This window comes from Bombyx mori, chromosome 23 (genome assembly GCF_030269925.1).
Source record: "Bombyx mori chromosome 23, ASM3026992v2".
In the NCBI taxonomy this organism is placed as follows: Eukaryota; Metazoa; Arthropoda; class Insecta; order Lepidoptera; family Bombycidae; genus Bombyx; species Bombyx mori.
Window position 1 is genome coordinate 623833 of NC_085129.1, and position 244302 is coordinate 868134.

Consider the following 244302-nt stretch of genomic DNA (forward strand, 5'->3'; position numbering starts at 1 on the left):
AATCGGTCCAGCCGCTTAGGAGGAGTTCAGGGACAAACACACGCACAGAAGACAACGCTCAGCGCCCCTGGCGATTGCTGCGGCCCGTAGACACCATAACGGAGATCGGAGATCCCTGCTCAACTTAAAGCATAAAATTAAAATCATATTTGTACTGATAAAGCGGCACTACTATTTCAACTAGAACGTATACGTACTTACTTCACGACAGATGAAACAGGCAAGATGGCTATACCAACCAGCTAGGGATTACAAGATGAATACTACATATCTACCTCACAATCAGGAATTCGATAGGTAGGTACAAAATATGTCCGGTGAATGCTACAGGGGCTATGTTAAAGAATTGTACCGGAAGCTTAAGGTCAGTGTTGCGTTTTTCAGACATCATGAGTAAACGAACTCAGAGCGAAAACGGTTTGTGTAGTCCACAGACATCACAAGAAACTAGCACTGGTTTTAACATACGAGTTGGTAGACTCAACTTTATGGTGTAACGATTGTCAAACCCGTATACATGCATGACTGCTTCGCGGTAGTATTAGGCAGGAGAGTGGTACCTAACCGTACGGGGCCACCACTACACGCCGTGCGGTCACTACACTGGCGGGCGCGTTGTTCATACCCTCGTTTGACGCCTTCAGCTCTAACATTAGGAGTAGGCTTAGGGACCCCGGTAACCGTACTCGTCGAACTCGACAAAGAGGTCGACGTGCAACCTAACCCACGCATCGGCCCGCTGAGTTTCTCGCCGGATCTTCTCAGCGGGTCGCTATTCCGATCCGGTAGTAGATTCATTCGCGAAGCAGCTGCTATTGGGTTGTTAGGTCTCCTTCGGAGGCGCTCGGGCAGCTGTTACTAAATCCCACCCTTTCTGGCTGAGCCTTTGCTCGCCCACCTGTCCTGGTGAAACTGGAAAGGCCTCCGGGCCACCAGTAATCATTCAATCATAAAAAAAAAAAAAAAAAAAAAAAAAAAAACAATAATCATACCCTCGTAACTGCAATAAACTAAGTCACTTCTAGTTTCCGCACGGTGATGTGTAATTATATTTATGTTTCCGCCTGGTACTATTGAGGCATCAGCTCCTTGTTCCGGCAGAAATTTATGAGTACTTTTTTAATTGCCTTTATGGGCAGACGAGCGTACGGCCCACCTGATTGTGAGTGGTTACCGTCGCCCACGGACGTCAGCAAGGCCAGGGGCAGAGCCAAGTTACTGCCTACTACGAGTATAATGTATGTACCATAATGATGTTGCTTGACACAGTTGAAGTCAAATGCAGTCGTCGTTCGTAAAGTTAACGTAAAGCTATAATAGACTTTATAATACGCCTTTATTAGCTTGGTATGTATGTATATCTGTTTTCGTGTAACTGAATCTTTCAACGTCAAGACATCAGATTAGCATGAAAATTTGCACACGCATAAAGGACCGATGATAATACAATAGTCTTACACTTCGCTGACTTCGCTCTAATACCCTGACCGGAAAACAAAAAAAAATATTAGTTCGTTTTACTAATTAGATGACTTTTTTTAGTTTTTGAACTATATAGTTATGTTATTTAGAATAAGAAATAATAACTAGTGCGTAACTCTTTAATAAAGTCAACTGGGTGATATATTTGATTCATGGACGTCAGATGCGAATCTGAACATGAGGCGCGTTAAGGAGGTAGCAATTGGCACTTTATTTACAAACAATACGATCGGTAGTACCCGAGATGCTATATATGTACACAATTGCATACGAAATTGGCTTAACTTTTACGCTATCGAGAACGTTAAGAAACTCGCACTAAGCATACTGATGTAATAAATAGCAAATGAACACGGCAACGGAATCCTGTTACCTCGTCTCAACGTCGACATGTGTTTACAAACAGTTAAAGATATCTCACAAATAGGATATCTGTTATATCTGACTCCCTACACTGTGCTGCTGACTACGTAAGTCCGAGTAAATATTCAACGGCCCGTTAAGAACGGTTCTGAAGCTTCTTAGGATTAAATACCCCCGCAGTTCCTGGCTAAGTTAAATTTTGCCGTAAGCAGAAATCCTCGCTGTCTTTGTCTTAATAACAGTGATGTCATTAATCATTACGTATATCCGGCTTGGAATATTTAACCTTTCCTTTCTTCAATTAAGTTTAATTCAAGATCAGTGATTTATTACCTTAATTGTATTAATTAATTTTATTTTAAAGCGACAATGCAACTAATTGGATAAAAATTAAGTCAACATCATTGTAGTTCGGGTACTGCTTAATATCTGCTGGACTATGAACTCATCTTTACGTCTTAACTATTAGTAGATATACGCGACCTATTTCAACCGTGAAGGAGTAATGCGTTTCGGTTTGAAAGGTGGGGCAGCCGTTGTAACTATAAGTTGAGACCCTTAGAACTTATATCTCAAGGTGGGTGGCGGCTTTTACATTGTAAGTGTCTATGGGCTCCGGTAACCACTTAACACCAGGTGTGCCGTGAGCTCGTCCACACACCTAAGCAATAAAAAACGTAAACAATAGGTACTAAAATAGGTTCTTCCGTTATTTAAGAAAAATCGGAATAGATTGTGAAACTCACAAATATATCGAGGGGTGAAAGGCTATTTGGTTCAAGCGACATTTTTGCAACTTTACACGAGAAACATTTTAAATTTAAAGCTTGGAAAAAATATCATAACAAAAAACTTCTTCAGTTAAGTATTTTAATGGAGTAAACTTAATAGAAGTTCAATTCAAAACATCGAACTGTTAATGCTAATACCAAATAAATTGCACCTTTAATTAAAAAGCTAAATAAATGTCGCGTATTAAGTGTAATGTCGCTTAAGCCAAGGCCTTTCACCCCTCGATATAGTAAGATCACAAAAGCACTATAGGTAAAATGAAATTAGTTTCAAGAAATTTATATTTTTCATACGTTTGGTGACACTCAAAGCGAATAACTACCGGATTTCATTAGTATTCACCTAAACCTGACTAGTCGTCGTCGCCTAAAGGATAAGACGTCCGGTGCATTCGTATGTAGCGATGCACCGGTGTTGGAATCCCGCAGGCGGGTACCAATTTTTCTAATGAAATACGTACTCAACAAATGTTCACGATTGACTTCCACGGTGAAGGAATAACATCGTGTAATAAAAATCAAACCCGCAAAATTCTAATTTGCGTAATCACTGGTGGTAGGACCTCTTGTGAGTCCGCACGGGTAGGTACCACCGCCCTGCCTATTTCTGCCGTGAAGCAGTAATGCGTTTCGGTTCGAAGGGTGGGGTAGCCGTTGTAACTATACTGAGACCTTAGAACTTATATCTCGAGGTGGGTGGCGCGTTTACGTTGTAGATGTCTATGGGCTCCAGTAACCACTTAACACCAGGTGGGCTGTGAGCTCGTCCACCCATCTAAGTAATAAAAAAAATAAAATAATAAAAACTTAATACATTCAAATACCCAACTATTCTAAACCAGTACAGATAGTCTTTCGCCCCTCGATATTATTTATATGTTTTTGTGACAATAAATTTGATTGAAGCTCAACTTCACGTTTACTTGTACTTCTAAGGTACGCGCGCCACACGTCATAGATCCACTCACATTATTTCTACTCAATCATCTATAAACGGAATATGAATAAGTTCATTACTCAATTTAGTTGCAACATAACTCGACTATTACCGTGAACCGAGGAAACTTCAAAATGAAAACTTAATAAGCCAGAACATGGCGAAATGTGGGCGTTGAGATGTTTGCTAAATTACAACGATCGACATAGTCCCGGATATGGCATCCAGTATCACGCGCGCGGCAATAAAACAAGTCGATTTTTGCTACTTCAAAGCTATTGCCATTTCGAACTTATATTTTATGTACCTAATTCTTACATTTTATTATCTCAATTCCAAACTGTAGCAATTCAAAAAGTATGTTCTTATATAATAGGTAATTACGAAGACACGTCGTTTATACTAATTGTACGCGTAAATGTCTGTTCTTCATTCATTCAAAGTATGAGTAAAGTTTCACTGCAACCTAATAGGTAACACGCCTCCCCATACTTCAAGCTGTCTTCACTACCATGAAGTTAGCGCCGCATTAGCTCTCTGTATGGTCCCACATGATCCTTCTAAGCTAACGAAACTTTCAACCGGCTTCAATTTGTAAAATTTTCTTTGCAATTCAAGGCTCGTCCATTTTTCATCTACAATCGAAATCTTCGACGCCTAGTTACAGACGCTGTGTTAGAGCGCATGCGCGGCACTACCCAAAGGGGGGTAATAAAATAAGAGGGTAGCCTCTTCCCTCGCATCCTCTGTAAGACTTGATTCATGTTATTGTACTCTATAATCTGCTTATTGTATCTTGCTTTTTATTAAAACGAAAAATTACGGAATAAACCTTTCTCGCTTAATTTTTATTAAAAAAATTGCTTTAGCCCGCAACTTCGTCCGCGGAGAATAGTTCACAATTATTGCTTTATTTTAGAACAAATTTGGTCAACATAAAAAAGTTATAGTGACCTTAACATATAGACATATGCTGTCGCGGACTTTTCTTTAGATCTTTTAAAAGGGAACAATTCTGTCATACATTATTTTAGCGAAACTTTAATCGTTTCTGCAGCGCACGCAGCAGAAGCTCTCAAAAGGGAAAAAAACTCCGATTTTGAAACATTCTTTATTGGTGCTCCGCTTGTTTTAGTGTGATGTTATATAGCCTATAGCCTTCCTCGGTAAATGGGCTATCTAACACTGAAAGAGTTTTTCAAATCGGCCCAGTAGTTCCTGAGATTAGCGCGTTCAAACAAACAAACTCTTTAACTTTATAATATTAAGTATAGACAACTATTATACCTAACTTTTAGATTTTGTTTATAAGTTGAAATAGGGAACTCCCGAACCATCTGATGTTTAGTGGCTACCACTGAGCTCACGGACACACGTCGGACTGCCTTTTACCTTAATACTTTAAGTCAAAGTCTTAGCTGTTGCGGTTTGTTCCTTCAGAACAGCCGACACAGACAGAGTGTTAGTACCGATCCGCACATGCTCAAATCACGGCCCACTGCTGTAATAGGTCCGGGCAGACGATCATCATATTATTATGGTAATATGTCAGAACTGAAACATAACTGGCAGCTACCATAGATAACGTAGACGTTTTTATTGCTAAGCGAATAAAATCCACAGCTCAGAGGCTCCGTTCATTCAGACTTGACAATCGTAACTCATCCCTTTGTGGAAGCGTGAGGCCATTACAATTCCCCATCCGAAATGTTACAAAAACACTTTTATGATACATTCCCGCGTTTATTTTATTTTGCTATAAATTTCAGACGATTTGTATACCATATAGTCGTGATCCGGAACGTAAAGTAAATACTTTATATTTATTAAGCCGATAGACAAAGGTTTTCGGGATTGGCCTTGATGAATAACGATATAAATTAATAATTAAAATTTTTGTTGAAATACTGAGCTACTTCTCCTAACCAAAGTTCACGAGGAACTGGTTATAATAGGTCATTCTAGTCTGTCTTGCATGTACGTTCTGATCAATAGCTGCGTTGACTATTAACAAGTGATATATGTAAGCAAATTTTTTTTATTGCTTAGATATGTGAAAAATTATTGCTTAGATGCGTGGATGAGCTCACAGCCCATCTGGTGTTAAGTGGTTATAGGAGCCCACAGACATCTACAACGTAAATGCGCCACCCACCTTGAGATATTATAAGTTCTAAGGTCTCATGCCCGTATCTTTAGACGTTTCGTCAAATAGTCCTCCACTCTTAACTCATCCGATGATGCTCGAGCATTTCTCCCAAACTTACTCGAGTTTGGTATTTTTAGTCGACCATTACAATACTCCTCAACTGTCCTCGAGTGAGGTAGAGTCGTGTTATTGCGTCACCACGACAACATCAGTTTGAGGAAAATTTTATCAAGCTAGCATTTTGATGGGTTTGCCCATAGAGTTCTGTAGTCTATGGTCATTGCTTAAGGTCAAAGTCAAGCTGCCGCTGTCTGTTTAACACTAGAAGCATTGAACTTGTTTGATGTTTTAGTTGCTGAGTTATTCGTAAATATGTGTGCGTGCGGTACATTTGAAAGTGTATTATTATTTTCTAACCCATTATTATTTTAGATTTCGGACCCGGTTTTGTATTTTTATTCGCCGTTTTTGTGTGATTTTGATTGCATCGTGTTGTTGAAGTACTTTTCCACAACCACCAGTTTATTATTATATAAATAAAACTTATAATCACATTGACTTTATTTTAATAAATATAATATAATAAATATAATATAATATAATATAATGGTAGTAACCTTGACTTGACAGTTCGTTTACTCCACTCCGGTTAGAAAAATTATTATTTTCCAAGGACGTTTGAGTGTAGTTTATTTTTACGACTAAGCATACCAAAACGCGCGTTGGAGGTTGAGTCGAGTCGAGTTAAGCTCGTGTGAACGACTAAAGATACGGGGGTAAGTTTTTACAGTACGACGGTTGCCCCGCCCTTCAAACCGAAACGCATTACTGCTTCACGGCAAAAAGAGGCAGGGTTGTGGTACCTGAAAAAGTGAATTGTGAATTGACCTGTACGGACGTCTCTTAGCGCGCGCACGTATAATCATTACAATAAGTTAACAACATTTATAAATAACCGTTTAAAATTATTCCATCCAGTACGGTATGTGCTTGAGATACCTGGAAATAAATACTCACATCGAGAAAAACGGCTACGCACTAAATTAATTCACTGCTTATTCTTAATTTATATACCTACAATACTTGATGAAGACGAAATTTGCTTATCGCCGAATACTTTCCGCAAGTCGAATTTGAAGAAAAGAAGAATTGTGGACATTCTATATGAGAAATATTTAACGGAACACTTAGAACAATCATAGAACACTTTAAAATTTTCAATTCACTTATCCTAGACTTGGATGTTTGTGTAAACGGTGTAATATCAAGCTTTGAAACTGTGTCTATTGTTAAATAAATTGATGAATTGTGGCTGACTTTAACATTTGTGTGCAAGATAATAGTGGTGATTGATTGGAATCAGTGGAAGAGTGAGACTCAAACAAAGTGATATTGCAAATTACTAAATTTTTAAATCTACCTTGTCACTGCATTATTTCTGCGTATAAACTTGCCACTAATAGAACTGTTTTTCACCGTAATTTGTAATATACTAATAGCCCATATTTAGAAACGGCCGGGTCGTACAATTGTGCGCGGTGTGGCGCCGGTTCGAATCTCACTATTGACATTGACTTTTTGGGTTCTTCTTTTCTTTTTTCTTTTCTTATATATTGTTATTTTCAAACAACCTAACCGCAATGGCATCGATTGATGAATGTTCTGGATGTCGTGATGTTCTCGGCGGCGACCCTTGTCTTGGATGCTGCAGATGTAAGGCTAAATATGACCTTGTTTGTGCAAATGTTGCCTCCTTTGATTATGAGCTAATGGACGCTAAACATAAAGCGTCATGGAAGTGTCCTGAATGCTGCAGCAAGGAGCCAAAAACTGGCAACATTAACACTCCTGTGCGTTCGACTCCATACTCGGACACAAAAAGTCAAGAAGAGGATGTACAGGGACAATCCAATGTCACTGTCCGCAAAAGGCCCACGAAATCATCACCGAAACCATCGCAGAGGCCACTGCAGAAACAGCAGCAGAAATTACCGCCAAAGCCATCACAGAAAGCAGCAACGCAATCATCTCAGAAGTCGCCGCCGAAATTGCAACCGCAACCATCTCTTGAGCCGCTGCCGCGATCGTCACAACTCCTGGAACCTAATTATGTTACTGAAAATAGGCTACGTGGGATTCTACAACAGGAAATATCTACCGCCTTGAACACCACCATTAAAAAAATTGTAGTGACCGAGTTTAAAAATGTGCTCGACAAGATAGATGGTTTCCGAGACTCTCTTGAATTTATGAGCACAAAGTATGAAGAGATGAAATCTAAATTCGAAAGTGAAACTTCAACTATCACTGAACTAAAATGTGATAACGAGAGGCTTAAAACAACCATTAGAGATCTCACTGCTAGGCTGAACGTTGTTGAACTACATATGAGAGAATCAAATATTGAAATAAATGGTATCCCGGAAAGTCGATCTGAGAATTTGGTCACTACCGTCATTCAATTATCCAAAGTTATTGAAAATCCGCTCACTAACGAAGATATCCAACGTGCTATCAGAGTTGCTAAAATTAGTAATGACAATCCACGTCCTCGGCCAGTGATTGTTAAGCTACGCAGTCCTCGTTCCCGTGATAGCATTTTGGCCGCGGTCAGTAAATTTAATCATAAGGATCCCGAGAAGAAGCTTTGTACACAGCATCTTGGAATTGGAGGAACTGTAAGCCCTGTCTACGTTTCGGAACATTTGACTCCGGCACTTAAATCGCTCCACGCTGCAACTCGTATAAAAGCCCGGGAAATGTCTTATAAATTTGTATGGGTTCGCAATGGGCGAATTTTTGCTCGGAAAACAGTGGAACATCAAGCTATAGCAATTAAAAATGTGGATAGTCTTAAGCTTTTAGTATAAGTTGTTAATGTATTTTGCTAATAATGAATTGGTGTATTTGATGATCGCAATGCTTGACATATACTACCAGAATGTGCAGGGCCTTAGAACTAAGACTAACGAGGTTTCAAAAAATATTCTGACGTTGAATTATAAGATTATTGCATTTACTGAAACCTGGCTCAACTCAAATATTTCTAATCACGAACTGATCGATGATAGATACATTGTTTATCGCCGGGACCGATCAAGCAGTGGTAATTCTAAAAAAGACGGCGGTGGGGTGCTCTTAGCTGTTTCTAGGGACATACCGTCTGCTCGTGTCAAGAGTTGGGAAACAAATGTGGAGGACTTGTGGGTCACTTTGCATATTAACATTGGCTCAAGTACTAGGAAGCTTGCTATATGCGTTGTATATCTTCCTCCACCAGTTAAAACCGAAACTCTCAAGTATTTTTTAGATAGCGCAGATAACATTGCCGATCGGGCCGATGATCTTGTTATTTTAGGTGATTTTAACTTGGGTTTTATTAGTTGGGACCCTCATAAGGATAGTAATTATATGGTACCCTCAAACCATAACTCTCCTCTGGGACATTCTATTACTGACTTTGTTTTCATTAACAATCTCTTTCAAGTCAATGCAATTGCAAATAGTGACAACAGGTTTTTAGATTTGGTTATAACCAGCTGCCGAGATGCATATGTTGTGAGCCCTTCGAGCGAGCTGAGCAAATTTTATAAGCAGCATCCTAATCTACTGTTGAATTTGCCCTACAATAAACTTGTCTATCTTAAGCCCAAATGCAAGCCTAGATATAACTTCTATAGAGCAGATTATCCATCCATAGTTAAAAATCTGAAAGGTGTTGATTGGCAAACAAAGTTATCGGGCTGTGAAAATATTGATTTAATGCTGATAAAATTTTACAAAATAGTGGACGATCTCTTAGAAGAATATGTGCCGAAACAAACCCTTAATAAATCTAAGTTCCCTAAATGGTTCAGCACCTCCTTCATCAAACTATTACAAGAAAAGGAAAAAATTCGGAAAAGGTTCAAAAAATACAGAAACCCTAGAGACGAAATTGAATACCGTCTGCTCCGCTCTAGATGCCACACAATGTACGATAAATGCTATTCAGATTATAGGAATAACATCGAAGCTAATATCCCTAAAAACCCTAAGCTTTTCTGGAGCTTTATTAAACATAAAAGAGGTAGTGACTCATCCATACCTGCATCTATGAATTTGAAAGATCAGGTAGTAAAAACAGGCCCTGACATTGTGAATCTTTTTGCAGAACATTTTGCCTCAATTTACTTGCCCAGCTCAACGCCTCCGGATAACTTTACGCTTGAATCTCAGTGCTGCGGGTCCCCACAACGGATGTTGTGTTCATTGGCTATCGAAGAAATTGAGGTGCTTAAAGCGATCAAAAAGATCGACTCTGCGAAGGGTGCTGGCCCGGATGGGATTCCGCCGGTATTTGTGAAAAGATGCGGCTCTGCTGTAGCTCTGCCTCTGTCCTTAATATTTAACCGATCATTAGCGGATGGGACATTTCCGTCCGAGTGGAAAAAAGCGCGCATTGTACCAGTCTTTAAGAAAGGAGAAAATTCTGACGTTAAAAACTATCGCCCTATTTCCATCCTGTCTTGCTTCTCTAAACTATTTGAATCGATTGTCTATCCTGTAATCTTTCGGCTTGTGGACAGTAGCATCTCAGATTCACAGCACGGTTTTAGACGTGGTCGCTCAATCGTCACTAACTTGGTCCCTTATATTTCCAATGTGTCTAATGAAGTTGACTCAGGCAGGCAGGTTGACGCCATCTACACCGACTTTAGCAGTGCTTTTGATCGAGTTAACCATTCAATTCTTTTGAGGAAATTGTATGGGTTCGGTGTGGATGGCCCACTTTTGAAATGGTTCGAGTCTTACTTGCAACAGAGACCTCAGTCGGTGTCTGTAAATGGATTTAACTCAAAAACTTATTTTGCAGATACCGGTGTGCCCCAGGGATCACATTTGGGACCCCTTCTTTTCATAATCTTTATTAACGACATAGTCGATAAAGTAAGTCACTGTAAGGTGTCACTATTTGCCGATGACCTCAAGATATACAAAACCATAGTTTCTGTTGTCGACTGTCGCCAATTGCAAAGTGACCTAGATGCGATCCTACAATGGTGTCGCTGTAACAGTATGACACTCAACGCAAATAAATGCTTTCACATTAAATTTACTAGAAAAAGAAAGCAACTTGCTACGGAATATAAGCTTGATGGTACAGCACTGGCAGAAGTTAACGAAATCCGAGATCTTGGCGTGATAGTTGACAGTCAACTTAAATTCACCTCGCACATTAACAAGTCTGTCACAAAAGCAGCTCAAATGCTCGGATTTTTGAAACGTAACTCGGGCGGATTTAGGCGTCAGCGCACCAAAATCTTGCTTTACCAAACCTTGGTGCGCAGTCATCTTGAGTTCGCCAGCGTTGTATGGAATCCGTATTATGCCGTGCATTCGCAACGCGTTGAGAGCATTCAAAGAGCGTTCACTAGGCATTTAGCTTATAATTCTAGCGGTTTTTCGCACAGAAATCCTTACAAAGAGCGCCTAATTAGGTTTCGAATGTGTTCTCTTCGTGAACGGAGACTTTTATTGGACATGTCCTTCTTCCACAAAGTCGTAAGCGGTCAATATCAGTGCAGCTACTTTCTAGAGAACATGCCTTTAAGGGTTCCCCGTACCTATCCTCGCGGGAAACTCAAATATATTTTCTACACCCCACCTGTAAAATCTAATTTGGGACGGCAGGCACCTCTCCGTAGAATAATTGATGAGTATCATTCCCTTATCACAGTGATGCCCGATCTTGATGTGTTCCACGACAAGTTGCGTGTATTTAAGGACAGAATAGGAAAAGATGAAAAGGGACCTTAACTTTAACTTTAATCGTTGATCATTTCTTGTTCTATAACTGACTTGTTGTTACTTGACATTATATTAACATTTCTTCTTTTCTTCTTTTCGATATGACATGACATTTTTATTAATATTTCAACAAATAGTACTGTTTTTTTTAATTATTATTGTTATTATTGTATTCCATTTTCGAGCCGATGAATTGCCAATGCTATGTACGCCATTGTTGTCACATGCATCAGGCCATAAATTAAATAGTTTAAATTTATTTTCAATGTTAGATGTTTGTGATGTGGCAGTACTTATTTAAATAAATAAATAAATAAATAAGTACCTAGCCGTGCGGACTCACAAGAGGTCCTACCACCAGTAATTACGCAAGTTATAATTTTGCGGGTTTGAATTTATTACACAATTCCTTCACCGTGTAAGTCAATCGTGAACATTTGTTGAGTACATATTTCATTAGAAAAATTGGTACCCGCCTGGGATTCGAACACCGGTGCATCGCTCAACACGAATGCACCGGACGTCTTATCCGTTAGGCCACGACAACTTCAAAAACATCACACCTAAATACGAGTACAAAGATTTTAATAATATTTAAATGAAGAAAAAACGACCAATAACGTACAGTTTTTATTTTGTAATTCGTTTTCAGAAAAACCCACCCCAAGTCGTAACTCTTATCGAGCTTAATGAAATGTGCATATTAATTATTATTCAAAACGTGGAGCTGTGGGTGCAATTACCCAGAGTTCATTAGCATGCAAGACTTGGTACCAGAACTAACTGCGGCCACACGTTAACATTAACTTGCAAATAACTTTCAATTTAGCATTTATATTGTTATTTAGATTGATGACTAGCCAACTAGGACTGATTTCATCCTGACGCGTATTGCAATATCTACTATCTATATGTGATATCTACGTGAATCAAAAACTTTGTATCCCTTTTTACGAAAATTGCCCGGACGGAGGAGTATAAAATTTCCCACACTTATAGAGAATGTAGAGAAGAAGTGCAGAATGCTAATATTTAAAAAAAAAAATGCATTTAAAATACATTAAATCAATAAAGAAAACATTACACACACTACCGTGTATTTGACACAACACATACGTATATATATACTCTTTGTAAATTGTCAATTGTGAAAAAGAAAACATTACACACACTACCGTGTTTTGTTTTTTTTTATTGCTTGGATGGTTGGACGAGCTCACAGCCCACCTGGAGTTAAGTGGTTACTGGAGCCCATAGACATCTATAACGTAAACGCGCCACCCACCTTGAGATAAGTTCTAAGATCTCAGTATAGTTACAACGGCTGCCCCACCCTTCAAACCGAAACGCATTACTGTTTCACGGCAGAAATAGGTGAGGTGGTGGTACCTACCCGGCGGACTTACAAGAGGTCCTACCACCAGTGAAAATTGTTGAAAAGTAAATGTACAGTTTGCAATAATAATTAAAAACCAACTATGTTAAATGCGCAGGGTATGACTAAATATAAAAGAGCCCTTCTAGAATTTTCTATTCTTTCGAGAACATCAAAGCAGAAAATGTTTTGTAGTTATTTGAAGAAGAAAAAGACAAATATTGCATTACATTTTTACTAGAATTTTTACCTCTGAAAAGGTTTGACGATCTACAATATTTTATACTAACATAAAATATATAGTTATTCGTTATAGGACATTAAAATAATTTATTATCTAGTTAAAGCAGACAGCTCCCGCAGTCTTCATTCATCCCCTGATGTGTTTATGCGACAGGCACGTAGCATTGAGCTCCATAAAGCTGTACCCTCAAATTCAGAACCATTTAGTCCTATCTCTGCACTATCCATTTCTTAAATATAAACCTTAAACTACAGGAATTAGAACTTAAGTTTGAATGCTGTAAAAAATGAACATAGAATACTTCATCATATGTTTATGACGCACTGAATATAATTCGTATAGATAAGGATTCCGGGTCTGTCGCACTTCGAATGCGTGGTGCGGCTCATTCGCATGCTTAGGATTCTAAATAAACGGCACATTCATTTGGTTTCCGTTCATAAATACGTAAGAATCAGGCTCAAGTTTAAAAATGGTTACGTACAAAATGTCAATGAAATTACTCTAGGTATATTTTATTATTTTTTATTATTCCTTCTTATAGATCTCCAATGATGGTATGTGGAGGAACTAACTAAATCAAGGAATTAAAGTGAACGTGGATCGGTCTCGCCCTTCGAGCTATATTCCTAGGATATGGAATGAACTCCACAGGGGAAATGGAAACGTGGGCATGTGCAGAAGAACTGAAGACGGTCGGGCTGATGACTTGAGTCGACGGAAACAACTTAGTCCAGAACAGAACGCAATGGCATAGTACTGCGGAAGCTCTCTGTCCCACCGAGCAATTGCAAGAGAGCATTAATTGAAAAATATGAATGTTATTCCTTGATCACGATGGCGGTCCGAATGAGTTTTAGATTGCACCACACCACATGCCAGGGGTCTCGTCCTTTAGCTCACAACGACCCGCAAATTTGAATTTCCGTAATTACTGGTGGTAGGAATTCTTGTGAGTTCGCGAGGGAAGATACCACCACCTTACCTATTTCTACCGTGAAGCAGTAATGCGTTTCGGTTTGAATGGTGGGGCAGCCGTTGTAACTATACTTGAGACCTTAGAACTTATATCTCAAGGTGGGTGGCGCATTTACGTCGTAGATGTCTATGGGCTTCAGTAATAAACCATCTAAGCAATAAATAAAAAAAGCTTCGAAATTAATTCCTAGTCAAAGTTAATTTTGAAGAATACTCTTAGCAGGTCTAAGCACCTGAAAAGGTCCAACGAGCAAAAACATAAGTCTTAGAGCAGCATTATAAAATCTATTCTGTCACCCCACATTAACGAACCCTAACATAAAACCTGCTTTTCTTGCCTACCCCTGTTAGTGCGTGCGACCTGCATCACATGTTTATGCGCCATTCATAACGCAAAGAAATCGTCGTTTATATACGACAGTTGAAAAATGCTTTGTAAGTGTACGGAGCTGCAGAAAGTGTGCTGGTATACGGGTAAAAATATTTCCACTTCCATAATATAGTAGGAATTATTACAGGTCGTTTTGTTCACGACTTATGGATCGACAAATGGATTCCCATATATCCTATATGTCCTAGTTCCTTGATTCAGCAGCTTAAGTTTCGATAGACCGCATTAAACAGAACGAGACTTTTAATTTGTACGTGATTCTTACTAGCCAAACCTAGCGTGTCTCAGATTGCAGACTAACGTAACACCAAACTACCAAAATTACAGCACATAAGAAGTTAACAATCTGGTTTACTAATAAAATGTCTCTGTAGCAGTCATGATCGACGCTCAACTCGTCGTGGCCTAAAGGATAAGACGTCCGGTGCATTCGTATCTAGCGATGCAACGGTATTCGAATCCCAGGCTTCCAACCCAACTAATCTTTCTAATGAAATACGTCAAATCACATTCACAAATCAAAATCATATGTGACGGTACCCATTAATCACCCAGTGAACCAGGAGCTGCCCTTCCTGCATTTGGATATAAGTGACCAAATCCAAATGTAAAACTAAAGATTGAAGTCTTCGTTTCGTAGTAGCTTTTGCATGTACTTATCACGAGCCAGTTCCGATTGTGGAAAATGAGATGAGATTGCGGCCTATCTGAGAGGAAGTGGTCGCTGCCGCTCACGAACAACGTAACGCCATGAGCTCAACTCCGCTACCCACCTTGTGTATCCATTATTCCCTATAAACTCTTTACAAAGATTCTATTTGCCTCTGAAGTAATAAACAAACATATTAAATCCCAAATTATTAGGCTTATTACAAAAAGTACCTACTCATTACGCCAGCTAGAATAAAATTAACAAAATTGAAAGATACCGTAAAATAAATTGTAATTTTAAAAGAATAACCAACGAACTATGCTAGGGAAATGTATTGATCTAGATTCTAGAATGTAACAGTAATTTAATGTTAACATGTCTGAAGATGGGTGGTGGCATCTAAAGGTAGCCACGTACATCTATGTGTATGTGAATATATACAACTATAGTATGCAAGATATACCGTAGTGGAGATTCTAAAAGCTGAAAGCTTATATATCACTGTATTGGAAAAAACGGACCTGAATGATATGTAATACGCAAACATACCTCAGGTATTACCGGCGTAGTTTATAGAGGGTCACATAGAGGGTAGGTACTACGCAGAGTCAAGGGTGGAAGTTGATCCAGGCTTTACTCAGAGAATAAACGTTAACGCAATTTATTGTTGACGCATCCGTATTGTGTTATTTGCAGGGTGACAATGGCGGGCCATTTCACGCTGTCCGAATCGTTGCTGGAAATTTATTTCATTATTTATCACGCGGAAAATGGTAAACGGTGTATTCTTGTCAGTAATAAGGACATATACGCGCTATTTTTTTAGGGTACCATCCTGAAAGTTGGACTTAAGTTATATAAAGCCCCCAAGTGAGTGAAGTAGTGGTTCGACCGGTCGAGAACTTCCAACTTTTTAGAGGTTTTTCGCGGGAGGGCCAGAAGGACAGACGTGGCGTAGTATTTCGACCTTAAGATCTATAATGCCTTCGAAGTTCTGTAGATTCCCGACGGGCCGCCCGAAGGGCCTAACGACTTATAGGTGTTTATTGGAGAGCACTACTAATTCATGTGCAGCGCCTGTATTTAAGGTGGCTTACACTACTGGTACTTAAGCAATAATCGTTAACGTGGCGTTTTTTGCTTGAAATGAGGAATAAGCAAATGATTCTCTAACATAGTCACTCGGAGGGTACTACAGCTTAATTTTTTAATAATTATGTAAACGGATACAACTGTGAAATAAAAATATTGAAATCATATTGTAAATTGCAATAGTCTAGCAAAGCGTTGAACGCGGAACGTTTCACTTCAATTTGTCAGCGAAAAAATAATATTAGCCGAAGGCAAACTTTAACGCTGTCTCCACAACCGGTCCGGAAATAAGACGCGACGTTCCTCAGGACGCGACGGAAGGAACTAGCCGGCTTTGTTTTTTTATTTATTTATTAGCAATGCAATCTTTAGGAATGAAACAAAAATGTTTATTTTATCCAGTTGATCCAGCGACGCAGATTAACTGTAACCCTTTCATGCTAAATAATCTCAAGATTTTCGAAATTGAGTGTTCAGAGCAAGTGGAAAGGGACAGGAGTAGTGTCCAATTTTATAAAACGAAAAAATACGGTCCGATGCCTTCTGGTTCATTAATGATCGCCGAATGGTTGATCGCCCACCCTGCCTATTTCTGCCGTGAAGTAGTAATGCGTTTTGGTTTGAAGGGTGGGGCAGCCGTTGTAACTATATTTGAGACCTTAGAACTTATATCTCAAGGTGGGTGGCGCATTTAGTAGATGTCTATGGACTCCAGTAATCACTTAACACCAGGTGGGCTGTGAGCTCGACCACCAATCTAAGCAATAAAAAAAAAGAATGGTTAGTTCATGTTCCGTAGGTAGTGCTAAAACCTCATCATCGTCTTGACATGATCTCTTCATCAGTGTTTTACCACTGCATCGCCCTGCGTTGCGACACATTTCATCAGTCATCACCTGGAACCGCGGCCGTGATTTACAATACGCTTCCAAATTTTTGCCTCATACTAACAGTCTCTACAACCAAATGACACCTCACATGATACACGCTCACCTACTTTGAAGACACTCAAAACCTTCTTAAAGTAAATTAAGCTTCAACATGTGCTACTCTATGCACGCCTGCTAATTCCCGAAGAACGCCTTTTTATTATAATATTAGGTTTTGAAGCAAACCAGTTTTTTTTTATGGGTAAAATAAATTAAGCCGTATAACAAATTATTTTGGTTTTATTACGTAGTTATTTTAATAAAGGTTCATTGCCTTTAATTCGACGATATTTTCTTTGTCTTCCTTTCCTAAATGGTATCTACTCGTGCTTCTGTTTACAAGTCTAAGATTCCACAAAGAACCGCTATTGTCCGTAGTGTGTTGAATACTTGTGTCCTCTTCAAACATAACGTCAATATTACGAAATGTCTTTGTTCCGTCACCACTGTGCTTAAACTCATTATTGAAAATTGCTCTAATAAATAGGGAAGGGATCTGTGCTTAACCGAAATACTGAAAACAACTCAAAATAAAATCATAAAACATCTTTTTTATTTAGAATTTTTCGATGTTTCTAGCAAAAGTACAAATTTTAATGTTGAATAATGCAATTTTAATTTATAATGTAAAACATACGATAAATTAAAAATAATAAATGATTGGTGCATGTTTTTGTTCAAGATTACGTGAACACTCAGCACGTCCTGACACGTAAGATTGAAGGCTTATCTGTATTGATAGAATAACAGTACTATCCCAAACTGATAGCAATGCAAGAGTCTTATAATATTAATATAAACAAAACAAAGGATCTTTAATGAATAATCTATTTCTACCACAACCCTGTGACGTTCGTCACACATAATAAAATTAAAAGTGTAGTTTGCGCCTAAAGCAATTATTAGAACCCGAATGACACTGGCAGCCGAAACCGCACCCCACTCTCACTAATTACACTAACAAATTAATGGGATTACTCACTCAAGAACACGCCATCTAAACGTATGGCAAAACGTTTTTTTTTTAAACAACATAATTAAAATTATTATGAACCTACTTAAAACATAAAGATCGTGCATCGTTATTCGTGGCGAGTTATTTGACAGCTCCTCGTAATATTGCAAGGGCCACGCGGTGTTAGCAGCGGCCAGGCCTCATGGGCATCACAGCATACCTGCCGCCATCCACCTGTAGACGTGAAGCCTCCGTCATCAAGTATCCGTTGTATTGAATAACGGCTATCCCACACTCCCAACCGGAACACACAGTGTTTTGTGGAGGAAATGGACAGGAGGGTGGAACTAGCCCGTAGGCTCATGTTAGCTAGTAAAAATTTGTTGACGTCGACCATGAATCGAGTAAAGATATCATCGTAGTACGATAGTCGGTCAGCGGTCATGACAGTCGGATAAACACCAGCACGTACACCCCTAACAGGACGAGCGGTATAAAACCTCAGCGATCGATCAAATTAAAATTTCAACGGAATGCAATCGAACATTCCAGAATAATTCCATTTTGTTACTAATACACCAGCCGGGCCGTGAGCTCGTTCATACATCTAAACAATAAAAAATACTAGTAGAAACAAGATATACGCTTCTCTAGCATATACAATACTATATAGTTTGAACCGTATCATAGGAGTATACTAAGCCTGGAAGTGCAATAAATAGATGTACAAAATTTCAAGACCATCGATATTTTTTTTCCTACGTGTTCTAGTAGCCTCGAGGCGTTATTCTAGATTCATCCAACTAGTAGGTGAGTTCGCGGGGCTCAAGCCTGACAAGCCATCGAGTAAAAGACGCTACCTAAGGATGGAGCACAAACAACGAACATATTATTATATTATTATTTTAATATTCATTATTAATTAGATACAAATAAAAATGTAGTTGTTATGTATGTAGTACTACAATAATTAAACTATTGTATTGTATTACTGTAGTATAATTATATAATTGATAACAATAATATCATTATTGTAGTAGCATTATTTACTGTATACAAATGTGTTTTTATTATAAAGTCTTATCTAGAAAAACTATGAAAAATTTCGAATATGTTGGGTAAATTTATTTTTCATTCTGTGTTGGTATAAAAGTAAAGCATCTGATAATCCACCAGTGTGCTTAGTGCGAGCTTTTTAACTTTCTCGATAGCGTAAAAGTTAACTCAACTTTAGATGGAGTTGGAACGTATGCCGCTAGGCGCGCTATTCCAACTGCATACAAATTTGACTTAACTTTTACGCTATCGAAAACGTTAAAATACTTGCACTAAACACACAGATCGTGAGTGGTAGTCACTACTGCATTTATCGTTGCCAATATTGAAATACCAAAAATCACATTGTGAGTCCGCGCGGGTGGGTACCACCACCCTGCCTATTTCTGCCGTGAAGCAGTAATGCGTTTCGGTTTGAAGGGTGGGGCAGCCGTTGTAACTATACTTGAGACCTTAGAACTTGTATCTCAAGGTGGGTGGCGCATTTACGTTGTGGATGTCTATGGGCTCCAGTAACCACTTAACACCAGGTGGGCTGTGAGCTCGTCCACCCATCTAAGCAACAAAAAAAAAAAAAATCCAATCCTTTATTAATACATAAATATTGTATTTTAATGACAAAAACCTTACATACACGCAAAGAAACTTTAAAACAATTTACTAAAAAAAATTAATAATTAAACAAATACGAGTTAGATGATGACTTCAAGTGCGAACAAAGTATTTTAATGTTCACAATGTAAAAAGTAAATTTTAATTAAACAATGCCCACGGAGCTTGTGACAATTTAGCGGAAAACTTTCATTTTTCAATTTAGTTCTATAACTCAATCACAGATGGTAGTACTGTCATCTAAACAATGGTGATGTGTTTCTTGACTTGCATAAAATCGATACTTACAATCGACAATCGATTGTTTAATAAAATTGACAATTAATTTTTTCTCTTAAAATGAGTTAAAATTTTTAATATTATAATATTATAACTTTAAAACCATCTAATCTGAAAGGATGAAATGAACATTATTTAAATATAAGGTTTTACAGTACAGAATTCGTGATTGCCCCTTTAGCTACAAAAAATCTTTTTATGGAAATGATAAATTAAAGTTATAATCTGCATGCCTTTCATTACATTCATTTTCGTTTCTATAATATCTTCTACAATGTAATAAGAATCTCTTTGTGACTAGTACTAATCTTACGGGGTTCTTACAATGAATGCTTCATAAATATTTCCGACGTGTGTTTTTAATTACATCTCATTGCACACATTGTAAATAAAAATCCTCAAATAACAGTGTCAAGCTAGGTTTTTCTTGTATTATGTATACTGGAAATATATACACGAGACGAGAACAAATATACCTAGAGCCCCAGATGCTAAAAATATTTAAGATACTAAATCGAACCTGAAGCCTTTGTTTGATTTTTCAGGGTCAATAAACACGTAAACAATAAAGCGATCATAAACAATCTACAAGTTCATATTTTTAGTCTGCTTTTACGTATCTTTAAATAAAAGAGATTACTTTGGTAGGTACTATCATAATTCAATTGTCTATATTAATTGGTAGGAAATTATGGTAATTGTTTTTTTGTTTTTTAATTTTTTATTATTTCCGGCATTCCGATTGTGTGCGAATCATACGGAAGATGATATTGCGACAAGATAGGGCAACGTTTACTTTCAGTAGGAATGCGTGTGTGGGGGCGCGGCGTCGGGAAGCCCGTGTTATCTCGTTAGCGGCGCCTGCGGGCGGCACTGCGGCGCGGATCTGGGGCAGCGGCGCTCGGGAGCGGGCACGGGCGGGCGCCGCTCTCGCTGGCGTGGGGCTCGCGGCCGCAGTGACGCATTGCAGGTGCGCGGCGGCCAATCGGCGCGCGCCGGTTCGCGCTCTACGCCGCCGCACCCGCCCCTTATAAAACCGACTATCCTTTGCAGAGCAAATTTAATCCTGTGTTGTGCGTCCCGAAACATGGACTTGGACGTTCCGAGGATAATCATTGTGTAGACCGTTTCCGCCCTGCAGCTTGCGAAACTAACCTTCTCGTGAACGAAAGACGGATATGACAGTGCGACGAATCGAGTAGTCGATTCGGAACGATTCGCGGCCGAGCTCGATCCGAACCGCGATCCCGAGTTTCTCAGCGAGGCCACTCGCGCGAGTGAGGGCGGCAGTATCGTTTCAGCCGTCGGTCCGTGCGGTCGCTTTTGCGGCGTAGTCTGTGATTTTTTAGTGTAGCTCCAGATAATCCAAGTTAATCTACAATGGTGAGTGCTATTTCTATTGAAAGGTGTCGGGAGTGCCTTCAGAAGATCACGAGGAACAGTTTCCGGGTCGTATTTCGGAGAAGTTATGCATCGGTGTTTATAGTGATGACGGCCTCCATTATATTATTGTGATGGCCGTTTTTTTTACCGCATTGCGGATTCGAGAAGTATCAGAAGGCGTAACTGAAGCCTCACAGCGAGGCTTTCGAAATAGATAAACTTCAAAGCAGTGTTGAAAGCTTTAGATTTTGCGATATTTAAAAACGAGCCTATGCAGAAACAACGGTCGCCATAATCTAATAGGTGGTGCCGGTGAAATTACGTTCTTTAATTTGCAGTAGGCCGTTAATGTCGGTTGAAATGGCGCAGGGACGTCGTTGGAAAGAAAACAAATGGCTTTGTAGTTTGGGCATATTGTCGAAAGGCCGCGGCCGCTGTTATGAGGATCGATCGCCGGGCGCAACTGTCAAACGCTCGTTGACTCATCGTCATTATCTGATATTGTACCTACGTAAAACTCTTTTCGTTAGACCGTGTTGTTGTACATAACATATCATCTGCTGTGAAATTCCATAATGGTAACTAAACTTGTCGCTTTCATCGTCGTACGGTGCCACTTATAGTAACAATCATGTAAATAAGTTTTTGTTTATCAAACCAAAACTACAGCTGTAATTCTTTTTCTTTTTTTTTTCGAAAAAGTTTAACATGCTCTTGTTATATTTTAAAAGCTGAATTCTGGTGTCTTACACCAAAATTTCCTTTGCTTGAAGTTACAGAAATTAAGAATAAATCGACGCTTGAAAGGCAAACTTGACTAAGCGACTATAACTGCTTTGTACATAAATGATAAGCAATAACCATATTCAGTGCGCAACGAAAAATAAATTTGTAGGTCTATTAAAATCATTTCAATCATACAGCTAGATTCATTAAAATAAATTTTGTTTTCAGGTATTTCAACTTTAAATTAGTCTACTGTAAAGTTCACGCATTATCGCTTAGTCACGTTTGCCTTTCAAGCTTCGATATGAATACTTGAAATCACAAGGATCGGTGTAGTCCCTATTGCCTACAGTATTACAGTTTGTTCCTGACTAAATCCCTAGCCATTATTTTTTCTATTTTATTTCAGCGGAGAATACTCATACTCGTGTTTAAAAAAATTCATTGAAAGTTTTTTGCCAGTAAAATAATGGGGATTGGGTATGTGGGGTATAATGGTGATATTTTCCCTGCAGCCATTCAAAGTTTTTGTTATGATTTATTTATTGTTCTAAGTTCGCAGATCATGGCTATGAATGTATATAAATTCATACAGAAAGAATCTGCTTTTTAATCTTATTCTAATCTTTAACTATTTTTTTACATCCATTGTTCTAGTAATAACTGTGCTACTCAATAAAATGAAGTCATGAAATGTTAGCTTGAGTATAATAAATAATAAACTGGTGGTAAACATTGATAAATGCTAAATATGCATTCTCAACTAAGGATAAACTTGGTATAATTAAGTTAATATATTATTATAACACCTAAAGTGTAAACATATGTTTAAGTTAAATATTTTTGTATATATCTGAAATTATATTTTTTTCTAATGTGTTTGAAAATCCAAGGAGTTGAGATTAATCTGAAGCTCAATTTAATTGAGTTGGGAAAAAGAAAATATGAAAGAGTTTAGCACATTCTATCATACATTATGAGAACCATTGTTAGCACCTATTGGTATAATTAATAGAGGTCTTTCAATGTGTCGAGGCTTAGCGGAGGCATTCTCATACAACTCTCCAGTTAATATGTAGGACATTGTGGGCTGTAAGCTATGTTTCTCACTACATTAGAATATCTGATAATACAAATCATGTAAAAAGGGCAATATATGTGCAATATTCTTTTCTAAAATAGCTAAGGCCAAATTATCCATATTTAAATAAATGTTCAAGTGACATGATAGTGTAATATTTACCTACTAACTACAATTGGAACTAAAATTAAGATAATAAATTCTTGTGGCCCTGTCAAATGTAGCTTAAGCGATTCTTAGGCTAACATCATTTTGGTACCCTCCGATAGTGCTTAAAGAGACTATTCACATCTAATAAAAAAGAATCCATTAAGCATGTTTATGTATTAAAATTAATTTATTAAAAAGGGAGTGATATTTCAGCTCAAATGATTATTGTCTCTAACAAGCTGAATCTAAATAATAATTCAACATTAAAAAGTGTAGTTGTATCGGAATTGTACAAAAAATGTTAATTTATGCCTCATACATTTGTGTTCCTACGTTGAATCATAACTTAGGTATTTCATACCTATTGCCTACTGTGTAGAATACAACATAGTTATATCAAGTAATATTAGTTTTATTTTTACTGTGTCAATGTGAACAAGTTAGTGACTGTGCATCACTATATTTTTTAGATTTATTTGTTTAGTTATTCATGTTATTGATAACTAAAACATAGTTAAATTAAAAATATATTGCTCTTAGTACAGTAGTATCCCATTTAAGCGGCCGTGAATTCGAGATTGGACATACATGGAGCTTCTTGATTTTCCTGGAAAAAAACTGGCTCTTAGCAATGTGTCTATATTTGAATTTTGCTTGGCACTTGCTTTTCGCCCACAGACCATGACTTGACTAATCATCAAACTTTCGGCCCACAACAACCAAATTTTTTTATTATTATTGCTTAGATGGGTGGACGAGCTCACAGCCCACCTGGCGTTAAGTAGTTACTGGAGCCCATAGACATCCACAACGTAAATGCGCCACCCACCTTGAGATATAAGTTCTAAGGTCTCAATTATAGTTACAACGGCTGCCCCACCCTTCAAACCGAAACGCATTACTGCTTCACGGCAGAAATAGGCAGAGTGGTGGTACCCACCCGCGCGGACTCACAAGAGGTCCTACCACCAGTAATAAATAAAAATAGTAGTAAACTGTCAATACTTTGATGGTGGGGTATTTTCTAAATCCGCCTATACGCGGTTCTATCATCGTGTGCATATTTCTAATGTTAAATAATCTTGCATTGCGTTTTAAATAGTCGATATGTGTTAGTTCAAAGTAACTAGGACTTAAATCTTGTTTCATCCGTGTGTGGATTCAGTAACCGCTTAAATTCTCTCTACCCATTATGAGGGATAAAATGCAGAGGTTTCAATTGTATTGATCGATTCCAAACGAACGCATTAGTGCTTCGCTTCGTTGTTGAGATAACACTATAACTTTACATATTGGTATAGGCCTACAATACTCTCTACTTCCACTAATTACTTAGGTAAGTAAGGCTGTTCTCAGTACACCTCAAGAATGCCAGGCGCCTAGTCGAATGGCAGTTGGCCGTGAAGTACTTTAAGTGCTGTACAATACAGCCGTGCATTATTCGGATCAATTAAACATGAATCAGCGGATCTATATGTTGAATACGTTTCAAAATGATATTGTTATCAAAATAAACTTTAAAGAGACTATTCTGCCTGAGAGTATGATTATATTTTATGTACATGCAAAACATGTACAAGTGTTAGTTTATACGACAAAAGTTGTAATTTTAATGGTATGATTGAAATGTGCGGTCGTGGAACATCATAATATATATCTTACCGAGACTAATCGCATAATTATTTCAAATAATATTTTTCATAAGGCTTACTTCCATGTAGGCTCGGATCCAAATGTTTGATAACAACATTTTGTGCCAAATGAGGTTATTTTGCAATTTCAGGAATCTATTTGAATCAAACTTTATCGGAACTTGTGGATCCACGATTGTGGCTTGTGCCATCGTATTACTAATTATAGCGCGAAACGATTTAGGCTAAATTATAAATTCGGTCTAAAAAGTTTATATCAATAACAATAAACATTATCGCAAGCCATAATGATAAATGTTCCAATGCAGTATGTTATATTTATCTGTGCCGCATTGTGACGTGTCAGTTTGAGTAGGTAATTATACATAATCTCTGCCTGGTATCTTATCGGCAGAGTTTTGTTGGCACTTTGCCAGTCTGCCTGCCGGTCTTCTGTTGCGAATCCTCGTCTACTATGGTCGTCATGGCTGTACGTATAGGCTTCTGCTTGACAGTTTTTTTTAATGTCCTTTACTGTGGCGTTGAATCATGCAGTTCTTTTTTTTAATTTGATTCAATTGAGGTTTTGTGATTGAATGTTTTGTAAAGTTGTGTTTTTTTTCAGTTAGGAAGTGGCTGCCTTCAATTTGCGATAGATTTTTACTACCTATTGTTTGTTTTTTATTCGTTTTATGATAAAATATATACGCAAATTTGATTAAAAATAAATAGTGTTTTAAAACGCTCATAAATATTGCAGGCGGATCAGCTGACGGAAGAACAGATCGCCGAGTTTAAGGAGGCATTCTCACTGTTCGACAAAGACGGCGATGGCACCATCACGACCAAAGAGCTGGGCACCGTGATGAGGTCGCTAGGACAGAACCCCACAGAAGCCGAACTTCAAGACATGATCAATGAAGTAGACGCGGACGGTGAGTACACATAAAACCATATGATCTATGCAAAATAATTAAAAATAGAACACTGAAATTTCCAAAACTGTTATAGAATCTGCAAAATATTTCTTCAGCCAACCGCACTCTAAAAAAAAGTATTTTAAAACGTTTCAGCCTATGAAAAGTGGCGTTACATAATGTAATTCCATACATTTTGTTTCACTTCAAATGAGAATACCCTAGTTAATGAAACACGCGGTAAGCACAGATGAAATAAAGCGGTCGCTTGAAACTACCCTCGATGTAGCTTATACAGTGTGTTGTAAAGTTTTATTGTTGTCGTGAATGTTCGGTCAGTGCTGTAACTTGCATTAAAAATGTTTACTACCTACCCTCGCGGGAAACGTAACGATAAAACTTGTTTATTGTTTAGCAAATTTTTAACTAGTTTGTCAACTATGTTACAAAATTTACGACCAGTAGTGTGTCATGATGTAAACTTTAATTGCATAGTTAGGACAGACCTTTTTTATCCCTCGAAGCAATATCGTCGGAAGAAATTCTAGGTAATTTCGATCATATTCTTCATAACGGCTGTGGCCCCTGATTTAGGCAGAGCTACATTTAGAATTTGCTTGAAACAGTTTTCAAGTTATCCTAATGAATTAGCTCATCTAATACAGAATTTTCTTCTGTAATCGGTGTGATATCACCAAAGATTATCTCGTTCTGGCATAATACAGTCTAATACTTCTAACGGCTGCGGTGCTGTATATGACGCCCATCAATTTCAACATGACACTTATTGGTGTTTCACAAAATTTATAAGGTTATGTTGTAATATTGCAATAAACGCCGAAACATTTACGAGAGGGATTCACAGCACAATTCAATAAACTTATCGTAACGTGAAAAAAAAAACTGATTCTAATTAAAACTAAAGTTTGATGAGACTAAAGTTTCAATACTTCAATATAGCCGTTTCAATTAAATGTAACGTAATGAGTTGATATCTACCCCCCTACGCCGACTCGAAAATTCCTGTCTCCTATATCTCGCTCGCTTTATTTCTATTATTTCCATTTCCGATCATGCGGACCGAATAGTAAACAGTCCACGTCGCCCAAAACACGTCATTTCGGATCCACCCCATCCACTAACGGTGTTTTTAGGTACTACAAGCACCGGTCATCGTTCTCGTCGAACCCGTCGCTTGCGACGAAGGGCTCGGCGAGTAAATTAACCCACAGATACAGCCCACTGAGTCTCTCGCCGGATCTACTCAGTGGGTCGCGCTTCCGATCCGGCGGTAGATTCTGCGAAGCACTACTGCTAGGGTTAGTGTCAGCAACGTCGTCAGATTTGAGCCCCGCGACCTCATCTACACGTTAAGGTTACGCTGAAATAGTCTCTCAAGGCCATCAGCGTAGGTAGGAAAAAAAATATCTATTATTTCTGGAGTGAACCCTAACCTTTTCTATGCACTTAATTATTTTCCTTGTTAAGATAATACGAACACAGTTTCTTTTTTTTCTGTTCACTTGAATGATTGTGAATGTAATAAAACCTGTTTGGTTTACGGTATCTAGTATGTAATCGTTGTTTTATCGCTAGATTCACGTACGTAATGTGGCTGATAAAATGTGTACCTGATGATAAATCATTGGAAAAATTATAAGGTATAATGATTTTTGTCGTTGTCAATTTTATTTTCGCTGAACGTTTCACTCTAGATCAGTTAATTTCTACTAAAGTGCGTCTAATTTAATCACTCTGGTATTTCTCTACAGAAGTTCAATCTCCTCATTAATCATCTTAATACATGAGCTGGCAATTTTAATCGGAAAAGCAAAAAATTAATCTCAATCAAGTCTAGTCTGCGCTAACCCATAGTAGTTTTACTGTTGAGCAGCAGTTATCTTTGATGTCGTCTCAAGGACGGTAAAATTAAATACCGCTTGAACGTTCAGTCATGTTTGTTGACGCTCGGCAATTATTCTCCCTTCAAACTGTAAATAATTTAGATCACTTTAATCGTTTATACAAGCCGGGGTTTTGTTAATTGCACGTCCTGTGTTTGTGCGTTTTGCCCCGATAAAAACGTTATCACTCGTTTTCTACGCTAACGTGGGTAAACATGAATGAAACTGAAATTAATTTGGCTTTAAGGTATAATTCCAATGGAATGGATTCAGTACGGAAAGGAGCTAGTAGCTGTTAATAACATGACAACACTTATTAGGTATTCAAACAAAAGCTGCAAATATCAAGTCCATTTGTCAAACGATCAATTATTATTCGTCTCTGTACTCTCGCACGAGGGTGGGTGGTTTAAATTATTTCCTGTGTAGTTAATTCAATTCACAAAAATGGAAATTGCTTTCACGATTTTATTTTTAAATTTGTTTAATCAATTGATTGATCGAGTGAAACAGATCTATAGAAAAAAAGTAAAAAATTCAATTAAGAGACTAGATTAAGGTTTACATTAAATTTAAGTTTTTTGTTTTTTATATTTAATCATATATTTTTAATATGGGTCTGAATAAAAGCTTATTCATTCATTCAATTAATTGATTGACCGATTATTATTACGATGAGATCATCAACAACCTTTTTTAAATAATAAATAATGACCTTATCACATTCTTTAAGGTTTACATTAAATTTAAGTTTTTTGTTTTTTATATTTAATCATATATTTTTAATATGGGTCTGAATAAAAGCTTATTCATTCATTCAATTAATTGATTGACCGATTATTATTACGATGAGATCATCACACATCCTTTTTTAAATAATAAATAATGACCTTATCACATTCTTCACTTGTATTTATCGTAAAGGAATTATTTTAACTGTTAAGTCTCGTACCAATTTTAGAATAATTTGGTGTTGAACAGCTAAGCTCAAAAATAATTGTAGTTTAATGAAGATCTAAGTTTCTCTTGCACTTTCACTTACGGGATCAAACAAAACGAACTGACACGAATTTAAGAAACAAAGAGGATCTTATTCGTGACCATAGAAACTATTGGAAAAGTTGGAAATACCAGTATTATTTACCATTAATTATTATTAAATTAATTACACAATTTAATATTGAAAAAAAAGGCGCGATTAAAATATTTTTCTTTCGAAGCCATTGAAATTTCGAAGGTATATTCAATTACTCAAACCCGTTGTAGGATAAAAAAATGATGTTACGAAAACTCTTTGACTTATCAATAAGTCGATGTCAACACGCGTTAATCGGGCCGTTGAAATGTAAACGTTTGGAAATTTATCACGATGATTTAATAATGTAAACAAGTTTTAATTCAACTGGAAATGAGAACGAATGTAAATGTTGGCGAACGTTAGTCTGAAATAACGGTTCAGATCTCTTCTGACTTGTGTTCGAGACCTTCAACGAAGACAACGAAATCATTATTTAAAAACAAGACAGCTTGTTTTTAAACAATTAAAAATATAGTATCGGCATTCGATAGTTGACATTGTTGGGTTTGACGCGATAACACCAGCAGTGACGACGATTATATTCATATATATTTGGAATGGTAATATCTCAGCGAGTGAAAAATACAAAAAATTTTAATATTGAGCACAACATTTACTGGTGGTAGGACCTTTTGAGTCCGCGCGGGTTAGTACCACCACCCTGCCTATTTCTACTGTGAAGCAGTAATGTGTTTCGGTTTGAAGGGTGGGGGAGCCGTTGTAACTGTACCTACTGAGACCTTAGAACTTATGGCTCTCATGGTGGATGGCGCATTTACGTTGTAGATGTATATGGGCTCCAGTAACCAGTTAACACCAGGTGGGCTGTGAGCTTGTCCACCCATCTAAGCAATCAAAAAAAATCTGATCTTAATGTATCCACACATATTGTTTGTTTACTACGTTAAGGTGACAATGTTTGATAGAGGAGCATTGATGTCAAGTATGGTCACAATGCTAGCGGCTTAGATTGCCCGTAGTCGGAGCTTTCTTCATTTAATTCCCTTCCCGTGTTTTACAAAACACAATTTTCATGGAAATGCTATATATCATTACAATTAAACAATTCACAAAACTTAAACACTAAATGTATTTGACTTGTAAAATACTTAATAGTACAAATACACGTACGGTACGAAAATAATTGATAAGGATTGAAAATGTTTACCTACAGTGTCACGAGACAACGCCCGAACGATCATTACCACGTTGAAATATGCGGGGAACAGTATAATATAAAATTATAATATGCGTGTCCGTGTCGTGAATAGGAAACTTATTCAGCCTCCGCTATTTACTTGCGGCTTAGCCAGATAAGACTTTATTTGTTTCTGGTAATAATACTACTGTAAAATATTCTCGTCACATTTTAAACATTTATATGTTTGATTAAAAATTACGATAAAGCGTCTTTCGTTTGCAAAGTCAGTTACCTACTACTTGATTCAATTAAGGTGAATAATGCAGAAATGTTTCAAAAGTAGTACTGTATTAGGAAGTAGCGTTTCCCTATTCCAGCTCATTAAGATAATCATGAACCGACAATTGGGACAAATTTTTCTAGCAACGACTGTACGAAGGAAAAGTATATTATTGTTTTTTTATTATTATTACTTTAGTGCATTGTACATTCGTTGATTGTTTGGTTATTGGTCGCCATCAGGTGTGAAAGAGTGTCATAGTTGCTCATGTATGTACATATATTTTACTATTTGTAACTTACCGTGACCATGTACTGAATAATAAGCAAATGTTAATTTAACGTAAACATATATAAATGTGTTGATGAATCTGATAAAAAGCCTTATTAAATGGCGTTAATTGGCAACAAAATAACAGACGAGGAAATAATGTAGTAGTTCGTTGGAGGAAAATTGACTGAATTAACAAATATAGATTAAATAATAGATTTTCAAAAAAAACGAAATTCCAAATTATACGATAACAGTTTCCCCTCCATTTTGTGAACTGAAAACGGACACCCGTCACACGACTAATTGTAACAATAGCATTCAATTCACACTGAAACACAATACATACTTGGCAATTTGAAACGGGTTTGTGGCACGGATGTTGATACAACGTGCCCAGGAAGAATGTTGTAGATCAATACTAACACAAGTCCGTAAAAAAGTAGACAAACTGAGAAATTGAGCATAAAATGATGCGTAAAGCACTTTGCTCATAGAAACATTACTATTTCTCTTTACTTGTGCTACCTTTACATCTATTATAGTGTTTGTTTGGTTTAATAAATTATTATATGCGTTATAAAAACTCAGACTTGCAGTAATTTTTTCTCATAATTTTATGCGTCAGTCAACGATACGTTTACAGAGCACCGGAAATTCTACTTCCTTAATGATGAAGCGGAGAATTGATAGCGCGAAAATGTTGTGCAGTTTGGAAAATATCTCATTTCGCCTGCCTACCTATTATATTTGTAACTTTCAGTATGCACTGTTGAGGTGCTTTCTTGAATTACCTACATCGAATTACAACGTAATGTGTTTGGAGTCAAAAGTGTGGTAGCCAATTGACACCGAAAGGAATTCGCCCCAAAGCATCCTCACCTGCCGTGCACAATTTGTCTTTGACCTGACTTTAGGAACCTGAAGCTATGTCAAAAACTACAACCCATTATTCACAGCGTGGATCTCAGAGATCGCATTCCCAATACAAAAATGCGAAAGATGTTCGATGTTGCTCGTCATGCTTGTGCCATGCTGAAAGGAAGGACAGGCATATCTGAAAGTCTGGACGCACTCACAAAGTCAAATGGAGGTCGTGAAAGAACAAGAAGAAGATTGGAACTGTGTTTTAAAAAAACGGGAAGCTAGGAGAGGGGGGGACTTGTTAATCTGCTGCCGGACATTACAGACTTATAATGAATAAAGGTTATTATAACCCGAGCCGAGTTTTTATGAGTATTGGAGTGACATCTAACGGAATCGGAACGCACGTACGTGACTGCGATACGAAATTAGGATTTTATGCAGCTCGTGCGCTCTTAAAACAAGCTCTATCAACTTTAGATACCTATGTACAATTGTGGAATTTATTTAGAGACACGATGCTATTGCTCAATACTTTAATTAAAATATTCATTAATAACAAAAGACATTCATGAAGATAGATAAATATTGTGTTTTTTAAGGACAGTTCGTACACATGTACACACCTACTTATAATTCGGAATCACCGCTCTAAGGATAACTTTCGCATGTGTTAAAAAAAATCGCGAAGAACTTAATGGTAACTAAACAGCACGAATGATAATTTGAAAAGATTGTATAAGTTGATAGTTTGTTTCATTATTACCAAGAATTGAAAGATAGATTTGAAAATTTGGCGAATTTCATTTTCATATCTTGAATTTTATAAAATTGAACTAAGTTATCGTGTTGAGTAATCTGATTATTTTTTAAATTACAATTATTATTTAAATTACACGTCGATTTCGTCTCTCGGTGGCTAGCGAGGACGACAAATACGTTTTAATGTCTGCTTCGGTAACCACTTCACAATAGGGCCGCGTGATCCTTCACCTAAGTGTGCCATTTAAGTCCCTTTCACTTCCAACATATTGCTTCAAAACGAGTCTAAAATTAAATACCTAATCGTTTTTTTAATTTGCCAGCACTTAGCAGACGCGCCATCATATTATGAGCTTTTATACTAAAACCAAAGTAAAACTATATAAATTAACATGAGTTGTGACATATAGATAATAAGAAAACTGTTTATTTCAATGAGAGTCGTTGAAAGCTTTTAAATACTCGTTATACCCAGGAATTTCTGCCGTGAAGCCGTAATGCGTTTCGGTTTGAAGGGTGGGGCAGCCGTTGTGACTATACTGAGACCTTAGAACTATATCTCAAGGTGTGTGGCGCATTTACGTTGTAGATGTCTATGGGTTCCAGTAACCACTTAACACCAGGTGGGCTGTGAGCTCGTCCACACATCTAAGCAATAAAATGATTGTTACATTGATATTTAACCGTTACCTCGAAATAGATGAGACATTGAAGCCCAAAATTGACCGTCAAAATAATCTGTACAATTATTCATTAGGAGATATGCGACACAACCTCCTTATCGCCACTATTGCCATTCCTTATTCAATAAAATAAAACTATTTACTGAACTAGACGACATCATTCATCATTATCCTGCCCTTTTCCCAGTCACCTGGGGTCGGCGCAACATGTTTTCTCCTTCCATACTCTTCTATCATATACCATTTCTTCGCTCACTCCCCTCCTACCCATATCGTCTTTCACACAATCCATCCATTTCTTCTTAGGTCTACCTCTTCCTCTAAATCCTTCCACATTCATAGTTAACACTCTCTTAACAACCTCATTTTCATTTCGTCTCATCACATGTCCATACCATCCCAAACGTGCACTCCTCAGCTTCTCTGTCACAGGTGCCACTTTCAGACTTCCTCTAACATATTCATTCCGTATTCTATCCATTCTCGTTACTCCACACATCCATCGCAACATTCGCATCTCTGCTGCATGCAATCGCCTTTCATCGCCATTCATGCAGACGACAATTTTTTGAAAATTAAACTTTAACCCTTAAGCGCGAACCGTCGATAGATTATTCTCTATTAATGCGTATAAAGTGCGGAGCGTCGAAGTACCGACTATTGTGCAGTTTGATTATAGGTATTAGGTATCGACCTATACGGACGTGTCTTAAGGCACATAATAATATGTATAACGTTTTTAATGAGTTAATAATATTTTTATAAGTAATCATTTAAAATTATTTTGATATGAATTATGTATTGTTATTTGTAAAAGGTACTTTTAAAAAGAATCAGCAATTATTGCAAAATTTGTGGAAATAAGCTCAGCTCTAAAAGGGTTCAAATGCATGTTTTAATTGTAATCACTTTAATAAGTTATGTTATGTACGAGTATACCGTGCGTAAGTGTTTTATGCAGTTAAAAGCCCTATTGAGCCTATAACATATATGATAATATGACGGACGGCGATATGTTGTTGTCTATTCTCCGGTTACGGCTTCGTGTGCAAGGAAGCTCTGGCCATTTATATAACAAACAATACTAACATATCCGGTCGCAATCATAATGGGCGACGACCGTTACAAATGAATTCGCCAACGACACGAGCGGAAAGCCACACCGATAAACAACTGCGCGTTTTCCTTTAAATTATTTGTCATTATGATATCATTTTCAATACTATTATATTTAACCGGTCTATTGTTCGTTATTAGTCTGTTAAAAGCAAAAATATCAAGTTATAGTAGGGCAGCAAACTAACTACCCACCTACACACATTCAAATGATGTGTGTACATAATGTAAAGTCAGTGATTAGCTGTCTGGAAGAGATCACTGTCCGTTATTTTTCCTACCTATTCTAGTGACCTCGAGGGGTCATTCTAGATTCACTGAGCGAGTAGGTGAGATCATGGACCTCTAACCTGGTGACGTTGCTAACACTGGCCCTACCAAGAGCGGTGCTTCGCAGAATCTACCACCGGATCGGAAACGCGACCCACTGAGAAGATCTGGCGAGAAGCTCAGTGTGCTGTGTGTGTTAGTTTACTCTCCGAACCCTTCGTCGCATGCGACGGGGGTATTCAAGTTAGCTAAAAGTGCTCGATATAAACCAAAAAGATCTTTGACGAAATACGTGAATCCTGTATAAATATCGAACTCATTAGACGGATGCTTTGTTGGTTCTGAAATTTAAATTACAGCAAATCGAATAATAACCAGGTAATGTGTTGATTGGAAACTTTATGCACAATTATGTCCATATTATTGCGTACTTTTTAAAAACTGGTCTCCAATGAAGTAACGTCTTTTTGACTTATTACGATCATTATTCTATGAAGGTTCATTACAAAGAAGATTTATCGGCTAGGTGTCCTAAACTCATATACTATAATTCGATACCATCATAACTCTGCCTAATATAGGTAATGGAATTATTTACTAAGATTTTCGTGCAGTTTCAAAGTTAAGAGCGCAAGCCAAAAAGCACGAACGTTAACATTTTAAAAACGAATGGCATTCATATATAGCACAATAAACGTTTGTTTTGGGCAAGTTTCCATTGCTAATTAACGTTCTGACCGAATCGTAATAATTATACACGCATACATTACACACGACTTGCTTAAAGAGTCGAGCAGTTATCGTGTAGGCCTATGTGAACTGCAAAATGCTTAAAGAAATATTGATTAACATAAAAAAATTAGAAGTAATTTTCTTTGGGAATATTTGAGTGTTCGTAATTTGCTTCCCTGTGTATTGTTCTATTAATTGTATTTGTCTACATCTACATAAACATATGTTTATATGTACGTATATACAGCACAGTGATTGTTTACAAGTCGAACTCGTTCTTGGCAAATATCTTAAATATTGAACGCGTGCTCTGTGCGTTTTTAAAACAATTGCAGGAGTGTTCTCGAAATATTATACCAGACGTAATTTTATTTCTCATTACGTTTATGTTTGTGCATATTTATTTCTAATTATAAATGGACGAGTACACAAGAAGGGCCGCGGTACGCGAGGAATGGCGACGTCTGGTGAAGCGCACCACCACCCGAAATGATGACCACGACCACTGCCAAGAGTGCATGCGACTGAAAAGAACACGAATTAATGATTAGATTTCTTACTTGATGTGAGAGCGGTGATTTCAAATGAATGGCGATCAGGGCTGAAGTTTCTCGCCGGATCTTCTCAGTAGGTCGCGTTTCCGATCCCGTGGTAGATTCTGCGAAGCACGGCTCTTGCTAGGGTTCGTGTTAGCAACGTCGTCAGGTTTGACCCCTGCGAACTCACCTACATGTTAGGGCGAAGCTGAAATAGCCTCTCAAAGCTATCAGCATAGATAGGATAAAAAAGCTGAAGCTTGATTGTAATAGAGCTTGGCAGCACAGAGGCTAGATGCTAGCTCGCCCACAGAGATGTGTACCACTACTCTACCTATTGCTAGCAATCTCGAGAGCTTATGCTAGCTTCACCGGGCGTGACGCAATTTTACCTATTTCATATTTCTACCAAAAATATGTGTGTTCCGCAAAATTATGTCGGTCATTGGGGGTCACAACTAAATTTGCCATTCTTTGACACCAGTAAAAGTCCCTCTATATACACAATGTTTTGATAGTGAATGTATTTTATACAAGAGTGAAGATCAATGTCAAGGAGAACAATTTGCGTTTTGTGCGAACACGACGAGTTTTATTTTTTTCACGCGTCCAGTCTTCCGCAATAAAAACGTTTCACACCTGACTGGCTCCCGACGGCCACTGGAGCGGTCCGCGACCGACTCGATCGTGGGCAATGATCAGATATTTTGAAAACGATGAGTCTTGCATATAATTGTAAATGTCATGAATGCCTCTTGTCCGTGTACAATGAAATTATTGGCTATTTCATAAAACGTGTATTTTCGTATCAAATGTATTTTCTAAAATGTTACATTGAACGGGGTAGGTGCCATTAAAATAATACGAGATGCATCCGTCTCGGATCAATGATCCAAAGATCAAAGACCCTTTAAAATAACCTCGATTCAAATGTGCGTCCGCGAGTCGAAACGTGCCACTTATGTAAACGTTTTATTCATTGCCATGGTAGCCAGAGGAGCCTATTGCCCTTCTGATGGTAAGTGTTAACAGTTGCTCAAGGATAAGCGCAATGCCAACGGTATGGCCATTCTATTATCTGTCGCTACTGAGGGCTCTTTTAAAACCACATTTGAAGAGGAACAGTTGCAATGTCACCCTTGAAACGCCAACAAAGGATACTCGTTCCAGAGTAGACCAACAGAAGGAAAGCAATTTTTTAATTCTAAATCGGCCGAACAGCCGTGCGTGCGACCTTGGTCTTGATCGTACATTCACGACTTGTGAATTTATACATTATTGAGATTTCGTGAAGATAATGCGTACACTCAATACCCTACCTACTAGCATGGCTTATCGAATGTAGGTAACTGATAAGTAGTGGCATGGAGGGCCCACAGACATCGACAACGTTCTTGTATAAATTACCGCAGATCATGATAACGGCGAGTGGTGTGATGTTTATGGGATACGGTAAACATTTAACACCAAGTAGGTCATAACCTCGTTCACCGATAAGAGCAATTGAAAAAAGAATTTTGAAAAAATTTATTACAATATACGCTTTTTTTTCGTCAGTTAATCGTGTGGAACGTGTGGGACAGCTGACGTGAAAAATAAGATAATTCTGTAGCAGCTTTCGCGTGTAATGTCACGGAACTCTCGATAAGATGTCGTTCACACGTCAGAGGGAGATAGGAGATAGTCTTGGTCTTGTGTTTCATCGCGAGATCGAATTCTATTTGTGGAACAATGCTTATTTCTTTCAAATCCTCAACTCGAACGAAAATCGCGAATTATTATAGCTTATCAACGGCTTTTACCTGAAAATTATATGACAGCGTGAATGCCACTAATCCGTACTAATATCACACGTTCAACTACCAGTGATTAATACCCAGAGTATGTATGGATAACAATTTTGTCACAAGCATGTCACTAAAACTTCACCGTGAGTGAAATCATCCGTGAACACATGTTGTACGATCAACTCGCATAATAAGTACAAGGAATAATAATTCTAACTCAATAGTTACCATTTTTTACCAAAATTTTCAAATAATCAACAATTTCAAAGCATACAAGTATTTTTTCACATAAAATATTTTCCGTGTCGAAAATATTATACATGAAGCCTCCCGCTGAACTAACAGGGTAGGGGGTGAGAGGTTATCGATTAGTACCATCCCCCTTGCACGGTGCAGGGAGGGACATAATTGGCTGAGCGTCAAGGCTTACTTGCTAACTCCATCGTTGAAAATATTCGTCTGCCAGATTTTTTTTTTTTTTTTTTTTTTTTTTTTTTTTTTTTTTTTTTTTTTTTTTTTTTTTTTTTTTTTTTTTTTTTTTTATTTTTTATTGCCTTTGTAGGCAGACGAGCCTACGGCCCACCTGATGGTAAGTGGTCACCGTCGCTCATGGACGTCAGCAATGCCAGGGGCAGAGCCAAGCCGCTGCCTACCATAAAGAACTCTCCGCAAGCCTCGTTTGAAGAAGGACATGTCATAGCGCTCGGAAAACACCGTGGAGGGGAGTTCATTCCAAAGCCGGATGGTACGTGGCAAAAAAGATCTTTGGAAACGCACTGTCGATGAACGCAGCGGTTCCAGATAATATGGATGAACTCTGCTCCGATGGCGGGAGGTGCGATGATAAAAAGGAGATGAAGGAATCATCTCGAATAATTCCTCAGAGCATTCCCCATGGACCATGCGGTATAAAACACAGAGAGAACCGAAGTCCCTCCGTAGACCCAGAGGTTCCAAGCGATCCGCGAGAGCAGGACTATCGACCATCCGAACAGCCCGTTTCTGTATGGAGTCAAATGGAAGTAGCTGGTATTTGGGAGCCCCGGCCCAGAGGTGAGAGCAGTACTCCACGCGAGGTCGGACCTGCGCTTTATAAAGCGCAAGTCTCTGTCCAGGCGTGAAATACCGCTTCGCTCTGTTGAGAACTCCCAACATTTTAGAGGCCAATTTGGCTTTACCTTCCAAATGACTCCGAAACTGGACATCGCTCGAAATATCGACCCCCAGAATCCCGATACTCGCGGAAAGCTGCAGGGATACTCCTTGAAATTCCGGCGCCATGACAAAAGGGTCCTTCTTCGCAGTGAACGCGCAAACCTGTGTCTTCAATGGGTTGAACTGAACTGAATTCAGTTCACCCCACTTGGAGACCCGCCCCAGAGAGTTCTCCACTTCAGACACAAGTTTTAATCGCCTCTCGTGTACAACGCTTCGAGAGAGACTCTGATGGCCGATATATCGCGCATCCCCCGTGCTGTCATCCGCATAGCAATGCATGCCATCAATAGATAGCATGTCATTGATATGCAGTATGAAAAGCGTGGGGGAGAGCACCGAACCTTGTGGAACACCAGCGTTGATGGTCATGGTATCGGAGCAGCAGCCGTCGACGACAACTGCGATGCTCCGTCCATCCAAAAAGCTAGCGATCCACTTGCAGAGTCCCTCAGGGATCCCGTATGCTGGAAGCTTCGATAGAAGTGCCCTATGCCAGACCCTGTCGAAGGCCTTCGCGATGTCAAGGCTCACAGCGAGAGCCTCGCCCTTGCTTTCCAAGGCTTCAGCCCATTTATGTGTGAGGTATACAAGAAGATCGCCAGCTGAGCGACCATGACGGAAACCGTACTGCCGGTCACTGATCAGCTGGCGATCCTCAAGATACTTAAGAAGTTGGATGTTTATGATTCGCTCCATCACCTTGGAAAGCAAGGAAGTTATCGCGATAGGTCTGTAATTCGAGGGGTCCGACCGGTCACCCTTCTTGGGGATGGGGTGGACATGAGCAGTCTTCCATGAAGACGGAACCCTGTTCGTATTGTACGAGAGGCGATATAGACGCGTTAGCGCGGGTGTCAATTCAGGGGCGCATGTTTTTAGAACCACTGCGGGGATGCAATCTGGCCCACTCGACTTATGGACATCAAGAAGCCGAAGCTCCTGCCTGACTGCACGCTGTGTGATGCGAATCTCAGGCATGGAGCTGTCACACCGGGAGATGTTGGGCGGCGTGGCTCCTCCGTCATCCAAAGTCGAGTATGAGGCAAAGAGCTTGACCAGAAGGTCAGCCTTCTCCTTCGCACTATGAGCCAGACTGTCATTGGACTTACGCAGTGGTGGAAGGCTAGACCTGCAGAAGTTACCTTCTGCAGCCTTAGCTAGCGACCAGAAAGCACGGCTCCCAGAGGGATAGCTATTCAGTCGCTCGCCAATTCTGGCAACGTGCTCCGACTTCGCTTTGGCAATAACCCTCTTATAGGACCTAGAGGCGGCGTTAAATTTCCGCCTTTTCTCCGAGATATCAGGATCCCGGCATCTCCTAGCAACATTAAATGCCACGTATGCAGATCGCTTGAGGCGTGCAGCATCCCTACTGGCTTTATTATACCAGGGTTTGCTGCGACCCCCAACGGGCACCTCAGAAGATGGAATGAATAATTCCATTCCCTGAAGCACCACGTCTTTAAGTCGGTCCGCACAGACGTCAGGATCATCGGAGGAAAAGCAGAGCCGCCCCCATGGGTAGGATGCGTAAAATTCACGCATTCCATCCCAGTCTGCTGACCTGTACCGCCAAACTCTTCGAAACCCGGTCGTCGTTCGACGACTAGGACGAGAGAGTGGTATGGCAGCACGGATAAGGCAGTGATCAGACGATCCAAGTGGAGCGTCGACCACCACACTGTATCCAGCTGGGTGAGTGGTCAGCAGAAGGTCCAACAAAGAAGGCTCGTGCCCCTCAATGTCTGGGACACGGGTGGGCTGTGTCACCAGTTGTGAGAGGCCGTAGGACAAGGCGAAATCGTAGGCAGCCCGACCCGGGAGGTCAGTGGTTCTGGACCCCAACCACTCCTGGTGATGAGCGTTAAAGTCACCAAGGACCACCACCTCCGCAGATGGGTACTGCTCAAGCACGCGGTCAGTCCCCTCTTGTACATGCTCAAACAGAGCTGACCCCGCATCACTGCTGTGAGACCTGTACAGGCAAGCGTAGACTCTGGTACAGCCCCCATAGTCCACGCGTAGCCACAAGAGGGACAGGTCCCGTTGCTCGAGGCCCCGAAGCCGACGACAGCAGACATCCTCCCGGATAAACACGCAGACCCCGGCTTTACGCAGGAAGGTGTGCTCCAATGCGTAGCCGGGGTATCCGAGGTACGACGTATCGTCCGGGGCAGATATCTGCGTCTCAGTCAGGAAAAAGAGGGCAGGCTGCGCCGTCTCAAGGTGGTGATGTACGGCGTCAAGGTTACTGTGTAGGCCCCTGACATTGCTGAAATCCACATTAAACGTGGAATGGGGATCCGCCGAAAAAACTCTTTTTCTTTTGTCGACTTTCATAATTTTAGTTGGAGAGTAAGGATTTGGAGAGGTAGGATGCTAGAGGTGAGATCAAGGCAATACCTGAATAAAGCGCAGGGCACAATGAACACTCGATCCGGGGTTGCGCGAGAAGCTGACGCAGGGCATGGAAGGGCCCCCAGTCCACCCTGCATACGATCGCCGGGATCCACTCCGGTCTCCGACTCCGGCACGACGACCGCATGACAGGATTTTACACCGGTTGGCGGGACAGCTTCCTGGGGCGGAGTTTAGTTGTGACACCCAGGTTCAGGTCCCCTACTGACCGGCGGGCGGCGGCAGGCACCGTTTCACTGGGTCTCCCTATACCCCCGTCAGCAACCCACGCCCCGCGGGCTTGCGCGCACGTTTGCTCTGCATGTTCCAAGTATCACCAAGACTCACCCCCAACAAGGAGGAGGAAAGGAAAGGAATAGAACTGGCTCTCCAACCCACATGCCGGAACACAGCTAGGCTATTTGGCGGCAGACTCTAGTTGGAGGGTGGTCGCCAGCCAGTCGGACTAGGTCCTACCACCGATTGTGTTTTCGGCTCCCGTTTAGCACCACCCAGGGGTTACTTGTAGGGAATCGCGGGTTAAACCTACGGAAGCGGGAAGCATCAACCCCCAATTGAAGTGTGTTTGGATTATCCGATGTTTGTAAAGCAGGTTGGAGTAATTTTTCACCTGTAAACAACTCCCTCCTTGCTTTTGAACGTAACAGACGCGTCTATAACAGAAACGGCTATAAAAGTTGACTAAGCTTTTTTTTTTTTCAAGATTGGCCCTCGGTGCCCTGGGGGACCGGCTCCTTGAGCTATATAATGGCTGCTTGGAGTCGGGACGGTTTCCGTCGCTCTGGCGGACGGGTAGACTTGTGTTGTTGAGGAAGGAGGGGCGCCCGGTGGATACAGCCGCCGGGTATCGTCCTATCGTGCTGCTGGACGAGGCGGGAAAATTGCTGGAACGTATTCTGGCTGCCCGCATCGTTCGGCACCTGGTCGGGGTGGGGCCTGACCTGTCGGCGGAGCAGTACGGCTTCCGGGAGGGCCGTTCGACCGTGGATGCAATTCTTCGCGTGCGGTCCCTCTCGGACGAGGCCGTTTCTCGGGGTGGGGTGGCGCTGGCGGTGTCTCTTGACATCGCCAACGCATTTAACACTCTGCCCTGGACCGTGATAGGGGGGGCACTGGAGAGGCATGGAGTGCCCCTCTACCTCCGCCGGCTGGTTGGGTCCTATTTGGGGGCCAGGTCGGTCGTATGTACCGGGTACGGTGGGACCCTTCATCGTTTTCCGGTCGTGCGTGGTGTTCCGCAGGGGTCGGTTCTCGGCCCCCTCTTGTGGAATATCGGGTACGACTGGGTGCTGAGGGGCGCCCTCCTCCCGGGCCTCCGCGTTATTTGTTACGCGGACGACACGTTGGTCGTGGCCCGGGGGGATGATTTTAGGGAGTCTGCCCGTCTCGCCACAGCGGGAGTGGCCCTCGTCGTCGGAAGGATAAGGAGGCTGGGTCTCGACGTGGCGCTCAATAAATCCGAGGCTCTGTGGTTTCACGGGCCGCGGAGGGCGCCACCTGTTGACACCCACATCGTGGTTGGAGGCGTCCGGATAGGGGTCGGGGTGCAGTTGAAGTACCTCGGCCTCGTGTTGGACAGCCGGTGGGCCTTTCGTGCTCACTTTGCGGAGCTGGTCCCCCGATTGATGGGGACGGCCGGTTCTTTGAGCCGGCTGCTCCCGAATATTGGGGGACCGGATCAGGTTGTGCGCCGTCTCTACGCGGGGGTGGTGCGATCGATGGCCCTGTACGGTGCACCTGTGTGGGCTGAGCCGCGCAACCGGGCCACTATGGCTCGGTTCTTGCGCCGGCCGCAGCGCACCGTTGCCATCAGGGTCATCCGCGGATATCGCACCGTCTCCTTCGAGGCGGCGTGTGTTTTGGCGGGGACGCCGCCATGGGAGCTGGAGGCGGAGTCGCTCGCTGCCGACTATCGGTGGCGCAGCGAGCTTCGTGCTCGGGGCGTGGCGCGTGTCCCCGAGAGTGAGCTGCGGGCGCGGAAGGCCCATTCTCGGCGGTCCGTGCTCGAGTCGTGGTCGAGGCGATTGGCCAACCCCGCGTGGGGGCTACGGACCGTCGAGGCGGTTTACCCGGTCTTTGATGACTGGGTGAATCGTGGCGAGGGACGTCTCACCTTTCGTCTGGTGCAGGTGCTGACCGGGCACGGATGCTTCGGGAAGTACCTGCGCCGGATAGGGGCTGAGCCGACGACGAGGTGTCACCATTGTGGACACGACCTGGACACGGCGGAGCATACGCTCGCTGTCTGCCCCGCTTGGGAGGTGCAGCGCCGTGTCCTGGTCGCAAAGATAGGACCTGACTTGTCGCTGCCTGGCGTCGTGGCGTCGATGCTTGGCGGCGATGAGTCATGGAAGGCTATGCTCGACTTCTGCGAGTGCACCATCTCGCAGAAGGAGGCGGCGGGGCGAGTGAGGGAAAGCTCTCCTCACTACGCAGAAACCCGCCGCCGCCGAGCAGGGGGTCGGGACCGGGGTCGTATCCGTGACCTGGCCCCCTAAGAGCTAGGGGTCCCACCCGTTTTGTGCGGGGAGGGACCCAGACGAGGGGTGGCGTGCTCTGCACGCTCACCCGCAATAGGAAGCCGGGTGATGGTAGACCGCGTTCCCCCGACCGCTCTGGGGGAAGGTGTAACGCGGCGCCATCAAAGCGGGCTCTCGGCCCGCTGAACGAGGGAACCGGTGGTCGTTTCGCTGGCGGCCACCGGTCCGGCGTCCGTGGGACGGTGGGATGGATGTAATGTGCTCTGCGTCAACCCTGTCCCGCCGTTTCAATAGCCCCGACTGGGCTCCGGCCCGGTCCGAGGTAGGGCGCCGGTTGTGAGCGGCAGGAGTTTTTAGTGAGGTTCAACTCCCACATACCCCACCTGCCGCGCGGGTGGGGATCCGGCGATTTTCTCCTGTGGAAAAAAAAAAAAAAAAAGCTTTTTCAAGATCCGAGCTAATCAATTTGCTGTCAATTTTACAGGGGATTTTTTTTGTTTGTTATCACTGTTATCCAAATGACAAGAAATTCCCAAGTTAACAATTTGAAATACCACCACCACCACCATCCTGCCTATTTCTGCCGAAAAGCAGTAAGTACTGCGTTTCGGTTTGAAGGGTGGGGCAGCCGTTGTAACTATACTTGAGAACTTAAACCTTATATCTCAAGGTGGGTGGCGCACTTACGTTGTAGATGTCTATGGGCTCCGGTTACCACTTAACACCAAGTGGGCTGTGAGCTCGTCTACCCAAGTAAGTAATAAATAAATAAAACTCATTCAAATTTTTATTTGTCTACGAGAAAACTAATCACTTGAAAGCAAATATTATTGGTTAAGGTTCCACGGATGTGCGACCTAGCCACCACAGTGGTGTAAATATTGGCTCTTGCCATCATCATCAACTATAAATGTTATAAATTACTGACTTAATTAATCCATTAAATGTACGTAGTGCAGGTAGTGAAGTTGAACGAAGCTCCATTAGTATATCGTGTATTGAAGAGGCAATTAGTCGGCGCCGGACCGATTGCGCCGCGTCCCCGCATCGATTGACCCGGTTGACTTGAACGCCCCTTTAGGTCTTTATTCAATCACTAACATCGATAAATGGTCTTTACAATTTAAATCGTTTCTCTAAAGCTTCCATCAAAATTGGTCACGATAAAGTTTCAATTTGCTTAGATAGTAGATATTCTAGCATCGTCGTTCAACGTAACAGATTAATATGTTACAACTAAATAATTGTGCTCGCAAAACTGAGAACCTTAATTTCACATCGCCAAAAGAGTACATCAGTATCTTGAGCTAATAAGTAGTAAAATTTAGTACAATTTGAGTCCCCCCGGATGTGATTTCAAACCAGTCGTGTAGGATTTACGAAGGAGACTTATACTGCTCAGTAGGTAGGTAGTTTCGTCGAAAGTTTAAATTATATTATTTGCAAAAAAAATGTCCGCTTAAAACATTATTGTCGCTTATCATTCAGAAATGACTCGTGATGTAGGTGGACGCGAGATTAACGAGTTCCGACCGAACCGTAGTGGTGGTCGCTGTTTGCCAATAAATATTTATTTAATACCGGTTTTGATTGAATGCACGGCAGAACTTATCTTGAATCAGTAAATATCTATTAATGACCGAGTGCAACCCGACAACCAATTATGTGTACAATCATGTTTGTAACGGAGATTCAGGACCTCGGCGGTTTTAGAATAAAATTTGATAAAATTGAATTGCAAAAGCAAAGCGGCGTTTATAGTAAAATCAATGAAAATAATCACAATCGTAATTTACGTATGTGATCGGCGCAATGCAATAAAAAAGGATCGTAGTTTTGTCCACGAGCCACGTTCACTTCATTTTGTGACTTCGCGATAAATTACATTAAGTATCAAAGAAAATAAATACCCTTTTTTATTTATGCAGAGATGTCATTTATAAAAACCCATAAATCGTCAACAATTAAAGAGGTTCGGTTAGGGTTAGGTTATACAGCGTGCCAAAGAAACTGACATTAAACTATATAAAGGTCCTGAAGAAATTAAAATAAAAGAAAAAATGTTTACACACGTAATTATTGGTTTCGCGGCCGCGTATTTTGTAGGTAAACTTGAGCTTACGTAAGATACCCCGTGACCGATTAATAAAGTCTAAAATGTGACGAAAATATTTCACAATTGATGGCGACATTCAATTAGAAAAAACAATAAAAAATAAATCGTTTTTCACCTCAACGCTTATTTATGAAGTCGTTACATATTAACTACTACACGCATGCGCGTACCTAACAAACCGGGGTGACCACAAAAATAGGTTAGCGGCCGGTCAAGACTTCAATCGATCGTCTTGAATGTAATCCGCTCCGTCACAATGTCGTGTCACAATCCATCAGACGCAACTAGACTGGAAATGATGGGCGTTTGATACAATATAAAGGTATCGTGCGCACTTCAACGCGGGGCCACTAAACTGAACGTCAACTAATAATATTTGTGTTGACTCTAATGAACGGTACTATACGTAATGCTGAGCATGATAGCGAATGGGCAGTTAGCAATTAGATTACATCAAAATCGTTGAAGCGATTTAGTTTGTTCGTTTATCAGTGAGCGGGTTTTTTTTATTTTTATGAATCATATTTGGCAGCGTTGTTTGTTGTACATGTTATATTGGCAGGTCAGCTTTAACGCAATGATCAAAATTAGATAGGTAAATAATAAGCACCCAAAATTTTGCGTATTTATTCCGTTCAATAGATGATAAAATGACTGATAGGCAGACACGGCGTTCGTAGATGACATCATTGCGTTAACAATGCAGATACGTCGTACTACACATGGCGTGTATTAGTTAGTAAGTATCCTTGGGCGTGAGCTTGAATTGTTTTATTTGAGGCCTTTAATTAATTCGTTCATTGTAATGTTACTATGATTTTTGAAGAATATTATCAATTTTTTGGACAAGTTTATTAAGTACTGTACTCAGAGATCTTGACGAAATTTACACGGATGTAATATGGGCCTGCAGTTAAACGCCGCCCTTCCTAACATTAAGAGTGGGATAACAGTTATTCTATTCAATATATTTACAGTTATTCTATTCAATACGTTGCATTTAGATGTCTGCGAGGGGAGACACCTGGTTAAACTCCAAAGAGCCGTTTGTAATGCCATCCTCGCGATTAACCGCAAATGGTTCCTTTATTATTAAGTTGCTGTCATTGTATAGCCATGCAAACGGAGTCTTGAATTACTACGTGGACGGTACATAACACAACTAATTCTACAAAAAAAATTCGTTCTTTGTCCTAACGTTTATACTAGGTTTTTCCGGTTAATTATTCGCAAAAACGAAAATAAAATACCTTTTTTTGGTATAAAGTTTGCTTTTGTGATAGTTATAGTTAATAATGCTCATTTTTCAATTTTTTTATAAAATTTAATTAATTTTAGTACTTTCAAAAAAACCGCGCTATGAGAGTGGGGTGTTTACGTTTACACAGTGCCACTAGATGGCACTCGAGTCATAAACAACGATCAGGTGTTTTGTACATGCCCAGAAAAACATAAAATGTCACGAAAGTGTAAATACGATGCTGATGCATTTTGTTTCATATGTGGTCAATTTATTAAAGTTCAAATAGCAAACTTTTTCATGCCATGTATTTTTTTTCCGCAATCAAAGTCAAATTTGGTGTTGACCCGTGAATCATTCTTAAAATGCGTAATTACCTACTATACAATTTAGACATAGATCTCAATTCTCAAGATGGGTGGCGGCGGCATTCATGTTACCGTGTCTGTGGACTCCGGGGCAACTATTGAAGACCAAAAGGTCCGAAGGTCCGTTAGTTGTACAAACGTATGTTATTATCATTATTTAAGCACGTATCCCCAACTGAATTCTGCTTTAACGGTCTAAGTATCAATTATATGGTATAAGCACGGTTCCCCCATTTAAATTGGAGCGGATGACTGCTTTGGGGTAGATACAGGCAGGACAATGAGTATACAATGCGCCTAACCATCAATAAATGCTGGTCGACAATACCCTGTAAGATTCTCAGAGAACGCTGCAGTCCATACTCAAGTGAATCCCTCAGTCGCCTATTATGACAACCACGGAAAAATATTTGCTAGTCCTATTCGAAGACGACATCACAAAACAATATAGTGCAATTTGTTTTTAAAATCTAATATGGTTTTGGTGTTATTTTCCGTTTAGTCTAATTAGTACTAGTAACGTTGTTGTTGTTCATCTAATTATAGCGCACAATCGTACCTCGTGACGACAAACAATAAGGAAAACAATATTACTATTTAAATATTTATTAAAACGTTAGGTAAATACCTACGATCGTCTTGGATATTTTCTATTGAATATTTGCATTGGTAGGCTGACCTTATTACCTTCGGAAAAGTCACTGCCGTTTAATAGATCATAGCAGGAACAAGGCAAGGTCCGTTTTATTACAATACCGTGGATTTCCTCTTAATCGCCGTTTGAAGATACGTCTGACAAAACAAGGAAATGCCGTGGAGGTTCAGATGATTATAGAATTTCAAGAAAGCTATGAATACTTCGTAGGCGGGTAGGTAGAGCGACACCGGTGTCGGTTGTGTTTCACCTTATTGTTAGTCAAACGTTTCTGATTAGCAGATATACTAAACCGCTTTTCAAATTATTATTTTCATGAAAACGTTTTGATTCCCTATCTCGTACATTATCTTCGAAATTATATAGTAAATGTTTGTGTTATTGGATTTAATCATTTGGAACATTGCCAGATGTACACTTAATGATCGGATACATCAAAATACGAGAATTGACCAAATGTACCACTAATAATATTTCGGTAAAGTATACTAGACTAGACATTAACATGTGCATTTTTGTGTTTGCAGCTCTGTATAAAATAAGCAGCTTTAACAGCTCCTCAAACATGAGCATTAGTGAAGCATAGAGTACATCACGTAGAGATTAAAAAACCGCTCATATAATCTCGAATGCTGTGATTACGACCACTCTTAACAAAACAATTTTTTGAAATGTTTAAGGATGTTTCCAAAAGTAGAATTTTCCTCACATCAAAGTGAAATAAACAATGTTCGTATTATAATTTTTACAATCGTGTGTATACGAGGGCTGAAAATTGGTAGACGGCCAAGCTTGTATCGGTCGTCCTATGTGCGAGAAGCTACGCCCCCGTGCATTGTACACATCGCTGACCCACTGTAGCCGCTCGTCCTAGTTGTAAGCCAGATTGATATCTTGCCCTTTAAGACACTGAATCACGCCCTGTTTTAGTTGCCTCCTTCTATTTCGGATCTGATCTAATTAATATCTAATGGTTTAGTTCAATCAATACCAAAATTAACATAATTTAAAAAATAAATGTCATTGATTGTTGTCATTCAGTTGTTTCTTCGTCTTCTGGGTAATCTGCAAATTAGATTAAAACTGGAAATTGCTTTCTACATAGGCGTATTTTCGTTTACGACTGACCGTAATGACATATGTGTCTGAAGTGCGCAGAATTTCATATCTATAGGGTTTCGTAATTATAGTAAGCTACGTGATTATCAAGATACGAATACGACAGCAATAAACAGTGTTGACATCACACGTAACCACCCAAGACATGTCTGGAATTGCTGTGAAACTGCAAATGAATTTGCATATTCTATTGGCTCACGGCCAACTCGTTTTGTTCAGCGTGAATACAGGAGCATTGCCCTAACTTGTACATACTGAATCTTTGTGAATCTGTGATACCGGCTTTTATGTCCCACTCACGCTGTTTCTGATCGAAGACTCGGGAATTCAGAATGCAGTTCCCGTAACTGTTGAAACATCGTAAATATGGTATCATAAAGCGTACGATAACCTCTGCACGAGTCGGCCGTTTCCTTCTCGAAGAATTGCAATAGCTTCCGCGTGTTTCACTAGCCAATTCTATTGTTAAATTCTGAAAGTGTCTGTAATTAAAATGGTTTATACTTGGTCACGTTATAGTCACGTGGCGTACTGTCGTATCCTTAACGGTCACGTTTAGGAAGCGCACACACAGATTGATTGATATTCAAATTGAAATGAACGTGCATGGATGGATGTAGCTGTAACCTTGAACTTAACATCAAGTGAACAACTGCTTCTTCAGTTTTGTTTTGCTTGCAGTCTTGTCTTCCTATTAGCAGTTATCGGAGTCCATAAATACGCGACGTGCGCAGTGCATTATTAAAGAGATGTTGTAAGTTATTGTGAGTCCGCACGGGTAGGTACCACCGCCCTGCCATTTCTGTCGTGAAGCAGTTATGCGTTTCGGTTTGAAGGGCAGGGCAGCCGTTGTCCTGTTAAAATTGAGACCTTACAACTCATGTCTCAAAGTGGGTGGCGGCACTTACGTTGTAGATGTCTATGGGCTCCGGTAGCCACTTAACAACAGGTGGGTCGTGAGCTCGACCACCCATCTAAAAAGAAATAAAATAAGATGTAGGTGTAGTAGCTTCAGGTTGCACCAGCGTAAATATTAGTCGGACAGACAAGAGACATTTCCGACAAATTATCTCAATTAGTCCCATAATTATGAATCCGCGGAACGGGCACGGCCGTTATTTATTACCACGTAATCGCATATAAGGAATGTGTCAGCGTTTCGTTTAAATTTACGTCGGTGACGCCATCTTGAATCACGCGTCCTTGTTGCCTCATTCGTAAGGCTTCGGAGCGACCGTATAATATCACATTAGCAAAGCCGTTGAATGCGAAATTGACTGATCCGACGTTTGCTTGTTATACCTGCATCTATCAAGTTACTATTATAATTTTATTGGGTAGACCGGCAACTTGCCCGAAAAGGGGGCGTACGTACATCCCGAGCAATTTGAATGTTATCATCGACATAGAGACACTTGTCAGAATATCGACTGCTCTTCCGGTCGGAAAGTGCCGGAACGTATGCATCATAAATAGATAATCTGTGATAATAATACGTATGGGTCTATCACACTTCAGGAAGACAATTTACGGCTAGTAAGAGTACTATTTGAATTTATTAACCGAATCAAATACTTTTCAAATATTTACGGCTGTATCTGTAACGAGCTTACCAAGATAACGAGAATTAGTCATAAGTGTTGAGTGAACCAACCGGGTGACTGCTTTTACGAATTCTGATTAAAACGATATCTTAATCGCTACAGCTTAACATTGATTACGTAATTTTTTACTACTTAGTATGGTTTCAATCTTAAAACTCAACCGCGAATAATGTAATAAAAATATTTAATTAATCTGACTCGATTTTAATTGGAGGTCCGGCCTTATAGGATAAGGGGCTTGGTGTTATCGAATGAAGCGTTGCGACAATGCTGCAGGTGTACAAATACCCTACCAGATATTCCTTTGACTTCCACGATGTAGGAATAATAACGCGTATATAATAAAAAATGTGTAATTACTGTTAGTAGGACGTATTGAATCACGGACGGGTAGTTACTGCCATTCTGTCTATTGCTACCGTAAATAAAGGGTGGGACAACTGTTATATAGAGCTATTGAGACTTCGAGCTAACGTCTTGAGGTGGGTGGTGCATTCACGTTATGATGTCGATGGGTTCCGTTAATAACACAACCGCCGGGAATCGTTCAATTCTTAAATTGCATTGGACATTTAGAATTATCTAGAATTATGTTTTCATCGCGACAGTATAGGCAGGCTATGTGTGAGTTCATCTACGTTTATAACTGGGAAAATTTTACGTGCCGGCTTAAAGCGTGGGCGCGCTGTTTATATGGGCCATGCACGCCGTTGCCGAATGACTCCATCGAGCTTACCCTCAGTTGACCTGCGTTTACGATTACCGATTTGATTGTGTGGCATTTATGGCTTAATTGCCCCATGCTTTTGACTTTACAGTCGTATTTAAGGATTGTGGCTTTACAAACATTGGACGGAAACAAAGGTTCGTATTGTCATAATTTTAATGGGAATCACGTGTCGCATCACTTTGGTAGATAATATTATTTTATCTGATTTGTAATTGTGTTAACCCAAAACAGAAACAACCTTAATAGATGCTGAATAAGAGAACAGAATACTTTGAATCTGAACAAGTATTGAATTCACTTGAATAATTCCTTATTTTCACAAGTTTAGAAATGTCGTTAAAAAAACTACAAATGTACTTTTAGAATTCGCCAGGGTTATAATTGCTCCCCGCGCACCTATTTAAAGTTCTATGTGGTCTTGCTTCTCTGAGGAAGAATAAAATAAATTTTATTGACCATTAAATAACATGTGCATTCCATTGTAAAATGTACTGATAATTTGAACAAACTACTCACTTACTAATAAAAATGTTATATATACATATGTATTATACTTATCAACGCTAATAATGAAACTAAAAATTATTAAAAAAAAAATTAAAATAATGTTTTAAACCGCGGTTGCAGATACTCTCAATACCTGACGCTGAAGAGATAAATTTCGAAGAAGAAAAATTTGTAATAAATTATATAAAATACACGCAATCAGTATAATCATTAACAGTAATGACTGTTTTCATAATCTAAGTGTAAAAACCTAATATGAATCGCAATATTTCGATGATATGTTTATTGTGTCAGAAATCAAAACAAACCTAACTTCTTAGTGACGCGGAATGCTGTGTGAACCATGCAAAAATAATAAATACGACGCCATCGGCGCTGGGTTCAAGGAGACAGAACCGTTGTTGCTCCCACACGCTACAGAAACACAGACTGAAACAAATATCATAACACATCGCCGTCTGTGTTTATATGTAAATACAAGAACGGCCTACTCGAAAGGTTGAAATGCAACGGAAGATTCGATTCGAGGCTTGTTTTCGCGTTTGTACTAATGTTATCAAAATAACAAGGATATTTGACTCACAGTAATAAATTACAAAACATTTACTATGTATCCATTTGAAAATGTGTATCTGAATCATTCACACGATCAATCCGTTTCTCATACTGAACCGGATCGATAGTAAACCTGTCGACGTAGTCATTAGTTAACGGTTGACAACTGACAGTAGTGTCCCAGGTGGCAAGACACGGAATGCAAGATGCAGTGTGTGAAACGCTCGTGTATTTATAGATCACGAACGAACCGCCTCGCAAAGGTTGACCAGAATTAGAAAGCCAAACTTAACTTGCACTTATTTTTGCAACGCGGCTTGGCGAGCGTTCACCGTTGTCACATTGAAATGTTGATTCTATCAAAAAGCTAGACAACTGGAATCGCCATTATAACTTTAGATACTTTGACGCTTCAATTCGCGTATCTTCACCAATTTATCTGGTTTATTTGTACACAATAGCCATCATTAGGTAAACTGAGTGTTATAAGTAATCACCAATGGACAACATTGCCACAAGACAAAAACGTAATGTGTACGTTTTATCATTTAAACTTGACATTCACATCCGATCATATTATTATTGTTTTAAAAATGCCAAAGCGACCGCATAAAACAAAGTGCATTGAATTTTCACAATTGCGTATTATTATTTCGAGTAGTCTAATGATAATTCGAAGATTATGGGATTAGATTTTATAGAATAGAAAATAATGTTTCTTGGAATGTTTCGACATGTTAATATTAGATATTGTAGCTTCACTTAGACATTTTAATGAGCATAAACAGATGCGGTTATTGGGGCTCATAAATTATTGGATTTCCCGTTCAAACGCATCCGACAGCTTGTTGATGTTGAGTAACGCAAGTTTCGCGATTTTATATTCAACTGATCGTACTAGTTTGAATTATTTATGACGCTTATTATCATATATATATTTTTATTACCCTTGTAGGCTGACAAGCATAAGGCCCACCTGATGGTGATGGTGGTTACCATCGCCCATGGACGTCAGCAATGCCAGGGCCAGAGCCAAGCCGCTGACTACAATTTATTATCATATTATGTAATTAGGTGTACGATTCTATGTTTGATCCTTTATGTTTATTTTGCTTGTGTGTAACGAACGCTACACAAATAATTATTACTAAAACCTCCCTACAAACGCGTGCTAACAACTTATCTATCGCTTTAAATCCTGTATTCAAATTTTATATTTCGGAGTTGTTTAAATAGCCGTTACTTTTCTATTCTAGTTTTCTAAATACGAAATGGTGTACTCATTTTAGTAGCTATTTAAAGACACTGCTTCATAATTTAACGTTTCAAAACTATTGACAGTAATAGATATGGTTTGGTGTTAAAACGTGCATAAATTATTCACAAAGTCCAATTTGTTTTGTACTACGACCCACGCGATCTATTTTATGATTCGTGATCGAAATCTTTAAGCTCCATATACTGCCAGAATAAATATAGTTCCATCTAGCGAACTAGGAGAACATGCCAAATACAATTTACTAGTGTACGTAGTGTACTTGGTCAGACTGTTGACTACCAACAAAAATATACAATCTAATGTTCCAATCTGAAGATCATTAGAATCGACTAACAATTTGAACTTCGAAACTAACGCACGTTCTTTGCCTTGATTATCATTCAACACCAGCTAAACAGATTGGAAGTCTGACTAAACTACCACCAAAAGTAATATTTGGGCTGCCGTTAACGAACTCTAAACTAATCCTAAATTACACCGCCTTTTCAACGATATTTGAGACTGACTCTTAATGCAAAAGTAAATGCAGTGTAATTCCGAGTGTTGTTTTCGTATTTATTATACGAAGAAAAACTAGTTGTTGATAACAACACGTCTTGCTTAGCGAAAGTCCCGAGTCACATCGTAACACGTTACGTGTCGTCTGATTTCACTTTGTTTTCTACCGATGAAATGTTAATGCATTATAGAAAATTGGGGTTTCTTTGTTTAAAATGTTTCTCGCCTCGTGCTTTTTTTCCCCGAAAGTCATTACTCGGACCCTGAACATTGTTTTGGAGTCCCAATTAATACAATTGCATTAAAACTGCTCAATAAATAGCACAATCTAATAATATTCTGTAATCTCTTTCTTCCGTACAACGTATTCAAGTCGCTAGTTTACAGGATTGCGTTGAATCACACAAATCGTCCTAATATTTTAAAACTACCCACAAAGCGTATTTTTACAAGACAACAGAACGACTAATACGAATTAACGTGTTAATAATGTTGTTTTATGCCGCGATAAATCCATCACTGTGGACACCTGGACACGTAGAAATCTTCCATACATCTTTATAAATTGACTCTGGAATACTCCAGGGCGCATCTGTTGTCGATCCGCTTTGAACACAGTGTTTTATTTTAAACACCAATGGTTCGCAATAATATTGTCCATCATGTTTGATTTCTCAACGAAGTTTTGAACGTTAGATTCGCCATAATGTACATACTTTGATTTTCACAATAATGCTAATTTTAATAATCGTTGAATTTCAGGAAACGGCACGATAGACTTTCCCGAGTTCTTGACAATGATGGCGCGCAAGATGAAGGACACGGATAGCGAGGAAGAAATCCGCGAGGCCTTCCGCGTCTTCGACAAGGACGGCAACGGCTTCATCTCCGCGGCCGAGCTGCGCCACGTCATGACCAACCTCGGAGAGAAACTCACTGACGAGGAGGTCGACGAGATGATTCGCGAGGCCGATATCGACGGCGACGGCCAGGTCAATTACGAAGGTGAGCTCTCCGCAGAGTAGTAGTAGTGTTCACGCTTCCAGTCTTGTACACCTGAGCAAAACCAGTGAATAGATGTGCCCTTTGTTCCTGCTTGTAGTGCATCCAAGTTTGGTGGTTCGCTAAGTGTGTTCCATCCGTTTATTGAAAAATGATTTCCGATTACGCGCTCCAGAATAGTGCGCTTTGAAATGGTTAATGGTTTTCGTTCGCATTATTTTACATTCATAAACCTGTCGAAATCGCCTATTTGTTAGTTTTGCTCTGCTTGTCTGTCATTTGTATGTGAATGAATGTACAGGCTGTGCTTTTTGAAGTGATTTTCACAGTAAATTTGAATACATTAATTAGTCGTGCAAACGTATAACTTTTGTTTGTACGAATGTCTAGTGTGATTTTCGCTTTGAACACAGCTTAACAAATATTTTGGGATCTTTGTTTTTATTCAAAAATGTCAGTAGTATCGGATCCCAAATTGTAAATGTGATTTGGGTCTTCGTTACGCTGTTATTGTAGCCATTATTGATGTGAAATAAACGTAATGAAGGCCCTGCCGGAAATGAAAAGATACAACTAGACGTGTTGTACTACGCAAGCACCTCTCGAAGTAAAGCGGGCGCGCAGTGAGGCTCGGTCCAGCATGTCGATAGACCCCACCGCACGAACTAACGCCAACCGTCGTGCTTGCCCGCCCCAATGCTCCGCCATTTATTTATAAACTGACTCGACATTATACTTCTCGTAAAATCATTTTTGCTCAGTAATCCCACGCGTCGTGTAGACTTGATTTACGAACACCATGTTCGCGTTGATCTCTTTGAAAGCGAGACGTTGATTAATTTATTGAGTTATTGTTTGAAAGCGGCGGTCGGGCGGTGCTCGAGGAGCCGCCCGCCCGGCCGCCGGCGCTTCGCATGTGCCGCCTGCGTCTGTCTGCATGCGTCTACTGCCGGCCAGAGTTGGTGGACCGTATCATCCGACCGAGCGTTCTCTCTCTTGCAGACTTCCATGCACTCGCCCAAATCATATTCGGTCGCGGCGAGGGCGGCCGCTAGCGCTCGCGCACCATCCGCAATCGTGATATTAGTACACTAGCATCACTAGCATCACTAGTGTCCATAAGAAAAGACTACGATAACGCTGTGATCTCGAAACGATTTCCTCTTGTAGTGTGTAGCGATCGGTGCGATTGTCGGACGGCGTGCGGCGAGTGCGGTGCGATTATAGGTATACCCCAGTCTTAATCTGAATGGTTTGCTGCTCGTCATTACATGTACCTGCCTTGGACACGTTAGCCGCTCCCCGCTCTCCGTCCCCCTCTCTCCGCCCCCTCTCTCTCTCTCTCTCTCGCTGTTCGTCGATCCTGTCTCGCGCGGGGCACGGTCGACTCTTTCCTATTGATTGGTGCATGCGTCTAATATTTGTATATAAGTTTTTCCAAGAGAAATACCACCTGGCGATATCGAGGGGCGCTTCCCGCCGCGTCGCGCTTACGTCAGAGGGTGGTATTTCCCACAGTCCCTTGTAGTGGCATGCCGAGGTAACGTTTATGTTCCGGTACGTTGTTAGCGCGCGCCGCGTCGGACTCACCGCCTCCGCTGATCTGTCCGATAGCTGTTATTAGTGCATCTCTATCACTGTCGGTTATTTTTTCGTTGTGTGTAATATTTTTGTGTTAACACTCTTATCTTAGCCACGTCACGTTATGCGAGGTGGGTCCGCGTGCGGCCGCGGCGCGTGATGATGCCCCAGGGCGACTTGTAATGCCTGCGTTCTGCTTCTGTTTTCAGAGTTCGTCACCATGATGACGTCGAAGTGAGCCGCCGGCTAGTGTGTGTGTAAAAAGCAGAGAATTTAAATATACATTTTGTTTCATGACACACAATATTAGCATCGTATTGGACCTGCATTTCTCTAGTGTTTGCGATAAATTAAATACTGTCATCGTTTCAGTTAGGAAGTTCGCGCGGCGGCGCGGGCGGCCCCTCGCCCCCCGCCCCGCCCCCTCTTTTTATTTAGATTTAAAGTATTCCGTTAATTTAACTATGTAAGAGAAGTTTAACTGTAGCGGTACAAAGGGAAGACGTCCGGTGTGCGTCGCAATGTGATGGTATAAGTGTCGGGCTCGTGTCGGCTCCTAACTTATATTTGTGTATATGTGTGCGTGCGTGCCTCTGTGCGCGGCGCCCGCACCTTCCGATGCATACACTATATATATTTATAAAGTACGTGAGAAAAAAAATCATTGGAAAATCCCAAAAAAATGTGTATTCTGTGTCCGCAAGTAGCCAGCCCGAGGCGACGCCTCGCTCGCTCGCTCCGTGTACATTCATTAATGTAATAAATGTTTAAAAAAATTTAACTAACTCGGTTAAACGAATAAATTAGATTTATCGATACTGCATTGTAATTGTATTTGTGTAAATGACTTAATAAAATATTATTATATTTCTATTGTTGGTAAAAACTTAATTCTATCGAAATGGAAAGTAAATCCGCTCTGTTATTATCTTACCACGTTTGATTCATTCTGTTATAAAATTTTACAAAAGACATACTGAAAATAAATGTTTCTTCATTTTTAGGTCAATAAGGATCGGTGTTTCATTTCACGGAACCTCCACCCCACCCCCTTCTTCACTTTTATTTAATGTCACCTATTGTGTCTGTGCACCTCTAGTTTTAATCCCGTTTGTATGCGGTCCATGGTCGTCTTCGCGGCGACTATTATTAATTAGTTTTATTGTTATTTAAGGCTATGTGAATTATTTTTTTGTATAATAATGAAGTACATATGTAATAATTTATTTGTTTATAAATCTAATAAAACTTATGCCATTTCAGGTTTATTGGATTGTTTTAAATTCAACCTGATATAATTTAATTTAATTATTTTTTAATTTAAATTTATAACTAAAATTGTGACTGAGAATACATTAACAATATCCATAAACTTCCCACACAGAGGGAACATCATTCATGTTGTTTTAGCCCACTGAATTTCTCAGTGGGTGGAGTATCCGACCCGGTGGTAGATTCTGCAAAGCACTGTTCTTGCTAGGGTCAGTGTTAGCATCACTCCGGTTTGAGCTCCGTGAGCTCACCTACTAGTTAAGGTTACGCTGAAATAGCCTCTCAAGCCTCTCAGCTTAGGTAGGAAAAAAAATATAGATTTCAGCGAACATACTTTTAGGCCAGCGAACATTTCAGGGAAACATTCTGTTCGGAATTGGTCCCAGATATCTAGCGACTTCGGTCGGTAGCAATCTCTCATAAACTTTGATGATGATTAATACAGATATTAACGCGGGTGTTGATTCGGATGAGGTCCGCCGCGATGACGTCACTCACGGACACTTCTCCAGTAACAAGTTAAAAACATTTTTATAGAATTGAAGAAGCCCTCTGAGCTAAACATCGTAAAAAGTAGCCACCTCTTAAAAAATTTAGTATTTACTAACATGAGCATCTTTCTCTTTCGAGTGTTTTACAGGATAGGTAGATATCGTGTCAATATTCATTCTCTGGTGGCAGTTGAGGCCTACGTGATGCTTCATTTCAATTGGCTTGTAATGACGGCCATTTCACTATCTGAACACTTGATTATTTAACAGTCAAGATAAGATATTATATTGACATCGTCCAAGTCTTCATAGTTAATATTTTGGAGGTAAACGACAGAAGGAAGATCTTCCACCGTTCTTAATATTATTACTCGGAATTTGCATTTATGCAAATTTATCTCGAAAATGTCGTTCGCAAAATTCAGGTATCTGTCAAATATCCTTTGTCCTATGATGGCGGCCCGCTACATTATAATTTTATACAAACTAGTGGTCACTCAGTAGTCGAAATTCGACTATAATTAATTGAAATTATTAGTTTGAACATTATTAGGTCCTATTGTCAAAGACACTTCTAATCACAGGTTTCGTCAAGACTACACTATAGACAAATAATAATAAAGACATTTGTGTCTTTATTATTATTTAAAAATTATTTAAAACTCCGATAATGTAACCCAAGGTGTAAAAAAATACCTAAAATATTCTTTACATCGCGTGCCCTGCAAAGACTATTGATGATAGAATAAAATAATGTACTACGACTTTATAGAACACATTATTATTTACAAAAAGTGTCGCGACAGCATATGTCTAACTATTATAGTTATGCCGCAATAAGTGTTCTTTTATTTAAAAAAAATAAAATAACGTCAAATATCGTTGAAATTTTGTTAAAGACCCGAGCGGAGTCGGAGCGGGCCGCTTGTAGATAAATAAAAACATGGTTTATAGACGTTCAAATAATATATTAGGTGTTTGAATTAAAACTCGCAACAAGTAGATGTAGTCGGGAGCGCTAGGGCGCGGCGGCCAGACGCTGCAGCAGCGCCACGAGCGTGCGCGCCGGGCGGCCCGTCATGCGGCGCGCGGACAGGTAGGGCGGCGCCGAGCCGTGCGCCAGCTTGCCCACGCCCGTCGTGTCCACGTGCAGCCACGAGCAGCACACGAAGCTCTGCGGACATGCCCGCCTTAACACAGTGGTACTGTAATGTTGTACTTTGGGAGGCGTTAAAGGAAAACGTCTTCTTGCATGTATTTCATGTTTAATAATCATCTTAATCCTAGTTTATAATTATGAAGAAGCCTATGTTTCTGAGTGGTCCGCCTTATTAGGGAGACATACGAGATTACACCTATTAATTATGTTTTATACTAAATGCTATGCTATAATATACAAGTATACACACTTCAGTAGGACCTCTTGTGAGTCCGCACGGATAGGTACCACCACCCAGCCTACTTCTGCCGTGAAGCAGTAATGTTTAGGTTTGAAGGGTGGGGCGCGGTTGTAACTACTGAGACCTTATAACTCATATCTCAAGGTGGGTGCTGGCATTTACGTTGTGGATGTTTACGGGCTCCAATAACCACTTAACAACAGGTGTGCTGTGAGCTCGTCCACCCAAATAAGCAATAAAATAATAATAGACATAATTATGACAACTGTTACGGTTTTGCCTCCCATTTATAATATTAATATATAAACTAAACTATACTCCGCTCCGGAGTGCTCCACCTCTCAGTACAACCTCCTGCAGCGGGGAGTGTACTTCAATTTGTTTACTAAGCTTTACTATATCAATATCTAATATTGGTACTTCACTTACCTTTAAGAACGCAGCCCCGAGACAAGAGGTAGCTTTGCCGGAACCTTTATTCCTCAAGTCCACTGAAGGGTCGTCTGTCACACGAAATATAATTATTTTACAATTGGTCCGAGTCAATTATTGTCTTTCTGTGGGAAGTTTTTTTTTTATTTATTTTTTTATTGGTTAGATGAGTGGACGAGCTCACAGCCCACCTGCTGTTAAGTGGTTACTGGAGCCCATAGACATCTACAACGTAAATGCGCCACCCACCTTGAGATATAAGTTCTAAGGTCTCAATTATAGTTACAACGGCTGCCCCACCCTTCAAACCGAAACGCATTACTGCTTCACGGCAGAAATAGGCAGGGTGGTGGTACCTACCCGTGCGGACTCACAAGAGGTCCTACCACCAGTAATTACGCAAATTATAATTTTGCGGGTTTGATTTTTATTACACGATGTTATTCCTTCACCGTGGAAATCAATCGTGAACATTTTTTGAGTACGTATTTCATTAGAAAAATTGGTACCCGCCAGCGGGATTCGAACACCGGTGCATCGCTCAACACGAATGCACCGGACGTCTTATCCGTTAGGCCACGACGACTTCACAAGTCGAAGTTTGTATGTCAGTATACAAACTCGCGTCGAACAGAACTATAGCCCGAGATGGGGTGGAAGGCTGTCTACTCTGAATGGGAAACATACTGATTGACTTATTTGGGATTATAAACTTCCTTGAAAGTACATAATCGGGCAGATACTCTTGTAGTGGTATAAATAATGTTATAAGAATCCTTTCATATCGAGGCCCCACTAAAATAAGAAACTGTAGAGGTAAGGATAACCATCTCATATGGGAGAAGCTTGAAAACGTGTCTCACTTTCAGCACTAAATAACAGTTCAAAAATCCTCCAGAATGGCGCTAGCATAGGCACAGGGTATGATATGAATTATTATTGAGCAGTTGTTAACTGATGGAAGTATGCTGAGTTAGGAAATTTATTATATTTAATGACTAGAGTAGTCAGTGACAGTGTAATATACAAGACCTCATATGTTTACGTAGTCCAAACTAATTTCGTCAATACGACCTAAAATTATTGCTGTGGTAAAACGTGGAGACATCGATTGCATTTTCTTATCAGCTTTAAATAACATACTTTTTGTGATTGTGTAGTGCTTACAGTTCTTTCGTCCTTTTTTATTTCTCTATCTTATTCTAATAACTTTCAGCGCCTTTTTTTAAATTTACCCGGTTGCTACTGTAGCGTCACCCTTATTTAGCAGACTTTAACGGACACTTTTTACACAGAGACGGTTCTTCTTATCTCTACCCTCCATAGTCTGTATAATGGTTGAATTTATAAGGTTTTATATCTCTTTAGAGTGTTCTAACCACGGAATAGATAAATATGGTTGGAAAGGCCTTTGCTCTAATTTTGTATTAGAACCAGTGTCGCCGCTTCATCCCCACTATTTTAATTTCTACACATACACACATTGTGATTACAAGTATTTCGCACACAACAAAAACACCCACACATAAATCTCAGGACAGATATTCGTTCGCAAACTAGCACAAAACACCCGTAGGCATACACACTCACACACGCAAAAAGGCAATAAAAATGTTCATACACGCTAGTGCTTGATAAAATCGATATTCTTTATCGATAAATTATCTGATGAATGAATGGAGAAAATGAAACATGAAATAAATATTGAAAAAAAAAACTATTTTACTTTTATTAATTACAAATAGTCACTGTCGCTGGAATAAAACGTATTTGTTAAGCAGTTGGCGCTTGCTATTAATTGCGAATGAATTTTTCAAAACTAAGTGTATTCTGATTTTTTTTATGATAAAATCATTTTCAGTAAAATGTTTAGAGCAAATAGTACTCGTCTTTGTCTCCAGTTTCCTCTACCTGTCACGTCAATCCATCGTTCCCTGGCGTTAGGTTCTTTAGGAAACCTAAAATTTTTAATTTACTGCATAAGTCAAATAGCATTTTACTTAGATTTTAATACGTCTTAGACAATATAGTAAATACCCGTAAATTAGAGGTCTACATGTCCCTTTATATTATACCTTCACTTTAATTCAATGATAATAATTCAATAATAATAATACATATTTATTTTACTCAAAATACGTCTCACTAAGAATATACTAGGTATCATTAATTAAATATAAAATAATGCAAAAATTATCCATGTCAAATGTAAATATAGTCGAGAATTCTGTCGATGATTTTACCACATGGTCACCTCACTATCGACAAACTGCACGGCCAATCAGGGCAAAGGCCGAAATTTCAAAGATTGAAGTGTAGAGAACGCAATGCATGTAGTACATTGGAAGCTGACTTGGTCATTGCGTTGATTGGGCGAGTACACATCGCGCAATGTATGCTATTTATAACTTGCTGCAATAATATTGTTAATGTTTGGAATTTCATAATGCTCAGTATATTTTTATGTTTTAGACAAATAATATTGTAATTAAATGGTAATTTCGACTTACCGATCGAAAGATATACCTCCTCGCTCTATACTTGAGGTCTGATTTTTTGTTTTACAAGTTATAATTGCACAACACGGCACTATAAAGCGGAGATCTGTTCGCCAAGTAGTCCGAAGCGCACTAAACGCGGTGAATGAAAGAATCGGTCGAGTTATGTTTGTTCTATCATAACAGTGGCACGCTTGCCCCGCCTACATTACCATTCCAACCTTATTTATCTATTCCGTGGTTCTAACGGTCTATCGAGCTGCAATAGAGGTTTTAACAGGTTTTTTTTTTTATATTGAGTGATGTACATCGTGTTCGATAGATGGCGCTGTGCAGGCATGGACCGACAGACCCGGGTCGCGATCCTCTGAAAAGTAATAATGTAGCGCCAAAGACTTTCACCATACCTATTGGGCTTTGTAGCAAAATAAATTTATTTTTAATTTGAAAAGTTAAAGTCATATAATGTATGCACGAAGTTGAAAACTATCGACATGTCCAATGGCCCCTACTATATGCAGCGGTCGCAAAGACCGTCCAACTTGGACACGACAATGTCTGTGCGGCTTGATCTGGTGCTGCCGCTCGGAGCGATTTTTTAAATTTATTATTATTGCTTAGATGGTTGGACGAGTGGTTACTAGAGCCCATAGACATCTACAACGTAAATGCGCAACCCACCTAGAGATATAAGTTCTAAGATCTCAGTATAGTTACAACACGTGCGGAGAGACTGACCGGTGATCTGGCGGCGGTAGTAGTCCCAGAGCGGCAGGCGCCAGGCGCGGTCGCCGGAGCGCGCGCCCGCCGCCGTGACGTCACGCCACAGCGCCTCGCTCTCCGTGTAGCAGCCGCACGCCGCGCCGCCCAGCGCCTGCAGCACGCCCCCTGCGCGCCCCCACCCGCCGCTTGTATACCAGTAGCCAACAACGAAACACGATGCCAAAGAAGTCGTGGCCTAAAGGATCAGACGTCCGGTGCGGTCGTGTCGAACGATGCACCGGTGTTCCAATCCCGCAGGCGGGTACCAATTTTTCTAATGAAATACATACTTAACAAATGTTCCCGATTGACTTCCACGGTGAAGGAATAACATCGTGTAATAAAAATCAAACCTGCAAAATTATAATTTGCGTAATTACTGGTGGTAGGACCTCTTGAATCCGCGCGGGTATGTACCACCACCTCGCCCATTTCTGCCGTGAAGCAGTAGTGCCTTTCGGTTTGAAGGGTGGGGCAGCCGTTGTAACTATAGGTACTGAGACTGTTACCATATCTCAAGGTGGATGGCGCATTTACGTTGTAGATGTCTATGAGCTCCAGTAATGACTTAAAACCAGGTGAGCTGTGAGCTCGTCCACCCATCTAAAAAATAAAAATAGAAAGTTCTATAAATAGGTAGACCCTGGATGCTGGGGTGCTTGGTGGCATCCTTTTCGTCGACCTCCGGACAGAGTACTATTAGATTTGATGTCGATTACAGACCAAGAATTTAGTCTCAGTGAGGCTGAGCTAAGACATCTGTAGATAAACACGTCATTTCGGATCCTCCCGATCCACTAACGGTGCTTTTAGGTACCTCAAGCACCGGTCATCGTTCTCGTCGAACCCGTCGCTTGCGACGAAGGGCTCGACGAGTAAATTAACCCTCAGACACAGTCCACTGAGTTTCTCGCCGAATCTTCTCAGTGGGTCGCGTTTCCGATCCGGTGGTAGATTCTGCAAAGCACTGCTTTTGCTAGGGTTTAGTCTTAGTAACGTCGTCAGGTTTATGCCCCGTGAGCTCACCACCTATTAATGCTGTGAATCTAGAATAACCCCTCGAGGTTACTAGAATAGGTAGGATAAATAATAAAAGCGTTGTGTTGTAGTGTACACAGCGAGTAAGTTTTATCAGGAAAGGTCCCATACTGGTGAAAGTGGCGACGTCTATGACGAGCTCCGGCTTGTGGACGGCCTGCCCGTACACCAGAGCGTCGGCCAGCATCAGCCGGCCCTCCATGTCCGTGTCTTCGATCTGAACAACAATATCGACAATATCGTTTTTTAATTGAGTAGGAGTGATTAGTCAACCTGCCAATTTTGCAAGAAGGTGGAAACTGCATCACATACCTAGTAGTGATATTATTTATGACACCACGTTAGTTTGTATTGGTGTCGCTAGATATGTATATTATGCCTCTGACACCATTTCGATCTTGTCTTCCTTTTTTTTCTTAATATCTAATTTTCTTCGTCAAAGTATCAACTATTGATGCAGTGTCAATTACCTACTGGTAGTTTTACCCTACATTGAGTGTGTAGCGGCTTAGCGAGGATAATAATGAACGTCTGTAGTAATGGTAACCCAGACTAAAGTGTATACAGGCTAGATACGTGCGCGCGGTGTTTTAGGATACCCAACAAGGGACGGTGAAATGCGGGTGACTCAAAAAATCCCATCCAAGAATCGAAATACCGGGCCTGTGTTAATCCAGTGCAATCATTCTCAACGACTGCGCCGCAGTAACTTCGTATGTCGGTGAATTTTAGAAACATAAATATCTAGTTAACATGATCAATATAAACTACTTTACACAGTGTAGCAAGTAGGTACCTACCTACCTACCTAGGTACCTACCTATGGACGTAAACAACTTTTAAGTTTATCTTTTTTCCTTCTGTGCCTTCAAATTTTGTAATCGTTATAAGTGTGCAGTGAAAAAAAAGTTCATAATCACTGGTCTAATCACTAACTTTACTGGTGGTAGGACCTCTTGTGAGTCCGCACGGGTAGGTACCACCGCCCCGCCTATTTCTGCCGTGAAGCAGTAATGCGTTTCGGTTTGAAGGGTGGGGCAGCCGTTGTAACTATACTGAGACCTTAGAACTTATATCTCAAGATGGGTGGTGGCATCTACGTTATAAATGTCTATGCGCTCCAGTAGCCACTGAACACCAGGCGGGCCGTGAGCTCGTCCACTCATCTACGTAAAAAATAAATAAAAAACTCAAGGACCGTTGTTTGATTGAATTGAAACTACAGATTTAGTGGAACTTTAGTGAAAATGTCCCCGTATCAATGTACGCAATTGTGGATGGCGCGGGAGTCGGCACTAACGGCTGCTTTTCAAACAGCCACAGCGAAGTCACCGAGAATCAACAGTTAGTTATAGAACGGCTCAAAGTTGTTCGCGACGAAATGTATCGCGGGAGTGCGCAGTTGTAAAATAGCAATACGTAATTAAATGGATTTTTTTTATTGCTTAGATGTGTGGACGAGCTCACAGCCCACCTGGTGTTAAGCGGTTACTGGAGTCAATAGACAACTACAACGTAAATGCGCCACCCACCTCGAAATATAAGTTCTAAGGTCTCAAGTATAATTACAACGGTTGCCCCACCCTTCAAACCGAAACGCATTACTGCTCCACGGCAGATATAGGCAGAGTGGTGGTACCTACCCGTGAAAACTCACAAGAGGTCTTAACACCAGTAACAGTAAGTTGTTCGCGACGAAACGTATCGCGGGAGTACGCTGCCGGACTCGACAGTGGGAGCATCAGTGCAAGCTTCTAGTGTATTTTGTCAAATAGCAATGCGTAATTAAATGGATCTGCTCTTGTTTGCCAAGTCAAAGACCTCGGACCTGGATGGAGAGTCCGTTGAGAGCTCTGACGACGTCTCCGACCTTCATGCACTGTCCGCTCACCATGTTCTCGCATATCGGTATGACTGCGCAAACATTGATAGGCACCTGCAAACCGTAACGGACTTTACCTCCCTCGTCAGTTTTTAACGAAATAGCCTACTTTTGATTAGAACGCCCTGCTTAGCCATAAAAGTTGGGCAGGACGCTGGTAGCATCCCGAGCTGAGTCGAATGTGACTCTACTACTAAGACAGTCCCCTCCTCGCGTCGTTTTCCTCATTACTGAGGGTCGTGACTCCCCCGCTGCATCAGTTTCTCCCGTACGATTTCCCTCCATCTGCTGCGATCCTTAGCTTCATGAAGGGCATTGTGGAAGTTGATGTTTAGAGATGATCGTATATGGTCCGACCATCTCGTGGGACTGTCACCATCAGCTGTTCTAGTTTGTGACCCTCTTTACGGGCAATATGTCCGAAGAATTCCAGCACCCTACGAAGGCACTAAGATACCTACTAAGGTGAAGGTAGTAAGACAGTAGTAAATTTTAATATTTAGGTTAGCTTGACGCTCCAAAAGCCGGGGCTAGCGCGAGCCTCTAGAGCGAGGGCAGTGAGCGCGCACCTGCAGCTCGGCGAGGGCCCGCAGCGCGCCCAGCACGGCGGCGGCGCCGGCCATGCTGCCGCGGTTCTCCACCATGCTCTCCCGCTTCTTCAGACACAAGCCGCCGCTACGAACCGCAACCAACATTGTATTAACACCCGCGTGAATGACGAGGACTGCACTACTCTTCATCACACAAATGAAAATATTGGTTTATTTATTGCTTAGCTGGGTGGACGAGCTCACCGCCCATTTGGTGCTAAGTGGTTACCGGAGCCCATTGACATCCAGAACGTAAATGCTGCCACCTACCTTGAGATATAAGTTCTAAGGTCTCAAGTATAGTTACAACGGTTGCCCCACCCTTCAAACCGAAGCGCATTACTGCTTCACGGCAAAAGTAGGCAGAGTGGTGGTACCTACCAGTGGGGACTCATAAAACGTTCTACTACCAGTAATGTATCTATGATGTATCTTTTCTTTTCTAAATTTTGTTCGTTTTTTTCTATTTAGCGTTAGCCTCAACTACGAGTATATAAATACTGATTAGTGTCGGCTATCAAGTCTTTCGATTTAAGTAACGTGTAGATGATTTCTCCGACAAAAAAAAAGACTATTTATTGAATCAGACTCTTTATTAGTAGTAGAAAATTTTAAAGCAATAACTGGGAGTGCCGGGCAGAGATATACATTATCATGTAAGATCGGTCTTAACCTAATAGCAATCATTTATACTTTTTTTACAAATTCACCTGTCAAAAGTAACTCCTTTAGCGGCTATGACGACTGGAGGCCGAGATTCCTTGTCTCCTCGGTAATTACATTCCAAGAAGATGGGTTCCTCGCAGGACCCTCGGGCTACGGTGAGGAACGCCTGCATGTTCTGTGCCTCTATCCACTCGCGTTCTCTGGCTTCCACGGTCACCCCCAGGGGACACAGCGTGTCTAACGCTGCCTGTACATATGCAGGGTGGAAGCAACGAAATGGGAATTTATTTTACGAATGAATTGGGTATTGTGTTGTCGATTTGCTTCGGTAACTGCTTAACAACAGACGAGCTAATTCACTCGTTTAAGCATTATAAGAATCTTGAAGGTACGGAAAATATTGTTCATTTACCAAATAAATATAAATTCTTGTCGATTCCGTAAGTTTTATATATATAACAACAATCTGCTACGTACTGCAAAGCCATACATCTCCCGCGTTCCAATCCGGATCTCGTGCCTCATAAGACTGATTGTTTGTGACACGCATGAGTCAAGGGTACTAGGGTGTTACCGCAATACAATATAAAGTACTGTGGGAGTTCGACATCATATCGACGCTACCTTTTTGACGGAGTCAGCGTCGAGAAACAATACGTATTTTACAAACCCCCAAATAGTACCAAGGAGCTGTGGCCAAATTACTACTGTGAAAACGGTGAAAGTAACAACATCGATATTGTTTTTGTTCTTACCTGTCCAAGATCTATAGGAGTCATTTTATTAGCGGGCATGTCGGACAAGAACCTCGCCCAGTTCTGCGCTCGACCGAGCACCGAGCCGGCGTGCCACGCGCCCCCGGGGCCCTCGTCCCCCGCCTGCCCGTGCAGCGACAACCTGCACGCGGGCTGACGCTCCTCTACCGATCTGAACTCTTCAAATCTAGACCGATACGGAATATTTGTAGTTTATAGTGAGGTAATTATGCACCTCAGCGAATACTAAATGAAGTACCTAATTGCTAAAATTTCACAGGCTTACATTATATAATATGTATCACATATTTTTCGAATATAGTAGACCGCACATGTGCATAGCGGGCTGGACGCATTATTTTAAGGTCGCTTTTAAAAAGGCACTGTTTATTTTTTTATGATCTGTAAAGAAGCATGGTGACCACTACTAATAAACTGCGAGTCCAAAGCCCCCTGATGTTAAGCACGACTTGGACCAAGAGTTACTAACTATAAAACTTAGGTAGAAAAATAAACGATAATATGTGTAGATGGGTGAACGAGCTCCTGGCCCACCTGGTGAAAAGTATTTATCAGAAACTATGCACATCACGACCTTAATGAAGTCAGTTTTGAGTCGTCGTAGCCTAAAAGATAAGACGTCCGGTGCATTCGTGTTGAAGCGATGCACCGGTGTTCGAATCCCGCAGGCGGGTACCAATTTTTCTAATCAAATACGTACTCAATAAATGTTCACGATTGACTTCCACGGTGCAGGAATAGCATCGTGTAATAAAAATCAGACCCGCAAAATTATAATTTGCGTAATTACTGGTGGTAGGACCTCTTCTGAGTCCGCGCGGGTAGGTACCACCACCCTGCCTATTTCTGCCGTGAAACAGTAATGCGTTTCGGTTTGAAGGGTGGGGCAGGCGTTGTAACTATACTTGAGACCTTAGAACTTATATCTCAAGGTGGGTGGCGCATTTACGTTGTAGATGTCTATGGGCTCCAGTAACCACTTAGCACCAGGTTTGCTGTGAGCTCGTCCACCCATCTAAGCAATAAATAAAAAAACATCTTCATATATATGTCATATCATCTCATATAATCCTGTAGACTCAATATTACCGGCGGTAACACTATTATGTTTGTCTTTCTCCCCAACTCAAGTGGTTTTGCTGTGAATGAATCTGGTTGAGGACTAAGACAGTTAGACTAGTGAATCTACAACCTTATTTCTTAGTGTAAATGACTTCATTTATGTTGGTGATTTGTATGAGCTCGGTCACCCTTTATATTATGTACCGTCATATGTGACTTGCGATAAATATCTGTCGGAAAAGAGAGCCAGCGTCGCGCGCTGTCCGAAAGTATAGCCGATGGACTATTTTCTTTGAGGAGTTACTTTGAAGTCGTCGTGGCCTAAGGGATAAGACGTCCGGTGCATTCGTGTTGAGCGATGCGCCGGTGTTCGAATCTCAGGCGGGTACCAATTTTTCTAATGAAATATGTACTCGGTAAATGTTCACGATTGACTTCCACGGTGAAGGAATAACATCGTGTAATAAAATTGAAACCCGCAAAATTATAATTTGCGTAATTACTGGTGGTAGGACCTCTTGTGAGTCCGCACGGGTAGGTACCACCGCCCTGCCTATTTCTGCCGTGAAGCTGTAATGCGTTTCGGTTTGAAGGGTGGGGCAGCCGTTGTAACTATACTGAGACCTTACAACTTATATCTCAAGGTGGGTGGCGCATTTACGTTGTAGATGTCTATGGGCTCCAGTAACCACTTAACAACAGGTGGGCTGTGAGCTCGTCCACCCATCTAAGCAATAAAAAATAAAAAATAAAACTTGACCACAAAATAGCTGTACGAGACGACTAACGAACTTCAAGTAATCATAAGTACCTCCAGGCGGCTAGTTCGGCAGCCTCGGCTGCAGCGTCGTGTTCCGCGTCAGCCTGCACGGAGATATCTCCACACCCTCGATTTTGTAGGACCCTCACACCAGCTCCAACAGCCCAACGAAGGTTTTCCTATACAGTGTAGCGGTAGCCGTGATTAAATAGAAGAAGTGCGACAAAAAACTGAATCGCGATAACAACATTTTGAAATATAAGCTCTCGTGTGTATACATATGCTCGATGGAAGATCTACTCTTTCTCGTTCACTATAAAAATAAAATATGATTGTTCAAGCAGATGGGCTGTGAGTTCAGTTATCCATCTATAGACAATAAAAGAAAGAATAGGTAACTACCTCATTTTTTCTATCTCAAGTTGATCTCAGCTTAGTTACCAAAAGCATTCTTGAGCTCTTCGTCATTAATGGATAAGTTATATGCAATTGTTACCAAAGTAAAAAACCGACGAACCCTAGTCTCATCCAAAGCTTCGAGCTGATTGTAGCCAGGGTCCTTTGGCCCTAACGAAGCGAGCGCTACAGCAGAGTACTCCGGGACCACGTCGGTCAGTACAAACGCCTGGCCTAGCTTCATTCGCTCTGACAATCTGAAACAGACCTCGTACTTTAACGTTAACAATAATATAATGCAAACACTAATAATAAATTTCAAATTGGAAATGCGCTAAATACATAAATGGGTCACACCTAATTCTCAAACAGACAAGCTTAAGGTCCGGCAAACATTTAGTCATCTGTTTTATGTTAGGCCCGCATCGTGGTTAGCTGAATTTTTAAAGTCAGTAACTAAAGTCAGAAACCTCCGATGGTTGGATGGCGTGGAGCGCGACCTCAAAGTTATCGGTCTCAGGAACTGGAAGGGGAAAGCCCTGAACAGAGCAGTCTGGAGAGACATACGGGACCAGACTAAGGCCCACCCTGGGCTGTAAGGCCTAAGATGATGATGAAAGTCAGGAACGTATCCCACAAGACATAGGCATCACCTAATAAAATATAGCGCACAGATTTTAAAAATCTTAATTTACTCTCTGAAATATCACCCCTAAGCCACGTCGATTGTACTTACTAACTAGTCTACAATTATTGGTTTTATAACATCCGCTTCGTTTTAGGAAAGCTCAAGGCTAGTTTGAAGTGGTACCGGAGCCCTCAGACACCTCAGGGTAAATGCCATCGATCACTGAGATTGATAATACGAAATCGCTGAATATCTATCGTTTTATAAATTGAAACAAAAAAAAATTAAGCTTCACAGGGATCGTGGTCTGTGACCATGTTCCATAAAACCATAAAGTTATTTTCTAATGAAGTCCACGACCTAAGACGATATTATAAAAACTAACTCATTCAAATGTTGAAGTATCTTTCCCCCAGATTTCTGATCAAGCTCCTGACCGACTGGAGTCAACTCTAGTTTCTTGCCGCATTGATAAACACCAAGAACTAGACCTTTCTGAAAGATTTAGTTTAATTTTTATTTTGTCCTAAGCTCAATGTATCATAAGAATAATGTATAAAATACTGTAGCAGTATTTTCCAAAATACTATACCGAAGTATATTTTATAGTAGCACACTGAAATTTATACTTAATAAATTCTTTTTCTCAGGATTGCATTGAAAGAAAATTTATGATATGGGCTTATGGGCCATTTACTTAATAGATGAACCTTCTAGAATCATTTCAGTTATTTTAAAGCTTAATGAGTAATGTGATGAGTGTTCTTAAGTGCTGACAATTAATGCTGTCTAATGTTTATTGCTATTGTTGATCGAAAGTTTATTGTCAACGATTAATGCAAGCCGGCATGCGGCGTTGGCGGAGCTGAGGACCCGTAGAGCTAGGAACTGTACAACGGCCAGGGCGACGTTAAACGAATTTCTGTCCGAAATCCAGGATGCTGACGTGTATAGTTGGGGAATTTTTTTGTCTAAAATAATGTTATTTTTAGCATAATAATAATATTTAATAATTTTAGTAATGTTTTTTGTGTTAACGAGTTAGGCGTTTTGGTGCAAACTGTAAGCCTGACTTTGTATTGAATTGAATGAATAAATAAATAAATAAAGCTACACGTCATCCACTTGCGTTTAGATCGTTTAGTCACCCATTATTTGTCATCCTTTTAACTGTTATTGCGTAGACATACTCATTTCTCCCCATAGGTTATAGATACAACGTGAATACATAATAATATTACCCTAAGGTAGATTGCGGTTTTCCCATGAAGTCCATGAGCTCGATTGACCACTTAATAAATCCAGAAGGATATTCTTTAATGAAAAAAGAATAATCGCCATCGAAGTCTCAATTATGCTGCATGGGACTGTTCCGTCGTTCAAACCAGACTTAACGATTGCTTCGCAGCTGGATGACGTAACGGAAGGCCTAGTGTGGGCTCTCTACAATTTAATAAATCTTATCATGAATGTTTCTCAAATTTTAGAAAAAAAAGTACCACTCTTACCTTGCTGCTGTCTAATTTCTGATTTATTTCACCACTTGCTTCTTGACATGAATCAGAAAATTTTCTTATCAATTTAATGTTTAATTTATTCATAACACATCTTGTTTTAGAAAATACTTTTAAAAAACCCATTATAAATAATTTAAAAACATTCAGTTGTGAAGTAAAAAAAAATGTTATATAAATTTGATAAAGAACACCAACTAGATTTAGTCACTTCAATTTCAGACTTCACTGAATTTAAATTTGGAAGCAACTATTACACAGACTTAATAGACTTTAATAATGTGAGTTCACATGCAAAATTAGGTTCCTTACTGACATTCCAAAGTTGCTGTAATTCACAGTAAATACCTGCTGCATACCAATTGATACCAAAAATTAACGAGCATAATTGTATACAAATATGAAACATGAAATTACATTTACATTATCTATAATTATATTCTTCTAATTATCTTCCTTACACAATAATAAAACAACAACATATTAATTTTTCATCTTTTAATACTGCCAATATTTATTTTGAAACTAGTTGTTTTAGGAACATGTCTTATTGTCAATGATATCCGGGTACACCTTTTGTATGTCTCACCTCTAACATATTTATCAGAACACATATTTAAATTGACAATAGAATCATCTATTACATCTTCATTTAACTCTTCAATACTATGCAGATAATGACTAAATAATTTGTCTTGCAAGATAAGCAAGCTCCTTGGTTCTAACAAAAAAGAAAACATTGGTTGCATCTCAACTTTTTCATTATCTGTAGTTGGTTTCAAGAATTTTAAGACTATGTGCGAGCCCACTGATATTGTTGTTATGGTCGGGTAAAACAAATTTCCATCAAGATGCGGCATAATGCCTTGTCCTGGTGTATATTCATTTACCAATACATGGTTTGGTCGTCTACCACACATAACATTTAATTTGTGAATTCTTTCGAGATATAGGTCTAACCAAGTAGGTATTGTTTCTGCTATCATTCCCTTATTGTGTGGGACACCTCCCCAATTTTGTAATCTACGATTTGATAGCTGTGTCCATTTAGGCTTCGGTGCTGCATATATGTTTGACAGTATCAGCTGTTCTTCGGCTTCTGTGATGAATTTACTAATGTAATATGCAGTCGGTTCAGCCTACGGAGAATATATGAGTTATATTTTTACTGAGTTAGATTATAAAACGCTCGAATGGTATATTTTACTTGCCTTTATTACTATGTGATCTTCAATATTTGTTATATTTGTCATCATTACAGTTTAGTTTTCATATGTACATGTTCCCCATGATTTCTTTAATTCAAATGAGTAAGAAATCGTTTTTTACTAGATATGAAGCTTTAAGTGTAATAATGTATTGTAAAGTATACAACAGTACATAGCATACACTCAATAGTAAATACAAATAGTCATTCGATAAATTTCTGTGAACTGTGATTTAATGTCAGATGTCGGCAATGAAGTAGGATCTATGGATGTCGGTAACATAGACTAGGTTTCTTTTCCTAGTTTTCCTACTTCAGTGGTCGGTACGGTAACCGTTGTGACATTATCTACTCTAATGACACTGACAGTTTGAGTGCTTACCTTTTGAAATGTAGGTAAAGGCTTGTATTTTTTTTTGTCAGGAGCGACATCTTGAAATCCTTGAACTTATGAACTTAATTTTTTAAATCATTTAAAGTCAAGCCATTTAAATTCAATAACTAAAGACAACCTGAAGTACCAAAGCCCAATGTGTTAATGTCAAGGCTAGGTTTGTCATTCGGATTCTTCTATATATTTTTATTCTGTAGATTGTTAGATGGACTTAACAAGCTATGTGGCTATGAGTGATAAATACTACCACAAGTCACAACGTCAATATCGTGAATAATCGATAATCGAGTAGCGTGAAGAATCCATTGCTGCCTGCATGAGTAGTTGTTTTACTATACGGATTTGAATCCTGACAAAAAGCCGATATAAAGATAAAATTTAATAGAAAATTAGCAATTGAAAGATTACATTTAATTTGTTATGAGAAGTTATTGAACTAAAAAAGTATCTTGAGCTAACGTCATATGGTTCACGCATCAGGCTAGCTTACTGGCTTTTATACTTCTGTAGACGCCTAATGCCTATATCGATACTTTTAGTTTGTTGATGCTACGATAGACAAACGAGCGCACGGCCTGTGCAATGGTTCTTTTCATATTAAATAAAATATTTGAACAAAACCTGTTGAACGGTAACGACATTATCAAAATAGATTTTAGTAAAATACATATTACAAAGAACTAATAGCATTTTAACTTTTTATCGAGTAACAACTTCGAACATCTTTCCGTTGTCATTCTCATCTGATGTTAGGCGGCTACTAGAGCCCGCACCAAGACTTATACCGTTATTAACATCAAGCAATGTAAATTAAGCAGGATAGTGATATCCACTTGTGTGCAACTTTCTTTTTCGTAGTTTTTGCGTTAGTTGCGATCTCCTTTATCGAATGACTTCCTAGATAACTATAACGTTATATTCCCAGACTGTAATTAATTAGATCATTTTCGATTTTATAATACATACAATGTAATTTAAAATTTAATTCTAAGGATTAGTTATATATCGGTTGACAAAATGTGGCTGGTGAGCTTAAGCAGACTGACATCAGTTCTCGCTTTCTCAGCTCTCAGTGTTTTGCTGTTAAACTTGCAAGTAATCTAGTTTATAAGCAAAGCGCTTGAACATAACAATGCAAACGATTTTCAAATAAAATTCAATAAATATCGCTATTTGATTTCAAATAAAACACTACAATAACGATTACTAAATTACTTGAATTATTTTTTTTCTATGAAACTTCAAAATGAAATGACACATAATCAATTTGTGTTTGTGGAATAATAAAACACAACTCTAAATTTTTTTGACACAAGCGTATGTACAGACAAAAAAATGTTATGTGGTTTAATTTTAGTTGTAAATATTTGTTGGTAGCGATTTATGTAGAATGTGATAGCGATGGGTGGCTGTATAGGTATTACTAGAAGTGGCAGCGGGCACATAGAGGAATCTTCTGGGACAGTTTCTCGGCCTAATTCGGGTTAGTATTTATCTGTTGCCTTGGGCCTTAAATGTCCACTGCTTATGCCTAAAACATCACAATATTTTGAGAAATATACCTAAGTTGTAAAACTTTTAATAGAGAGCATTAAAGGTCATGGGTAACCTTGTCTGCCAGTCTGAAAGTGTTTGTACTGGTCTATACTGGTCCATGCAAACTATCGTCCTTATATATGTCAATTCCTTAAACATGTATTAACTTTGGGAATATGAAAATTCACTTTGATTTTCGAAGATTTTGTTTGGGTAAAGAAAATAAGGTTTTGCAATAATATTGTAATGAATAGCTTGTTTGCGGCCTGAATTGAAATAAATAGCTAGTTTATGTAAACCATCAGATAGTTATAATGTAATAACAAGACTAACTAACGAATACCAAAAAATTGATACTGTTCACTGGGTTTATTGTAAGACCACAGGCTGAGGATGTAGCTATGACTGTAAATAAGCAGTAATGTATTCTAGTTTTAAGTGTATGATAACTGTTTTACAATAAATACAAAAAAATTAAAATAACCACTAAAATATAGTAATCCATACTTTTAACTATAGAGGTACATAACATTTCCGCATTGAAACCATGAACTAGAAGCAAATTATGCTTGATATTTGTCGCCAAATCAGTGATTTTTCTTTGTTTGAAAGTTGTTACATGCAGGAGGCAGTGGTTTTGCTGTAATCTGCATTGCCAATGTCTCATCAATTGTCCTCTTCCTAGCATCGTTTTTCTCATTACTAAGGGTTGTGACTCACTCGCTGCATCAGTTTCTCCCGTACAATTTCCCTCCATCTGCTGTAATCCTTAGCTTCATGAAGGGCATTGTGAAAATTGATGCTTAAAGAAGATCGTATTTGGTCCGACCATCTCGTGGGACTGCGTCCTCTGGGACGTTTGCCATCTACCTTTCCCTTTACTTTCATCAATTGTAACCATGCGCTATTACGTTAGTCTCATGCTCATGTACGGCACACATATATGCACACAAGTAGATTTTTGCAAACAATAGTAGCATTTCATTAAGTAGTTACCTCTGATGTTGAAATTTATGAAAAAAATAACATTTTCGAACAATGATTATGTATGAGGTGGGCACTCATTTTCTACCTATATTATGTATTCCAAATTTGCAAGTGATTGAATCTTAGAATATATTTTTTTATTTATAATGTAGATACTACAGAATTTTTCCACTCACTCATGTTTTTTTTTTATTTAAGCAAGCTAGTACCTAAATCAAATTTTCACTAGAACTGTCAGTTCTCATAAACCTGTTTCCAGTCAATGTCATAAGGAAATGATATAAAGATAACAATAAAAATTATATTAACCTTAGTTGGAAGAGACAGGATAGCCTGGCCTCCTCTGGTTTTGCTATGGTTCTGATATAACTAAGACTAACCTCGTGTCTTAAAATGAGGGACAGCTTTATTATTGTGGTTTCTGTGGGTTCTGGGAATAGCTGAGAGTTATGGTTTCTAGAAAAGTTTTGTAGAAACACCCAAATTAATAAATATCTTGGATTGATTTGATTCATTGGAATGATTATGCTTGTCTTTGACTATTTACAAGAGTAGAACCTACTTCATTGTTGCAGGAGGCCTAAGGAAAAACCAATCATTATGTCATGAAACAATCAGATGGAAGTCAGACGTACCTCTCACAGAGGGTCAGCTACGTAGCAAAAGAGATGAATTTTGGGACACCGCTCCAGCATTTGATGGCAGAAAAGAGATATGGGATGCTCTTAGAGCAGCTGCTGTAGCTGCTGAGGCTATGGACTTCCAGTTGGCCCAAGCTATTCTGGATGGAGCTAGTGTTTCAGTGCCTAATGGCTACCTCACAGAGTGCTATGATGAATGGGGCACAAGATATCAGGTATCTTTATTTAATTTCTATATAGTAGATAATTAGAAGTAATAAAATACCAAACAATAGTTTACTGTGATTACCAAGATGAGAATGCAAAGTCAGTGTTGTTAACTTATTGTATTTCCTAGTGTATGTGAAATATTCGGTTTTTACCTACAAAATTGGTAGTAAGTTAGTAATTTTTTATAAATCTTTGTTATTTTAATTATTCAAAATCATGGGTGCATATCCAAGGTATTGATGCATCTCTGCTAGCACAGTGATAATTTCTCAATATTCTTCTTGAAGATACAAAAGGTGTATGGGAGCCAACAAACTCTTAAAGGCATTTTCTACTGCCTCTCAGGTATTGAATTATTTTTTTCCCTGCTAAAAAGGGGTCGAAGCTTTGTAAAGAGTAGAAGTCTGTTGGAGTAAGGTATGGTCAGTACACTGAGTGATGCAAAACGTTCACTCCCACCTCTTTTAGTTTAGAAACGATTTGTTGTGGCACATGAGGTCACGCGTTGTTGTGTTAGAGAAGGAGGTACCAGCGATTAACCAAAGTGGTCTGGACATGCACAAGTTTCTCCATCATTGTGTTCTTGCCATTTGGTAAGAACCTGTGATTAATTATATTGGCATTAGAACACTAATCAGTGATAATAGCTTTTTAGGAATAAGTTGTCAATTGGAACATTACCTAGATTGTATTGTGATTATCAAAAATAGTCTATTTTTCATCGCAAGTGACAATGCAGTTCATAATCCCTTCTTTTCTGTGCCTGGTAGGTAACGCAAGGCACGCCTTAACGTGTTTGTCACCCCGGCGATCATTCAGTTCGTGCCGCAAACACTCTTATTAAGTTTCTTACCTCACCAATTTGACGCAAATGGACCAATATTGTTCTGATGCTAACATTGAAAGAAATCCCACTGAGTTTCTCGCCGGATCTTCTCAGTGGGTCGCGTTTCCGATCCGGTGGTAGATTCTGCGAAGCACGGCTCTTGCTAGGACTAATGTTAGCAACGTCGTCAGGTTTGAGCACCGTGAACTCACCTACTAGTTAAGGTTACGCTGAAATAGCCATTCAAGGCTATCAGTTTAGGTAGGAAATAAAAAAAATATTTGAAAGCTGTTGCTAACTCAGCGGTAGATTGTGTATTTTCAGCTTCCACTATTGCCTTTCATTCGTCGTTCCTGACTAGCATTCGGGTTACTAAAGGGTTCATTTTTTAGATAAAAATTTCCGTCTCGAAATCGTTAAAACCAATAACGAGTCGTGCGCTCGTTTGTAGTGTTCACTTTCCACACGTCATTAATGTTAATGTGAGCCGTTTGTGCTGCATTGCTACTGCGACGAAACTCAAATTTCATAATTACTCCTATTTTTATCTTGTCCATATTGATGTAGTGAAAACAAAAAACTAACAGCAGAACTATGTAATAACTGAATTTTAAAATAGAATCCTATATTTATAAATTTGATTTGAACTTAGAATGTATTGGCAGCCATACATAAGCTACGTTTCTAATGGCCAGTATTTTAAGACGACAACTTCACAGATAAAGAAACCTATTATTTCAGAATAATCAGATTTCTGGAAGTGGGTGGTGACGGAATAATAAGAGACGTTGCTAGATAATGTGGAGCGTAATAATAGTAATTGTCAGTAAATATAAATTTATTACCAGCATATTGAATTATTGTTTTTTTTTTAAAATTTTTATTGCTTTATAGATGGGTGGACGAGCTTACAGCCCACCTGGTGTTAGGTGGTTACTGAAGCCCATAGACATCTACAACGTAAATGCGCCACCCACCTTGAGATATAAGGTCTAAGGTCTCAGTATAGTTACAACGGCTGCCCTGCCCTCCAAACCGAAACGCATTACTGCTTAATGACAGAGATAGGCAGGGTGGTGGTACGTATCCGCGTGGACTCACAAGAGGTCCTACCACCAGTAAATATGAAAGATTAAAGTGTCTTAAAATTGAAGGTAAATTTTGTCCACAGGTACCGATATACTGTTTGTCTCCACCGATAAACATGGTGAAAGAGGCAAGCGGGCGCGACTCCCCGGCGGAGTGGTCGGAGCCGGCGGAGGGCGGCGCGGAGGTCACCCTGAGACTTCGCCTCTCCAGCTCCTGCAGGGACGTGGAGCTGGCGGTCTGCTCGCGGCACACGGTCGCGCACTGCAAGAACAAGCTACACGTGAGTAGCAGACGCCACACTCCGCCCAGCTTCCAGGTGTTTCAGGTGCACTCCTCAGTCCCCCGGTCTCGATCGCGATGAGCGCGCGTAGAGTTCGCTCGGGTAGAGCTTACAGTGAGCAAGAGCTTCAAAATTGAACATGGCAATGTACGGAACCTTAGTCCATAGAAGACCACTACACATAGTTTTGACCCTTAGATACAACGTCAATGTAGAACGATCGCGAATGTTTTAGGAGGGTCAAATGATTAATATTTTATTAGAAATTAAAATTTACTTTTATTGATAGATATAATAGATAATAAATAAGCAAAATAAAACATGAATTCAAAGTAAACACTGGCTTGACTGATTCAGCGGTGCAGCAGTTAGCGGCACTGACTCTTAGCCGAGTCTGTGGGGTTGATTCCCGGATCGGGTAAAGGTCTTGTGATAAACAAGCTGGTTTGCTCTTTGCTTGGGTGTTGATTATCTATGTATGTATATATTTAAACGTATTTAATATGTATGTCAGTCTCTGGTACCCATAGCATGGGGAATCCTAAATTGGGGCCGGATGACCGTGCGTGATTTGTTCCCAGTTGCTCCCAGTGTATGTTGCCTAGACTTTGTTGAGTTGGATGCTGTTTGCGGATACAGGGAGAAGGGTACCCATCTAGTCTAGGGTCCTAGTGACTATTTCTTCTACCACCATGTAGTATTACGATACTATGGTACCTTCCACGTCTCGATGCGTCCACAACTCCAACAGCCCGAATCCCATAATGATTCTAGCGGCTCAGCTGTCCCATTGAAAATATAATATGTATCCATTTAATCTTTATACATATAATTCTACTGTAGGTACGTGTGTATGTCACTGAACTCCTCTTAAACTGAACCGATTTGAGAGATTTTTTTTTTGAATGCGTTTGGGTGGAGCCCTGGCTGGTTTAGATTCACAAATCAGCCCGGCAGATGGCGCCGCAGTCGGTATCTAGGTTATTTATCTATACGGCAACTAAACGGCTGGATCGACTTGAATGATTTTTTGTGTATGCATTCATTCATTCATTTTGTGTATGCAGTATGGAGGGTAGAGGCAAGGAGAACCGTCTCATATGGGAGGAAGCTTGAAAAAGTGTCCCAATTTTAGCACTAAATAACAGTTCAAAAATCTCCCAGAATGGTGCATGGTAGCATAGGCACAGGGTAGCATATGAATTAAGCAGTTGTTAACTGATTGAAGTATGCTGAGTTAGGAAATTGAATATATTTAATGACTAGAGTAGTTAGTGACAGTGTAATATACAAGACCTCATATGCTTACGTAGTCCAAACTAATTTCGTCAATATAACTTAAATTATTGCTGAGGTAAAACGTGGAGACATCGTTTGCATTTTCTTATCAGCTTTAAATAACATAGTTTTTGTGATTTTGTAGTGCTTACAGTTCTTTCGTCCTTGTTTATTTGTCTATCTTATTCTAATAACTTTCAGCGCCTTTTTTTAGATTTACCCGGATGCTACTGTAGCGCCACCCTTATATAGCAGATTTTAACGGACACTTTTCACACAGAGACGGTTCTCCTTGCCTCCACCCTCCATAGTATGCAGGACAACGTCTGTCGGGTCCTCTAGTCTGTATAATCTGCGAACGCGCGCAGAGGCACGTTCTCAAATCGATGTAAGGTTCATTAAAGTAGCGTCACACGCAACGATACAACCTTAACGGCGTGACCTCGGTCGGTATGGTGTTGTGACGTCACTGTGCCCAAATATTCTCGTCGATAATAAATCAATCGATAATGATTCGGATCACGATTTAATCGCGGATTTGTGTGATTCGTTTTGTTATACTGATATTATATCGAGAGGTGAAAGGCTATTTATTTGGCTTAAGCAACATTTTTGCAACTTTACACGAGAGCCATTTAAACGATTTGAAAAAAATATCATTAAAAAAAATTCTGCAGCTGTTTATATGGGGTAAACTTGATTTGAAGTTCAATTATCGTTTTACTGGTGGTAGGACCTCTTCCGCGCGGGTAGGTACCACCGCCCCGCCTATTTCTGCCGAGAAGCAGTAATGCGTTTCGGTTTGAAGGGTGGGGCAACCGTTGTAACTATACTGAGGCCTTAGAACTTATATCTCAAGTTGTGTGGCCCATTTACGTTGTAGATGTCTATGGGTTCCAGTAACCACTTAACACCAGGTGGGCTGTGAGCTCGTCCACACATCTAAGCAATAAAAATTTTTTTTGATTGGCTAAACTTGATTTGAAGTTCAATTATAAACATCGAATTGTTGATACTAATACCAAATAAAACGGACGTTTAATTACAAAGATAAATGTCGCGTAATAAGCGAAATGTCGCATTAACCAAATAACATTTCACTCTTTGATATTATTAATACTCGGTCAGTGGTCACGGATTGCAATGTGAATCTTTTTATTGGCACAGCTGGGTAGATGAGTTTCGCACCAGTTAATCCTGCGTTGGTTGTATCGCAAATAGAATAACGAATATAGAGTGTAATTATTTTTATATATGCAAACTAGAAAATTATAAACAATTGTAGTAGTATCGGTCGCCTAGTTAGTCCTAATTTTTTTTTTTTTATTGCCTTTGTAGGCAGACGAGCATACGGCCCACCTGATGGTAAGTGGTCACCGTCGCTCATGGACGTCAGCAATGCCAGGGGCAGAGCCAAGCCGCTGCCTACCATAAAGTACTCTCCGCAAGCCTCGTTTGAATATACCTGGTTAAAGAATGTATTATAATTATAGATATTTTTTATTTGAGCTCTGAATTTGTTGTGTTATTTTGTGTGTCCTTCTGATGCTCATGATGCAGGTGGAAATCTTAGTTTGAGACAGTTGAGTCTGTATATATATTTTTAAATCATAACATTATTTTATGATATTGTTAGAGGAAGTCTGAAAGTGGTAGCTGTGAAAGAGTAGTTGAAAAGTGCGCGTTTGGGATGGTATGGATATGTGATGAGACGAAATGACAATGAGGTTGTTAACAAAGTGCTAACTAAATGTAGAACGCTTTAGAGCAGGGGTGGGCAAAAGCCGGCCCGCGGGCCGGATCCGGCCCTTTTGCTAATTTTATCCGGCCCGTTGAAAAATTCCGCACATAAATTTTTTTAAACTCTTTTATGAGATTTTGTTGACATCAGCATTAAAAAAGCATATGCGGTAAAAAAGCATATGCGGTATAGTCCTCCGGCCCGGGAGACATTTTGAAAATTTCATTTTGGCCCGCGCTTTAAAGTATTTGCCCACCCCTGCTTTAGAGGAAGAGGTAGAACTAAGAAGAAATGGATGGATTGCGTGAAAGACGATATGTGTAAAAGGGAAACGCTATATGATAGAGGAGTATGGAAGGAGAAAATATGTCGCGCCGACCCCAGGTGACTGGGAGAAGAGCAGGACATTGATGATTGTATTAACATTAAAACGATTTAAACTTGTACAATTTAGCGGTAGGCAGCGGTTTGGCTATGCCCCTGGCATTGCTGAAGTCCATGGGCGACGGTAACCACCATCACCATCAGGTGGGTCGTATGCTCGTCTGCTTACAAGAGCAATAAAAAAAAAAACTGTGCGGACATTAAGTTTGAGGAAGTACGCTTTAAGTTTGTGCGGAGTATTTCGATTTTGCAATTGTATCTACTGAGCCCTAAAAAAGAACCAGCCGTAAATATACTCGACGCAACCTTCGCAGCACATTGCACGGGACAGTTAAAATTATCTTAATTTAACTTCAAGGCACACGCGCGACCGGAACTTCAAAAATGGCTCGAACACCAAAAACCGATAAGGTTAAACAGACACGAAGTACATTTTATTAATATCTTTGACTGCGCGTTGCATTACTTTTATGTTGATATACAGGATCGAAATCTCGATCTTACGACGTCATGTGTAGCCACTCATCGTATATTAGTATATAGTCAAGCGTTAACTCCTTCATTTGTCCCCAATAAAGTTGTGATAAAATTGCATGCAGTCCAGTTTCGTAAAGTTTCCTATTACCTTTTTCATTTCTTTACTGGTGGTAGGACGTCTTGTGAGTTCGCACGGGTAGATACAACCATTATTTCTGTCGTAAAGCAGTAATGCGTTTCGGTTTGAAGGATGGGGCAGTCGTTATACTGAGACCTTAAAACTCACGTCTCAATGTGGCGGCATTTACGTTGTAGATGTCTATGGGCTCCGATAACCATTTAACACCAGGTGGGCCGTGAGCCCGTCTACCCATCTAAGCCATTAAAAAAAAAATTGAAGTAACTTACCCATCCGATCCTTATTCGTTTTGTAACAGAAGTAGTTGGATAGTGCTACTAACCCGGCCTTACAACGCCAACTACCACAAGTGCCCAAGATAGGAATTAAGAGAAATGTTTTGCAGGAAAATGTTATAGAAATAGTATCTACTGTTAGTATAACATAGGGAGACTGAAGACTGAAGACTGGGACCAATTCCGAACAGAATGTTTCCCTGAAATGTTCGCTGGCCTAAAAATATTTCCGTTGAAATTTTTACCTCAACGTGGCTTTACATCTATATCGAGGGGTGAAAAGGTATAAGCGACATTCAACTTTGCAATTAAAGCTGCGTTTTATTTAGTATCAGCATCAATAGTTCGATGTTTTTAATTGAATCTCAATTAAGTTTACTCTATTTAAATAGCTCAGGAAGTTTTTTGGTCATGATATTTTTTCCAAATTTTAAACTTTAAATAGCTCTCCTGTAAATTTGTAAAACTGTCGCATAAGCCAAATAGCGATTATGAAATTATATCTAAATGTTATCACCAACGAAACGTCATAAGATAGTTGTTGGTGATAAACTAAATTAACTGTACGCCCGCTTCCGAATAGAGCCACGTTTCCGAGAGCCAACGAAATCAATCCAGTCCATTTGTGTTTTAGTGATCTTGCGATGTGACTCCTTTTTTAACATTCCATTTTAAAAAAAAAACTTTGAGTAAAATCACAATAATAATGAATATCACGATAATAAAAATGAAATGCGCCAAGCGAACGTCGCGTTTCCCTTTTTGCCATCGGTAACTTGATAATTAATTCACTGAGGTATATAATTAATTAGGTTATTAAAATAATATTTTGTGTAGTGCTAAATAGTAATATAATAAATCAAACTGGTCAAAAATAAAAAATAAATGTTGCAAAAATTAATTCACTGGAATATATTATTTGATGTCCGTAGACTTTCTTTACGCGCTGATCCGTTTGCAAGTGTACGTTCTATGGGACCACGTTGTAAAGTTTCATAATATTTGCATGTATAGATATAGTATAACATATATTTGCAAGTCCCGGGTCATTCTATGGGTGTTCGTTCTGTGGGTATCGGATTTACGCACAAGGCTATATTAAAAAAAAGTTAAAACATTATGTAAATGAAAACTGATTATTTCGAAACAGAGTTCGTGATTTATTTAATGTTTCACTTAAAGTTAAGTTATTGGGAAGTAAAAAAAGAATGGAAAATTATTATTGTTTATTATTTTATGGATGGTATTTTTTATTTTTTTATTGCATAGATGGGTAGACCTGGAGCCCATAGACATCTACAACGTAAATTCCGCCACTCACTTTGAGATATGAGTTCTAAGGTCTCAGTATAGTTACAACGGCTGCCCCACTCTTCAAGCCGAAACGAATTAATGCTTCACGGCAACGAAAAAATTGGTACCCGCCTGCGGGATTCGAACACCGTTGCATCGCTATATACGAATGCACCGGACGTCTTATCCATTAGGCCACGACGACTTGCAAAACTTTGTATGACGTCAAAACGTCAATATCGGATTTAAAGATAGACAAAATTTGTGTTTTCCACAGGCTCAAGAGAACATAGAACCGTGGAGACAACGGTGGTTCTACGGGGGCAAGCTGCTCGGCGACAGACTGCTGGTGGAGGAAGCGAAGATCACTCCGGGGTACGTGGTGCAGGTCATCGTCAGCACCGACCCTCAGCCTCCCAGCTAGTCGCCAGCCTCACGGTACGGAATGTATAGCTAAACGTATTCGTAATTCCAGGATATAAATACAAAATGGATGTAGTCGACCACGAGAGAACTATTAATGTACACCAATAATGACATAAAGGAAAGACATGATTATAACACACGGCCTCAGACGACGGCGTCGGTTGGGCCTCGGTACCCGGGCAGATATAATTTTGTAATCAGTCGTGTAATGATGTGTGATTAAAATAAGACACGCAAAATGTACAAGTTTTGCGTGTCCAACGGTGGGCGAGCGAGTGCGCGTCCCAGTCCCAGCAATTGGGCAGCCGCTCGCCGACTACCGCCCAGACGGTCACCATGCGTCTTGAGGTCCGCTAGGAGCCCAACGTTCGTGCACACCGCGCCCAACGTTCTGCAGCAAACACTCAGCTCACGCTTCCCGCCGGCGGCTACCCGTCCGGTGCCTACTGGGCAGACGCCCGCGCCGCGAGAAACAGCCGTCTGAATGTTGAGTTCATTAAAACCACAATTAAAACCACAACCACATGTTGTGTTTTGTTCTCGGACAATCATGCCCACTGAGTTTCTCGCCGGATCTTCTCAGCGCATCGCATTTTCGAACCGGTGGTAGATTCAGCGAAGCGCTGCTCTTGCTAGGGCCAGTGCTAGCAAACTCTCAGGTTGAGCCCGTGAGCTCACCTACTTATTCGGCGAATTTATTACAACTCTTTGAGGTCATTAGAATAGGTAGGAAAAAAGTACAATCACAGTTATGGCGAATCAAACGAGTCGGTTATTTCCGCCTGGAACATTCGGCTACGGCATTGAGAATGGAACCTTAGCATTGTCGATATTAAGTCGATAATAAGTCGATATTGTATCGCTACACCTGAAGTAATGTGCGGTCCGCGGTAGATGCTTTGAGAAATGGGAATAATTATATCCGAGAGTAATCAAAGTCTACAAGAAGACGGTCTAAATTAAACAACATGAGCAGCACACAAACACCATTGCTCTTTTTAAATTTATAATATGTTTTTTCCAAATGTTTTACGGCATTTCGTAAAAGGAATAAAAGAGAAATTAAATAATAAAAAATCGTTTTAATAATGACATTTCGTAATTTAATCGTCGTCATCTTGTTCGTAGCGACATCTGCACGCAACCGGAAGAAATAATTTCCTGAATCGCGCTAACAACATTTACCTACTACAATCAAGTTTGCATTTATTTAAACAAGTTCTCAAGAACTGAAAAGCTGGTAAATACAGAAGAACTGCGTTTAAAAAAGACGTACAATATTCCTAAATTGACTTTTAAATTTGGTTATTTTAACTATACATATTTTAAGCGTGATGCAAATTTTTGTTCACCTTCAGGATTGTGTTCTGCGCACAATGTTACCAGTGACCTTTATGTGACGTCTAAGTTCATAACTCGCGCAAAAAAAATTTATGTGAAATTACTGATTCATAAAGATTCGTTTTGAGAAAATTCTACGCGTCTAAAGTTTGTCGTTTGGGTGGAAATAGTTTGATCGTGTAGCCCTCACCTGAATAACTTGTTGGAAGCGTTCCTTCCAACACGTCGCTAATTAATAATTTGATGCAAATCAGGCTCGGCAGACATTTTTCACGAATGTGAATGTGATTTTATGTTTTTGATCCATCCGAAGTGCCCCGGTGTAAATGTTACGATATATTATTTAAATCATAAAAATGGCAACCTTAGTTTTGTTCAACGGTTTTATCTGCGTTAGAAATAATTTAATCGGAGATAGAGATAATTTGAGACTTTAGGGACTTTAGAACTCATAACTTAAGGTGGGTGGCGGCATTTACGTTGTAGATGTCTATGGGCCGCGGTAACCACTTAACACCATGTGGGCCGTGAGCTCGTCCACCAATCCAAGCATTTAAAAAATAGAAAAAGTAAAATTGTAACATTTTGATTTTAATTAGTATAAAAATATAATGAAACGCCCCAAAATTTTATCGTTATATTAAAATTTCATCGAGAAACGCACAATTTTCTTTTATAATTAATTAAATTAATTAATACAACAAACAATTAATAAAATAAAAATTGAAATTAACAATGTCCTGGGTCGACCACCGTCGAAATAAATTGTAAACTCGAACATTTGAATACTATAGCCGTGAAAGTTTAAAACAGTTCCTAATAAATGCGCTGGGACCAACTGTGCCGATGCGCCACCAAATTGCACTACCAAAAACAACATTAACATCATGCAAAAAAAAGTTAAAAAAAGTTAAAATTATCAGATTTATAAACAAAAACGGTACAATAACGTTCAATAACAAATTTTGCTTTGAAAATGTCTCCATCCCGACCGCTAGCCCCCAGCGCCCCCAGCGCCCCGTATGTAAGCCAAACGTTAGCCGTATGTATACGTGGTTCGATTTAAAGTGAAACCGTCGTCCCGGCCGGTCGCCGGTGACACCGGTCAATACGTTGTACATGATCTCTTCATTTTTCATAAAATCAACAGTGCGATTCATGATTTTGTATCGAACTGAAATTGTATAGTCCATGAATAAAAAAGAGGGTTTTTAAAAACGTTCGTAAAATAGGAACTAACACCTCGCTTTTGGAATCACTTAGAGTCAATGTCATCCGTGACAATCCGTGTCGCACTGTAGTCTGACTGTCAAAATTACATTTGACAGAAATGACAGATAAGTACTCTGTGTTTTGTATAGACAACAAAAAAGGACGATGTTTTAAATTTTGTTCATGTAAGACATAATTAGTAATTAAACTTCAATGCTTTTAAATTCTTAATAGTTTCTTATATTTATTACAGACTAAAAAAATGACAATTAATAAAATTATAAATTGTGTACGAAAACACTAGGAATGGTTTAAAATAAATAGTGATGGGTTTTCATTTTTTCAGTCGTTCAAAATTTGATTGTACGGGAACTTTGTAGAGAAATTAGCGAACACTCAATGCGAAGTGCGTTCAGTACTTCTTTTTTTTTATTTTTGTAAATAATTTTTAGTTGTGTAATTAAATGTATTTATCGTTTGTAGTTTTATTTATTTATTCTATCTCACGTAATTAGAAATATATATATAAAAAAATACTCTCATAATAATAATGACTGATTTCAATGTAAATTTAAGGAAGATCTAAAATTGTTGATATATTAAACATATTTTTATTCTAGTTTAATTTAAAAAATTTTGGGCGGTGGCTATTATCATTGAGAGATGTATACAACCGTTCTTAGTTGAAGGTGACATTAAATTACCGAGAAGCAAATCTCGTTATTCTCTCGGTCTCAAATTCTAATCCAATTTGTTTAGTGTGGCCTAAAACGGATAAGTTTATTTTTGAGCGCTAGTCGTCGCTATGATTTGTCTCGAGTGGATGTGAACAGCTGCCACTACGATGCAGCGGTTCTGTGTGCTTAGTGCGAGTTTTTTAAGGTTTTCGATAGCGTAAAAGTTAATTCAATTTTGTATGGAGTTGGAACAGCGCCCCTAGCGTTAAACGTAGCCAAACGTGAAGTTAAGAGTGCGTTAAGAAACGTGAGTTAACTTTTACGTTACCGAAAACTTTAAAAAAATCGCACTAAGCACACTGAACTAAGAATATTTTCGAAATTTTTAATTATACCCGTCGTCTACTTGTTGTGTCCGATGCGCAGTCGAACTACACTCCTCTAGTTATACACGTAGTCAATATCGCTGTTTCATTATGCATCCAGATATAGTGTTCGAGAATCCGCGAATCGACCGCACTAGAGCGACTTCAAAAAACACCCAAGAATGTTATTTCTTTATAATGTAATTACGTCCAGCTGTAGGCAACAGCTCGCGAGTTTAATGCACACATCGTCCAGTGTCCATCGGCTCCGGTCAGTTGCCTGGTGTAGTGCAACGCTAAGTGGCCCGCTGGTTTGCTCGGAGATTTGGTCGGACCAACGTTTTTAGTTGAATATTAATCCGATACCTCCAACGGTTAGATTGCCGGACCGGCTGCTGTAGGAGATACGGAACGCAACTGTGTCGTATTGACCGTTTCCGTTTGCAACATTCGCGGATGTATTGCAGATCTACGAGGGTTCCTGTGCGGCTGCATGTCGCTATTTATTTAATTGACTGGTTATTTATACATTTCGCATTACGTTAACAATTTCATCTCCTTCCACCCGTTTCCTTAGTTTATTGGTAGATGCAGCCCGACAATTGTCTTGACAAAGCAGTTTTTAGTTTTGGAATGGTTTGCGGAGCGCCCTCTGGCTCTGCTGAAGATGAATTCCCGCTCGGTCGCTAACCGTAATCCTTCGTTGCGATTAATACTTTGGATATCGTTAATATTTCCGAAAGAAATTATTATTATAAAAAAAAAGAACATAATATTCCTAACCTAAAAGTACATGTTATTATCCGCAACATGCTTCGTCAATTAAACTGTATTCTTTCTGGACATTTGTTTAGCTAAACAATATTTCTGGACCACGCCCGTTATGTTACTGTACTGCTTAGATATATAAAAAACTAAAATATTTTAAGACTTATTGGTTTGTATATTTTGATTGATTCTATTAAAATATATATAAGTATGTTAGTAAAAGTATGTTTCTAAATTCGATTAATCGACTAATGATGTTCTGGAGACTAACAATGTTAATGTTTATTTAGAATTCGGTTTCATGTGTTTATTTACAAAAGGATCTAATCGATATGTGACCCCATTCTTCTAGACCAACTACCAGATTTACTTCCCCTACATAATCTATTCCCAGTCCTTTTGTCACTTTATTTTGTAGACATAATTATCAAATCTCAATTACTTTTGAGAGGATTTATAAGAGTAGTAGTCACCTTACCTACGCACTAATCCTATCATTTTTTATACTGCTCATTGTGTATAAGATCTCTGTTAATTTTGATTTTATACATTGCCTCCTAATATTTTTTATATATTAAACGCTAAATAGCAATTTAAAATCAAGAAGGGATACTTTTAGTTATTTTAACATTGTCATTTTATACTCTTGCAATGTGGTTGTCTGTGGGTTGCATACTTTTTGCCAACGTCATCCAGTATGAGAGTTCAATGAACTGTACATATTTATAATTTCATAGAAACCGGCCAATTTATTTCCAGATACCTACTTAATACATCGTTGTTTATTTTAATTCAACACCAGTACAAGAAAGATCACACCTTAAATTTGTTTGTGTACTAGTAAACACATTATATTAGCTACTTACTGACCGCTCGCTGAGGTTACCGCGTTGATGCACAGGGCACAGAGTTCCCTTGTCGAAGTATGCGATGAACATTCGCTAAGCCAGGTACTAGCTATGATAGCTATATATTATATAAATATATAATTAAATATGACCATTTAATAATTAAGGAAATAAATTTGTACAAACAGTATACATACCTACGTAAATGACACTGAAGAAAATAAAAATTGCAAAATTAAATATCATAAATCCATTTTTCTCTATTACCTACTATTTACGTAATTAAAAGCTGTTTTACTCATAGATTAGAAACGTTTGACATAAGTAAAATTTTAAATTGTTTCGAGTCTGCTGGTAATGTATATTCATTACTAATGAAATTGGGGCAATGAAAACAAAATTGAAAGTTTTATCAGTGTTACATTCAGTGATAACATACCTACCTACAACAGTGTTTATTGTTGAAAGCGATTCGATAAGATTTAATATCGATAATGTTGTAGTTTAGCTTTTGCATCGATTATGTAATAGAAATCGATTAAATCGTATCGATTCGTCAGATGTTACAAGTTTTGTACATACGTTTTTATTATGTTTGGTGTGTAAGCAATAATGTGTAAAAAATTCTAATAAAAAATCACTCGGAACTGTAGTTTTGAATTCCCTACTAATTTTTAATTTCAGATGAAGTTTTCCTGATGTGTCACAGGGAAGAAGATTGAATTGTATATGACCCTCGCTGCAAAAGATTAAGAATTTTGTATTCGTTAATTTTAATATGAACGATTTCAATGAAAAAATGCACGCCTGCTGTTTGTTTCGCCGGTTGTTGTCAAGACGGGGGTATTTTTGGAGCCGGTCGTTGCTCGCAGAGGTTTACCTTTTTTTTTCTATTGCTTAGATGGGTGGACGATCTCACAGTCCACCTGGTGTTAAGTGGTTAATGGAGCCCATAGACATCTACAACTTAAATGCGCCACTCACGAGCTACAAGATTTCAGTAGTCATAGGCTGCCCTACCCTTCAAACCGAAACGCATTACTGCTTCACAGCAGAAATAGGCAGGGCAGTGGTACGGACTCACAAGAGGTTCTACCACCGGTAAATATTTTACCTCAGAAGGCTCAGTATCCTAAGAAGCAGTGGAGAAAAAAAGGGGAGGGGAGGGGGCTCGCAGGATCCTCGTGGCCGCAACCGGGCGCCGGACGTCTGTGCACACAACCAGCCGCAATTCGGAGCGGCTGGTTGTTAGGTTTATCATTGTGTTAAAAACAAATTAAAACGATATCAGCAGTTGTATAGTCCCCGGCACGTAACTTGGCAAGAGTCGTTAGACGCGCAGAAGTCGTTTTTTAGGTCTCTTTGGTTGTCAAGCGGGACGCGGGGAAAGACGTAGCACCGTTCCGAGCGCGCGATTGGTGAGTCAGTTGACCCTCCCCTCCCGCACCGCGTTCACGTTCCGTTCGCTCCCGGCTACACATGCGCCTACTAAAGTTGTAGGAACCCTTTGTTTATATTGAGTTTTTGTTAAGAGTTGTTTTATTTATTTATTTAGTTTTTGTTACGAGTGTTATTGCTTTAAGTTTGTTTGCAATGCCAGGACCAAATACCAATGACCATATAGTCGATTCAGTCACTGAGCGCTTTATTATTTACGCCAGTGACGACAGCGACTCTTCGTTATGTCGACGATGAGGAGCCAACTCCTTCCACCAGCTCAGGTAATTTAATCCAAGGGGTAGCAGCACTATTAGACAATGATAATGACGACGGCGACACATCATTTTTAATATTAAGTATATTTTTTTAAATAAACTTCTTAACTTTTCATTATATTTTATTTATAACACCTAATACACTTCACGAATTCCTCTCTTTTCTTTAACTTTCTTCTAAACCCACATGCTTAAAAATAAGTTATGGCAAATAAAAAATTTAATAAAATTTAATTAAATTATATGCGGGCAATAAAACTGACTATTTTTTTGTTGCAATGTGCACTATGCGCGACATTACCCCCACTACACCAAAACCTTGCCAACTTACGTGCCGCTTACTCTAAGTTTATATTAAGTCTTCGCCTTAATATTAAAAAGGGGGGGGGGAGGCTTGGCGAAATAAAAGTTGACAACATTTTGCTAATTTATATAATTATAAATTCTATCTATGCTTACAATAATAAAAAAATAATAATAATCTTTGCTGGTAATCTTTCACTGACTGATGACACTGACTCGATTAAGAAAAGTATTGAATTGTTTAGTGCAAGTCCTCCCTACTACTTGGGTATGTACTTGAGCAGCTTGACCTCGTGCGTGAGCCACACGGCCAGCGACAGCAGCACCAGCGAGCCCGCCTGGTGGCTCGCCGCCAGCGCAGTGGGCACGTAGCACAGCAGCGTGGCCACGCCCAGCCCCGCCTGCCGCGACACACTCGACACATTAGTACAACGGTTGTCCCGCCCTTCAGATGGAACGCTCCACGGCAGAAATAGGCAGGGTGGTGGTACCTACCCGCGCGAACTCACAAGGCGTTATATCAACAGTTATTACTAAAATATCGTTCTCGTCGAACCCGTCGCTTGCAACGAAGGGCTCGACGAGTAAATGAAGCCATAGACACAGCCCACTGAGTTTCCCACCGGATCTTCTCAGTGTGTCGCGGTTTCGATCCGGTGGTAGATTCTGCGAAGCGCGGCTCTTGCTCGGGTTCGTGCTAGCAACGCCCCCAGGTTTGAGCCCCGTGAGCTCACCTACTAGTTAAGGTTACGCTGAAATAGCCTCTCAAGGCTCTCCTCAGCTTAGGTAGAAAAAAAATCTGAAATTACAATTTTGGCGGGTCTGGATTTTGATTACACGATGTGGATCCTCCACCGTGGAAGTCAATCATGAACATTTGTTAAATACCTATTATACCGCAGAAATCGGTACCCGCTTGCGGGATTCGAACCCCGACAGTCGGACCGAGCGTCTAGTCCGGCCGCGACTTCACAACTAAAGGATATTTACATATATATATATATGTACAGTGGTTTTCACGGATGTTCCGTTATAACTACTGAACCATGTATCCGATTGACTTAAAACTTGGTATCCATGTAGAAATTACATGTACTTAATGGATAGACTAATATTTATATGAGTGTTGGACTCCCTGCACCAGTTGCGGGGGCGTTGATGATGAGAATCTTTGTGGCGGTGAGAAATAATATTACGGTTTTACATAACAATAAAACCGATATTATGTGCCGAGAAGGAAAACATACAGCATTGTATTATGAAGAAGCAGTGTGTACTTAGCTTAGATTCCTTGTCTATGTCCAACCATAGACAGTCAATTTAGTTCCATCTTTAGCCGCTAGGTGCTGCCAGCAAGTATAAAGGGAGCGCAGCCATCTTTGATCTTCATAGTCTTCACCAGGAAGAACTTCCTGCAATGCTGTATGTTTTCCTTCTCGGCACATAATATCGGTTTTATTGTTATGTAAAACCGTAATATTGATGTGCCTTTGGAAAACATACAGCATTGTATTATGAAGACGTGTTTGTTATCTGCCGGTGAAATTATTAAGCACAACGCTATGATGAAATAGGTAAAGCCATAATAAAATTATGAAGCGCAATGATAATGTTCATAATTTATATAATTATTAAATCAAAAAAACAGTTGTTAACTTCCATGTTAATTCAATAATTAAAAAATATTTATAAGTTTGTAATAAACATTTTATCTTGTATATACAAGAAAATGTATAAATTGTATAAATGATGTATATACATCATGTAGAAGTAAATGTGTTGAAAAAAAGAATCGTGAGGATCTTTACGAAGCTCTATTATTCGGCAATAATTATTGTAAACGTTTGGATGATTTGCAATTGCCTCTAGAAAGTATTTCGTCCATTGGTTCATTATCAATCCATCTCAGAGGCTACTGCTGATCTACAACTTCTTAGAGATGCGTTGATGCCATTACCTCGTAAGGTTGAACGAAGACCAGTTTCCAATTACAGTACGGGATGCCGCTTTTGTGACAACACACATAGTTAGAAAAAAGTCCTTACGAATCTTACCGGGCATGTCTTTAGTTTCATGTTTAGAAAGCACTTATGCAGATTTTTGACGAAAATGGATTTCAATTTTAGACCCAAAGACTGGTATCAGAAAGATGTTTTTCTCTGTTATCAAAGAAACTGTCTTTAGAAATGTTGAGCAAAGTAAGGTCATTAACTCTGCGTCCCGTAGCCAGCAACATGGTTGTTGGTGTCCTTCAAGCTACATTGAGGCGTGATGTGGTGGCTGGGTTTGAAGAAAACCAGTTTAGAACTATTCTCGGATCTCATGTGAATGGGACTACACTTAGTAAAATTGTAATAAGTAGTTGAATTTATTCCGATGGCTTTTTTAAAATAGCAATTTTTATTAGAGAGCTTGAGAATGTTTGCTGTCCTACATGTATTTCGCCCACAGAAAGTCGACAGCGCTGCTTTATGATGCAGAAGGATTGTTTTATAGGCAAAATTTTCTTTTTGGAAAAGAAGAAAGAATTTGGCAACATCTGCAGACTTAGGATCAATTTTAAAACTGTAGCACCATATGCACCATCTTCTAGTTGCTGGTAAGTATGCTGACAAAGTGGATTGACACCAGCTAATTTTCAATAAATCTTCTCCTGTTTAGACCAGTCTATTATTTGTACAACCTCCCCCCCCCCCCCCCCCCCCTTTAAGCTTTCAGGGTTAATGTTTAACCTGTGGAGGAGGCAGGTTTTGGATTTCGTGCGAGTTATCTAGCGTTCGGGGTCTGAGGGCTTGGAAACCCAAATGCTTTCGCTCAGTCTGGGAACACTACCAGGTAGGTTCCCTAGACACTGTTGAAGTGAGTCAGTACTTTGGGGAGAAGGTTGAGAGGAGGAATTCTCCATGCTAGTTGCATCCTCTACGGTCTGCTGAAGGTATCCAATCTTGGTCGGCGAATGGGTTTATATCCGGATGACCCCACTTTCGAAAAACTTTTGTGGTCACTTGTGGTAAAAAGTGCCATTTCGCAGGTTGATTTCCTCGTGATAGCCTGTCGGCTATGATGTTGTATCTCCCCGAGAGATAAGCTGACAGTTATCTTGAACTTATCGCTTAGGTTTAAAAATCGAAAGGTCAACGTTAGTGAAATACTTTCAGATTCATTTTGATTGTCACTACCATTGCAAATAGCTCTTTTGTGGGTGAGCCGTTTCTGTTGTTGAGCTGAGCATAGACAGGACGTTAATATTTCGTCTAATTGTAACCCCTACCCATGTCCGAAGCTTCCGTTGCCAGGAAATGGTTGGTTTTGGGTCTCGGCAATGTTTGACATGTGGCTCCGCGTCAGCACTGCATTTGTAACCCCTACACATGTCCGAAGCTTCCGTTGCCAGGAAATGGTTGGTTTTGTGTATCGGCAATGTCTAACATGTGGCTCCGCGTCAGCACTGCATTTAATTGTTAACACATGCAGGATGGCCTGTTTTTTACCCCTTTTCTTGAAACTTCGCAAGAAAATTTGCAAGTTAGCATAGATTGATGTAATTCCGTCAGAGTTTGAGCTAGGATGTTGTTGAGTGGCCACTTCATTTCTCGCAATTTTCCATCGAATCCCTAGACATGTCATCTCTTGAACCAGTGTACTAATTGATTTTTTGTAAGGCTGACTTGGCAGCCCAAATAATCCAAGAGCTTTACAGCTTATGTGGCCTGAAGACTCAACTTGGACTTCTTTTGATGGACCTGGTGGGATTTGCGTAGGTGGGATAACACTCAACATCCCTTTGCACGCAATGTTTCCGCGACCGAGCATGCTATGCAAGCAAAAAAGGTGTATTTGTCTTCATGGACCAAGAAAAAGTCGCGTAGGTAGGTTAACATTTGACTTCCCTATGTACGTAAGGTCTTCGCGACCGAGCATGCTATGGGAGCAAAAACGTTTATTTGTCTTGGTGAAACAAGATCATGTCGTGTAAGTAAGCTAGCACTTCGATTTTGCACGCAATGCCTCCGCGACCGAGCATGCTGTGGAAGCAAAAAGGTGTATTTGTCTTCAAGGACCAAGAGAAAGTCGCGTAGGTACGTTAACATTTGACTTCCCTATGTACGCAAGGTCTCCGCGACCGAGCATGCTATGGGAACAAAAACGTTTATTTGTCTTGGTGAAACAAGATTAAGTCGTGTAGGTAAGCTAGCACTCGACTTTGCACGCAATATCTCCGCGACCGAGCGACCGAGCGACCGAGCGACCGAGCACCCTATATAATGGAAATTGACATGCCAGCCCAGATAATCCAAAACCTTCACAGCTTCTGCAGCCTGAAGTTTCAACTTGGATTTGTTTTGGTCGACCAAAAGGAAGTCGTCTAGGTAGACTAGCACTCGAGTTCCTCTTGCACGCAAGGTCTCTGCGACCCAGCATGTTATGGAAGCAAAAAAGGTTAATCCAAAAGCTTCACAGTTTCTGCAGCCTGAAGTTTCAACTTGGATTTGTCTTGGTCGACCAAAAAGGGAGTCGTCTAGTAGACACTAGCACTCGAGTTCCCTTTGCACGCAAGGTCTCTGCGACCCGCATGTTATAGAAGCAAAAAGGTGTGGCTCTGAAGCCAGACCGAAGGGTAGGCATGTCATTTCATACTAACTCATAAGAAGGTACCGATTCCTTCCTGGAGGTACTGATACTGGTACCTTGGTACTGATCCTCAAGAAGTATCGACGAAATTTTGCGACTGATACTAGAAAAATATTCCTGAGAAATGTTCAATTCTATCATCCAGTCCCCTGGGTGGAGAAAGTTTGGTACCTAGGTGTCCGAAAACAGTTAGGTGTTTTATCTTTACGACCTTGTTCAACTCTCGAAGATCCAAAATTGGACGCATTGATCCGTCGCTTTTCTTCCGCAGAAAAAGGTAGTTTTTTTTTTTTTTTACGGTATTTGGTAACCATACATGGTTTACAAATTATTACAATTTTGGTGGCACTCAGTGCCTCCCGTCGGTGTCTTCAATTGCCCCCCTCTGGATTGTGCCAGATGTTACAGACTATGATTGTTTATAATGTTTGGCTTACCTTTTGTACGAGATCGTGACAAATAGGATTGTAGCCCTCCGAGGGACTGAATAGATTTCAATTTACTATTATCAAACAAAAATTCCTCAATGAGTGGTGCGTTGGTAACAGGATACTTTGTTAGAGACCACGGAAATTAAACTTCGACGTCTTATTTCTATACATACGGCCCTTTTTTCCGTATACAATTTAAAACGCTTTTTACGGGTAACTTGTACGACGGAGACGATTTGTCAAAGTTTTCAGTAATTATGTTACAAAGATTATTAGTTTAAATCTGTTGTGTTTTTGTCAAAATTTCCGTATTGACGAGATCAATTTGTTTACAACAATTTTCGTTACATTCAATTGTTACACACAGTTGATGCATTATTAGATTTACAACGTCACTGACCTGGTGGGATAACGAGCCGATTCGAAGATCGACCGTTACCTTTGAATCCCGTCGTTTCTTACGCAGAGACCCCTTTTGTTCTTTTTCGCTTGACGAGCTGTTCGAACGCGAGGCGTCTCCATCGCGTCTCGCCTGGACATCTTCCCTCTCGGAAATTATGGAGCTTGACTCAACATCACCTCCAACAGATGACGCGTGATTCATGGCGTCCGATGATAGGATTGGTAAATAATACTCGTAATGATTGCAAAATAACACTCATAGAAACACAAAATAAATATTTTTTGCAATTAATAAGAAGTCGAATAAATATTTGTGGACTTGCGACTTCACAGTACGAAAGTACACAACGCTATGAAGATCAAAGATGGCTGCGCTCCCTTTATACTTGCTGGCAGCACCTAGCGGCTAAAGATGGAACTAAATTGACTGTCTATGGTTGGACATAGACAAGGAATCTAAGCTAAGTACACACTGCTTCTTCATAATACAATGCTGTATGTTTTCCAAAGGCACATCAATAATGTTAATTTTAAATGCCCAGCGAAGCGGACGGATACAGCTAGTTTATATATCGACGCTTGAAAGGCAAACGTGACTAAGCGACAATGCGTGAACTTTACAGTAGACTAATTGAATGTTGAAATACCTGAAAATAAATCTATTGTAACGAATCTAGCTGTAGGATTGAAATTATTTTAAAAGACCTAGAAATTATTTTTTTTGCGCATCGAATATGGTTATTACCTATCATTTATGTACAAAGCAGTTATTGTCGCTTAGTCACGTTTGACTTTCAAGCAACTATATATAAAGTAAGAAGCCCACCTGCATCCAGGCCATGGCGGCGAGGGCGCGCGCGGCGGCCCGGGCGCCCGGGGACAGCGGCCTCCTGCGCGACAGCAACCACAGCGTGCTGGCCGCCGCTAGGGTGCTGGCGCCCAGCACGCGGTGGTCGAACTGCACGGTAGTCGGGTTCTCGGTAAAGTTCTTGATTGTGGGTGAGAATGCCAAGATGTCATCGGGAAGCCAATTGTCTCCCATTTTGGGGAAGGAATTGTAGACCAGGCCTGCGTCCAGACCCGCCACGAAGGCTCCTGTGACGTCAATCATTATTACTTACAGATACCGTCTTCTGCACGCTTCAGTCAATCGAGTTCGAGTTCGCCCAACTGTGGAAGTCTGGCTACGGTCACTGGCACCACAACAATTATATTTATTCATGTATAATACATAATACATATTCTTTTTTGTTTTGATATTGACAAAAATAAAGTCTATTCCCCAAAGTAATTATTTTGTAAACACTAAAGCTTATCAACCAAAAGCAAATAATCAAAAACGAAAAAAGTAAGTCTTTTTAACAAGCAGAGAAAGTAACAGTTGAATGTTTTGTCTTTGCTCGTTCGTGCACCGACTTGTGGGGGGGATCTTCGAGGGCAACCCCTTCCTTCCTTCCTTCTAATTGCTGCCGCGTAGCGTGCGCAGGTTTGTAGTGGATAATCACACTGCAATACTGGGGAGACTTCCACCTGATGTCAGGTCGATCTCCAGCCACGTTCTATGACCTCTCTTAACTTGGCAACCGCTGCACACCGAGAGACACACAAGCGAGTACACGCGGGACTGACCGGAGACGGCCGTGATGAAAGTCATCGCCTTGACGGCGTGCGCGAGGCCGGTGATGCTCTTCAACTCCTTGATTTTCTGCAAAGTAGCCGCCGCCGGGAAGGGGCGGAGCACCCTCAGGGCTCCGCCAAGTAATCCCGCGTACAATATGAACGCCAGACTTAAGTGCGCGGCGAGCCTGTATTGCGAGACCCTCGGGACATCTGAAGGTCCATGGAACCTGTCTTCCAATCCTGATTTCACCATGTACCAGCCCATCAGCCCCTAGAAAGTATTGATTTATTTTTATTTCTAATGGTGAGTAGATGATCTAATAGTTCACTTGGTGTTGAGTGGTTGCAGAAGTCCACAGACAACGCCACGACCGTGTCGCCCTCCACCTCGACACATGAGTCTGACGTCTCACTTGTGCGGTACAACGCTTGCCTTCAGGACAGCACCTGTCCGCGCACTAGGGGACGCAGCGAGCACGCGAAGCACGGGCGCATGATCATTACTCAATATTATTCCTTCACCATGGAAAACATTCGTAAAGATAAGTACGTATTTTATTATAAATGTGGAACCTGTCTGTGGGGTTCGAACACCGGCGCAGTCGCATCGCTCGATACAAATGCACCGCGCGCATTACCCTTTAACCGAAGAGGACACTTCCTTCCTTCGTCCTTTGAGCAACCACCAGCACTAGGGGTCGGCCGTCCCCTTCCAAACAGCCGCTTTAGAGAGCAACAGTGAGAGTTTCCAGAGTGCTTCCTTGATTGCTGACCTGAGCAGCCACTAAGCCGCAGTATACGGCGACCCTGATCTTCATGTCCGGGAGGAGCATTCCCCGGTACCAGAAGTAGGCGGCGGGGAGGAACATGGCGGCTCCGATGGCTCGGCCCCAGGTTCGGTGAGCGAACTCCATGTACCATATCCATTTGAAGTCTGAGAATGTTATGTTCTGATTTTTGCTGAAAGGCAATCCGATTAGTGTAGATAGGCAAACGAGTTCACGTCCCGCCTGGAGAAGCGGTCACTATAGATTAAAGACATTACGACTTCAATGCCACCTGGAAACATGCGGTCGAAGTCAATTATGTAACAGTTACCCCGCCCTAGAAGCCGGAGCGCGGACCGCGCCCGCTGGCTGGACGGTTAGGACGCTACGGAGCGCGCGCAGGGTGAACACATACTGCACACAAGACAGTTTGATTTATACTACACAAATGTTAATCCTTCATCGTATAAATCAGAAACATTCACGTGTAGGGCATGTATTGACTTAAAGACAAGCAGGTCTCTCGTTGCCCGGGGTCTTATCCACGCGCGACGTATGCACAAGGGTCCTGCGATGTCCCATTGCGAGGCATTACGTCGCTGAAATGTCAGTGAGAAATTATGTTCTTGTGTAAATAAAATATGAAGTCTTCCTACCATATTGGTGGCAGGCCCTCTTGTGAGCCCGCACGGATGGGTACCACCGCCCCGCCTATTTCTGCCGTGAAGCAGTAATGTGTTTCGGTTTGAAGGGCATGGCAGCCGTTGTAACTATACTGAGACCTTAGAACGTATATCTAAAGGTGGGTGGCGCATTTACGTTGTAGATGTCTATGGGCTCCAGTAACCACTTAACACCAGGTGGGCTGTGAGTTCGTCCGCACATCTAAGCAATAAAAAAATAAAGTCATTTCGTCTTCCGGACGGAACTTACTATTTAAACTCTGGATACTGCTGATACTTCTCGAACTCTTTTTGCCACTCCTCTTCATTCGTGGGCATCTTCTCTCCGAGGAGTCTCCACGTGACCATAGACAAACCTGACTCTGTCAGTCGGGTGACGCCACCTACAGGACAATCCGGGTAATTACATTTCGTTCTGTCAAGATTGGTAGCCATTAAAACATTGTATGCATGGATGCCGTCCAAGCCCTGACTCATCCATTGATCTATAATCTAATTGTAGACGTATGCGTCTTTGCTCAGCGACAGACGATCTAATGTTGTTCAGAATTTGTATAGAGAAACGTATGTTGAAATTATCGTTAGCGCGACCAAGAATCAACCAGCTATCCAGGGTTACATTCTAAGATCTACACATATCGTTCAACGTTAAAAGAGCTGCAGTTAAAAACGTACGTTACGTAACGATAACAATTTTTCACTGCAATTTGGGTAAATGATTGAATGCAAAGAAAATGTCTTTTTAAAGTTTACACGGTCCATATTTTCAGAGTTCTCTCGCAAATGTAAAAAGAATTTCTCCTGTGATAAATCTGTGGATGTCATGAAGTTATTACTTGACTAATATAAGTATATAATTCATAAAAAATTAATTTCTTCCGCAATGCGCAATTTTTTTACAGTACTTACTTATCACGCCCGTAAACACAATTAAATTATCGGAGCCCATAAAAATAATTTGAGCACCACCGTCCACCAGGAGGTGCTTGATTAGGTATGAGATGGAAGTCTCAACAGTACTGCAATATCAGAATGCATGACTGCTTCACGACAAAAATATGATGGTGATATCAACACTTACGCGCTTGCGACCCCAAAACATTAGTAAAGCTGGGGACTAGGGGCATGAAGAGTACGGGAGACTAAAGATAATTGAACACAGAATACTTTCACTACGAACGAGTTCAGGGCGTAACAACAGAGTGTTGGTTTTCGAGAATCATTCCCATACAACTTATATACACATAGATAACTTGTTATACGCAAGCAGTATAGTACTTTATACTGCCAACTAATTGACATGTTAGCTTTACTACTACTTTATTCATCAAAATATGTAGTTTTATGTATTGCAATTACATAACTCAAAAATTTGTAAAGACAGCTTACTGTCCGACCTTAAGTATCAATTTGGCTTATACTAGAAAATTTAGAAATATAATAAAGAAGAAGAGAAATATATGTCCTTTATAGAAATGACCTTTAGAAAACATTAAAAGGTAAACAATCTCTAGCTTGCGATGTGTTATATAGACCCAATTAGTTTGATGCAGTACTAACAAAATTGTCCAGCATTTAAAATTTCAACTAGTACATTAAAGCATCCCAGTAATGCCCATAGCTGTCAACTTACATACGTAAATAAAAATGCATTAGATTTTAACACTTTTATTACAATTCATATTTATTATTACCCTTACTTATTTATTTAATAGATTTATAGTTTAAATAACTTTTAATATCTAAGGGAGAGAATACAACTTAAAAAAAAATTGCAATTTACTGTATTATTTGTTTATGTTTTTTCTATTACGGAAATATAGTTCATCTTATTGTACAATGTTAGCTATGATGTATACAGACTTCTGCAATCACTTAAGACCAGGTAGGCAGTAAGCTCATTCACTTATATATAAACAAATTAATTAGAAGTAAAATTTTGCAATATTTATACAATATAAATATTCCAACAAAATGTATTATAGATTTTTTTTAGTTTCATTATATTATGGTATTGTTTTTCTTATTTACATAAATTACCTACCTACATTGAAGTCTTGTTTTGTTAATATGAATTTCCTACATTTCAAAGGAAGCAATGGGATGAAGCAATCATGGCATGATTTGGCAAGATGTTTGCACTCTAATATTATGGATAATGGTTTTTTAATATAGGAATTACATAGGAAATCAGACAATGATATAGAAGGATCATTAGGAATTTCTTAGAGTCTATTTCATATAGATTCATAGTTGAATAGATTTATAAATCAAAAGGTTTTTCAAGCTTTTGTGAATCATATAATTTTTCTCACTTCATAGCTACAATTAGTTCTAAAACGTAGATGGGTTCTAATTGAATCTTGGTATGAGTGTACTCTAACACTGCTCATAGTACGTAGGTAGACATAAATAACAAACTTTTTTATCATTTTAAAACTTTTGAGATTTCAAATAGTTTAAGCTTGTCATGCCATATACCAGACACTTCCATAACAGTAGATATTATACTAATGCTCATAAAGATGGAACCAAACAACTATATTACTTGTTACCCTGGCTAGTATTAAGTATTAAATTAACAATATAATAAATACTGTAAAGCATTATAATATATCCAGATACCATACCTAGTACTACAGCAGTGAAGACCATACCACTGCATCCTAGTAGCCAGTATCCAACTGCTCTTGACGTCTTCGGTTTAGGAGTTGAAGAGCAAAATCGCATTATAATACTGTTTGATTTTATTGTGCTGCTTAGCTGGAATTAGAATCATAATCTTAAAATATAAATCAAATGACTTCATATTTGTAAAAAAAACATTGTGCAATTGATATGCATATGTATATTTATTGTAAATATCATGACAACTATAAATTGCAAATCCTGGTTTTAACCTCTTAACTTGAACTGTATGTATGTGTGCACTGTATTCAATCAGATATTATACTTACACTGAACCTTCCTAGGATGTTATATCTGTGCATTTTTGTAGTTGTGATAATTTGCCTTGAAATAATACTGTTACTGAAGCCATTTCGAGATGACACCAGGAGTTTACTTTGCACTGCACTTAGAGACTGCTTACATCGACAAAGTCGTGAGAGGTTCAGCATAGCTGTACAACTGTTAGGTATACTGATGAATAGACTGAAATTTGAAATTATTATTTGAAGGCTTTATGTTGAGCGAATGCTTGAATTTTTTTATTTTTAAAGCAAATAAATCATAACATTATATAGAAATTGTTGTTTCTTAATGGTAATTTAAGTATTTTAGTAAAACAAATTTGTTATCAAAATTGAAACACCCTAGTTTTAATTTAAATCATATTTACTTTGCCTACTATTACCATAAAGTTTACCTTGGAAGCTTATTAACACAGTGTTTATTCACTTTTTGTTTGAAACACTCCTGTATTAGAAATTCCATTATAAATACAATTTTTTTTTTAATTTATGTGATTGATCAACATTGCTACATGGTGATAGTATTTTATGTGATACTTATTCAAATTAGCATTGTTCACCCATAACCTTAGTTCATAAATTATTTGTAGTGTTTAATCACAATTTTATACGATAAATTTCTTTCATGATGAAAAATTAGTATTTGGCTTACATCTTAGGCATGCTGGTATATTTTAGCAGCTCTTAGTGAATATTTTTTTAATGGATTAATTGTCACATATTACTTCTTATTAAAATGGGGCCAAAGAACAAATAGGCTCCTACTTAAAATATTATGTGAATAGTGGTGTGATATGTGTGTGTTGCTGTGATATTTTTTAACAAGTGGGTAGGATTCTATTCGTATTTTTCGCAGGTCAAAACTTTAGTAGGGTAGTTTTGTAGTTTCTTTTAATAACAAGATATTACAAAATTAAGTATTTTCGATACATTCTGGTATCGATGTCAAGAACAGACTTAAAGTCAATTGAACCGTTGGCACGTAATATTTAGTGGTAAATGTTAATAAATATATGATGAAACAACCCTTACCAGAATCATAAAAGAAATTTCAAGTTTTATTAACTCTTTTATCTTATCTAGTTTAACGTGGTTGACTTTAATTTAAAATTTTATTAGATTACAGATACTTATTATATAGTTAACTATGCTTGTTACTCTTTGAATCTTTTTGTAAATTTATTTGAAGTTACAAATTAGAGTTAAAGTGGTAGCATAAGATATATTAAGTGTATAATCTATGAGCATAAGTGTACAGTTAAATAGTAAATACGGTAGGTAGGTCTGTATGTAGGTACTAAATTCGATTGTCCATAAATGTTAAGGCATGTGACAGATGTCAAAATGATATTTCTAGAGTCGAGATGATGTTTTAGGTTTTAGTTAATGTTCGAATGTAAAAATTGTTTGTTCGTTTTTATTTATTTAAAATTAATTAAACTCTTTTTAATAAAACGTCTTTTATTTATATAGAATTAGTTAAACAAATGATCACCACATGAATGTAAATGTAATGCACACAAAATCTGTTATCTAGTAAAGGGAGCCAACTTAAGGATGATCATTTGTTTAATTAATTTTAAATAAATAAAAACGAACGAACAATTTTTACATTCGAATTAACGAACAAACGACGAACAAATAACTAAAAATAAAAAAAATTCGAAAATCAAAAAAAAGGGGGCCACATTCAGTGAGCCATTATCAGCATGATTCTTCTTAAGTTGTTTTGTTCTGGTTACATGGCTTAAGTTTATTGTGAACTGTTTTATTTTTCATATTAGATTTGTTCTCAGTTTCTGATTATTATTTCATTATTTTTATATATTTAAATAAATAAAAAAATTTTTTTTTTTTAAACTTTAATAGTAAATTTAATAATATTGATAACCAAGCAAGCAAGAGAAATATGAATATTTATGGTTTTATTTCTACACTAGCGGCACGCTCCGGCTCCGCTCGGGTCTTTAACAAAAATATCAACGACGTTTTTTTATTTTTTTTTAAATAAAAGAACACTTATTGCGGCATATCTGTTATAGTTAGACATATGCTGTCGCGACACTTTTTGTAAATAATAATGTGTTCTATAAAGTCGTAGTACATTATTTTATTCTATCATCAATAGTCTTCGCAGGGCACGCGATGTAAAGAATATTTTAGGTATTTTTTTTACACCTTGGGTTATATTATTGGAGTTTTAGTAAGGGCCCTAATTTTTTTCAAAAAAGATTATAATATGTCACTCGGGAATGTGTACCTTCCAAACTGTGAAAGAATTTTTCAAACCGGTTCAGTAGTTTCGGAGCTTATTCAATACAACAAACAAACAAATCTTTCCTCTTTATAATATTAGTAGAAGTAGAAATAAACAATATGTACATACGGTACGCAGAACCTCTTAAAATTTGTACAACTAAACAAATGACAGGCAAAGAACTCCACATAGATAATACATTTAATATATTGAGAAGTTTGAGAAATCCACAGTAAATATTATAAGTGACTTAAGGTTTAATTTAATGAGTTATCATTGAATTACATAATTACGCTTTGATAAGATTATTCGTGTTTGTTTTATTCACAACAGGAGGTCTTTAATACGGTTTCACATTGAAAATATTCAGAAGTAACTATGAATTTTGCCGGCAAAGTCGTTATCGTAACCGGTGCCAGCTCCGGAATTGGAGCGGCCACCGCCGTATTCTTATCAAAATTAGGCGCTCAACTATCTTTGACGGGAAGAAACGTGGAGAACTTGCAAAAAGTGAGTAAGGACTGCGACAAATTTGCGTCAACACTGTCAATAACCGCAGATTTGACCAAAGAAAGTGATATTGAGAAAATCATTAAGAAAACCATTGACCATTACGGAAAGTTGGACGTTTTAGTGAATAATGCCGGTATTATTGAAACTGGAACCATCGAGAACACCTCCTTGGCCCAGTATGATCGTCTTATGAACACCAATGTGCGTTCAATTTACTATCTGACGATGCTGGCGGTCCCTCATCTCCTCGAAAGCAAAGGGAATGTTGTAAACGTATCGAGTGTTAATGGGATTCGCTCTTTCCCTGGAGTTCTGGCATACAACATCTCCAAAGCATCTGTTGACCAATTCACTCGCTGTGTTGCTTTAGAATTAGCACCGAAAGGAGTCCGGGTTAACTGTGTCAATCCTGGAGTAATTCTAACAGAGCTACAAAGAAGGGGAGGGTTGAGTGAGGAGCAATATGCAGCATTCTTAGAGAGGACTAAAGAAACTCATGCATTGGGACGTCCAGGTAAACCAGATGAGGTGGCAGCAACAATTGCATTCCTTGCCAGCGACTTGGCAAGTAATATCACTGGTGCCAGTGTGCCAGTCGACGGTGGACGTCATGCTATGTGTCCGCGCTAAATTTGAACTACTATCATGAAACAAAATCAGGGTGCCATTTTATTACAATTTGATTTACCATAGTATATAAGCTAAATTTTATATGCATTTAATGAAAAATCGGGAAAAACATAAGTTTTATTATATAAATATGTATTCATTTTTAAGATTTTTATTTTAATAAAGTGCTATTGTTGGTATTGTTTTGTTTAAATTTTTAACTGTTAAACTGGTACACAGAATGCGACCGGGCATCTCTTAATTTCTCTCTACATTAATTAGCACTTGTCTGCGGACAGACTTGGGAGACAAGCATATTACAGCCTTCCTTGTTACTGCCATGAAATACCATTTTCCACATAATGTTTATAACTTCCTTTTACTTATTTAAAGTAAGTATTTACATGTGCTGTAGTTTTTTGATTATTCGAGAATTTGTAAATGAAAAACAAATTTATCACATTTTTTATTCATAAATTATTAAAATAGATTCTAGTAAAATAATTATAAGGTGTTATAGGTACTTAAAACTTATTATCACTGTTTACTGAACACTTCTCTTTTATCTGACCTCACAAATTATTTAATGTTCACTTGTATATTCTCTAATATTACTATTTATTAGTTTCATTACTTGCTTAATTTAGACTTTTCATTTTACTATTAAACTACATCATTATAACTAAAAATACAATCAGTAATTTAAGCAAATTTTAGGTTGAAGTTGGATTTCATTTAAGTAAGAAATTTAATTTTATTGTTTTAATAGTTCATTAACAGGTACAGTAGCAAATAGCTTTTTTGCCTCATCAACGCATGCTTTGATAATTTGTTCAAAGGCGACTGGTGCTATATCTCTGATCACAGGCTCCCAGTTTGTGTTGATAGCTGTATGTACGGTTTCACCTGGAAATTATAGAACATCTTTATTTTACAGATTGTGTTTTGATTTGACTGGTGACTTATTCCCAATATCATTTCGTTATCTAGTTTAATATTGATAACTCATTAAATTAAGTTATTGTTATAGAATGAAGTGGGTGATATTTGAAGGTTATCAGTTTAGAGCAGCATGGAGTTTACACCATAACGTAATGTAGTTAAGAAATTATAAAGAGTTTTGGCCCAAGATATCTCATTAATGTCTTTGGCCGTAGGCCTACTTAGTACTCCAGCATTAAACTGCTATTTATTAATGGCGTCAAAACGAAAGTTCCTATCGACATTCTAATATATTAGTGTATTAACCAAATCTTAAGTAGGTAGGTATAAAAAGAAATAAATCATAAATAGGATTGACGAAGTATTTCTTCTTTGGATTCTTGAGCGTATAAGAGGCGAATGTTGAATTCTGTCTACTTAAACTTAAGCGATTGGGGGATGAAAATCCCTGCTCAAAAAATACGATAGTGCAAAATTTACATACATTACAAATGATAATTAAATTTGTTCAAAGAAACACACGAAATGCCAACGTGCTAAATCAATCGTTGCTAAATTACATGCAAAAAAGATAAGTGCGCATACGTCAAGCAAATATTTTAAAGATAGGACACATTCAGAATTGAAGTAAGCAGCTGAAGCAAAAATAAAAAATCAAATTAAACTTCTTAACTGTAGATAAAATGGCACTTCATTTCTAAAGTTTAAATCGTAAATATAATTTTTTTATCATCAGATGAGGATGATCAAATTTCGATGATGCGAATAACAGTTGGGGGACATTCTTCTCAATAATTATATAACATGAAATAACAGTAAAACTGTTGAAATTCTGTTGAAAGTGGCGCCATTCGAACTGATAGTTTCATATTTTTAATGAACATTATAGTGAGGGGTAGATCTCAGGGGTATTTAAAACTATGGGTTAGTCACCAGTATCGAACTTCGAATTTTAATCTTCCTTTAACACAAACAATTTTCAATTTTATACAATAAATACATTTAGACGCGGGCGCACGCTATTCACACTCAAAACGGAAACGCCCGGAACATAGATTATACACTGTTGAAAAGATTGACATAGATGCTAACTATGTATAGCGAGCGGGCATACGGCCGCGAGAGTGACGTACCGGTCGGTTTGCTACAACATGATAAATCTTAGACAGCACCAAAATTGAACTGTTTAGTAACATTCATAAGGTCAAGGTGCTGGTTTTCCATTATAAATAGTTATTTAAGAATAAGCGGTTCTCTTTTGAAACAAAACGGGACTTAATCGTTAAGAATCTTATTTAATTCTGCATTATTTGTACCATTTTAATTTCTAACTAATTACATCAGCCACTATTTTTTGTTGTCTCGTTTTCTTTCTTTGCGAGTTGCTAATGACAAATTAGTTATAACAGGGGTAATTAGTAATAACATAACATATAAATTTAACCTAAAGAATTAGCATGAAATATAACAGTTAATAAAATCATGAATTTTCTACCGAACCATTCACGGCCGTAATAATTCGGTGGCGGGAACTGCTCCGAAAAGTTGTTTTACTTTCTCCACGCAACTGCTTATGATCTGGTTGAGCGCCGGTGGTGCTATTTCTTGCATTATAATCTCCCAATTTTGATTGGTGAATTTTTCTGTTGTTTGAGCTGTAATTGGAGAGTGGAAAGGTGCATTTGATACTGTGCTTTGTGTGTACCAGTGGAGATTGTTATTGCGTAACAGTGCGTTTCAAAAAAAAAAATATCAATGAGTATCAGTAGCACTTTGAAAGATCCTCGTTCCAAAAAGGTTAAGCATAGTTTGAAACTATCGATTAATAATAAAGCGTATAAATAGACTACGCAAGTAAAATTAAACAACAATATATTCGATACAGAATGCAAATTTTGGAAATTTCAAACAACTTTGTTTCATGATTATTTTTAATATGGTAATGCTAATTATTGTTAAATTTTTTAATATGTATGAATGTCAATTCGCCTACTAGAGTGATATTCAATTTTGCTAAATTTGAAACGCACGATTACGTACGCACCGAGGAAAGTTGAAAAAAAATGTGTGAAAAAGGACTAATAGATCCCTAAGGGTTAAAATAGTTTGTGCCCTGAAGGAAGTAACTGATCCAATGAGAACAAATGGCAAATATGGTTTTTTTTGTGACGGAAAGAAATTGTCGGAATTTTGTCTACATATTATTATAGAAGGCGGTAGACAAAGTATGTTGTAATTGAATCGATTTTTTTTTGACGAGCATACGACCCACCTCATGGTGAGTGGTTACCGTTGCCCATGGACTTCAGCAATGTCAGGGGCAGAGCCAAGCCGCTGCCCAAATGATTAAAATCCGCCTTCGAGTTTCATGTGAGACAGAACTCACTCGACGCATGATGATGGCAAGGCAAAGCGTTTCGCACGGAGCACATGTTTCCCAACGAGCTTACCCCCGTGGACGCGAAAATGGTCACTGTCTGCGCCACGATCACTGAGCCCCGATTGGCGGTCTACCCGAATTTTGTCTAGATTTCGCTACTAACTTGTACTCCCGGAATACTCCGCTGGGTTAGAACCAGCGTCAGTCAGCGAGTGCGGTCATCCAAGATCGGGTTGTTCTTTTGCAAGATGCGTGTAAAGCAGCTTACACATAATCTTTTTCGGTCTTGGAAACCAAACCAGTGCACGGAAGTGATCCAAAATATATAGAGGGCCAAGATTCGAGGGAGATTCCGAGAGAAATGAAGAACGCGAATGAAGGAAGGAGCAGATGCCCTCCTTGGTCCTATAGGCTACGCTCCATATGCCCTTATAAATATTTAATCCCGTATTTAATAATCAAATATCTTACGTGCGGAAAGTAATCGTTAATCAAAATATAATGTTCTTTCTGACCAAATCTTTATAATTAACCTTTGATTTATGTTATGACCCAGCGATATCATTCGATTTAACCACACTATTTTGTTATTGTCACAATAAAAAAATACGCGGTTACAGCTCTTGAAACTGAGAATAAGTTCAAAAAAGAAGAAACTAAGAAATCAAAATCATAAAATAAATCAAATATTAAACCTAAGTTTATTGGGCAACATTACTTACTTTTCAGATATTGTTCAGTGACTACATATATTCTTACAACCCTTGAATTGAGTACATAAACCTTCTATTTTCTTTTGAACGAGCGAGTGAACGAACTCACAGCCCACCTGATGTTAAGTGGTTACCGGAGTCATAAATGCCGTCACCTACCTTGAGATATAAGTTCTAAGGTCTCAGTATAGTTACAACGGCTGCCCCACCCTTCAAACCGAAACGCATTACTGTTTCACGGCAGAAATAGGCAGGGTAGTGGTACCTACCCGTGCGGACTCACAAGAGGTCCTACTACCAGTCAATTATTTTAACCCAGTATTTTAACCCTTCAATATTGCTCGTATTGTTTTTTTAATGAGCACAGAAATCGTCGTGCTTCTGCATTCGGGTAGCACCGAGATCAGAGTTCAGTTTGCGTTTTGTTACAATAATAATTTTAGGTAGGTTATTTGTTTATTACCTAGCTCCTTGTTTCCCCCGAAGAGGTTGTTGAACTTGAACTGAGCTCGGTCCATTTTGTAGTGGTCCTTGTAGCCGGTCAGCACCCAGTGGCCCGCGACTGTCGTGAAGTCGTAGGTGACCACGATTCTCAGGTTAGCTAATGATTAAAAAAAATACATCATTTTCCGGTTAAAGTCCAGCAGTTTAAAGTGGATCCAAATTTAATTTCATACGATTTCTGACCTTAGTACAAGATTATACAATAACCAGATGGGGTAGATGGTTAGGGTCCAAACCGACTCATCAGCAATGGGAATGTGTACTAGATATTTCACTGTTAGTTCTACTTGTCTAGAAATGTTAGTATATGACGTAAGTTGTGAGTTTGCGAAATATTTCTTTGTTGTTATTTTTTTTCTTTTTTTTATTGATTAGATGTGTGGACGAGCTCACGGCCCGCCTGGAGTTTAGTGGTTACCGGAGCCGATAGATATTAACAACTTAAATGCCGTCATCTACCTTGAGATATGAGTTCTAAGGTATCAGTATAGTTACAACGGCTGCCCCGCCCTTCAAACCGAAACGCATTACTGTTTTGAGGCAGGAATAGGCAGGGTAGTGGTACCTACCCGTGCGGACTAACAAGACGTCCTACCACTAGTAAAAGTGCCCGTGTTAGATTTCAAGGAATTTTTGAGCAATTTCTGACTAATCTGTAAGTTTGTTGGTTAAGTGTTTTTTGTAATACATGATAGGTGTGCGACGGTTCGTCAAAGTATTTATTAATTGATGAATTTGTTGAAGAATCACTCCTGTTGTTGCTAATTTTAATTACGATTTTAGGGCTACTTTTCGAAAATCTCAGAGACGCGCGATATTGGCTTTTTCAATTGTGTTTATTTAAATAACTTTTCGTCGTTGTTCTGTGGTACACTTTGATGTATCAGGCTGATTTATTCCTCTAATGTGTATGTGTGTTCAAGTTACTTAAGAACGTGTACCTACAATTGGACTATTTTGAATGTAAAGCGTGTTTAAATATTTTCACGATCAAGGCTCTCAGCATACATTGCTTTGAATACTATCAAGTACCTACGCTGTCTGAGACGTTGAGTTGAATACTTAATACATTAGTTTTCATACGCCAAGGCTCTGCACAGGATATCAAAATTTTATAACAATACTGAACTGTGTTCTCAAACAATTAAATAATCTATCTATCTATCTATACATATAAAAATGAATTGCTGTTCAATAGTCTCGCTAACACTCGAGAACGGCTGGACCGATTTGGCTAATTTTGGTCTTGAATTATTTGTGTTATTCCAGAGAAGGTTTAAAAGGTAGATAGATATGAAAATGCTCGGAATTAAATAAAAATAACAATTTTGTTTTTCTTTGATGTGTCCTCGAAAAGTTTAGGTCTATTATTTATCGATGGAGGCACTACGAAGTCTGTCGGGTCAGCTAGTAATTAAAAATATCTTTATTTACCAATTATAACTCAAGTCGTATTATTGTCAATAAATAGAATTCTGCGAACGAAACGACTTATTAAAACGGAAAGGTTACGACATCTGTGTAACATCCGACTGTGCCAACACCGTGACCCTGTGGTAATTGCTGTGTTCCTTCAACGGGTTAAGCAAGTTTCCTATACTAGTACGAACACCGGCTACTTATGGTTTAATACCTTTTATTTATGAGACGAATTCACGACGTGCGTGATATTGGGATACAGAAAATCACCCAATGGGAGAATGGATTCGCGTGCGGCTACGCCTGCCATACCCTTCGAATTGAAACACCTGCCTGATTCGTCGCAAGACTAGGAACGATGTGAATATTTTTCTGTTCGATCGTCTGTGACGTTGTGTCGCACATGTGTCCTTGGTCCCGTATGTGGCATCAAGTGGGGTCTTCAAGCTAACGAAGAAGCTAAAATAGCCTCTCAAGGCTATCAGAACAGGTAGGGAAAAAAAGACCCCCCTTGAGACATGGGATGCCACATACTGGACCAAGGACACAACACGGTCACGGCATTCTCTTTGTGTTGCCTATGGACCCTAGTAACGATTAAATATCAGACGGGCTCCGAGAACGAAGGTTCGTAAATAAATAATTTTCTGTCTGTGTGATTTTTGACTTACTGATTTTAATCTTAGCAGGTCCGTTGCCTCTGATGGGCAGGATCAGCACCTGACCGTCCATAACGTAATGAGCCTTCAGGGTGACATTGGCCGTGAAGTCTATCGTTGCTTTGCCTTTATCTAAATTTATTCTGAAAAAAAAAAGAAAAGAAGAATTATAATTTTTTGACCGTTATGGTTATTATTGTGTATAGAAAAAATGTTTTCTAAATAACGGTTTTGTAGTATGAGCTTTATTAGTTTCGCTGGACATGAGCGGTCTACCTGCCTGTTGAGGTGATTTGAGAGCCAATAGACCACACACCTTATAAACAGCAGCCCGTTTTGCGGCATGATATTAAATTCGCGCAAATGCATGTCTTCTTGTGGTCAGACACGAGCGAATGTGATTGGCTATTACCTAACCGATGTCAAGATAGGATGAGGTTCTCAATCCAACTGTATTGTTATGTGTGTTATCTCAGAGATTTTTTCTACGTGACCGAATTCTAATGATTTTTTAGTATTCCAAGGCTGGTGCTATTAAAGACGTCCCATCTTCTATTATATCAAGATCTGACCAATAGTTTTTGAGAAATCCTTAATATTTAACTGACTTTCGTCTGCCCTGATGATATTTTCATTTTATTTTGTTAAAGACTTTTGTTAACTAACTTTTGTAAAATGAATTGATCAGTAGGGTCTCAGAAGACGCTTTGCTAACTTTTTGACTACTTAGGTAAGTCCGTCCTGGTAGGTCCTAGGTAAGTACGTTGAATGTTAAGATTGAAGAAAATTATCATTGTATAAAGCTGCACGTGTAATTTGATAACTTGATTTTCAAGTACTTACTTGTAACTATTAATTTTAGATCCCCTCAGGCCGGTGACCACGGTGTCTGTAAACGTGATCTTCAGCGCCGGATTGTTGACCTCCACGGTGCCCAGTTGGACCGGGTCTAGGGGTGCTATTCCCAGCTCAGCAATGCCATCAGCGAACTTTGGAGCCACCACTTCTATCACTTTTTGTATGCATTCGTTGAGGTTTGGATCTGACGCTGAGCACGGACTGATGAAGGAAGCTGGAACAAATTATTTTATGTTAAAAATATTCTATGTTCGTGGAAAATAATCGATTTATTTCTGCCTAAGAAACTAGGATACGGTTCCCTCAATAAAGTTTCCCGTAAATACTAAGGTTTACATCAATAAATAAAATTAAGTATGATTTCGAACTAGAGGTTTGTGTTAGGTATAATAGGACTTTCAACATTCCTTGTTTGTTTGTTTAAGTGAATTCTGAAATGGCGGGACCGTTTTTAACGACAATTTATTTGGAGGATGTAGAATTTATACGAAATATTTAGACTGTTGTGCTATTTCTTGGAAACATTCCTTGGAAGGCCAAAAACAAATGGTGCTATAGTCGGATTTTTAATTAGACGAAGCCAGCTGACAGTAGCTAATGTCACTTTGTGAAATAATGTTGCTATATTTAAAGTAATAGTGATGCGTTCAGTTCTTGCTCAATCACATGAATGAACAATGAGTGTGAAGAGTTAATCATTAATTTCAAATTATAAAAGAATATAATTTATATTTTACAATGAAATTGTATTAAAGTGCTCCAAAATATGTTACTAGTAGTATGTAACTACTGTTTTTTTTTATTTTCATTACCTACCTATAATTGTTCTATTTTATACATCTATAGTTTCAACTATATGATGTATTGGAAATAGGACAGTGTTACAAGCTTCCTCGCAATGTTTTTCTTAATGTTTAAAACACTCGATATTCGGTACAGGTAGAAACTATAGGAAAAAAAAAAGAAAAAAAAAAACATAATATTTTGCCCGTATAATTAAACCCCGTACCCGATATCGGCAATTCGGCACACCGACTATTCACTAGACAATCGAGGCAATTTCATTAATTCAGAAGTTTTTTCAATCGTTCACTTTGTCACAACACTATTTTTATTTCATCAAAACCTGTCAACACAGTAAACGTCAGTTGACTTCGTCTAATAAAAAATCCGACTATAGTTTCTTCACAATCGGAGGAATGGTTAAGGAACGCATACAGGACAAACACACGAACATTCATTTTATTTATTTATATAGGTATTTTTCGTGTAATATTTAGACTTTCTGTGTACGAATAATTGACAAACTTTAGAACGGCGGGGAACCAAGGTGGAGGCACCAATACATCTAATTAGTGATACCCTGTAACATGTGTGTAATCATATATTTACGTATATTTTGTTTATAATGCAAATCAACAAAAATAAACAAATGAGTTGCTTTTATGAATATCAATAAAAATAACAAATAAAACGAATGAACAATTTATTTTGGTAGACATCTCATTATTGTGGATTTACGTGTATTCAGATTTTTGTTTGTTTAGATCTTTGTTCGCGCCAACAGCAAACAGAGTAACGAACACATAACACCACTTAAGACGGTTGCAATAAAATATATCACAATATATACATATTTAAGTTGGCAAATATTGCGATTTGTAAATGCTAGTCAGAACATTTGGTGTAGAAACAAAGTTCTGTAGTCAAAACTTGGCCAAGGTAAGTCTAGATTCTCCGCGAGGAAATTCAATGGAAACTACCAGTTTCTTGTTTTCTTTTTCACATTTTAACTTGAAGTCGACAGGCTATTGGATATCAGCATCCGAGTAGTTGATTTGATAATTATAGATTAGTTAATGAGTTCTAAACAAAATAATGATATTAGTGTGGTTTGTTATTTGTATTCTCGGTATATTATGCTCCGAACACATAAAAGTCAAACACACCAATTAAACAATATATATAATGTAATATGTGTACAATGTTCTATTATAAAGTAAAAAGAGTAAACAAGTCGCTAGGCACTACAAGACACAAATTAAAACTAAAATTATAATACGTTTTACAATCAACATAAATCGACGCGCGCGAATCTGATAGCATGACGTCAAGGGACACCTGCACGTTCGGGAACTCCGATCGCATCCGATGACGCCCGAGTGCAACCGAATGTTGCACGCTACATTAGAAATAATTTACAATATAGGGTATTAAGACAACATTGGACTTCAGCATCAATGTCACTATCCACTGCGCGGAGGGCAGGAAAGCGTGGAGGAACGTAGTGAAAACAACAGTTCTCCGTAAAGGTCACGACCCTCAGCACTGAGAAACACGTTACAAGGAGGAGGATAGTTGATTAATATTTTATCATTTAATGGCTAAAATAGGTAGAGGAGTGACCCGCCTTGTGGTTAAGTGGTAACTGAAGACTAAGCATATTAGTAACGTGAATAATAAAATTATAGTTATTATAAAAATAATTTAAATTCATTTATTTATTTGTCTCATAAAGGTACAAATAGAGATTAACCTTATAATTTATTTTGTTAGCTTTTCAAAGCTTCTTAGTTTAGGCTTTTTTAATATATTTTTTATTCCTTAGTATGGTGGACTAGCTCACAACTCACCTGGTGTTAAGTAGTTACTGGAGTCCATAGACATCTACAACGTAAATGTCGCCACCCGCCATGAGATATGAGTTCTAAGGTCTCAGTATAGCTATAACGGCTGCCCCACCCTTCAAACCGAAACGCATTTCTGTTTCACTGCAGAAATAGGTGGGGTAGTGGTACCTACCCGTGCGGTCTCACAAGAGGTCCTACCACCAGTAATAAATACTTAGGTTAGGTTAACGGATGTCGCGGACTAGTGTTGAGAGAACATGTGTGTGTCGGCATGTATGTGTGTATATACATAGGTATGAATGAACGAATTGGGCTCAGAAATCAAAAAGCAGTTCACTTCGCAGTCTATACATTATTTGAATATTGCCATTCACCTCGATAGACGAGGTCAAGGCACTTTGTGGTGTTGTCTAAAGGTTGCCGCACTCTGATTAGAAAAGTTTAGCTCTTTCGTCGCAGAAAATACCAAGATGGTAGCACCTTAGGTCTAAAAAGAAAGTTTAAGTTGATATAGGTATTGGTATATCGCTCAGGCTGTGCAGATGGTACCGTTAGCAGCAGCACATGGGATATTTAGGTACACACATCCAGTTTTACTGAGCTTTAATAAACAACCATTAGGTATAAACTTTATATATGTGTGTAGGTAGGCAGTGACTTGGCTTTGCCCCTGGCATTGCTGAAGTCCATGGGCGACGGTAACCACTCACCATCAGGTGGGCCGTATGCTCGACTGCCTACAAGGGCAATAAAAAAAAAAGAGAGAGGTCATCCCTGTTTTCCAATGACAGCACAAGAGCGCATTATGCGGCATAATGCTCAACGTTGAATGTTCCAACTACAGCAACTCGAAGCACAGTCGAGTCGGTATCGATTGCGAGTATCACGCGAGAGCAGTACTTTTGAGAGTGCTCGATTGTGCTTCGAGTTGCTGTAGTTGGAACATTCAACGTTGAGCATTATGCCGCATAATGCGCTTTTGTGCTGTCATTGGAAAACAGGGCATCTCATCACGGCTGGCAGCCCCGTAGCAATATAGATATTTGTTAAAGTGTCACCACTCCTTGAAATTGCCTACATATTGGAAGTTGTTACGATTCGAAACGATTCAGAAAGGAGATTCTTATCTATTTGCTTTTTTAGAATTTCCGATATTTTATTTCAAACCAAGTGGGATAATAACGTTTTAAATTTTACCGTCACGCCACGGTAATTGTGCTTACGGATACTAAGTAGCCCTGATGGTCGCTTGAGGTAAATTTTACTAATAGTTCCTTTGAATTGCGTTTACTTTACTTAATAACTTAAGCGGTGTACTTATTGAATTGTATTGTCTTTTTTCGACCATTATGTTATTTCATTGTTATTTTACAGATTACATGACATTAACTTAGAGCCACATTAGTGTTCTGTTGTAAGATTATTTCTATTGTGCTAACATCTAATTCGATGCGAATCGAAATTCTATGATTGAATCTGATTAAGATTAGTCTAAAAGCAGAATTTATTTCTCATGTCCTACACTATATTATATATTATGTACTGCTGGTAGAGCGTCTTGTGAGTCCGCACGGGTAGGTACCACCACCCTGCCTATTTCTACCGTGAATCAGTAATGCGTGTCGGTTTGAAGGGTGGGGCAACCGTTGTACTGTAAAACTAAGACCTTAGAACTCATATCTCAAGGTCGGTGGCGGTATTTATGTTGCCACTGACCTTGGGTCTATGGGCTCCAGCCGTGAGCTCGTCCACCCATTTAAAAAATAATAATTAAATAGGCAATCTAGCATAGCGGCTAGTGTCTAAACGGAGTGATAAAAATTTAATTTTGAATCCAAAGTCGATACAGATACATTTAAGATGAATTTTCATTCTATTATAATAATTTTAATGCACACACTAACAATGAGGATGTAGAGACGCGAATATCGAAGTGAAGCAACCATAATTATATTCTGCGTTTTGTTTTAATTAAAACATTTGAGATCTCGAAGCGCGCTCGTCGCAATGCAGTCCACTCGGGAGTTCGTGTCAATGTCGCGTCTTGTGTAACACCGGCGCGGCGCTCACGTGTCGACGACGGTCAGCTGTCTCTGGCTTACCGTTGCGTAAGTCGCTACAAGATCTTGCAGCTCGCTGAGATCTTAAGGATAGAAGGCTCGAATGCTTCACTCGCAATAACTTTTGTAAAATAAACATTAAACTTTGTAAGCCGGTTACTGATGAGATAGCGTTGCATCCAATAAAATATGTAAATATGTTATTCATCTGCTTAAAGCGACTTAAATTACAATAAAATTATTATTTTCTTCTCTAAACAAAGCAATTGTTTTATGGTAAATTAGTAATGACATTCCGATAAATATTAACTACTCCTTAAGGAATCCTGTAAACGTTAAGGTCCGGCTCTATACAAATCACGCAATAAAAATAATATTTCACAAGGAGGCATAAAGAATTAACCGCACAACAGTTTTGAACACCATTCACTAGAAAGTTGTACATTTTTAACCAAAGTATCAAGATCAACCGGTGCTAGTACAGTTTGACCGCGAAAGATGTTGTAAGGCGAAGATTAGATCTTCAAACTTCGATCTTCTACGTTTTCTAGCTATGTAGATGTACTTATTTATTATTATTATTATTTATAACTTCTTATACTAGAAAGTATAAAGGCGGACTTAATGCCATAGGCATTCTCTAACAGTCTACCTTAGGGGAGTGCAGAGATGAAGCTTGGTAGGTGTAGTGTGAAGGTGATATTACTTAAACATATGTGTATATATAACATACATAATACATAGTACATACATAGTACTTAAATAAATACATATACATAAATATATAGATATACATAAATATATACATATAAAAACATATATAAACATATATTATCAATTAGATGACTCTGCTAACTCTCTGAGAAACAGTTCTCGAACTCTTTCTTTCGTTCTCGATCTTTATAAATTGCTCATTTAAGGTATTTAAAGAATTTGCGACATTTCACGATTATCAAAATCATAATATAATATCAGAATTATGAGGACAAAAACATCTAAACATCTACTTAGGTAAAGAACGAGTCGTGAAGGGATATGAGCCTACTAGTAATATTTCTAGATCAAACTATACTATTAACCATTGAGTTTTACGTGTATTCGTAATCATCAATTAGTTGGTGAAAGCTGAAATCAAATATCCATGAAATTAAGCATTATATTACATAACGCTATGAACATAGAGGTCAAACTTACATAAATCGTGCAAAATATTAGGTTTTACTGTTGTAGACAAAGATTCGTCTTCGTTCAATTCTATGCTTCAGCTACAACGTTTAACTTTCATATATGATAACATAGTTGAAACTCTACACTCATACACTCTGCGAAACATCTTCTCATACACTCTGCGAAACATCGTGCCACATGGCGTCGCATCGCGAGAGCATCGGTATCGCAGGATCCGACTGATGCATGACCACGACCACTCTGTCAAGAGTGTACGACTAGGAAGAAGAAATACTCATTCTAGTGTACTATAAAACAATGACAGAATATGGCAACTAATGAAGCAACTGTGACGTCTTAATTACAACAGAATGCCACGATTGCTATATAAAGTTACAGCTTAAGACACGCCATCAGCTGTGAAATGTTTTAGAACGCCACGGCATTGTTACAATATAAACTGTTTATCAACATATTATTATGAACATTAAATTAATTCGTACTCATCATAGTATCTTAGAATTAATTTTTCATTATTTTGTTCTCTTTTTCTTCTCTTTCTGAATCATTTTAAAGGGTTTCATTTAACTTTAAATTTACCATAAATACCTTTCATATAAGGTCTCATTAATGAAACATTACAATTTATCTATATAGTGTCTGCTTTTTATGTTTTTTTTATAAAACCTTTTTACATGTAAATTTTCTTCAACTTTCTTTTTGGCAATAATCTCTCATTGTTCCCTTTCTTTTTAGACTTCCTCCAAATAGCTTGAATTCTTTCTATCTAGATGTGATAGTGGCCTTTTTAATCTCCACAACCAAATTCATCATGTTTTAAATAAAATTCGTCTTTAATATCATCACTTCTTTGGAATACAGGTACTCGTAAAAGTGCGATTGTCTCACGTGTCTAAAGAAAGCTCGGAGTAAGTTTACAAAACTGGTTTGGCATATCAAGATTTACCACTGATTAAACCTTTATGCAGTTTGGAGGGTCGACAAGTATATTCTTATTTTCCATAAACGTGCGTGCCTTTAAGGGTGCTTATAATTACTTAATTGCTTACCGGCATACGAAGAGGGGGTGAGGGGTATTATAGTGAGTTCCTCTGGTAGTCGAAAGCAAGTAATAAATTAAAAACACGCGTATATAATCTTCAAGATTCATCTTCCGACATAAAAAAGAACGCGACGTCTGCGGACTACGAACGTAATTAAATTCTTTTTTTTTATTACCACGGGAACAGACTCATACGTCCTTCGAGTATAGCCAAGCAGCTTACTACCAGGACTCTTTTTTAACTTTATTTGAAGAAGGACATATAAGCGCTCAGAAAACCGCGGATAAATCGCAGAAATACAATTGCAATTGCTCCGTAATTGTAATTACATGAACAAAATGGTCTGCGACAACACGATAAATCTAAAGTACATATTCGAAATGTAAAAAAATGTAAATTAAAACAATAATATTTATAAAAAACGCACGAGTAAAAACCGTTAAAGTTGTGGGACTTTAAACTAACACCACAACACCTATAGCTTTGTAAGATTGACCTCATTGTGCGTCAAATTATTAATATTAATGAATTGCCCAACTTAATCGGAACCTACCAAACTTACCGAATTTACTAAATGGAAAGTTTTTGTGAACAGTGAAGTGAATTTTACTGAAATTGAAAAAATTTTTTATTTATATACAGGTAGGTTCGATCTAGTGTTAGCAGGCTCGATAGAAATTATTGTGTACTTAAAATAAATTACAAATCATATTCAATTCAACTCAAATCAATCACATACGAAGGCTTAAAAATATTTATTACGAAAAAGCTTAATAAGTTTCCACATTATGTTCCTCCGAATCACCACCAGAATCGAATCACCAGATGATACATTCTTTTCAAATTCAGAATCACTTATTTTCATGCTTTCACCATTATTATCCGACTTCAAAAAAGGACGAGGTTCTCAATTCGACTGCATGTTTTTTTATGTTATCTCATAACTTTTGACTGAGTGAATCGATTTAGATGATTATTTTTTTATTAGAAAACTGACGCTTCCCTGTGTGGTCCCATTTCAATTTAGTCCAGTTCTGATAATGGTATCCATGAGAAAACCATATAAGTCTTAAAAGTGCATTAAGTACCTACGTGCGCGACAAATAGATGAATAACTCAATAACTCAATATCACGCCAACCGATTTTGATGATTATTGTTTTAATGTATATTAATTTGTTTTGGTATTATTTTTTTTCTATTTGAAGTCGGTTTTTGTTAAAGCATGTCTATTTACAATTATTTTGATCTACACAAGTCAGGTAATAATCTATATATATAAAAACGAATTGCTGTTCGTTAGTCTCGCTAAAACTCGAGAACGGCTGGACCGAATTGGGTAATTTTAGTCTTGAATTATTTGTCGAAGTCCAGAGATGGTTTAAAAGGTAGATAAATATGAAAATTTTCGGAATTAAATAAAGTTTAGGTCTTTTATTTATCGATTGAGGCATTACGACACATTACGAAGTCTGCCGGGTCAGCTAATAATGAATAAAAAAAGATAAGCGTTTCAAATCAATGGCTCTAAGCTAGGAGCTAAGTTTGTCTTAAGCGTATGTACCGCAAACACATATTTAAGAAGACAAAATAGAAAATAAGACCTCTACTATATTTTTAGCAAAATTTTGACTCCGATCTCGCAGTCCGCGCTACTCATTAGTAATAGAACAACAAAATCATCGATTAAACAAATAATTAAATTAATAATATGTATATCTATAGTAGTGTACTTTCTTCGTGATCCCTATCGATAAAACCGCATTCATTTATTTATTTATGTATACACAGAAAAGAAGACATAGTACAGAGTAATAAGAAAATTATGTACAAAGGCACTGCTTATTTCTTTAAGAAATATCTTCCAGCAGACCTTCATCTGTGACACAGGGTTAATAATCTAGAAAATAAATATTGAATTGAAAAAACTGCTTATTCATTTACTTATTGATGTATTCCAATAAGCTTTTAACCCATTTATCCTTAAGCTCTCGCATTAGGCAGAAGTTGATAGGATAGCGACCTCTTTATTTGCGGGTTTTACTCTAGGAACTACTTAATAACTTTTAGGAATACCGAAAACACAATAAAAACTTACGTAAATTCCCCGCTGAAACCTCGGTCGCGGCGACGACAGCCATCAAACACCACACTATCATGGTGATTCTATTAATTTAATCAACTGAAGTGAATGCAACGTGCGTCCGTCTGACCGACTGGTGGACTGTGGTGCCGCTCAAGTCGAACCCGCATTTATATGTTACGCAAGACAGTTTGCAGTTAGCGTACATATTTTTCGTTCATTACTACTTTAGGTTGATGTTTTATCCTGTAGTTGACGTCGAAACCTTTTTACCTTTAGCCGATTTTTTTTTATTGCCCTTGTAGGCAGACGAGCATACGGCCCACTTGATGGTGAGTGGTTACCGTCGCCCATGGACTTCAGCAAGGGGCAGAGCCAAGTCGCTGCCTTCCGCTCAATACTCTTGCGATTACGATAAGATTACACGGTGTGTATGTAACAGTTCCCGGAAACAGAGAGGGGTGGTGAACTAATACGATAATCTAAGCACGAGCCCTTCGTCGCAAGCGATGGGTTCGACGACAACGGTGACCGGTGCTTGAGCTACCAAAAAGCACCATTAGTGGATCGGGAGGATCTGAAATGACGTGTTTGGGGCGACGTCGACTGCTTTCCATTCTTTCCGCAGGATAGGGAATGTAGTTACTGCCGGCCACGATGAGAGGGTTCTCGTGTCGTGCTGCTTTATCAAAGTGGCGTATCGACGCCGACTGCAGATACTTATTGATGGACTCTAAGTCCAGGTCGTCATGGAGGTCGACGTTCCTGACGAACCACGGGGCTCCAACGGCTATCTTGCAAAAACGGGATTGAATAACTTGAAATGATTTTAGGTGAATGCGCGCCGCGTGAGCGAACACTGCACTTGCATAGGTCATGACGGGGCGTATGCAAGTTTCGTAGAGTGTCACCTTATTTCTAAGGGACATTTTACTTCGCTTGCATATCATCGGGTAGAAATGAATGCACCAGACGTCTTAACCTTTAGGCCACGATGACTTCGTTAATGTATTGTTATAGTGAAGATCTTAATGTTCATTACATGGATTTATTTAATGTTATTAATTCTGAATTTAGTGCCATCTTTACTTCTAAAACTCTGATCTTACATAATAAAAGATCATTCAATGAATGGGCGACTGTTGGAATTCACAAAAGTAGGCAGAGATTATATGATCTCTATCATGAAAAATCATATAATCATAATAAGTCATTTCATGAGTATGTCTCTAAATATTCCAAGGTGTTTAAAAAAGTCTGTACATTGGCCAAGTCATTGCACTTAGGCAATCTTATAAAAAATGCACCTGACAAAATTAAAATGACTTGGAATATCATTAATAGGGAGACTGGGAATGTTAGAAACAGCAATGCTGAATTAACTTTGAAAATCAATGATCGAATAATAACTTCTCATCAAGAAGTGGCCAGTGCCTTTGAGCATTACTTTGCTGATATCCCGGGTTCTACTACAAAATCTTTAATTTCATCTCCTACCGTCGCCGAATCATTACTGCAAGATCATGTTGATAAATGCAGTGTTAGCTTTAAGTTCACAAATATTGATATAAAGGACATAATTGATAATTTCAAGCTCATTAATATTAAGAAAACTGGTGATTTATGGGGAATTTCAATTAAGGTTATAAAATCCATTATTGATATAATCGCACCTTACCTTGCTACAATATTTAATGACTGTATTGATGGTGGTGTGTTTCCTGATCTAATGAAATATAGTAAAATAATACCTTTGTTTAAATCTGGTAGTACTTTTGACCCCTCTAACTTTAGGCCCATATCAGTACTACCTACATTGAGTAAAATTTTTGAAAAAATTATTTTGGAACAACTTTTGAACCATTTCAATTCCAATAACCTGCTTCATAACAAACAATATGGATTCATTAGAGGTCGGTCAACTATTGATGCAGGTGTAGATCTTATTAAAAATATTTTTCAGGCTTGGGAAGAGTCGCATAATGCCCTTGGGGTATTCTGCGACTTAACTAAAGCTTTTGATTGTGTTGAGCATAATACATTGTTGAGGAAATTACACCATTATGGTATTAAGGGCGTTTCATTAGAACTTATTAAATCTTATTTATCCGGAAGAATCCAAAAGGTAGACGTTAAAGGAACGAGATCTTCCGGTGTCTTACTTAATATGTGTGTTCCTCAGGGTTCCATATTGGGTCCCTTCCTATTTCTTGTATATACCAATGATTTACCAAAGTTTATTGAAACCCGTCACGAGGTCGTATTATTCGCTGACGATACATCATTATTGTTTAAAATTAAACGACATTTGGAAGATTATGACGATGTGAATGATGCTATCTCGTGCGTGGTACCTTGGTTTAGTGTTAATAATCTGTTATTAAATAACAAAAAAACAAAATGTATAAAATTTACCACACCTAATGTTAGACAAGTAGACACTAATATTACTGTAAGTGGAGTGCTTGTGGATTCGACAGTTTTTCTTGGAACCGGTGGTAGAGTTAACATTGTTATTTGTATTTTGACATTCAACATGTGTGTCATACTGACATCTAAGTCGAAATAAATGATTTTGAATTTGAATTTGAATTTGTATACTTCCCTTCCGATGCTGGTAAAGCTAAATAGCAAATAAAATCACATGTCAATAATTCAACCTAATTGTGTGGTCTAATTCACCTTGACCGTTCAAGTTCGTAAAGTATTTATGACTTAATTACTGATTATTCTGAGCACGCATCAATTACACGACCTAAGACAACATACATTATTTTTAAATTTTTTTATGCATTTTTTGTCAATATTTTGTCGCGTTTGTCCTTCATCCTGCCCTCATCGTATGAAGTAATATCACTATATTTGGGAGTCTTAACGACGAAAGGAAAGATCTTCCACCGAGCGGGTGATATTTGCTCGGTAGACCGACGGTCCGAATGTTGTTGTTCGGAACTTGTATATATGCGCTTTATCTTGAAAATGTCGTAAGCGAGATTCAGGCATCTGTCAATTATCTTGCGTTGTATGATGGCTACCCGCCACATCACTCCCCTCCGAGACTGGAGGTCGTGTCATTTTTAGTTAGCGTTGTCCGTGCTGAGATTAGCTTGCAAGGGCCAGTGCTGCTCGAAGCCTGCGGTGAGTCGAGGCTGAGCTTGAATGCTGCGTGCGTGTCGCCAGTGCTGCTCGAAGTCTGCGGTGAGTCGAGACTGAGCTTGAATGCTGCGTGCGTGTCGCCAGTAGTCCATGTGTGCAGAGCTGCCACGCCGGAGATGTGTGACCCCAAGCGTTGATGATCCGGTCGTGGGCTGCGATGAACTGTTGCGGCGTGATGAGGCAGTGAAGTTGCGTGCCGTAGGACCAGGAAGCGCGGTGAGTCGGCTGCGATGGTCCTGTTGAGGCTGCGATGCTGGCTTGCTGTGGGACGACTGTCAATGACGTGCTTTTATCTGCGAGAATGCGGGGATTGTGGTAGCCGGAGTTCTTGATGCGCTGAAGATGAATCAGAAGGTTGCGTGTTCAGATCACGTCGCAGGTCACCAGTTTTGGGAGTCTTAACGACGAAAGGAAAGATCTTCCACCGAGCGGGTGATATTTGCTCGGTAGACCGACGGTCCGAATGTTGTTGTTCGGAACTTGTATATATGCGCTTTATCTTGAAAATGTCGTAAGCGAGATTCAGGCATCTGTCAATTATCTTGCGTTGTATGATGGCTACCCGCCACACTATATGTGCTTTGGTTTCTATGGGCTTAAGTACAAGTTATCGTTGCATAATTAATGTGAATTCCAAGTTTGACAGAGTTCGAAGCATTCGACGTGTAACCTAATCCATAGACAACACCCACTGAGTTTATCGCCGGATCGTCTCAGTGGGTCGCGATTCCAATCCGGTGGTAGATTCGGTGAAACACTGATCTTCCTAGGGCAGATGTTAGCAAACCGTTTCAGGCTAAGCCCCGTGATCTCGATCATCGCTCAAGGTGATACCAGAATAGCCCCTTGAGACTACTGATAGATAGGTAGGAAAAAAGTATTACATTTAACCATTTTCGAATATAGATCTTAAAGATAATCATAAACCCTTCAACTTGCATGATACTTTTGCTGACTCGCGTGAAACTTCTGCTGATAATATATGGATATATGACATTGAAGTCGTTGTGGCCTAAAAGATAAGACGTCCGGTGCATTCGTGTTGAGCGATGTACCTGTGTTTAAATCCCAGGCGGGTACCAATTTTTCTAATGAAATACGTACCTACTCAATAAATGTTCACGATTGACTTCCACGGCGAAGGAATAACATCGTGTAATAAAAATTAAATCCGCAAAATTATAATTTGCGTAATTACTGGTGTTAGGACCTCTTGTGAGTCCGCACGGGTAATTACCACCACCCTGCCTATTTCTACCGTGAAGCAGTAATGCGTTTCGGTTTGAAGGGTGGGGCAGCCGTTATAACTATAATGAGACCTTAGAACTTATATCTTAAGGTGCGTGGCGCATTTACGTTGTAGATGTCTATGAGTACCAGTAACCACTTCACACCGGTGGGCTGTGAGCTCGTCCACCCATCCAACCAATAAAAAAAAGGATAGGATAACATTAATATTCTATGGGATCAAAGAACTAAAAATGACGATGACACTATGTTTGACATTAAGTGCAGTATTTGTTGAAATGAGTTCGTTCACCGCATTAAGTTTATTTAGGTCGAACAAGACAAACACAAATCACTCCGGAGATTAACTTGTTGGATTTAAGAAATAAAATAATTGTCTTGTTATGTGAGTGTTTGTCACTAAACATATTTTATTTTATTTTGCGAGTTGACATTGAAGACGGTCATTCGAGCGCAGGGCTCAGGACCAGCAGTTTGCTTAGTGTGAGTTGTCTGACGTTCTCGATCGCGTAAAAGTTAACTCAAATTTGTATCTGAACGATCCTGAACTTGCCGATCGGCTAGATCCTTTGGCACTGCGTAGGGATCTATCTTCCCTATGCATACTTTACAGAATTTACAATGGGGAGTGTTCCGAGGAGCTGTTCAATTTAATAGAAGCCGCTGATTTTCGCAACCGATCGTCTCGCCGGAACTATCTGGATGGTTGGCGTTCCACTACAATGCGTTTTAAAAACAGTTTTCTGCCACGCACAGTAAATCTCTGGAATTCGTTGCCATCAGCGGTCTTCCCCAACAACTGCGACATTGGGTTATTCAAGAAAAGAGCATATTCTTACCTGAAGGGTAGGCAACGCACTGGCGTAAACGCTGGTGACCGTGGGCGGCGGTGAATCACTTACCATCAGGTGACCCGTCTTGCTCGTTTGCCTCTCGTTGTTATAAAAAAAAAAAAATGCAGTTGGAACAGCGCCCCTAGCGGCAAACGTAAGCAAACGTTCCAACTCCATACAAATTTGAGTGAACTTTTACGCGATCGAGAACGTTAAAAAACTCACACTAAAAAACTCACAGGCTCTAATAGTTTTGGGAATAATTTATATCTTACGATCCAAGCAGTAGATCGTATGTCGTAAATTTGGTTTTTTAACCCTTAAATTGGTGATTGTGCTCACGGCCACCCTGACGTTAAGTGGTTACCGAAGCCCATGGACTCCACGAAGTCGAAGAGTCAATTGTATAACGACTGTCCAACCCTATAAGCCCATTTAATTTGGCGGTGGAATCAATTTGAGACCAGACGTTTACCAGACGTGAGACCAAAGTTAATTGAATGTTAGTATAATTAGAGAAGAAAGCCTGAATATGATTCAAACTGTTTTGGATATCATTATAAAAGTCTAAACGATAAGTTCGTCGATTGGTGTAAAAAACAAAACATAATATAGCATTCCTACAAGTTTCTAAAACTCTTGTAGGTTGATTTTCTGTGATATTTAAAAGAGTTAAAAGATGTCCCATCACTGGTGTTCTGTAGCCTTTCGAACTTTGCCCGTCCTGGACGAACTCGAGAGCTTAACCATTTAGAAAATCGTAGAATTAGGTGTATAATGCCTTTTGGGTGCTTAGTTTACTTTAGGCGAATGAAACTTTAGTTCGACTTTTTTCTATAACTAATCACCGGTCGCTTAGAGGGGCTATTCTGGCTTCTCCAGATTGGTACGCGAGCTCACGGGCTCTAACCTGAGGACGTTGCTAAGACGAGCCCTAGCCAGAGCAGTAGTGCTTCGCAGAATCTACCATCGTATCGGAATCGCGATCTACTGAGAAGATCCGGCGAGCAACTCAGCGGGCTCTGTCTGTGGGTTAATTTACTCGCCGAACCTTTCGTCACAAGCGACGGGCTCGACGAGAACAGTGACCGGGAACCATCTAGGTTACCTTAGGTAGGAAAAAAAAGCCTTATTATTACCATCACGGGTAGGTATGTATATTCGAATCCCTTGATTAGGCAATTTAATTTGTTATTTAAATCTTGTAATCATAATAGTATCTTGTAGTAATCAACTTTGATTTAATTTGTCCTTTGTGACTCTCAGATCCGAGAACAGTTTTTCTATAAAAACGGGAAAAAAAGATCAACAAATTCTATGAAGCCTACTGACGCGATTAATCCGTGTTTCTTTGAAAACCAAAACGATTTATATTCTAGAAACGTTGTCTTATATTTTCTATACTCGATTTGATTGTAAATTATAAGATAATGTTATAATATACGTCATAAAACCGGTACTGACGTCATTGTAATGATAAAATGGCGTAGTTTTGTGGTCAACCAGAGCTGGAAGTAGCGGATGCGTGGGAGACGACACGTGTGCGTTTCACAAACATTTGAGGAAAGGTTCTTATTTTTTTTATTTTCATTAAAACGTGCTCTATGGATGCTCATGGTGGACTATTCCAAGTTGTTGATCGTCATTTAGGTATAACCTGAAAGTGATGATATGAGATATCGTCTCGTACATTTGCTATTTTTTTTCAAGAAATCATACCGCTTATGGGCACAAGACTTCGATCAGTGTGCTTAGTGCGAGTTTTTAACGTTTTCGATAGCCTACGTTTGCCGCTAGGGACATTGTTCCAGGGGGAGGGTGATGGGAGAGATGTACTCCGCACTAAACGCTTCCCTCTCCCCCTTTGCCTTTTCATGGGTTCTGTCTCATGCGAGGTTCGGACGCGGGTTGTTGAGCGACAGGAGGTTTTAGTCAGTTCGACTCCGACATGCCCCGCCCTCCATCCCCAGGGGAGGGCGGAAGTCCGGCGATTTCCTCCTGACCAAAAAAGGGACATTGTTCCAACTGCATACAAATTTGAGTTAACTTTTACGCTATCGAGAACGTTAAAAAACTCGCACTAAGCACACTGAAGCGTAAAGACAACTAAAACTGTTTTCAGGTTAGTAAACGATATGGTATATCGCATTATAGCAAAATCTTCTGTGATTCTGCCACGGTAATAAACTCAAATGTTCAATTTCTTGATGTTAAGTTGTAGCACATTATATCTAGATTGTTTCGACAGTAGAGGCTTAACATGGAAGTGTTATGATTTCAGCTTTTCTAAATGCAATTCTAATTAAATTTACTCTACATAGAATTAGGGTAATATTTAAAGATATTCATGCTTTAACTAGTTTATGAGTCAATATTAAATTTCCAGTTCGAAAATGATAAACTGTAGCATCCTTATACGGGTTCTTATGAGGGATATGAAAAATGGAAAGTATAGAAAACTAAAATTCTCATTGAACATACATTCATGATGATATTTTCATTTAGTGTAACAATTGGGAGTCCGTGGCTACACAGAGAACCGGTGGTTCGGGGGAGAGCCGGCCTAATAATAATTCACCCTTTCTTATTAATATGTTGTCGTAAAAAAAAATTGAGAACAGTGTTTTACACAAAAGCGCCACCTAGTTAAATTCTTGAAGCCGTCACTGAGTAATAATATGGAAATTGAAATATAGATGTCGCTTGGTGGACACATTTTTCTTCACAGATCAAACATGTTAATAACGATTTCAATTAGAATAAAGTTATAACAAAAATTATGAATTTACAAATTTAATTCTTTTTTTTTATTTTTATAAACAATAAACTGTTTCTTAGAAGAATGTGTTGATAAAACAAAATTATTTGTGCTCAACTATTTCATACAATACGCATGGGTTCGTTTTATAGCTTCATGTTTTGTATATGTTAATTGTCTTAATAATTTTGAGCCGATCATCGTTCTAACCGAACCCGTCTCTTGCGAGTAAATTAACCCACAGACCGCTCACAGGTTCTCGCGCGATCTTCTCAGTGGGTCGCGTTCCGGATCCGGTGGTAGATTCTGCGAAGCACTGCTCTTTGCTAGGGTTCGTGTTAGCAACGTCGTCATGTTCCCGTGAACTCACCTACTAGTTCGATGAATCTAGAATAACCCCTCGAGGTTACTAGAATAGGTAGGAAAAAAATCGAATTGTTTTATTAAGTATGACATAGTATAACCTACCTACATGGTATTAATTATTTTTGATAACACGCCTTGTAAATCGGATTTAATATCGTAGTTAACATATTTAATTTTATTCCGTGGTTGCTGTGGTTTATTGTTTACGTATTTTTAAAAATGCAAATCGACAAACCTCTAGACTCATGTTTACATTTGTAGACACGTTCGCGCCACGCAATGCGACAATATCGGAACCGGCTCTTATATGTAATTAACATTGTAGGTGCGTAATTCAATTAATTATACGTTGAAGATTATTTTGAGCAAGAATGTCTTTTACTTAAAAAAAATTAGTGAAAATATCGATTGAATGTTTTATGACACAAAATGAAAGCGTAGTGTAGTTTTAGATCCAATTTACCCGCAGCTCGTGTTTCATGTATGGACATAATTATATGTATTTTTGGTACATAGATGTGATTTTGTTCTTTGTCATGAATTACTTTCCCAGTCTGGTAAATGTAACTATTTGGAATCAATATCACTCTTAACCCTAATCTGCAAAGAATATTACTGAATTGCAACTACCCGCGAATTTACGTCAATGAATATTGTCAGTTTAAATAATAAGCTATGCGCGGACACCATGAAAATAAATTCTGCGTGCCTATAATTTATTGTTTCACTGTTTTACATCTATGTATCCTGCTTCTGACTGCTCGCTGGCCTTCAGCTAAGAGCGAGTCGAAACTTCCAGGTTCATTATCCTACCTTCACTTCACTGTCCTAACTGCGTGCAAGATCATAATGTAAAGGAAATCTCCAAAAATGTGCAAAACTCATATTGTTCAACCCATCCACAGTGACGAGTGATTGTTTTTTGTAGCTTAGTTTCATATGACGCCATTGCCAACTAGTGTTACTCCCGTTCACAGCTATCCTTTTTTTATTGCCCTATTAGGCAGACGAGCAGACGGTCCACCTAATGGTGTGTGGTTACCGTCGCCCATGGACTCCAGCAATGCCAGGTATAGAGCCAAGCCGCTGCCTACCGTAAACTTGCTTGCGTGGACTCCACTTTATATAACATAGCGGAGACTCGCCCTCAATGATGAAATGCCTATATTATTTTCCAAGGCTTAGACTATTTCCGAAATTGGCCTAGGGTTTGAGCGTCAGTACATAGAAGACAAATACTTTCGTATTACATAATAATATTCATTGTTATGTAACATCGAACAATATAAAAGCAAATTTTTAAATCTTAATATATGTATATAAATTACGTGTCACGTTGTTTGTCCGCGATGGACTCCTAAAATACTCAACCGATTTTAACTTTTTTTTATATATTGTGTTTTGTTCCAACTTAGGCCATAGGATGGTTTTTATTTCGATTAATGGTCGCGATATTTATTAATTAGGTAACAATAAAATGATTTTTTATGTTGATTATTGTATTAATTGTAAGTTTCATAAGTCTAAAGTCGTCGTGGCCTAAAGAATAAGACGTCCGGTGTATTCGTGTTGAACGATGCACCGGTGTTCGAATCTCGCAGGCGGGTACCAATTTTGCTAATGAAATATGTACTTAACAAATGTTCACGATTGACTTCCACGGTGAAGGAATAACATCGTGTAATAAAGATTAATCCCGCAAAATTACAATTTGCGTAATTATTGGTGGCAGGACCTCTTGTGAGTTCGTGCGGGTAGGTACCACCGCTTTGCTTATTTCTGCCGTGAAGCAGTATTTGAAGGGTGGGGCAGCCGTTGTAACTATATCAAATCAAATCAAATCAAATCAAAAAATTTTATTCAACATAAATGAATGTACATGCTTGTTGAACGTCAAAAGAACTACCGCCAATTCACAAGAACTAGCCTCCGTCCTGAGAAGAATTGGCAAGAAACTCAGCGGGCATGTCTTTTTTTTTTTTACATATGAAATTATTATTTATTTATTTTTTAATATTAGATTTTTTTTAAATATGAATTTTTTACAATGAGTATTATAACGTAACAATTACTACAATATTGAAATGCCTGGAGCGAGCAACTCATTCCCACTTTGTGCAATCTTCTAGATAATCATTGACTTTATAGTAAGCTTTATTGCACAGATGTTCTTTAATAGTTTTCTTAAACCTATGTATATGTAGGTTCTGAACATCTTGTGGGATTTTGTTGTACAGGCGCACAGACAAACATCCGAATGAATTTCGTATCTTATGTAACCTACTCATCGGCACAACAAGCTTGTGTTTGTTCCTAGTATTTCCATTATGTATGTCCGACTGTTTAGGAAACTCCTCAATATGTTTACGAACATACATTAAATTTTCAAAAATGTACTGGGATGGCATAGTGAGAACTTTAATTTCTTTAAATTTCTCACTCAGGGATTCCCTTGAGTGCATGTTATAAATAGCACGTATAGCTCTTTTCTGCAGAATATACTTAAGACCTTAGAACTTATATCTCAAGGTGGGTAGCGCATTTACGTTGTAGATGTCTATGGGCTCCAGTAACCACTTAACACCAGGTGGGCTGTGAGCTCGTCCACAATCTAAGCAAAACAAAAAGCGGATGGCGCCTTAAATCAGTTTTAACCATAGACCTATATAGTAGGGACACGACATATTGTTCTATACGTACAATTGTTTATATAAATAGCACCCATTTTGAAGGCACACACATAAACATATATCTATCTCGTTCTTACTCAGCACTTTAACTCGCAGGAAAACAATATAACAGTATTTCAGTGCGTACATAAAATGAAACATGAATATACGTAAATGTCTCCGTCTCCGTCTAATGAGGCCGAAAATCCGCCATGTTTAGCGCGCCAAATGTCATTGTCACGTCAGTTCGGCCGTCTGTTTTGGGTTGTACATTATTTATTGACTTTGATATCGATTTAATATGATTGCTTATATAAAATTTCTTATTTTATCATGCTTAAAACATACAAAAATAATAATTAAAACATATTTTATAGGATCTCAAGAAAGTCGTCGGCACTATTTAAATAAAATAGTTTTATAACACTATTATCAACTCGTTAAATATTTAATAATTAAGTGATTTTAGAGAGGAAGTCACAAGGAATGACGTTTGTAATTTTATTAACGAATAAATGTTCTATAGGTGTTTTTTTTTTATCAGGCGGTCCCTTGATAAGTTTAAAATTTGAATCACTCTCAAGTGAGAGTGATTCAAATGGTGCGGCGTACCATCCTTGAGGTGCGCTGCGGTAGTGAGTTACTGACTTTAGAGTCAGCAAAACAATTAAAATAGATTGTAATAGTCTAAGAAAAACGCGTACTCAAAATACGATAACATTCAGCATGCTACAAATGGGCAGATGGCACTGTACTACGCCATATCTTTATGTTTTGCGGCAAACGATAACTTTATAAAATCAGTGTAGCAAATTTTAAAAATCGTCATATCGTTTACTTGGCAAATTTGAAGCACGAACTCGTCTTAGATATCACATAATATCTAAATCACATCATCTTTGCACATAACAATATACTTACTTCCTATTAAAGTATAAATTCTACAAATACATTCATACTCAACAATATTTATAATAAAATGAGCCAAGAACGTTTATCGATAAAACCTACTAACATTAAAATCTTCTGGGCAGCACTAAAACCGCCATGTTTTGTGGCCAGATGACGTCACAGTGGCACGAATTTTTTGTTGACGTTTCATTTCCATAGGTTTCCTACTTCAGTGGTTTTAACAGACAATTGTAATACACTCTCACATTAATATCTCATAGATGGCGCTATGTTAAAAATACCAACGTTTCACATAAGCTACAATTTAATGGCCACGTGTTGCTGAGGCTAAAGTACAAGTGAAATTTATTTCGTAGTAAACGCAATACAGTGAAATTCAATTGTTCTTACTTTGTTAGTTTTTGGTATTAGCATAGCCGGCTACGTGTTATTTAGAAACAAAAACCTTAGCCACAGCAACGTGTGGCCGGTTCTGCTAGTTGTTTTATATTGATAATTATTATGTTGTCACGTTTATATTTGTTTTTTTTTTAAATAAAAATTTAATATAAACGATTAAAAAAATGTTTGATTTCCGCATTATCCGATTTTAATGAAATAAAGTCCACCTTTAGTCCTAAATTAAACACTGTCTACTTGTGAAAATTAGAAGAACACTCATTCAGTAGTTCTGTTCCAGAAATGAACACGAACAAACCAACAAATAAACAGAAAATAATTCTAAAAACGGTTGTTTTATGTTATTACTTTAATTCAATGAACAAACACGCCACGGCGCCGGGTTCTGCCTTTTCGTCATTTTTTCGTTAGACGTATTGACTGACGGGAATGTCAGAGATACTTAGCTAATGATGTGCTTCAACAACGAAAAATCGAAAGTATGTATATTTGTGTTACAACTAAAATTACCATAGATATAGAAAAAGGACAAATATTAAATGCATTCACTTCCTAGAAAGTACTTCCTATAAACAATTCAAGTTTCATCAGTTATTGTGGCATTTTGAAAGGACAACAAGTCTTGATGATTCAGATGTTAACATTTATTTTTTAATGAGTCAAATTTAATATTATACCAATGTTTATTCATCATTATCAGAGATCGGTAATCTCTATTGTCAATACATTACCAGTAAAAGACACTTCGAGAGCTTCTCAGAACATTCGTCATGTTACGATCATTAAACTGGAGATAAAATAAAAAAAGTTGCTTGTATTTTTCCAGCCGCGGTGAACCCGCAAAGGATGTATCCCCAACTGGTTACTGGTGGTAGGACCTCTTGTGCGTCCGCACGGGTAGGTACCACCTCCCTGCCTATTTCAGCCGTGAAGCAGTAATGCGTTTCGGTTTGAAGGGTGGGGCAGCCGTTGTAATTATACTGAGACCTTAGAACTTATATCTCAAGGTGGGTGGCGCATTTACGTTGTAGATGTCTATGGGATCCTGAACCACTTAACACGCTAAAAAAAACTGTTTTACCTCCGATCTTTCGACTTCCTGGCAGGTCTTCGGAGAAGTTCAGTCTCTACTTTGAGACAAAGTTTTAAGAGAAAGGTGTTCGTGGCACACAAACTCTTAAATGTACTTTTAAAACGTTATGCATATTTTTAGAAAGGCGTGTTTGTGAGCCTTTCTTGTGATTATAGTTAAAATAGACAAGTGGGGTGTGGTCATTACACCTTAACTGCCGAGTAGCTGTATCTAGAGAGCTATATGTTCTACGTCGGGCCAGAGGGAGCTTAAGACGAAGACATTTTTTTTTTTTTTTTTTTTTTTTTTTATGATTGAAGGATTACTGGTGGCCCGGAGGCCTTTCCAGTTTCACCAGGACAGGTGGGCGAGCAAAGGCTCAGCCAGGAGGGGTGGGATTTGCTAACAGCTACCCGAGCGCCTCCGAAGGAGACCTAACAGCTCAAGAGCAGCTGCTTCGCGAATGAATCTACTACCGGATCGGAATCGCGACCCGCTGAGAAGATCCGGCGAGAAACTCAGCGAGCTGATTCATGGGTTAGGTTGCACGGCGAACTCTTTGTCGAGTTCGACGAGTACGGTTACCGAGGTCCCTAAGCCTGCTCCTAGAGCTGAAGGCGTCTAGTGCGAAGGTTATTGGATCTGATGGATCCGTAAGGACGTGTCTAGGGCGTCGACGGTGACTGGCTCCTGCATGATCAGGATTCGGGGAGTAGTCAGCGGCGGCTACGATAAGGCGATTATCATGACGCATAGCCTTATCGAAGTACCGTTCCGACGCTGACTTCATGTATTTCTGTATAGATTCGAGGCCCAGGTCGTCGTGTAGGTCAACGTTCCTCACGAACCACGGAGCTCCGACGGCTAACCTGCAAAAGCGGGATTGTAGAGATTGAAGGGTGTCTATGTGCGTGCGGGCCGCGTGAGCGAACACCACACTCGCGTAAGTCATGACGGGCCTTATGCAAGTTTTGTAAAGTGTCACCTTGTTCCGAAGGGACATTTTACTCCGCTTACAAATCATGGGGTAGAGTCTACCGAGAATAAACGCGGCACGGTCACGGACTGATTTTATATGCGGGCGGAATGTCATCGATGCATCCAGGGTAACGCCCAGGTACTTGACCTTCCTGGCCCAGGGTATGGATTGACTAAAGAGAGTAATCGGGGGTGTGAGATTCCTCCTCCTAATACGGGAGGAAATCCGTGTGGAGCTTCCCCTCTGAAAGAGCACCGCAGTACTTTTCGCTGGGTTGATGTCTATGCGCCATTTTCGGAACCACTGTCCTAGGGCTAGGGCTGCGCTCTGAAGCTTCTTCGCGATTAGGGACTTGTTTCTACTGGAATAGTAAACAGTCGTGTCGTCGGCGAATAAAGCTAAATGGGTCGGCGGCGACCGGGGAATATCGTTAACGAATAAGCTAAATAGGAGGGGTGAGAGGACAGAGCCTTGCGGGACTCCAGCTGTGAGAGGTCGTGGGGAGGAGCGGGTTCCCTCGACTCGATATCGAAAAGAGCGGTTCGACAAGAAGTCCCGTATGATGAGCACGAGACTATCCGGCACACCCATGTTGAATAGTTTGAAAATCAAACCGTTGTGCCAGACTTTGTCGAACGCTTTTGCGACGTCGAAGAAGAGAGCTCCCGTGTATAACGGTTTTGGTCGATTAAGCCCCACAAGAATGTGCTCCGTGAGGCGGTGCACCTGTTGAACGCATGAGTGATTTGTACGGAATCCGAATTGTTCATCGATGAGAATGCCCTTGGATGAGACGAAGTCTCTGAGGCGTTTGTAGAGCAGACGCTCATACAGTTTGCCTAGAGACATGAGGAGGCTAATCGGGCGGTAGCTCGTCGGATGATTTTTTGGTTTACCGGGTTTATGTATGCCGATAACGTCCGCTTCTTTCCACACCGCGGGAAAGATACAGTTCGCCATAGCGGCATTGAAAATAGATGCCAACATCACGATGAGTTGGACGGGTAGAAGTTTAATAACGCGGTTGGATATACCGTCGGAACCGGGAGCCTTGCGAGGACGTAGGTCTTTGATCAAGTCTTTAACTTCCATCGGGGTGACGGGTGGTAACACATCAGAGGGTGGCAAGGAGGCTCTGCGTTCTACCTCACTGTCTACTAATTCTACATGCACAGGGTCCACGGATTGAGTGCTGGGCGTGCACTGGGTTTGCAATGTATCGGCCAGCAGCTCTGCTTTTTCGTCATCATCGAACGCCGTGAGTCGGCCTGAGGGGCCTACGAGGGGGGGCATAGTTACTACCGTATCCGATTTGAGAGTACGAGCTAAGCGGTAGTAAGACCTTTGGGAGGGCGCGAGTCCTTCTAAGAAATCAGACCATCTGGCATCTCGGACTTCGGCGATGCGAGACTTTACGTCGCGTTGTAGGGCACGCATTCGAATACGATTTTCCGCGGTAGGATACCTGTCGTAGGCGCGTATCGAGGCGTTCTTAGCTCTAAGGAGTTCCCTAATATCGTCGGACAATTTGAAGCGGTGAAGGAAGTCCTCCGCTACAACTTGTTTCGATGACCTATCTAATGTCGAGGTGATGTGTGACGTTAAGATGTCTATGGCTTCAGCGGTATCCTGGGGAGACGGGGTAGAGTCCGGGCTAAACGGTAGCGATGGTGGATCAGATTCAGCCAGGCTGATGCCCAGCGTGTGCCAATCCACCACAGTCCTCGTGACGGGAACGGAATCGGGAGCGCGACCGAGCTTCATAACGACGGGACGGTGGTCTGAATCTAACTCTGAAACTACTTCGATCGAGTGTAAGCGCAGAGTTACGTTTTTTAATAACGCTATGTCGAGTATATCCGGGCGATGCGCGATATTTAGCGGGTAGTGAGTCGGGATTAGCGGAGCGACGATATCGAAGGCGAGATTATCGACTAACGCGTCAAGCCGCCTGCCATTCGGGGTTGTGGTGTGTGAGTTCCACCTAATGTGTTTACAATTTAGGTCGCCCGCCAGAATGACAGAGCTCCCCATGCCGAGCAGCGCCTCGATATCACTGCTTAGAACGATCTTATCCGGTGGAAGATAAACGGACGCGATAACGATCGGCGCGTGTCCCGTCAGTGAGATTCGGCACACTGATGCTTCGATATTAGCGAGCGCGGGAGGATCGAGTGGGACGCAATGCAGGGCTCTTCTATAGTAAATGACGGTACCACCACCACGAGCAGAGAGCCTGTCGTTCCTGACCATGTTATAGTTCGCGATTTTAGGGTCACGGCGCGCGGGCTTAAGTAGGGTCTCCTGCACTAAAAAGATATCAATTTGATGGTCACGCAAAAAGTCAGAAACCTGATCACGCTGATTTGCGAGACCGTAAGCGTTAAAAAATCCTATCGTTACGGATAGGGGCTTTATTCTACTTATATACGCCATTGATTACCGGCGGAGTGAGGGGAGGACGTACGTATTTAATGACGCGTATACGTCGGCGTATTCTTGCACAACGGCGATAAAGTGTTGTGCAGTGGAGGCAGAGCGAATGGCGTCGCCCAAAGCGTTAACGCGCTCAAAGTTGATCGACTGAAAGAAGTCGATCGCTAAAGCGAGATTGTCGGACGCGGTCGGAGGGCAAGTCGCGGGAGAGGGACGAGTCGCGGGGGCGGGACGAATCGCGGAGGAGGGAGTTGTAGCCGTGTTCATGTACGGCAGCGGTTTCGCCCAGGCCGAGACACTGGGCACCGGCGCCGGAACGAACGCTGGCTTAGCCTGCGACACAGAGGGTGCCGAGGCTTTGATGTCTGGGCCGGAAGCTCGGAGGCGGTTTTGGCGGGCGACGCGGCGATTTATTTTCGGGGCTCGGGGGCATCCGCGGTAATTTGCGGGGTGACCCTGTGTTCGACACAGGACGCAGCTAGGCGGTTCTGTCGCGGTTTTTTGATCGCGAGTGCATAGGGCCGTGGCGTGATCGCCTAAGCACTTGACGCATCGGGGGCGCGCGTGACAGTTACGGGAAGAATGCCCGTATAATTGGCAGTTATGGCACTGGCTAGGTGTGCCTTTCTTGTGTGGGGTTTCGACTGCGATTCCGGAAAGGCTACAGACCGTTCGGATGTTGAATATTTGCTTACCCTCGGGGGTAGGCTGGAGGGCGACGAGAACCATATTATATGGCTCCCTTCCGCGGCCTGTGTGCATGCGGTGTACGGAGTTAACCGGTAGGCCTTGTTCGAGAAGGTCGGCCTTGACGAGCTCGGCATCCAACTCTTTAGGGATGCCACGTATAACGGCACGGAGTTCGCGCTCCTCCTGGAGCGTATATGTGTGGAAACTTATACGCTCCTTACGGAGGTAAGAAGAGAGGGCCCTATGGTCGTCGGATGTTCGAACCTTAATTTGAATGCCGTTCGCGAGGTTACGGGCATTCGTAAAATTGATATTTTTGGCCTTAAGGGCCAGGGAAACTCGTTCCCAAGCTGCCTTCTCTTGAAGGATTACCGGGGGAGGGGTCTGGGCTTTATTTTGTGCCACCTGACGCGGCGACGGAGTGGCACGGGCTGGAGGCGCAACGGGAGTCTGAGGGCGGGGGCGCGACGCGTTCGCGGCTTTGCTAATTTTAGCGGTCGCGGGAGCTCGAGACTCCGCGGCACGCTTCTTACCCTTTTGCACCAGGGTGAATGCATCCGTCGATGAGGCGGGAGCGAGGTCGACCTCCATCTCCGAGTCAGAGTCGGAGGACGAGGAGGCGGGCGCAGGTGACCTACGAGTAGGTGTTTTGGACGGCGCGACGGAGGCCGCGGATGATCGCGCTGCTGGAACGGTGACCACGGCGGACGACGCAGCAGTTTTACTCGCCAGTATAGGCGACGCGGGAACGGCAGGCACGACGGAGGCTGCGGTGCTCGATGCAGAAGCTTTGCACGCAGGTACAGGCGACGCAGGAGCAGCGAGCTCGGTGGAGTCCACGAGAGGGCTCGCAGTGTGATCGGCCTTGAAGGCCTGAAACTCGGAAGTGAGCTTTGGGTAGCGAAGCCGGAGAAATTCCGCAAATACAGCGTCCATGATGTCTACGTGCCCAGGTGGGGCTACCCTGGGTCTTAGAAAACACTCGCCTTGCGGCGAGGCCCCAACTTCTCGGACCTGAGCGGTTCTATTGAACACAGGTGGCGATGCGGCACGATTACTGCAGGACAAAGAAAAATCACAACAAAACGGAAATAACAAAAAGAAGCAAAACAATTAAACACTTCCAGGAAGACAGTTTGTCGGCAGATATACCACGAACACAGAAATAACAAAAGGAAACAAAACAAATAAAAACTTCCAGGAAGAGCACTTAGTCGGCAGATGTACCACGAACACAGGCCGCGCAAACAATGGCCGGGCTAACAAAAGCCGGGCGAACAAAGGCCGGGCGATCGAGTGGTCGATGAGCACGTCCGCGCGTGACGGGTGCCTCTATCGGAATGACGAAGACATATTGCTCTATATGACGCCTACCCCAAATAAGTAGTCCAGCAACCCCCAAAAACATTTATTCTTTTAATCCCTTCTAGACATGAAGTTTTAATCACGAATTGGTAGTGTTTCAGACAATTAGCGAGGAACAGTCTGTACTACTTAAGTTCCAACAGGCCAGACGTTGCCAAGCTTTTGTCAACCTAATCGCCGATAGCATTATTGAATTTTCCATCAATTCGTAACCACATAACGACATTAGTACGACTAATCGATTGTGGTCAGTATATAAGACAAGTGCATTCAAAGAAATGAATCACTGTTTTGTGAATAGCTTACGATGTTGGTTCTTTGTTTTCTGTTTGCGTGTGCGTTTGTCGCGTCCGATGCGACAGATTTAGGTGAGTTGTTGTGTTATTAACTGAAATGTAAAGTGAGAATGTTCGAACGGACCACCGTGACGTGAGATTTACCCGCCTAATACAATAACTGAGACCTTAGAACTATATCTCAAGATGTGTGGCGCATTTACGTTGTAGATGTCTATGGGCTCCAGTAACCACTTAACACCAGGTGGGCTGTGAGCTCGTCTACACATCTAAGCAATAAAAAAAAAAAAAAAAATTATAATAAACAAACCAAATTTGAAGTCCAAATTTACTTAAGTATGTATGTAGTTAGTGGTAGATCCAGGCTTCTAAACAGACCGCAGAAAAATAAAATTGAAAAATTACTATTCAAGGAAATCAATGTCATAGACCCGTATCTTCTGATTAATGACTGGACTATCTCTTTCTAGCACGACAAAAAGTATATGTAAGAAGAAGATGAGTGACTCATCAAGTCCCCGATAATTTGGGGGTCAATTAATTAATGTGTACTAGTGATTACACACCAGCCCGGTTCTGACGAATATTAAGCATACAAATCAAACTTAGCAAAATAAAACATGCAATTGAATGTGATATACAACTGAATGTGATTTGAATGTGATATACACAATAGACAATTATTTATAGTACATTTATATTTAAAAACTACCAGGTTTTTAACTGTACTGTCTCATTAAGTGGTTATTCCGTGGTAGACTTTGGACTGAAACAAAATAATACTCTTATTTATTATCTATTATTATTACCTAACTACTTTACCTATTAGATGTGTAAATTTGAAATCCAATGAGCTGGCCTTATCGACAACATATTGTACGAAACTATTCCCAAAATAGTAGCTATTAAACTTCAATTAGTTTCTTGTGGTATGTAACAACTGAGTTTTTGTTGTATTGACTTCCATTATTAAATTGGTTAAATAGTTTCGATTGAAGATGCCAACTCGGAAAAACTTACAGGACCCTTTTTTTGGGAATTCAAATTAAATTTGGATAAACGATTCGAAATAAAATAAAATGACAATTTAAAAGAATTAAATAAATAAGTGCACATGTAAAGACGGCTAGTAGATACTTACAATCCTGTCGCCGCTGACTACTCCCCGAATCCTGATCATGCAGGAGCCAGTCACCGTCAACGCCCTAGACACGTCCTTACGGATCCATCAGATTCAATAACCTTTGCATTAGACGCCTTCAGCTCTAACACTAGGAGCAGGCTGAGGAACCCCGGTAACCGTACTCGTCGAACTTGACAAGGAGGTCGACGTGCAACCTAACCCATGCATCAGCCCGCCGAGTTTCTCGCCGGATCTTCTCAGCGGGTCGCGATTCCGATCCGGTAGTAGATTCATTCGCGAAGCAGCTGCCCTTGAGTTGTTAGGTCTCCTTTGGAGGCGCTCGGGCAACTGTTAGCAAATGCCACCCCTCCTGGCTGAGCCTTTGCTCGCCCACCTGTCCTGGCGAAACTGGAAAGGCCACTGGGTCACCAGGAATCTTCCAATCATAAAAAAAACTTACAATCCTTGGCCAGGCAGGGGAATGAAGGCGAGCGTAATGCGCATTGATAGGGTCTCCCTAGCGTCGCAAGTCCACTGGTAGTCTTCAATTCCTCCCTCTGCGGCATCATGGACACGACATCCGCGCGGTGAATCCATTGATAGCTAAGAAATTCATCTCACGATGTAATGTTTTAGATTTGCTTTATGAAATAAGTATATCTATGTACTTTCATTACTTATTTTTAAATTCAACTAAACCAATTTAATTTTCAACAATTTACATTATTAATTTTACGTATATTTACATTACTGTTACATTCAATTTTGCAATGATTTACAAAAAACTCTTGTTACCAAATCATTGTTATTGTATTTTAAAGCTGTCAATTGTGCTAATAATCTAACGACCTTGACCTGTTTGCCGGCGTCTTATTAATTAGCTTATGTAGAATATGAGTAGCAGTGTTGTTTTTTTTTTAATATAAATATATTTACAAAGGCTCTTACTTCTATCTCATTTTAGAGCGTACTCGTAAGGCACCAGAGCACGAAATCTAAGTCTTACGTTGATGAAATAGTTTTAACTGACTCGGTGATTAGTAACTTTTATGGCTGAGCCGAAGTTCGAGGGTTCTATTCCCACATCGGGCAAACACACGTGTGATGAACAAGTTTGTTTGTTGTTTGTCTGAATGTTTTATATCTATGTATGCAGAGGCGGATTATCCGTAAGGCAAACTAGGCACGTGCCTAGGGGCATATAGTTAAGGGGCGCGCGAGCTCAGAATTTTTAAATAAATAAAGAAAATCGAAATCCATAATAGAATATTTCTATTTGGCCTATTTCCCAGAGGAATCATGAATTTCGATGTTCGTTCTGTCGTCCCTCTTGATTTCTAACAGTTATAACGTCATATTTCATTCGCGCATTAGCGTAAGTACAAGGGTCCTGGTCTACTAAAGTCTATGGTTTGATGATACAACGTCATCGTAATTGCAAAACAACTTGTTAAAATTTATAGTATTATGATGGCCATTTATGGCCGGTATAAAGGCGCCGATAAAATGGTTGCCTTGGGCCCTCTTTTTTTTGTTATTGCTTATATGGATGGACGAGCTCACAGCCCACCTGGTGTTAAGTGGTTACTGGAGCCCATAGACATCCACAACGTAAATGCGCCACACACCTTGAGATATAAGTTCTAAGGTCTCAGTATAGTTACAACGGCTGCCCCACCCTTCAAACCAGAAATGGGCAGGGCGGTGGTACCCACCCGCGCGGACTCATAAGAGGTCCTACCACCAGTAATTACGCAAATTATAATTTTGCGGGTTTCATTTTTATTACACGATGTTATTCCTTCATCGTGGAAGTCAATCGTGAACATTTGTTGAGTACGTTTTTCATTAGAAAAATTGGTACCCGCCTGAGATTCGAACATCGGTGCATCACTCAACACGAATGCACCGGACTTATCCGTTAGGCCACGACGACTTCTAACGCTCTGGACCATTAATCCGCCACTGTATGTATATATGTATAGATTAAAACGTATATAAATATGTATATTAGTCTCTGGTTCCCACTTTTTCTCTGGTAGACGGAATCCTAGATTGGGGCCAGATTGCGTGATTTCCACGCGGTTATTATTATTACTTAATACTGGTCGGGTCAAATCAACAATTTACCTACATCGAGTGACCACAAGCTCATCCGCTGCTACCAACTACAATATACAATTAGCGTTTCGTTAAATTTCAGCAAAATTTATAACACCATGTCGACCAAAAGACACGGCTTGTCTGAAGTCCTCAGCGCAGAAGGCGGTACCGTTTCTCGCAGCGGGAATCGCCGATCTCGGTATTGAAACCATGGATCCGATGACCGTGGGCCGGGTGAACACCGTCCAGGCTGGCTTGCACATGGATTTTAGAGACACGACCGTCAGAGGCCTAAGGAACTGTGTAGTTTTAAATTTGAGGTAATATTGCCGTTCCTATTGTTGGCGTTATATGTAAGATCCCGAAGCAGACAAGGAAATGTCATCTCAGCTTATCGTGAGTGGTTTCAGTGAGCTTTTCGCCGGCTCTTCTCAGTGGGTCAGTGGTACATTCTGCGATGCATTGCTCTTACTAGGGCTAGTGTTAGCAAATTCTTTAAGGTTGTGCCCGTGAAGCTCACCCACCGATCCGTGTGAAAAAAGTGAGCTAATAATTTCAAACTTGCTATTTTTGTGCGTATTTCCACATAGTGAATACTTCGCAATGTGGACAAGTATATTTACCTAAAGGGCTATTTATTGTGTCTTTCAGGCGGTTACACGACAAGACCCTTCTAGATCTGAAGTGCTCTGTGACACTGGTTGGTGAATACACGTTGGGTGGCCAACTACTGATACTACCCATCGAAGGCACCGGAAAGTACAGGATCAGAATCCGTAAGCTATTTCTGGATGTTAGAGTATTTATTGTTATTTGTGTTGTTTTATATAGTTTACTCCACATACGTAGAACTATTGGTTTTTTTTTTTTTTTTTTTTTATGATTGAAAGTTTACTGGTGGCCCGAAGGCCTTTCCAGTTTCACCAGGACAGGTGGGCGAGCAAAGGCTCAGCCAAGAGGGGTGGGATTTGCTAACAACTGCCCGAGCGCCTCCGAAGGAGACCTAACAACTGAAGAGCAATTGTTTCGCGAATGAATCTACTACCGGATCGGAATCGCGACCCGCTGAGAAGATCCGGCGAGAAACTCAGCGGGCTGATGCATGGGTTAGGTTGCACGTCGACCTCTTTGTCGAGTTCGACGAGTACGGTTACCGGGGTCCCTAAGCCTGCCCCTAGTATTAGAGCTGAAGGCATCTAATGCAAAGGTTATTGGATCTGATGGATCCGTAAGGACGTGTCTAGGGCGTCGACGGTGACTGGCTCCTGCATGATCAGGATTCGGGGAGTAGTCAGCGGCGGCAACGATAAGGCGATTATCATGACGCATAGCCTTATCGAAGTATCGTTCCGACGCTGACTTCATGTATTTCCGAATTGATTCGAGGCCCAGGTCGTCGTGTAGGTCAACGTTCCTCACGAACCACGGAGCCCCGACAGCTAACCTGCAAAAGCGGGATTGTAGGGATTGGAGGGTGTCTATGTGTGTGCGGGCCGCGTGAGCGAACACCACACTCGCGTAAGTCATGACGGGCCTTATGCAAGTTTTGTAAAGTGTCACCTTGTTCCGAAGGGACATTTTACTCCGCTTACAGATCATGGGGTAGAGCCTACCGAGAATAAACGCGGCACGGTCACGGACTGATTTTATATGCGGGCGGAATGTCATCGATGCATCCAGGGTAACGCCCAGGTACTTGACCTTCCTGGCCCAGGGTATGGGTTGTCTAAAGAGAGTAATCGGGGGTGTGAGATTCCTCCTCCTAATCCGGGAGGAAATCCGTGTGGAGCTTCCCCTCTGAAATAGCACCGCAGTACTTTTCGCTGGGTTGATGTCTATGCGCCATTTTCGGAACCACTGTCCTAGGGCTAGGGCTGCGCTCTGAAGCTTCTTCGCGATTAGGGACTTATTTCTACTAGAATAGTAAACAGTCGTGTCGTCGGCGAATAAAGCTAAATGGGTCGGCGGCGACCGGGGAATATCGTTGACGAATAAGCTAAATAGGAGGGGTGAGAGGACAGAGCCTTGCGGGACTCCAGCTGTGAGAGGTCGTGGGGAGGAGCGGGTTCCCTCGACTCGATATCGAAAAGAGCGGTTCGACAAGAAGTCCCGTATGATGAGCACGAGACTATCCGGCACGCCCATGTTGAATAGTTTGAAAATCAAACCATTGTGCCAGACTTTGTCGAACGCTTTTGCGACGTCGAAGAAGAGAGCTCCCGTGTATAACGGTTTTGGTCGATTAAGCCCCACAAGAATGTGCTCCGTGAGGCGGTGCACCTGTTGAACGCATGAGTGATTTGTACGGAATCCGAATTGTTCATCGATAAGAATGCCCTTGGATGAGACGAAGTCTCTGAGGCGTTTGTAGAGCAGACGCTCATACAGTTTGCCTTGAGACATGAGGAGGCTAATCGGGCGGTAGCTCGTCGGATGATTTTTTGGTTTACCGGGTTTATGTATGCCGATAACGTCCGCTTCTTTCCACACCGCGGGAAAGATACAGTTCGCCATAGCGGCATTGAAAATAGATGCCAACATCACGATGAGTTGGACGGGTAGAAGTTTAATAACGCGGTTGGATATACCGTCGGAACCGGGAGCCTTGCGAGGACGTAGGTCTTTGATCAAGTCTTTAACTTCCATCGGGGTGACGGGTGGTAACGCATCAGAGGGTGGCAAGGAGGCTCTGCGTTCTACCTCACTGTCTACTAATTCTACATGAACAGGGTCCACGGATTGAGTGCTGGGCGTGCACTGGGTTTGCAATGTATCGGCCAGCAGCTCTGCTTTTTCGTCATCATCGAACGCCGCGAGTCGGCCTGAGGGGCCTACGAGGGGGGGCATAGTTACTACCGTATCCGATTTGAGAGTACGAGCTAAGCGGTAGTAAGACCTTTGAGAGGGCGCGAGTCCTTCTAAGAAATCAGACCATCTGGCATCTCGGACTTCGGTGATGCGAGACTTTACGTCGCGTTGTAGGGCACGCATTCGAATACGATTTTCCGCGGTAGGATACCTATCGTACGCACGGATCGAGGCGTTCTTAGCTCTAAGGAGTTCCCTAATATCGTCGGGCAATTTGAAGCGGTGAAGGAAGTCCTCCGCTACAACTTGCTTCGATGACCTATCTAATGTCGAGGTGATGTGTGACGTTACGATGTCTATGGCTTCAGCGGTATCCTGAGGAGACGGGATAGAGTCCGGACTAAACGGAAGCGATGGTGGATCAGATTCAGCCAGGCTGATGCCCAGCGTGTGCCAATCCACCACAGTCCTCGTGACGGGAACGGAATCGGGAGCGCGACCGAGCTTCATAACGACGGGACGGTGGTCTGAATCTAACTCTGAAACTACTTCGATCGAGTGTAAGCGCAGAGTTACGTTTTTTAATAACGCTATGTCGAGTATATCCGGGCGATGCGCGATATTTAGCGGGTAGTGAGTCGGGGTTAGCGGAGCGACGATATCGAAGGCGAGATCATCGACTAACGCGTCAAGCCGCCTGCCATTCGGGGTTGTGGTGTGTGAGTTCCACCTGATGTGTTTACAATTTAGGTCGCCCGCCAGAATGACAGAGCTCCCCATACCGAGCAGCGCCTCGATATCACTGCTTAGAACGATCTTATCCGGTGGAAGATAAACGGACGCGATAACGATCGGCGCGTGTCCCGTCAGTGAGATTCGGCACACTGATGCTTCGATATTAGCGAGCGCGGGAGGATCGAGCGGGACGCAATGCAGGGCTCTTCTATAGTAAATGACGGTACCACCACCACGGGCAGAGAGCCTGTCGTTCCTGACCATGTTATAGTTCGCGATTTTAGGGTCACGGCGCGCGGGCTTAAGTAGGGTCTCCTGCACTAAAAAGATATCAATTTGGTTGTCACGCAAAAAGTCAGAAACCTGATCACGTTGATTTGCGAGACCGTAAGCGTTAAAAAATCCTATCGTTACGGATAGGGGCTTTATTCTACTTATATACGCCATTGATTACCGGCGGAGTGAGGGGAGGACGTACGTATTTAATGACGCGTATACATCGGCGTATTCCTGCACAACGGCGATAAAGTGTTGTGCAGTGGAGGCAGCGCGAATGGCGTCGCCCAAAGCGTTAACGCGCTCAAAGTTGATCGACTGAAAGAAGTCGATCGCTAAAGCGAGATTGTCGGACGCGGTCGGAGGGCAAGTCGCGGGAGAGGGACGAGTCGCGGGGGCGGGACGAATCGCGGAGGAGGGAGTTGTAGCCGTGTTCGTGTACGGCAGCGGTTTTGCCCAGGCCGAGACACTGGGCACCGCCGCCGGAACGAACGCTGGCTTAGCCTGCGACGCAGAGGGTGCCGAGGCTTTGATGTCTGGGAGAACTATTGGTTTGGCTAGTCATAAAGTATATAGGCTGTCTCTCTGTCCTTTCTTAGTATGGACACTGCAGGGTAAAGTATCTATATCCCAACACACAGCCTTAGCTGATCGTGCGCAAGAAAAAACGGTTGCTCATCACGTGAAGCCGCGAACAAGTATTCTTATTCCTAATGCGGTGGTACCACACCAGGTTGCAGCACCTGTGGAGTATGACGACCTTTTGTTGACATTTTTTTTTATTTAGTGCTTGGATGAGTGAACGAGCTTAGAGCCCACCTGGTGTTAAGTGGTTACCGGAGTCCATAGACATCTACAACGTAAATGCCGTCACCCACCTTGAGATATGAGTTCTAAGGTCTCAGTATAGTTACAACGGCTGCCCCACCCTTCAAGCCGAAACGCATTACTGCTTCACGGCAGAAATAAGCAGGGCGGTGGTACCTACCCATACGGACTCACAAGAGGTCCTACCACCAGTAAAAAAATTTGCTGACCAAACAACAATTTATGACGTTCGGCCGGTTTCATATGTCTTAACTTAAAACTCACCATTCTAGGGGACATCATAATGAAGATAATTCTAGACGTGGAGGAGAGAATAGTGGAGGGCGACAGGTACTGGCACGTCAGCGACTGGAAGCACAGCGCCGAGGACGTCTCCAAAGTCGAATACCAGTTCCAGAATTTGTTTAACGGCAACCGTGATTTGGGTAAGTTATTATTTATATAATAAACTAGCTGACCCGGCAAACTTCGTAGTGCCTCAATCGAGAAATAAAATACCTAAACTTTTGTATAAAATAAACTTAAAACAAACAAAAGGAATCCGTCCGATGGGGGGGGGGACACATTAAAGGAAAAAGTTATTTTTATTGAATTCCGAGCATTTTCATATTTATTTAAACCTTTTAAGCTTTTTCTGGACTTTCACAAATACAAATAATTCAAGACCAAAATTAACCAAATCGGTCCAGCCGTTTTCGAGTTTTAGCGAGACTAACGAACAGCAATTCATTTATAAAACGTGACGTGTCAAACGTGACGCTTTTTTACAATAAAATCATTTTTTCTTACAATTTTTTAATTTAAATTTATTTTCTATTATTTTGTTGAATTTTCTATAAAAGCGTATTTTGTTAGTTTTTTTAAGCTATTATTTATTTTCCATTTTTTAGTTGAATTTTAATTTTTTCAATTTTTTTAAATATTGTATTGTCATCGGTCCTTAATAAGTATACCAAATTTTGAGTTAATCCGACGTTTTGAAGGGGGTTAAAATCATGTTTAAAGATTCCGTTACAAACATACATACTACGTCTGAAGCTAATAAAAGCGTATTAAAAAATGATCTTCCGTCTTCTCTGTATCTTATTGAGAATCGCACTGATAAGTTGTTTGCATTTACAATTACCCAATGCTTTCATCCACAGCGAAGACAATCCACGATTTCGCGAACAGCAACTGGCGGGAAATCTTTCAGGAGGTGGCTCCTCCCATGGTCAAGGCTATCGTCTCCAAGATAATTCACGAAACATTCAAACTGTTCGATAAGGTGCCTATCAAGGATCTAGCATTAGAATAAATAACGCTACGGTTGGAAGCATGACATTCAGCGAAGTGTCATACTCTCGCGTCATCCATCTCATACTGGTCGTGTTGTCAAGTTTAAAATAACGTCACAACCAAACATTGTATTGGCCGGGTGTTGATGTACCACTTGCTTGTCTACCAGCGCTCGCAAATGTTAAAGAGTGTTCATTTAGTATTAATCACATCCAAACGTCGCCGATATACAATAGTGTAAATAATTTGTAAGCCAATTAGTTTTTTTAAGAAATAAAGAAGACTGTTTTAAAGCATTGGAGTTTTCTTTATACATTATACATATATGTTTATAATGAACAGGAATCCTAATGCCTTTTTTATATTTGAAGGAAAGCCCTTGGATATTAAGACTGGAATTTAATACCGTCCCTTTTATAGTATGATAATCTGCGTCTCGAGAATTTACCCATCTTTTTTAACGATATATTTCGCCGATTGGCAGCGTAAAGTTTCAAATTGATTAATTAGCTTTAATATTTTCTAAGTGGTATTACGTGATTTTCTGAGACTCCTAAGGCCTTTCTCGGGAAGCCACGTATATTGTGTGTGGTGGTAATAAATATACATAAACTGCTTATTTCTCTACACTTGCCTCATATAAATATTATCATTGTCACACTTGTATATTCAAAGCAACATTAGATTCGAAAAACAAAACAAATCACACTACATGCCTTTTCACGTTCTTACCAAAAAGCCCTTCATTATGTTTTATAAACAGGCAAAAAGTCGTGCAAAAATTGCCCGTAATCACGGCGGACATTATAACAAATTTGACAGCTTAACGAGTACGTGACAAATGAATTGTACATATTTGACAATTGAATTACGAAATAAACACTTCCGCGAACGAACAGACGGCTGAGAAAATAAGATTTTTCCGTGAATTACATACATATGTACGTATCAAGATTGAAGTTCATAATTTGTTTAAATTTTTATTAAAGTTCACCAGAAAATTGTGTATAAGATCTGGGTTCAGGATAAATACAAAATTCTACCGAAGTATACATTATAACTGTATTCAATATTTAGAACACTTAACGAACACTTTAAGATTCTCAATTCGCTTCTTCCGCTTCGCTTCAGGTGATCCGTTCGCTGTTTCGCTTCGAGTAGTTTCGATTACTGACTGACTGCATCCCATCTCTGCAAAGCTTTTATAGTCGATAAGACATCTCTAGATTAATCGAGAACATTCTGGGCAAGTCGAGTAGTTTCGATGTGTGTTTCCGCTGTCTGACAATAGTTGGCGGTGTAAGTCTCGAGCTTTCTTGGCGATACTAGCTCCTTTGATATTCGTTCTGGCTATTCGGCGATAGATTGCGTCACTCTTACGAGCGTAACAATATATACCAAGGGTCGGGAAATGGCGGATCGCGGTCCGTATCCGGATCGCCGACCCGTCTTGTGCGGACCACGAGAATACAGCAACTTGCACTACAGAGTACGGAAGATTCCAGCGAAAAGTTCTGGACGAAAATTGTGTGTCGTGGTAATAAATATCCATAATAGCAAAAAATAGCTTTGAAACTTCTTACTTTGTTTGAAACTTCTTACTTCTAAAACATCAGAAGAACTGGTAATTCTTCTCTGGCAATAAAAAAGTAACTTTTGGGTCAACATATATTTGTGAAGCAGTATTTTTGAAGATTAACTTCATTAAGAATAAGTTTCGATCCCGACTTACTCATGAATATCTCCATGCTTTAATGTTGCTTGCATCAATTTGCCCCCAAGCTTGAGACAGATAGTCCGCAACAAAAATTTCATTTTTCTCAATGTTAGGTAAAAATTACCTTTGTTATTTCCGTAATTACATTAAAATTTGTTTAATGAATATTTTTTTCAATAACATGTTGTGCGTACCGCGATGGTAATTTCATTTCCTAAAACGGAGCCTGAAATAAAACTAGGTGGTGACCCCTGATATATAAGACCGGAATTAAATTTCAGTGTTAGATTTATATCCCTTAATTTAATAAGATTTATTTTGAAGAGATTTCGAATAGGATTATTTCATATCAATTTTTTATTTATTTTTATTGCCACAGGAGAATTACCTGTTCCTCTGATGTTTTATAACAATATAAACAATGACCGGTCGCTATTACGATGTTACTCCGTGACCGCCCGCTAGAGTGCTGGTAGCGCGCTGCACAGCCTCAGCCCCCTCAGGTCACCCCGTGACCTTTACCAGGGGAAGGCCGTAGCCTATAGGAGCCGGGAAGCAAACTCGCAATGGGCAAAAACCCAGCTCGACGGCGACGGATCGGCGTGGAGAGGGAAAAGGTTTAACCTTTTTTTGTTTTTTTTTTCCTACCTATCTAGGCTTGAGAGGCTATTTCAGATTCTCCTTCACGTGTAGGTGAGCTCACGGGGCTCAAACCGGTAGTGTTGCTAACACTGGCTCTAGCAATAGCAGTCCTTCGCAGAATCTACCACCGGACCGGAAACGCGACCCACTGAGAAGGTTCAGCGAGAAACTCAGTGGGCTGTGTCTATGGGATTTTCCCCGTCCTACGCTACCGATTTTTAATTGTCTCTAAGAATTACAATTCCTGAAAGATCTTTCAGTATCCGGCTGTGGCAGCTGTGATATGTTTCGTTAGAAAGCACTTCGCGCGTACGCTTGGTATTAGAGTCAACAGACTAAAATAGGCTTTTATCCTTCTAGTATAAATGTTAAAGAAACACACTCTCAACGGACCGACACGGATGGATAATACGCGCCTAGCCCAATCTGTCATCTACCAATCTAAACAAACAAGTAATAAGGGGAAAAAGTAATTCTGAACAGCCTTTTTAATGAATTTATGTTAAAAAATTAGCACCTTTTAATGTAGTCAGCAAACAATACACAGGCTGACATTGCCATGTCATTGACCGTGGCTATGACCAAAGTTTAAATGTAAATGACCCGAAAACAAAGGGAATCCTATATGCAGAATTTTATGAGTTCTGATATTTGCAAATGTAAACAAGTACCCTGACTCTTGATTTACTAATGCTTAAAAGGAAATATTCCCTAAGCACTGTGGAGGTGTGCCATTTTGAAATGCCAATATCAAAACTTCGTGCGATATAAATGGTTTTTAAAAACTCTATTCTGTAATTAGTCGTAATAATTTTGACTATAATAAAAAATCAAATATGTTATTATGTTAATACTTTTAGAATCGATTTAGAAGTCGTCGTGGCCTAAAAGATAAGACGTCCGGTGCATTCGTGTTGAAGCGATGCACCGGTGTTCGAATGCCGCAGGCGGGTACCAATTTTTCTAATGAAATACGTACTCAACAAATGTTCACGATTGACTTCCACGGTGAAGGAATAACATCGTGTAATAAAAGTGAAACCCGCAAAATTATAATTTGCGTAATTACTGGTGGTAGGATCTGTTGTGAGTCCGCGCGGGTAGGTACCACCGCCCTGCCTATTTCTGCCGTGAAGCAGTAATGGGTTTCGGTTTGAAGGGTGGGGCAGCCGTTGTAACTATACTGAGACCTTACAACTTATATCTCAAGTTGGGTGACGCATTTACGTTGTAGATGTCTATGGGCTCCAGTAACCACTTAACACCAGGTGGGCTGTGAGCTCGTCCAACCATCTAAGCAATAAAAAAAAAAAGATTTAAAACCATAAGTTGTGTGTATTTGGAATACTTTGTTAAATTAAACAACTTCAAGCGAATTAAATCTTTTATTACCCCATAAATTGGTGAACAAGACCACGGATCATCTGGCGTTGAGTTCACGACGCAAATAACATTGCCTTGAGACATGATGTCGGTGTCTCAATTTTATTGTCTGTCCCACTTTTCAAACCGGCACCACATTCGCAGCATTAACTTGCATTATCTATAGGCATAAGAAATATCCAATGAGCTCGGTCACGCATCTACATAATAATAAAAACGTCCTAAACTCCTCTGTCACAAGCTAGCTAGTTCTCCTGTGTTACGGGTATCGGAACGCACATGTCAGACAAGAAAACTACAACTAAAGCTCCGGATACCAAACATCTTCGACAAAGACACTGTCTAAGGGAATCGGTTTTATTACGGTAAGCAGTGGCTTGGCTCTGTCCTTATTGCTGACGTCACGCTCAGGTGGGCTGTATGCTCGCCTATACGGCAATAACAAAAGATGTGCGGTGTCGTGGGACACTGGATAGGAACGAAGTTTCTTATTATAAAAATAATAATTTTTAGTTCTATTCGAGGTATAAAGAAAAAATTATTCGGGTATACATCTTTATTATGATTTTTTTATTGATAAAAATAAACAAAAAAAAGTACTTTCAAAGTTATCAACTTTATTTTATTCACAATGATTTATAAAAATATATTTAATAATAATATACAAAGAAACAGCTATTTATATGATTAATAATAATAACCGTCATCACGTAGACTATACGTTAGACACTGTATAGCCATCATACTAAGACTATACATAAATAATAAATATCTTACGTTACGGACGCTTATTCCCGATTAGGGTACCCCTCCGCATCGTCCCATAAGGAACTTCGTTCCAAAAAAATCGAACTCGGGCTCCGCCAGAACGACAACCATCGCCAGAAACCACTAAACCAACAAACATATCGCTGCAAATTTGAATAAAACTCATAGAGGTACTCATCACAGTCATTATCGACAAAACTAGAAATAAAAAACATAACGCAGAAACCTGTTTGAGAACACGATGCCTTGTAGGGGTCAAACAGTCGACATTGATCATTTAAATAGATCATGTTATTCTATTATTCTTGTCAACACAAACATTTCCTTCCTGCATTTTTGTTTATGTAGGGATAAATAGACAGCGCTTAGTGACTTGGTCCTTTGAACGGAGAGGCGCTCAGATTTAGTGTTAGTAAGCATTTGTGAGTTAGCTACACACAGTAATTAGTTTACAGCTCCTCTTGTTTCTCGGATTTAGTGTTTTGCGCGGAGCCCTAATTCTTTTTCTAAAATAAAAATAAATTATTCCTTAAGCCATTTGCTATCTGTCATTGCAAACTCGTCAAAAAAATGGCAGACATTTTTTGTACATGTTTTTGTTTTTTTTTTTTTTTGTTTAAACGTGTTTCCCCTGACATTGTCAGAGCTCTTATTTAGGTTTATGTAGATTTGTTTCCATATTTATTAAGTTGACTTAGAGTTTTTTGATTTTAAAATTTTTTCTTCCAAAATTACATACTTTCCAAATAGAACGAAATTTATTAAGTTACACAATTTTTTAATACAACAGTTCCCCATGCTTACCAGGTCATATTATTCCTAATAAGGTGGAAGCATGGGTCAGGCTTCTTTATTCCGTTTTATTGTTCGTTCTGCTATTTTTATTGCGTACTCCAGTAGGATGCCCCTTTCCTTTTTACTACGCATGATGTGTACATGTATTTGGGAGAGCTATCACTATGTCATTATAAACAGAGACTTAACTTTTATTTATTAGTTTAAGTGTTTATGCGACCGTTTTGAGGATTAGATTTATTTAAAACTTTTAGAATAGAGGTCGAGTTTTTATGAAAAAGACCAAGAAGAAAAACATCTAAACACGAATACAAGTGTAAAAAGTTCATTTTTTGCAACTGACGTGCGGGGCATGTCTGGCCAAGCAACTGAAGTCTCTACTTATTCAACAAATTGCATCTTAACAGAGATAAAGCTGAGTCAAGGTCACTAAGGTAAGGAGAAGCGTTCGGTCTGATGCTCATCTCTTTCCACTCAGTTATTTTTATCCTCACCTCTCCCCCAGCGTGTCCGTTAATATGAACCATAGCTAATTCGACCAAACGACGCCGCCACTTATTTATCTCGGATGGATCAGTGTGCTTACTGCGAGTTTTTTAACGTTCTCGATAGCGTAAAAGTTAACTCAAATTTGTATGGAGATGAAATGTTTGCTTACGTTTATCGCTAGGGGCGCTGTTTCAACTGCATACCATTACCGATCCTGCGGACATAATGGAAAGCAGGCAACGTCGCCCCAAACAATCCATTTCGGATCCTCCCGCCCGATCCACTAACGGTGCTTTTAGGTACCTCAAGCACCGGTCATCGTTCTCGTCGAACCCGTCGCTTGCGACGAAGGGCAATAGCATAGGCAGTGAAGTTATTACATAAATGAAATGGCCACAGAATGCGTTTGGATCTTTTTATTGAAAATTACTTTATGACTTTGATAATATTATTACATTATCTTTACTGTAGGATAACTTATCGGTTTACTTATTTTTAAATTTCTTTGTCTTAGATAAGTCTAAATTGTCGGTAGACTTTTCTTTTTAAAAAGGTTATGTGGATATAGTTCACCGATGTAAAATTCCGATACACAAAATAAGTAACGCTTTAATGGCAGGACGTGTTTTTTTTTTTGTAAGTATATTAAAATTGTCTGATAGTTTTGCCACTTCTGGTGCGTTTTTTGCTATTGAATTATTGTTCGTAGTTCCTATTCGTAAATCCCTAGATTTTTTAATCATATAGCATGTTAATTTATTGAAACAAAAACTTTGTGTCTGTCGCGACCTCGTGTCTGTCATCTCTATTTGACGCCAATTACAATGACAAATGGCACTAAACTAGTGTACAACAAAAGACAGTTTTTGTCCCACACACACACAACGCTTTTAAAGTTTTTTATTTAACCCTTTTACTGGCATGTAGGTCACCGGTGCCCTACGCGGCGCACTGAAGTATGTAATTAAGTCGATTTCTGTTACTAAGCGACTGGATTACTAAGCTTTGCCTTCTTTTGCTTATTAATGAATTTTTTAGTCTTTTAGGTCTCCTAGAAAAAGATTCATTCTCTTCAGATTCATTTTTCCCAGAGTATACTAGAAAATCCGACGCCTTAAATAACAGAAATCGATATAATTACTTACTCCAAGGCACTGGTGACCTAAGTTTTTTTTTTTATGATTGAAAGACTACTGGTGACTCGGAGGCCTTTCCAGTTTCACCAGGACAGGTGGGCGAGCAAAGGCTCAGCCAGGAGGGGTGGCATATGCTAACAACTGCCCGAGCGCCTCCGAAGGGGACCTAACAACTCAAGAGCAATTGCTTCGCGAATGAATCTACTACCGGATTGGAATCGCGACCCGCTGGGAAGATCCGACGAGAAACTCAGCGGGCTGATGCGTGGGTTAGGTTGCACGTCGACCGCTTTGTCGAGTTCGACGAGTACGGGGTTCCTCAGCCTGCTCCTAGTGTTAGAGCTGAAGGCGTCTAATGCACCTAAATGGCGTTCAAAGAGTTAAGTATATTTCTAGATAGGATAGTAAAAATCTGGAACCTTTTGGAAGTGATATATTTTATAAGTATATATTCCAAGGAATAGCTGTTCATCTGTCACGATGAAAACATCACTTAGAAGTAATGCGTGCGTCCACAATTAATCTCTGAAATAATACTAATGCATGATGTCTCAAACTTCTTAGTTTTTCTTGTGGAACTGTTTTATGTTAATGTATTTTAAACAAGGCAAAGGTCGTTGGTATATCTTTGCTTAATAATTTACTACAAAGGTAATTGCTATGACTTTTGGAATTCAAAATTTAATTATGTTGAAGGAAGTGAATACTTTGGTAAATTGTATACTCATTTAATTTATAAGCAACGACATTATCTTGATGATAAAACGTCGTATGTGTATAAATTTTAAGAAGACATTAGTCTTTCTGTAGCTGTGGATTTGGGTTTCAGTTTTTATTGTTGTAAAATATGACAATTGACGTTTTCTCATAGAGTGTTAATTAGTATGTGTTGTAGTACTCTGTATTAATAATGTGTTGTCAGAATTAAGTTCGTGTCCGTTAACGGTTTTTAGCAAAAATAGGGTTAAGGTCTTCGGTGATATCATGATGTGTTAGTATCAATTAACTAATTAGATAAAAGTGTTGTGTTCCGATCATACCACAGATTAAACATAAATCGTTAACATTTTTTAATTTCGTTTTTATTGCTTAGACGAACGAATTCGCGGCCTGGTGTTAAGTATTTACGAGAACCCATCGATATCTTAACTACCTTGAGAAGGGAGGTATTCCCTTCAATTCGGGGCACATGACTACCTCGATGGTGGTATCCACTGCGGCTTTACAATACGCTTAACCACCAATAAAAGTGTTCATGGGATAGAATAGCTTAAGTTTCCTTGCAACTTTTTTTTCCTACCTATGCCTTGACGGCGAGAAACTCAGTGGGCAATGCAACTCTGCACCTGACGGTAGGTGTAGAGTTGGATCCACGATTCTTTTTAGGCATTTATTTTGCAACTTGATTTGCCCTCGACTGGGGGATGCCCCGCGCTATGTTTGCCAATCAGTCCACATTTAAGAATACATATAAACTAATTAATTGGCATTATTTTAGTCATTAGTGATGTGTCAAGAGCTTCACAAAAGTACGAGTGCACAAGCTATTTTTATTATAATTTCGAGTAAATTAGATCTTAGATGACACTATTCTTAAGCCCCATTTAAAGATAAGTCATGGCGCACGGTGAATTTAACATACGTAATATTTAAGATACGTATCAAAATTATTTGGACTACGGAATTGGAATTAAGTGCTATTCCATTAATTTTTGGTCGCTTTCCATTACAAAATAAAGCGATTTAATAGAAGTTTCCGCGGTAGCGTCTTCCAACGAAGTTTGTAAAGATTTCGGAGCGCCCATAATTGATTTTTTCCCTACCTATTCGCTGGTAGCCTAAGAGTCATTCCAGCTACGCCCGAACGGGTAGGTGAGCTCACGGGCTCATCCTGAGACATCATTGCTATTTTGACAATATGAGCCGTGATCCGTAGAGACTTTAATGCATGATATACAAAGGTTTATTTCTCGTCAAACAAGCAGTGTGCTTAGTGCGAGTTTTTTAACGTTCTCGATAGCGTAAACGTTAACTCAAATTTGTATGGAGTTGGAACGTTTGCCGACGTTTGCCGCTAGGGGCGTTGTTCCAACTGCAAACAAATTTGAGTTAACTTTCACGCTATCGAGAACGTTAAAAAACTCGCACGAAGAATATTGATCAGTAAAAAATATTTACTTCGAGCTCCCCCTTAAAAGTTCACATCGGTGACAGAAGACGCGGTGATGTTTACAATATCAATGACGTCATTCGTAGATCGTATAAGACGCAGCCTCCAAGGCTCCACGCTAGTTGCTTTGTAAGTTTACGATTATGTTGACGTTTCTCTACTTGTTCGCTCTCGTCTTAGGGGTGAAGAGTGCCTCGGGTAAGCCACAATAATATTACTATGTACCACAATGCTACTATGATTTTAAGCTTCGTTTGTCCCATTATAAATTTAATTGTGTTGGAAAAATGCTGATTTTTTTATTTTTTTTATTGCTTAGATGGGTGGACAAGCCCACAGTCCACCTGGCGTTAAGTGGTTACTGGAGCCCATAGACATCTACGACGTAAATGTGCCACCCACCTTGAGATATAAGTTCTAAGGTCTCAAGTATAGTTACAACGGCTGCCCCATTCTTCAAACCGAAAAACATTACTGCTTCACGGCAGAAATAGGCAGGGTGGTGGTACCTACCCGTGCGGATTTACAAGAGGTCCTACCACCTGTAAGAAATATACGAATTATAAACATTACAAGTCATATTTCAATACTACACGCTTCAGTTTTGTTCATATTTTTATTTCTTTTAAGCTCAGAAACGTATATGTTGCAAAGGGCTGACAATAGTGAGCTTAGCTATGCCCCTGGTTTCGAACATTATGTTCCCTTAGTTCATGTGATTGTTAAAAAACTATAAATACTGACTACCACTGAGCTTTACAAATTTTTCGTAGTGTAGAGAGAGAAATGGATTGCTTTATAGAAAAAAAAAATTTACGCACGCAAAACGCACACGGTCTGTACCGTTTTTCTTTATATATATATATATACATATATATTTGCACGCAATTTACAACGCCGTAGATATCATAATATTATAAAATAGTATACTGATACATACATATATATATATTCATGTATACATTTTTTGTAAACATATCACATATTTATCACCTCAGTTCTTTAAAAAATTTCTAAAAAGAAAAAAGTGCTAAATACCCTTTTCTGTTTTGTTTGTCAAGTAGCTCAATAGTTCTAGCATAAGCTATTGATGAGTTTTATTTATAAAACATTTTGGAAACATTTTTTTTTTATTTTTAAAAGAAAAAATTATGCCATAGGTAGGTGGACGAGCTGACAGCCCACCTGGTGTTAAGTGGTTACCGGAGCCCAAATACATCTACAACCTAAATGCCGCCACCCACCTTGAGATATGAGTTCAAAGGTCTCAGCATTGTTACAACGGCTGCCCCACCCTTCAAACCGAAACGCATTACTGCTTCACGGCAGAAACACGCATGGTGGTGGTACGTATCCATGCGGAGTCACAAGCGGTCCTACCACCAGTAATGTGGACAAAAAAAAACGAAAATATATCAGAATCTGACGGTGTTACTGATTATGTTTGAAAATAATAACTGAGAGAATTCTATTTAATTAGAGTAGTTTAGACTGGTTTCTCTAAGAGCCAATGGTAGTTTTCCTGTTGGTCGTTATGGCGGTAAAGAGGTGGGATCCGGTACTAAATCATGTTTTTTCTTAATTTCGACGCAAAGATGAGCTCATTGCTTACCCAAGGTAACGTGGTCAATGGAACCTATAGAGGTGATGACGTGACGTGTCGTTGTAGTCGTCGTGGCCTAAAGGATAAGACGTCCGGTGCATTACCATCTAGCGATGCACCGGTGTTCGAATCCCGTAGGCGGGTACCAATTTTTCTAATGAAATACGTACTCAACAAATTTTCACGATTGACTTCCACGGTGAAGGAATAACATCGTGTAATAAAAATCAAACCCGCAAAATTATAATTTGCGTAATTACTGGTGGTAGTAGAAAGTTTTGTGAGTCCACACGGGTATGTACCAACACCCTGCCTATTTCTGCCGTGAAGCAGTAGTAATACGTTTCGGTTTGAAGGGCAGCCGTTGTAGAAATATAGAAATATATCTATATATATATATATATATATATATATATATATATATATATATATATATATATATATATATATATATATATATATTATATCTCAAAGTGGGTGGCGCATTTACGTTGTAGATGTCTATGGACTCCAGTAACCACTTAACATCAGGTGGGCTGTGAGCTCGTCCACCCATCTAAACAATAAATAAAAAACGAGAATGTTAGACGCACCCACTTAAAGGCATGAGATCGAAATTTCTTAATTTTTGTACCAGCCGTCCCAATTCCCGAACTGGAACGCAGGAGATTGCAGAATTAGAGCTCAGGCAAGCTAGACTCCAATATTTTTATAATTCGAAAGCAATAAATACAAACTCAACTACCGATAATGCAAATCAAATGATCATCATAATAAAAATAAGATTAGAATACATAATTTAAAAGCAATAATAATGAGAAAATCTAGGTTACCACATAATTTACACGATAACAGAACAATGAATCATTGAAAAATACAATGAGCATTAAAAAAATGTTTACTAGTATTTAAGATTGTAATTGACGGCCCTTGCTTAAAATGGCACCAGGAAACCAGCTCATAAGCATTAAATGAGCACATAATATATTGTCCTTATTGTTAACTCACTGTAGTAAGTACCTATACTACACTAGTCTTAATAAAGTGTTTAAAACAAGTTTAAATGTACCTACCTTTGCCAAAGAGATCTCCTTCCGTGTATTTCATTCTGTATCGCAATAAGCGTTTATTGAACAGGATTATGGTTAAAAAATCACTGCATTTTCTTCCTTATTTATTGTAAGTATTCGAATCACATTCAATTTAAAAATAATATTTAAGTTTACAAACAATATTGAATAATAAAATTAAACTTTACAAACAATATAGAAAGGGTCGATAGATTTTGTGGTTTACGAAACTCATACTTTGCATTTTTCTGCCACGTACCATCCGGCTTTGGAATGAACTCCCCTCCACGGCGTTTTCCGAGCGCTATGACATGTCCTTCTTCAAACGAGGCTTGTGGAGAGTATTTAACGGTAGGCAGCGGCTTGGCTCTGCCCCCGGCATTGCTGAAGTCCATGGGTGACGGTAACCACTCACCATCAGGTGGGCCGTATGCACGTCTGACTACACAGGTTAAAAAAAAAATGCGGACTTTTGGGACACTATTGAATCAGGATATCCGTTGACTCAACGACTAATCTGATTGATTTAAATTGATTGTTTGGTGACAGAACTACGCATTTCGTTGATTCTATTCATGATCAAAATACGTCATGCCATCAGTAGTTCATGGTGGAAGAAGCTCGCAAATAAATGTTATTTATGTATTTATTTAGAAAAATGCAGGAGCTACTGTAGATACTTGCAAGATAGTCTAGATATGAGTACCCAGAGCGGTACCCACTACCCCCACTTCTCCATGGGAGTATTACCGTATTAATATCATCTAGCCTTCACTAACTTATTCTTTACGCTTCGCCCATCTTAGACCTAACGTTTACAAGGAAAGCAATGATGTATTAATTTATACAAACGTGCTGCAAAATATGATATCGAATTAACCACGAAATAACTTGTACTAACTGACCCTGAATATAATAATAACAAAGGGCATATCAGGCAAAGCGATCTCTTCCAAACAACCTTGGACGGAGAGGATTTTATAAGGAAATAACAACATTTATAATAGAAATTATTTGACTGTTTTTCTTAAAATCGTGGTCCATTCTAACGATGACTTATGGGTGTTTTGTTTGTTTGTTTGTGTACGAGTAGACGGGTTCACTGACCAAACAAAGAGTACCCCATCGTTAGAAGTCGTCGTGGCCTAAAGGATAAGACGTCGGGTGCATTCGTATCCAGCGATGCACCGGTGTTCGAATCCCGCTGGCGAGTACCAATTTTTGTAATGAAATACGTACTTAGCAAATGTTCACGATTGACTTCCACATCGAAGGAATAACATTGTATAGTAAAAATCAAACCCGCAAAATTATAATTTGCGTAATTACTGGACGCTTGTGAGTCCGCACGGGTAGGTACCGCCACCCTACGTATTTCTGCTGTGAAGCAGTAATGTGTTTCAGTTTGGAGGGTGGGACAGCCGTTGTAACTATACTCAGTATCACTTAAAGGGCTAACTAACTATACTGAGACCTTAAAACTCATATCTCAAGGCGGCGGCATTTACGTTGTAGATGTCTATGGGCTCCGGTAACCACTTAACACCAGATGGGTCGTCTACCCTAAAACATAGCCTAGGTAACTCTTAGATGCATTGGATTACGGATACGGTACATATCTGGAGCCGGAAAGGGCAAAAACCGGGATATCAAACCAAGCCTTGCTAAGATTGCATTTTATATATACACGCATTGTTAACGACTGCTCTGTAATGTACTGATGATTTAGAACTGGGGTTCCCAAACTTATTTTGTCTACTGCCCACTTTGAGAATAAATTATTTGTAAACGCCCTCATTTTTTCGCGTACTTAAAAAACCACTATAGCGAAAGCTCAGTCGGTGTCTAAATGTCCTCCCAGATGAAATCGCTTCCCAAACCTCTACACAACGCCTCCATTTTTTTCTGGGTCTCTTACTGCCCCCCTTTAGGCTTGCAGCGCCCAGAAGTGAGCGTTATAGCCCACTTTGGGACAGGCTGTTCTAGAAGTTGAAATGCTCGATTATAAGGCTAGAAACTAAGCAAACTAAAGTTTTGAAGCGTCTGGGCGTTAAAATGGGGCATGTGGAGTATTCTGAAAACCCCTGCCTTAGTATCAGTTTTAACTACGCCCTTAGTTAATGAAGAAATGCGACGGCTGATGAATACGAAGTTCTTAAAACGTCGATTAGTGCCTGTATCCGCTAAGGTCCGAAAAATACAGGAAAGGGCTGCATCTAAGATTGAAAGAAAGACGGGATCCACATAAATTTTTCACAGTAACCTCAGCAGGATTTAACTCCTTACATATAAAAAAATCCATCCATCATCGCATCATCTTTAATTTGTATTAATAGTTCCTCTAATGGTTCCTTAAATTACCTCTTTTACTTCGAATTAAATTCAGTTCTCGATCACATCCAAGGTTCTACTCCTGGCTCAGACGCCTCTCCTATCCTTTGTACAAAATCACTGAGCAATACTGTCGTCAATTTCGATAAAATCTAATTAATATTCTGATCTTTATTACATAAGCGTTAATTTTGATCTCGTAATTTTCCTCTCGAAACGTGTTTGCTGTTTGTCGGAGCTGTTATAAATATGGTAGGGAATTATGATAATTTTTTAAAGGTTCTTTAAAGGTTGCTTGGTAACTAATGAAAAACGAATATAAATAACATGGCGTTACTAAACATTATAATATATAATTGTTCTGATTTTGTTCAGGAATGAAACTGGGTATCAGCGTCTGTATGGATTAAACGCCGTCTCTTTTCGACTTCAATGAATATATTGTGTTCAACTTATTATATTGTATACCTATTGTGGTTAATTTATTGCAGCACCCTTCATAACACCGTGTAAAGTTGGAGATTCTGCCTGTTTTGTGGCTTCTGCACAAGCGGCAGTGCCGATCGTGGCCGCCGGCATTCCCGACCTGGGCATCAAGCCCTTGGACCCGTTACACATATCCGTGATCAATGGGAACCAGGGTGGGCTCGAGTTGACCTTTAAGGACACCATCGTTCGCGGCTTAAGCGGTTGTCACGTGGAAGGTGTTAAGTAAGTTTTATTACCTTTTTGTTATTAATACGTATGTTTGTTTTGTATGTAACGGAATTTTTGTACCCCATTCGCTATACGCATTTAGCGAGTTCAAAACGTCGACGATTAACTTAAAAATTTGAACACACATCAAGTACCGATGACAGTATATACACATTTTATCACTTCTCTCTAAAATCCTGACCAGTATCAACAGGATAACAAAAAAAATATTAAATAATTCGTTAGTCCAGTTAACTTGGTTTAATCTTGTTCTTATTCGTTTTGAAACTATGTATATTTTTACGATTATGCTCTATTTCGCTTTCATTAAAAAGTCACGCCTTAGTTTTAAGGCGAAGCGGATAAAAACAAGAAAGATGACAAGGAACTAAGGGGTACGAGTCGATGTAGGCCGGTTACAGGTACATACTACATCTGTTATAAATGAATGCTTTTCAAATAAATACGTAGTGCCAGCCTGACTTGTGTTCACCAATTTTCAAGAATAGCATCTGTGTAGTAAAAATTAAAATCCCCTAATATTACCCTAGTAGGTACAGGGTGGCCCATAAGTCCTTTGAAAAGTAAAATTTTAATAAAACGAACAGGGCGCGCGTGAGCGGTGCAGGGGAAGCGGGGGGAGTAACTTCGGTGTCTGGGAATTTAGTCGCGATGGAGCGTTTTACCGGAGCGGACCGTGCGTTTTGTGTGCGCGAGTTTTATAAAAACGACAATTCGGCAACCGTTGCGCGGCGTAAATTTCGAGAACACAAAGGTTTACACAACTTTGACGACACTCCAACTCTTCAAACGATTAAGAACTGGGTTGCTAAGTTCGAGGAGACCGGTTCGACGTTAGATAAACCGCGGTTGGGTCGCCCAAGGACGTCACGTACGGAACAAAACATAGACACAGTGACACAGTCTATTCGCGAAAATCCGACACAGTCAACTCGTAAGCGCGCCAGAGCATTAAACGTATCCAGGACATCGTTACAACGGATTTTGAAGAAAGATTTACATATGCACCCTTACAAAATTCAGTTGGTTCAAGAATTAAAGGAAACTGACGGTATTCAAAGACAAAATTATGCGAATGAAATGTTGAATCGGTTTACTTCCTTCAATAACATAATGTTCTCTGACGAGGCTCATTTCCATCTTAACGGGCATGTTAGTAAACAAAATTGCCGCTATTGGAGCCCCATCAATCCAAAACTTAAGCATCAGAAGCCCTTACATAGTCCGAAAGTGACTGTTTGGGCCGCTATGTCAGCCCATGGTATCCTAGGGCCTTACTTCTTTGAGGATGGCAGAGGGCGCGCAGTTACTGTTACGTCGGAGCGATATGTGGCTATGATCGAAGAGTTTTTCATACCAGAATTGCAAAACTTTTCAGGCTTTAATGCCAGGACGTGGTTTCAACAGGATGGGGCCACTTCTCACACCTCTAACACTGCTATGCCCGTTATCCGTCAACTTTTTCCTGGCAAAGTTATCTCTAAGAGAGGAGACATTTCCTGGCCTCCACGTAGTCCAGATCTGACTCCGACGGATTTTTTTTTGTGGGGCTACCTTAAGGCTAAAGTATACGACACAAACCTGCAGTCAATTGAGGCCCTAAAAGAAAACATCCGCAGAGAAATGACAAGCATTTCAGCAGTGACGTGCCGCGCAGTCATCGACAATTTTAGACGTCGTTTGCAAGAGTGCCGTGATCGCAACGGATTACATTTAGGAGATGTTATTTTCAAAAAATAATTCCCGTTTTTTAAGCTTTTTATGTAAATAAAAATTTAATTCATAATGTAATTAGTTTTATTTTAATAAATTTTTTTTCATATCAAAGGACTTATGGGCCACCCTGTACTAGTATCTAGTACTTACTAATACTACCATACTACCCTGCCACTCTACAATACAATTAAGACTTTGACCTCATGACGTGAGGTAATTGTTGCTATCCAACCATCCAAGACGCGATTTTTGTGGACTACGATAAAGACCAATTAATGAGAGCAGACCTTGTGGGCTGGCTGGTACGAGATTCATAGATAATTCACTTCTCTTGATCTGTGTGTCTTGGAATAGGTACCTTAATCATCAACAACAAAAGCGCGTTATCAAGTTAATAATAAACCTAATAACTGGTTATTACAAACGATCGACCTTTATTATATACTTGTTAGCAATGACAATCACAATTATCTAGAATACAGAATAGATCCGTATAAATGTATAAAGAAGACATTTTTTACGACGAGACGATAGACAACATAATCTGAATTATATCACCCTACTTGAGACATGAGGTCGATGTCTCAATAGTATTGTTTAACGCTTGTTCCACCCTTTAAGCCGGAATGTATGAGTATTTTGCAACAGAAACAGGCAGGATACCATTTTGAAATCTTTGATAGTTGCGTCAATTTAAGAAAAACTTTGCCATAGTGTCATCCATACTTTTTTACACCACAATGAGTGAAAGGGGACTTAAAGTTAATATCTTTAAAAAAAAATTTGTAGAAAAATAATTTTGTTTATTTTTGTGGTTAAAAACTTTGTGGCATTGAGGGATTTTTAAGGATTGAGGTGAATAGAAGCGCTACTTTGATCAGAAATATTTATATTTAAATATTTAAAATCAGAAATATTTGAAAAACTGTGTAAGTACATGTTAGTCAAAAATGTCTTAGGAGGTGTCCATTTTCGAAGGATCTCCATTTTTTTCTACAATTAAATAAAAATGGTATATTTTTTTCTTTTTTTTTTCGTCTAGAGTATTTTTTTATGAGCAGGTTCATTATCTGGTGTCCGCTCATCGTTTTTTTTTTTTTTTTATTGCTTAGATTGGTTGACGAGCTCACAGCCCACCTGGTGTTAAGTGGTTACTGGAGCCCATAGACGTCTAAAACGTAAATGCGCACCCATCTTGAGATATAAGTTCTAAGGTCTCAGTATAATTACAACGGCTACCCCACCCTTCGAACCGAAATGCTTACTGCTTCACGGCGGAAATAGGCGGGGTGGTGGTACCTACCCGTGCGGACTCCCAAGAGGTCCTACCACCAGTGATTACGCAAATTATAATTCGTTGAATTCGTTGAACTTTTGGACAAGTTATATGCAATATAGTTGAGACTTTGAACTCATATCACAAGGTGAGTAGTGGTATTCAGGTAATGAGCATTATGGGCTCCCGTAATCACTTAAGATAAGGTGGCATAATAAAAATGTTAACTCGAAAAGGTCGACATCGGATACCCAGATCTTCAAGATTATCTACCAAGAGCTGTTCACGAAATGTGTGTTTAAAATAATAATAAAAAAGGGGAACATTTTTACAAATTTATTAAAATTTGTGGAATTTTCCATAGTACTAATACACAATATTTTATTAATACTTCACACATTACGTAACGTATTTATTCTGAGACCACCTAATGAGCCGTGTTTGAATTCATTTGTTTATATTTAGTAAGCGGGTATTTAGTCGATTTGATGGTTTTAAAATATATTATGTGAATCTATTAAGTACTAAACTCATCAAATCAAACTTTTATTTTTTGTAAACAATCTTGTGCTATATTGACGAGATATTTATCAGTCGAATAGTTTGGAATGTCTATTTTAAATAATTAAGTATTCAGAAGGTGCCTATCGAAATTAAAATTACAAATAAGTATTAAGGGGTCATCTCTGCTGTCTCTCTGATGTGGTTGTATCTCGAACATACGACCTCTTGAATTAGATGTTTAGATACATGATTTAATACTGGCCACAAATGTATATTCGATTCATAAATCATTTGAAATTCAATACAAATGTAAATGAGACAGCACGTGACTCATGAGGTCGACGTTCAAACCGTAAAGCATCACTACTTGTATGTTATTTTTGTATTAAAGGAGAATGTCATTCGACATTTGGCGGGAACGCTGAGAGCGAAGTTGTGCTGCTTGAAGCTGTGTTTTATTTTGTTTAGTGTTTTACTTTTATAATTTTGGTAATGTTTATAATCTGCGAAAGTGCACAAATGTGGTTCTTCCAAAAAGTCCACTGAACTCCCAGTAAATAATCACCAATTAATACGCGACCCAGGCGACAGGGCAACGAAATTCCAACATTGTCTGAAACATGCCTTGTCGGATCCCCCGGAACCACTCTTGGTGCTTTTAGGCCCTTCAAGAACCGGTCAGAGTTCGACGAACGAACTAACCCATAGACAGAGCCCACTGAGTTTCTCACCGAATCTTCTCAGTGGGCCGCGATTCCGATCCAGTAGTAGATTCTGCGAAGCACTTCTCTTGTTAGGGTTACTGTTAGCAAATTCTCTCAGGTTGAGCCCGTGAGCTCACCTATCCATCAGCGCAAAGCTAAAATAGCCCCTTGCTACCAGCAAATAGGTAGGTAGGGAAAAAAAAACACCAATTTACTAAGACTTTACTTAAATTATTCACTTGACACGTAGAAATTATATTTAAGCTAGGTCTTGTAACCGTTGGTCGTAAATGAATTAGATAAAAGAGAAGCCGAATGCCAAGTTGATAAAAAAAAACAGGAACACAATGTTATTCCTACATCGTGCAATTCGTGTAGGTACGTATGTCATTTACATAGGTACCTAATTACTGTAAATAATTTTGGGCCGCAGCATAGATGCATTACTCGACACAATGTGTCTTACCCGGCGATGTTTTAGGCGACGGAAACTACACGAATACTACAATAATCGCTTTATCTGATCTTTCAGAAACGATCCAGCCAAAAAGAAGCAAGCGGTCACCATCAAATGCTCCGTGACGCTAACTGGTGATTACAAACTTAGCGGTAAACTGTTGGTGCTTCCCATTGAAGGCGAAGGAAAATACAATATCAAAATACGTATGTTCAATCTATCCTACTAATATTATAAACGCGAAAGTTTGTAAGAATGTATGCATGTACCTATGTTTGTTACTCTTTCACGCAGTGCATTTTCATGAAACTACAATAATATAGCTGACACGTCAGAATAACATATAGGCTATATAATATAAAAAGGATATTGTGTAGATTACCTAAAATATAACGATAATTAGTGTCAAGTAAGTAGAAAAAAATCTGACATTTTATTTTCATAACCAATAATAAATTATAGTTCCCGAAGCGAAGCGAGACCGGGTCGCTACTCATTAATAAATGGCAAAGTCGAAGTCATCTTTGACTAAAATGAACTAAAACTAGCTTAAATAAAAAATACTTCAGGAGACATCGTGATCAAGACTGCAAACGATCTGGTGACAGTGACAGGAGCTGACGGCAAGCCACACTGGCATATCGAGTCGTGGAAGCACACGTACGAAGTGAAGACTGGAGCTCATTTCCAATTTGAGAATTTGTTTAATGGAAACAAGGTGTTGGGTAAGAATTATAAAAAAGATTATCTATTACTAATATTATAAAGCTGAAGAGTTTGTTTGTTTGAACGCGCTAATCTCAGGAACTGCTGGTCCGATTTGAAAAATTCTTTCAGTGTTAGATAGCCCATTTATCGAGGAAGGCTATAAGCTATATAACATCACGCTAAGACCAATACAAGCGGAGCATCAATAAAGAATGTTTCAAAATCGGGTTTTTTTCCCCCTATTGAGTGCTTCCGCTGCGTGCGCGCAGAAATGGTTAGGTTTCGCTAAAATAATGTATGACAAAATTGTTCCCCTTTAAAAGATCTAAAAAAAGTTCGCGACAGCATATGTCTATATGTTAAAGTTGGCTCACTATAACATTTTTTATGCTAACCAACTTTGTTCTAAAATAAAGCATTATTTGTGAACTATTTGACGCGAACGAAGTCGCGGGCAAATGCTAGTGTTTTATAAAGGCATAGATATGTGAATAAACTCACATCTTAAAGTGAATGCCAATAACCACTGGGCGGAGTGAGAGCGAAATCTCATCTTTATAGCAGCTCCAAAGCTCCATGCCTCGTAATAAAACTATGCACCACATTTTTTTTAAATAAAAAAATATATTGCGGCTTGCACTCCCAGTAAGTATTACAATCTACTTGGCGATTTAATTAGATCAAATATCAGACAGACACATTTTTCACTGACAACAACACTAACAAAACGGTTTCGTATGATTTAAAACAAAACGGTTTCTGCCGTGAAGCAGTAATGCGTTTCGGTTTGAAGGGTGGGCCAGCCGTTGTAACTATACTGAGATCTTAGAACTTACATCTCAAGGTGGGTGGCGCATTTACGTTGTAGATGTATATGGGCTCCAGTAACCACTTAACACCAGGTGGGCTGTGTGCTCGTCCACCCATCTAAGCATTAAAATAAATAAAAAATACAATTTCAGCAACTCCCGTCGAAGAATTTGTGAACTCAAACTGGAAGGACGTGATGCAGGAAGTAGCCCCGCCCATCGTCCGGTCCATCGTGTCCGAGGTGGTGGCTGCTGTAGATGCCCTGTACAAGGCTGTGCCGGCCGAAGAACTTTACTTGCAGTAAACTTATTGTAATTTTAAAAGGGAAAGCTGTATATGTGATAAATAAAATTACTTTTTTTTGGTTACACTTTTTTGCTACCTGTTCTTTATTCTGCAGCATGGAATTTATCCTTAGCTGCTTATGTTTTTGAAGCTTTTATACGCGTGTTTAATCAAAGTTAGAGCTATACCTCTTACATGTTGGTGAAGAATTGAAACAATCAAATAGAAACTAAAAAAAAATTAATGTCCTCTTCTTCAATTTAGTCATTTAAAAAATAGAGCTACATAATATAATTATTCTTAATAATTCAAATTAATGAACAACAATAAATAGCATGCGAGCTGTTTTAAAATATTTGATCGAATTTCAGTAAATTTTCACTCAATTTTTACTCATTCATTCATTCGTTGGTTTTTTAATTATTTCTAATTAAATTTTTTTTAAGTGTTACAAGTTAGTACTTAGGTACTTACCGTACCTACCTAATTTAAAGATTTTCAATATTTTCAAAATCAATTCAACAAATCAAGCGTCAATTTGTAATTTGACGCTTAGCGTCACTTGGCTTTTGGGCAGGAACGTGAGGAGCGAGGTTGCGTGAATTGTTTTATTTTGTTTATATAATTTTAGCGTTTCTTCAGAGTTAAATGTGTAATAACGATGGCTTACCAACTGTTTAGTACCGTAAAATGGGGTGATTAGGAATTGAGAGGTGATTGGGGAAAAAACCAGGAAAATCTTTCGACGCTCAATATTAGTTCTATATTTGTTGCAAAATCTTCAATTTTTTTGTAGTTTAATAGTAGAATGTGGATAGTTCACAAAACAACTCTGAATATGCATGAAAATAGCTGCTAACTTATAAAGAATCGCATTTCAAATTAACTTCTTGGGGTGGTAATTATTTTAGTGCTAGAAACTTTGCTCTGTTTTATTTATCTGATAATAATAGAAGACGACTGTGATTCATAAATGTAATTTAGTGTTTGAACTATCGCATATATTAAAGGTGAGTCTCAGTTGTTATTGATTTTATTGTATTTGTTAAAATAAAAATACCTGTAAAAATCTGTTGTTTTTGGGGATATTGGGGACGTTTCAGGTACAAATAACAACGACAAAAGGGTCAATTGGGATGAGAATAAGTGAAATGGAAACGATCTAAGTATAAATAGGTACAGGTTTGTAGGGTTGTCTATGTAGTTATAACAATATTTTTTAATTTTTTTGGTAAGAATCTGGTTCATTCATGATGTTTTTGTCTAGAACTTTTATTCAAATTATCAATGCAGTGTTATTTTATTGTTTTGCAAATATTTACATTATAAGTTACGTATTGTTTTCTATTTTTAAATATGCCTCGCGTTTACGTATCAGAGTCCAAATACTTTAAGAGATAATATGATCCCTTAATATTAAGAAACAGTAATAGAAGCCTATGAAATTAGGAATAAGTCTTTAGTTGAAATAGCTAAGCAATTTAATATAAGTAAGTAGCTTTTGCACAGACATGTAACAAGAAAAATGAAATGTCAAGGTGGACAAAAATGTCTAATTAATACATAATAAAATGTATTAATATTTGTTCAGAGTGGGGGTATCCACCTGATTAATCCATGGAATAACGGACACTCCTAATCTTTTAACCCAGATAAAAATATCAGCCCCTAAGCGCTTACTAAGAACGAAGAAATATAAACTACTTATAAGAAAGCCCGCTCGTTCGAATTTAGGTGCTTACTCTCCCTTAAACAGAATCGTTTGCGACTACAATAATGGCCACGGTAGAGCGGTCTCCGTCAATGTTCATTTGGAGTAGTCCGATTGCGCTGATCTAACTTTAAGTGATTTTTCAACTTACAGGAAAAATCCGTCGCGGATAATTTCGCAAGTAAATATAAATTACTCATAAATATGTATACTCATAAGTGTAATTAAGTTTTAGTTATATATTTTTTTATTGTCAATGCACTGTCGAATGCACCTATAATTGAGGTGACATCCGCCAAATAAATAAATGAAATACAAGGAGTGCCAGCCCTAGCAAATTTCTCTATTAACACTAATTTCGTCCCTAATAACCGCAATTTCTGGGTAAATAGGGATAGCACCTATTTATGCTTTTTTTGCTTATACAGGAGTGCTAATTGCATAGCTTTAAATTGGATAACAAAGATACCCCCAAGACTTAATCATTTTGATCCTGATATAGCATTTTAAACATCAACAACTACCTTAAAATTGTTCATAAAGTTGGAAATTGTCCCTAATCACCCCATTTTACCGGTATCTGTGACAGTGCTTAATGTGGGAAAATGAAAGAAAGCCGCTGGACGTAGCTTCTCGGAATTCTCCAAAAAGTCCACTGAAAAAGTGTCAGTAAATAACCACCATTTTACTGAGATTATATTTCATCCCTTATCATCTCATCTTCATTTCATTTCATAATTATCATTTTCACATACAAAATGATAAAATATTAGGCTGGATGGTACGATACTTTTGCTTTTGCAGTTTGAAAAATGGAATCACTACTAATAACATCACCATTTTGACAATAAGTTTTCAAAACAAAACCCAACTTCCAAAATAAGTGCCTATATTATTATAACCATAACCTAACAAATTGACTAATGTCTAACTTAAGATTTAGTTAAGTGTAAACTAAATTATTAAAATTGATCTATAAAAAATTGTTATATATTTTTATAAAACTCATTTCATTAATTGAAAAGAAATATGTTGTGTCCAGAAGTATGGGATTTCCCGCCACCTAAAGTTTATTGTACGTCGAATAAAAGTATAACATTAGAATCGGTACAGAAGTTCATCAAAATGAATGATTATTATCAAAGTATTATAGTTACATGCCCGGATACTACACAGATGCCGAGTTTCATCAAAGACACAATTACGGAGGATAGTGTATACTACAGAATAAATGATTGTTCGCTTATGGAAATAATTGAACCTATTTTTATAAATACTTTTGTTAAAAATGGATACTTGTATTGTTTATCAAGTGAGAGAAACTGTGTCATACAAAATTGCTTTGCTGTAACGCCGGAGGGAATTCTGATATTACACATTCTAGAATATGATTTTCAAACACTAGGATTTGAAGGCCACAAGCGCCCTCATAATTACTATGAGGTATCAATAAAATTGAAAGAAATAAAAAATTATGATAAAATACGTCAAGGTCTTAAGAAGTTGGGGAAATTTGATTTTGATGTTATATGGGAGCCAACAAATGAAGATATTTGTCCATCAACCATAGCTAAGTATTTTTATGAACTTAACTACAAAGTAACTGCAAAACCTCCAGTTTTGAAAACAGTATCACCTACCATAACTGAAATACCATCAGTTTCACATGCCAGTATCGATGAATTGGTTGAGTGGACTGGAATACTTGCACACAATGGTAACCTGTCACAGTACGAGACATACATTAGTACTTACTGTCCACCTGAGAGTGAACGTTCATTACATTCAACAAACATTTCAGTTATAATTGTTGAAGGTTACTTCTCACCTACTGTATTACAAAAGCTATGCAACATTATAACAGATTATGTAAAATCTAGAGACTTGGATGATTATTGGGCATCAATCAGTATACAAAGCTGCAATCATAGCTATTGGAGATGGAGTTATAGCAGTCCGAAGATGTTTCAAAGTCATGATTCAAGTTGTAATATATTTTTTAGTCAAGAAAATAATATGTTATATTCAATTGGACAGTTGATATATTCATAGCAGTTGTGAATTGTGACAGCTCATACTGTCCAAAAATGAATTTTATTTTGTGCAACTGTTGCTCATAAATAATGTTTATTTGGTAATAATAAAATTAACTGTTTTTCTCACAATTTTTATTATAGTTTCTTTAAAGAAGACAATTTCAATGAAGTTTATAATGCAATGTGTTCACAGTCTATCCAATACTCCACAGATACTAGAAGCTATAGACATCATGATTAAAATGTCATTTATTTTGCCATGTATAATGGTTCTTACCCTGAGATCACACAAAGTAATTGCTTCATCATAGAAATGAGAAAAACAAGGCTTCCAATCTCTATGACTGACAACATCATATTACATTAATGTTATCTCATTAATTCCCGTATTAAATACTAGTGTGGAAGGGCATGTGACAAACATACTCAGGTTTTTTTGTTATTTGTGCCTACAAGACTTATGTTTATATTTAAATTAACAAAAATATGATTTGTTTCTTGGTTATCTCCTTTTTTACTAACCCTTAAATATTTTTGGTAAAACTATTTGATGTTTTTAGACATATTAATGTGTTACTTCCACAACTTATGACAAATCTATTGATACCTCATTATGTCTGAAGATACTGTGGAACATGTTAAAGAATTGCCAAACATACAAACTTATGAAAAACATTAATTACGCTTCTATGTCAGTCTAGTAATTTTAAGATTTAATTATATAAAGAGTATATAAACTTTAAGTTCCAGTGATATATCTGTGTAAACATCTATCCTTTAAAACAATCACTCGTCAAATTGCAGCTACCTATTTACGGAGCTATCAATAATTAAGAAAACAAGGTAACAACATTTTCAAAACTTTATTATAACAAAACAAGAAAACAAGTATACACTGAGATACATAAACGCCTGCACCAAGGATAATGTGAAGCCAAAGATTGCAATATTGCATAACTTCAGGAATGCTATTAAAAATAATTTTATAACCTCCTATAGACTTACTTACTACTACAACTGATTATGCTTACATCTTTTCACTATCAGATGGACTAATATTACCGTCAAAGACACTGGGTTTTTTATTTATGTAGGTGAAATTTAAACAAAAATTAGTATTCAAAATATCATGAAGTCACTAAATATTGTAGTACCAAGCCCAACATATGAAAAATGTATGTATTTAAATCTTGGCCAAGCCAATGACTCCACAAGCAATACGGCCACCGGCATTACCAGTGGTCTTACTTAGCTCATGGCCACCGAGTCCCAAGTCATCAGGGTCAGCATGGACAACTAAAGTGCGACCAATGATGCTGTTAGGTCCATGAAGAGAGATCTGGGAATCTTGGATTGATACCTGTAAATATAGAGATTTTTAACTATTTTCAAAAATGTTTCTAAAAATCTTTTTATTTTTATTGCCAAGGTGTGTGGACGAGCTCACAGCCCACCTGGTGTTAAGTGGTTACTGGAACCCATAGACATCTACAACGTAAATGCGCCACACACCTTGAGATATAAGTTCTAAGGTCTCAGTATAGTTACAACAGCTGCCCCACCCTTCAAGCCGAAACGCATTACTGCTTCACGGCAGAAATGGGCGGGGCGGTGGTACCTACCACCACCAGTAAAAATATTTAATTAACGCTTTAAGTACTCTTTTGAAAATGAAATTACAGGTTTAACGAGAGACTGCTGGGTGGCAGGAATAGCCAACAAATTGCATATTCTCATAACATTGGTGGTGGTAGTGATTAATTTACATTGTAAGCTTGCATTGGTAAACTACACTGGCTTATTTATTTCTATTGTGAAGCATTGAGAATACATTCCGGTTTGAAGAGTAGGTTAGTCATTAAAAATGACCATGAGACTTTAATATTGTCTGATGGTGGTCAGCAGCATAACCAGTCTCCATTATTACAAATAGTGGAGATAATATAACAAATTACATAACATTAGTACATATTAAAACTAAAGTGATGACAAATTTGAGAATGATGTTGCTATTTAACATATCAAGTTGTTGAGGTCATCAAAATGATGGTACTTACTTTAGTGACTCCAGAGTCTTCAATTGCCTCAATGTTACCGAGGTCGCCGACATGGCGTACAGCAGAACTGGGACCACCATGATCTTGTTTTTCAGGGTTGAAATGAGCTCCAGCTGATGTGCAACCGTTTGTGTTGTCACCAAATTCGTGCACATGGAAACCGTGTTTACCCTTTAACAGTAAAGTTTATTCATTACCATAGTAGATGATGCCCAGATTTTCAGAATGAATACATGAAGCTTATTTTGCATTGTTGTATTTCTTCATGTTAACTGTTAAACAAGTCAATATGTAATATATTTTTTTACATTACGTGTTAAAACCACCTGAAAGTTCTGAATATTGACTACACTATTCTCAATAATTAAAACCAATTTCTTTATCAGTTATTATTACAACATTATTTTTTTACTATCAATGTTTAAAGAATAATGACTTGCTAGTTCGATACAAGCTTCCATATTATCATATTCAGTAATTGTATGTACATTATACACAATCACTATCATTGCAAGGTCATTTGACTATAAACAGTTTAATTATTCTTATTTGTTAACATTACCTATTTACATTGGGATTTTACAAGTGATAACTATAATTATATTTTTTTGTACTTTGAAAAAAAAATAGACACTACAGATAAAAAAATACAAAACAAGTATTAAAGAGACAGGCCGACTCCATTTTCTTGACACTTTTTAATTATGACTTCCTGCTTCCTGCCGAATTCTTGCTTTTGTATATGATTGAACAGTTATGAGCCAAATTGATAATTGATTATTTTTGGCTCAAGATAAATTTCAATTTTGACGTCTGGATAGCAATTATATACACTACAGGGCTCAAAGAGAGCAAGCAGCACTTCCGTTATGGTGTCACATTGAATGAGTGGAATTCAGGAAATGAGAATAAATTTTGTTTTTGTTTTAGCAGTCATACAGTCCCCAGTCAGTTGTCCTAATTTGATAGCCTGTCAAAGCCTATTTGTACTAAGTAATAAGTTTCGTAGTAACATCACATACAAACCTTAGTCAAGCCCTGGACCTCTCCAGAAACAACAACAGGTGACTTTTCATCCTGTAATTGAAAGGCATTATTTAAAACGTTGTTTTTTTCTCTCATCAGTCTGACTGTAATTATCAGAAAAAAAATTAATTATTGATCAATAACTTATTTCTTATTACTTATTATATATATATCAACTTTTCAGTTTGAAATGTTTTTTGTTTATTTTATATTAAGTTTGTAAGGTAAATTTTCCTTATACATATATTACAAAAACAACACCTTTTATACATCCTTAACAATCGTCAACTAAAAATACTGAAAAAGAATAAGAGGATAATCCAAAAAATATCCTCATTTCATTGTCAGGATTAATACTTATGTAGAATATTTAAATACAAAGTCATGAGAACAGTCTGGTCTTTTCAAATGTCACACAAAGATGATTGGCTTTAGAAAATGTTTTTCATTTTTTCAAGTATGATTGAATTTAGTGTTACATTTTTCTAATCTAATAATGTATTATTACCATGAAATCATTTTAAGTATTTTTTCATGCAAGATAAGTTTTTCAATCAACATATATGACAAGGTTACTAAGCATCCAGAGTATAAGGAAAATTTAAAACAAATCGTAATTTATGGGTAACTTTATGTAAAGATTGAAAACTCACTTCTTAAACTAAATTATTTTGAATCATTAATCAAGAAAAATGTTCTACACTGACAACTAACTGTACAGAATGATTATATTAATATTAAATTTTACTTAGTGTATTTGTAATTCCAACATAGCACTTTCTTTAATTTTAATAAATGAGGAAATGCTTGAATAAATATTTTATTTGTTTATAAATATTGGTGCCACTATGATGGAGTTTGAATATAAAAGTAATGGTAGGCAACACTTAACACATGTAAGGTTACAGTTTCAAATATTGGAATGCTTATTTAAATATTTAAAACAGATGATTGTCTTCTCGTCAGTGTAGACAATGACTTATCATCTAGACACGGACAGAGCAACATATTAGAGTTTTGTAAAAATAAAATATTATAATGGTGTAATAGTTTACAAAGTATATGCAATATAATTATATTAACCATGAAGCAATGTTTTTAAATAGCCTCTCACCCCAGAACCCAGTCCACTCAAATTCAACCGTCCAACACACTATAAGTACTGGAGTGCATAGGCTGCAGTAACTGCTTAATACTGGACTGCATTTATGAGGACATTACCATTCCTAATAAAATAAAAAAACTGTACTGTACGATATTATAAAGCAAAATAAAAAACCAGTCAGTAAAAACGCAAAAAAACAATTGACTTCTAGAACCATCTTCAACCAGGTAGGTAGGTACATAAAAATGTCGGCCGGTATTATAACAGACACAAATTTCTCATTAATATATTTAATATTGGTTCATTAATAAAAGTGTGTATTATTAATGTTAAAGTACATACTTACGAATTTATTTTATATGGTTAAATAACCCTAAGTACATACGTAATACAATTTATTTAGTAACTTAATATTGGAGTCGTTGGTAATACCTGCTGATCGAAGAAAACAGTTCCGCTAACATCACCACGAAGTACGCAAACTGCTTTGGCGGGCATTGTGATATTGTATTATGTTATATTTAGAGTATAGCAAGATTAAAAAATATTTAATATTATAAATCAGTTTTACAAGAAAAACCGCTAACACTTTCACACTACTTCAGAGTCCAATTAAACTGTGACAATGACAAAATTGATTGACAAATGACTATACAGATTTTTTTTTAGGGGATTTTATGACCTGGTAACTAAGACCTGTAGGTAGTCTTATTTTAATTTTTATTCTTATTTTTATGAAAAATGATAATGTGGAGTGAAATGAAATGAAGATGATTAATTTGAGACAAATAAAATGAAAAGAGATGATATAGGATGAAACATAATTTCAGTAAAATGGTGGTCATTTACTGAGACTTTTTCAGTGGACTTTTTGGAAGTTTATTTTATTTTATTTCTTCGATGAGTGGACTTAGATGGGGCTCATAGCCCACCTGGTTAAGTGGTTACTGAAGCCTATAGACATATACAACGTAAATGCGCCACCCACCTTGAGATATAAGTTCTAAGGTCTCAAGTATAGTTACAACGGCTGCCCCACCCTTCAAACCGAAACGCATAACTGCTACACGGCAGAAATAGGCAGGGTGGTGGTACCTACCTGTGCGGACTCACAAAAGGTCCTACCATCAGTAAAAAAGGATCCCAAGAAGTTACGTCCAGCGGTTTGGTTTTATTTTCCCACATTTATGCACTTTCATAGATACTAAACAGTTAATAAACCACCGTTATTTACGCATTTAAACCTGAAGAAACACTTAATAGACACATATTATTATCATTTCATTTTATGCCATGTTTCTAACCAACTTTATTTCATTTTATAATATCATTTTTCATATAAAAATATAATATATAAAAGACTAGCTGGCCCGGCAAACGTTGTTTTGTCATATAAATTATTTCTAGGAAATTTATATAACCTAGATATACCGACTGCAGCGCCCTCTGCCGGGCGCCATATGATTGGTAAATCTAAACCATTCTCGAATCCATCTGAAGGTATACAGAAAATTACATCAAAATTGGTCCAGCCGTTTAGGAGTTCAGTGACAAACACACGCACAGAATAAAAAGATTACGCTGTATGGTATGATTCCTTTGCCTCTCTAGCTGGAAAAATTAAACTACTACTAATTTGCCGAAATAGTGTTTAGTCTATGAATTTGCCTTTGCTCGAATTTGCCAAGAAATTTTCACCACCTATTTATAGCTTCTGCTTCTAACAACAATGTAAATCCTTGGATTGGTTTGCATTAGACCTAAAATATCACCTAACAATAATTAACAGGGCGAAATAAAAATAGGACAGCATCAGCCATTAAAAGCCACATGAAGGATTGATTTTAACCATTTATTTTCAGCCCTTTTCTAGTGATGGATTCTGAATCTTCACTAGATGTAGATTGTGATTCTGTATCTTTTCCTAATAATCCTAATGTAAGTAATAAAATATAGTTCATGTTCTACGGAGAGGAAGTCAGAGACAATCATTCAGTTATAAAGTCTTTTTAATTTATTATACCAACTTTGGATTTATTTTTATACGTTAACTTGCAATACTACAATGGGTAGTATTAGTCTAACAGCATTTATGGATACTTAATGTTAAGAAGTTACTAAATATTAAGACTAATATTATGTAAATAAGACATGTTGAATGTCACTGGGATCTGTTGGATGCCATCAATGCTGGATTTGTTGTTATGATGAGCCTTCAGCCAGTGTCAAGCAGTGAATCTGTATTATGAAAGTAATATATTTTAGAGTAAATTTAGTATAAGCCTATAAAAGCTATGATAAATATCACTTATCACTGAATTCTTAATTATGTTGATACCATTTGGGAGACTAGTATGTAACTCATGTAACTCTGTAAAAGCTAAGTGGAGAGCTACAAAGATTTGTTTGAAGTCAAACCGAGAACTATCTAATATCATATCAGAGGAGAATACATGGTTGTCTATTTTTCTATGCAATCAAAAATGCATTATCCTTATCCAGTCATCAGTCTAAAATGCTGTCTTTATCATATAATAGTCAGTGGTTTGGATATCCTTTGGCACTGTTGATGTCTATGTTGGCAGCAGTAGCAGTAGTTTTTAAAACGAAGTACGGAGCCAAAATAAAGCATGTTTTTGGACAAACTATAAAATACATACACTTGACATATTAAATATTATATTAGGAACACCTCTAAATTTAAATTTCATTACAGACCTGCCCTCTGTGCAACTGTCAAATTAAATTATACTTCATCAATTTTACTGAAAAATTTTTGATGTGCGAAAATGATGACTGTGAATTTCCATTTGGACATGAAGACCTTCAGTTTGTGAAACTAGGAAATGATTATAATGGAGATGATGACTTATCTAGTGTATTCAGTAGGAGCACTAGAGCATCATCTGTTGCCTGCAGCTCTGTAGTTTCCAATATAGCCTGGGGTGAAATAGAAAAGATGAATAGGATTTATGAGTCTGAAGACAGTCAGCTAGAGACAAGGTTATTGAACAGCTCAGCTGATCGTGACCATGTCCTCATGAAATCTCAAAAGGACAAAGAAAATGATGAAGAATTGAAGAAGAATATCCAGAATATAACACAGTTGACAAAAGAGTTGAGAGAGGCAGAGAGTAATGGCCCTCTCCGGCTACAAAACCAGAAGTGGATTCAGAATTTGATGAGAGTTCAGGAGCTGTCTGGGGTGAAACTATTGCGAGAAGAAGAAATAGAAAGGCTTAAGAAGAAAGAGCCGGAGTTGGGTTTAGGAGAGTTGACAATTGATTTAGCTTCAAAAGAAGATGAAATGTCTTGTATAAAAATTAAAATTGCTAATAGAACAGAGAAACCCAAGGAACCTGAAAACTGAATGTCTTTGCAAAAATAATTCACTGAGCTCTGTTAAAAATAGATAGAGAAAACAATTCAGGATCTTATCCTTGTTCATTGAGAACAACGTCATCACTGAATAAAGGCAAACTTGCTGAGTTTGATTTGTTGTCTATCTGATAACTGGTTTTGTTTTGGACCAGCAGTCACTAACTTATTAAAAACATTTAAGTTGAAATAACTTGTATTTGATTTAGTATATTTTTTAAATTCCATTGTATACAGCTTGTAGCCGAAATAAATCCAATATCCTAAATACTATTCACGATAATGAATAATATCTTGTTCAATGCAAGTTTGAAATAAAAGTATAGGGATTTTCTATATTTCGTTAAAAAACTAGGGGTATTGCGTTTTACACACACGCTTTTAGCGTGTCGTGCATATATTAACGACTATTTATTAAAAAAAATCAAAATTTAAAAGTCGTGGCTTAAAGGAAGACGAACAGACAAATCGACAGATTATTAACCAAACAGTGACACAAGAAACTGGTAATACCGGGAAAATGACGTTGTCTTTCATAATTTCTGAATGTAATTGAAGAAACCAAGAGTCGCATTACGCATCTTTTTATTATAATAAATTTTATATGCATTTTCTTTTCAATGGTAGTCGATGTACTTAATGCTATTTATTTATTACATCTTGTTCTAATATGCAGGAACAGCTTATTAATTCGTATCGAGCGATGCACCGGTGTTCGAATCCCGCTGGCGGGTACCAATTTTTCTAATGAAATACGTACTCAACAAATGTTCACGATTGACTTCCACGGTGAAGGAATAACATCGTGCAATAAAAATCAAACCCGCAAAATTATAATTTGCGTAATTACTGGTGGTAGGACCTCTTGTGAGTCCGCACGGGTGGGTACCACCGCCCCGCCTATTTCTGCCGTGAAGCAGTAATGCGTTTCGGTTTGAAGGGTGGGGCAGCCGTTGTGACTATACTGAGAACTTAGAACTGTATCTCAAGGTGTGTGGCGCATTTACGTTGTAGATGTCTATGGGCTCCAGTAACCACTTAACACCAGGTGGGCTGTGAGCTCGTCCACACATAGAAGCAATAAAAAAGAATAAAAATATATATGAAATCGCTAGCTTTAAAATAAATAAAACCACACCCTATATTGATGACTCACCTGTGTGCTTAGTGTGAGTTTTTTAACGTTCTCGATAGCGTAAAAGTTAACTCAATTTTGTATGCAGTTGGAACAGCGCCCGTTACGGCAAACGTAGGCAAACGTTCCAATTCCATACAAATTATATGAGCTAACTTTTAAGCTATCGAGAACGTAAAAAAACTCGCACTAAGCACACTGATATTTAAAGTAATTTAAAGTGGCAACCTATGGTCAACGGTGGATCCAGGGGGGGGGGTCATGGGGGTCATGACCCCCCCGAGCTAGTTTCAGGACTTGAACTAACTTGGACTAATTGAGGAACATCATGATTTATTTATTATCTATTATTATCAAAATTAAATTATAAGTTCTTAACTTGCCCACGACTATGTGACCCCCTCCTGGCGCCAAAGCTGGATCCGCCCTTGCCTATGGTGGTAAAGTTCGAACATTGTTATCGGAAATCATGAACTCTATCTCACGAATTATAATGCATCAATATTCTTAAGACTAAGCGACCGCTCCGCAGCAATTATCGACATCACGATTATGATGTAAAAAAACCTATAATAATCTTCGCAATCACAGAATTTGTACGATCCTTTTTTCCGACCTTTTCTGTAAACCTAGTACTATCATTAGAGTAAGTAATTGAACTAGGACTTACTATTTTAGAATGAAATCGGGTGAAAGTGCACATAACAATTAAAAGTTTACTGACAACCGGCTTGGGAATTTCCTCGACAGCTCGTCAAAGATAACATCTTGTGCTTTTTACAATATTTCCCTTGTAACTTCCGTCGATTTTAATAATAGATTGATGTGCAATTGTGTGCATTCTAGCACCCAATGAAGTTATTCGTGGGGCTACAATAACAATAAATACGTTGAGGACGTTGAGGTATCTTATAAGTAGGATTATGGTATGATTTTTATTAATACGTTAAGCGGTCCGCACAGATAGTGGACACGGCCTCATGCGTTCCGTGAGTCAGTTCATGTAGCCCCCCATTATAACAAGCCAGTCTAGATTTTTATTGCTCAGATGAGTAGACGAGCTCACAGCCCACCTGGTGTTAAGTGCTTACAGGAGCCCATAGACATTTATAACCTAAATGCCGCCACCCACTTTGCCATATGAGTTCTAAGGTCTCAGTTTGGTTACAACGGCTGCCTCGCCTTTCAAATCGAAACGCATTACTACTTCACGGCAGAAATAGGCAGGGCGGTAGCGTAAAAGTTAACTCAAATTTGTATGGTGTTGGAACATTTGCGTACGTTTGCCGTTAGGGGCGCTGTTCCAACTGCATACAAATTTAAGGTCGCTTTTACGCTATCGGGAACGTTAAAAAACTGGCAATAAGCAAGTAAGCACACAGATGGTTGAATTAGTTCACGGCTGATGTTAAAAGTTTACCGGAACCCATAAATATCGACAACCTAAATGCCACCTTGAGACATTAATTCTAAGTTCCAGTTCTATGGTACAGCGTCTAGCCCCACCACTGAAACTGGAACGCATTATGGCTTTGTGTTGCACCCTACCATGTTATATCTTCGTCGCGGAAATGTCGGTGAATATATTGAGGAAAGAAAGGCTATTTAAGGTTTAAGCGACATTTTTGCAACTTTACAGGCGAGCACTTTAAAATTTAAAATTCGGATAATATTATATAGCAAAAAGACTTCTTCAGCTATTTTGAATAGGGTAAACTTAATTCAAGTTCAATTAAAACATCGAATTGTTGATGCTAATGTCAAATAAAACGGACTTTTCATTAATTACAAATATAAATGTCGCGCTTTAATCGTAATGTCGCTTAAACCAAATAACATTTCAGCCCTCGTTAGGTTAAGTACTACAGCATTGGAGCAGCGAAAGAATTGCGTCCCTTGGCAAGAGTACTCCGAGCTTTGATCAACAATATTAAATAGTAACTAGTTAAATAGTAACAAGCAATTAGTTAAATAGTAACTAGCAACTAGCGGGTGGGTACCACCATCCTGCCTATTTCTGCCGTGAAGCAGTAACGCGTTTCGGTTTGAAGGGTGGGGCTGCCGTTGTAAATATACTTAGACCTTAGAACTTATATCTCAAGGTGGGTGGCGCTTTTACGTTGTGGATGTTTATGGGCTCCAGTAACCACTTCACACCAGGTCGGCTGTGAGCTAGTCCACCCACCTAAGCAATAAAAAAATAATAGTAACTAGCAACTAGTTAAATAGTAACTAGTTACTATTGTTGATCGAAGACTCAGAGCGTCATAGCTTTTAGGCTCGATAACTGCTCCATGGTTAATAAGGCAGGGTGGTGGAGCATGGGCACTGAAGCGCCTGAATAAGGAGCTCCTGGTGGAGGCGGCTGCAGTGGCTGCGCGGGCACCCGTGCCCGCGAGCCCTGTGGATGTGGAGTCGGAGGCTGACTGGTTCCGGGGAACGATGTGTCGGACTTGCGATGCAGCGATGCCCCGGGTAGGTGGCCACGCTCCGCGTGGCGGTGCGTACTGGTGGTCACCCAATATCGCGCAACTCCGTGAGGAGTGCGTGCGGGCGCGCCGCCGGAGCGCTCGCCACCGCCGCCGCCGTCTTCGCGATGACAACTTTGCGGAGGCGGCGGACCGGCTGCACGCCGACTGCCGTCAAAAGCAAGAGGCGTTGCGGCTGGCCATCGGTGAGGCCAAATCTCAGGGCATGCAGACGCTCCTGGAGACGCTCGATCAGGATCCCTGGGGGCGCCCATACAAAACTGTCCGCAAGAAATTGCGGCCGTGGGCTCCCCCGATGACCGAGCGACTCCAGCCTCGGCAGCTGCGGGAAATAGTTTCTGCGCTGTTCCCGCAGGGAGAGGGGACTTTTCGGCCCCCTTTCATGGGCACGCCACCACGTCACGATGGTGGTGATGCCCCTGCCGACGTGCCCCCTCCGAAGATTTCGGGGGCAGAGATCCGTGCGGCCGTGTCAAAGATGAGGAGGAAGGACGCGGCCCCCGGCCCTGATGGTATTCACGGCCGGGTCTGGGATTTGGTCTTCGGTGCTCTGGGGGACCGGCTTGTGCGACTTTTCGAAGCTTGCCTTGAGTCGGGACGGTTTCCGACCCAGTGGAAGACGGGCAGACTCGTCCTTTTGAGGAAGGAGGGGCGCCCGGCGGACTCACCCGCGGGGTACCGCCCCATTGTGTTGCTGGACGAGGCGGGAAAATTGTTGGAGCGAGTCGTCGCCACCCGCATCGTCCGGCACCTGACTGGGACGGGGCCCGATCTATCGGCGGAGCAGTACGGCTTCAGAGAGGGCCGCTCTACCATCGACGCGATTATGCGCGTGCGTGCCCTCTCTGATGAAGCTGTCGCCCGGAGTGGGGTGGCTCTGGCAGTGTCCCTGGACATTGCCAATGCTTTCAACACCTTACCCTGGTCAGTGATCGCGGGGGCGCTTGAATATCACTACGTCCCTGCGTACCTCCGCCGGCTGATCGGATCCTATCTTGAGGACAGGTCGGTCGTATGCACCGGACACGGGGGTGCGGTGCTCCGCTTTCCGGTCGAGCGCGGTGTTCCACAGGGGTCGGTCCTTGGCCCTCTTCTGTGGAATATCGGCTACGACTGGGTCCTGCGGGGTGCCCTTCACAGCCCTCTCCCGGGCCTACGCGTTGTGTGTTACGCGGATGACACGTTAGTCATGGCTCGGGGGAAAGACTACCATGAGTCTGCCCGTCTTGCCTGCGCAGGGGTGGCATTCGTCGTCGGTAATATTCGGAGGTTGGGCCTCGAGGTGGCGCTCGAAAAATCCCAGGCCCTGCTGTTTCACAGGGCTGGAAGAGAGCCGCCGCCCGGGGCCCACCTGGTGATTGGAGGCGTCCGCGTCGAGGTTGGGGTAACCGGGTTGCGGTACCTCGGCCTCGAATTGGACGGTCGTTGGAACTTCCGCGCTCACTTCGAGAAGTTAGGCCCTCGGCTGATGGCGACGGCTGGCTCGTTGAGCCGGCTCTTGCCAAACGTTGGGGGGCCCGACGCAGTAGTACGTCGTCTCTACGTGGGGGTGGTGCGGTCCATGGCACTATATGGGGCCCCCGTGTGGTGCCGCGCCCTGACTCGCAGGAACATCGCGGCCCTGCGACGCCCGCAGCGTGCAATCGCGGTCAGGGCGATCCGTGGATACCGCACCGTCTCCTTCGAGGCGGCGTGCGTTCTCGCCGGGACGCCTCCCTGGGACCTGGAGGCGGAGGCGCTCGCCGCCGATTATGCGTGGCGATGTGACCTTCGCGACAGGGGGGAACCACGTCCCGGAGAAGGAGCGATTAGAGCGCGGAGGCTCCAATCTCGGCGGTCTGTGCTGGAGGCGTGGTCTCGCCGCTTGGCGAACCCGTCGGCCGGTCTCCGGACCGTCGAGGCGGTGCGCCCGGTCCTCGCGGAATGGGCGAACCGTGACCAAGGGCGTCTCACCTTCCGGTTGACGCAGATGCTTACCGGCCATGGGTGTTTTGGCCGGTACCTGCATCGCATCGCCCGGAGGGAACCGACGATGGAGTGTCACCACTGTGACTGCGACGAGGACACGGTCGAGCATACGCTCGCATATTGCCCCGCATGGCTGGAGCAACGCCGTGTCCTTGTCTCGCAAATAGGACCGGACTTATCGCTGCCGACCGTCGTGGCCACGATGCTCGGCAGCGATGAGTCCTGGAAGGCGATGCTCGACTTCTGCGAGTACACCATCTCGCAGAAGGAGGCGGCGGAACGAGAGAGAGAGAGCTCATCCCTCTCCGCACCTATCCGTCGCCGCCGAGCCGGGGGCCGGAGAAGGGCCTTTGCCCGACTCCGGCCCCTGTAGATGGCGGCTTCCCCCCGGTGAAGGTCAAGGAGCGACCTGAGGGGGAGAGGCCGCGCGGCGCGCTACCAGCACTCTAGCGCGCTGCCAAGGAGTTACGAAAGAGCGACCGGTTGGCGGTGTATCGCGTCCCGACCCGGCAGGCTGGTTCTGGTCCAGCGGGGTATTCCGGGACACCAGCGGCACTGTCTGGGCGGCCTGACGGGCTGCCGTACCGAGACGGCCGACGTTTCAGAGCCTTCGATTCGCCTCGAAGGCTCCGTCGGCTGGGCGTCCTTGGGGTGAGCCGCGCCGTCTGGTTGTAGTGTTGACCGCGGTAACCCCCCTACCTCATCCGGGTTCTGACCTCGGAGAGGATCGGACGTCGGGTGTAAGAGTGCAGGGGAGTCGTTTAGTGGGTGGGTCCTAAAATCCTTGGGCCCGAGATCTGCTCTCAACACCTGCAGATCGTTGAGTCTCACATACCCCGCGCGCCCCTTTTGCGCGGGGACCTCGTAGGAGGTTCGACCCTCTACCCGAAAAAAAAGGGTGGTGGAGCATGCTACAGATAATTTTCAAATGAGACCTGTCTGTGAAGTCGGTTCATAAATCGTCACAGGATGCGGGCGTCGTAGATTTTCTTAGAAGGTGTATGAACTTGACTTTCCCTATTTGATACGGATTGTGACCGATTCGAGCTGTGAACGACGAATTGTTAGATGTTTCCGATTTAGTTAGTTGATTTAAATAATATTATTATATCAGAAATAGCTACCTCGTCAACAGTAGTAATCAATATCAAATACTGTAACTACACTTGAGACCTCAGAACTTAGGTATATCTCAAGGTGGGTGGCAGTGTTTACGTTGTAGATATCTATGGGCTCCGGTAACCACTTAACATCAGGTGGGGCGTGAGCTCGTCTACCCATCTAAAAAATAAAAATTAATGGCATTTCTGCTTGAAGATCCACAAGTAAAACTCGACGAATTCGTAACTTGCAAATTAAATAATCAATACGAAATTCGTATCAGCTAGACCGCAAATATTGACGTTAAAGAGAGTAAGCGAGCTTATATAGGATGTTGATGAACGTTGCGATCTTACTTTCGTTCTTACGTGACGCCGGCGTACAAGTGCACGGAGAACAGAAATAAAAATATTAAAAAGGTATGTACGCACTTACACACGTTTATGGTAAAATCTCATGTCATTTTATAATCTTCGGCCTTTCAAATACCTCAGGCTTATTGAAATTCGCAAGCAACTGACCGTAAAACCATTTTTAAGCTTATTAAGCTCACTTATTTGTGTTCCTTGAAAACTTAAGAAAAAGTTTCAAAGTCAAAATTATTAAATGCTCAAATTAATGATGTTTTAATTTTAAATAAATGCAATAAATAAATTATAATAATAAATAAATCGTGATTGTTTTAAATTTAGAACCATGTTAGATAATGCTTTTAATTTTCTTTTCAATTATAATTTTGCTACGAAATCGTCTTAGAATTAATGTAGAATGAATGATAAACAAATAACTTCCTGTGTAGAAGGAAATTGTTAATTTGTTTATGTAATAAAAACGGCGTGGGAACGAAAAGAGGATTCCCTTTGCGGTAAAGTTTTATTTCTTTTATTGTGGTTAATGGGCAGATGAACTCGCTGTGTTATGTGAATATCTGTTATTCTATCGAATCTCAATTAAACCACAATTTGATGCCACTTATCTTATGACATGCCTTATCTTAATTGTGCAGTAACCGTATTAAATTGCAAAGGAATCAACAATAGCATAATTTATTCATTAAAATATGAGCTAAGTAATTGGGGAGGCTATTATTTATCATGGCTGCGTATTTTTTAATCCGTAGAACAATAAACATTTATTTTTCTTTAAAAATTTGTTCATTCTAAATTAATTATATAAAAAAAAACTGCAAATAGTTTTTGTGTTCACAAGGCAAAATGATATAGTTTAATGATAGATTTACTATTTAGCAATTTATTTTCGGAATCATGTTATATTTTATTATTTAATCATATTAAATAGTGTATTGAGTGTTCGATATTCATTTGCTGATATACATTATAGTGTATCAGTAGTTGGATAACGAAACTAATATTAGTGTTTTTTTTCATAGAGTTAATTTAAATGGCGACATAATTCGCCTCACCATAAGTAAGCTAGTATTGTGGAATCTGTACGGGTTACTTTGGATTCAGGCTTGAAGAACGACTGCCGTTTTTCAATAAAATTAAAACTCTGACCTAATGGCTGAAGGTGGTTTCACGTTGTGACGTCGATAGGCTCCGATAACCACCATACAGTGTGCTTAGTGCGAGTTTTTTAACGTTCTCGAAAGCGTAAAAGTTAACTCAAATTTGCATGCAGTTGGAACGTTTGCCTACATTTGCCGCTAGGGGCGCTGTTCCAACTGCAGACAGATTCACCGACTTTGCACTATAAAATAAAATAAAAACTTACCATGAATCTGATTGAATTACATTTCCCTACAGATGGAGTCCTGGTTTTGTTTGTGTCTGTTGCTCTCTGTCAGTTGTGGAGTGGTCAAGTGCTTAGGTGAGTAGCAAATGAACTAAACATTAGAAGGGTAAATTTAAAAAAAAACTTCGATAACTCCCGAAAATAATAATAAAGTATAGCCAGTGTCACTTGGAGCAATTTAAGGTTTTTAATAATACTCTATATATCCAAATCTGTTCAGACTTAAAAGTTGTGGTGGAATAAAGAAGCTCAGATAACTGCATGAGCTCTAAAAACTTTATACTCCTTTTTGGACAGTTGTGTAACAAACATTATGTAAGTTCCATGGTGTTCTAAAGAGTTATTCGAGATGATTTCTCTGTTTCTTTTTACCATCGCACCTTGTGTCATCGGAGCAGAGTTCATCCAGACTATTTAGGCTCCCCTCTACGGGGTACTCGAGCGCTATGGCGGAGAGTATTCAGTGGTAGACAGTGATTTAGACAAGACATTTCGGATCCTCCCGATCCACTAACGGTGCTTTTAGGTACCTCAAGCACCGGTCATCGTCCACGTCGAACCCGTCGCTTGCGACGAAGGGCTCGACGAGTAAATTAACCTACTGACACAGCCCACTGAGTTTCTCGCCGTATCTTCTCCGTGGGTCGCGTTTCTGACCCGGTGGTAGATTCTGCGAAGCACGGCTCTTGCTAGGGTTCGTGTTAGCAACATCACCAGGTTCGATCCCCGTGAGCTCACCTACTAGTTAAGGTTACGCTGATATGTTCTCTCTAGACCATCACTTTAGGTTTAAAAAAAGTTGTTTAACTAAGCCCCTGACAAATTTAGCGTCTGTAAGCGACGTCAACTCCTCTCTATCAAGTCGGCCGTATGCTCTTATTATTCATGCAAAGGCATTAGGACAATGAAGTAACTGCTTAAAACAAATTTGTTTGTTCACATTTTTTCTTCGTGGGACAGTGGTTCTCAATATGACAGGGTATAAAAATTTCAAGCAAAGCGATTTCGCGACATCTATGATCAATTCTAACTGTCTACTAACTGCTAACAGTACAGTTTCTAAGTAAATACGAACATGTTCACAAATTATACTATAAACACAGCCCACTGAGTTTCTCGCCAGATCTCGAGAAGATCTCAATGTTAGTAAGCCTCACAGGCTAAATTCGTCGAAGTTACCGGCGATCAAGTAAGATACAAAAAAAAATTACATCGTGTTACATACATAAATTTGTGTTTTTTCGTAATAATTAGTGTAATTGTAATTCCGGTAGTGTCTGCTTATTTCTGGAGCGAACTGTCATATATGCCGTATGGGAGGGATTGGGAAAGTCGATCTAATTAAGACTTAGAGCTTATGTCTCAGGTGAGAGTGGCTTTCACTTGGCGGTGTCGACTTGCTCCTGTAAGTCCTCGGCTGCGGGAAAGTTGCAGGCTCGTCCGAGCAGTTACAGTTACGAATGAACAAGACAATTCGAAGTCATTAAAAATAACGTAACGTAATGGAAAAAGTGCTATTAATAGCGAGTCATTGTAAACGAAAGTTACGTGTTAATATTGAGTAACATCTGCTTTCGAAACTGTTCAAATTGTAATTTTATGAGCTGACTTATTGCTTATTCACGTCGTTGTCGATAGAGTGGTTCTCCTGATTTTAAGGCCAATTTTTATTCACTATACATCGGGGTACTGATTTACTGCCCACCTGGTATTATGGTTGCTAGAGACCATAGAGTCCATAGACAACGGCACTACGTTTATGCCGCCATCCACCATAAAACGTAAGGTCGGTTAGAGTAGAAAGAATTTCAGATGGTGAACTTTATTGTTGTACGATTACTTCAATAAAATAGATAAAGAAATGTTGCATCAGCGGCAGCCGTTAATTATCCTCAAAGAATATTTTTGGCTTACGATTTCCTGACCGAAAGAAAAAGATAGAGCAGTGTCATTCACACCTTTATTTACATGAATGATTTTCATATTCATATTGCGCAACAAATAAAAAAAAAAAACTGCAAAACCTTTTTATGTCGGTGACTGGCAGTTTACGTAAAATTGACTATTGGTATACATGTCGTCAAATTGTTTCTATAGTTGCTTAAATCTCACAAAACTTACAGGAATCGAGCAATTCTGGACAGACGATTACAAGACGTTTGAGAACGTTTACGGGAAGACATCAGACAAGGAAATATACGGCGCAACTTTACCGCCTGCCGTCAAACAAGGCGTCAAACGCGAGGCCTCCGAGAAGAAGGAACATCACCAGCTTAAGTACGACAGAGACGCATTCGACATCCACACCGCAGACACAAATACGGAATCAAAAAAACCAGCCATTTCAACGCAGAGCTTCATAAAATACACAGATTTTATACCAATAGCCCATACTACAGATCCGGAAAACTATGGTTATTTAAAGCAATTAGAAAATTATGAGAAAGATAACTCAAAATTTAGTGCACCCTTTCTTACTGCGAGTTTCAAATCACACGCTTCGAACACTTACAAAAGCATCAGAGATATTATTGAATCGGATCAACATAAAAACACTTTAGACAGTGTTACAGTTAGTGAGAATAAACTTAAAAACAGGCCGGTTAGGTTCAGGAATGATTCGCTGAAATCGAAATGCATTTCTGGAAGGTGCAATAAAATATCTTCAATCAGAGGAACGAAGCCTTACGTCGCTAGAATAAAACATAGGATTGTTAAGTATTAATTTGATTGCAACGGATATGTACAGAAATATTCGTTGTGATTTTAAGACTAATTTATGAAGTAGTTGTTTTAGTTAGGTTATTAGACGAAATTTTCTATTTTAATTTTAGTAAAATTTTTGTAGTTTAATATTTAATAAATAGTTAAAGCTTTGGTTTTTATTTGGGACTGTATTTTGTTGTTGAATGTTGTAATATTTTTAGTAACTTATTAGATTTACCATGAAGTATGAATTTTTCATATGTAAGTTGATGCAATCTATCGTAAGGTAGCACGCAGATCGATCAGATGTCGAAACATTATTATGTTTTTTCATATCTCTTTCTCATCCATCTCATCTCTTTCTCATCCATCTCTTCTCTCCATGATATCATACGTTAGGCATACGGATATGTAGGCAGTGGCTTGGATCTGCCCTTGGCATTGCTGATGTCCATGACTAACGGCAAGCACTCACCATCAGGTGGGCCGTCTGCTCGTCTACCTACACGGGAAATAAAAAAAGCTACCCTCGCCGGTGATGTCATGTAGTCAACTAGATATAAATTCCATGGGCGAATCAAGACTCTCAATAATAAAGCAGCAGAAACGTAAAGGAATTTCAGTAAAAAGCACCGTAACTATGGACTCTAGTGCTTTTGAAACAATTACTGAAGAAAAAGAAAATTTAATAACCAAAATAAATAGTACGATTAGGTGATGATTTTTTTAAAGAGATTTTATGAGTTTAAGAACCAATAAATAGACAAACCACACAACTGCTGTACTCCTCGCGTTCCCGCCAAAAAGTCCTGTTAGGTGCCGAGGAATAAAATGCACAAAGATTAAATAGTTCACTTTATTTGTATTAAAACATACTTAATTACAATACTCAATCTTTTTCATCCGTATTTTTGGACAAAAATTGGCGAAAAAGAATTTTTCATATTCTGCATTTTCACTCACAAATCACATTTTTTCACAAACTAAAGTCCTACTCCAGCACATATTATTTCTGCCGAGCTTTATAATAACAAAACATGAATGCTGGCTAATGATAAACCCCGTGGACATTGACAATGGAAAGAATGCAAGGAAAAAGCTACCAGTCACAAATTTATAAAATTTACCCATTTAACTTGGAAACCATTACAAAAGTTCCAGGGAAAATATTTAGTATATATATTTTTTTTGTTTGTGAGACTTTCAATTGGTCTTATAATGTACAAAATATATCAAAATGGCTGCAGAATTCTTCTTAAAATGAAACGAACAGTATACACTTAGAAATGTGTATGTTACAGGCTAATAATATATTTAGGCTGGATCAGGTACCGCTTACTTACATTCCAAATATGCATGGCCGAGATTGTAAGTATTTGGTACAGAACAAAATATAGTTAAAACATGAAAATTATCTATCTATCTAATTTCACTTGTTTATATAATTTTTGATTTGTTTCATGTTTCACAGAGTTATAACAGTTCATAATCTATGACATGCGAAAACCACAGACAATAATAGATATATTTTTAACAGGCTACAAATATGATTATCAATTCGAACCTTGATTAATTGATTTGATTCTTATTGCAAATGAAACGGAATTGTCTTAGATTCATTAAAGTCATTATAGCGTCCTCATCACTTTTTGATTGTAAGACAATTGCCGTAATGTCAGTAGTTGAAGAGTAGTACAATAAGAGCCAATATAATCAAGCTGTTAAATAGTATGTAGAATAAAATCAAAAGATTATTTCATGAACAACTTAACATTTTGTCGCGACGTTTGTAACATGATTCAAAAACTGTAAACCTGTGATACTCTTGGTTTTATTTGGATCCTTTACAATTTCCGTTTTTTTTCTTTTCATGGTAACATTGTTCACAAAACAAAAAAAATCGGAGATTGTAAAATAAATACAAGATATAATGATTTAAAGGCTATAATCGTGTGAAACTGTGAAAGCCTAGTATTTTATTTGTCTTTTTAGGAGCATTTTATACCGATGAAAAATGTTGTTCAAATAAAAATGGAAATTACGCGTTAAAAATCTTTTTAATCTTTAATAGATCATGCAGAAAAAAATCTCTAATAATTACCATTACTTCGTAACGGCTAGTTTGTTGTTATTTAAGATGAAAAAATAAAAAGACAGAAGATTTAGGCTCTCTTAAAGACATATTTTGCTTTCGTAATCTCAAAATTGGCCAAGAGACATTTGCAATGTTCCCGATTTTCGTGTGGAGACGGTGTAATGGATAATGCACTGCGGATGATAACGAATCCGTATCAAATGCGATGAAATTTCAAGAAATATACTGAAAAACCAACGGTAAAAAAAAACTTGTTAATTCTTGATGTTCCAAATAGTTGGAGAATCAACCATACTGTTGTATGGAGTATAGCTTTAGTTTCCATTTAAGGGATTTCATCCTATTTTCTTAGTAAATAAAATTGGGATTAGTATCGCTTTGGCGTCCATTTGCGGTAGGATTGTAGAGGTTCCTGCTCTTCTTCTTGTTTTCTTCGATGCTTTGCAGCAGGAAAGGCGGGGCGGTCGACTGCCTCTGCTGCCTCTGGTCTATCTCTCTAGTTAACTCTTCTACGAACTGCCCACCCGTCTGCCTGGAAGAATAAAGGGGTTAATAATCTGCACAACAAGATATATCGTCTTTTCGCATTAAAAGTGTACAATTTCCAAAAATATTCGAAATTGATTTAATATGTAGAATCATTTGGTATCACCAGTATTTTACTCATGAATACTGTCAAAAGAGCGTACTTTAGTTTTTTTTTTTAGTTTACCTTTTTTTTTACTACTTTAAAAGACAGATAATGTAACTGGTGCAAAATAAATGTTGCAAAGAGGATTAATATCATATGAATAATATCACATGTTTTAAACCTTTAAAACACTCTCCTGTAAAATTAGTATGTTTTAAGATTATACAGTTTTAATGCGAGAAGACGATATGTGAACATAAGGTGAAATTGCAAATCTTTTGATGTACTTAGTTAGTATGCACAATCGGTCAGTTTTTTCAGGTAACCAAAATAAATCAACATAGCTATAACGGTTAACAAATACGCATTGTTTGATTGCTTAGCGTAATTTTACGTTAACCAGTGCGTGTTCTCAAGCTGGAACCATTATGTTATAAAATGCGCGACAAGTTCTAAAAACGATGCTAATTTTCGAAGATAAAATCTTTTTGATAAGATTTCTTAAGGCTTTTTTCTAAGAATATGTATCTGGGTCGTTAGATTGTTTTTTTTTTAGAAAACGAGTATTAACGTAATTGGAAGCAAGAGTAATTGGAAGCAAAGATATTGTTCTCAATGGCGATCAAAATCTTGCAAAATATATAAGTATATTTCATTCTACACCAGGTTGATCTCTATTAAAGCTACTAGTGGTAATAAACAAGGCTTTAATCATTTCTATTCCACCCCAGGTTCCGAAATTAAATGATGCTTATTAGTTTTGCTATCATTTCTGTGACTAAGGTATACCAGGCCAACTACCCCATTAAAAAAAGCCTCACTCTTTTTAACCTTCTTTTTAAGAAGGAGACAAGATAGCATTGCGTTAGGGAAATACCTTGAATATAATCTGTAATTTCAAAGACACGATATTATTATGTTTGTTATCTTAAAGCCAAGGATAGGATTACCTAATTGTTAGCAACGCGCTTGTCAATGTTTGTCTGTTATCTATGTGTAACGGGCTCCTGGTAGATTTAAAAAAAAATACTCTTTTTGCCGGCGAATCTCATGGTTGCGATATTCTATTTTTAATTTACTAACTTCATGTCTTTGGATTAATTTTAAAGGTCACTAGACTGCTGTAAACGAATTTGAATCTTATCTTTGATCAGTGATTGTTTTACGACAGAAATGACGCCGGCATTGATTCTTGCCTTTGTCCATAGCTTGTCCAGTAATTGCATACGTAAACTTAAGAACACACATAGGTTGTTTTTATTACAGTTTATGACACGATCGTGTTTCTTTGTGATCTAGTGAAGTGCGTTTCTATTTTTTTTTATTTATTCCGTAGATGAGTGGACGAGCTCACAACTCACCTGGTGTTAAGTGGTTACTGGAGCCCATAGACATCTACAACGTAAATGCGCCACGCACCTTGAGATAAAAGTTCTAAGGTCTCAGTATAGTTACAATTATAGTTATAATTATAGCTCAGAGCCCATCCACTGTTAAGCGTGTATCGGATAGTCATCCTACACAACAAGATATTTTATAAATGCCTGAAACTCGTTATCGAAATTTTCAAGATATCTTTGAATTTAAACAAGTCCCGAAAATTTAAACCACTCACCATCAGGTGGGTCGTATGCTCGTCTGCCTACAAGAGCAATAAAAAAAAAAAAAAAAAAAAAAAAAAAAAAAAAAAAAAAAAAAAAAAAAAAAAAAAAAAAAAAAAAAAAAAAAAAAAAAAAAAACAATATTGGACCGTCGGTTAATCAAGCAGTATTATCCGCTCAGTGGAAGATCTTCTGTTTGTCGTTACTACCCAAAAGAGGTTATCTAACTGAGATTTCAGAAACGAACGCCATTATCCACATGACATGGACATGAGACCTTAATTATATAGTATAACCGCTAGACTCGTATAACTATTATTTTATCCAGTGCTGTGAACCTAATAAAAAAAAAAAACTAATAGTGTTTCAACTATTGAAACCGGAAAGCGCGCCTATTTCCCATTAGAAGAAGTCGGCGTGGGGATATCTAGCTTTACGGGCTACAACACGCGTTAATACTAGAGATTACCCAAATTTAAATATTTGCTGGTTTGATTACTATTACATAGATATTATACTATAACAGTCATGGAGTCGACAATTTGAAGTCGTCGTAGCCTAAAGGATAAGACATCCGGTGCATTCCTATCTAGCCATGCATCGGTGTTCGAATCCCGCATGCGGTTACCAATTTTTTTGATGAAATACGTACTCAACAAATGTTCACGATTGACTTCCACGGTGAAGGAATAACATCGTGTAATAAAAATCATACGTGATAGGACCTCTTGTGAGTCCGCACGGGTATGTACCACCACCCCGCCTATTTCTGCCATGAAGCAGTAATGCGTTTCGGTTTGAAGGGTGAGGCAGCCGTTGTAACGTGTAGGTACTTAAGTTGTAGATGTCTATGTGCGCTGGTAATCACTTAACACTAGGTGGGCCGTGAGGTCGTCCACCCATCTAAGCCTTAAAAAAAACAAAGTAATTTGTGGGCTATGCTGTTCTCTGTTCATGTCAGTGAAATGAAATGGTACGCACCGCTCCGAAGGTCTGGCGCTTTCCACGTCGCCATCGCTGCCCACGTACATGGAGTACCCTCGCCTGGACAACTCCTCATCAGGAACCAGGCCCGGGTTGTGGAATGCGTGGTTCTTATCTGAATTCATTTTCAGTTTTCTGAAACACAGCGACTTTGAATTGCATGTCGAATGGCTATTTATGCTTTTAGAATAAGAATTAGTTTAATGTAGTTCCATCTTCTATTAGTATGTAGGCATGTAATTGGCGACATCTAGCTCATTTCTCATAGCCGTCACCAAGACTAGGGATTATCACTGCCCGCTTTTAAGGATTATTTCACAACTCGTATGAATTAGGATATATCACAGCTTTGGGGATATGTCGCTTAGAGAAATTCATTGCAGATCCGGTACGTGGCGAGTGTTATATTTGTAATTGTATTTGGATTAGTTTTGACATCTCTGAATCAGAAGTGGATGTAGTGTGTCAGTGTGTTTGAAGTGAATCAGAGTGATGGATTATGGCTTGAAAGAAAAGAAATCATTTAAAGCCCTTGCGTTTGTTTTAGACATTAAGTAATTTAGATTTGGTATAGTTAATTTCGTATCTATACTAATATTATAAAGAGGAAAGATTTGTTTGTTTGTTTGTTTCGAATAGGCTCTGAAACTACTGGACCGATTTGAAAAATTATTTTTCCATTAGAAGCCGACATTGTCCCTGATGAACATAGGCTACTTTTTAAAAAAAAAAAATTTCTTTATTTTTTTGGTTTCATGTGTTTTTTTTTTTTTTTTTTTTATTGCTTAGATGGGTGGACGAGCTCATAGCCCACCTGGTGTTAAGTGGTTACTGGAGCCCATAGACATCTACAACGTAAATGCGCCACCCACCTTGAGATATAAGTTCTAAGGTCTCAGTATAGTGACAACGGCTACCCCACCCTTCGAACCGAAACGCATTACTGCTTCACGGCGGAAATAGGCGGGGTGGTGGTACCTACCCGTGCGGACTCCCAAGAGGTCCTACCACCAGTGATTACGCAAATTATAATTTTGCGGGTTTGATTTTTATTACACGATGTTATTCCTTCACCGTGGAAGTCAATCGTGAACATTTGTTGAGTACGTATTTCATTAGAAAAATTGGTACCCGCCTGCGGGATTTGAACACCGGTGCATCGCTACACACGAATGCACCGGACGTCTTATCCTTTAGGCCACGACGACTTTAAATGTGTTTTAATGTTTCCGAAGCGAAGTGAGGGCGGGTCGCTAGTTTTCTAATATAAACGGCACACATACTACGAATAAATAATAAGTGCACACATAGCATAAAAGTTCTATTAAGGTTTAATTGGATATTTGCGTATGATGGATAATGGAAAGGACGTCTTCAGTCTTTGATAACCCTGAATATTTATCAAGGTTGACGGAACTCTGTTTTAGGTTTAATACGGTGTCTGTTCGAGAGATCTAGAGTGCTATAACTTTTTTTGTTGCCCTTGTAGGTAGATGAGCATACGGCCCACCTGATGGTAAGTGGTTACCGTCGCCCATGGACTTCAGCAATGCCAGGGGCAGAGTCAAGCCGCTGCCTACCGTTAAGTACTCTCCACAAGCCTCGTTTGAAGAAGGATATGTCATAGCGCTCGGGAAACACCGTGGAGGGGAGTTCATTCCAAAGCCGGATGGTACGTGGCAAAAAAGATCTCTGGAAGCGCACTGTGGATGACCGCAGTGGCTACAGGTAGTATGGATGAACTCTACTCCGGAGGCGGGCGGTGCGATGGTAAAAACGAGATGCCGGTATCATCTCAAAAAATTCTTCAGAGCACTTACTGAACCCTCATCCGTCCGGTGGCCTGCATGTCGTCTACTCTCCGCCTGATGGAGGCGACCCTCGCGCACAGCACCACTGCCATCACGAACACAACCAGCCATGCGCAGCTGAACACGCTCACTATTATGATCGTTTCCAACTCCTGGAAATTTATAGTAGTTAATAGTAAAAGTAAAACTCTATACCATAAAATGGGAGACTTTTTTTGTATAATTGGTACTAAATGTATTAATGATATTAAGTGATAAGACCACTGAAAGAATGCCAAACGAAGCGATTCTGGGTAGGTGGTGGGTGGTGGGGTGGGCTTGATAGTTTGATCCCCAGAAAATGCCAGAGTATACAAAAATCCCCTCGTTCGATGGTATTATGTATCTAATATGTGATAAGACTTGAATGTTTCGTGAAATAGTTTTATTTGTATGTTTGTGAAAGTGACCTGACAAATTCTGCTAACAATGCTTCCAATGTGGTATTCGAGCAATTATTACATTGACTTTTTGCTTGCGTCAATACGCTAGGAGCGATCTTTTAACATCAGGTTGAATTACTTTTCTTTTTAATAAATCCGATGGTGTCTTCGATGCTAATACGAATCACGTTTGTAGAATACCTATACAAATTCACGTTTGAATGTAAGTTATAACGTAGATGTAACATAAATAAATGATTAGATTCCCTCCTCGGTCCCCATTTGGATTAATCGCGGCTCATTGGGATCTTGTTATTAACAACACAACTCATTATTCGTTTAATATTACTTAGTAAAAATGTAACATAATCATGCGAAACACATATAGCAAAACATTTGAAGTCGTCGTGGCCTAAGCGATAAGACGTCCGGTGCATTCGTGTTGAGCGATGCACCGGTGTTCGAATCCCGCAGGCGGGTACCAATTTTTCTAATGAAATACGTACTCAACAAATGTTCACGATTGACTTCCACGGTGAAGGAATAACATCGTGTAATAAAAATCAAACCCGCAAAATTATAATTGGCGTAATTACTGGTGATAGGACCTCTTGTGAGTCCGCGCGGGTAGTTACCATCGCCCTGCTTATTTCTGCCGTGAAGCAGTAATGCGTTTCGGTTTGAAGGGTGGGGCAGCCGTTGTAACTATACTTGAGACCTTAGAACTTATATCTCAATGTGGGTGGCGCATTTACGTTGTAGATGTCTATGGGCTCCGGTAACCACTTAACACCAGGTGGGCTGTGAGCTCGTCCAGCCATCAAAGCAATAAAAAAAAATAAAAAAATGCGTAATTCACGCTAATCTAAAGCAAATACACATAAATATTTGTGATCCTGATGACTCCTTACACACGGTGCAATAATGTCGTATGTGGTGTAGGCAAATTATTTATTTTACGGGCAGATAAAATTTTCGTTCTGATAATAAAAAAAAAAAGCGTTTTATCACGAATTCCTCGGTCAATTTATCTCGTATACACAATTACTCAGTTGTGTGTTTCTTTGAAGATGTTATTATGTGTAGTTATCAAAGATTATCGCTCGACGTGAGAAGGTGGAATTTACTGGCAGCGGGATATTTGCGAGCACGGACGGCGGGTGTGAATCATTAAGTGTATTATTATCTATGATCAGCATCCTGCGTATTTCTGCCGCGAAGCAGTAACGTCTTTCATTTTAAAGAATTGATCTGATTTACCCTTAGGTCTGAAGGTTGGCGGAGGCATTCACGTTGCCATTCCCACGCCGCTTATTTCTGCCCCGAAGCAGTAATGCGTTTCGGTTTGAAGGGTGGGGTGGCCGTTGTAACTATACTGAGACCTTAGAACTTAAATATCAAGATGGGGGGTGCATTTACGTTGTAGATGTCTATGGGCTTCAGTAACACCAGGTGGGCTGTGAGCTCGTCTACCCATCTAAGCAATTAATTTTCCATGGTCTCCGTGACCGCTAAACACCATTTAGGTGGCAGTGCACTTAAAATATACTTGCTTTTTCCAAACTGCATTATTCTTTCTTTTTTTTTGTTGCTTTAATTTTATGGGATTTTTAATTAGAATAAATGTTTATTATTAGTATTATTTTCATTCCGTAAGCTCTTACAGGACACCTAAACACAAGTGGCCGCATCTACTCATTGATATCGGCGATATCTCTGTGTATTAATAGCGGAAAACTAAATAATCCGGCACAAATTAATTTATTGTTTTCATTATATCGATACGCTATGTTTAAATTTATTATTTTCTATATCTCGATACAGATAACAATAATATGATAATGAAAATTTTTGTTTAGCGCGATCAATTTTAGTTTTCTTTAAAAAGCAATACAAGATAATGTTTCTTTGAATTGTTTATGATAAGAATGATTATCAAAATTTGATAATTATTATTCATCGTCATAATATCCAATTGATGTCATTGTTAAAATTTTAATCATTTATGTGACCGGCTTTTAATAAAACATTTATTTTGGTAAATCACTTTTACCTATCAAAGCATAACAATATTGTTGACATAAATAATGTTCATTTAGTTTTGTAGTGGGTCATGTTCTCCGAGAGAGATCGTTGCGCCCCCAGTCCGTGCCACTCCGTCGCCGCGTCCGATGGCACAAAATAAAACCCAGACCCCTCCCCCGGTTATCCTTCAGGAGAAGGCAGCTTGGGATCGAGTTTGCCTGGCCCTTAAGGCCAAAAATATAAATTTCACGAATGCCCGTAACCTCGCGAACGGCATTCAAATTAAGGTTCAAACACCCGACGACCATAGGGCCCTCTCTTCTTACCTCCGCAAGGAACGTATAAGTTTCCATACTTATACGCTCCAGGAGGAGCGCGAACTCCGCGTTGTAATACGCGGAATCCCTAAAGAGTTAGATGTAGAGCTCGTCAAGGCCGATCTGTTAGAACAGGGCTTTCCAGTGAATTCTGTGCACCGTATGCACACCGGTCGCGGTAGGGAGCCATATAATATGGTTCTAGTCACCCTCCAGCCTACCCCCGAGGGTAAGAAAATCTTCAACACACAGGCCGTCTGTAGGCTCTCCGGTATCGCCGTCGAAGCCCCCCATAAAAAAGGCACTCCTAGCCAGTGCCATAACTGCCAACTGTACGGGCACTCTTCCCGTAACTGTCACGCGCGCCCCCGATGTGTTAAGTGTTTGGGCGATCACGCCACGGCCCTCTGCGCTCGCGACCAAAAAACCGCGACGGAACCGCCTAGCTGCGTCCTGTGTCAAACACAGGGTCACCCCGCAAATTACCGCGGATGCCCCCGAGCCCCGAAAATAAATCGCCGCGTCGCCCGCCAAAACCGCCTCCGAGCTTCCGGCCCAGACATCAAAGCCTCGGCACCCTCTGTGTCGCAGGCTAAGCCAGCGTTCGTTCCGGCGCCGGTGCCCAGTGTCTCGGCCTGGGCGAAACCGCTGCCGTATATGAACACGGCTACAATTCCCTCCTCCGCGATTCGTCCCGCCCCCGCGACTCGTCCCGCCCCCGCGACTCGTCCCGCCCCCGCGACTCGTCCCTCTCCCGCGACTTGCCCTCCGACCGCGTCCGACAATCTCGCTTTAGCGATCGACTTCTTTCAGTCGATCAACTTTGAGCGCGTTAACGCTTTGGGCGACGCCATTCGCGCTGCCTCCACTGCACAACACTTTATCGCCGTTGTGCAAGAATACGCCGACGTATACGCGTCATTAAATACGTACGTCCTCCCCTCACTCCGCCGGTAATCAATGGCGTATATAAGTAGAGTAAAGCCCCTATCCGTAACGATAGGATTTTTTAACGCTTACGGTCTCGCAAATCAACGTGATCAAGTTTCTGACTTTTTGCGTGACCATCAAATTGATATATTTTTAGTGCAGGAGACCCTACTTAAGCCCGCGCGCCGTGACCCTAAAATCGCGAACTATAACATGGTCAGGAACGACAGGCTCTCTGCTCGTGGTGGTGGTACCGTCATTTACTATAGAAGAGCCCTGCATTGCGTCCCGCTCGATCCTCCCGCGCTCGCTAATATCGAAGCATCAGTGTGCCGAATCTCACTGACGGGACACGCGCCGATCGTTATCGCGTCCGTTTATCTTCCACCGGATAAGATCGTTCTAAGCAGTGATATCGAGGCGCTGCTCGGTATGGGGAGCTCTGTCATTCTGGCGGGCGACCTAAATTGTAAACACATCAGGTGGAACTCACACACCACAACTCCGAATGGCAGGCGGCTTGACGCGTTAGTCGATGATCTCGCCTTCGATATCGTCGCTCCGCTAACCCCGACTCACTACCCGCTAAATATCGCACATCGCCCGGATATACTCGATATAGCGTTATTAAAAAACGTAACTCTGAGCTTACACTCGATCGAAGTAGTTTCAGAGTTAGATTCAGACCACCGTCCCGTCGTTATGAAGCTCGGTCGCGCTCCCGATTCCGTTCCCGTCACGAGGACTGTGGTGGATTGGCACACGCTGGGCATCAGCCTGGCTGAATCTGATCCACCATCGCTCCCGTTTAGCTCGGACTCTACCCCGTCTCCTCAGGATACCGCTGAAGCCATAGACATCTTAACGTCACACATCACCTCGACATTAGATAGGTCATCGAAACAAGTTGTAGCGGAAGACTTCCTTTACCGCTTCGGGTTGCCCGACGATATTAGGGAGCTCCTTAGAGCTAAGAACGCCTCGATACGCGCCTACGACAGGTATCCTACCGCGGAAAATCGTATTCGAATGCGTGCCTTACAACGCGACGTAAAGTCTCGCATCGCCGAAGTCCGAGATGCCAGATGGTCTGATTTCTTAGAAGGACTCGCGCCCTCCCAAAGGTCTTACTACCGCTTAGCTCGTACTCTCAAATCGGATACGGTAGTAACTATGCCCCCCCTCGTAGGCCCCTCAGGCCGACTCGCGGCGTTCGATGATGACGAAAAAGTAGAGCTGCTGGCCGATACATTGCAAACCCAGTGCACGCCCAGCACTCAATCCGTGGACCCTGTTCATGTAGAATTAGTAGACAGTGAGGTAGGACGCAGAGTCTCCTTGCCACCCTCGGATGCGTTACCACCCGTCACCCCGATGGAAGTTAAAGACTTGATCAAAGACCTACGTCCTCGCAAGGCTCCCGGTTCCGACGGTATATCCAACCGCGTTATTAAACTTCTACCCGTCCAACTCATCGTGATGTTGGCATCTATTTTCAATGCCGCTATGGCGAACTGTATCTTTCCCGCGGTGTGGAAAGAAGCAGACGTTATCGGCATACATAAACCCGGTAAACCAAAAAATCATCCGACGAGCTACCGCCCGATTAGCCTCCTCATGTCTCTAGGCAAACTGTATGAGCGTCTGCTCTACAAACGCCTCAGAGACTTCGTCTCATCCAAGGGCATTCTCATCGATGAACAATTCGGATTCCGTACAAATCACTCATGCGTTCAACAGGTGCACCGCCTCACGGAGCACATTCTTGTGGGGCTTAATCGACCAAAACCGTTATACACGGGAGCTCTCTTCTTCGACGTCGCAAAAGCGTTCGACAAAGTCTGGCACAACGGTTTGATTTTCAAACTATTCAACATGGGCGTGCCGGATAGTCTCGTGCTCATCTTACGGGACTTCTTGTCGAACCGCTCTTTTCGATATCGAGTCGAGGGAACCCGCTCCTCCCCACGACCTCTCACAGCTGGAGTCCCGCAAGGCTCTGTCCTCTCACCCCTCCTATTTAGCTTATTCGTTAACGATATTCCCCGGTCGCCGCCGACCCATTTAGCTTTATTCGCCGACGACACGACTGTTTACTATTCCAGTAGAAACAAGTCCCTAATCGCGAAGAAGCTTCAGAGCGCAGCCCTAGCCCTAGGACAGTGGTTCCGAAAATGGCGCATAGACATCAACCCAGCGAAAAGTACTGCGGTGCTATTTCAGAGGGGAAGCTCCACATGGATTTCCTCCCGTATTAGGAGGAGGAATCTCACACCCCCGATTACTCTCTTTAGTCAATCCATACCCTGGGCCAGGAAGGTCAAGTACCTGGGCGTTACCCTGGATGCATCGATGACATTCCGCCCGCATATAAAATTAGTCCGTGACCGTGCCGCGTTTATTCTCGGTAGACTCTACCCCATGATCTGTAAGCGGAGTAAAATGTCCCTTCGGAACAAGGTGACACTTTACAAAACTTGCATAAGGCCCGTCATGACTTACGCGAGTGTGGTGTTCGCTCACGCGGCCCGCACACACATAGACACCCTCCAATCTCTACAATCCCGCTTTTGCAGGTTAGCCGTCGGAGCTCCGTGGTTCGTGAGGAACGTTGACCTTCACGATGACCTGGGCCTCGAATCTATTCAGAAATACATGAAGTCAGCGTCGGAACGGTACTTTGATAAGGCTATGCGTCATGATAATCGCCTTATCGTTGCCGCCGCTGACTACTCCCCGAATCCTGATCACGCAGGAGCCAGTCACCGTCGACGCCCTAGACACGTTCTTACGGATCCATCAGATCCAATAACCTTTGCATTAGACGCCTTCAGCTCTAACACTAGGAGCAGGCTTAGGGACCTCGGTAACCGTACTCGTCGAACTCGACAAAGAGTTCGCCGTGCAACCTAACCCATGAATCAGCTCGCTGAGTTTCTCGCCGGATCTTCTCAGCGGGTCGCGATTCCGATCCGGTAGTAGATTCATTCGCGAAGCAATTGCTCTTGAGTTGTTAGGTCTCCTTCGGAGGCGCTCGGGCAGTTGTTAGCTAATCCCGCCCCTCTTGGCTGAGCCTTTGCTCGCCCACCTGTCCTGGTGAAACTGGAAAGGCCTTCGGGCCACCAGTAAAGTATCAATCATAAAAAAAAAAAAAAAAAAAAAAAAAAAAAAAAAAAAAAAAAAAAAAAAAAAAAAAAAAAAAAAAAAAAAAAAAAAAAGAGAGATCGTATTAGCAAATTGATAAACTCTGTTATTGACTGTCAACAAGACTATATAAGTTGTGATCTAAATAAACTGTATATTTGTTATCGTATTCCTAATGTATGTATGTATGTATAACTAAACTATAGGACTTAGAGATAGTGAATGCTTTTTTTTTTTAATTTTTCAAGAGCATTATTATTTGTAATCTATATATTAATACGTGAAGCAAAAAAAATGTACCAATTTTTACGAAAATTGCGCGGACGGAGGAGTATGAAATTTCCCACACTTAAAGAGAATATAAAGAAGGACTGCAGAATACTATTTTTTTTATTATGTGTTATTAATGCGTTAAATAAATAAATAAAACATTACACGCAATACCATGTATTCGACATATACACATATATAGACTCTTTGTTTATTGTCAAACTTTGTTATTGCTTAAAGCCTGCGGTCAAATTGAGAATAGGTTAATATTTTTTATCTTTGCTATTATTTGAGTGTAGTCTTAGAAGAAGATTATAGAAGTATAATAAATAGTCTTTGACAATAGAACCATAATAATTTTCAAATTTATAATTTCAATTAATTATAGTCGAGTTTCGACTACTGCGGGACCACTAATATAGATAATACTCTAAACAAAAACTGCGTATGTGTACACTATTATTGTTTGCTCACCGCCATCATTTCGCGGACGTCCAGATGGAAACCTTTCTGATATTGTTGTTGAAAGTACAAAAATATTAATGAGACACATACCTGAGCTCCGGGTCGATGCATGAATTGAACGCTAATTCAAAATAACTAATAAAATTTACGCTTTTTTTTATATCACCATAGCGCAAATACGTATAATGACAAAATATTATTAAACTACCCACACCGTCTGTTGTTTTATGTGTTGGTGGTTGAAATTATCTTTATCCACAATACTTAATAATAATGTGAGAGGCAATGTGTTTCTTAATCTGCTGATGGCTCCAATAAGAAAAAATATATATTAAGCACTATTAAGGAAGCTTAAGAAGAATCCTGTTGCCTTTTGTCTTATTTTTTCTGTCTTGCAACAATTTTATCTCAGTCACTTTAAAAATTATCTATATCACAATGTTCTTATATTCAATTTTCAACATCAATTAGTCTTGATTTATAGCTGAAGCCCGGTCTTATGAGTCTACGTTTTCGATTCGACTTATTGCGGTGCGTGAATAAAATTCTAACTTACCATTGTGTTAAATGATCGGTCTCATGTTTAGCGGTCGCGTCGACGGCTCGGGTTCGACTGGACGCCCTTATCACGACGGAACAAGTCTGATAACGTGACCATCTTGTGTCGGGACCTATTCTCGGTGATTAACGCGTAATGTCCTAATGTCGATCAACTAAACTCGCTCAAAGTATATTTTTTTATTTTTATTTATTGCATAGATGGTTGGACGAGCTCACGGCCCACCTGGTGTTAAGTGGTTACTGGAGCCCATAGACATCTACAACGTAAATGCGCCATCCACCTTGAGATACAAGTTCTAAGGTCTCAAGTATAGTTACAACGGCTGCCCGCCCTTCAAACTGAAACGCATTACTGCTTTACGGCAGAAATAGGCGAGGTGGTGGTACCTACTCGTGCGGACTGACAATAGGTTCTACCACCAGTAAACGAGGCTAACGAGGTTCTTCTGCGTCGTAGATGTTATATCAAAATGGTATATTCCAGATTCGTTAAATTCATTTAAGGGTTCCATCACTCTGGTGTAAAGAAAGCTTGGGTTACATTTTAGCGACAGATCTGCTGATAAAATTTCATGATTTTTGTCGCTTTTAAACAAATTCCGGCGACATGCCCGTCTAAAATTGACAACAGCAATTGGTCATGTCAATACGTTAAATAAAATATGATTCGAACCCACCTTGAAGTTTAAATATTTATGAGATTTCCAAAAAACAATTACACTTCATTTATGACAATAAATAATAAAATTAATATTATGGCCAATCACATTGGTGAGGTAAAATTTCGTAAAACTTTTTCGAATAGGTCAGAATAATTAAGTTATAATTGGGTAAAAACAAAGAAATCGGGTGTTGGGTAAAATTTCGAAATTGAATGCATAAATCGATGCCTCCAATGAACACTACTCTAACTTCAAATTCGTAGGTTTACAGGAGGAGAGTTTAAACGAAAAAAGTTGATAAATATATCTGCAATAATAAAGATTTTATGGTTTTTTCTTTTGTGACTAGCTGATTTACTCTTGCTTCGAACCCCATTAATAATGAATTTGTAATACTTTTAAAATAGTGAAGGGATTTGCGTGAAAAACGAAAATTTCACAATTTTGAGTTAGAGTATTGTTCATTGGAGGCATCGAAATATTATGGTGGTGGGACGTATTGTGAAGCCAAAGGCTAAGTGCCATTGAGTTGTTCAGCTCATGCTCACGCACTCCATGTATTGTGGTCAGGAGTCCGGAGTAGTGAGCTAATCTGCGTAATAACGATTGTAAAATAAAGGTATTAGCCAAACTAATTTAGAATTACTATTTCCCTTCGAATAATTATTCTTCTTATAATTAATAATTACCTTCTTTGATTATATTTAAAAAAATAAACAATGAAATAAACTTCAAACGTCAAATACATGGATGAAACTGAATAAAATGGGATTAACTCGAGAACGGCTTTGAAAGGAAAAAAAAATGAAATTGTTTTACAAATGACGGAGAAAACATACTACACAATAATATAATAAATACAGCCAAACATATATTCCCCTGCTTTTGTGAAATCATTTAAAATGCATACCATTTGTTTCAGTCGTAGTCAGATTAGATAGTCGTAGTAATATCGTACCAAAGTGTCTTTGATAATAAGAGCACATTTCATAGAATCAACTACGTAGATTGATAGCGATGATAAGGGGTTATCAGGTGATAAGATGAGTCCATTGCAAAACATCATGAGGGTACGAGTTGTACAATCATCTGTAATTGTTGTAACAGTGCTCTAAAAAAAATAATAATTTAATAACTAAAATATATTATTAAAAGGAGTCCCTATAGGCGAGGTTCCGAAGATACAGTGCTGTTATTTATATTTCTACATATGTATATAAAATATAGGCCAAAGCAAAACATTATACTGCCTAATTTTATCTCATCTGTTTGCCTACCGTTTTTATTAGCAATGGTCAAGTTTAGCTTTATGAAGTAATATAAAAAACAAAAGCGAAGATGTAATGCCTAAAACGAATTTCAATCTTCGGGCGTCGATGACTACGGTCGAGATTTGATGACTACAGTAAAATGTTTAAAATGATCCCGATTAAGCGATTAAGCGAACTAACCCATGGCCGGATCTTCTCAGTGAGTCGCGTTTCCGATCCGGTGGTAGATTCTACGAAGCACTGCTCTTGCTAGGGCTAGTGTTAGCAAATTATCTCAAAATGAGCCCGTGAACTCACCTACCCGTCCTGGCGTAACTAAATTAGCATCTTAGGCTACCAGTGAATAGGTAGCAAAAAAATTTATTAGGAATAGGCTAGCTATAATGAGATACAATTGAGACTCAGCTGACACATTTCAAGGTGGCTGGTGGCATTTTCATCGCTCGTAGAGGCCCCGATAACTTAAAGAAGCTGGTGGTAGTTGATCAGCTTGACGGGAGAAGATCAAGCGGACGCTCACCTACCCGCTGGTCTGATCTGGTAAAGACGCTCACCGACCTGCCAATAACAGAGGCTATAAAGACCGCCGAGGACAGGAAGACGTGGGAAAGCATTGTGCATCGAGTGGTCCACATTTCAAATTAGACACGACCTTCAGCAATGAAGAGACCGACTCAGAAGGTGGCATTTGCGTAGTGATGCCGTAGACTCCGGTAACTACTTAACGCCAAGTGGGCCGTGAGCTCATGCAGTCATCTACGCAGTAAATGAATGAAAATAATGAGCTCCTACGTCAACTGCCACAATATTAAATATGATCTCTAGGCTCAAACAACTTAGATGCTCGGGATAGAGAATATCCGAGTGGTTAGTATCTTTACGGTTTCCGACGAGGTAGGGTATAATATTTTAGAGGTATATTTTCGTCCTCTCCACACGATCCACATAGTTGATCAGTTACAAGGGCCGGCTAGAGCAAGCACCTTTGTAACTTATGCCAGGTTAATTCCCTAATAGAACGAAATATTTAAACATTTTGTTTCCTTCCCCTGTATAAACTATTAAAGCAAAGATATTAACAGAGCATTCAAATGCAATAATTATTAGTGATTGTTAATTTGACATGTGCTCTTAACACTCGATCTTCGTCTTCACATTCTGACAAACAATCATATTTAATGACATGCCAATAACATATCATCTTAGTTAGTTCGAGGCTATCCTAAAAACCGATCAATTAATTCTGTCATTTCTTTATTGAGAATACCCGCGGACTTATGAAGGCTTGATGCTGGTGACCTACTGATGTTTTATTATTATTTATGCTTTGATAGCTTTTGTATTATAATAAAATAGCGATATTTAATAGATGTATGATGTATGACAGATCTATCCTTAGGATTATAAAATCAATAAAAAATAAGACAAACAAAGGTTTCACACTACTATTCGTTTTATTGTTTTTCTGCGCTTACATAATGTTATTTTACGTTTACTACTTTTATTGCTTAATTGGGTGGACGAGCTCACAGCCCACCTATTGTTAAGTTGTTACCAGAGCCTATAGACATCAACAATGTAAATGATGCCAACTGCCTTGAGACACTAGTTCTAAAGTCTCAATTTTAGAGTACAACGGCTGCGCCATCCTTCCAACCGAAATGAATTACTGCTTCACAGTAGATATAGGCTGAGTGCTGGTACCTATCCTGCCCTGCGGAAAAAATGGTAGCTACCTGCGGGATTGGAACATCGTTGCACCACTCGATACGAATGCACGAATGCACACGTCTTATCCTTTAGGCCACAACGACTTCATAAGGAATTGCAGGGAAGTTCTTTAGTGGGAGGGGCGATGGCAGTAAATACTGCAGACAAGCGTCGGTCGCCCCAATGACTTCAGATCGACTGAATCTCTTAAATATTAAGTGTATTCTCTATGATTGAATCGTAGCTAAAACGATTTGAAGTCGGCCATCTCGATCTGGCAGCCGGCGAAGCCAGCCAGATGGGCCGTTCTTCTACTGGGTCCAGTTGGTATCACACTGCACCAGCCTGGGCTTAGTTAATGACATGTACTCTTAGTTATAGTCATCCAATTATGTGTTTAGTAATTCCACAGTAACATGAAATTTTTGTTCTTAATCTTTGGTAGCCATTGGACTCTGAGAATGTACTAGTGTGTGAAATTTATTAAGGGTTTCCTCGTGCTTTTCGCATGCAATAGATCAAGCAAAAACTCTTTAACATCTTAATTTAATTCGAAAGAATAATGTATTGCCCAGGCTCGAAGCTGTTGATCGAGATACACGCCATACCTCTAAGTCAGTCTAAGCCATTAGCGCATCTGAGCATGCACCAAAAAACGTTCTTGAACTTTAAGCTCTGTTTTTGTGAGCACAAGGTTTTATCTGTCAATCAAATTGTTTAAATGCATGATATACATATTATTTTCGCTATTTAAATAATACTATGATGTCTATTATCTTTGATTAGAAGCACGCTTCTTGTTACGAGCCACATTAGATGCCACTAATTTAACATAGGGCTGATCGGTCGATGAATTCGATTGTAGATGATTAATTGAAGATTGTTATTTTTTGTTGAAGATAGGGTCAATGATATAAAGGACTCGTGGACTCGAAACCCCACGCGCTGGACTGATCAGATGTAAAACCTTACCAAAACTCCCACTTAGCGAGTACGTGCGCCAAACCTCAGTTCGAGAACTATGGGGAACATTTGTCAAAGCTACTTAATAAACAAAGATTCCACATGACCACGACTGCTCTGCCAGGAGTAACCGATTGTGATGATGATGATGATTTCTTTTTCCGAGTTATGACGCAATTACTACAAGTGTTTTATGGGCTAATTTTTTTTATATTTTTTTTATTGCATGGGCGGAGGATCTTATAGTCCACCTGGTGTTAAGTGGTTACTGGAGCCCATAGACATCTACGACGTAAATGCACCACCCACCTTGAGATGTCAGTTCTAAGGTCTCAGTATAGTTACAACGGCTGCCCCGCCCTTCAAACCGAAACGCATTACTGCTTCACGGCAGAAATAAGCAGGGCGTTGGTACCTACCCGCGCGGACACACAAGAGGTCCTACCACTAGTAATAAATGAAATAAAGATAAACAGAATTAAGGACAGCACAAGATAACTAAACTAATATTGGTTGTTTTACACTGGACTGTAGCAGTGTTTGTTTACTGCAGTTTTCCTACCTAATCGTTGGAAGCTTAAGGGATTATCCCAACTACATGCAGAGGGGTAGGTGAACTCACGGGTTGGACCTGAGAGAATTGCTAACACTGTCCTTAGCAAGAGCGGTGTTTTGCTGAATCTACTACCGGATCGGAATCGCGACCCACTGAGAAAATCCAGCGAGAAACTCAGTGGTTTATTAAAGCTCAGTGCTTATGTTCTTTTACACCCAAATATTTGTTAATATTGTTGTTATGAAAACAGTTGAAGCGTATATATACCTAACTCTTCTGCCCTGTGTAAGTACTCTATAAAATTGAAAGGCAGCCGCAATCTTGAGGAAATAGCTCGAAGATGAATTTGCATTGCACTAATGGCTATTTTACTCTTAAAGCCGCAATGGAAAAGTTGCATTTATCGTAGGCAATTTTTTGTCTTTCAATTTGATAATAAGTCGTTCTTTTGGACGTGCGTTTGGACAGCCCTGTAAAATTATGAATTCGTGATCGCTCTCAAACGCACACTAAATGCAGTAATGAAGACATTGGCTATCAAACTTTTGTTAATCATGTCATTACTGTGACCTCTGCACGTACCTTCGACCTTGGCAGAGGAACAGAGCGAACAATACTTCAAGTATTTTTTTGTCGATAAAATTCCTGCGCAGTTTGCCTTTATACGAGTACCTTCGGACACACACAGCCGGAAAAGCGATTTTAAGTGGTGGTTGGGCTTACTGGTGGTAGGACCTTTGCTGCACCATTGCTTTTGTGAGTCCACACGTGTAGGTAGCCCCAGTGTAGTCAAAGCGCGGAGGGCCCAATCTCGGCGGTCCGTGCTGAAGTCATGGTCCAGGCGGCTGGCCGATTCTTCGGCTTGTCGTAGAAACGTCGAGGAGATTCGCCTGGTCCTTGTGGATAGGGTGAATAGTGACAGGGGACGCCTCACTTTTCGGTTCACGCAGATGTTCACTGGGCATAGTTGTTTCGGTAACTTCCTGCACAGGATCTGAGCCGAGCCGACGGTAGAGTGATACCATTTTGGTTGCGACTTGGACACGGCGGAGCACACGCTCGTCGCCCGCCTCGCATGGGAGGGGTGGCGCCGTGTCCTCGTTGCGAAACGAGAACGAGAACGCGAAATAGGAAACGACTTGTCGTTGCCAAGTGTTGTGACATCGATGCTCGGCGGCGACGAGTCGTGGAAGGCGGTATTCGACTTCTGTGAGTACACCATCTCGCAGAAGAAGCCGCGGGGCGCGTGAAAGACGCACAAGTCCTTCGACGTCGAGCGGGGGGCAGGGAGGCGGATCTCGTCCAAGTCGGTCTGGGCACTGACGAAGGGGGCCTAAGAAGACGACGTGCAAACTGCTCTGCACGCAACATCCGGGTGGTGGAAGGCCGGCTATCCTCGACCCACACTGGTTTTAACTCAACGGGATCTAACTGGTGCCATCTGGGCGGTCTTCGGATAGCCTGCCAGTGGAGGGGGGGGGGGTGATGGGGGAGATGTGCTCCGCACTAAAAGCTTCACTTTCCCTCCTTTGCACTTTCACGAGTTCTGTCACATCATGCGAGGTTCGGACGTGGGTTGTTGAGCGACAGGAAGTTTTTAGTCGGTTCGACTCCAACATGCCCCGTCTGCAGTCCCCAGTGGAGGGCGGAAGTCCGGGATTTCCTCATGACCCAAAAAAAAAAGAAGCAGTTTGTGAAATCGGCAGCGCATCTACAATCGAATCCATTTTATTTCGTCCAATTTAAATATCAGCAGAGTAACAACGTTATTAAAATATATTAAAAAAATCGATGATTTGTATTCTAATTTCTTACAAAGGTTGCCAGGACATTATTTAGAACAGTCTCGGGACAAGTGAATTAATTGATAATCTAGTTTTTTTTTTGCATCGAACAGTGTTCGTCGATATTGCAATTCCAGATGAGGAGTCAGTTTCGTGAGAAGTTGGGCAATGTACATCGCCAACAGCTGCATGCATATTTTTTGGACGTTTGTGAAAATTAAAATATAAGTCCTTGTTGTAAATATTGTGTAATGTACTTTAGTTTATTAATTAGAACCTAATCGTTTTTAATGTATCGTATTTTAAAAAGTAAACTAAGTTGAAAATAAAGAAATCTATATATGACGGCGCACCGACCTCCGGAGAATTTTTGGAAAAGGTGACGTCAGATAAACTGACGCCACCAACTCCATCACAAGGCTCACTCATCGCAAACGAAACCAAATTATAGTTTAACACTATTTAATTACAACACTTCGCCTAGCACTTATATACACACTTAAAAATAACCTTAAAATAATGCAACAGTATGTACTCACAGAGCGTCTGGTCGCAGCCGAGGCGCAGCACAGAAAAGAAAGTCTTTCCGTCTTGATTACAAGCCGCCACCCCGAAAACAAAAACGGTGGCTCCCTCTTGTCAAGTCGGAAATTACTTCAAATTCACAAATTATTAAAACGCAAACTCACTACATTTTCCAAACTTGATAGTTCGGTGGCTCCCTCTTGTCAAGACGGAAATTACTTCAAATTCACAAATTATTAAAACGCAAACTCACTCTAAATTTTCCAAACTTGATAGTTAAATCACAAATTAATTTAAACAACTAATTTAGGTCACTAACTAAATCTAAAGTTGAATCTATCCTTACAAACGTAATCACGTGGTATCGTTTCCGCGTATTACAAAATCTGGCAGAGTTCCTTAAAACATTAATCTTAACCAAACATCGTGTTAAACAAGTAGACGTCGCTTAAAAATCAAGAAATGAATTTAGCAAATGATTAAACATTCCTCTGAAGACGAATGGTAAATGCAACGTTATCGTTTGCTGCCCAAGTGACAGCAAACCATAACATTGCATTTTGCTTAAATTAACAATCAGTCTGAAATATATTTACTACACGTGTGATAATTACAATCAATAATTACGCCGCATGTTAAATTAGGAATTAATCTTGATTGATTAATTAATTTTTCCATATAATTAGTGGTGCGTCGACATATATTAATACGTGAAGCAAAAACTTTGTACCTCTTTTTACGGAAATTGCGCTGAAGGAGGAGTATGAAATTTCGCACACTTATAGAGAATATAGAGAAGATGTATAGAATCCTAATACATATATATTTTTAAATTGTGAATAAAAAATACACCAAATCAATAAAAAAAAATTACACACACACGCATCTTTGGTTTGTTGTTAAAGTCTGTGGTCAAATAGATTAATATTATTTGTCTATAGTGTACCCTTTGCGAAATCTGTGATTATAGAAGTAGCCTTTGATAATAGAACCATAATAATGTTCAAACTTATAATTTAAATTAATTATGGTCGAATTTCGACCACTGGGCGGCCATTAGTATTTGTTAATATATCATATACTAAAACTAGTCTAAAAGAATGAAGTCGGTGTCCGTCGCAACGCCCACGTTAAAACGCTGTGGCATTTCAAACATCGCTACGTTACAAAACATCATTTTGCTCTAATTTATGAGAACTTAATTTATAATTAATAGTGTTCGTTTTAAAATCCTGCATAACGACTGATTCAAGATTTAGGTTCATTTTACACGTAATTTTTTATATTTATTTATTGCTTAGATGGGTGGACGAGCTCACAGCCCATCTGGTGTTAACCCACCCTTTAAACCGAAACGCTTTACTGCTTCACGGCAGAAATAGGTGGGGTGATGGTATCTACCCGTGCGGACTCACAAAATGTCCTACCACCAGTCATTACGCAAATTATAATTTTTCGGGTTTGATTTTTACTAAACGATGTTATTCCTTCAACGTGGAAGTCAATCGTGAACATTTGATAAGTACATATTTCATCAGAAAAATCGGTACCCGCCTGCGGGATTCGAACACCGGTGCGTCGCTAGATACAAGTTTGCGCGTTCACTGCGAAGAAGGACCCCTTTGTCATGGCACCGCAATTCCAAGGATTATCCCTGCAGACTTTTCGTCGATATTTCGAGGGATGTCCAATTTCGGAGTCATTTGGAAGGCAAAGTCAAGTTGGCGTCCAAAATGCTGGGCGTCCTCAACAGAGCGAAGCGGTACTTCACGCCTGGGAAAAGACTTTTGCTTTATAAAACTCAAGTCCGGCCTCCGACTCCGACCAGGTATTAAGCGGTAGGCAGCAGCTTGGCTCTGCCCCTGGCATTGCTGAAGATGAGCGACGGTAACCACTCATCATCAGGAGGGCCGTATGCTCGTCTGCCGACAAATGCAATATAAAAAAGAATGCACCGGATGTCTTATCTTTTAGGCCCCGACGACTTCAACTTGTTTAGATATTGAGATTTAAAAAGCTGAGAAATTGAATAAATCGGTTGAAAACGCTTTAAAAAAACAAACGTGTTACTTTTTTTTTTATAGAGAATTTGGCTCCGACGCCTTTGGCATTGATTTTGCCAATGTCAAGGTATTGACAAAAATGACAGGTACTTAGAGAGGAAAAAAATTACTAAATCTAAATACAAATAAATTTGGTCGGTTTTTCTATACGCGAATCTGTGGTTTTAAGAACAGCACAAACAAATATATGTTAGACTAACAACTTTAGCGTGTAATTAACTGTTTCATTGCTGTTTCTTGATTTTAGTTCTTTTTTAGAAGCACGCGTTTTCATTACTAGATCTACTTTCAATACTAGTACTAGAGAGGCACCCGAGCAGCTGTTAGTGAATCTCAACCCTCCTGGCTGAGTCCTTTGCTCGTCCACCTGTCCTGGTGAAACTAAAAAGGCCTCCTGGCCATGAGTAATACCTTTCTCATAAAAAACATAATTCTGGAAGTTATTTACTAAGACATTTGGAATTGTTTACGTCCTGTATTAGATCGACAGGGATGTAAGATGCAGATGAATAATAAAATTTGGGTTTTACACAAGTAAAAACATGTTCGAAGATGCTTTAAACGAAAACATTATTTACAATTGAGTGATGCCAAAGTTGCTCAGCCCGTCAAATTATTACGTTTCAATATTGAAAATATCGGGTCGCCTTTGGACACTCTTGGCCTTTCGTCGGTCGTGATCCATTAGACCAACCACGCCCGCGATGTTTAATCATGCCATTTAAGATGTTAATATTGCATAAGGCACTTATGTACGTGCGGCATTGATTTTTGTAAGGAAGGAAAATAGCAAAATTGACGGTAAAAATGTGTTAAAGTGTATAATAGCTTAGCCAGAAAACTGAAAAATGTGTTAAAATGTCATCCAGTTAGATTAGACCAGGGAAATAATAATTAAAATATAGGTGGGTAGGAAAAAGTGACATGAAGCTTTCAAAATTATAAACTTATTTCTATTAAAGTGGTTCTTATCGCGATTTTATTCTATACCTATTCAATATATACCGGGATCAATCAAAGAAGTTTTGAAATTTCCGAATATAGACTACAGCCTGGATGATGGTGGGTTTTGTGTGGAATCCAGTTTGGAGTCTAGTAAACATGTGTTTTCAGAGTCCTGAAGAATCTGCCACGACTGTATATTGTCGTAGCGAATCATCGAATTCCAGTGGTAATAATCAAAATGGACGAAAAAGATGGTAGATCGGCTGTCTTCAGTCTCGTGTTCTAATAATGACCCTTTGAATTTTTTTTATTGTCCTTGTAGAGAGATGAGCATATGGCTCACCTGATGGTGAGTGGTTACCGTCGCCCATGGACTTCAGCAATACTAGGGGCAAAGTCAAACCGCTGCCCACCGTTAAGTATTCTTCACAAGCATCGTTTGAGGAAAGACATGTCATAGCGCTCGGGAAACACCGTGGAGGGGAGCTCATTCCAAAGCCGTATGGTTACGTGGCAAAAAGATCTCTGGAAACGCACTGTGGATGAACGCAGTGGCTCCAGGTAGTATGGATGAACTCTAATCCGGTTGAAATTGGAGTTTGAAATTGGAATATGAATTCGCTAACAAAATTGCATAAAATAAGCCGTTAAAATTATTCATCTGTGAATATAGAAAACGATTCAGTTTTCAAATTATCATAAAAATAACAATTACAGAAACCATTAGTTGCTTCACGAAGGCGCGGGCATTTATTTTGATCTAATGGCGTAACTTCAAAGACAGACTGAGAGGGCTTCAAGTGGTGCTTAGCTTCGCACTTGAGTTACAGATGTCTGGGTAGACGTTAATGACAGAAATTACGTACATTAGGAGCGTGTAGGCGTTGTGATAATAGCTTTTTTTTATTACTTAGATGGGTGGACGAGCTCACAGCCCACCTGGTGTTAAGTGGTTACTGGAGCCCATAGACATCCACAACCTAAATGCGCCACACCCATATAGTATGTACCTAGTCAGGTCATAAATTCTGTCACATGTTTAATGTAAAATAATTGAAACAAGTTTATTCATTAAGTAACCATTCATATACCAAAATGAACTTAAGAAAACATAGATTCTTATGACACTAAAGTTTATTCAAAATGAAATCCGTGATTTTGAGTACAGGCCTTCAATCTGCGCGGCCAGTCGTCTACCGCAGCACGAATGAGGTCCATGCCAATATCGGCGGCTGCCTTAATCAAAGATGTCTTGAGTGACTCCAAATTGGGATGAGGCTTTGAGCACGCCTTTTCCTCCAAGTGTTGCCATATCTTGTAATCTAACGGATTCAAATCTGGACTGGAGGAGGGCCAGTCTTCGTGCCGGATGAAGTCGATTTCACGCGCCGCCAGCCAGTCTTGTGTGCTCTTCGCTCTATGAGCTGGCGCCGAATCTTGTTGGAATACCCAGTGCCTGTTATTGAACATGGTATGAGAAACAGGTTCCACAAGGTTCGTCAGGACTGTATTTTGATACACAACTGCATTCGTTTTTACACCTTTCTCACAAAAATGTACCTCTGTTAAGCCCCAAAAAGAAACTCCCAACCGTACCATGAGCGAGGATGGAAAATGACCTCGTTGGACACGCGGAATACGGTTGCTCGCTTCTTCACTACTGTGTGCGTACACCTTATCATTTTGTTTGTTGTAGCTCTCTTCTACGGTAAAAATTTTTTCATTCGAAAAAAGAATTTCCCGATATTTTTTTCCCGCGCACCGCTTCAACAAAGCGCGGCATCTCTTCAGTCTCAAGTCCATTAGACGAGCATTCAAACGATGTCCTGTTTTTCTTCGATATGCCCAAAGCCCTAAGTCTTCATTTAACACCCTTTTCACCGTGGTTCTGCTTAACCCCGAATCTGAAGGGCCAACAGTTTCTTCTTACGTTTGGGATTTCTTTGAATTCGCGCCTTCAGAGCTTTTATCACTGCTGGAGTCCTAACAGACCGAGGGCGACCACTTCTTGACCTGTCATCTACACTAGAGTCTTCATTGTATCGTTTGATGATACGATAAACGAATCTTTTGGTTATATTCAAATTTTTCAGTATGTTAAAAATTTGAATTGGCGCGTAGCCGCAACGATGCAACGCAATAACTGCAACACAGTCTTCTTTAAGCGTCCACTCCATATTTAAAAATGAGTAAAATTCTAAAAGTATACATTTTTATATTCATGAACAATTCGAAATTCGAATTCAATAAACTTTTTTGTGGCCAGCATTCTAAAAGAAAAGTTTTTACTGTGTGACAATACATATGACCTGACTAGGTAATTAGTTTTCAGGTGGGGCAGAAGTGTTTGTTAAATAATGTGAAACAGTAGCGCGCAATTATTATGTTACATTAGTATTTAATCGTGTCTAATCACAACATACAGTATTGATTTTTTGTTTTTTTTCCTACCTATGCTGATAGCCTTGAGAGGTTATTTCAGCTTCGCCCTAACATGTAGGTGAGCTCACGGGGCTCAAATCTGAGTGTTACTAACACTGGCCCTAGCAAGAGCAGTGCTTCGCAGAATCTACCAATCTACCACCGGATCGGAAACGCGACCCACTGAGAAGATCCGGCGAGAAACTCAATGGGCTGTGTCTATGGGTTAATTCGCTCGTCGAACCCGTCGCTTGCGACGAAGGGAAGGACGTTGACCGGTGCTTGTGGTACCTAAAAGCGCAGTTAATGGATTGGGAGGATCCGTAATGACGTGTTTTGGGCGACGTCGACTATTTACCAATCGGGCTACAGGATCGGTTGTTTAATTTCCAGCAAATAAAGTGTCAATCTCAAAGTGGCGCAATGATGCCGACTGTAGATACTTACTGACTGAGTCAAGCTTGAGGTCATCATGGAATTGATTTTAAGCAGCCATGGACCCCATAGAAATGACAATATGAAAGTTGTTATATAGCGGTACATAATGTCTTGATTGTGCTTATACATAGTAACTATAGTTAAAATGCGCTTGTACCTTCAAGACGTGTTCACGGTCAGCTTTGATCGCATTTTTAGTACCGTCATCTGGGTTATTACAAAGATATTAACCTATATAAAGAAGTTTTGCTTGATTATAATACGATTGTTATTATACAGCTTGCGATTTTCAAGGAAAATATTGTCGTATAGATGTTTCAATAGTTGAGAAAAAAGATAGGAAATCCATGTTTTTTTCTAATCGTACCAAAAAATTTTTTTTTTTTTTTTTTATTGCTCAGATGGGTAGACGAGCTCACAGCCCACCTGGTATTAAGTGGTTACTGGAGCCTATAGACATCTACAATGTAAATGCGCCACCCACCTTGAGATATAAGTTCTAAAATCTCAGTATAGTTACAACGGATGCCCTACCCTTCAGGCCGAAACGCATTACTGCTTCACGGCAGAAATAGGCAGGGCGGTGGTACGTACCCGCGCGGACTCACAAGAGGTCCTACCACCAGTAATAACTTTTGTGTTATTAAATTAATTAGCACACCGTGGTGTGGTGCGTCGATATTCATAACGGAAAAACAATCTTTAATTAACAAAAATGTATTTCCGGTTTTTGAAACACGTCTTTTATATATTAATACTAGCTGACCCGGCAAACGTTGTGTTGCCTTAAATAAGATTTCTAGGGAAATTCTACTGTAGAAAAAAACCCCCATTTAACCACATAATACCTAATACACAAAAAAAAAATCCAACAAATTAAAATAAAAAATAAATGTTTGGGGTGGACAACCCTTTTCACTTAGGGGTATGAAAAATAGATAGTAGCCGATTCTCAGACCTACTGAACATACTATTGATACACAAACAAAACCAAAAAAACATGGCTGAAAAAGTACAGTATTGTATAGCTCTCAAATATATTATATAATCTATGATGTATAGTGAGTAAGTAAGACAGGAGACCGGCTTCGTCCTCATCCCTACTACGTGATGTTTGCTGGATGAGTGGTGACACCTGGCGGGGATAGCTGATCGATTGATAGTTGATCAGTAGTCGACGGGAGAGGGCGGGAGATCAAATTCAATTTTAAAAAAGTCATAATTATTATAAACTCTGAATAAGAATTTATCGTACTACAATTCAATTATAATATTTGATTGCCATCTTGCAACCTTATTGCGGATCTGTGCATAGAATAAAAAAAATATTAATCGGGATGAAAAAATAGGGCTTGATCGTATAAGAGTGAAAATTGAGAGTAATATGATTTTTTTTTATTTTAAGTCATGACAAAACAATATATAAAACTTGCCAAAAAAATTTAAGTTTATAATTAACAAATAAAAAATAGGGGTTGATCATAGAGGGATGAAAAATTGAGAGTACCATCAGATTTTTTATTTTAATTCATGACAAAATAAAAATAAAAATGAAAATCTTGCCAAAAAAATTTAAGTTTATAATTAACAAATAAAAAATAGGGGTTGATCGTAGAGGGGTGAAAATTTCAGAGTAATATGAATTTTTTTATTCTACGTCATGACAAAATAAAAACAAAATTCTCGCAAAAAAATTTTAAGTTTTTAATTAGCAAATAAAAAATAAGGGTTGATCGTAGAGGGGTGAAAATTGAGGATTGTATGTATTTTTGTATGTTGTATCATAAAAATATAGAAATTAAAATTTTTGTCTAAAAAATAAATAAATAAATTTAGGGGTGGACTACCCCTAACATTTAGGGGGATGAAAAATAGATGTTGGCCGATTCTCATAGATACCGGATAAGCACAAAAAATTTCATCAAAATCGGTCAAGCCGTTTCGGAGGAGTATGGCAACGAAAACTGTGACACGAGAATTTTATATATTAGATTTTATTCATCTGTTACGTTTGTAATTTTTATTTTAAGAGCGACCTCTAAAAATCTGAAGTTGATACAAATATTTTACTGAGTCATTTGAAGCTGCCTTTTAAGTGTTTGGTTTGATGCTCGGTGTAATTGTATCTAGCGATGTAACTCTGTTCGGTGTTCAAATGCGTTCGCAAGTTGGTATACAAAATAGATAGGATTTTTGCTTTTGGAAATTTTTGGAAAATATTAGGCGATAAGATTGTCCAAGCAGTTGTAATATAGTCTAAATATATGCCGTAATACTTTGGAAATACCTCTCGTTCGACAAATTCTTAAGCGAATGATTCCCAAAGTCCGTAAGTCGGAAAGTAATTTTATTCTAATTGAAATAAATTAAAAAAAAAGTACGTAATCCACAGTTTTCGTGGTCACGTTTCATTTATTACGAAAACAAAGTTATTTGATGAGTCACAAACGAACGAAAAACGTTTAATTCTAAAATAACAATAGCACGTGGAATGTAATAGTGAGACGTCAATAATTGCTATAATAATGACGCTATGACGATCGACCAGGGCTGCAAACAACATAGTTTTATCGATATTATTTTTGACATGACAATGTCATAAAATTCGATGGAGCCGGCTGCACGCACGAAAAAACATGACTTATTGAGGCGTTCCATTTAAGGCTTGAAGTGCAAGCGAGAGCGCGCAACGAGCGACAAAGAGGCACAATCGGTCTCCGCGTTCGGCAGCGTTCGACATCTGTCTCTCTCTTACTTGAGTGAGCGATGCATCCGCGTGGACAGCTGCTATACAATAATACATTTACATGTTTTCGTCAAGTATGAAGTTCAGTGAGAAGTGAATGTGGTGTCAATTGTCCATACAAAATATCTATCAAATAAATAAAATTAAAATTTTCTATTGAAAAATGAAACCATTCCATCAGTATTTTCTTATGACGTTGTCACGTTCAACTATCGTCAGTAAACCGACTTTACAGACAACCGATTTTTTTTTGTGAGATGGTGACTGGTGGTAGGACCTCTTGTGAGTCCGCACGGGTAGGTACCATCACCCTGCCTATTTTTGCCGTGAAGCAGTAATGCGTTTCGGTTTGAAGGGTGGGGCAGCCGTTGTAACTATACTGAGACCTTAGAACTTATATCTCAAGGTGGGTGGCGCATTTACGTTGTAGTTGTCTATGGGCTCCAATTACCACTCAACACTAGGTGGTCTGTGAGCTCGTCCACCCATCTGATAATCGACTTAGTATGTATTACGCAGCTACCACAATTACCAAGACAATAAATTGAGAATACACTAATCACTCCTCCCGTGATCTAAGATTTGGGTATAGAAGAATCTCTTGTCTCTGAAAATGCTACATGTGACTGTTTGGTGATGGATTTTGGTATGGGATCACTGTAAAATCCCCAGTCATAAGCGATCCCAAAACAGCCTATGCTCAGCAGTGGACTTCCACGGGCCGAAAAAAGAAATTTCAGTCAAAGGAAAATCCCTTCATAGGTACGGCATAACTAGATAGATGCGACCCTAGGAAATCATCAATAATGAACTGATGAACCTCGCGTGTTATTACTACAAAAAATTCGTGTGCACTTAATTAATGTTTGTAATATGGTTTCCGATTCATTACCAGCTCGGATATGTACGATAATTACGTGTAATAATACTATGTAAGCTTCTGACCGCGACTCCTTTTTGGTTTATGTGTCTTTTAATTGAAGTCCGAGTACCGTGTTGGATCTTTTTTTTATTGCATACATGGATGGACGAACTCACAGCTCACCTGGTGTTAATCGGTTACCGAAGACCATAGACATCTCCGGTCGGCACCTCATGTCGTGCGGTGTTCCACAGGGATCGGTCTTGGGACCGCTCCTGTGGAACATCGGCTACGACTGGGTGCTGAGAGGCGAGCTCCCGTCGGGCGCCAACTTGACGTGTTATGCGGACGACACGCTTGTCACTGCCCGGGGGAGCTCGCACAGGGAAGCGACGTTGATAGCCGCGGCTGCGGTGTCACTGGTGGTGAACCGCATCCGGCGCCTGGGCCTGGAGGTGGCCCTAAACAAGTCGGAGGCTATGGTGTTTCATGGCCCCCGACGTGCGCCGGCGCCGGGATCACACATCGTGGTAAGTGGGACCCGGATAGCTGTCGAGTCCACCATGAAGTATCTGGGATTGGTGCTCGACAGCCGATGGGAATTCGGGCCCCACTTCCGGCGGCTGGTGCCCAAGCTGATGGGTGCAGCGGGCGCGCTTTCAACGTTGCTTCCCAATTTGGGGGGCCCGAGCGCCGCCTGTAGGCGGTTGTACGTGGGAATCGTGCGGTCCATGGCCCTGTATGGGGCCCCTGTGTGGGCGATGGACATGACGGCCAGCACACTCGCCATTCTGCGTAAGCCGCAGAGGGTGATGGCCGTCAGAGTCATCCGCGGGTACCGCACGATTTCCTACGAGGCGGCTTGCGTCCTGGCCGGATCCCCGCCCTGGGACCTAGAGGCGAAAGTACTCGCGTCATTATATCGATGGCGCGAGGAAGAGCGGGCACGGGGCTCGAGGCTGGTGCAGCGGCAGATCGCGCTGCGCCGAGAGGAGCTCCGTCTGGCCTTGGTGGCGGAATGGCGGCAAAGGCTTCTGCGCCCTACCGCCGGCCTCGCAACCGTCGAGGCGATCCGGCCAGTACTCGACGACTGGCTCGGGAGAAGGCACGGATCCCTGTCGTTTAGGGTGACACAGGTGCTGTCGGGGCACGGTTGCTTCGGCAAGTACCTGTGCCGCATAGACAGGGAGCCGGACGCTCGGTGCCACCACTGCGTCCACTGCGGGGAGGACACGGCGCAACACACGCTCGCCGAGTGTGTAGCTTGGGAGGAGCAGCGCCGTGTCCTCACAAATGAAGTAGGAAGCGATCTGTCGCTGCCGGCCGTAGTGCGGAGGATGGTCGGCAGCGCAGAGTCGTGGGACGCGGTGGTGTCCTTCTGCGAGGACGTGATGTCGCAGAAGGAAACTGCAGAACGGGAGACGGAGATCTCGACTCCCTTTCCCGGCCGCAGAAGGCGCACCGGGCGCAGAACAAGGGCGGACAATGCCCTTTTCCGCCCCCCATGAATGGGTCCAGGGGCGAGGGACTTGGGAAAGCCCTCGCCCCCTATTCGATGGACCTGAGACGGAGGCGCATGCGGGTGTCGGCGCGTGCCTCTGAGGCGATGCACGGAGTAGCTGAACGCCTCACTACTCCGTGCAGGAGACGAGGCCTGGATAGACCGGGCCAGCACTGGTGTGGGGCTGCGGAAGAATTTTGGATTCCCGCGGCCCTGCGCGCACGTGTGGGTGGACACCGGGGTGGTTTTAGCCGGTAGGAGTCCGGCACGCCCCTTCGCTTTTCCCTAGGCGAAGGTAGTCCATGAGGATTTCCCCCCGAAAAAAAAAAAAAAAAAAAAAAAAGACCATAGACATCTACAACGTAAATGCCGCCATCCACCTTGAGATATGAGTTCTATGGTCTCAGTATAGTTACAAAAGCTTTTCCACCCTTCAAACCGAAACGCATTACTGCTTCACGGCAGAAATAGGCGGGGCGGTGGTACCTACTTGTACGGACTCACAAGAGGTCCTACCCCCAGCAATTACGCAAATTAAAATTTTGCGGGTTTGATTTTTATTACACGATGTTATCCCTTCACCGAGGAAGTCAATCGTGAATATCTGTTAAGTACGTATTTCATTAGAAAAATTGTTACCCGCCTGCGGGATTCGAACACCCGTGCATTGCTAGATACGAATGCACAGGATGTCTTATCATTTAGGCCAACACAACTGTCTAGTGTCTGTCTAAATGAATTAGAGAAGTCCATAATCTGGTCGCATAGAGGGCAAGGGTGTTGTGGGCAGAACACCAGCCAGATGGTCAGATCTTGTAAGGGAAGCACTTTGTGGGAGTCTGTACTAAGTGGTCCATACCACCCATGGCCGAACACTGTAGAGGAACGTCACATTTGGTCGCGATCCTCAGCAGTGAGGGAACGATATAGAAGAGAGATGGGGCAACCGAGTATAATGCCGATGTTATCCGCCGTCACGGGATGGGCAGCGGTATCCACAGTGATGGATTTATGCCTACGGACTAGGGCGGTATGATTTGAGAGACGGCGAAATTTTTCAAATGCCAAAATTTTTGAGACGAAAAAAGTAAGGTTTGTAAAGGTGTTTTCCGAGCGCTATGACATGTCCTGCTTCAAACAAGGCTTGCGGAGAGTAGGTACTTAATAGTAGGTGGCAGCTGGACTCTGCCCCTGGCATTGCTGACACCCATGAGCGATGGTAATCACTTACCATCAGGTGGGTCGAGTGGCGATTTTTGAAAATGAGTTTATATAATTTTTTATCAAAAAAAAAATATAGTTACCTATTTTAAATTTAAAATAAAAATATTGGATCAAAAGTAATAAAAAATATTCTAACATTAAGGGCGGCCCGATACACAAGGCCTGGCGCGGCATCAAGCCTAAATCCGTCACTGGGTATTCACATTGTGTTGTCTATTGCGTTAAGTTCAACTCCGTTTGTCCAACATAGCCATAAATATATATGAAACGCGTAAAAACTATGTACAGGTGAGTTTTACAAAAACAAAATCATTTCTCCCCAATCCGGGAAGTAAGTAAATGACGCTGCCATGAAAGTATTCGAAATTTCGCTTGTCTGCATAAACATCATAACATAAATGAACCAACAAACTTATTACATGATCTGTGTGTGTATCTATCTCACTGTAACATTAGCGAGTGAGCTCGAGGTTGTTTATTTTAATTATGTGTCAATCGTACGACCACCTTGATGTCTCGTCCTAATCACTTCGCTTTTAGTATTCATCAACAATTGGGCAGACGATTCTTCTATCGTTTTATGTTGCGGAATAATCAGTTAGGAACCCATCAACGCAGAGAAGAAAAATAGGGCTAATGAGCCTATGTACGCTGCGATGTCTGAAGTAGAATGGAATTTTACTGATTACAAAACCTTCGTGTGTCTTTACTTTGACAATTCAGAAAAGACTGAGTTGGGCCTGTCTTGAAATATTACTTCAAATAGGGCTGCGCACCGAAATATAGCTCGGATGATAGATACCTTTGACATCGGCACTGAGCTACAACACTACTGAATTAATCGTTGACAGAATTTGTATTTCGGTAGTTTTGTGCCGGCTCAATGTTTGTTTCATTGAAATCGAGACACACGCTTATCTTAGCTGATAATGATTTATTTCTTGAAGCTCGTTTTTTTTATTGCCTTTGTAGGCAGACGAGCATACGGCCCACCTGATGGTAAGTGGTCACCGTCGCTCATGGACTATGGAATATTATGACATGCCCTTCTTCACACGATGTCGTCGTGGCCTAAAGAATAAGACGTCCGGTGCATTCGTGTTGAGCGATGCACCGGTGTTCGAATCCTAGGCGGGTACCAATTTTTCTGATGAAATACGTACTCAACAAATGTTCACGATTGACTTCCACGGTGAAGGAATAACATCGTGTAATAAAAATCAAACCCGCAAATTTTAATTTGCGTAATTACTGGTGGTAGGATCTCTTGTGAGTCCGCACGGGTAGGTACCACCACCCAGCCTATTTCTGCCGTGAAGCAGTAATGCGTTTCGGTTTGAAGGGTGGGGCAGCCGCTGTAACTATATCTGAGACCTTAGAACTTATATCTCGAAGTGGGTGGCACATTTACGACATAGATGTCTATGGGCTCCAGTGACCACTTAACACCAGGTGGTCTGTGAGCTCGTCCAATTATCTAAGCAATAAAAAAAAACACGAAGGTTGCGGAGAGTACTTAACAGTGGGCCGCGGCTTGGCTCTGCCTACAAGGGCAATAAAAGAATATAAAATCGATACAGTGCAACACTGGATTTTGACATCAGAAACAATCACTGACAGGAAGCGGAACCAGCTTATTTATGTAGCCTTGTGGAATAAAATGGAGTAGTTCTTGAAAAATGTTAAAGTCCATATTCAATTATAGCTAAAAATATATAATTCAGAAATAATGAAATACGTTGCATTTGTCTAGGCCAAAGAGTTTATCTCGTTGATATACTACTAATTGATTTATTCATTAGTACGGAAAATCATCCATGTTTACCCTCAGTTTTTACTCTCAATTTTAAACTCAATATACTTTATTGCGCACCAAAACACAATTAATATTCATAAACCGTCAACAGGCAGGTATAATTGTACAATATGCGGTCTTATCAGTAAAAGCGATATCTTCTAGGCAAAATCCTTTCAGTCATCGTGGCCTAAAGGATAAGACGTCCGGTGCATTCGTATCTAGCGACGCACCGGTGTTCGGATCCCGCAGGCGGGTACCAATTTTTCTAATGAAATACGTACTTAACGATTCACGATTGACTTCCACGGTGAAGGAATAACATCGTCTAATAAAAATCAAACCCGTAAAATTATAATTTGCTTAATTACTAGTGGTAGGACGTCTGGGGAGACCGCACGTTAGGTACCATCACCCTGCCTATTTCTGCCGTGAAGCAGTAATGCGTTTCACTTATTAGAACTCATACCTCAAGGTAGGTGGCGCATTTACTTTTTGTTTATGTCCTTAGACCCCTGTAACGATCTAATACCAGGTGGGCTATGAGCTCATCCACCCATCAAAGCAATAAAGATAAAAGTTCCCCATGCTATTTAGCAAGTTGCGCACATATATGTAATTATTGCTAAACATATAATTGGTTCATTGTAATTGTGCTCTGCCGTGGGAAAATAATGAAATGTGGGATAGTTATTTGTAATGGAACTATGCTTTAAATCTTGATGCTTGATAAACACATGGAGATTCTGCAAGTCTTTAACAGCGTAACTATTACTCGCTAATTTGATTCTCCTTCGTATGGTCGGTGATGGCAGTAAATGCAGTAGAAGTATATAAACATCAGGTTAAAATCCCTTCAGGACAAGAGTTTTATTCAACCGGAGCTAGCAACGGTTGGGTGGCTTCTAGCTGAAGACTAAATGCTAATTACTAGGTGGCCCCCACGCTTTAGTTCCATTTTTGAAATATAAATTAGTTGCATTCACATTAATTAGAATTTATGTTTTTAAAGTGTTTAATATTATCTTATTTTTAATACCCGTAGTAAGGCGTCTCACAACTAATGATAAATCCAAAAATCCTCTAAAGTTGTAAATGCTAATTCTGTTATTATTCGAACTTTACTCTGCATTGAAAAACTAATCGATGACACTAGTGAAATAGTTATTAATACCACTGTTTCTCATGAAGCAAGATGTTATTTCATTTGTGTACATTTTGAAAATCACGAATATAATAACAAAAAAAAAAACAATTTGTACATACCATACCGTTCAATAATTTAGTAATAATATCAATTTATACAATTACTTTAATTATGATTATAGGTAACCATTAGTTATTTGCTCTTCAAATTGGAAGTTTTTTTTGTGAACTAGGCATTGTCGTCCAACAAGCGAGAAAGGTTGACCAGTTGAAAGATGTATTTTGTATCTATTTCTTATGCTATGTTAAGTTTTCAGTTTTTCTGAATGTAAAATTTCGTGATTAATGCAACCGAATGTAATTTAGACAATTTGTAATTTTGACGCATTTTTTAAAAATCTATATATTAATACGTGAAGCAAAAACTTTGTACCTCTTTTTACGAAAATTGCAAAGACGGAGGAATATGAAATTTCCCACATTTATAGAGAATATAGAGAAGGAGTGCAGAAAGTTAATATTTTTTTATATTATGCATAAAAAACACATTACATAACTCAATAAAAAAAACATTACCCACTCTACCATATATTTGACACACACGCATGCATATTATTTGTTTATTGTCAAACTTTGCTTATTGCTGTCTGTGGTCAAATTGTGAATTAAATATTGTTTGTCTTTATTAATATTTGTCTAAAGTGTAGTCTTGGCGAAATCTGTGATTATAGAAATATAATAAATAGTCTTTGACAATAGAATCATAATAATGTACATACTTAAAATTTCCATTAATTATACTCGAATTTCGACTACCGGAGGACCACTAATTTAAATTAAGACAGCAATACTCTGTTTAATATTATTGTCATAACCAATGCAGGACTCCAATAGCACGTTTTTGTTTAACATATTTCTAAGACAGATCTGGTTTGCTTTCTTGAGCGAAAATCGTAACTGTTGTATTAACTTTTGAGGATTATTATTATTCTATTGCATGACTTAGACTAAGTAAGGGTTCCTACAAAACCATTCGTGTTGGATGCTATTTAAATGTACTATGACTCAACGGAGTCTTTGGTTATACAGGGTGTCTCAGAACTCAACGTCAAGCCGAAACGGGGTGACAGGATTGATTATAACCATCATGAAAAAAATCAGAAAAAAATCTATCCCATGCAGTTTGGAAGTTATGGCATTTTTTATTATAATAAATGTTCAAATTGTTTACCATCAGCCTCAATACACACCCTACACTTTATTAAAAAAGATCTAGTTACTAGGCGGGCATATCCACGAAAGTTGATGTCCTCAGCAGCTTGAGAAATTCATTCACGCAGCTCGGTTAAATGGGTTAGCAAAAATCGGGTTACTCAAGGTTTTTATTTTTTTACTAATTTTTTTTTTTAGTATGACTCTAACAAGTATTGTACCATTTTACAATTCTGATTAAGTGCGCAAACTTTTAATGGCACTTGCCAAGGCACTTTAGTACATTTTTTTTAAAGGAGGCCCTTTCAAAGTCGACAAATTTTGAAAATCTTAGATTTATAGTTTAACAGGTAGGACCTCTTGTGAGTCCTCGCGAGTAGGTACCACCACCCTGCCTATTTCTGCCGTGAAGCAGTAATTCGTTTCGGTTTGAAGGGTGGGGCATACTGAAATCTTTGAACTTATATCTCGAAGTGGGTGGCGCATTTACGTTGTAGATGTTTATGGGCTCTAGTAACCACTTAACACCAGGTGGGCTGTGAGCTGATCCACCCATCTAAGTAATAAAAAAAATCTTGTGTTACATTTCTGTCTACCTTCGTAAAGCATGAAGATTGATTTCTAACAATCAGTTTCGGCGTCACCTTGACCCAACATTGTACAATTGTTAGTAAACGACCATTCATACCTTTCCAACTATATTTCTGCTGTTTTCTTGCGTTTCGGGTCAAAGTTAAAAGCCTTTTTGTATCTTGTTGAATTTTCTACTTTTTTACGAATACGATTTGTTAAATTACAATAAGCTTCAAAGAGCTCATCATTTAGCTTTTTTTAAACAGAAGGAAATTTAAAACAGTGATATGAGAAAAAGTTATCAACCTTTTCAATTTAGCTTCTAATTGTATGGTATCTGCCTATCGGTTGGTAAAGGACTTACTTTTTTCAATTCACTTGTCAATGCCTAATGACACAGACTTATTTTATTTTATCTCATTGGATATAGTGTCATCTCGTTTGGACTCCATCAGATAGGTACCATTCCTAATCACTTTGACTTTACCTTTTAGCCACGAGGCCAGACTATTTTCTTGTCGTAATAAAACTGGCCTACAAGAGTCTATGTGCGTAGAGTAATTTATTTTCATTTCTAAGCTACTTTCCACTTTGTGGTGTGTGTGTTTTTTTTATTGCTTAGATATGTGGACGTGCTCACAGCCCACCTTGTGTTAAGTGGTCGCCGGAGCTCATAGTCGTCAACGTAAATGCTGCCACCCACCTTAAGAGATGGGTTTTAATGTCTCAGTATAGCCACAACGGCTGTCCCACCCTTTATAACGAAACACATTACTGCTTCACGGCAGAAATAGGCAGGGCGGTGGTACGTGTCCATGCGGATTCATAAGAGGTCCTACCACCAGTAAAAATGTGTGTTGTGTTTTTTATATTCATAGGCAGACGAACTCACAGCATACCTGGTATTAAGTGGTTACCGTTGACATGCAGCTGAATGGTGTAGCGGGAGCACTTTCACATGTGTATAAAAGATCTTATGGGTAGTGGAAAATCATTAGTACCGTTTGTAGAAAAGGTAATGTAAAAACATATGAGTGTCATGTTTAATGTGGCTTTCTGAACTTGCTGTTCAACGGGGAGAAGCCGTGTCATACACGTTTGAATACTTTTTAGAGTCTTATCACGTGCTCTGATTATACCAGGCGTCTTACATATCAGCCCACTTTAAGGAGCGATAAACGCCCACTGAGTTTCCCACCGGATCTTTTCAGTGACTCGCGTTTCCGATCTGGTGGTAGATTCTGCGAAGCACTGCTTTGCTAGGGCCAGTGTGAGCAACACTTCCGGTTTGAGCCCCGAGAGCTCACTTACACGCTAGGCTGAAGCTGAAATAGCCTCACAAGGCTATCAGCATAGGAAGGAAAAAAAAGAGCGATAAATATTAAAAAATAAATAAAGAAGGATCCAATAACTATACAAAACCTAATATTTGGGTTAAAATCGAATAGCGATTTAGCAAAACAAATGCAGACAAATGCTTGCTACACTTAAAGCACTTAAAACAATACACTCCTACTGTGGCACTGGGCTGATAAAAAGCAGGTTAGTAGGTAGTTTGAAACAAAAGAACACGTCATCAAAAAATTCGATCAAACTGCTGGGTTTTGTGAAATTAAATGCACGTTAAAACAAAAGTCGGATGCGATATTATCGGGGACAGTCCGGCGTAAATCAGGGCGACAAGGTTATTTCGCACTTAGTTTATTGAACATTGTGTAGGATGACCAAGAGTCTAGTTGTGTTGAATGTTTATTTATTTATTTTTTATTGCTTAGATGAGTGGACGAGCTCAGAACCCGCCTGGCGTTAAGTGGTTACTGGAGCCCATAGACATCTACAATGTAAATGCGCCACCCACCTTGAGATATAAGTTCTAAGGTCTCAAGTATAGTTACAACGGCTGCCCCACCCTTCAAACCGAAACGTATTACTGCTTCACGGCAGAAATAGGTAAGGCGGTGGTACCTACCCGCGCGGACTCACAAGAGGTCCTACCATATTTTCCAGTTTACTTTATGAATTATTATGAATAAACAGTACTTGTTCAAACTGGCTTATGAACGCACGGTTTATTATTACTTCTCACACCATTAGCAGTTGTTAACAGGCTGCCGATGATGAGTATCCGTGATTTTTCGTGACATGTATTTTTCCTATATAACTACTATACTTTTTGGTAACTACCTACTGAATACATTTTGGTCGCAAAATAGACACCATTTAGACCGTTAGTGCTGACAAATATAACAATTAAAAATAAGTTTTATGTTTGTGGATGACAGTACGAGTTTCTTGTTGTCAAACGATAATATATAATATTACTCACATATACAACGTCTACAGCTACGGCTTTTGGACTGTTATTTCTATCCTGAATTCATGAAATTATAAAATTTTAAGAGGGATATTTTTTGGCGATCGTACAAATTTGTTTTTTATTGCACTGGATAGATGGTCGACCTCACGGTCAGACTGGACTCAACTGGTACCTATAGCTCAAATACGTCCCAATGCACATAACGATTTTACAATAGCGACCATTATTCACTGAATAAGGAACAGTAGTGCTTAAAAGCGTACTCGACTGTCACTGTCAGTAACAGTTGGGACGTTTAAAAGTCCCATCTCGTCAGCTTGCGTTTTTTGAGACATGTCTCCAATAAATCCCTAAATCATGGACACAATACAACATCGTCAATGAGTTACGAAATCGCGTTGATTGTTTCATTATCTCCGGGCCGCGGCGACCTCTCGGCCTGCGGATGTTGAGAAATGAACCTTTGTTCCGTTCCGATCTAGAGGAGTCCTGATAGATTTGAGACACATCAGTCCATTTGTAGCTATAGAACAATGTGTTTTTGTTAAACACGCCTCAGACGACCTACTGAACTTGAGAGCACTGGATTTATCCTAAACAGAACGTTCATTTCTGTATTAACATGTATCTTTGAAGCTAAATCTATTGAAACTATAACCGCTCAAATATGAAATACAAATTAAAACCGAGGAAAAGATTAAAACTAGGATTCTCAAAGGTATCCATAACAAATGATTAATCTTGTAGATAATTTATGAAACATGATAACAATAGTATTATGAAACTCACAACTGCTGCAGTAAATGAGCCAGATTGACGATGTACTTTCTTTGAAAACACATGAGCTGGAAGATCTTGTAAAAAAAGTACGGTACTCGGTTAACGCGTTATTAAGGACGCATGAGAAGCTGTGTTACTGGAAGAGGTTTGTTAAGCCCTAGGAGACCAGAGTGGGAACTTACAAGGAGACCAACGGTAGCTTTACTGGACCTCTTGTGATTTACTGGTGGTAGGATCTTTTGTGAGTCCGCACGGGTAGGTACCACCACCCTGCCTATTTCTGCCGTGAAGCAGTAATGCGTTTCGGCTTGAAGGGTGGGGCAGCCGTTGTAACTATACTGAGACCTTAGAACTTATATCTCAAGGTGGGTGGCACATTTACGTTGTAGTTGTCTATGGGCTCCAGTAACCACTTAACACCAGGTGGGCTCTGAGTTCGTCCCCCTATCCATGCAATAAAAAAAATATTGAGCTGACGGAAGAAGAAGATTTGTTTTGATGAATATGTGAAATTTACCATTAACTGTGCGTTAGTATTCTTACTAGTATCATCATGACTCCTGATTTAGATGCGTCATCAGCAATCTAGCGTATTTCGGCGACTGTAGTTGTTAATTTGAGAAACGCAAAAGTCCAGTGGCATAAACGTACTCTCCAAGTATTTAGTTGCTAGATTCTATAAGGTGTATAACTGCGTAGTAGAACGTATGAATTTCTACTAGATTTAATGTATGTTTGCCGAGAACTTTACAGGCAGCCTTCACAAAGATAATACGTAATATACCTAAAGATGATTAGGTTAACATAGCACATGAGGAATATGTTTATTCAGTATTATTTTGCTCCGAATTTAATTATCCTCGAGTGGAAAAGCTTAATGTGTACGACGGCCGGTTTTAAGATAGTATTTTTCCTGTGTCAACGTTGGCTGAGCAAAAAATAAAATATAACTAGCTTCCGTGGGAATAGCATTGTGTTAATTAACATTGAATTCTTTATTAATTAGCGCTGTATATTCATTCATTTATTACGAGCTGGGATGACGTGATCGCTAAGAGTCCTTTCAAAATTGGTATTTTTTTATTAAATTTTTATTTATTTATCTTGTATCTTAGCATACGGACAGCCTGATAGTAAGTAGTTACTGTCGTCCAAAGACGTCAGTAATACCCAAGGCATAGCGACGCCATTGCCTACAGCAAAGAAACTTTGAAATTATAATTTTCAAACTATTGGTGTAAAAATTGACAGGTTTTTTGTCGAAAGGTTACTTGCTTTTTAGTCCAACTTAGGTTTTCTTTAATGTTTTGACAACCTCATTGAGTATTCAGTGGTTATTTTAGAAAAAGCCAAGATAATAAATAGTACCAGCCTGGACGGCTGTTCCAATTTCAGCCACGTCTTACAATTAACTTTCTGATACACACACCAACAAAAGTTGCTATGTATTTCGGTAAAATATTAAAATAAACCGGTAAAATATAATAGGCCCAATTACCCTAGCGATCTTGCTTGTTATATTTGACAACCGATATTAAGTTTAATGCAATCAATACCTCTTGATATTTACACTGAAAGTCTGCCTATTACAAATATTCGGTGCAATAAACCGAGATATCAAAGACGCTTTTATAGACAAAATACAACAGATTGTAAAAAGAAGATATTAGGTGGCCTTAAGTTTCTTTCAAGCTCTTTAACCTTACTGTTGTCTAATTAGGTCCAGATTCAAGCTACTTTATTCTACCATTCAATTAGAAAACAATAAACCATTTGCATCCTCAAAATGAAGGTGTTATATTGTTCTCTAAGCTGATTTCATAACTATTCTACCAATTGTACTGATGCTTAGACGAGTATGCCCTACATAGATATGTTTTGTTACGAAAGCAGAAGATGTATACGGCTATCTGATCTCGTGTGGCCATATCATTAATGTAGCTCTTATTGCTTGGCTTTAACCAGCCATCCTAGGCAATAGGTCATTCTTCTTGTGTAATGTCGGACTTTCCCGCTTGAAGAATTGAATTGAAGCCATAAAACTTTAATGGGAGATCCGTTTGAAATGAACCCTCAGAATGGGATGTGTCATTAATACTACTAGTGGTCGCCCAGTAGTTGAAATACGACCATAATTAATATAAATATAAGTTTGATCATTAGTATAGTTCTATTGTCAAGGAATATGCTTCTATATTCGATCGATCTGCTGCTATTCGATCTTATCTAAGCATCAACTTCCACAATGCCCTTCATGAAGCTAAGGATCGCAGCAGATGGAGGGAAATCGTACGGGAGAAACTGATGCAGCGGGGGAGTCACGACCCTCGGTAATGAGGAAAACGACGTGAGGAGGAGGAAGATGCTTCTATAACCACAGATTTCGTCAATAGACATACAATATTGATCTATTCTCAATTAGATCATACACTTTAACAATAAACAAAAGCGAATAAATGCATACTTGTGTGTATCAATAACATGGTAATGTGTGTAATATATTTTTTATTCATTTGAAAAAATTTACATTATGGACTCCTCTATATTCTCTATAAGTATAGGAAATTTCATACTCCTCCGTCCGCGCAATTTTCAGAAAAAGGGGTTCAAACTTTTTGCTTCACGTATAGTTAAGATAGTGGCTGTGGTAATTTTGTCGCTGACAGAATTTATGAGAGTTTTCTGAGCGCGGTTTGTCATTCTGAGGAGTTGAGTCTTTGGTGTATTTATGGTCATGATTTCGGAAGATCAATTATTACAAGACAATAATCACAAGATGTGTAATGCGCCATCTTGGGCAATTAAAAACATCCATAATGCATGTCACTCACATGTCATAGCGTGTTATTCATTTCTTAACGTCGTGTAGCGGCGTGTAACTGTAAGTGTTGACTCCTGATATGGATCTAAAATAAAATAACAGTTTGATGAATCACTTTGGTGGTTTTTGAAAGATTGCCAAAGGTGCTATACACTGACGGGCCAGCGGTGTTCAAACTTATGGTTAAGTGTTTGAGCAGGTGCATATGAATTAATTATTATTATTTATTTTTATTGCTTAGTTGGGTGGATGAGCTCACAGCCCGCCTGGTGTTAAGTGGTTACTGGAGCCCATAGACATCTATAACGTAAATGCCCCACCCAACTTGAGATATAAGTTCTAAGATCTCAAGTATAGTCATAACGGCTGCCCCACCCTTCAAACCGAAACGCATTACTGCTTCACGGCAGAACTAGGCAGGGTGGTGGTACCCACCTGCGTGGACTCACAAGAGGCCCTACCACCAGTAATTACGCAAATTATAATTTTTCGGGTTTGATTTTTATTACACGACGCTATTGCTTCACCGTGGAAGTCAATCGTGAACATTTATTGAGTAGGTACGTATTTCATTAGAAAAAATGGAAATTATGAAATTAAGTAGGTAGGTAAGTAGGTAGGTAGTAGGTGAGCTCACGGGGCTCAAACCTCACGATGTTGTTAACACGAACCTTAGCAAGAGCCGTGCTTCGCAGAATCTACCACCGGATTGGAAACGCGACCCACTGAGAAAATCCGGCGAGAAACTCAGTGGGCTGTGTCTGAGGGTTAATTTACTCGTCGAGCCCTTCGCCGCAAGCGACGGGTTCGACGAAAATGATGACCGGTGCTTGAGGTACCTAAAAGCACCGTTAGTGGATCGGGAGGAGGTACGCTCGTAAGAAGTTATACTTTATTTTTAATAAATTTATTTCTTTTTTTTAAATTTAAATTTTAATCAATTTGAAAAAAAAAGACGATTAAACAACATCCTCAAACACGCATATTGGACATTCTTTTTCTTGACATCGTATAAATTCGGTAATCCTCGGTACGGTTCGGAAAGTTCACCTGCGGCTATATTCAGACTCGCTAAGTTACGTCGGTCGTATTGTAATGAGCGATTTAGTGGGCAACTTCATTCTGTTAATTTTGTGTCACGGTGCGCGCGCATCGTAAAATTTCACTCTCATCAATTTTTCATAACGCGCCTAAAGAAGTATAACTTCAAATTTAAAAATATAACATACTTCAAAAAGTTCATGATCGGTTTCCGCGACGTAGCATCGTGCGATAAAAATCAAATCTACCTAAATATAATTGCTTAATAATTACTAGTGGTACTGGAAACTAATTCGGGTAGGTACCACCACTACGATGATTTTTCAATTAAAGCTCTCAGGCGTTCCGTTTTAAGGGTGTGCGGCGTTAATGTGTTTAGCGTTGTGTTATCGTCATCATACCCTTTTTCCGGTCATCTGGGGTTGGCGCAATATGTTTTCTCCTTCTATACTCCTCTATCATATACCGTTTCTTCGCTCACTCTCCTCTTACACATATCGTCTTTCACGTAATCCATTCCATTTTTTCTTAGGTCTACAGCCTAAAAGCCTCCTTCTCTAAAGCCTTGCACATTCATATTTAAAACTATGTTTATGGGTTCTCAAAACTATTTAGCACTTGATGGACTGCGAACTTGGTCACCTCTTTAGTGCAATCAAAGATATATAGCGAAAAGCACTTTATGACACCAATTAGATTCTCACGTTTCCGCCAAATGTCACGAAAGACATTCGTCACTCGTAATCGCGGTTTTCCGTATGCGGCACGAATGTGGGTGTCATTATGTGAATAACGTAATGTGACTTGTTATGTGTGCGGTCAAGTGCGGGTCATACGCCCAACGGTGTCGCTACCGTAGCCTTGTAGACACTGCGGGCTCGACTGGTCTGTACCAAGCGTCGCTTCGTGATGT

The 244302-nt window shown here is 39.6% G+C and overlaps 14 protein-coding genes and 1 non-coding gene across 28 annotated transcripts; 9 read left to right on the plus strand and 6 right to left on the minus strand.

The window, feature by feature from the left end:
• Positions 1-5877: 5877 nt before the first annotated feature.
• Mir2816-3 (microRNA mir-2816-3) lies at positions 5878-5950 on the plus strand. Its single transcript, NR_107414.1, has one exon. It is a non-coding gene; the product is annotated as a microRNA mir-2816-3 (primary transcript).
• Positions 5951-21084: 15134 nt separating this feature from the next.
• Positions 21085-57768, plus strand: LOC692927 (calmodulin). 3 transcript variants are annotated; one of them, XM_062675125.1, is made up of 4 exons: positions 21085-22036; positions 25807-25981; positions 54936-55178; positions 56966-57768. In XM_062675125.1, the coding sequence occupies exons 1-4, from the start codon at positions 22034-22036 to the stop codon at positions 56992-56994; spliced, it is 450 nt and encodes a 149-aa protein (XP_062531109.1). In that variant the 5' UTR covers positions 21085-22033; the 3' UTR covers positions 56995-57768.
• Positions 57769-59466: 1698 nt separating this feature from the next.
• On the minus strand, positions 59467-73361 carry LOC110384731 (cytosol aminopeptidase). 3 transcript variants are annotated; one of them, XM_038019433.2, is made up of 12 exons: positions 72918-73358; positions 71795-71904; positions 70903-71038; positions 70437-70564; positions 68543-68729; positions 67832-68034; positions 67101-67206; positions 66478-66585; positions 64761-64866; positions 63588-63737; positions 60349-60422; positions 59467-59693 (listed from the first exon to the last, which is right to left on the minus strand). In XM_038019433.2, the coding sequence occupies exons 1-12, from the start codon at positions 73047-73049 to the stop codon at positions 59538-59540; spliced, it is 1596 nt and encodes a 531-aa protein (XP_037875361.1). In that variant the 5' UTR covers positions 73050-73358; the 3' UTR covers positions 59467-59537. The 3 variants fall into 3 exon arrangements, with proteins under 3 accessions (XP_037875361.1, XP_062531129.1, XP_062531130.1); XM_062675145.1 differs by lacking the exon at positions 66478-66585 and having other exon boundaries at positions 72918-73361; XM_062675146.1 differs by lacking the exon at positions 71795-71904.
• Positions 73362-73406: 45 nt separating this feature from the next.
• LOC101739455 (alpha-ketoglutarate-dependent dioxygenase alkB homolog 6) lies at positions 73407-74754 on the minus strand. The gene is made up of 2 exons (XM_004927084.5): positions 74135-74754; positions 73407-74062 (listed from the first exon to the last, which is right to left on the minus strand). Exons 1-2 carry the CDS (start codon positions 74177-74179, stop codon positions 73415-73417), a joined length of 693 nt encoding a protein of 230 aa, XP_004927141.1. The 5' UTR covers positions 74180-74754; the 3' UTR covers positions 73407-73414.
• An 877-nt stretch (positions 74755-75631) lies between these two features.
• Positions 75632-91964, plus strand: LOC101739595 (ubiquitin domain-containing protein 2). Its single transcript, XM_004927085.5, has 5 exons — positions 75632-76007; positions 77623-77903; positions 79896-80093; positions 85958-86118; positions 87235-91964. The coding sequence occupies exons 1-4, from the start codon at positions 75926-75928 to the stop codon at positions 86102-86104; spliced, it is 708 nt and encodes a 235-aa protein (XP_004927142.1). The 5' UTR covers positions 75632-75925; the 3' UTR covers positions 86105-86118; positions 87235-91964.
• Positions 91965-93450: 1486 nt separating this feature from the next.
• LOC101739736 (cytochrome c oxidase assembly protein COX15 homolog) lies at positions 93451-106145 on the minus strand. Of its 3 annotated transcripts, none has more exons than XM_021348620.3 (9): positions 105875-106145; positions 105238-105287; positions 104828-105023; positions 104501-104633; positions 102121-102253; positions 101194-101380; positions 100430-100691; positions 99627-99895; positions 93451-93736 (listed from the first exon to the last, which is right to left on the minus strand). In XM_021348620.3, the coding sequence occupies exons 1-9, from the start codon at positions 105881-105883 to the stop codon at positions 93596-93598; spliced, it is 1380 nt and encodes a 459-aa protein (XP_021204295.1). In that variant the 5' UTR covers positions 105884-106145; the 3' UTR covers positions 93451-93595. The 3 variants fall into 3 exon arrangements, with proteins under 3 accessions (XP_021204295.1, XP_012546654.1, XP_004927143.1); XM_012691200.4 differs by lacking the exon at positions 105875-106145 and adding an exon at positions 105495-105842; XM_004927086.5 differs by lacking the exons at positions 105238-105287; positions 105875-106145 and adding an exon at positions 105495-105842.
• A 1141-nt stretch (positions 106146-107286) lies between these two features.
• Positions 107287-108421, plus strand: LOC692844 (short-chain dehydrogenease/reductase). Its single transcript, NM_001046689.2, is given in 1 exon segment — positions 107287-108421. A coding segment is annotated over 1 exon segment (765 nt). The 5' UTR covers positions 107287-107477; the 3' UTR covers positions 108243-108421.
• Positions 108422-108674: 253 nt separating this feature from the next.
• LOC101739963 (protein takeout) lies at positions 108675-125092 on the minus strand. Of its 5 annotated transcripts, none has more exons than XR_009976212.1 (6): positions 124715-124851; positions 115682-115910; positions 114851-114981; positions 112720-112857; positions 110097-110818; positions 108675-109127 (listed from the first exon to the last, which is right to left on the minus strand). XR_009976212.1 is itself a non-coding variant. In XM_004927088.5 (6 exons), the coding sequence occupies exons 1-5, from the start codon at positions 124773-124775 to the stop codon at positions 110667-110669; spliced, it is 711 nt and encodes a 236-aa protein (XP_004927145.1). In that variant the 5' UTR covers positions 124776-125092; the 3' UTR covers positions 108675-109127; positions 110664-110666. The 5 variants fall into 5 exon arrangements, 3 of the variants coding, with proteins under 3 accessions (XP_004927145.1, XP_004927146.1, XP_062531131.1); XR_009976211.1 differs by having other exon boundaries at positions 109837-110818; XM_004927088.5 differs by having other exon boundaries at positions 110664-110818; positions 124715-125092.
• Positions 125093-143864: 18772 nt separating this feature from the next.
• On the plus strand, positions 143865-153323 carry e96h-0303 (juvenile hormone binding protein e96h-0303). The gene is made up of 5 exons (NM_001043484.1): positions 143865-143950; positions 147205-147424; positions 147756-147880; positions 152024-152176; positions 152897-153323. Exons 1-5 carry the CDS (start codon positions 143890-143892, stop codon positions 153046-153048), a joined length of 711 nt encoding a protein of 236 aa, NP_001036949.1. The 5' UTR covers positions 143865-143889; the 3' UTR covers positions 153049-153323.
• A 6002-nt stretch (positions 153324-159325) lies between these two features.
• an-0128 (juvenile hormone binding protein an-0128) lies at positions 159326-174395 on the plus strand. 2 transcript variants are annotated; one of them, XM_062675121.1, is made up of 6 exons: positions 159326-159459; positions 160013-160338; positions 167625-167844; positions 172583-172713; positions 173077-173232; positions 174178-174395. In XM_062675121.1, exons 2-6 carry the CDS (start codon positions 160155-160157, stop codon positions 174327-174329), a joined length of 843 nt encoding a protein of 280 aa, XP_062531105.1. In that variant the 5' UTR covers positions 159326-159459; positions 160013-160154; the 3' UTR covers positions 174330-174395.
• Positions 174396-176610: 2215 nt separating this feature from the next.
• LOC101741811 (uncharacterized) lies at positions 176611-178186 on the plus strand. The gene has a single exon (XM_004927101.5). It carries the CDS (start codon positions 177051-177053, stop codon positions 178071-178073), a length of 1023 nt encoding a protein of 340 aa, XP_004927158.2. The 5' UTR covers positions 176611-177050; the 3' UTR covers positions 178074-178186.
• Positions 178187-178905: 719 nt separating this feature from the next.
• SOD (Cu/Zn superoxide dismutase) lies at positions 178906-182859 on the minus strand. The gene is given in 4 exon segments (NM_001043619.1): positions 178906-179417; positions 180115-180285; positions 181141-181191; positions 182678-182859. Coding segments are annotated over 4 exon segments (465 nt in total). The 5' UTR covers positions 182744-182859; the 3' UTR covers positions 178906-179240.
• A 992-nt stretch (positions 182860-183851) lies between these two features.
• On the plus strand, positions 183852-185816 carry LOC101740193 (uncharacterized). Of its 2 annotated transcripts, none has more exons than XM_004927090.5 (2): positions 183852-184183; positions 184962-185816. In XM_004927090.5, the coding sequence occupies exons 1-2, from the start codon at positions 184121-184123 to the stop codon at positions 185613-185615; spliced, it is 717 nt and encodes a 238-aa protein (XP_004927147.1). In that variant the 5' UTR covers positions 183852-184120; the 3' UTR covers positions 185616-185816. The 2 variants fall into 2 exon arrangements, with proteins under 2 accessions (XP_004927147.1, XP_012546659.1); XM_012691205.4 differs by having other exon boundaries at positions 183871-184496.
• A 6731-nt stretch (positions 185817-192547) lies between these two features.
• On the plus strand, positions 192548-196956 carry LOC119630348 (uncharacterized). The gene is made up of 3 exons (XM_038019417.2): positions 192548-192735; positions 194083-194146; positions 196195-196956. Exons 2-3 carry the CDS (start codon positions 194083-194085, stop codon positions 196794-196796), a joined length of 666 nt encoding a protein of 221 aa, XP_037875345.1. The 5' UTR covers positions 192548-192735; the 3' UTR covers positions 196797-196956.
• A 661-nt stretch (positions 196957-197617) lies between these two features.
• On the minus strand, positions 197618-212218 carry LOC101738683 (uncharacterized). 2 transcript variants are annotated; one of them, XM_038019419.2, is made up of 4 exons: positions 212029-212218; positions 203909-204051; positions 202086-202223; positions 197618-199404 (listed from the first exon to the last, which is right to left on the minus strand). In XM_038019419.2, exons 1-4 carry the CDS (start codon positions 212029-212031, stop codon positions 199221-199223), a joined length of 468 nt encoding a protein of 155 aa, XP_037875347.1. In that variant the 5' UTR covers positions 212032-212218; the 3' UTR covers positions 197618-199220. The 2 variants fall into 2 exon arrangements, with proteins under 2 accessions (XP_037875347.1, XP_037875346.1); XM_038019418.2 differs by lacking the exon at positions 212029-212218 and adding an exon at positions 211563-212004.
• Positions 212219-244302: the final 32084 nt, after the last annotated feature.

Coding starts and splice junctions, on each gene's coding strand:
- LOC101739963 (XM_004927088.5), bottom strand. CDS start 124,775: ATGATAGTGTGGTGTTTGATGGCTGTCGTCGCCGCGACCGAGGTTTCA. Junction 115,911..124,714: donor GGTTTCAGCGGGGAATTTAC/GTAAGTTTTTAT, acceptor AATTTGTTCCAG/CTTCCTTCATCAGTCCGTGC. Junction 112,858..114,850: donor ACCTGCTAAGATTAAAATCA/GTAAGTCAAAAA, acceptor TTTAATCATTAG/CTAACCTGAGAATCGTGGTC.
- an-0128 (XM_062675121.1), top strand. CDS start 160,155: ATGAATCTACTACCGGATTGGAATCGCGACCCGCTGGGAAGATCCGAC. Junction 160,339..167,624: donor ACCTAAATGGCGTTCAAAGA/GTTAAGTATATT, acceptor AATTTATTGCAG/CACCCTTCATAACACCGTGT. Junction 173,233..174,177: donor TAATGGAAACAAGGTGTTGG/GTAAGAATTATA, acceptor ATACAATTTCAG/CAACTCCCGTCGAAGAATTT.
- LOC119630348 (XM_038019417.2), top strand. CDS start 194,083: ATGGAGTCCTGGTTTTGTTTGTGTCTGTTGCTCTCTGTCAGTTGTGGA. Junction 194,147..196,194: donor TGGAGTGGTCAAGTGCTTAG/GTGAGTAGCAAA, acceptor CAAAACTTACAG/GAATCGAGCAATTCTGGACA.
- LOC101739595 (XM_004927085.5), top strand. CDS start 75,926: ATGGGTGGCTGTATAGGTATTACTAGAAGTGGCAGCGGGCACATAGAG. Junction 76,008..77,622: donor AGTTTCTCGGCCTAATTCGG/GTTAGTATTTAT, acceptor TCATTGTTGCAG/GAGGCCTAAGGAAAAACCAA. Junction 80,094..85,957: donor ACTGCAAGAACAAGCTACAC/GTGAGTAGCAGA, acceptor TGTTTTCCACAG/GCTCAAGAGAACATAGAACC.
- LOC101740193 (XM_004927090.5), top strand. CDS start 184,121: ATGGATTCTGAATCTTCACTAGATGTAGATTGTGATTCTGTATCTTTT. Junction 184,184..184,961: donor CTTTTCCTAATAATCCTAAT/GTAAGTAATAAA, acceptor ATTTCATTACAG/ACCTGCCCTCTGTGCAACTG.
- LOC110384731 (XM_038019433.2), bottom strand. CDS start 73,049: ATGGGTTTTTTAAAAGTATTTTCTAAAACAAGATGTGTTATGAATAAA. Junction 63,738..64,760: donor AGACGTCGCCACTTTCACCA/GTATGGGACCTT, acceptor GGGGGCGCGCAG/GGGGCGTGCTGCAGGCGCTG. Junction 59,694..60,348: donor TCGGGGCTGCGTTCTTAAAG/GTAAGTGAAGTA, acceptor GCATGTCCGCAG/AGCTTCGTGTGCTGCTCGTG.
- LOC101739455 (XM_004927084.5), bottom strand. CDS start 74,179: ATGATGACAAATATAACAAATATTGAAGATCACATAGTAATAAAG. Junction 74,063..74,134: donor AAGATCACATAGTAATAAAG/GCAAGTAAAATA, acceptor TATTCTCCGTAG/GCTGAACCGACTGCATATTA.
- LOC101738683 (XM_038019418.2), bottom strand. CDS start 211,583: ATGCATCGACCCGGAGCTCAG. Junction 204,052..211,562: donor TGCATCGACCCGGAGCTCAG/GTATGTGTCTCA, acceptor ATAAATTTCCAG/GAGTTGGAAACGATCATAAT. Junction 199,405..202,085: donor AGCGCCAGACCTTCGGAGCG/GTGCGTACCATT, acceptor TTATTCTTCCAG/GCAGACGGGTGGGCAGTTCG.
- LOC101741811 (XM_004927101.5), top strand. CDS start 177,051: ATGTTGTGTCCAGAAGTATGGGATTTCCCGCCACCTAAAGTTTATTGT.
- LOC101739736 (XM_021348620.3), bottom strand. Junction 101,381..102,120: donor CAGTATCCAGAGTTTAAATA/GTAAGTTCCGTC, acceptor ATTGCCTTTCAG/CAAAAATCAGAACATAACAT. Junction 99,896..100,429: donor TTTCATCACGGCCGTCTCCG/GTCAGTCCCGCG, acceptor TTGACGTCACAG/GAGCCTTCGTGGCGGGTCTG.
- LOC692927 (XM_012691191.3), top strand. Junction 25,982..54,935: donor CAATGAAGTAGACGCGGACG/GTGAGTACACAT, acceptor GTTGAATTTCAG/GAAACGGCACGATAGACTTT. Junction 55,179..56,965: donor CGGCCAGGTCAATTACGAAG/GTGAGCTCTCCG, acceptor TTCTGTTTTCAG/AGTTCGTCACCATGATGACG.
- e96h-0303 (NM_001043484.1), top strand. CDS start 143,890: ATGTTGGTTCTTTGTTTTCTGTTTGCGTGTGCGTTTGTCGCGTCCGAT. Junction 143,951..147,204: donor GTCCGATGCGACAGATTTAG/GTGAGTTGTTGT, acceptor GTTAAATTTCAG/CAAAATTTATAACACCATGT. Junction 147,881..152,023: donor AAAGTACAGGATCAGAATCC/GTAAGCTATTTC, acceptor TCACCATTCTAG/GGGACATCATAATGAAGATA.